General features: G+C 48.9%; 15 protein-coding genes and 3 pseudogenes across 33 annotated transcripts; 6 read left to right on the top strand and 12 right to left on the bottom strand.

Moving 5' to 3' along the window:
• Positions 1 to 18,016: 18,016 nt before the first annotated feature.
• G6PC1 (glucose-6-phosphatase catalytic subunit 1) lies at positions 18,017 to 26,154 on the bottom strand. Of its 2 annotated transcripts, none has more exons than XM_060136102.1 (5): positions 25,925 to 26,154; positions 23,594 to 23,703; positions 20,896 to 21,001; positions 20,144 to 20,259; positions 18,017 to 18,528 (listed from the first exon to the last, which is right to left on the bottom strand). In XM_060136102.1, the coding sequence occupies exons 1-5, from the start codon at positions 26,152 to 26,154 to the stop codon at positions 18,017 to 18,019; spliced, it is 1,074 nt and encodes a 357-aa protein (XP_059992085.1). The 2 variants fall into 2 exon arrangements, with proteins under 2 accessions (XP_059992085.1, XP_059992086.1); XM_060136103.1 differs by having other exon boundaries at positions 18,513 to 18,528; positions 20,896 to 20,912; positions 23,582 to 23,703.
• Positions 26,155 to 44,273: 18,119 nt separating this feature from the next.
• LOC132512042 (primary amine oxidase, liver isozyme-like) lies at positions 44,274 to 47,894 on the bottom strand (annotated as a pseudogene).
• A 9,057-nt stretch (positions 47,895 to 56,951) lies between these two features.
• Positions 56,952 to 63,609, bottom strand: AOC3 (amine oxidase copper containing 3). 3 transcript variants are annotated; one of them, XM_060136045.1, is made up of 6 exons: positions 62,286 to 63,609; positions 61,854 to 61,976; positions 60,039 to 60,324; positions 59,497 to 59,626; positions 58,578 to 58,766; positions 56,952 to 57,130 (listed from the first exon to the last, which is right to left on the bottom strand). In XM_060136045.1, the coding sequence occupies exons 1-6, from the start codon at positions 63,451 to 63,453 to the stop codon at positions 57,020 to 57,022; spliced, it is 2,007 nt and encodes a 668-aa protein (XP_059992028.1). In that variant the 5' UTR covers positions 63,454 to 63,609; the 3' UTR covers positions 56,952 to 57,019. The 3 variants fall into 3 exon arrangements, with proteins under 3 accessions (XP_059992028.1, XP_059992026.1, XP_059992027.1); XM_060136043.1 differs by having other exon boundaries at positions 61,854 to 63,609; XM_060136044.1 differs by having other exon boundaries at positions 56,952 to 58,766; positions 61,854 to 63,609.
• A 559-nt stretch (positions 63,610 to 64,168) lies between these two features.
• Positions 64,169 to 69,884, bottom strand: AOC2 (amine oxidase copper containing 2). The gene is made up of 5 exons (XM_060136046.1): positions 69,738 to 69,884; positions 67,737 to 69,435; positions 65,461 to 65,746; positions 65,102 to 65,231; positions 64,169 to 64,769 (listed from the first exon to the last, which is right to left on the bottom strand). The coding sequence occupies exons 2-5, from the start codon at positions 69,322 to 69,324 to the stop codon at positions 64,503 to 64,505; spliced, it is 2,271 nt and encodes a 756-aa protein (XP_059992029.1). The 5' UTR covers positions 69,325 to 69,435; positions 69,738 to 69,884; the 3' UTR covers positions 64,169 to 64,502.
• Positions 69,885 to 70,747: 863 nt separating this feature from the next.
• Positions 70,748 to 77,544, bottom strand: PSME3 (proteasome activator subunit 3). Of its 2 annotated transcripts, XM_060136114.1 has the most exons (11): positions 77,326 to 77,543; positions 76,616 to 76,648; positions 76,430 to 76,492; positions 76,129 to 76,233; positions 74,683 to 74,731; positions 74,017 to 74,129; positions 73,735 to 73,803; positions 73,531 to 73,598; positions 73,377 to 73,431; positions 73,165 to 73,251; positions 70,748 to 72,582 (listed from the first exon to the last, which is right to left on the bottom strand). In XM_060136114.1, the coding sequence occupies exons 1-11, from the start codon at positions 77,365 to 77,367 to the stop codon at positions 72,502 to 72,504; spliced, it is 765 nt and encodes a 254-aa protein (XP_059992097.1). In that variant the 5' UTR covers positions 77,368 to 77,543; the 3' UTR covers positions 70,748 to 72,501. The 2 variants fall into 2 exon arrangements, with proteins under 2 accessions (XP_059992097.1, XP_059992098.1); XM_060136115.1 differs by lacking the exon at positions 76,430 to 76,492 and having other exon boundaries at positions 77,326 to 77,544.
• A 6,591-nt stretch (positions 77,545 to 84,135) lies between these two features.
• BECN1 (beclin 1) lies at positions 84,136 to 94,422 on the top strand. Of its 7 annotated transcripts, none has more exons than XM_060136085.1 (13): positions 84,296 to 84,467; positions 84,581 to 84,709; positions 86,897 to 86,964; positions 87,852 to 87,910; positions 88,583 to 88,667; positions 88,772 to 88,914; positions 89,075 to 89,269; positions 90,166 to 90,312; positions 91,573 to 91,722; positions 92,233 to 92,293; positions 92,742 to 92,884; positions 93,624 to 93,749; positions 94,097 to 94,422. In XM_060136085.1, the coding sequence occupies exons 2-13, from the start codon at positions 84,583 to 84,585 to the stop codon at positions 94,104 to 94,106; spliced, it is 1,314 nt and encodes a 437-aa protein (XP_059992068.1). In that variant the 5' UTR covers positions 84,296 to 84,467; positions 84,581 to 84,582; the 3' UTR covers positions 94,107 to 94,422. The 7 variants fall into 7 exon arrangements, 5 of the variants coding, with proteins under 5 accessions (XP_059992066.1, XP_059992069.1, XP_059992068.1 ...); XM_060136084.1 differs by having other exon boundaries at positions 93,624 to 93,765; XM_060136083.1 differs by lacking the exon at positions 84,296 to 84,467 and adding an exon at positions 84,136 to 84,270 and having other exon boundaries at positions 93,624 to 94,422.
• Positions 94,423 to 95,002: 580 nt separating this feature from the next.
• CNTD1 (cyclin N-terminal domain containing 1) lies at positions 95,003 to 102,831 on the bottom strand. Its single transcript, XM_060136101.1, has 7 exons — positions 102,490 to 102,831; positions 99,229 to 99,304; positions 98,819 to 98,987; positions 97,152 to 97,314; positions 96,517 to 96,661; positions 95,780 to 95,876; positions 95,003 to 95,210 (listed from the first exon to the last, which is right to left on the bottom strand). The coding sequence occupies exons 1-7, from the start codon at positions 102,656 to 102,658 to the stop codon at positions 95,016 to 95,018; spliced, it is 1,014 nt and encodes a 337-aa protein (XP_059992084.1). The 5' UTR covers positions 102,659 to 102,831; the 3' UTR covers positions 95,003 to 95,015.
• Positions 102,832 to 103,005: 174 nt separating this feature from the next.
• Positions 103,006 to 104,153, top strand: LOC132512063 (cytochrome c oxidase assembly factor 3 homolog, mitochondrial). The gene is made up of 2 exons (XM_060136134.1): positions 103,006 to 103,252; positions 103,606 to 104,153. The coding sequence occupies exons 1-2, from the start codon at positions 103,039 to 103,041 to the stop codon at positions 103,710 to 103,712; spliced, it is 321 nt and encodes a 106-aa protein (XP_059992117.1). The 5' UTR covers positions 103,006 to 103,038; the 3' UTR covers positions 103,713 to 104,153.
• Positions 104,154 to 104,724: 571 nt separating this feature from the next.
• On the bottom strand, positions 104,725 to 120,065 carry WNK4 (WNK lysine deficient protein kinase 4). Of its 4 annotated transcripts, XM_060136032.1 has the most exons (19): positions 119,454 to 120,065; positions 117,807 to 117,979; positions 116,767 to 116,987; positions 116,303 to 116,460; positions 115,716 to 115,804; positions 115,426 to 115,642; positions 113,394 to 113,658; positions 113,041 to 113,162; positions 112,759 to 112,817; positions 112,539 to 112,656; positions 112,147 to 112,263; positions 108,629 to 108,766; positions 107,473 to 107,527; positions 106,785 to 107,368; positions 106,635 to 106,695; positions 105,744 to 106,152; positions 105,456 to 105,655; positions 105,197 to 105,294; positions 104,992 to 105,089 (listed from the first exon to the last, which is right to left on the bottom strand). In XM_060136032.1, the coding sequence occupies exons 1-19, from the start codon at positions 120,063 to 120,065 to the stop codon at positions 105,087 to 105,089; spliced, it is 3,699 nt and encodes a 1,232-aa protein (XP_059992015.1). In that variant the 3' UTR covers positions 104,992 to 105,086. The 4 variants fall into 4 exon arrangements, with proteins under 4 accessions (XP_059992017.1, XP_059992015.1, XP_059992014.1 ...); XM_060136034.1 differs by lacking the exon at positions 105,197 to 105,294 and having other exon boundaries at positions 104,725 to 105,089; positions 119,454 to 119,870; XM_060136031.1 differs by having other exon boundaries at positions 105,023 to 105,294.
• A 1,134-nt stretch (positions 120,066 to 121,199) lies between these two features.
• VPS25 (vacuolar protein sorting 25 homolog) lies at positions 121,200 to 126,833 on the bottom strand. 2 transcript variants are annotated; one of them, XR_009537809.1, is made up of 7 exons: positions 126,170 to 126,833; positions 125,810 to 125,955; positions 124,848 to 124,901; positions 124,064 to 124,152; positions 123,232 to 123,307; positions 121,581 to 121,818; positions 121,200 to 121,372 (listed from the first exon to the last, which is right to left on the bottom strand). XR_009537809.1 is itself a non-coding variant. In XM_060136128.1 (6 exons), the coding sequence occupies exons 1-6, from the start codon at positions 126,220 to 126,222 to the stop codon at positions 121,706 to 121,708; spliced, it is 531 nt and encodes a 176-aa protein (XP_059992111.1). In that variant the 5' UTR covers positions 126,223 to 126,833; the 3' UTR covers positions 121,200 to 121,705. The 2 variants fall into 2 exon arrangements, 1 of the variants encoding a protein (XP_059992111.1); XM_060136128.1 differs by having other exon boundaries at positions 121,200 to 121,818.
• Positions 126,834 to 130,511: 3,678 nt separating this feature from the next.
• RAMP2 (receptor activity modifying protein 2) lies at positions 130,512 to 132,310 on the bottom strand. Its single transcript, XM_060133178.1, has 4 exons — positions 132,159 to 132,310; positions 131,653 to 131,718; positions 131,079 to 131,190; positions 130,512 to 130,949 (listed from the first exon to the last, which is right to left on the bottom strand). Exons 1-4 carry the CDS (start codon positions 132,256 to 132,258, stop codon positions 130,694 to 130,696), a joined length of 534 nt encoding a protein of 177 aa, XP_059989161.1. The 5' UTR covers positions 132,259 to 132,310; the 3' UTR covers positions 130,512 to 130,693.
• On the top strand, positions 132,262 to 133,792 carry LOC132511920 (uncharacterized; annotated as a pseudogene).
• Positions 133,793 to 142,695: 8,903 nt separating this feature from the next.
• Positions 142,696 to 175,234, top strand: EZH1 (enhancer of zeste 1 polycomb repressive complex 2 subunit). 2 transcript variants are annotated; one of them, XM_060134803.1, is made up of 21 exons: positions 142,696 to 142,758; positions 154,612 to 154,702; positions 155,301 to 155,421; positions 155,546 to 155,674; positions 156,552 to 156,671; positions 158,071 to 158,191; positions 159,931 to 160,107; positions 161,198 to 161,300; positions 161,761 to 161,924; positions 162,309 to 162,400; positions 164,653 to 164,833; positions 165,082 to 165,278; positions 167,029 to 167,120; positions 168,044 to 168,084; positions 168,565 to 168,690; positions 169,705 to 169,883; positions 170,376 to 170,471; positions 170,882 to 170,963; positions 171,425 to 171,505; positions 171,923 to 172,007; positions 175,024 to 175,234. In XM_060134803.1, the coding sequence occupies exons 3-21, from the start codon at positions 155,305 to 155,307 to the stop codon at positions 175,079 to 175,081; spliced, it is 2,241 nt and encodes a 746-aa protein (XP_059990786.1). In that variant the 5' UTR covers positions 142,696 to 142,758; positions 154,612 to 154,702; positions 155,301 to 155,304; the 3' UTR covers positions 175,082 to 175,234. The 2 variants fall into 2 exon arrangements, with proteins under 2 accessions (XP_059990786.1, XP_059990785.1); XM_060134802.1 differs by lacking the exon at positions 175,024 to 175,234 and adding an exon at positions 172,291 to 174,699.
• LOC132511561 (eukaryotic translation initiation factor 1-like) lies at positions 151,516 to 152,062 on the bottom strand (annotated as a pseudogene).
• Positions 174,997 to 190,673, bottom strand: CNTNAP1 (contactin associated protein 1). The gene is made up of 25 exons (XM_060134801.1): positions 190,611 to 190,673; positions 189,912 to 190,057; positions 188,890 to 188,991; positions 188,602 to 188,795; positions 188,006 to 188,153; positions 187,710 to 187,913; positions 186,913 to 187,097; positions 186,150 to 186,293; positions 185,292 to 185,553; positions 184,668 to 184,817; positions 184,238 to 184,409; positions 183,667 to 183,773; positions 183,401 to 183,520; positions 182,820 to 183,023; positions 182,461 to 182,617; positions 182,248 to 182,375; positions 181,765 to 181,950; positions 180,334 to 180,555; positions 179,838 to 180,077; positions 178,578 to 178,931; positions 178,290 to 178,417; positions 177,748 to 177,841; positions 177,315 to 177,560; positions 177,159 to 177,206; positions 174,997 to 176,325 (listed from the first exon to the last, which is right to left on the bottom strand). Exons 2-25 carry the CDS (start codon positions 189,976 to 189,978, stop codon positions 176,057 to 176,059), a joined length of 4,131 nt encoding a protein of 1,376 aa, XP_059990784.1. The 5' UTR covers positions 189,979 to 190,057; positions 190,611 to 190,673; the 3' UTR covers positions 174,997 to 176,056.
• Positions 190,674 to 191,762: 1,089 nt separating this feature from the next.
• On the top strand, positions 191,763 to 192,942 carry CCR10 (C-C motif chemokine receptor 10). The gene has a single exon (XM_060134804.1). The coding sequence runs from the start codon at positions 191,763 to 191,765 to the stop codon at positions 192,900 to 192,902; it is 1,140 nt and encodes a 379-aa protein (XP_059990787.1). The 3' UTR covers positions 192,903 to 192,942.
• Positions 192,943 to 195,107: 2,165 nt separating this feature from the next.
• Positions 195,108 to 203,845, top strand: PLEKHH3 (pleckstrin homology, MyTH4 and FERM domain containing H3). Of its 4 annotated transcripts, none has more exons than XR_009537782.1 (13): positions 195,108 to 195,706; positions 197,716 to 197,771; positions 198,108 to 198,187; positions 198,286 to 198,477; positions 198,564 to 198,721; positions 198,833 to 198,953; positions 199,742 to 200,048; positions 200,634 to 200,841; positions 201,072 to 201,199; positions 201,501 to 201,633; positions 201,829 to 202,262; positions 202,566 to 202,757; positions 203,461 to 203,599. XR_009537782.1 is itself a non-coding variant. In XM_060135671.1 (13 exons), the coding sequence occupies exons 1-13, from the start codon at positions 195,545 to 195,547 to the stop codon at positions 203,632 to 203,634; spliced, it is 2,370 nt and encodes a 789-aa protein (XP_059991654.1). In that variant the 5' UTR covers positions 195,109 to 195,544; the 3' UTR covers positions 203,635 to 203,845. The 4 variants fall into 4 exon arrangements, 2 of the variants coding, with proteins under 2 accessions (XP_059991654.1, XP_059991653.1); XR_009537781.1 differs by having other exon boundaries at positions 201,072 to 201,208; XM_060135671.1 differs by having other exon boundaries at positions 195,109 to 195,706; positions 201,829 to 202,287; positions 203,461 to 203,845.
• Positions 203,846 to 204,734: 889 nt separating this feature from the next.
• On the bottom strand, positions 204,735 to 209,772 carry TUBG2 (tubulin gamma 2). The gene is made up of 11 exons (XM_060135674.1): positions 209,504 to 209,772; positions 209,100 to 209,212; positions 208,728 to 208,895; positions 208,351 to 208,419; positions 207,932 to 208,011; positions 207,399 to 207,525; positions 206,311 to 206,397; positions 206,061 to 206,210; positions 205,494 to 205,646; positions 205,249 to 205,410; positions 204,735 to 205,125 (listed from the first exon to the last, which is right to left on the bottom strand). The coding sequence occupies exons 1-11, from the start codon at positions 209,550 to 209,552 to the stop codon at positions 204,928 to 204,930; spliced, it is 1,356 nt and encodes a 451-aa protein (XP_059991657.1). The 5' UTR covers positions 209,553 to 209,772; the 3' UTR covers positions 204,735 to 204,927.
• Between the last annotated feature and the right edge of the window lie 33,047 nt (positions 209,773 to 242,819).

Raw genomic sequence — 242,819 nt, 5'->3', positions numbered from 1 at the left:
TGGTGGAAGGATAAGGAAGCCATGGACCAAAATGCAACAATTTTGACACCAAAAAAGAAAAACCAATTATGATTAACTAAAATGAGTTGAGTGTGTGAAAAACCTCAAGATAAAGAAGTTGATGTATGATTTCTTAAAAAGATAAATACAGGGCTTCCCTGGTGGCGCAGTGGTTGAGAGTCCGCCTGCCGATGCAGGGGACACGGGTTCGTGCCCGGTTCCGGGAGGATCCCACGTGCCGCGGAGCGGCTGGGCCCATGAGCCATGGCCGCTGGGCCTGCGCATCCAGAGCCTGTGCTCCGCAACGGGAGAGGCCACAGCAGTGAAAGGCCCGCGTACCACAAAAAAAAAAAAAAAAAAAAAGATAAATACAGCCAAATATGTTACCTTTAATCAATAGAGTGTCAATAAATCTGGACTTTTAAGATTAAATTAGTAGCCTCATGCATTTTTTACTGTGTAATCAGGAAAGTGTGACTATAAGAAATTAATGTGAGACAGATAGTTCTGGAAAAAGGTAGAAATTGTACCAAGAACAGGAAAGACTGATCAAGACTAGTGGTCACACATAATAAACAGAAAGTGTATGTGTGGGGGTCTCACAGTGGAGCAACTCCAAAGTTTTCCAAGATGAAGAATTACCCAAATATTCTAGACGGGAGAGGGGAAACTTCCAGAGCTCCCTGTTAATCATAATGAGATATGACAAAGCACACATACATTTTAAATATAATTGCAACAGACCCGGTCAGTACTGCCTATCATTCAGATGATGAGGCAGTGGGATTTGGCTAAGCAAGATTGTAGAATGCACTATTTTGGTGGGAGACACCAGGTTCCAAGGGATGAATTAGTACAATCTATCGATGTAGCAAGTCAAGTTTAAGTAGAAAACGGGATCTTGGGTTGGAAAGTACGACCAGATCCATATACTGGTCCAGAAGGTTTAGAACGTGGAAACCTAATCTTGGCTGGTCAGAGATAGTATTTTTTTTCTGTCTTGGTTCTGAAGATCACTGTAACCCTACGAAGACAAAGGAAAAACAAAATTGCTGTGAACCTACGAGAGTGTCAAATAATCCTAGAAAGGGAACCCAAGAGAGTAAGAATAATATATACAGCGACGATGAAGGTGAACATTGACACCCACAGTATTATGACTTAGGTAACCACTTAAGTGTAACTGCCTAATAATGAGTTCTGCTATCGCTGTGGCGTTCTGTGGATGTTTTCTCTGCTTTTATGATGTTCAAAGCATCACAAAGGGGACAGGGAACTGGAGTGTCACAGGGGCTGAGGCAATGTGGTGACTGCTGGTTAAGACACCAAGAGATCTGTGACCTTCAATGAAAAGATAAAGTCCCACCCTGAAAGCCCTGGGGTTGAAGCAGGATTCAGTTGACACTTTCTGCCTAGAACCTTCGGGAGTCAATCTATCTTGAAAAATAAAGGCAAGACTTACTCATGACTTCCTCATCATCAGCTGCTTCAGGAGTTTGTTCCCCGCCTACTGGGGAGTAAACCTCTCCTGGGAACCCAGAGGCCAGAGTTTCTCCATAACCTACCCTGTCCTTTGGGTTTTCAACCTCTTTCTAATTTTCAGTTGGGAGCCTAAGAATGTCTTTTTATTGAGTCATTTGTGGAACTCGAATTTATAATTTGTTAGCTGGTTTTTCCAACTATTTTCCAGGAAATAGCTGTCTATTTTTCACGTATCAGTCAACAGAGACTTTCGGAGGCCACCTCTGTGTTAGGCCCTGAGGCATGGTGGTGATCAGAGCAGGCACGAGCTGCCCTCACGGGGCTTGTAAGGGTCTAGTGGGGAAGACAGACGTGGCTCAACAAATCACACACCTGACACTTGCTAGAGAGGAAGGGTAAACGGGGAGCTATGCATGGTCTTATCAGGGGCTCTTGATCTAGCCTGGGGGTGGGGGGTGGTTTCCTTGAGAAACTGCTATGGAATGGGAAGGAATTTTCTTGTGAAGTGGGGGAAGAGTGTTCTGACAAGAGGGCTGTGCAAAAGCCCCGAGGAACCAGGCTGGAGTACACAGACCAAGGCGAAGGTGGCAAGGCGCCACCCAAGGCGCAGCTCAAGCTGACTCCTGGAGGCCACGTAAAGATTTGTTTCTTTTTTTGTAGTAAGAGATTTATTGAGATCATTCACATACCATAGAATTTATTTATCTAACGTGTACAGTTCATTGGTTTTTAGTAGATCCACAAAGTTAAATAATCACTACAACCAATTTTAAAACATTTTCATCACCCTCCCCCCACCCCCAAGGAAACTTTATAGTCTTTGGCAGTAATCTCCATTCTCCCCATTTGGGTTCTGGACCCAATTTCAATGTGTGTATGTGAGTGTTTCCCCAAACATCCAACAAGCAATTATGGGGACACAGCCTGGGTGTCCTACAATTCAACTCAATTCTGACACCGTCTACCTGGACATTGAGGTTAAGGGCTCAGTTCTCCAAGACTGCCCTCCCCTCCAACCCTCCATTCAGAGGCCAGTCTTTTTTTTTTTTTTTTTTGGCGGCACATCATGCGGGATCTTCCCTGACCAGGGCTCGAACCCCTGTCCCCTGCACTGGCGGGCAGATTCTTAAGTTCCACCGACCCCCTCCTTGGGTTCGACTAACTTGCTAAGTGGCTCAGAGAACTCAGAGAAACATTTTACTTAACTAAATTACCGATTTATTATAAGAGGATATAAACTCAGAAACAGCCAGACAGAAGAGATGCCTAGGGCAACGTATGGCGAAAAGTCGTGGAGCTTCTATGCTCTCTCCACACACCCTACTCTGCCCAAATCTCTTTGTGTTCACCAACCCGGAAGCTCTCCAAACCCCACCCTTCTGGGTTTTAGGGAGGCTTCATTACATAGGCATGACGGATTACATCATTGGCCATTAGCAGTTGATTCAACCTCCAGTCCCTCTCCCCTCCCCGGGGGTCAGGAGGGTGGGACTGAAAGTTCCAACCTTCTCCTCACGTGGTTGGTTCCCCTAGCAACCAGCCCCCATCCTTAGGTGCTTTCCAAAAGTCACTTCATTAACATAAACTCGGGTGTGGTTGAAAGAAATTTGTTATGAATATCGACACCTTTATTGCTCATATCACTTAGAAACTCCAAGGGTTTTAGGAGCTCTGTGCCAAAAACCAGGGACAAACATCATGTATATTTTTTATTACATCATATACCTGGCTGGTATGTTTTGAGTTTGAGGCACTGTGAGAAATTCAGGTTAAATGGGTAGTTGAATGAACAGCTCTAGAAAGCAGTGGAGACTGGTCTGGAAGGAGATAATTTGACAGTCACCGGAAGACAGGCAGAGGCTCTGCAGGAAACAGATGTATGCTCCAACGGCTTGCTTTGAGGAGAGTTTAAGAAAGGGGCTGTTGTAGGGTTGAAGGAAATCAAATAAAAAAGAGAGCAGGTACTTCCCTGGTGGTGCAGTGGTTAAGAATCCTTCTGCCAATGCAGCGGACATGGGTTCGAGCCCTGGTCCGGGAAGATCTCACATGCCGCGGAGCAACTAAGCTTGTGCGCCACAACTACTGAAGCCCGTGCGCCTAGAGCCACCGCAATAAAGAAGCCCGAGCACCGCATCGAAGAGTAGCTCCCACTCGCTGCAATGAAGACCCAATGCAGCCAAAAATAAACAAATAAAAAATAAATAAATTTAAATGTGGCATGTTTAAAAAAAAAAGTACATAACTGGAGGGGTTATATTTGCAGAACAGAAAGTAAATATTTTTTTTAAAAAAGAGAGAATGTCCTTATTCTTAGGAGCTATGTGAAGTACTTAGAATTGAAGGAGTCCTGATGTCTGAAAATTACTCTTAAATGAATGACCAAAAAATAAGAATATGTATATATATCTAGTGAGAGAGAGTGATAAAGCAAATAAGACAAAATGTGACTAGTTGGTGATTTAGACGAAGGGCATATAAAAGTTCATTGCACTTTATTTTTTATTTTAAAAATTTTCAAAATAAAAAGTAGGGAAAAAACTAACACCTGCTTAGTATAGAACAATTGAGAAAAAACAGAAACACGGAAAGAAGAAAATACCAATGATTCCACCACCTAAAGATAGTCAATGTTGACATTTTGGTGTATTTCCTTTCATTTTTCTTAGGCACTTAAAAACTGTATTTGATGTTACTATATATACACACAGACCCACTGAGAGTTTAATTTTTTTTTTTTTTTTGCGGTATGCGGGCCTCTCACTGTTGTGGCCTCTCTCCCGTTGCGAAGCACAGGCTCCGGATGCGCAGGCTCAGCGGCCATGGCTCACGGGCCCAGCCGCTCCGCAGCATGTGGGATCTTCCCGGACTGAGGCACAAACCCACGTCCCCTGCATCGGCAGGCAGACTCTCAACCACTGCACCACCAGGAAAGCCCTGGTAGTTTAAATTTAAATGACATATTTGAATAACACATTGTTTCAACTTAGATGAGTAGAAGGCAACAGAAATAATTCTAAACATTCAGAAGTTTTTAAAAGAACCTAAAATTGGGGACTTCCCTGGTGGTCCACAGGTTGAGACTCCGCACTCCCAATGCAGGGGGCCCGGGTTCGATCCCTGGTCAGGGAACCAGATCCCGCATGCAGCAGCTAAGATCCCACATGCTCCAACTAAAGATCCCCCACGCCACAGCAAAGATCCTACACGTGGCAACTAAGATCCGACACAGCCAAGTAAATAAAATAAATAAATGAATACTAAAAAAAAAAAAGGAACCTAAAAAATTCGATATTCTAGTGCATCATTTAACCATGTATGAGCCATTTTTCTATTGCAGTACCTGAGGCCGTATGGTGCAGTGGTCAGAGCCCAGGCATGGTGGTCAATTGCCTGGGTTTGAATCTGGCTCAGACTAGCTCTGTGACCTTGAGGAAGTTTCGTAGCTTTATGATTCTACTTCCTCATCTGTAAAGTGCTGATAGTAATTGGTGTTGGGAGGATGAAGCAAGTTATATGTGCAAAGTCTTTAGAAAAGTGACAGCTACCTCACCATCACCACCATCATCACCACCACCATCATCACCACCACCATCATCACCACCACCATCACCACCACCATCATCACCACCACCATCATCACCACCATCACCACCACCATCATCACCACCACCATTATCATCATCACCACCACCATCGCCATCATCACCACCACCATCATCACCACCACCATCGCCATCATCACCACCACCATCACCATCACCACCATCTTCACCACCACCACCATCATCATCATCATCCCTATTATTAGCTCGAGGAACCAGGTGGTAAGGATGACTCAGTAAGTTATTTTTTGTTTTGTTTTGGTTTTGATTCTTAAACCAAAGAGACCAAGGTCCTCAAGCATTCACAATCCTTAGAAGTCACCTACAGATAGTGATTAATCTGAATCTCAAAGGCACAGAATCAGCTTATTTCTCTCTCTGCTTGTGCCATCACCCCAAAAGCAGCAATGACAAGAGAGCAAGTCCTTCCTTTTTTTTTTTTTTTTGGCTGCAACCAAGGATCGAACCTGTGCCCCCTGCAGTGGAAGAGCGGAGTCCTAAACACTGGGCCACCAGGGAATTCCCTTTTTTTTTTTTTTAATTTTTTACCTCCTTTCTTTTTATTTTTCACCTCTCCCCCTATCCTCCTTACCAAGTCTTCCTGATCGCTTGTCACTTGCCAGCTTTAAATTCTCCTCAAAACTATCTCAGCCTCAGATATCGTCAGCTGACATTACTTCCCAGAACCTTGGTGGCATTTTCTATTCTGCCTGGAATACAGCTGCTTCACTCCAGCACTTGTGGGGTAGCATTCTATCAAGTTAACCTAAAAGAGCTCGTCTCTGGCTACACAAAGAGTGCTTCCATCCTTATTTTTGTTTTGTTTTGAAATTTTGTAACTGCCGTCCCCTACTGAAGATTATGGAAGAATAAGAGAAGATAAAAGTTACTCTTACTGTAGAGCGTGGGAAACCTGGTTAGACATTTGAAATGCCCAAATATACCACAATCTGCCTAGAGAATATTCTGTCAGTGGGTAACAACAGCTATGAAACTTTTCAAACCTTTGACCCAGTATTACCAGTTTTGGGAATATACCCCAAAGAAATAAACTAAAAGGGAAAAAATGTAACTCGTGCAAAGATGTTTGTGTGCAGCTATTTTTAAGAGTGAAGAATTGGAAATAATCCAAATGCCAAATAAGGGAATGGCTTGGCAAATTATGGTATAGTGACATAAGGAGAGAGACACCAGGGAACGATTTTCAAGGACAGGAGTATAGCCTCTGCTGGCTCTGGGGAATGTGTAGATTAAATTATTTTAAGGGACAAAGAACAACAAATGAAAAGTTTGCAGCTGTGTAAAATGTGTGTTGTGCAGAAAAGTTTGGAAGTGAATTTTGAGGAAAGGAAAATGTAGTTCAGATTTGAGTGTGATACCTTTGCTGTAAAGCTGCGTGTGAATTACTGGAAAGTTGTGAACTGCCGTAATGTTGCAAACATCTATTGCAGTACCTTCTGGGGTCTGACCTTTTTGACAGCTGTAAGAGCATAGAACATAGCTAATTATAATATAAATCAACCAGTGGGCTATGTTTTGCCCCCGCGGTGGAAGCACGGAGGCAACATCTTCATAGTTCTGTGCCAAGGCTTGGGAAAATATGAACTCTGGCATCAGAAGTCTTTGCTCTAGAACCTGGAGACACCAAGAGCTGCAGAAAAGACATGCTGGGTATTAAAACCTGTTTGGAATCAGATCCCTGGCAGATCAATACTCAGACCTTGCTGAGGGCTCACCAATAACCAGGCGAGCGGAGGGGACCTATTTTTTTAACAGGGAGAGAGGAGAAAATTAGATTTCAGAGGCCAGAATGTATGAGACATGCTGAAGAAACATTTACCAAAAAGTAACACAGACTCTTCAATGACTATTTACAGACTCAGGCCTACAGTAGACTCTCACTTCTTTTTTTAAAAACTAGGAATGCAAGAGTTCAGAATAGGAAACTGGACAGTCAGAGCAAGAAACTAAGAGGACATTAATCAAGGTGCTCTAAAAAACAGGAAGGTGATGGATAGATATTTGTGGCAATTTTAGGGGCGTAGAGAGTATTTTTTTAATAATATATCTTGGATATGAGTTAATTTTTAACAACTAGAAAACAAGGAAACACGTTCACTGGAATGAATTGTTATTAAAGTTTACACGTCAGTTTTAAAAAATTTTATTTATTTAATTTATTTATTTTTGGCTGTGTTGGGTCTTTGTTGCTGTATGCGGGCTTTCTCCAGTTGTGGCGAGCGGGGGCTACTCTTCATTGCGGTGCACAGGCTTCTCATTGCAGTAGCTTCTCTTGTGGAGCATGGGCTCTAGGCGCACGGGCTCAGTAGTTGTGGCTCGCAGGCTCTAGATCGCAGGCTCAGTAGTTGTGGCACACGGGCTTAGTTGCTCTGTGGCATGTGGGATCATCCTGGACCAGGGCTCGAACCCATGTCCCCTGCACTGGCAGGCAGATTCTTAACCACTGCACCACCTGGGAAGCCCTACACATCATTTAAAGTCATTTTTTCTAGTGAAGTTTTACCTTATCATCATCCGAAGGCTATTTGGCCTGGGATGGATTTTTTTCTTTCTTAGCCTTAACTTGGGCAGTAAGACACAATCAAATTTGCATTTTTTTTCCATCAGCCACTAACAGAAATTAAAACAGGAGTTTGTACCAACACTATTGGACACTGAATTTTGTAGCGATGAGACATCAAAGTATCCCATGTCTTCTATCCTCTCCAAAGAAGTCAAGTCCAAGCTCAGGAGAGTTAAGCGCCCGTGTTATGCAGTGTGTCTTAACCAAGGTCTTTGTTCATCTAAGAATGTGTTTTTTTTTTTTTTTTACCATCTTTATTGGGGTATAATTGCTTTACAATGGTGTGTTAGTTTCTGCTTTATAACAAAGTGAATCAGTTATACATATACATATGTTCCCATACCTCTTCCCTCTTAAGAATGTGTTTTGTTTTACTCATTCCTCTCCCTGGTGATTTAACAACAATGTTAAGTACATCCAGAGCCTTTGGAACCAGGGTGGGGTTTGTCTCCCAAACTCTTGCAATTGGTGGCTCCCTGCCAAGACACCGCCCCTCTTGCTGGCTGAAACTCTCAACCCGTCTATACATTTTATCCTGTGTTTAATGATGGCCACATCTATGAATACCTAGAAAGACATTCAGCTTCAGGGTCTCTACAAAAGTCCTGGAGTCAAGGGTAGTTTTACTTATAGGAACCCAGCTGCAACGACTCCTGTTACTTTCACAAGTTGACCTCGTTGGAGGGAAAGGTTTTAGAATTTAGAGTGATAAATCTCCTACCTCGAACAGAACCGAAAGAGGGGCCGCCTGGCACCCCAGAATGACCCCTTGGCGCAGAGGTGCTCTGACGCTGAGTTGGATAACATTGACTGGGGGAAGTTCTTTCAAGTAAACTGTGATTGAACTGCTTCTTCTCTGGTTTGTCACAGTGTTTCTCAATCCTGGCGTTATTAACATTTGGGGCGGGATGATTCTTCGTTGGGTGGGGGGAACGGGGAGGTGTGCATTATAGGATTTTTACAGCCTGTGTGGCTTCTACGTACTAGATGCCAGTAGCACCCCATCCAATTCTGACAACCAAAAATGTCTCCAGGTATCGTCAAATGTCACCTGGGAGGCAAAATCACACCCAGTGGAGAACTATTGGTTGATTAGATATTTTGTGTGGACATGATGGTATTTGGGCAATAGTGTGAGATTCTCCCCCATCTCTGAAATGAATGGAACATTCCAACTTCATCTACTCTGCCCTTGGCTTCCCAGCTGGCTCAGCCCAAAATAAAACTTGTTTTCATTCCTAACTCTTCCCCTCATCAAGCTCTTCTCAACACTTTTTTTTTAAATTAATCTGTTTATTTATTGGCTGTGTTTGGTCTTCGTTGCCCCACGTGGTCTTTCTCTAGTTGCCGAGAGTGGGGGCTACTCTTCCGGGCAGCGCGCGGTCTTCTCTTGTGCGGAGCACAGGCTCTAGGCTTGCAGGCTCAATAGTTGTGGCACACAGGCTTCACTGCTCCGCAGCATGTGGGATCCTCCTGGACCAGGCCTCAAACCCGTGTCCCCTTCATTGGCAGGCGGATTCTTAAACACTGCGCCACCAGGGAAGTCCCTCCAACACTTTTTTATTCTTCCTCAAATCCATTTCCCCCAGTTAATCTTCCTCAAGGATTGAGTATTATAGGCATTCCCTCCAAAGAACACCTGTAACTACTTGGAAACCTTGAGCTGTTTCAGGTGAGAGAGCCCAAAGTGAGCCGTATCCTCCCCAGGTCTTTTGTTTTTCTTAAAATGGATTGAGTTCAGCCACCCCCCGCAACTTGAGGAATTAAGTCACCAGTCTGACAGTTATTACGTTTGGGGTCACTTGCCCTTTGGAATTTCTTAGAAGCGTATCATGCAGCTGTGTGGAGCTTTGTAGGTAGGAAGCGAGAAAGGGCAGAGTTCTGGAGATAACTGTTTGGCGGCCACTGTAAGTAGGGAGACTGCTGACAAAGCTTGGGGAGCCAGATCAAAGCCTGGAGCTGCAGCGTCAGCCTTTCCTGAATCAGCTCTGATACCTGTCGAGAGCCTCACCTAAGGAACCTCACCTAAGGCTCCCCAGAGCAAGAGAGCCCTTTGGAGGCTCTGGTGCAGTGGCCATGGTGGTTTCACTGCAGTCTATAGGGAGACGCGATGCCATCGTCATTTCACTGCAGTCATCGTGTGGGACAAAATGGACTGGTAAGGAGGGCATTGGTAGTCTAAAGACATGGAGGCAGGCTGGGACCTGAGACCCTTTGCTGCAGTGCTACAATGCTTGCACCTGGACAAACGTCTCTTTGAGCAACAAAATACAAGGAAACTGTAAGGGACTGAAAAAACTGCGTGCATGTTGCAGTTGGGGCAAATTCTGGACAACAAGATATAAAAGATACAAAAAGTCCCAAAAGACTCAACTGCCACTTCTGAAGAGGTGGGAGCAACAACAGGGTGTCGGGAGCAAAAGCAGGGTACTGGGCATGACCCCTGCACTCAACAGCACCAAAGGGGTGGGCAAACACCTAAGCCGCCCCTCTGGCCCGACCCCTGGAAACATCCCTACTCCTCACCCCATATAGGGAACCAGCTCTCCCCTCCTCCGGGAGTGAGCAAGGGAAACTGTTACTTGTTTTCACTCCCCCCTGCTGCAGCAGGGGCCCCAGTAAAGCCTTGCCTGAATTTCTTGTCTCACCTCTAGTCAATTATCTATTGCTTGGGGAAGGCCAAGAACCTGGTGGGTAACAATGTGATCAAAATAAACAAAAATAATTTATGCCACTTGGACTTTTAAGTTAGTGAAGCCAAATCACACTTGTACAAAAGCTCACTTAAGTTCATTACTAGGGTGGATCAAGTAGGGATCAGTGGCAGGGTTGCCTATGGGCTGGGGTTGAAGGAGGAGATTATAGAGAAAGACAGAGGAGCAAAGATGGAATTTTGGTGGCAGTCCTCGGCTAAAGAGTCCAAAATGGTTCACCGTGGAGGAGAAGGAATTAGATTTTCATTCTTTTTGCTCTGGAGAGAAGGACTGCAGCTCTTGAAGGCTGGAATCTCAATTCTGTGATGGAGCAGAATGAGAGAATGAGAGAAGTCTGGCCAGCCTTCAAATGTTGAAGTGCAGTTGAGCTGATCGGAAGGCAATGACCATGGAATGTGAAGATCAAAAGAAGAAAGCCAGAAGACAGCAGAAAAGAAAGCATTGAAAATTTGCTGACTGGAAAAATACCCTCATGCTAAAAAAACCCCAAACCCCATAAAAACATCAAGTCGTTTCATGTTGTTGTAGTTACACTCCTGCCCTGGAAAGATTTATGAAAGCAAAGGAAGAGAGGAGCACATAACATAATTAGGAACAGGCTACCTAGAACACAGTTATTCTAGCTGTGGCTTAATTTGGTTAACAGACTCTGGTCCTGGTTCAAATAAGCTGGCTCTGCTATTCATTTATGTCTTTCACTTCTGTGTCAACAGCTGCCTGTTGACCCTGCTGCCCAGGTAAATGCCGGAGTCGGACAAAGGGGAGACAGTTCTCTGCTAAGAATCAGGAGACCTGAGGACAGGTTACTCATGTGACTTAGAAGGGCTGTTTTACCTCTGTAGGTCTTCATTTTTGTATCTATGAAATGAAAATAAAATTTTTTTGAATAGAATTAATAATGAACAACTTAAAAAAAAATAAGGGCCAATTCAGGAAAAAGAAAAATATTAAAAACTTTTTTCTTTTTATTAAGAAGCCAGCAACCCAGAGGCAGCTTTTTTATCTTTCACTCTGAAATTAGATTTTGGACTTTGGGTTGCCCATCACTGGACTAGACTGTTGCTAGTTTCTCTTCCAGATAAATTAGGTCCTTGGTTCCCTAATGGAAGTAACTTTTATTGACTGCTACTCATACTGTTTCTAGTCAATTCTTTCCTTAACAACATCATCAGAAGGCTCTTTGGCCAGAGTGTTTTCTGTTCTCAAGAGGCTCTTGAAAAACTCTTGGATACAAATTCTATTCTGCTATTTGATTTACACATATAGGCCTTAAAGGCGTCTGTCTTAGTTTGGCAATTACTACAGAGTGAAATCAATAAATATTAAAAATTTAACAGCTAACGTAATGATTTTCAGAAAACAGCTCAGCAAAGTTTGACAGGTTACAAACAACTAGTCAATTGTTAAGGACTGGAACTTCGACTATCCAGGTGTGTCTTCAAATGAAATGCTCTTGGAGCGATAAAGCCACTGCCGACAGAAGAAGGAGGCTCCCACTGATATTTCTTCATGTAAATCTAATCACCTGATCAATCTTGCTTTGAAACTCTTCCAAAGCAAAGAATTAGACAAAATTTTGATATAGGGTCTGATCCTAGGAAACCAAAAACACTGTAAAACTTTTCCTTCCTAACCCCTTGGGAAAAGTTTGGTCATTCCTTAAAAGTTTCTAGTAACTTTTTCTAGTTTCCGCTAGTTTCTTAAACATAGAGTTACCATTTGACCCCGCAGTTCCACAGCTAGGGATATACTTAAGAGAAATGCAATCATGCATCTACATGAAAACCTGTACGCAAGTGTTCCTAGCAGTATTGTTCATAAGAGCCCCAGTGTGGGAACAATCCAGATATCCATCAACTAATGAATGGATAAACAAGATTTATCCATACACTAAAATATTGTTTGGCCATAAGAAGAAATGAAGTACTGATACGTGTTACAACGTACATGAATCTTGAAAACATCATAAGTGAAAGAAGCCAGACCCAAAAGGTTACATGTTGTGTGATTCCATTCATATGAAATGTCTAGAATAGGCAGCTCTATGAGTCAGAAAATAGATGAGTGGTTGCCGAGGGCTGTATGGGTTCGGGTGAAATGGAGGTGACTTCTAATGAGTGTGGGGTTTCTTTATGGAGTGAGAAAGAATGTTCTAAAATCGATTTGTGGTAATGGTTGTACAATTCTCTGAATATGCTGAAAACCATTGAACTGTTCACTTTATTAATTTTTTTAAGATTTTTTTTTGATGTGGACCATTTTTTTGAAAGTCATTATTGAATTTGTTACAATATTGCTCCTGTTTTATGTTTTGGTTCTTTGGCCTCGAGGCATGTGGGATCTTAGCTCCCCAACCCGCCAGGGATCGAACCCGCACCCCACTCCCGGAATTGGAAGGCAAAATCTTAACCACTGTACCGCCAGGGAAGTCCCTGGACTGTTCACTTTAAATAGCTGAATTGTACAGTATATGAATTATATCTCAATAAAATTGTTATAATTTTTTTTTTTTTTTTTTTTTGGCGGTACGGGGCCTCTCCCCATCGTGGCCTCTCCCACCGCAGAGCACAGGCTCCGGACGCGCAGGCCCAGCGGCCATGGCCCATGGGCCCAGCCGCCCCACGGCACGTGGGATCCTCCCGGACCGGGGCACGAACCCGCGTCCCCTGCATCGGCAGGCAGACTCTCAACCACTGCGCCACCAGGGAAGCCCTGTTATAAATTTTTAAAGCTATTATAAGTTTTGTTTAAAAAAAAGCAAAAACAAAAATTTTATGCCCTTGGTTTCTCTGCAGTGAAGCAGCATTGGCCCAGGCGGCAGACATTGCATTTCCTTTTCTTTTTTTTTTTAAATAAATTTATTTATTTATTTTTGGCTGCGTTGGGTCTTCGTTGCTGCATGGGGCTTTCTATAGTTGCGGGGAGCAGGGGCTACTCTTCGCTGTGGTGCATGGACTTCTCATTACAGTGGCTTCCCTTGTTGCAGAGCATGGGCTCTAGGCGCATGGGCTTCAGTAGTTGTGGCACACGAGCTCAGTAGTTGTGGCTTGCGGACTCTAGAGCACAGGCTCAGTAGTTGTGGCACATGGGCTTAGGTGCTCCGCGGCATGTGGGATATTCCTGGACCAGGGCTCGAACCTGTGTCCCCTGCATTGGCAGGCGGATTCTTAACCACTGCGCCACCAGGGAAGTCCCAGAAGTTGCATTTTCTTAATGGGTCTGTTTTCCTAGGGCAATAATACAATTGTATAGTGTGTGTGTGTGTGTGTGTGTGTGTGTGTGTGTGTGTGTATCATCCTCAAACCTATTTCCCTAAAACGGATAGACTGCTAGACCAATCTATCAAATTATGCTATAATAGAACATGGACCTTGGTTTAAAACGGTCATTGGTCACTTAAACTTACTTCCATCCTGAGGTTTCACAAGTCGTTTCTAAAGCAAACATACATCTGTAACTTGGGGGAAAGATCTGTGTTCAAAATGTGCTAGTACATTGGCTATATTACAAATTGATCATGGCCTGACACTCTGCTCGGCTTTACCCGTCACAAATTCTTAGCCCTTAGGGCTGTCCATTTCTAGACTTTGCCTGTCCCAGTGAAAGGTAGCAGTCCTGTATTTGTGGAGTCTCTGATCTAAATAATCTTCCACGGTGTCTCTTTACTTTCTACTCCTGTATATGGCTCTATACCAAAAGTTCTTTGTGGTAATTCTACCTTCTCGTGCTATCTCGATTGTAGAAATAAGTTACTTACTGTCTGACCCAGATAGGCTGAGCATGGCTTTTAAGCTCTTCCTTGAAAGAAAGAAAAGAAATAGCTAAGGTTGTTTTAGACACTGCTGTTAATCTAACATGGTCATGCCTGTTCCAATAGCTAGTTGATGAAATTAACTTTGAAATACGGTATCTTCATACTTAGAAATAAATACTAGCTTGCTGGGAGGATCACTCTGTGTGTGTTTTTTTTTAATTGGAGTATAATTGCTTTACAGTGTTGTGTTAGTTTCTGCTGTAGGACGAAGTGAATCCCCTCTTGGACCTCCCTCCCTCCCCTGCCCCCTTCCCACACCTCTAGGTCATCACAGAGCACCGAGCTGAGCTCCCTGTGCTATACAGCAGGTTCCCACTAGCTATCTATTTTACACATGGTAGTGTATTTATGTCAAACCTAATCTCCCAATTCATCCCACCCTCCCCTTCCCCACTGCGTCCACACGTAAATTCTCTACGTCTGTGTTTCTATTCCTGCCCTGCAAATAGTTTCATCTGTACCATTTTTCTAGATTCCACATATATGCATTAATATACATTATTTGGGGACTTCCCTGGTGGCGCAGTGGTTAAGAATCTGCCTGCCAATGCAGGGGACACGGGTTCGAGCCCTGGTCTGGGAAGATCCCACATGCCGCGGAGCAACGAAGCCCGTGTGCCACAACTACTGAAGCCTGCACGCCTAGATCCTGTGCTCCACAACAAGAGAAGCCACCGCAATGAGAAGCACGTGCACCACAACAAAGAGTAGCCCCTGCTTGCTGTAACTAGAGAAAGCCCGCACACAGCAAGAAGACCTAACACAGCCAAAAATTAAAACAACAACAACAACAACAACTGTATTTGTCCTTTGGCCACAAGAAATCAAAACCTCTGCGGTCTGAATGAAGAGTTGTATCTGGTATTGGAAGGATGGTTTGATGCAGCCATTAGTCTTACTGGCATCTGTGGGGCAGAGGATAGAGGATGAACTTGGAGTCAGACTGCCTAGCTCTTAAACTGTCTCCTCTATTCTGGGCAAGATACCTAATCCTTCTGTGCCTATTCATACGTAATGTGAACATAAATTCTAACACCCACCTCACAGAAACCTTGGGAGAATTAAGGGAATTCACTGTATAAATAAATAAAATACTTAGAACAGAGCCTGGTATATATTAAGCCCAAATTTCATCTTTTATTATGTGTCTTTATTAACCTCACCAACTGCTGGGGGCAGGGACATTATTTACTTTCTGCCAGAATCCTACTGCAAGGAACCTGGACTTGGTCCCTGAGGGCAAATAAACCATCCAGGATGGAGGCCGTGCCCAAGTAGTGGGGTTCAATTCAGACAGAACAAGACTGTTTCCCTTCATCCTTGGTGAGATCGTTAGTGTGTCAGAGGGGCCTGGTGCCACCCCTGAAGAAATAAAATTCGGTAGGAGGACTCACCTTTCCCTAAAGAGTCACATCCCAAAGTTCTGAAGCGAATGATCAGACTCACTCTCAGTAGATCCGGAGATATGCCGATGAGTCAAGGCTTCTGGAGGTGGGACCCTGCGCCCAGGATGAAATAAATCCTGCAGAAATACTTTCAGTAGCTCCCTTGAGCAGCCCTCGGTGCTATCACTTGCCTTGTTCATATTTTCTTTAACTATAACCCAAAACCTTGCTGACACTGGGCTACTGGATTCCACAGTCCGCTCAGTTTTTTTTTTGGCCAGGACCAGGGATTGAACCTGCGCCCCTTGAGGTGGAAGCGCAGAGTCCTAACCACTGGACCACCAGGGAATTCCCTGCTCAGTCTTGTTCTGCTGCTATGACTTACATTCCCTGATTGCTTAGTTTGGTAATGATCTTGCCTGTCTGCCCCCAAGTTGCAGTTTTGTAACAGGAGAGAGCCAATCCTGACTCCATGTTGGATCTGTTTCTTTTATTTTAACCTTTGCTTCTGATTGCTTTTGTTCATTAAAAGGATACTGTCTATACACAGTGGCCTGCCTTAGGGAACCCTGTCCCCTCTGCTTGAATGTTAAACCAAAGTGTCTTTGTTCAGGGAAACATCCTGACCCTGTCCACCTGTGGATGGCGGCAAGAAAGAAGAAATGAACACATCCCCTCCCCAAGGCTGGCCATTCCAAGGGACATTCGCAAACCTTATGGCCTTTTTATTTTACTTCCTCATCTCCTCCCCCTCTGTTCTATAAAAGAAACTGGCATCCAAACCCTGATAAGGTGGGTTTTTTTGGAGACATTAGTTTGCCATCTTCTCTGTCTGCCAGCTTTCCGAATAAACTTGTATTCCTTGTCTCAGCACCTCGTCTCCCGACTTATTGGCCTGTCGTGTAGCAAGCAGAGCGAGCTTGGACTCGGTAACAGTTTGACCCCATAGAGCAACTCATGCTGCACTGTGGTCTGGTAAATAATGTTCAGCCTTGGCCAACTAGAATATGATATTGTGACTCTGTTGATATGCTCGACTCTACCTGTGCCCCTGTGGACACTTTGTAAGTCTCAGCAGCCCTACTGGGACTCCTGGGCAACCCAAGACAAAGCACCTTCCTCTTGCAAAAAGAAAACATAAGTATATAGAAACCAAATTATTTGTTTAGGGAAATAGAGAAAGACCTAGAAATTTAGCTAAGCCAGAATGAGAACCTTCAGATCACATTGCCTCTAAAATATAGTAATCAGCAAGACTTCATTCTTAAGTAAAATGTTGTTTTAATAAAATACTGCACGTATATATTTTTCTTTGCAAAGATGTTATGACCAGGATGGTTGGTGTGAATGATACTATATGGTAAGCTATATAATTAGTAGAAAAAACAAGGACTCTCAAATAAATAGGCTTCAACATTTTTTTTAAAGGACATATTCTGCAAATTAGTTGAGACTAGAGAATAGGCAAAGAGGAGGAGTTGGCTTTTCCTCCAAGAATGCACTCTTGATTGGCTTGGGATAGAGAAAGGAGTCATATTTACCTCCAGGAATCAAAAGTAACATTGGAGTGACCTTCTGGAGAGAGAAATCCTGGCCCTCTCCTTGCCATTTTGCCCAAGATTTCAGAGCTTAACTGAAACATACAAAAGCACCACTATAGAGTCACTTTTAGGCATCTGAGGATCCAGCAGGGTGGTTGTGGAATCAGTGGAAAATGCTGGGGAAAGCAGAGCTGGGCTAATAAGGAGAAAGATCGAATGTTATAGGGGAGAAGCTGACATTGCCTGAGTATTCTGACCTAGTGCAATACCCAGATCACTGCAGCCATTCAGAAATCCCAGTAAATACAATGACCATAGATATATAATAGAAAAATACAAGAAGCAGAATTACTCCACTAAGGACCTATTCATTGTACTTTAAGTTGGTCCCCCACCGTTGAGAGCCCTTTACCTAAAGATTCGTATATCATCGAAGCCATTAAGATATTGTTTGACATACAATTTGCATGACATGCAAGATATTTAAAAATCCTCCTTAATCAATCCTTCTTTCCCTATCAAATCCACTGCTCCTTTCTCCTTTTCTGGGTAAGGATGAGCATGAGTAGAAAATTCAGTGTGATCCCCAGCCTGGCGTTATGAGCTGGTCCTACCAAGAAGTCTCGCTTTTGTGTATTGGACAAAAGAGTAAGTATATCTTCGTGGAAAAAAAGCCAGAATGACCCAACCTCCAATAAGGCTTTTCTCAAAGAGCCTTATTAGCTTTTCAAAAAAAATCACCCAATGCAATTAGAATTGCAAAGGGGGAAGGGGGTGTCGCCTGAGCTGACTCTATAGTACCTCTGGCCTCACAACGGGCTGGCAGAAGGCCCTAGCCACCTTCAATCCTTGGTGCAGTCATCGACTTTTAAATTCTGAAGACTCCACATCCCTTTACAAAGTCTTCTTGTTCGGCTGGCCCAGGACCTGGGCCAGGCAGTAGGGGATGAGACTGACAGACGCCAGGGGCACTGCCGCACTCTTGCAGAAGGACAGGACATAGAAGATCAGCTCGATGTGGGATGGGGGTTTCAAAGAGTCAAAGAGATGCAGGAGGACGAGGGAGGCCACAATGCAGCTGAGGCGGAACGGGAACCACTTGCTAAGCTTGCCTTTGCAGCTCTCCCTGTACATGCTGGAGTTGAGAGCCAGACCCAGGCCAAAGAGTGTCCCCAGGTTCTTGAGGAGGCTGGCAAAGGGCGTAGTGTCAATGTGGACCCATTCTGGCCGCTCACACCTTCGCTTGGCTTTCTCTACGGTCCACAGGAGGTCGACCCCCAGCCCCTTTAGCAGCAGGTAAAATCCAATGGCAAAACTGAACAGGAAGAAGGTAATGAGAAAGTATTTCTTGAGATTGGCGTTGTAGATGCTCCGGATATGGCGGAAAGTCTCAGCAACCGCGATGCCTGAGCGGAAGAAAGAATGACCGTGAGAACTGGGGAAGACGCTGGCCCTTCAGCTAGAGGTGGGTTTGGAGCAATGGGTGACATGCCATCCACCTCACCATTGTGGAGTTAAATCACAGATGCCAGATTGAGGGTCGTTTGTTTTCTTCCCATATGTGATTCCAGCCTGTCCTCAGCCACAGATTCTTTCAGATGGAAGAGTCATGTCACATACTTCCTCACTCCACATGCAAGTTTCCTCTGTGTATCTGTGTGTGTGTGTGTGTGGTCCTCCTGTCTCTACTTGAATACCCTCAGGGATGAAGAGCTCACTCCCACTCAGGGAGCCCATTTCATCTTTGCATGGATTTGATCATTAGACAGTTCTTCCTTGTGCTGAGCTAAATAAAACCTCTCTCCTTCTAATGATGTCTACTGGTCTCAGTTTTTTTCCGCAGGTGTTAATAAGTGGTAAATCTAGAACCTCTGTCAGCACATTTAAAGATACTTATTCTCAGCGGTGAGGGATAAATTAGGAGGTCGGGATTAACATATACACACTATATAAAATAGATAACCAACAAGGACCTACTCTATAGCACAGGGAACTATACTCAATATTTTATAATAACCTATAAGGGAAAAGAATCTGAAAATGAATATATATATATGTGTATGTGTATATATATATAGATAGCTATACCTGTATATATATCTGAATTACTGTGCTGTACACCTGAAACTAACATGATATTGTAAATCAACTATACTTCAATTAAAAAACTAAAAAAAAAAAAAAAACACTAATAAACTGGGAGGGGGGGAAGAAGAGACTAAGACAGACTGGGAACTCAAAAAATAAAAGAAAGAAAGATAGTTATTCTCCTCTCTAACTTAAACATTCCTGGGTCTTTCATGTAACATGAACTTCCAGGCTCTTTCTCAAACACGGAACCCCGTGCTAAATGCTGTGTTAATTCCGTGGTTGCCATGAAGCCATTATTTCCCTTGTTCTCAACATGCTTCTGTGAATTCTACCCTGCTCTGCTTTTTCAGGTCTCCAGGGGAAAAATGCTGCATTTTCCTTAAGGTCTTATATTCTAGTGCTTTCCACAAAGTCAAGAAATTCTTGCTTACACTTAACCAAAGTCTCTTCTGCCCCTCAAAAACTGGATCCAAGAAAACAAAATATTCAAAATTCAGAACCTATAATAAAGACCAGCTGTGGGTATCTGTTAGGTTTGCAAATGAATTTATTTAAATAAAGAGCTTTCCAAGGATATGGTGTTAATTTGTTAAATTTGGTAGCTTTTCTTAAGACTAAACTAGGGGCCACTTCCAACTGAAGACCCGTAAGAAATAAAGAATGTAAATATCTTGGAGATTTCAAGCGAATTCAACTGGGTAGGTTAATTTTCTGTATTGTCATGTTTCTGGAACATACTTAGTTGTGTACATCTGGGCACTCCTATAGAAATGAGTCCTTTCAAATCGCCCACCCTTGACTTTCAACCCACTGAAATGCTAATAGCATTGATTATACACAGAACATGGCAGGAATGCTGGGATTTTGTCCTGATGAGGGAGGAATGGTATAGGTGGGGAGTTGGAGGGAGGGAGCCAGAGCAGCTGGTACCTGACAAGACTCCAGCAACAACTTGATGGGGAAAATGAGCAGCAAGGTAGATTCGCGAAAGACAGACATTCAGCTGCACTGCCCAGAATCCCAACCACAAAATGATGTTCAAGCACCTGCAATGGAAGAGGCAGCCATAAGAGAACCCAGTTATAGATCCTTCAGCAAAGAGAACAGCCTCAGCAGGAATGTTGGAGCCTGGCAAACTCAGGTTTCATCAGTGGAATTTTTGTAAATTGAAGCCTGTATTCAAAATTCAAAGATAACCATGGCAAGTGGTGAACCCCTGTGTATGTGAATTTTAACCTCCCTATTTTATGTTTCATAATTAAGGATTTTCACAGTGTCTGCATACCCAGAATTCCCCATAGAAGGAATGTCTTCTGCTTCTTTGTTTATTTTAACCTGGACGGGACGTCTCAATTGTTGGTACAGAAATGAGTTTTTGTTTAAAGCCTGCTTCTAGCTCACTAGCTGATCTCGAGAAACCCCTCTGCTATGTTAGGGCTTTTTTACTGATCTCTAAAATTAGGTGTTGCCCGTTCACAACATTCATTAAGTGGGTCCCTTCCAGCCCTAACATTCTGTGACTCTAATATTCACTCTCAGCAGAAATGCCACAACTCTTATCAGTACCAGCCTAAGGCATGGGGTGGGCTGGGGGCACGTGAAGAAGAGTAAGTGGTGGTGTGTCAGCTTCAGAGAGCCACCTCCTGCCCTCCACCACCCACAACCCAGAGCTGAGTTCTTACCGAAATCTGTAGGTTGGCTTTTTCTTCCCCCGGAAGATAGAGAGGGTAGACGTGACCATCACATAGTATACACCTGCCGTACCCATGGCGTGGCCAGAGGGACTCCCTAAAGAATAGGAAAGAGATGAATGAATGAACCAAAGGTTAAAAGTCTCCATGTGGGAGATTGCTAGGGGGCATCATCTATCCATCCAACCATCCATCCTTCCATCTATCCATCTTTCCATACATCCATTCATCCATCTATCCATCCATCCATCTATCTTTCCATTCAGGAAATTTAATGGAAAAGCTACAAGATGTTGAAGTAGAAGGACCCTGGGCTCACCTCCTCTCATGAGCATACCAAAATCACAACTAACTGCTGAACAACTATTGATGGAAAAGACTGAAACCTATCTTTCCATCCATCCATCCATCCATCCATCCAATTATCCATCCACCCATCCATCCTTTCATCCATCTACCCATCCTGCCATCCATTCATTTATCCATGTAGTCATTTATTTAACAAATATCTATTGAGCTCCTACTACGTGCCCAGCACCACGCTAGGCTTTGGGAGTACAGTGGTGAGCAAAGTCAGAGAAGGTCATAGCTCTTGCGGTTATATACAATCTAGAGATTACACAAAGAATCAACATGCTGGGTATACAATCACAAACCGATCTGCCTTCCATTATCTCTCTTCCACTCTCTTTGCTCAGTCTGCTCCAGCCATGCTGGCCTCATGGCTCTCCTTTAAACACACTCCCACTTCTGTGTCCCTGTGATGTTGGCCTTTCTAACCAGACACTTCTTCCTTCAGAAATTTACTGGCTAATTCCCTTGCCTCTTTCAAGTTTTTGCTCAGATCTCACCTTCTCCATGAGTCCTACCCTGACCACCTTATTTAATCCTGCATTCAATTCCTATTCCTGCTTCCTCTCCCCTGAAAGATGGAGGGTCCTGAGATGTGCCACTCAGATCCCCTTCTGGACTGAAGAGTTATTTCCTCTTTCTCTTGTTGAGAGTGTGGTTGAAGATGGCCCTCAGCTCTCAGACTTCTCTGGAAGTCTTGCCCTGGGCTGAAAAGAGCTGTCTTGATCACAGCTACCCTCTCCCTAGCGGGGGGAGCCTGCACCCAATCACTGGTCTCTATTGGGGTATAAGGGTCTGGTCTCCTTGAATCAATTCAGAGCTCCTATGGGGTTGGCTGAGACTGAATCGCAACTAGGTTTCTTCTGCGCAGGTGGCTTCTGTCCCTTTCTTCTATGAACGCTGCTCCCAAGAGCAGCCTACCTCCTGCATGCTGATCTCCATCTGAGTCTGCTTTCCAGGGAACCGCATAGGTAAAGCCTTGCCTTTCTTTCTTCCTCCTCCTCCTTCTTCTTCCTCTAATATCCTAAATATTTTACTTGTGTATTATGATTTTTTTTATAACACACACACGCGCACACACACACACACACACATATACCCCATTCAAATTTAAGCTCCACAAGAGGGGGACCTTTTTATTTTTTTGCCACGCTGCACGGCTTGCAGGATCTTAGTTCCCTGACCAGGAGTTGAACCCAGGCCACCACAGTGAAGGCACCGAGTCCTAACCACTGGACCACCAGGGAATTCCCACGGGTAGGAATCTTTGTTGTATTCACTGAAGCATTTCAAGTACCTAGAACAGTGTTTGGCACAGGTGTTAGATAAATAACACTTGAATGAATGCATATGCTCTGAAGTGAATCAAGGATTTGTGAGAACAAATAACTAAGGGCCATGCCCTAGTCTGGGGGTCAGTGATAGGGTGTTTGAGGAAGGAACACTAACACTGAGACCTACGGGTGAGCAATGGGGTTGAGTTTTCCTTTCCTTACTGAACAATTAAATCTATCATGTGGCTGAAAAACACCTGTCTGGATGTACCTAGTAAAATACAGACAGGGTGTGGGATCGGACAGTCGTCTCGGGAGGCCACATCTCCCGGGCCAGGCCTCTGGGAAGCACAGCCAGGGGCTCAGGCCTCTACCATGTTCCCTTCCCTGGACAAAGGGCCACAGCACAGTTACTCTCCTGAGCCCTTTGCCTGTGAGGGAGCCCTTGCCTTTCTGGACTAGCAATTTCGGTTCTGGAAACATTAGGCAGATTTCCAAAGTGTCAGTCATGGGCTATTTGGGAAGGCCTTGCTTAAGTGAATTCAAATGGAGTTGTACCGGACTTCCTTGGTGGTGCAGTGGTTAAGAATCAGCGTGCCAATGCAGGGAACATGGGTTCGAGCCCTGGTCCAGGAAGATCTCACATGCCGCGGGGTAACTAAGCCCGTGCGCCACAACTACTAAGCCTGTGCTCTAGAGCCTGCAAGCCACAACTACGGAGCCCGCGTGCCACAACTACTGAGCCCGCATGCTTAGAGCCCATGCTCTGCAACAAGAGAAGCCACTGCAATGAGAAGCCCACGCACCACAACGAAGAGTAGCCCCCGCTCGCCACAACTAGAGAAAGCCTGTGCACAGCAACAAAGACCCAACGCAGCCAAAAATAAATAAAAAAAATAAAATAAAATGGAGTTGTACCAAATCCAAGACCATGACCAAAGCTTGCAAGAGTGGCTCTGCTCATGTCTCCCTCAAAGACAGCTTCATCCAGAACATTGTTACCAGGTGTCCACTGTGAGCAAGGTTCACCCAGTTTCTGTCTGGACAAGGGCTGCGAGTCTCACCTGGACCGGTCTCACAGGTGACCGGGAACTGCTTTATCAGCGGTACGGAGGTGTTGCTGTAGTAGTCGGTGTCCAGGACCCACCAGTATGGGCGCTGTCCAAAGAGAATCCTGTGAAAAAGCAGAACCGATATCTGGAATTACTGAGGGAACACTTTGTCCCAATGCCACACCTTCGAGAAGAGAGAGTAGCTCAAGGAGAAGACCTATGTGATCCTACACAGAACACTGGTATCACGGGCACCTCCAAGAAGGGGAACTGGATGGCTGGAGAGGGGCAAGGGAGGGAGACTTTTTTTAAAAAAATATTTTATTTGTTTATTTTTAGCTGTGTTGGGTCTTCATTGTGGTGCACGGGCTTCTCATTGCAGTGGCTTCTCTTGTTGCAGAGCACGGGCTCTAGGTGCGTGGGCTTCAGTAGTTGTGGCACACAGGCTCAGTAGGAGGTAGGCTGCTCTTGGGAGTAGTTGTGGCTCGTGGGCTCTAGAGCACAGGCTCAGTAGTTGTGGCACATGGGCTTAGTTGCTCCGTGGCATGTGGGATCTTCCCGGACTAGGGCTCGAACCCGTGTCCCCTGCGTTGGCAGGCGGATTCTTAACCCCTGGGCCACCAGGGAAGTCCCGGGAGGGAGACTTTATGGTGCACCCATTATATAACTTTTGAATTTTGCACTATTTGAAGGTATTATTTATTAAAACATAAATAAATAAATCCAATATCCTCAAAGCCGTATTAACGGCAACTATGTGACTTTTTTTTTTTTAAACCCCAAGAAGAATTTGTCCTGGCAGGATGCATAGGAACTACAGTTTGCAACTTGGACTTGCATATTCTACAGGTTCTCTTTCTGCTGGCCTCCAGAGTCTTGGGTTTCTTCCGGACACCAGAGAATAAGCCCCAGCCCCAAGGACAAGCCCCACCAGGGGATGTGGTCTCTGTTTCCATCAGAATCACTCTCTGTTAGGACATACATAGCTTCAGGGGCTTGTTCTGTATGCTCTCAGCTTTGAAACAGAATATCTCAGACAAACCGCTTTCCCTTTCATAGCATGTTTTTCATTGTGGAAACAGGTGTGAAGGGTTGGTCAGGATGCTTCCTTTGCCCTGCAGTGGAGGAACAGTGATTTCTCACTAAAATTAGCCACGAACTCTGACCTCTACCAACTCAGAGAAAATCCATGGTTCTTTACATGAAATTAGATGTTTGGAATAACGTTTTATCTTTTTATTTGTTAGAGTTATGCTATTGAATACCAGAAGTTACAGACAAAGTCGATTTTTCAACAGGAATTTCAGAATCCCATCAATACGCCTTGGGCTTCTGAGCCCAATAACGATGTTCTTTCCTACCCTAAAGGAGTTTTCTTGTTTATGGCCAAAGAAAATTAGAGCTAGAAGAGATCTTAAGAATCACCTACCAGTGAACAAAGATAATTTTAGGGATGGTAAAGATCTTAGAGGGCGGCTGGTCCAACCTCTTCATTTTCTAGACGAGGAAATAGAGGTCAAACCAGTAATGTGTTGGAGTCATCCAGTACTGGCTACCAGATGCAAGCTGGACCCAACGGTAGCTTGAAAGTGGGATAATATACACAGTAGAAACTGGCAAATACTAAAATCAGGGCTTTTGACCCCCAAGAGTCAGTTTATCAACACTGGATGTAACATAGTTCGTAAGAGCGTTGCCTCTGAAACCAGCCTGCCTGGGCTTCAATCCTGCCTCCGACACCACCTGTGTTTTTCTAGTCGTTTAACTCAGTGCCTTAAAGTGCTTAGCACATGGCCTGGCACATACTACGTGTTCGATAAATGTTAGTAACTATACTAATTATTAAGGTCTCAGAGATAATCTAAGTTTACAGATTATAAAACAGAAACACAGAGAGTTGCTACGAGTTGTCCAGGACATACAGCCGGTAGGTGGCTGAATAAGAGAGTTCCCTGGATTACTTCTCATGACCCCACACAACAAGTTTTGAAATTGCCTATGTGTTTCCTTTCTTCATACCTCATTTTTCTTCCTTCGTTCATCTATCTTTATGTCACCTATGCTGTTTCATAGTAATAAAACGGTGTTTCTTTGCTTATAGCCTATAATTCACAGGGTCCAGCTGGCCTTCCATCCATATGACATAGCCTTTCCTGTATCTTCAGCTCACTGACAGGGTTTTCTCTGTCTACCCTCATTCTGTAGAGGATCCAAAGTCAGGAGGGGAGTAAGCTGTGCCTTCCTGAATAACATGGAGAAGAGGCAACTTCTGACGGGCAGACATTTCCAGAGAGAACGCCAGCCTCTCCTTGCCGAGGTCCTCTTTGTCTGGCTCTTACTCACCACTTAAAGACGAGGTTGAGCCAGTCTCCAATCACAGCTACCCAGAGGAGTTTGATGCCCACAGCTTCTCGGAGATGGAACCAGATGGGGAAGAGGACATAAAAGGCATTCCTGAGGTCTGCGATCACGGACACCAAGATGAACCAATCCTGGGAGTTCTGATAATTCACCTGGAGGTAGTGCGTTGACTGGACCCCAAAATCGTGCAGAGCATTCATTCCCTCCTCCATCCTCACTCAGGAAGCCTTTGGCTGCGGCCTTGCAGTTATTTCAGACTTGGTGGTGATTGCTCTGCTATCAGCCTGTGTCTTGCCTCTGTTTTATACACTCTGTATCCAGTCTGCAGGTCAACCCAGCCCTGATCTTTGGACTCAAAAACCGCTTTTGTCTAAAATCTATTGATCAAAGGTGCATCACCAGTAGGTTGATGCAAACGTGTTCAGTGTGATTTACGTAAAATAGGGAAACAGGCACAGAAAAACAGCCTGATCGTCCGTGGGCTGGCATGGCCAATGATTAACTTTGGCATTGTTGCTTGACAGTGCAAGGGGCTGCCCTCCTGGTTCCGAAACCTGGCCAGAGACACAGGACAGAGTCTAAATCTGCCATGGTTCTTGCAAAGATGCCTGATTTCCTAAGTCTGCAACTGCACTTATTTTGGAACAAAGAGAAGTCTTGGTGCTCTAGCTATTCAACTTTTAATTTATTAATTTTAAAATATAGTAAGTTCTATTGTACTGGGAACTGCCATGTTGCTGGGCATTTCTTAACTGCATTAGGGTCTAGGAAATGCCTCTGATTTGCGAGATCAAACCTTCTTCACAGAATTGGCTCTATATCTCTTAGGGCCAGAAAATAATCATCTTTGAATGCACTGATTAATTTTGTTGTTGTTGTTTTTTTGGCAGTGCCACATGGCTTGTGGGATCTTAGTTCCCCGACCAGGGATCGAACCTGTGCCCCCTGCCGTGGCAGCACAGAGCGCTAACCACTGGACAGCCAGGGAATTCGCCCTTTGGGGTTTTAACACATAAGTTTAAGCAACAGAGTGAATGCATGTTCATGCAAAAACAATATGATGAATATGTGGTTCTAAATAAAAACACCAGCAAACTGGGGACTGGGGACTCTGGAAAGGGCTTTGTACTTCGAGCTTTCTTTCATTTGTACCTGGAGATTAGATACAGATATAGATATGATATAGATATAGATATAGATACAGATATATCAATATATACAAATAATCACCAGGAAGTAAATACAATGTTATTATAACCATGGATGTAGACAAGGAATAAAGTAACAAACACCAAGTTATGAGAAGCAATGCTGCCTGCTCACCCTTACAAACAGAAACCATCCTGCAGTCGCCTAGAGACCAAAACCTCACACTCTGATGACCTAGGACTGTGAAGGGAGCAGGGGCTGACTCAGGTGACAGACTGATACATTTTCAAGAATAAGAGCCAGTGGGAATAAAACTTGTTAAAACCCACATGAATTCCCCATTAGGAAGTCCATGGTTGCTTTGTAAGGGGTAGTTTGGGGACAGGGAAAAGAAATTCAGAGCAAATGAGTTTGTAGCAAAGGTTGACCACATTCCGTGCTGGAAATGATTAAAACCTCGTCCAGGAGGTATGAGCTGGAGTCTCATCCCCACTCCACCCCCTGGGCTCCTACCCAGCTCAAGCAGAATCCAACTGCCCTTGACCACATTGTCTCTGCTGGTCCAAGCAACCCTCCCCTGCCATGCCTTACCTGGAGAGCAGGGATGATGGTGGTGGTGGCCTGGTGGGCTGCAAATGACACATGTACTCGTAGTGTTGAGGGGGAGGGTGTTCTGCATCATCGGGACTGCCTGGCCACAGGTAGTGGGCCCCGCAGAAGAGGTGACCCCTTCCCTCTATCCAGATAAGCCTTCCTAGAACGTATTGAGTAACTCTTGTGTGATCCCTGGGGACTGAAGTTTCTGTGGTCTGAGGTGAGTCAAGGGCAAATAGGCCAGATGCTCTGACACAATACTCAAAGGCCACTGTCTGGGTGTCCCCTGGGCTGCTAGGAGCCAGCGTGTCTGAGTTGGGCGGGGTGCCATCACGTGCTCAGCATATAGGGAGCCAGGGGTAAACCCTACCTTCTGGAGGAAACTCAGGGAGCATACTCGTGTTGATAAGGAGTCCAGATGGAGCTGATATCCCATTCTGGGCACACTGGGCAGTGGGGGAGTCCCTCTGGTAGGCTGCCCGCCAGGCAGGGGGACTCTCTTCATCAGAGCAATTGCATACATCATGAGACTACTTGCCAGTCTCCACCTTTCTAACTTCCACCCCCGTCCTGCTGCCTCCAGCAAAATTGTATCGCGTGCGGAAAGAGGTGAGGCCCCAAAGGACTTGAGCCTACTAGAAAGCTGACTGAAGAGAGAAACCGTGGAACTCTAAGTCCTCAGAGGACTTGTGAATTGTTGTGGCGAATACAGTGGAAGAAGCATTTGAGTTGCTGGAGGTTTTGTTGAGAATTCTCTCATTTAAAGAACTATCTCCAGGACTTCCCTGGTGACGCAGTGGTTAAGAATCCACCTGCCATTGCAGGGGACATGGGTTTGAGCCCTGGTCCGGCAAGATCCCACATGCCGCGGAGCAACTAAGCCTGTGCGCCACAGCTACTGAGCCTGCGCTCTAGAGCCTGCGCTCTAGAGCCTGCGCTCTAGAGCCTGCGCTCTAGAGCCTGCGCTCTAGAGCCTGCGCACCACAACTACTGAAGCCTGCGCGCCTAGAGCCCGCGCAACCAAAATAAAGTTAAAAAAAAAAAGAAAAGAAGTTTCCCAGTTTAATTCAACAAACATTTATTGAGCAAATCGCCTCGCTTGGCTCTCTGAGGAATTCAAAGTTAAATCCCAGTCGTCCTTAGGGATTTCCACACCCTCTCTAGTTGGGCAGGGAAGCCATTTACTTAACTATGTGGACTGGGGGATCCTTCGATGGAAACTGAATCCATTTATACAAATACCAGTGAGCTCCCTATTATTTTGTCCTAATTGCAGACGACTCAAGACTTCTTAATGCCCTCTGGGGAAATGACAGCTGAGTCTAGGAATCAATGAAGATGGAAAATTATATGGGTCCCTCTTCACCAGGCACATTAGCTGGGCACTCCCCAGGCACTCTCTCCACAAACAGAAATTCAGAGGCTTGGGGATCTTGGTTTGGGAAGAACATGAAGGCAAGGTTCCAGAAAGTACAGTCTGGTCTGCCATTAACTAAGTGCAGCTGGTTCCAGTGTATCTGGCAACTTCTTCTTCCCAGAGCAAGGTTGACTCATTCAATCAGACAAGCTTCTCTGCTGACAGGAAAGCAAAAGGGAGGGAGCCGTAATTGACCATGCACCTCATCCAAAAATTACATTTATTACCAAAAAGAAATTGTGACTTTATCTACAGCCAAATCCTCTATTCTGACTGGGGCTCTGGGTTCTATTGAGAGAGGAGCTGCCTTTCTGCTCAGTGATGATCACGAGAGTGGGTCTTGTCTGCACAAGGTAACAGGGAGGCCAAACCCAGCTTCAATCCAAGGCTTTGTCTGAGTAACAGCATAGATGTCTCTCAAGGGTGACGGGCTGAACTGCAAGATGTATAGTTTTATTTTTTGAAAAATTTATTTTCAGGTGCTTTTGTTTTCCTACGAAGTGATCATTGGTGGGGTGGGGGGGTGGTGTTTAGGGGTAGACAGAAATTGGCTGGATCAGCTGCTGTCACCTTTGACGTGAGTGACCCAGATCATGTTTTACAAAAACATGTTGGTAAAAACAGGTGGAGGGACAGGTGGATTAATCATTGTTAGCCAGTGAAAATGGCTGATTTATCTCCAGCGTGGTGGGAAAGTTCAGCTGCAGGACCTTGAACTGTGCATCTATTGACCAGGTGGAAGGAGCGTGGTGCATGTCTCAAGATGAGCTGGACATTTTTTTTTAATTAATTAATTAATTAATTTTTGGCTGTGTTGGGTCTTCATTGTTGCGCGCGGGCTTTCTCTAGTTGCGGTGAGCAGGGGCTACTCTTCATTGCGGTGCTCGGGTTTCTCATCGTGGTGGCTTCTCTTGTTGCGGAGCATGGGCTCTAGGCGTGCGGGCTTCAGTAGTTGCGGCACGCGGCCTCAGTAGTTGTGGCTCGCGGGCCCTAGAGCACAGGCTCAGTAGTTATGGTGCACAGGCTTAGTTGCCACAGCACGTGGGATCTTCCCGGATCAGGGCTCGAACCTCTGTCCCCTGCATTGGCAGGGGAATTCTTAACCACTGCACCACCAGGGAAGCATGGGCTGGACATTTTGTCCACAGAAAAATGCTGGAGGGCATTTGCTTCATCGTAAACCGTTAAGAATTCTTGTCTCATTACCTTCCTCTTGTCACCCCAGGGTCTGCCTTCTACTGAAATCAAATGAATCATCCGAGCCATTGTGGGAAGCACTGACCAACCATCTTCTTCCTCTCCTCCCTCTTCCTTAACCCCCTTCCCCAAAGAAGCTATTTTTCCCTCCAGAGATTATCCTCTTTCCACAGACGGTCAACCAGTTCCCTCACGACCAGAGGGTAGACATTTCTACCACTCTCCATCAGCCCTTCGGGGGTGACGAACCACCCTAGCAGCTGGGACGCATTCTTGCTGTCAAATTCGATTCTTCCTGCCAGGAGTTAAACTTTGCTGATGGTGCAGGGCAGAGGCAGAGGCAAAGGAAGGAAGCCTCCAAAAAAAGTGCTTGGGACTATTTGAAAAAAGCTCATTTTCTTCTTTGTCCTGGTCTGTACTCCAGAGACAAAGACGCACTGGCTAAGGAGAGACAGGAAGGGTGACTCAAGCTAAGGATCCAGCCTCGACTGGCTGTTCCTCCTTGCTTCAGCTCATGAATTCTTTGGAAGAACTGGCACAAACTAAAGGACGAGAGGAAACTGAGGGGTCATCAGTTGCACAGCGCTAGCTCAGCCTGATGCGGGGGGGTGAAGTGAGGTGGGGATTGTTGAGTGGGAGGTGGGTGTGGGGCAGAAGAAGCATCTTGGTTTTCCTTAGAAGATTCAGAAACATCCTCAAGCTTCCAGCAGGCAACCCGGGAGACTGTCCCTCCTGCATTGCCATCACTAGGATTAAAAGGAAAAAAGAAAAAGAAGTTAAAGATCTGTGTGACCTTGGCCAAGTCGCTAGACTCCTCTGGGTTTTACTCTTGTCAACTGTAAAACTGAGACTTGGTCACCCTCACCCACCATTCAGTTTTTTGGTTTTGGGTTTTTTTTTTTTTTTTGAATTTTATTTTTTTATACAGGAGGCTCTTATTAGTTATCTATTTTATGCATATTAGTGTATATATTTCAATCCCAATCTCCCAATTCATCCCACCACCACCCCACACCCCCCACCACCACTTTTCCCCCTTGGTGTCCATACGTTTGTGCTCTACATCTGTGTCTCTATTTCTTCCCTGCAAACCAGTTCATCTGTACCATTTTTCTAGGTTCCACATATATGCGTTGATATACAATATTTGTTTTTCTTTTTCTGACTTACTTCACTCTGTATGACAGTCTCTAGATCCATCCATTTGTCTCTACAAATGACCCAATTTCGTTCCTTTTTATGGCTGAGTAATATTCCATTGTATATATGTACCACAACTTCTTTATCCATTCATCTCTCAATGAACATTTAGGTTGCTTCCATGACCTATTGTAAATAGTGCTGCAATGAACATTGGGGTGCATGTGTCTTTTTTAAAAAAATTTATTTATTTTATTTATTTATTTTTGGCTGCATTGGGTCTTCGTTGTTGCGCATGGGCTTTCTCTAGTTGCATCAAACAGGGGCTACTCTTCGGTGTGGTGTGCAGGCTTCTCTTTCTGGTGGCTTCTCTTGTTGTGGAGCACAGGCTCTAGGCGCATGGGCTTCAGTAGTTGTGGCACACGAGCTCAGTAGCTGTGGCTTGCGGGCTCTAGAGTGCAGGCTCAGTAGTTGTGGCGCACGGGCTTAGTTGTTCCACAGCACGTGGGATCTTCCCGGACCAGGGCTCGAACCTGTGTCCCCTGCATTGGCAGGCGGATTCTTAACCACTGCGCCACCAGGGAAGCCCTGCATGTGTCTTTTTGAATTATGGTTTTGAATGGGTATATGCCCAGCAGTGGGATTGCTGGGTCATATGGTAATTCTGTTTTTAGTTTTTTAAGGAACCTCCATACTGTTCTCCATAGTGGCTGTATCAATTTACATTCCCACCAATAGTGCAAGAGGGCTCCCTTTTCTCCACACTTTCTTCAGCATTTGTTGTTTGTAGATTTTCTGATGATGCCCATTCTAAGTGGTGTGAGGTGATACCTCGTTGTAGTTTTGATTTGCATTTCTCTAAAAATTAGTGATGTTGAGCAGCTTTTCATGTGCTTCTTGACCATCTCTTCTTTGGAGAAATGTCTATTTAGGTTTTCTGTCCATTTTTTGATTGGGTTGTTTGTTTTTTTAATATTGAGCTGTGTGAGCTGTTTATATATTTTGGAGATTAATCCTTTGTCCGCTGATTTGTTTGTAAATATTTTCTCCCATTCTGAGGGTTGTCTTTTCATCTTGTTTGTAGTTTCCTTTGCTTTGCAAAAGCTTTTAAGTTTCATTAGGTCCCATTTGTTTATTTTTATTTTTATTTCCATTACTCTAGGAGGTGGATCGAAAAAGTTCTTGCTGTGATTTATGTCAAAGAGTGTTCTTCCTATGTTTTCCTGTAAGAGTTTTATAGTGTCCAGTCTTACATTTAGGTCTCTAATCCATTTTTAGTTTATTTTTGTGTATGGTGTTAGGGACTGTTCTAATTTCATTCTTTTACATGTAGCTGTCCAGTTTTCCCAGCACCACTTATTGAAGAGACTGTCTTTTCTCCATTGTATATCTTTGCCTCCTTTGTCATAGATTAGCTGACCACAGGTGTGTGGGTTTATCTCTGGGCTTTCTATCCTGTTCCATTGATCTATATTTCTGTTTTTGTGCCAGTACCATATTGTCTTGATTACTGTAGCTTTGTAGTATAGTCTGAAGTCAGGGAGTCTGATTCCTCCAGCTCCGGTTTTTTCCCTCAAGACTGCTTTGGCCATTCAGGGTCTTTTGTGTCTACATACAAATTTTAAGATTTTTTGTTCTAGTTCTGTAAAAAATGCCACTGGTAATTTGATAAGGATTGCATTGAATCAGTAGATTGCTTTGGGTAGTATAGTCATTTTCACAATATTGATTCTTCCAAACCAAGAACATGGTATATCTCTCCATCTGTTTGTGTCATCTTTGATTTCTTTCATCAGTATCTTATAGTTTTCTGAGTACAGGTGTTTTACCTCCTTAGGTAGGTTTATTCCTAGGTATTTTATTCTTTTTGTTGCAATGATGAATGGGATTGTTTCCTTAATTTCTCTTTCTGATATTTCGTTGTGAGTGTATAGGAATGCAAGAGATTTCTGTGCATAAATTTTGTATCCTGCAACTTTACCAAATTCATTGATCACCTCTAGTAGTTTTCTGGTGGCATCTTTAGGATTCTATATGTATAATATCATGTCATCTGCAAAGAGTGACAGTTTTACATCTTATTTTCCAATTTCTATTCCTTTTATTTCTCTTTCTTCTCTGGTTGCTGTGACTAGGACTTCCAAAACTATGTTGAATAATAGTGGCGAGAGTGGACATCCTTGTCTTGTCCTGATCTTAGAGGAAATGCTTTCAGTTTTTCACCATTGAGAATGATGTTTGCTGCGGGTTTGTCCTGTATGGCCTTTATTATGTTGAGGTAGGTTCCCTCTATGCCCACTTTCTGGAGAGTTTTTATCATAAATGGGTGTTGAATTTTGTCAAAAGCCTTTTCTGCATCTATTGAGATGATCATATGGTTTTTATTCTTCAATTTGTTAATATGGTGTATCACATTGATTGATTTGTGTATATTGAAGAATCCTTGCATCCCTGGGATAAATCCCACATGATCATTTTATATGACCCTTTTAATGTGTTGTTGGATTCTGTTTGCTAGTATTTTGTTGAGGATTTTTGCATCTATATTCATCAGTGATACTGGTCTGTAATTTTCTTTTTTTGTAGTACATTTGTCTGGTTTTAGTATCAGGGTGATGGTGGCCTCATAGAATGAGTTTGGGAGAGTTCCTTCCTCTGCAATTTTTTGGAAGAGTTTGAGAAGGATGGGTGTTAGCTCTTCTCTAAATGTTTGATAGAATTCACCTGTGAAGCCATCTGGTCCTGGACTTTTGTTTGTTGGGAGATTTTTAATCACAGTTTCAATTTCATTACTTGTGATTTGTCTGTTCATATTTTCTATTTCTTCCTGGTTCAGTCTTGGAAGGTTATACCTTTCTAAGAATTTGTCCATTTCTTCCAGGTTGTCCATTTTATTGGCATAGAGTTGCTTGTAGTAGTCTCTTAGGATGCTTTGTATTTCTGCAGTGTCTGTTGTAACTTCTCCTTTTTCATTTCTAATTTTATTGATTTGAGTCCTCTCCCTCTTTTTCTTGATGAGTCTGGCTAATGGTTTATCAATTTTGTTTACCTTCTCAAAGAACCAGCTTTTAGTTTTATTGATCTTTGCTATTGTTTCCTTTGTTTCTATTTCATTTATTTCTGCTCTGATCTTTATGATTTCTTTCCTTCTGCTAACTCTGGGTTTTGTTTATTCTTCTTTCTCTAGTTCCTTTAGGTGTAAGGTTAGATTGTTTATTTGAGATTTTTCTTGTTTCTTGAGGTAGGCTTGTATTGTTATAAACTTCCCTCTTAAAACTGCTTTTGCTGTATGCCATAGGTTTTGGATCATCGTGTTTTTGTTGTAATTTGTCTCTAGGTATTTTTTAATTTCATCTTTGATTTCTTCAGTGATTTCTTGGTTATTTAGTAACGTATTGTCTAGTCTCCATGTGTTTGTGTTTTTTACGTTTCTTCTCTTGTAATTGATTTCTAACCTCATAGCATTGTGGTCAGGAAAAAATGCTTGATATGATTTCAATTTTCTTAAATTTATTGAGGCTTGATTTGTGACCCAAGATGTGATCTATCCTGGAGAATGTCCCTCGTGCACTTGAGAAGAAAGTGTAATTTGCTGTTTTTGGATGGAATGTCCTGTAAGTATCAATTAAATCTATCTGGCCTATTGTGTCATTTAAAGCTTGTGTTTCCTTATTAATTTTCTCTTTGGATGATCTGTCCCTTGGTGTATGTGAGATGTTAAAGTCCCCCACTATTATTGTGTTACTGTCGATTTCCTCTTTTATAGATGTTAGCAGTTGCCTTATGTAATGAGGTGCTCCTATGTTGGGTGCATATATATTTATAATTGTTGTATCTTCTTCTTGGATTGATCCCTTGATCATTATGTAGTGTCCTTCCTTGTCTCTTGTAACATTCTTTATTTTAAAGTCTGTTTTATCTGATATGAGTATTGCTACTCCAGCTTTCTTTTGATTTCCATTTGCATGGAATACCTTTTTCCATCCCCTCACTTTCAGTCTGTATGTTTCCCTAGGTCTGAAGTGGGTCTCTTGTAGACAGCATATATATGGGTCTTGTTTTTGCATCCATTCAGCAAGACTGTGTCTTTTGGTTGGAGTATTTAATCCATTCACATTTAAGGTAATTATCAATTTGTATGTTCCTATTACCATTTTCTTAATTGTTAGGGTTTGTTTTTGTAGGTCCTTTTCTTCTCTTGCGTTTCCCACTTAGAGAAGTTCCTTTAGCATTTGTTGTAGAGCTGGTTGGGTGATGCTGAATTCTCTTAGCTTTTGCTTCTCTGTAAAGCTTTTGATTTCTCTGTAAAGCTTTTGATTTCTCTGTTGAATCTGAATGAGATCCTGCTGGGTAGAGTAATCTTGGTTGTAGGTTCTTCCCTTTCATCACTTTAAGTACATCATGCCATTCCCTTCTGGGTTGTAGAGTTCTGCTGAGAAATCAGCTGTTAACCTCATGGGAGTTCCCTTATATGTTATTTGTCGTTTTTCCCTTGTTGCTTTCAATAATTTTTCTTTAATTTTTGTCAATTTAATTACTATGTGTCTCGGCATGTTTCTCCTTGGGTTTATCCTGCCTGGGACTCTCTGTGCTTCCTGGACTTGGGTGGCTATTTCCTTTCCCACGTTAGGGAAGTTTTTGACTATAATCTCTTCAAATATTTTCTCGGGTCCTTTCTCTCTCTCGTCTCCTTCTGGGACGCCTATAATGTGAATGTTGTGTTTAATGTTGTCCCAGAGGTCTCTTATGCTGTCTTCATTTCTTTTCATTCTTTTTTCTTTATTCTGTTCCACGGCAGTGAATTCCACCATTCTGTCCTCCAGGTCACTTATCCGTTCTTCTGCCTCAGTTATTTTGCTATTGATTCTTCTAGTGGATTTTTCATTTCAGTTATTGTGTTGTTCATCTCTGTTTGTTCTTTAATTCTTCTAGGTCTTTGTTAAACATTTCTTGCATCTTCTTGATCTTTGCCTCCATTCTTTTTCCGAGGTCCTGGATCATCTTCACTATCATTATTCTGAATTCTTTTTCTGGAAGGTTGCCTATCTCCACTTCATTTAGTTGTTTTTCTGGGGTTTTATCTTTTTCCTTCATCTGTACAAAGTCCTCTGCCTTTTCATTTTGTCTATCTTTCTGTGAATGTGGTTTTCCTTCCACAGGCTGCAGAATTGTAGTTCTTCTTGCTTCTCCTGTCTGCCTTTTCCTGCCTTTCAGTTTTAACATTGTTTAAGTTTTTGGATGCTCCTTTTAAAGTAGCTCCAATGATGTGGTGCCTGACTTTTAATGATTTGATAGAAGTAAATGATTCATTATTGCCAGAAGGAAAAAGATAAATGTGTTCATATCTTTTTTTAATTAAAAAAATTTTGTAGGGCTTCCCTGGTGGCGCAGTGGTTGAGAGTCCGCCTGCCGATGCAGGGGACATGGGTTCGTATTCCAGTCCGGGAAGATCCCACATGCCGCGGAGCGGCTGGGCCCATGAGCCATGGCTGCTGAGCCTGCACGTCCAGAGCCTGTGCTCCACAATGGGAGAGGCCACAACAGTGAGAGGCCCGCGTACCACAAAAAAAAAAAAAAAAAAAAAAAAATTTAAATTGAAGTACAGTTGATTTATAATGTTTCAGGTGTACAGCAAAGTGATTCAGTTAAGAATATATATATATATTCTTTTTCAGATTCTCTTCCATTATAGGTTACTACAAGATATTGAATATAGTTCCCTGTGCTATACAGTGGGTCCTTGTTGTTTATCTATTTTGTATACAGTAGTGTGTATCTGCATATCTTTTTAAAAAATAAATTTATTTTATTTATTTATTTATTTTTGGCTGCATTGGGTCTTTGTTGCTGCGTGCAGGCTTTCTCTAGTTGCAGCGAGCAGGGGCTACTCTTCATTGCGGTGCACGGGCTTCTCATTGTGGTGGCTTCTCTTGTTGCAGAGCACGGGCTCTAGGTGCTCAGGCTTCAGTAGTTGTGGCACGTGGGCTTCCATAGTTGTGGCTCACGGGCTTAGTTGCTCCACGACATGTGGGATCTTCCTGGGCCAGGGCTCAAACCCGTGTCCCCTGCATTGGCAGGTGGGTTCTCAACCACTGCACTACCAGGGAAGCCCACTGCATATCTTTTTAATTAAAATATTTTCGTAAGTAATGTATCCACATGGTTAAAATAAAAATTCAAAGTTTGAAAGATCATTCAGTGAAGTCAGTTCTTCCTTCCACCTCTGGGCATCTTCCAAACATGGGTGCTGCCAAGACCTAGCTGAGACCTGAGGTACACCAGGAGTCACAGAAGCACCTCACAATTCTCAAGTGGAAGGCAGCTCCCTGCCCAGAGCCTGGCATCCAGCTGTGATCCAGATTGGGAGAGGGGGTCATCCCTTCCACCCTCTTCTGTTCCACCTACTGTTTTTCTCCCCCAGCTCTGCCCTGTAGTCCTTTAATCAACTCTTTAATTTTCAGAATTTTCATCCTAACCAAAACACCCATGTTGTATAGTCAGTTATTAGTCCTTTCCTCTTCTGGAGCCCAGTTGGGGGACATAATTAGGAAATTAGTAGTCTCGGACCCTGTTAACCTATACCTTACCCCCTCTGAGAGCTCCCAAATATGGACTGTGATGCAGAGAAAGAGGAAGAGGTGAGGCCCAGAATTGTCATGAAAACAAACAATGAGGTTTCCTCACCCTGCAAGAGCGCCTTGGAGAGCGCCAAGGAACTATTCTGAGCTATGAAAACACAGCAGGGCTCTGCTAGGAAATAAACAGCTGTCTGTCCTGCCAACGCCTGTCTCTCTGGACTCGAGTCCTGATGGTGTCTGATCTCTAGCCAGCAAGTAGGAGAGACAGGGAAGAGGGCGAGGAGAGCATAGTGTGCCTCCCTCCTTTAGGATGGAAAGGAAAGCTTGTTTTATTTTTAAGATTTTAAAGATTTTCTCCACTTTAGTAGGTTGGAAGTGGAAGGAGGGAAGTGCCAGGGTCATGTAAGTCCAGGGGATCCCTCCAACCTTGAATTCCAGAGAGCAGGGTGTGAGCTGCTCCATCCTCAGCCTTGTGCAACTTCAGCCTCCTCTGCTCTACTGGGAAGGAAACATGATCTTCTCGCTGGAAGGTCTGCTGGTTGACCTTTTCTCACCCTTCTTCTTTGTTAATTTTTGGCCACATCTGACACTTTCGACAGACGAAACACTCACCCTCACCCTCACTGTTTCCAGTGTCTCTCCACCAAGCTCTACTCTCCTTTCTCCCCTTCCTCCTCCCACCATCAGCATGATGTTAGGTGCCCCCTTGGCCACCACCTGGCTGCTGTATACATTCTCCAGATCTATGAGTTCCGTCCAGACCAGTTGTTCCTCCAGACTTCCTTGCTTTGTAAATGCATCTCTTCCTCCTCTGCCATCCTACAGGCACCGAGCCTGGCAATCTTTGAGTCATCCTTGTTGCCTCCTCATCAGGTCTTGTTTGATTTTCTACTCTGGTGGCCACTCGTCAATCCCTCTGCCTAGACCTGCAAGTCCCTTTGTTACCTAATGATGGCCTATGCCCCTTCTCACTCCCCTACCTGAGCCATCCTACAGACCACTGGCAAAGGCAAAGGAGCCTTCTTTATTAAAAAAAATTTATTTATTTTTTAATTTTTGGCTGTGTGGGGTCTTCATTGCTGTGCGCGGGCTTTCTCTAGTTGTGGTGAGTGGGGGCTACTCTTCGTGGAGGTGCGCGGGCTTCTCACTGCGGTGGCTTCTCTTGTTGCGGAGCACGGGCTCTAGGCACACGGGCTTCAGTAGTTGTGGCATGCGGGCTTTGGTAGTTGTGGCTCGTGGGCTCTAGGGCACAGGCTCAGTAGTTGTGGCGCACGGGCTTAGTTGCTCTGCGACATGTGGGATCTTTCCAGATCAGGGGTCGAACCCATGTCCCCTGCATTGGCAGGTAGATTCTTAATCACTACGCTACCAGGGAAGCCCCCAAAGGAGCCTTCTTACAATACAGTTCTTTCCATTTATCACCCAGAAAACATCCCGTGACTCCCCACTGCCTTCAGAATGAAGTTCAAACTCAAGCTCACCCACAATCCGACCCCAGGTTATCTTTTCAGCCTTATGTCTTGCAGCTCCCCTTCATGGACCCCTCATTCCAGATACACTAATGGTCTTGGATTTCCCAAACATGCCTTGGTTTGCCTAACTTGGCTCTTTCCTCCAACTGGAATATAATTCCTCCCATCTCCACATGTCCAGGTTCTAAACATACTTCAAAGCCAAGCTAATAAAGCCTTCCCAACCCACTGATGCCCACCCCTCATCAGCTATAAAGGATCAGTCTGACCTGAGCTCCCCTAGCCCTTAACCATTCCTACCTTAGGTCACTCAGCACGTTCAAACCTTGCATTACAGTTGTTTGCATATTTCTTAACCCTTTTCCTATTATCCTGAGCCCTGAGGGCCAAGAAATCATCCCTTCCAGCACCCAGAACAGAGTTCTGCTTGCATATCTGGGGCCAGTATGGTAGCTTGGTTAAATGCCTGCAGTGGTTCCTCCCATTGCTGATATATATCCCTTTGCACTGTGACTTTGACTCTTTTCCTGTGAAAACGTGACGTTTATGTCTCCATCCTTTGAATCTGGGGTTGATCTTGTACCTTGGCCAATGAGACATTAGCAGATGTGATGTAAGCAGAGACTTGAAAAGCATTCGTTCACTAGGATTTGTTCTCTTTGAGCTACAGGTGGAACCCTGGATCACAAAAGGAAGAAGTCCAGGCTGGCGTGCTGAAGACACACTGCTGTCATGTGTGGCATGTCTGACAACTGGCCCCAGCTCCAGACCTGTGAGTGAGGCCATCTTAGACCATCCAGCTCCAGCCCATCTGCCGGGTATCTGCAGCCACAAGAGTGATCCCAGGAGACTCCAGAAAACTGCCGAATGAGCCCAGCTCAGAGCGCCGACCTACAGAATAATGAGCAAATAAAATGGTTCGTTGTTTTAAGCCACTATTTTCCAGGGTGGTTTGCGGTGCAGTAACTGAAACACCCAATAGATGCTGGTTAATAAAATATCAAATAAGGGAAAATTCCCTGGCGGTCCAGTAGCTAAGACTCTGAGCTTCCATGGCAGGGGGCCGTGTGGTATGGCCAAAATAAAATAAAATAAATTATTAAAAATATCAAATAATAACTAGCATTCAGTGAGCATTCACTATATGTCAAGAACTAGTCTTGGAATATTACATGAACTAATTCATTTAATCCTCATAAAAATCCGGAGGTAGATTTTATTACTGTTCCCATTTTACAGGTGAGAAAAGTGAGGCACAGAGAGGTTATATAACTTGTCCAAGGTCACACCTGCCAAACCCCAGCAATCTAGCTCCAGAAACCATACTACAAAACACTATACCATGTTGCAGAATGAGGAAAACTTTAACTCATTGCTTTGCTGCCTCAGAAACACCCTTCCTTACATACATGCCGAATTCTATAGCATTTTGGGGTCCAACGTCCAGTCTATGCTTCAAACCCTCCCATACCACGCACCCTTGGGCCTACCCCAGGCTCTGGATCCCTCCTACCTGTTTCACGGAAAACCCAGTGTGGGGAACTAATTTACAGACCTGCCAATGTCTACCTACTCAGAAACTTTTCTGTCCCATCTCCTCCCTCCTGCAACCTTGGCTGGGCTGCTGGTTCCAGCAGTGCAGGTCTCATCTGGAAAGGAAATATTCGGGCTAGTGTGTCAGCGTTGCCCTTTGGCCCCGTGTCCCAGCTTAACCTGTGCAGCCAGGGTGATCATTCACTCAGGATCTTTGGGCTTCTTTAGATCTTCCTTTTTGAGGGAGTCAAAGGAGAAACTGGATATGAAATGTTTTTTTTACAAGACAAAGAAATACCTGAATATAACAACTGTCATTATTTCAACAAAGATGTATTTAAGCACCCACAATGGGCATGACACCATTCTGGGCATCAGGCCACCAAGGCCAACAGGACATGGTTCTTGCCCCAGGGAAGCGAGGGGAGGACACGTGTCGATGATGAACTAGAGTTCAGCATGTGAACCTCCATTGCAGGGTTCTTTCCAAAGAACCAAGGGTGCAGGGAGAACAAAGCAACCAGCAGGGAAAATGGGACGGGGATGATATTTGAGTTGGGTTTTAGAGGATGAATAAGCCTTCACCAGATGAAAAAGGGAGGAAGGGGAAAGAGGAAGGAACCAGAGGAGGGAAGGAGGGGAGCGCATGGGCAGAGGCATGAGTGGATGGGAACAGCCTGTTTGGGGAAGGCCCCATGGTTGGGGGTGTCTGGTGAGCAGGGCATCAGGATGGCAGGAGCTGCTGAACCTGGTCCGTGAACGGCCTAGTAGGCTCTGGAGAGAGTGGGAAGCTCTGAAGATTTATAAAGGGCCGTTGGCCAAGGAAAACTATAGGAGGGGGATGGAAGGAAGGTAGGATTCCTGAGTCTGGGCTCAGGAATCTAGTTGCAGAGTCTGTGGCGAGGCTGGTGTGCGCTGTGTCAGGAGAGGCTGGCTGATGTCCCCCGGGACACCCCACGATGGTTTCCTGGTGAATTCACCACAGTCCAAGGGAGGGGCCTAAGTCAGAAACCAGATTTGTCAGCTCACCAGGGGGAAGATCTAAATTTACCAGAGTAACACCTGGGAATTCCCTGGCAGTCCAGTGGTTAGGACTCCGTGCTTTCACTGCCGAGGGCCCAGGTTCGATCCCTGGTCAGGGAACTAAGATCCCTCAAGCCTCACGGTGGGACCAAAAATTCTTTTTTAATAAATAAGTAAATAAATACATTTACCAGAGTAACACCTGAAGGCTAATCTCCATTTCCAGTAACTGCTAAAGCAAAAGCAATTATCAGGATACCAATTTACAGAAGATATATATATATATCTCATATACCTACATCTATATCTATATAATCAGTTACACAACAGCTATAACGGACTTGCCCATTTTCTTTCCATGACTGAGATGTGGTGGGAAGCTGGCTCACTGAGCTGCGAATCAGAGGCAGCAGTTGGTCATGAGTCATGAGAGAGATCTGAGAGGGCCTGGAGCCCTCGTCCACGTGGCTATTGTGCCTCCAGGGCTGGACAGTCCTGGCCTTGGGCCGGGTCCTCTGCTCCAGACACGGGTGTATTGTCACTGCCGGGGCAGGCTCTGTAATGCCCCTTTTCTGTGCCGTCTGACAGCCACCTTCTTTTTTAGATTCTTGGTCATGCTCCTCTGGCAGGTTTGGAACTGAACTGCTATCCCAGGCTTTTCTCAACCTTGGTTTCAAGTTAGAATCAGCTGGGGGAAATTTCAAAGCTGCTAATGTCTGAGCGTCACCCCCAGAGATTCTAATTTTATTGGGCTGAAACGCGGCGTGGGTGTGTGGAGTTTTACAAGCTCCTCAGTGATTTCGGTGTCCTGTCAAGGTTGAGAGCCTTTGCTTTAAGGCAACTGCAGATCTCTGTTCTGGTCCACTGAACGCTGATTTTTCCCCTAGAGGGTCACTTACCGTGGATCAGGTGCCAGGTACTTCTCAAGCATGACCTCGTTTAATTCTTTAACCCAGCTCTGCCTTCGCCCCGTCCCCATCCGAGCACTTTTCACCATATGCGGCTGCCAGTCTCGATGGGAATGTGTCTCCTACTGCTTTTAGTCTTTAGGTGAAGGTCCCTTTGCTAGAACTTAATGCCTTCCCGGCTCACCTGGTTGAGCCTGGGTCCAGGCAGTTCCTGCAGGAAATGATGGGACTTCCGTGTGGTCTGAGCTTCCAGTTTCCCTCTGGTCACAAGCTGAGCTGGACCCAAGTCTCTGTTCCCTGAACTCCCCTCTGGCCAGGGCCTGCCCACTCAGTGTCCTTCCCTAGGGCTGGGTCTGTGGCCTGGGCTTCCTGCTGGGGAAGGAACCCCCTCTCTTCCTGACCTCACAGGTCCCTCTAGAAAAGACACTGACAGGATAGGTCAAACTATAGAAGTAGACACCGCACTCCACGTGGGTTCCCTTAGCCTGGAGGCACCTGAGAAAACTCGGTCTTTGAGGTCTACCTCCTCCCCACCCTACTCATGCTCCCACACTCCTTTCTGGAAAATGTCCCAGTTCTCATTTATAGCCATCCAAAGTCCATGCCCCAGGAGGGGCAACAGGGATGTGAGGCCCTGGAGGCTGTTGCCTGACTAGGCGGAGACTGTCCCCACTGGGACACACCTGGCTCCACAGTCCCCTGTATGCCCAAGGCTTCCCCATCCCAGGGACAGAGGAGGACACCAAAGCTGAGGGGATTTGGGGTGGGGGATTATAGGACCTGAGGGGACTTCCAGCAGGGACTTCCCCCCAGGACCTCAGAGGGAAATACCAGGGAGTGGAAGCTGAAGTAGCAAGAGGAGGGGAAGGACAAGGGGAAGAAAGGAGAGAGAAGGAGGAAGCTAGGGTGACAGGGAATTTAGGGAAGCACCTTCCTAAGATCTTGGACACAGGCCTCGTGGGGACCCTGTCCTGGGGCTCCAGAGAACAGCTAGTCTCTAGATGCCTCACCTTCATATTCAAGACCCAGGGCAAAGGGAGGCCCAAGAAACTTCTGAATGTACTTAAGGTAACTGAATTGTACATTTTAAAATGGCCAAAGAGTACATTTTATGTTGTGTATAAGTATGTTGCATAAAAGTTTAAGTAAAAGTTTTATGTTATGTTATGCAAAAAAAAAAAAAGAAAAGAAAGGAAATGGTACAGTTACTTTGGAATGGTGTCTGGCAGCTCCTCAAAACGTTAACCATAGATTACCATAGGACCCAGCAACTCAGCTCCCAGGTATATACCCAAGAGAAATGAAGGCATTTGTCCACATGAAAACTTGTATACAAATGTTCATAGCAGCACTATCCGTAACAACCAAAGAGTGGAAACAAAATACGGTCTATCCATAAATGGAATATTATTCGTCCATAAAGGAATGAAGTACTGATTCCTGCTACAACATAGATGCCCCTCAAAAACGCTACACTGAGTGAAAGAAGCCAACCTCAAAAGACCACTTATTGTATGACTATATTTATATGAAACTTCCAGAATCTAGGCAAATCTGTAGTGACAGAAAGGTTAGTGGTTGCCTAGAATTGGGAATGGGTTGGAGGGAAGTGACTACTAACAGATTGTGGAGTTTCTTTCTGGGGTGATGAAATTGTTCTGGAATTAGATAGTAGTCATGGTTGCACAACTTTATGAATATATTAAAACCCATTAAAACTGTACATGTTAAAAGGGTGAATTTTATGGTATATGAATTACATCTCATTTTAAAAATAAGATTAAAAAACTGTTAAAAAAAACAGGAGTCTTCTGGGAAAAGTATGGCCATCACTTTAGACTCCCGGCTGACCATTCCTCTCTACTCTGCGACAGGAACCCAGGAGGTTTGAGGTCAACAAAGGTAAGAACCCCCTGTGTCAGGCATCACAGACTCAGGATGCTCCCAGCAGGGAGGGGGAGGGAAGGGAGGATGGTGTGAGAGAGAGGACTGCCCCATCCAGTGCCCCTCCCCTCCCCTCCCCACACTCCCTGGCCCTGGGGCCCCAGCCACATTCCCCATCCATCTAGTGTGGGAGAAGCCGCGTGGGAGAAGGCAGGGAGGTGGGCGGCACAGCCTGGGGGAGGCAAGCCAGGCGGTTGACCTCACAGGCCCCAGCATCCTGGTCCTCCCGGAAGTAGACGGAGTCGGCAGAATCGATGGAGGGGTCCTGGTCAAAGAAGTTGTAGGGTTGGAGGAAGAAGCCCACGCTGTTCCCTACAGTCACTGTGTTGGGAATGTCCTCTGCATGGGGGGTGTGCAGGAAACCGGTTGTCACCCAGGCCACCAAGTCCTAAGGGGGCGAAGAAAGAGGATCGTGAGGTCTGGCTTTGCTAAGGGCACGTCCGCCTCCCGCAGTGGCCTTGTATGGGAGGGCTGAGTTCAGCAGCCCAGGAAAAATGTGACATCATAGCGCTTTCTTCCTTAGTGGGTTCTAAAGATCCTTAGAGGAATCTGGCTTGGGAGAGAGTAAGGAGGCTCATCCTTGCTCCCCCGGCCTCCCCCCTCATGCCCACCCCTCCCCCTCAACTCACCTGCCCAGCAATGGTCTCGTTGTTGAGGAAGTCAGTGAAGTCCAGGGTGGGGGGTCCAGGGGTCCTTCAAATTATAGATGCTGATGCTTCTGGGCTCCTCCTCCTTCCGCTGGGTCACAGCCAGCTGGTACCTGCAGGGGATTTGGATCAGACCCACAAGGTCATCGAGCCATCCTGCTGCCTGAAGCTGCACTGAAGAGAGGACACAAAGGGGAAACGAGCATAAAGGTCTGATGTTGTCCAGCCTCTTTATTGTTCTCTGTCCACTTCCCTCTCTCTCTCTCTCTCTCTCACAAAGTTCCCGCATTTGCTCAATATCCTGTATCTCAAACATCTACCGGCCCATTGCTCAGACTTCAGGTGGGACTGTCGCTCACGCGTCCATGCAGATGGGAGTCAGGGCCTGGACGCATGTGCACAGACATGGCCTGATTCCCATCTTAGGTGAATTTCAGTATCCCACGTGCCTGCATTTTAGGGAATATTCCCTCAGATCTGTGCTGCTCTCTTTGTTTTCCCCTCCAACCTTGATTGTGAACACTTTAAACATACAGAAAGGTTAAAAGAATAGTCTAGTGACCATCCTAGATTCCACCTGGAGCATTTTGTCATATTTGGTTCAGCACATATCTTTCCATTCATTCATCCACGCAGGAGGCTTCATTTTGAGCGGCCTAAGATTGTGGCTGCAGGAGTGTGTGTGTGTGAATGTGTGATCGTGAGTGTGTATATGTACACACACCCATGGGAGGTGGGGGAACCTGGGTTCCCAGCAACATGGAGCCTTTTGTACAGTCTGCCTCCCTCAGTGCCTCTCTGACACCCCATCACCCACCTTGCCCAGCTCAAGGCTCTCTCCATGGAGCTATTCTGGGGCAGGAGCTCCCCAGCAAAGCTGACTGTCTGGATGCGGTAGCCCCTCGGGTGCCCCCACTTGTTGCTGTGATTGCTGGCCAGGTACAGGTTGCGAGGGGAGGGACCTCCCAGGGGGAAGGCGGCCTGCTCCTCCGTCTCCAGCAGCTTCTGGGTCACCTGCAGCCTCTGTATCTGGTGCTTGGGGCTCCAGGGTACCGCCGTAGGGACAAAAGCCATGTCCTCAGCCCAGACCCAGTTCTCCAGTCCTGCAGGGGTGAAGTGGAGATGGTGGGGGGAAGGGGGGAGGGAGGGCTGGCCATGCAGCTGCTCCACCCCCTCTGGACTCTGTCCCCACCTGGCTTCAGAGTGGGGGCCAAAGAGAAAGCCAGACTGAGTGTGCCCCCTCTTCCCTCCCCTCTCCCCAAGATGTCCCTGATCCAGAGATTTGAAGAAGGTCTTTCTTCTTGATATCATCACTGGTAATAATCCCAGATGCCTTGTGACTGGGCTTCCACTGACCTTCCGCCTCTGAGGAGCTGAAGGGAGGGGGGTTTACCTGAGGTTGGAGCAGTCTAGCAGGCAACGTGCAGGACCAGGTTCTATCTGACCTGAGGAAAGGGTCTGCCCCTCATATCCGAAGCCCTCTGACGTCACTAGAACTGCCTTCTCATGAAAATAATCACAGCAGTAGCTCATATTTTTTGAACTTGGAGGAGCTCTGCACAGGCAGTGTGTTGAGGGCTTTACGTGGATTGATGCTTTACTTGCACAACAACCTGATGAAGGAGGAACTATAATTGTCCCCATTGTACAGATGGGACAACTGAGGCTTAGAGAATTTAAATAATGTGCCCCGGTTTGTCACCAAGGGCACGTGGTTAGTTTCATGGCAGTGCTGGGGACCCAGGTCTCAGTCTGGCTCTACACTGCCTACACGTCAGTACCCAGAGGAAACCAACACAAAGGGGCTCCACCACACATGGACAGCAGACACGCAGGTCAGAGGGAAGGAGAGTCAGAGCCCAGGCCCAACACTGCTGGAGCTTAGCGGTGTTTTCTATTGCTTGGGGATTGGCAAGGAATAAGGGGCAAGGCCAAAGACATAGTCTGTTGCCTGAATAGTTGGAGTTTTGAATGATTTTATTGGAGTCCAACTAGGTTCTATATTAGGACTCAACTTAAGTGATCTGAGACCAAAGAGCAGTAAACCAAAACATGCCGGAAGCTCCCTCCATACCTTCCAAAGATCAAAGAGAGCAGAGACTGATTAAGCAAACCCTCAGTTTCCCTTTGTGAATTACTGCTCCTAGCCCACACTCCACAGTTTCTACTTGTAGACGACAAAGGCCAAGAGTTCCTTTTCCGGTACATCCACACAAGCAGGCTCACGTGGATAATACTTACGATAATAACTAATACTTCTCTGTGTGTGTCAGGCACCGTTCCAAGTGCTTTAAGAGTTGTCATAGCTTAGATGTAGAGATAAAGAGAGATGTGTGCGTCAGTTAGAATACATACATGTATTTTCTAGCTAAGTCCGATGAGAGAGCCTAAAAGCAATGACATTCCAGTAATAATGAGCACACCTGGTACCCAGATCTTGGTTTCTAAATACTATTCTCCAATAAAAGGAACCAGAGATTCTTGGAGAAGTGGTTGATTTCCGGGCTGGAGCAGGGAAAATACAAGATGTAACTGGAATATCTTGCAGTGCCAGGAAGTAAAGAAGTGCTCAAAAAGGATGGAGGCATGTCAGCAAGACACAGGAACCAACCTGAAGGCTCTCCCAATGGCCAAAGCTGAAACAATTCAAGGAACAAAATAAATGATAGTATGGGGTTATAACCCTTAGAATAAAATATCCATGAGTCCATACAGTTATGAATAAATAATTACATACATAAATAAAGTAAAAAGGAGGGATAACACTTTCTTAATGGAGAATTCCAATTAATAAATGTATAAAGAATAAGAGAAAAAATGTAAATGGGACAGTAATAATAATTGTTGCAGGAAAAATCCACCAATAGATGCTAAAATTCGTGGGCAAGAGTTTGAGAAGAAAAGAAATAGTATATTTGCATAGCATCAAAAATTTCCCCCAAATATTTATTAACTGAAAACGGAAAAACAGTAACTTTTGCAATGGAGGAAGCTGCTAAACACCACCTTAACCAAGTACTTGAGGCCAATATCACTGGTAATAAGACATATGGACATCACATACCCCTTGATATGACGCTCTGAGAAGGGTATAAAGTCATTTCTGTGGTTTTCTTACCAAAAAAACCTCCACAAAAACAAAAACACAAGCTCAACCCAATCATGAGAAAATATCAGAGAATCCCAAACTGAAAGACATTCTACAAAATGATTGACTAGTATCTTCTAAAGTGTCAGTTCCTGAAAGACAAGGAAAACCTAAAGACCTGCCAGACTGGAGGAGACCATAAGGAGATAGGACATCTAAGTGCAAGGTGGGTTGCTGGTTTAGATCCCGGAACAGAGAAAGGAAATCAGTAAAGAACTGATGAAATTCTCATAAAGTCTGTAGTTTATAGTATTGTAATAATGTTAATTTCCTGGTTGTGATTGTCCTGTGGTTATGCAAGATGTTAACATTAGGGGGAGCTGGTGATGGGTATGTGAGAACTCTATATAATGTCTGCAACTTTTCTGTAAGTCTAAAGTTATTTCAAAAGAAAAAAATGTTTTTAAATAATCATCATTAATTCTCACAACAGTCCTATGAGGAATGCACTGTTACACCATTTTTACACTTGAGTAAACTGAGATACAGAGAGGTTAAGCATAAAAATGTTTCAGGTGTGGAGAAAAGGGAACCGTTTTACATTGTTGGTGCGAATGTAAATTGGTGCAGCCACTGTGGAAAACAGTATGGAGGTTCCTTAAAAAACTAAAAATAGAGTTTCCATATGATCCAGAAATTCCACTCCTGGGCGTATAGCCAGACAAAACCGTAATTCAAAAAGATACATGCATCCCTGTGTTCAGAGCAGTACTATTTACAATAGCCAAAACCTGGAAGCAACCTAAGTGTCCAACAGATGATTAGATTAAGAAGATGTGATACACACATACATACATATATATATGTACATATACATACACACACAATGGAATACTACTCAGCCATAAAAATGAATGAAATAATGTCATTTACAGCAACATGGATGGACCTAGTGATTATCATACTAAGCGAAGTGAGTCAGAAAGAGAAAGGTAAATACTATATGATACCACTTATATGTGGAATCTAAAGAACGACACAAATGAACACATCTGTGAAACAGAAACAGACTTACAGATATAGAGAACCGACTTGTGATTGCCGGGGGGGGAGGGATGGATTGGGAGTTTGAGGTTAGCAGATGCAAACTATTATATATAGAATGGATAAACAACAAGGTCCTACTGGATAGCACAGGGAAATATATTCAGTATCCTGTGATAAATCATAATGGGGGACTTCCCTGGTGGCGTGGTAGTTAAGAATCCACCTGCCAATGCAGGGGACACGGGTTCGAGCCCTGGTCCCACATGCCACGGAGCAACAAAGCCCGTGTGCCACAACTACTGAGCCTGTGCTCTAGAGCCCATGTGCTACAACTACTGAAGCCCGTGTACTTAGAGCCCGTGCTCAGCAACAAGAGAAGCCCCTGCAATGAGAAGCCCGGGCACCACAACGAAGAGTAGCCCCTGCTCACAGCAACTAGAGAAAGCCCGCACACAGCAACAAAGACCCAATGCAGCCAAAAATAAATAAATTAATTAATTAATAAAAATATCATAATGGAAAAGAATATGAAAAAGAATATATATATGTATAACTGAATCACTTTGCTGTACAGCAGAAATTAACACAACATTGTTAAGTCAAGTAAACTTCAATTTAAAAAAAAATGTTTCTCTCACATTTTCCAGGAGCCCTCCACTGTGCTCTCCACTCCTCCATTACAACCTAAGCCTACTGAGAGCAGGGATATTGTTTCTTTTGTTACATTGTTTTAGTGCAGTGCTTGGCACAAATACGCATTCGTTCGGTAAATATTTGTTGTTTGCCTGAGTGTAATATGTTGTTATGTGAGAAATTAGAAGTGACACAATATATGTACATTATGATAGAAATTTGGTGGTAAAATTCTAAAAATGTATATCAGTATATCATATATACACAGTATACACTGTAATATATTCTAGAGTGCAGATGCACAATTTTAAAAAAGGAAAGACTTTTTTTAAGCATGAGAGAATAACCATCTAAGGGTGAAAATCTCTGAGGAATTTGATGACTTTCACATTTTCTTCTTATACTTTTACATTTTTGATGTTTCAATGACAATTTTTAAATCTAGGCATGGAGACGTCAGCCCCCTTTACTGGAATCCTGGCCTCCGCCAGGATGTCTTACCACCTGCGTCCAGATCCACCTTGAAGTGGGCACTGTGGGTGTGGTCAGGGGTGCGGCAGCGGCCCCACCAGCAGCTCAGTCACATTGGGCTGGGGTTGTCCGCCAAAGAAGACGATGGCCAGTGCCTCCCGGGCAGGCGGGGGGCTCCCTCTGTCCAGGTGGGCCAGGGCTGCAGCCTTGGGGGGCAGCTCCAGCTCTACCGAGAAGACGCAGTTGTCTGAGGGTTGGGCCTGAGTTGCATCCACCAGGCCTGGCCCCAGCTTCTGGGTCAGAAAGCTCATCACAGCCGTCAGCTCTTCTCGGCTCAGGTCTGCAAACAGCTGGCTCTGGCCAGGGTGTGTTCAGGGCTGGGCACTGTAGGATACAGAGGGGCAGAGGGGAGGCAGGCTGGGATGACACTCCTTCCCAATTCCTTCCTCACTCCCAGCACCACCTTCACCCATGCCCACCACCAGAACACTCCACAGGAACAGAAGAATAAAGACAGCCATAGCTAAAGCTCCTGGCTGCCTCCAGGCTCTTGCATCGGAATGCAAGATAGAAAGACAGACAGACAGACAGGACCTGGGTGCACGATACCCCTTTCAGTCTCTGGAGGTTCCTGGCTCTGGGTGGGGCTTCTGGGCAATGGCAGAAGGTTGGCAGGGGGCGGAGGCTGGGGGAATCAGTGGTCAGGCCAGGCTCGGGAGGTGGGGCTGATGTAGGAATGTGGACTTTAAGTGACTCAAGTAAGCCTCTGTCCTCCTGTTCCAAAACAAACACACAGGTTCAAGGTTGTGGAACGAAGTGGGGGAGGGATCGGTTTGGGAGATACACCTGGAGAGAGGCAAGTGGAAGAAGTGACAGGGGCAGAAAGGGACTGTCCTTGGGCTCCTCCTCCACTCTCCAGATACGGCCTTTCTCCTGGCTACAAGGCCGCAAGCAAAACTCACCTGTGCACACCCCTCCAACCAGATTCCCTCCTTCCGTCCTCTAGCTGACGAAGCCCTCATCACAGTCTACGGCTCCCCCATCAACCAGAATCCTACTGGCACCCATAGGAGACTGGAGAGTCACGCTGAGAACATAAAGCACCTGGGAGGAGCTGGGGGGCTCAAGGGCTGACCCAGGTCAACATCTTGGAGGCCCTGAGCACCCTAAATCACTGTAGGGGAGCATGAGGGGGGCGTTGGAGGGGGTGGGGAGTTTCAGTGTAACAGAGATCCCTCCCCACTTGAGCAGGACTGATGGAGCACGGCAGAGGTCAGGGTGCCTGGAAACTGGCTGTGAACATAACCTAGCTGCCCACAACCCTCATTTCCAGGAAACCCGCCTCCAAAATACTGCAGAGGCAGAGAGCAAAGTGGCCTCCATTCTTGGGCAGGTGATGTGTGGGAGACTGCCATCCTCTGTGCAGCCAGGTCCTGAGGGGAACTAGGAGAGACTGAGGGATCCAGAGAGAGGACATGCATCTCTTGTGAGCCTGGAGGAGAATCCTTTGCAACCTGGACATGTCCAAGAGCTCTTCCCCAGGAAGCCATGTTAGACCGACCTTGTAGACAGAGTGCGTGCGCCTGCAGGAGACTGGACAGGGCATTCCAGCCGAAGGGAACAGAAGCTGCAAAGGTACAGGAACTTGAAACAGCCTGGGCCTGGGCAGGGAACGGCCAAGGCCAGCTTAGGGGGTGTGAGGTGGGGATGGGAGGGGGGCGGGCAGAAGAGGTCAGGGCAGGGAGCCTTGTGAGGTGTGTGTCTAAGCAAAGTAGTAATTGCGGAAAGACAGTGAGAAATCTCAGAACATGTAAAACCAGGGAAATCAACACCAGAAAGGTCAGATTCTCCAAATATCATCTGGTTATGCAACCAGCTCTATTTTGATATGGGAATTCCACATAAGGGGTCATTTTATTACTGACCCGTGTCCTTGGACTCTTTAATCGATAGAATTGATAAGAAGCCAGAGGAGGAATTCAGGCAAGGCTTTACTGGGACTCATGCTGCAGCAGGAAGGAGTAAGAACAAAACACAAGTTCCCAGGACTTCCCTGGTGGCGCAGTGGTTGAGAATCCGCCTACCAGTGCAGGGGACACGGGTTCGAGCCCTGATCCGGGAAGATCCCACATGCCGCAGAGCAGCTAAGCCTGTGAGCCACAACTACTGAGCCTGCGCCCTAGAGCCCGTGAGCCACAACTACTGAGCCCATGTGCCACAACAACTGAAGCCCACGTGCCTAGAGCCCGTGCTCCGCAACAAGAGAAGCCACCGCAATGAGAAGCCCACGCACTGCAATGAAGAGCAGCCCCCGCTCGCCGCAACTAGAGAAAGTCCGCGTACAGCAACAAAGACCCAACGCAGCCAAAACTAAATAACTAAATAAATTAATTAAAAGCAAACAAACGCAAGTTCCCTTGCTTGCTCTCTGTGGAGGTTGGGCTGATTCCTTACGTGGGGGAGGGGGAGGGGGAGGGGGAGGGGGAGGGGGAGGCTGGGGGCAGATCGGTGGGTCGGGCCCGAGGGGCGGCTGAGGTGTCTGCCCGCCCCCTTGGCGGTGCCGTGTGCAGGGGTCATGCCCAGTACCCTGCTTTTACTCCCGACACCTCAGAAGTGGCAGCTGGTTTGTGGCTTTCTTGTATCTTATGGTTCACAGTTGCCCCGATTGCCCATGCGTGCAGTTATTTTCAGTCCCTTGCAGTGTCTTTGTGATCTGTGGCTCCAGGAAACATTTGTCCAGGCGCAAGTGCAGGCACTCCTGTAAAGGGCCCCAGGTCCCAGCCTGTCTCGATTTGAAATGGGCCATGTGGACTTTATAATAAGGGGGAGAAGAATCTAAGGTCAAACCCAGCCCTGGCCACAAGGCAGGTATTTCCAGCCTGGGAACTTCATTCTGGGCCCTTTCATAAGTGCTGGTCTTACCTCCCAGCTAAGAACACACCTTTAAGAGGACGGTTAATGTTTTACGTCCCGACCAGTGCTACCAAGCACAGGTCAAGAATGTCCACGCTGGCGGGGTATCCCCAGGCTCTCCTATGGGAGGCGGGTAATGATCAGGGAGGGGGAGGGAGAGCCTTTGCCTTGCCTGGTGGGGGAACTGGTTCAGAAGAAGGTGTCCCCTCTGCCCACCTTCCCTAAGTGTCTCGCTGTCACATCGCTTCCTCTGATACCGTTTCATCCTCGGCTTCACAATCATCATGTCAAACACCCTAAAAACGTGTTGAAAAGTTGTCCCTTTTGGAGAATCACTCAGAAGACAGGACCACACGTCCTGCTCCCCCCACTAGGTCTTATTTTCATTTGGACCAACTTGTCCCCAGCCTCTGTGAATGTGCTGAAGATGCGTTTATCCCTGGGAGCCAGAGCCCACCTCCCAGCCCACAGGCTGAGGACTGGGCCCCAGGACGTGGTGCCTGAGTCGAGCTGCTGCCCCAGAGGCCCTGTGTGGCCAGCGGGACCATCCCGGACACCCAGGTCAGTGCACTCTGACCTGCATTCTGGGGACATGGCTCTGGCTCCAGTGTGGAGTGGGGCTTGGGTGTGGGACAGACGTGGGGAGGACACTGGATAGGAAACAAAGGGCCAGGATGAGGCCGGTGACCTCGAGGACAGAGAGGAAGGGAGGGGTCTGAGCGATGTGGTGGGTGGAGTTGACAGGACTCGGTGTCTGATTGGGTGGATGAGTGAGAAAGGGCACAGCCTCTTAGGTGACACAAGGACACAAAGGTTGCACTGGGTGACTTGGGATGGTGGGAGACTTTCCGCAGAAGAAGGACATACAGGGGACTTCCCTGGCGGTCCAGTGCTTAAGATTCCACGCTTCTGCTGCAGGGGAACTAAATCCCGCATGCCAAGAAAAAAAAAAAAGCAATGGTCTTCCGTTCAGGAGGTCAGGGGCTGCGGACCAGAGTCAGTGACCAGGCATCCTTTCTTACTTTCCCTGTGATCTCAGCACAAGTTGGGAGGTGGGAGGGGGGCATCCAGGATGGGGCTCTGATCAGGGCACTCTGCAAACAGTGCCTCCTTGGGCCACATTCTCACAGGAGTCCTCCCCCAGCCTCACCCTGAATTCAGGCCACCATCATTTCTTCCCCCGACCCACCTCCCGTGCCTAAGCCTTCTGTCAACTCTATTCTTTGTATCTGGGCCAGAGGCAATGTCCTCAAAGGCAACACTGACCCTGTCACTCCCTTGCTTAGAATCCTTCCATGGCTCCCCGTTTTCCTTACGGTAACTGTGGTTGCAAGGACCTGCCTCCTCTGCCCCCTGCTTGGCCCTCCAGGCTCTGCTCACAGCCCACACACATGTCAATGAACTTGGGTACTTGGATGGGGCCAGTTTGTCACCTCCTGGCTTCTGAATATGCTGTTCCCTCTTCCTGGAACCTTATCTTGCTCTCTTCCTTCTCCCTCGGCCAACTTCTACTCCTCTGCCAGGATCAGCTTAGACATCAGGTCCCTCAGGAAGCCTCCTCAATCCCTAAGTCCGGGTTAGGAGCCCCTGCTATGTCCTCCTCCTACCTCCCCTGGCAAATTCCCTGATGTAATGGACCCTTTACTGGCCCCTCTCTTCCCTGAGGGTAGACATTGTGCATCTTATTCCACAACGTATCCTAGTGCCTTTCAAGGTACCTGGCATGTAGGAGGCACTGGGGAAATCTTTGTTGAATGCATGTAGGAATCCTTCTCCTGCACCCTCAGAGGGAGCCCTTCTCAGGGGGCTACAGGAGAGCAGAGGCAGGCGAGCATATCTTGTGCTCCTCACAGGGACTTCCCATGTCTACATTCCTGGAAGTCCAGTTATGCCCCTGACCTAAGCCTCAGGCATCCCCTTGTCCAGCTCCTCTTACAGGGCAATGGGCCCAAGTCCTAAAGATCTTGGCCTTGGGGACACCAGTTATTTCAGAACCTGACATCCTGGGTTACGATTCCCTCCTACGGCTGGACCAGAAGTCTGAGGCGAACGATCCAGCCAGCCTCAGGGGTTTAGGAAGAGAGCGGGTGGGGTAGGGGCTGGAGGTCCACCTTGCAGCCCTCCTGACCCCAGCCGGGCTGATGAGCTCACGACCCACGTGTCCACTGATGCCACGTGCCAGTGTCCACGTGGGCCAGAGCTGTCATCTCCACGTCATCTCCGTGGAGGGCTGTCATCTCCATGACGTGACTGAGAGACACACCACCGTCCCTTTTTCAGATCAAAGCTTGTGAGCGAGCGTTCACACACACACGCACACTCACCGCTTGCAAACACTCACACTCTCGGTCTGGAAATGGGTTTCAAGGCCATGAGTGTCATGTTATAAAAACAGGATGGGATGAGGGGTGGACACCAGCCTTCCTTTATTCCTTTTCCCTCCAACACTGACTGTTGTGCAACTGACCATGAACAGGAGCCAGAAGGAGGTGGAGACAAAATCATAAGCATGTCACGGAGAAGCGAAGTTACTCAGGTCAGAGAAAACAGAAGCATAAACTCAGTATCAGAGCCACGGTGGCCACAACGTGCCTTTTTCCCCTCGGTCTCAGTCTTCAGTCTCTCCTTGTCCTCAGTCTCTCTGTGTCCTCTGTCACCCTGGCTTCCACCCCAGCCTGTGTTATAAATTCATCCAGCCATCACTGGCCCTCCCTCCTGACTGAAGTCTTTCTCTCTGTTCTTTGGAACCTAGTTTCTCTCCAGCTCACTAACTCGTCTCCATCCGCTGTTCTACTGACCCACAAGTGAACCTGGGCTTGGGGCAGGACAGAAGGTAGCAGAAGCTTCTGTGTTGGCTGTGCTCCCTGGATATGATCTCCCTCTGGTCAGAAGCTGAGCAGCGTCTGAAATCTGTTTCCTGCATTTCACCTCCTAGCCTGGCCTGGGCTTCCAGCAGGCAGAAGTCACCCCTCCCCTGTGCTTCTCATCGCCCCCACTTCTAAGAGAGAGAGAGAGAGAGAGACAGGGAGAGGGAGTGAGAGACAGCAAAAGAGACCTTGACTGAGGTTTAACATTTTCTTGGAGATGTACAGGCAAGAGGAGGCAAAGCAGTTACCAAAGGCCACACCCATTTCTCTGGGTCTCAAATACTTGAGAAAATTGAGTCCCTGGGGCTATCTCTTACCTCACTCTACCCTTCCCCCTACCCCAACCCCTTCCTAAAAGACAAGTCAGTTTAAAAAAAGAAGTCAGGTGTTGTTTGGGCCCATTTATTATTTGAATAATAATAAATGAATAGGTAATACAGTCTCATGGTTCAAAATTCAAACGTACAAAAGGGTGTATAGTACTAAGTCTCCTCCCTCCTCTGTCCCAGCTTCCTGGTTCCCCTCCACAGAGGCAACCAGTGTTACCCGTGTCTTCCGAATATGCATCTATAAGATATGAAAATATGTATTTATATGATCCTTCCCTGTAAAACACAAATGGAAGTGCCCTATACACAATTTTGTGCCTCTCCTTGTTCATTGGAAGATTATTCCCTATAAAGAGATATAATTAGTTTTACAGCTGTGTAGTATTGCTTTGTAAGGCTGCATCAGAATTTATGTAATCAGTCTTTGAGGGACGACAGTTCTGCTGCTTCCCGTCTCTGGCTCTTTGTAGAGGGACCCCCAATCCAGACTGCTCCCACCCACCCCTCCACATGGACAACCTGCCGGGGAGGCTCCACCCCCAGAGGCCTTGGCTCATTTGCATGCTCACACGTGATTGGACCCCTGGCCCTATGACTGGAGTCCCTGGTGTTCCTGCTTCTCATCCTTGGTGTCCACCCAGCCTCCCATATTGGCTACTGCAGAGGACAGAGGGCACTGGTCACGCACAGACTTGGCACAAAATGACCACTCCTCATTACCACTGCACCCGCAAAGCCATCTAAAGTGCTAACTTGATCTGCTGCTGTCTCCATGACCATCCTCTGCCAGAGAATGCAAGGCAGGCCTATACAAATGGGCAGAAAGAACTGTGGGGAAACACATCCTGCCCCAGGACTGGGGGTAGGGGCAGCTCCCAGACACAGGGACACAGACGGGGACTGTCCTCTCACACTAGATGTCCCTTGCATTTTGAGACTTCCACAGGCCTAGAACCAGGAGAGGAGACCAGAGGTGAGAAATGAGGGCTGGGTAACATCCCCTCAGGGCTGGGAGGGAAATCCCAGGATATAAGAACAGGTGGGAACTGGAGGAGGCTAGGCAAGAGGGGAGAGAGAGAGAAGGAAACATGGGCGAAAGAGCCCCTTCCAGCTTGATTCCTAGATTCACGGGCCTGGCTGGAACCCTGCCCCACGGCCTCCCGGTGCTTACCCCCATAGCAGAGCCCCCCATCCTCACCTCCCAAGTGAGGACTCAGGAGTCTCAAGAGAAACCTGGGATGGCTAAGAAGATTTGGGAAACCAGAAAGCAAAATAAAAGGAAACAAAACAAAAAACACCCAAAACAGGAGTCTTCTGGAAAGTTTAACCATGACTCCAAGCTCCTGGCTGGCCATTCCTTTCCTCTCTGCAAGAGGAACTTAGCAGGTCTGGGGTCAACAGAGCTGAGAGCCCCCTGTGTCAGGCATCACAGACTCAGGATGCTTCCAGAAGGAAGGGGGAGGGAAGGGAGGACGATGGGAGAAAGAAGACCCCCAAGATGTGACGAGGGAGAAGACATAGGCTGCCCTGCCCAGTGCCCATCCCCTCCCCTCCCCACACTCCCTGGCACTGGGGTCCCAACCACATTCCCCATCCACCTAGTTGTGGGAGAAGCCCGCGTGGGAGAAGGCAGGGAGGTGGGGGGCACAGGCCGCAGCCTGGGGGAGGCAAGCCAGGCGGTTGACCTCACAGGCCCCAGCATCCTGGTCCTCCCGGAAGTAGACGGAGTCAGCAGAATCGACGGAGGGGTCCTGGTCAAAGAAGTTGTAGGGTTGGAGGAAGAAGCCCACGCTGTTCCCCACAGTCACTGTGTTGGGAATGTCCTCTGCATGGGGGATGTGCAGGAAACCGGTTGTCACCCAGGCCACCAAGTCCTAATGGGGGCGGAGAAAGAGGGTCATGAGGTCTGGCTTTGCTAAGGGCACGTCCGCCTCCCCCAGGATTCACTTTGGCAGCCCACCTTTGCTCAGGAGGATTTTAAGTCCTCAAACATTTTTCCTACTAGTCCAGAAATCAACGCATAAATGGTCGATTTCATATTCGGAGCAACACCTGCCCCCCATCCCAGCCTGTACCCTCCATCATCTGACATTCCCCATGACATCACCATCAGCCTACACACCCCCAGAGGAATGATGACACCCACGGGCAACTTCAGCTCCTTTCCCCTGACTCAACGAGAGCTCCCAAACTCTGAGAGAAGGAGGATGAGGAGGGAAGATCAGGGTTTGGGAGGCAGAAATTAACTTGGAAATTAATCCTTTAATGGTCAAGCCAGCAACAGAGAAGCTTTAGATATAAGAGATGTGGTCTTCCCTGGTCACTTCCAGCCCTCCTGAGTCCTGGGGCCCTTAAAGGACTCAGTCCACGACACTGAGACTTAGAGAGCTGTAGAATCTTGAGGATAGGCTCAGCCACTGTGTGCAAATGAACTTCCAGCTTGGGAAGATTCCCTCAGCAGGTAATGATCAGATCCACAAAGGCACAGAAGGCAGGAGTCAGCTCCGTCCTTGAGGAGATGGTTTTCAGGGACCTCCCCAAGAGGAGGTGGGGCTCATCTCCGTGTCCCCGAACCCCTCCCTCAGCCTCCCACAGCCGGCTGACCTCTCCAACTATGGTCTCATTGTTGATGAAGTCAGCAAAGTCCACGGTGGGGGCCCAGGGGTCATTCTGATTGAAGATACTGCTGCTGCGGGGCTCCGCCTCCTTCCGCTGGGTCACAGCCAGCTGGTACCTAGAGATGCTCTGGTCAGGCCTCCATGGTCACTAAGCCCATCCTGCTGCCTGATCATCATGGAAGGGAGCCGAGCCCATGGACCTCAGCATTCCCATCTCGTTCACACAGTCACTCTGACGCCACCCTGGTGGGTGGCCCGAAATCATTCCATGTCCTCCTGTTCATCCCTTGCCATTTCACAATATGCCCCCTCCCAAACAGAAAAGACTTTTCCCACCTGGGCTTTAGCCTTCCAAGGGGACCATGTATCCACTGTGGGCCTTTGGATAACCAGGAAATCCTTTTTGAGCTCTTACGTCACTCACCTCGTGTACAGTCTGAACTGAGTTCCCAGTTGCCCCTTCCAACACTCCCTTCTCACTGTCATCCCCTCCCCAACCCCATACGCATACCGCACCCCATCACCCACCTTGCCCAGCTCAAGGCTCTCTCCATGGAGCTGTTCTGGGGCAGAGGCTCCCCAGCAAAGCTGACTGTCTGGATGCGGTAGCCCCTCGGGTGCCCCCACTTGTTGCTGTGATTGCTGGCCAGGTACAGGTAGCGAGGGGAGGGACCTCCCAGGGGGAAGGCGGCCTGCTCCTCTGTCTCCAGCAGCTTCTGGGTCACCTGCAGCCTCTGTATCTGGTGCTTGGGGCTCCAGGGTACCGCCGTAGGGACAAAAGCCATGTCCTCAGCCCAGACCCAGTTCTCCAGTCCTGCAGGGGTGAAGTGGAGATGGTGGGGGGAAGGGGGGGAGGGGGGAGGGAGGGCTGGTCATGCAGCTGCTCCCTGCCGCCCCCGGACTCTGTCCCCACCTGGCTTCAGAGTGGGGGCCAAAGAGAAAGCCAGACTGAGTGTGCCCCCTCTTCCCTCCCCTCTCCCCAAGATGTCCCAATCTTTCAGCCAAACCTGTTGACCTGTGAAATATTTCTTCAAGGATTTCATTCCTTCATCCTTTCACACTCATTAGTGGAGAGGCCTGTGCTCAGCACTGGGTACACACTGATGAATGAAACAACATCCTTACCCTCCTGCTCTCACAGAAGCCCCAGAGAGGCCAAGCCCTGAAGGGACTGTAGTGTGAGAGGAGCCCATTCCAGATTGAAGGTTAGAGGAACACAGGTACAGGCAAGAATAGAGGGCTTCCTGGGCCACTTTTCAGCCTGACCTTAGGGGATGTCACCAGCAGAGGTGACATGGCAGGGCATTCTAGACAGGGGCAAAACAGGAGCAAAAGCAAAGAAGCGTGACTGTCACATGTGGTGCGCGTGTCCAGGGACAGGGCGGGTGTGTGTCTTAAGCAGCACGGGGAAGAAGGTGAAAGGCAGGCAGTAGCTGTCCTCTGAAGGGAAGGGCCTTGTAGGTCCTTCTGTGGACAGGATCCTATAAGTGATGGGGAAAGTGGGAAGTGTGTAAGGGAGCAGGCTGGCATGGGCTGGTAGGTCCCTCTGAGCACAGGGTGAACCATGGATCTGAGAGGAAGAAGAGTCGAAGCAGCAGAGAGAGGGCTGACGCCCACAGGGGGCCGGTAGCGGGGCCAAGCGAGGGGTTGGATATATTTCAGAGGCAGAAAAAAATCTGGTGATGAACTCAGTGTGGGGAACGACAGTGAAATGACCAAGACTCCGAGGCATCATGTAACCCTTGGCTCTCTGTGACCACCAACTCCAGGAACTATCTGGAATATTCCACAGTATCCACTCTACCCCTCACACTTAAGTGTATTGTGCCCAGAGATGGAAACTCAGGGAGGAGAAAGGTCCACCTCCCAGGGAAATGTATCCCCCGGGGGCGTTCCACGATTGGCCTGCAGGTGCCAGGGACTCTGCAGAATGCAAACAGATCCTCCCCAAAACCTACACTGCAGGCCAGACACAGATAAGCTGAAAAGCAAATGGCTGCCTCACTGAAGTGGGGCCCATATAAGTGCCAGAGAGGGAAGAGGGCAAAGGGGACCCTTAGCCTGGATCCTGCCTCTTCTCTGAGCTTAGCTGTTTCCCAAGATTTTCTGATGAGGTCATGTGGAGGGTGGGTGGCAGCTCTGTACCCAGCCAATGAGCTAAGATCTCAGTAAAATTCAGCAGCCAACTCTCTCCCATCCAGCAAAAGAGGAAGCATGAAACTCCAAAACATATACTCATGCTCAGATCTTCCTTTCCTGGCAAACCTCCAACAAACACAAAGCAAACAAAGACAGCCCTTCAGCCCCCTATCTGGGATCCTGGCCTCCGCCAGGATGTCTTACCTCCCACGTCCAGATCCACCTTGTAGTGGGCACTGTGGGTGTGGACGGTGCCCAGCGTGTGCTTCCCAACCTGGTTTCCATATCTTCGGGCAGCTCCAAAGAGGAACGCTGAGCTGATGTAGCCTGTGGCATGGAATTTGACTTCGATGGCCCCATTGGGGTGGAAGACCATATCCCACACATAGTCGTAGTTGAGCAAGGTCGACACAGATCTGAAGACCAGCACTGTCTCCACAAGGCCCCCAAAATAGTGGGAGTGAAAAGCTGAGTGGTGTCGCCTCAGGGGCAGGCCCTGGTTCTGCTCAAACACACAAAAGGCATCAGGTAGTGTCTTGGGGGCTTGGGACTCCAAAAGGAAGTACCAGTCCACGTAGGTGGCCAGATAGGGGCAGTCCACCCCACGGGTCAGGGGTGTGGCGTACTTGCCCATACCAAAGCTGCCGTCCATATAGTGGGTCAGCATTGCCGCCAGGGAATTTCCACCATAGACAGCCAAGGCCTCTTGGAGGCTGATCTCGTAAGCCAGCCGTTCTCCCTGGAATCGGATGTCAAAGATCCTTGGACCACTGAAAGCTCCGAGGCCAAAGGAGAAAGTCCACAGTGAGGAGGCCACTCGACTCCCCTGGACACTGAAGCGGGGGCCCTGGGGATGGAACTGCAGCGGGGGAGCCGGACCCGGAGGCGCCTTGGACTTCAGGGACCAGGACCCACCTGTGCCATTGTCTGGGATCACCACCACATTCACCAGGCCGGCCTCAAACTGCTCCTCCAGGTGGGCCAGACTCTCATAGTAGCGGCCTTGAAAGAACACCTTCTGGATGGTCCAGCGAGCAGGGTCCAGAGCCTTGTGGTCTACCAGAAGCTCCAAACCTATGGGGTGCAGGAAGAACCCAGCCCCTGAGATGTTGTAGTAGAGGCCAAACCAGGTGGCCCTGTCCCCTGATTGCAAGCCACGGGGGGCTGTGGTCATGGTCACCAGGTTCCCTCCTTGGTGCTTGTAGAAGCAGCAGTGGTGGAGGAGACCAGCAGCCTGGGGCAGCTCTGTGTTGAAGATCATCTGGTCTATGTCCAGGTACTCTCGCATGAGCACGGGGCGTCGGTGATAGGGCAGGGGGCCCCCGTGACGCTCCACAGTCACGTCCCGCAGGTAGGAGGGGTGCGGCAGCGGCCCCACCAGCAGCTCAGTCACATTGGGCTGGGGTTGTCCGCCAAAGAAGACGATGGCCAGTGCCTCCCGGGCAGGCGGGGGGCTCCCCCTGTCCAGGTGGGCCAGGGCTGCAGCCTTGGGGGGCAGCTCCAGCTCCACCGAGAAGACGCAGTTGTCTGAGGGTTGGGCCTGAGCTGCATCCACCAGGCCTGGCCCCAGCTTCTGGGTCAGAAAGCTCATCACAGCTGTCAGCTCTTCTCGGCTCAGGTCTGCAAACAGCTGGCTCTGGCCAGGGTGTGTCCACGGCTGGGCACTTGGTGATACGGAGGGGCAGAGGGGAGGCAGGCTGTGTTCACCACCATCTCCTCCCCTGCCAGCTAGCAAGACACACACCAGGGCAAAGATGGTGATGACAGCCAGAGCGAGGAGCACCAGGGTGGTCTTCTGGTTCATTGTCCCATGAACGTAGAGACAGAGGATTGAACCAAAGTGGAGACTTGTATTCTCAGTCCAGCAGAAGAGGGTCTCTTTTGCTCCCTGTACTGGGGGCTCCTAGACTCTGGCTGAGGTTCTCAGTATTGCGACGCAATGGAGACTGAGGATGGGAAGAGCATGGGAAGGCTGGGGAGGGGGGTGGAGCGGGCTGGGGTTGGGAGGCGGGCCTAAGGCAGGGCAGCAGTGATTTCCACAGACCTTACATGGCTTTGTGTTCCAGGCTCCAGCTCACATTCTGCTCTCTGGGTCAGGGTTGGGACAGGGGAACGCTGGGTTAGGAGGAAGGGGTGGTGGGGATTTCAAACGAATGCAGCTGACCAGCCTGAGCACAGACATGCGCTGACATGCACAGAAATGCCGGGGAGGAGGCAGCCCCTCTTTCCCCTCCGCCCCACTTCTTTCCCCAGCGCCCATTTCTCAGGGCCAGATGTTCCCTTTCCTGCAACTTGGAACTATTGTCCTCCTTCCAAGGAAACCCCAGCCCCAGCTCTTCAGCTTCCCAAGCAGCATTTCTTGGCCAGGTCTGTCCCCCTTGCCCCCTCTCCTCCATGGCTAATTTCCTTGGCCAGAGTCCTTAATATTCTCTGGGGGATTCTAGATACTTCAAAAGTCAAAGAGAAGAAATCCAAGTAAAAGTCTTGTAATACTTTTTATTATAAATTACACACACCATCAGTTCTTACAAAATTCTATCTATTCTTCCACTTCAATGCACATGCATTAAAGAAATGTCTGGTATAACGTTCACCAAATGTGAATGCTGTTTCTGAGTGGTAGGACTTGTGGTGTTTTAGCTTTTTTAATATCAACATCATTTGTATAAATTCATCATTTTTAAAAAATGAACTGGAAATAAGAGTTAACCAAAGGATATATGGGGGTTTACGTGGTAGGAGGCGGTTTCCCAAGGGTCGAGTGTCAGGGGAGCAGGAAGTGGGAACAGAGAGGAACGTACATGTCTTGGCATCCCCTCTCCGCCCTGCCCATGTCCCACCACACACTCAGGGCTACAAGTCTTGGTAAGAGAAAGGCGGCAGGTCCGGGACACAGGCCGCCAGGTGGGGGATGCAGGCCACATGATTGACACTGCAGAGCCCAGCATCCTGGCCCTTCTCAAAGTAGACGCTGCCAGGGGAGAAGATGGAGGGGTCCTCATCAAAGAAGTTATAGGGTCGGAGCAAGAAGCCAACTCTGTTCCCCAGAGTCACTGTGTTGGGGACATCCTCAGCGTGAGGGATGTGCAGGAAGCTGGCTGTAACCCAAGCCACCAGGTCCTGCAGGAAGAGGAAGAACTGGAGACTCTGGAGGCGAGACCCAGAGAACCCCCCCTCAGCCACAATCCCCAATCTCCAGTCTCAGCCCTGCTTCCACCTCTGCCCAGCCGCAGGCCCAAATAACAGGCGTGGTAATCCATGTGAGAAGCTGTAGGGTGGTCCCAGGGCCAATCTCACCCCCATGACCCATGTTGGTCATCAGGGAACTCCCTGGCTGGCCCCTAATCTAAGAACTGGAAATCTACCATTCCCTCCATCCTACAGCCAGGGGCCGGGCAGCCAAGACACCAGGCTTAGGGGAGCTCCTTTCCTCTGCCCCTAGGGCTACCAACCTCTCCTAACAGGGTCTCATTGTTGATGAAGTCAGCAAAGGCTGTAGTGGGTGTCCAGATGTCATTCTGGTAATAGATGCTGCTGCTCTGTGACTCCTCCTCCTTCCTCCGGGTCACCACAAGCTGGTATCTGACCAGGAATGTTGTAGGAAGGTGGTGTCAGAAAACGTCAAGGGCCTTTCAGCCCAGAAATCCTTTGGATCAGATTCTGTGTGAGACCATTCCCGTCCCATATCTACTTGGATCTGAGAAGAGGTCCAGGGGTGAATGATCGAGGTTAGTGAGTTGGGGTCTTCAGGAGCTGGGATGGGAAGGGGACCAGTCCTTCCCTACCACCCAGTGCCCAGGGCCCTCCTCACCTCCCCCAGCTGAGGGCCCTCTCCATGTCGCTGTCCAGGGGCATGTGTATGCCAAGAGGGCTGTGGATCTGGATTCGGTACCCGCGCTGGTGACCCCAGGAATTAGTCTGGTTGCTAGCCAAGTAAAGGTAGCGGGGAAGGGGGTCCCCCAAGAAAAAAGCTGTCAGGTCCTCCCTTCCCAGGACCTGCCGAGTCAGCTGTGGGCGCTGCAGTTGGTGCTCCGGACTCCAAGGGGCTGCCACAGGTTTAAACACCACGTCTTCAGCTACCACCCAGTTTTTCAGCCCTGCCAGGGTGAGGGGAGGGAGAGGAGTGCCACAGCAGGTGAGACAGGTCCCTTGTTTTCTCCGTGATGCCCCCTGCACTGGCCTGACAAAGGAGAGCAGAGCTCATCAGAGCTCTGCTCACCACAGCAGAGCTCATCAGCTCTGCGCTAGGAGCCAGGTCTGGACTTGAGAGCTAGCCCGCCTTCTTTGAACTTGCCCTGTCCAACACAGTTACCACCGGCCACAAGTGGCTCTTTCAATTTAAAAATTCAGTTCCTCAGCCACACTATCTACATTCCAAGTGCTCAACAGCTACATGTGGCTAGCGGCTAACATATTGGACAAGGCAGACATGTAACATTCCATCACTGCAGAAAATTCTATTGGCGCTGGTCTACCCAATACACTTTGGACCAATTGTTCGCTTCTCTGATTCTCACTCGGTGAATCGCTACAATGGGCATAAGAAAAGCTGTCCTGTGGCTGAGCTCTATAAATGTGAAAGCACGCACAGGTGGCTACTAACATTCTTCTAACTATGAAAGGGATATTTGTCTTGGAGAAGCCGGATGGAAAAACCCAGTCCCCTTCCGTGGTGCCCTGCATACTCCTCCTGGCTCTGAGACTTTGATTTTTTTTCTCAGTATGGCAGGTGTCACTTTGTCTTTTCTACAAGGAAGTAGATTTATATCTCTAAACTGTCTGGGAGACCCCTGGGGCACTTACACTCTTCCGCAGCTTCGGACTGCTAGTTCCTTTTGGCAGGACTCATATGGGGGCACACAGGGAACTCCCCTGAAGCCAGGGCCCCTGCCAGCTGTCCTGTGTGCAGGGGCCTGACACAGACTCTCTGGCCCACAGCACCAGCCTGTGCTGCACGCTGGCCCAATAAATGTGATTTGATTTTATGTCCTAAGACAAGGCTCTTCAATGCCAAAATGCTGGAAAGAAAACTTCAAGTCAGAAAATAGTCAGATTCCAAATATGTCCAAGAATAACCTACTTAAAATGCATGATTTAAAATAGCATTTCAATCATGCTGTTTTCTTAGCTCTCTCCCCTCCACCCGCACAGCGCACACACACAGATGCACACACACGCCATCTTTATACTCAAGAGAATATGGAAATGTTTCACAAGAAATATGCTGAGTTACAGCGCATTATACTTGGACAGCCACTTCCCGACCCATCTCCCCCCACCCTCCTTAGTTCCCGTAACTGAAAAATGGAGAGGGTCTGATGGATTCCTAATTTTCTTTCTGGGCCTAATAGTCTAACTTGATAAGTTAATTATTTTGTTCTGGACAAAAATCTGTCAGGAGCTTTAGGTCCCCTTTGTGCTTAGAGCCCTACTTGAGAAATCCCTTTCTACACTTGCAGCAAGCCTATCGCATGCCTGCCATGTCACCAGAGAGCCCACTGCGATGACATGTGCTGGCAGGAATGGGATGGTCCTCCCCAGGAGGCAGATGGGGCCCCTGTCTTGTAATCTCAGTTGCCTGAAATCCTGCGGAGCAGCCCCCAGCTAGCACCTCCTTTTCTCAGGCCCCAGGACCACCTCCACTCTGAGGAAGCTCTTTACACAGACTCCTCCCTATCTCTGTTCAGGCCCCAGCTTCCCCCACCTCCACTGACTCTCAGAATGAGGAAGAACTCAGAGCCCCAGCTCCAGCCGTGTCCAGCCACAGACAGGCAGGGCAAGGGCAAGTTCACCACCCACAGACAGGCTAAGGCAGCCAGCTAGTACAGCGCAGCCATTACATCTGGTTTCACAATTGCAGCGGGTCAGAGGGGCTGGGCGGGGGAACACTCTCCACCTTTTGCCAAATACCCAATAAGCCCAGTATTTAGGCTGACTGCAGTTGAATACAGTCAGATCAGTCCCTGCTGTTGCCACAATAAACTGTGGTGCTGGAACGCCACCCTCTTGCCTCTTCCGGCTTGATGTGCGGGTCTCCCTTCCCTCTGGCCCACCCCAACGCTCAATCCTCATCCCGTGGGCACTCACCTGCCACATCCAGGTCCAGCTTGAAGTGGAAGGCATGCGTGTGCACCGCCCCCAGCACTCTCTCCCCAACGCGGTTCCCAAAGAGGAGGCTCTCCTCGCCCCCGCTCAGGAAAGCTGTGTTGATGTAGCCCGTGGCATGGACCCGCCCTTCAAGCGCCCCATTTGGGTGCAATACAAAGTCCCAAATGTAGTCATAGTTGCCTACAGAGGACACAGACCTGACTACAAGGGCCGAGCCAGCCAAACCACCATAGAAATGACTCTGAAGGTGACCGTGGTGCCTGCGGAGGGGTAGTCCCTGGGCCTCCTCAAACACACACACAGCCCCCGGGAGCAGCTGGACTGCCCCTTTGCCCACTAATACGTGGATGTCCACCATGGTAGACTGATAGGGGCAGTCCACTCCCCGCACCAAGCCCCGGCTGTGATGGCCAAGTCCATAGCTGCTATCCAGGTATCGGGTCATCATTGTCTTGGGTGAATCGGCACCATAGATAGAAACACACTCCTGGACACTGACTTCATAGGCCACTCGCTCACCCTTGAACCGAACATCAAAAATCCTCATGCCGCTGAACACCCCATGGCCAAAGGTAAACGTCCAAAGGGAGGACGCCACTAGGTTCCCTTGCACACTGTACCGGGAGCCCTGAGGTGAGAACTGAAGAGGGGGAAGAGGACCTGGGGAGACCCGCGATCGCAGCGATGAGGCCCCATCTGGCAGGGGTAGAGGAACTCTAACCACTTCCAGCCGGCCAGCCTTAAACTCCCATTCCAGCTGACCCAAGTCTGCATAGTAGTGCCCAAGGTAGAAGACCTGCTGGACAGCCCAGCGGGCAGGGTCCAAGGCCCTGTGGTCCAGCAGTAGCTCGAGCCCCACAGGGTGAAGGAAAATCCCAACACCTGAGATGTTATGGTAGAGGGCTATCCAGGTAGCACGGTCCCCTGAGCGCAAGCCACGAGGGGTGGCGTGCAGAGCTGCCAAAGTGGAACCATTGTAGTTGAAGACAGAAGCCAGGAAGACTGGTGCCTTGGGGAGCTCCACCTCTTTCAAATGCTTCCACATCTGGGCAGACTCAGTTCCCAGCACGGGGCGTCGGTGATAGGGCAGGGGGCCCCCGTGACGCTCCACAGTCACGTCCCGCAGGTAGGAGGGGTGCGGCAGCGGCCCCACCAGCAGCTCAGTCACATTGGGCTGGGGTTGTCCGCCAAAGAAGACGATGGCCAGTGCCTCCCGGGCAGGCGGGGGGCTCCCCCTGTCCAGGTGGGCCAGGGCTGCAGCCTTGGGGGGCAGCTCCAGCTCCACCGAGAAGACGCAGTTGTCTGAGGGTTGGGCCTGAGCTGCATCCACCAGGCCTGGCCCTAGCTTCTGGGTCAGAAAGCTCATCACAGCCGTCAGCTCTTCTCGGCTCAGGTCTGCAAACAGCTGGCTCTGGCCAGGGTGTGTCCAGGGCTGGGCACTGTAGGATACAGAGGGGCAGCGGGGAGGCTGGCTGGAGCTACGTTGGCTGGTCAGCAAGACATAGGCCAGGGCAAAGACAGTAATGAGGGACAGTGCCAGGAACACGAGGACTACCTTGAGATTCATGGTGACTGACGAGAGCTGAAATGAGAGTCCCGCCAGCTGCTCCTTCTGCTTACTGACATCAAATCAGGGTTTATATTCAGTAGGATGGATAGGAATAGTGAAAACTCCACCCTGTGGGTTGGACGGGAAATTTCTGACCTTGATTTATATAATTCTGCTCCAATTTTCTGTTCTGTGGTTTGGCTCAAGGTACTACTTCCACGTGCATAGCCTCTCCCCATCCCTGAACTCCTCCCAGCAGCACGGTCAGTACCCACTACCGATCTCCATCATTTAGACCAGATTAGAGGGCATTTGTATATACACTAGACTCTACCTTCCACCCAGAATGGGTCTGAGAAGTATGCAAATCTCAGATGCCCAATCAAGTCCCATGTACTACATGCAGCCACTCTAACTGTCCACTTTCCTACCTCCTGGCAGGCATTCCCCTCCAGTATTTCCAGGATCCACTGCCCAGCTCAGCAGTAAGCACTGTGTTCTGCCACATGCCTAAGACCAAGCCCTTGATCTGTAGTCTCAGGCCTCTTCCATCTAGTCGGTGAGAAAGGAGTGGTGAAGGCCTGGGCGCAGCAGTCAGATTTGTACACCAATCGCAGGTCCCTAAGCTGTGTGACCTGAGGGGAGTTACTTATTGTAAGTCTCAGTGTCCTCACCTATAAAGAAGGGATAAAACTACCCCAGAGATTCACGGAGAGTAAATGAGATCAGGCGCGTAAAGTGCTTAACAGCCTGGCATGGGCAGGCATTCAAAAATTGTCAGCTACTGGTAAGGATCTCTGAAACAGAATAGGGCAGATGTTCCTCCATTGTTCAAGACCTTAAATCCCTTTCTGCAGAGACAACAGATACCAGATCATTGGATACCAAAATGCTCCTCTGCAAGGTGGAAGTTAAGGAAACTTTATTTCAGAGGGAGCTAAGGTCCTAGATAGCCCTCCAATTCATTTGAAAACCAAAAACCAGGGGTCCCTGGCATCTCCGCAAGAAACTTAAGACATTATTCAGAAGGAACTTTTAGTATAGAGCAAAGAAAATGACGGGGTCGGGTGTGCCTTGAACCAGGTGATTCCCCACACACGGAACTAGAGCGGCCTCTACTGGCAGTTCATGGGTATCACTGGGGAGGGAAGGAAGGAAGGAGCTGGGATCTTGCGAGGGTAGAAGGCAGCTTAGCTTTGGAAAGAGCTAACTTTCATTTAATTCAGACTGAAGACAAATGAAGGACCCACCCTTGCCTCTTGGTAGGCAGAAGCCTCAGCCTTTCCATTATTCCAGAGAAAAGAGGCAGCTCAGTTGGTATAAAGACACCCAATAGGGTGGCTGGAGGTATATGAGGAGGTGGGTATCCCAATGTGCACACACGTAAGTGTGGGTATGTTCCTGGACACCAGAGCATCGCATCAGGGTCTGCAGCTTTAGAAAGAGGTCAAAGTACCTGTATTTTTAATAATTTCTTGACATGGTAAAAGAATTTTACATTACGATCCAAGGGTGGTAAGGTGAGGAGGAGGGACATGGGAACAATCCAACAAACAAAAAGGGAAACTGAGAAACACATGGTGGGAGGACGGAACATTTTAGCTGGAAGGGGTCTGAGGGTGGGTAGGGGCATTGCCCAACTAAAATGCAATTGGTTTGTTACTGAGTACTATTCATGGGAAGACAGCATCCTAACTCCTTCTCTAGAGCACACTGGGAGGAAAAATGATGCATCCAGATGGAAATATGATTCGGGGCTGCAAGACAGAGACGGGGGTAGAATAAAAGTCAGCAACAGACACAGAGAATCACCAGCAGACTCTCCAGTAGTGGTAGAATAAAAGTGGGGGTTGATGAGGGCTAACACAAAAGCTGTGACAAGTGACATCTCTGGAAGATTTGAGAGATAAGAGGCAACTCTTCTATGGTTTTGACTTGCCCAGCAGATTTCCACATACACACAATGTGTACATGCATGTGTGTGCATGCACACACATATACACACAAGTGACCACTTTCCCTGGAAGCACAATACTATAAATAAGAAAACATTTTTCCCAAAGGGAAAACCCAGTAGGAGCAGCAGCATCTGGCCTCACAGCTGCAGACACCCCCACCCCAATTTACAACTGGCCTGGGAAGAGGAAACCGGGATTCAGAGGACCAGCCTTTGCAAAAATGCCCCAAAGGACCCGAATCACAGAGGAAGGGGAACCCACTACCCCTGCTTCTCATCTTTCAGTTGTCCTCCAACTCACCAGCCTCGGGCACCAAGAGGCTACAATACCAGGAGACAATGGGCCCTGGTGGATGAGAACTAAGACACCTAACACCTTCTGAACGTGTGTGTGTGTGTGTGTGTGTGTGTGTGTGTGTGTGTGTGTGTGTGTGTGTGTGTGTGTGTGTGTGTGTGTGTGTGTGTGTGTGTGTGTGTGTGTGTGTGTGAGACAGAGACAGGGTTTGGGGGGGTGGGCAGGGCTGGGGGGAGGGGGGCATCAAGTAACAGAGTAGGAAGGCATGTGTGTGCTGCATGTGTGTATGTGTGTGTATATGACACACATATGTGTATGTGAAAATCCTAGTTATAAAAACATCTGAAGCAGCTAGGGACTTGGCAGAAGGTCTAAGGTGTTTCTTGTCATGATCAGGTTCAAGGTGCAATGTATATAGATGGGAAACCCGAAGTCATCACCAGGGCAACTGTGGCAGGGAGGATGCAACGTCCCACTGTCAAGGGACACTAACCTCCCATCAGGAAGAAAGGAGCTGGTCCCCCACACTCCGCCCCAGTTCCTACAAAACACCTAGCACTCTCCTTCCAGTTCCCTCAGTTTCTAACCAACTGATCATCAAGAGGAAGAATATACAAAGCCCAAGACACAGGAGAAAGCCAGGGAGAAAAAACACAAGTATTCTTGTGCCAATATCCTGCATACATAAACCTGGAGGTCTCCAGAAATTAGGACAGGGGGGCGTGGGGTACTAGGGAAGGAAATAGAAGAGTTCCTGAGGCCTGAAAAAAGAGGTAAACACGTCACAGAACTACATGAGAGTTTCATTAGGCTCTAACTAAAAACAGAGAGAGGGGTGATTACTACTTCCAGCCAGTTTCCCCATCACGATAGTCATGTAACAAACCAAGGCAATGTCGGTCTTGAGCCAGACTCACAGAGTCCCCTGGCCCTGGCCCTGGCCTCAGTACAGTGTCTCTGCATTGCTGCTCCGGGGCCGTTTGATCTTCTCGATATTTTTCAGGATCATGTCATGTAGAGTGACCTGGGAGAAGAGGGATCATGGACTCACATGTCTGTTGTACCCCTACCTCACTAGGAAAATAAGACACCGCCACAAACTCCCAAGCACTCACTCACATAACCTGGATCTCACTCACCTGAATCTGAATTCAGCATGGCTGCCCTACTACCTCTCTTATACCCCACGCACACCTGGGTATATCCAGGGCCCAAGAGTCTAATAAATTACATTTACTGAGCACATAACATACCAAGAATTGCACTGGGTCCTTTAATGTGTTAACTGAAGTTTGAGGTTAAACTTGCCCAAGGCCACACATTACAGGTAGGATTGGTTCTAAACCTAAGCCTGACTCTAACACCCACATCTTCACCCCTATTCTATGTTGTGCCCTTTCCCATCCAGGTAGAAAGAAGGGAGATGCCCAGCTAGATACCTTCAATGACCTCATAGCTCTCAACACTTGGCTAATAGGCAGAATTTGTTCCACTCATTTTACCTCCACCCCCGCCCTCCATCTCAACCTCCAGAGAGTGGCAAGAAAATGGTCACCAGAACTAAGAGAAGCCAGAGCAACTGTGGGCAGGGACCAAGGTTACTTACATATTGATTCCTTAGCTCTGATATGATGAGCCGAAGGCTGATATATTCTTTCTCATCAATCTCTGTCACGGTGCGGCGATAGTCCTCCTGAGAGCGGGGCGGAGAAAAGGCTAGTTCCCAAAGCCTGACTGTCCCCACATGGCTCCTCCCAGGAACAGCCACTCCTCCCGGTCCTACCACTTCCACCCTCGGCCCACAAAACCCTTACTTACCACATGGGGATATTTAGCTATTTTAGAAACCAATTTGGCTCTTGTAATATAATATCTGGAAGGAGAGAGAAGAGGAGGAAGCTGCAGGAGACCCTGGACAGTGCTTACCACCTCATCAGCCCCCAATTCCCGGGCCAAGCCCAAGCAGCCCTACCTAGATATCTGGTCCAGATAAGATGCAGCTTCACTCTCAACAGTTCTTAGTTCTGCAACTGTCTCCTCCTGAAAAAACAACTGAGTCAAAAGTCACTTCCATATCACCCCAAGGCAGACCAAAGAGAAAGGGAAAACAGAAAAGCAGGGGAGATGAGATTACCTCCCAAACCTTCCTCTCCAGTTTCTAATGCAAGCACATTACCTGAATGGACACCCCAAAGTTGTTCCCATCTTCTATCCTAGGAATCAGGAGTTGTACCCACATTTTGACCTGGAGAGTGAGGAGACCAAAATATACATATGAGGACCTTGGTCTTTTCTACTGAAGCCACGAAGTATACAATTCATGCTGCTGGGGCCAGATGTCAGGAGCACAGGAGCCAAAATAGACTTCCAATTCCCACACCATCTCCACGCCTCCAGCCCCATATCCATCATCTTGCATAGTTCAAGCCAGGCTATTTGGGGTCAGCCCCTGCCTCACCGTGTTGCATTTCTCGATCAGCAGCCGGATCTCAGGCTTCACTTTTTCAATAATGTCCACCAGCTGCTGGTTGCTTTTTAGCATCCCATTGGGCATCACGAACACCTTGGTTCCTGGCAGGGACATGAGGAAGGTTAAATGATTTGGATGGAAGGCAGGACATAGCACTCCACCCCTTTCTCTCTTTCCCAGACCCATGAGATGCTATGACCTCTGCCTTTTATCTGTCACAACTCTATCTATAAACCTTGACACCCCCAATGAAATCAAAAAGAGAACGCATGGATTAGCAAATGGGTGTCTAAAGTATCCCAAAACTCTGAAGGATAAAAAAATTAAAACATGCTCTATAGACTTAATGTACCAACTATTACTGAAGAGGAAAAAATGATATGGAACTGTGACTTCTGTGAAAAATCTGTGATGTGTAGCCACTTCCAACCTCTCTCCCTTGGCAGTCCACAATAAGACAAACCCTCCCTATTAACTGGAAAATTAGGTTTACAGTGCTAAATAATGACAATGCTTGGAGGACTTGGGAATGCTAACGTCTGGGAAATAAATTCAGATCCTGCTTCCTGGCCAGGAGAACACAAGATTCATCCTGCATCTCAGGGCTGCAGGCCAGGAAAGGCTGGGGTGGGATACAGTGAAGGGAGCTCTTACCCTGGAAGGCCTCTTCACATTCATCCAATCTTCGCTTCTTGTAAGTGGGCTAAAGATACAAAAAGATGGGAATTAGTCTGCTTGACACCTACATCCCCATCATAAGCTACCCTTCGAGCAAGTTTAATCCCTTCCTCGACCCCATTATTAATTTACACACAATTTACTAAGCACATACAAGGCTTTAAGAGAAGATTCTTGGGGCCTCCCTGATGGTGCAGTGGTTAAGAATCCGCCTGCAAATACAGGGGACACGGGTTCCAGCCATGGTCTGGAAAGATCCCACATGCCAGCGAGCAACTAAGCCTGTGTGCCACAACTCCTGCACTCTAGAGCCCACGAGTCACAACTACTGAGCCCACGTGCCACAACTACTGAAGCCCACATGCCTAGAGCCCATGCTCTGCAACAAAAGCCACCACAATGAGAAGCCCGTGCACCGCAAAGAAGAGTAGCCCTCGCTCGGCACAACTATAGAAAGCCCGCGTGCAGCAACAAAGGCCCAACGCAGCCATTAATTAATTAATTAAAAAGATTCTTGCCACAAAGCAACTTAAACTCTAGTTGGGAAGACCAACCTTCAAGAAATATAACAAATTAAGGAATTAGGGGTAATTCCCTGGTGGTCCAGTGGTTAGGGCTTGGCACTTTCACTGCCAGAGGCCTGGGTTCCATCCCTGGTTGGGGAACTAAGATCCCACAAGCTGTGCGACATGGCCAAATAAGTAAATTTTAAAAAATTTAAAAATTAAGCAATTGGGCAGGGGGATACTATAAAAAACAGGAAAAATGAAGCACTAAATGCAGAGTTAGGATAATTAAGGGAATAAATACAAATCTGCTGGTTCCACAATGAAATGCGATATTCAATCAACAAACATGTATTTAGCACCTGCTATGTACCAGAAACAATGCTAGGTGCTGGGGATACAAAGATAATTAAGATAGTTTCTGCTCTCCAGAATTGCAAGTTCTATCAATGAGACAGTAATGCAGACAAAGAACAATACAGTACAGTGTCATCAGTGTTATGATAAAATGTGGATATATAGCTGATAAAAACTAGGCACTAAAGATACACAAAGACTAGGACTGCAGTTACATAGCAAGAAGAACTGTTCATTCCATAACAACACTCAAGACACTGAAACGGGTAAGAAAAGTCTTGCCTAGAGTCCTGGGGACAGACCAGATCACCTGAGGGAACCTGTAGCTATTTGTCCTATTTTTAAACTCACTCTAACAGAGTAACATTAACATATTCACTTCATGCTACAAATGAAAATCAGGATCTAAAGGGGGTGTACTTCAGTCATAACATCTGTAAGAATCCTCATTCCCAGATCCAAATCCCACTGTCCCCTCTGTATATGTTCACACTGAGCAGGGAATAATGAACAGAGAACCTACTGCTTCCGAACACAAAGATAAATATACGACACTTACACCGTCCAGTCCATCATGGCTATTGGTGAGAAGAATGGGGTCAGGGACTGGGAGATTCATGTCTGAGTGGATCTGAGTTAGGTCATGGATGTTTAGGATTGGTTCCTGAAAGAGAGAAGCCCACCCCGAAAACATTAGTTTTTTTCCAAGATGAACAAAGAAGTATTTCATTTAAAGGGCAAGAAATGAGAGCGCTTTACAGTACAAAACAAAACAGAATTAACACGTGATTTGTCCCATTTGACAGAAAGACCGGGGCAAAAAAATGGGGGAATCTGAGAAAAAGAAAAGCGTCTCTCACCTTCAAAAAACTATCAAGTTCTAACAATTTCTTTGGGAAAAAATTTGCCACCAAGTCTTCTGCCTAAAGATGAGGGAAAATACAACCGAATTAGTAACTGTGGGAAGGTCTGTCTCTACAGGTATCTCTCCTCTGGGGAACTCCCGACTATTAACCAACATTCATTTTTCTATTTATTTCACTCACCTCACTTGTGATCCGTTCCCTGAAAGAATCAACCTAAAATTAATAAAGAAAACAATTCACTATGAGTAAGTCAGTACCTGGCAACAGAAGTATGGGCAGGATGGGGAAACCCAAATCCAACTGTCTTCCCCTCACCCTGTAATCGTAATGAGAAGCTGAGAGGCCCCCAGACTGCAAATACTTTTTTTCTGAGGATCCATTTCTCCATCTCAGAAGGAAGCCGGGCTTGAGGGCAACACCCGCCTGTCTTCCCTCCCTCCCTCCCTGTTCTGAAGCTGTCTGACTTTAAGAGCAGACAAAAGACAGGTAGGTGGGGGAGGTGTGAGCTCACAAACGTTGTCAACCACCATCCAAACCTGGCCCAGGATACGAGGCAGGCCTGATGCCAAGGGCAGGGGCAGCAGCAGCGTCCGGAGGCGGGGACGCTGCTGGGCTGGGGGACTTCCAGCTGTCACTGGCCTAAAGAACTTAAGTCCACCACGTGTCCGCAGAGGTCTCCCCGGGCTCTCCACTATTAGACGGGGTACAGAAGGCCATCCCATATTATCCTCTCCCCCGATGCTGTCCCGGGAGGGGGGGCTGGGCTGAGCCGAGCGGAAGCTCAGGGCTGGTGTCCCCAGGGAGACAAAGACGCCGTGGGGAGTGGGGAGCCGGTCAGACTGCTCGGGGATCGAAGCGAGGGGTAAGGAGGCCCGGGCCGGTGCCGTTACCTTGAGCTTCACTTCCTGATCCACCTTCAGCAACGAGGCCATGGCCGGGCCGGGCCGTGTCCGCTCCGCTGGAGACCGGAGGCGCTGTGGGCTCCGGGGAGGGGGTCAGAGGGAGGCGGGAATGTCGGCTGCTTTCGGGACGCGGCCGCCCTCGCTGGCTCACTCACTGCTCTCTCGCTCCCTCCCTTCGTGCCGTCCGCCCGCCCGCCCGCCTGCTGCCTGTGCCTTCTGCCTGCTCCCTCTCTCGCTCGCCCTCCCGGCTTTCGCCGCTCACGCCGGAAGTTACGTCACAGACAACCGCCGGGATTTCGGCGAGGATGCGCACAAGCCCTGCGCAGCCGCGCTGAGGTTCGGCTCTGGACATTCTTATTTCCGGGCTCCTCTCCGCTCTACGGGTGAAATAAAAGGGAGTGCGGCCAAGGGTGGTTTAGTGAGATCTGAGGCTCAAAGAGACTCGGGGATTACTTGCTTCTCTGTTATCCCGGCACTCGCCTTCTCCGAAGGGACCTTCGGAGCCGCTACCGCCTCGAGCGGGGACCCGACCGACGACGCCGTCGCGCCCCAGTGACGCCGTCGCGCCTCGACCTGAGGAAGCCGACGGTCCCCGCGCTGGGTTTGGGGCGTCTAGTCTGTGATTTCTGCCGCCTCCTTCTCTTGGCCGGAGCTCTAGTGTTAGGCTGGAGCCTAACAGAAGACAAGTCCTGTTGCACCAGGCTTCCCAACCTTTCTCTGCCATGTAGCCACTTAATCTCATACACTTTCACCTCAGTGATCAACTGCCTGATGGATGGGCAAATTGATGCCTGGAGGCCGGTAGTGCTTGTCCAAGGCTGCACAGTGTTTCCAGAAAATCCAAGACCAGAACTCGGATCTCCTAACTTCTAGGGCAATGCTGTATCCATTTTCCTCATGGAAGGCAGAGTCTCTAACCCTTAATTCACCCACTCATGGTCTCTTAACATTGGTTATTTCGCTCTAAAATGGACTAGGCTCTGAGACAGCAGTGTCTCAGAGGCTAGAAATAATGTGTCACTTATGTAAGTTAAAATCTTCTAGCAGCCACATTAAAAAGTGAAACAGGTGAAATTAGTTTTAATCATATTTAACCCAGTTTAACCAAATATTATCATTTCATCATGTAATCAGTATAAAAAATATTAATGAGATCTTGTACATTCTTTTCTCATACCAAGTCTTTGAAATCCAGTATGAATTTTACACTTACTTGCACATCTCAGTTCAGAGGAACCACATTTGCAGTACTCAGTAACCATATGTGGTTAGTGGCTCCTGTATTGAACAGCACAGTTTTGGGAAATCAAAGGTAAACAAGACTCAAGTTCTCTGGTCTCCTGGGACTTAATACTTGGGAAAGACACCAGAAAGTAAACTGACAACATAATTGCAAAATCTGATAAATGTTAGGGGAAAAATGACTGACATAGAGAATGCCAGGGGTCTATTTTAGTTAAAATGGCCAAGAAAGGCCTCTCAGATGAAGTGACAGGCTAAAAGGGTGTAAAAGGGTTAGCTTGGGAAGAGTGAGGGAAAGAGCCTTCAAAGGTATGGGTGCAGCACAGGGAAATGCCCTGGGGAAGGAAAGTGGTTGTCCAGTTGAAGAAATTTTTTTAAAGAGCATATTTATTTATTTATTGGCTGCACTGCCACCAGGGATCAAACCCGTGACTCCTGCAGTGGAAGCTTGGAGTATTAACTTCTGGACCACCAGGGAAGTCTCCGTTGAAGAAATTGAAAGACTAGTTAGTTAGTTGGGGGTGGGAGTGGGCTGGGGAGGGTTGTTAGGAAACAATTTGGATTAAGTGCAAAGGCAGGTCATCTGATTTACATTTTATCTTGAGCACACCTCTGTGTTAAGAGCAAGGGAGGGACTTCCCTGTGGCGCAGTGGTTGGGAATCCGCCTGCCAATGCAGGGGAGACGGGTTCAAGCCCTGGTCCAGGAAGATCCCACATGCCACGGAGCAACAAAGCCTGTGCGCCACAACTACTGAGGCTGCGCTCTAGAGCCCACGAGCCACAACTACAGAGCCCACGTGCCTAGAGCCCATGCTCCCCAACAAGAGAAGCCACCGCAATTAGAGGCCTGCGCACTGCAAAGAGGAGTGGCCCCTGCTCTCTTCAACTGGAGGAAGCCTGTGTGCAGCAACGAAGACCCAACGCAGCCAAAAATAAATAAATTTATTTTTTTTAAAAAAAAGAGCAAGGGAGGTGGTGGGAATACACAGTTAAATGAAGTGTGACTGACTATGGCCTCTGGAATCAGAGAAACCTGCCTTCAAATCCCACCTCAGCTCCTTACTAACTGTGATATCTTGGGAAAATTACTGAAATGCTGAGTCTCAGTTCCCTCATCTGTAAAATGGAATTTCAATTATTATTAACAAATAGTATGCAATTTTGTAGGGTTGTTAAGAATACTGGAAATCACATATATGTAAAAGAACTAGTACAGTGCCTGGATACAAGGCAGGCACTAGATAAACAGTAGCCATTATCAGACAAGCTACCTGTTCATGCTTAGCATGAACTTACCTCATGCTTACCTTAAACTATATAATTATTATCAGCCCCATTTTCAGACTCAAAGTTCTTTTCCACTTATTCAAGACCACATACAACATAGCCCATACTACCCGTGCATTAACATCTAACGGTTTTCCGCCTTTTACCCCTGCTTTCTGTTACACTTGTCCCTAGTAACTTTTCAACTCTGATCTGGAACTTAACTTCAGGAATGCTTTCCCAAATTAACTACATCCTATTTTAAGTGTGCCATTACCCTGCATTTCTTTCAGAATTGATAACTTCAGCTTGAAAACTTAATGTGTTTCTGCTTGTTGAAATATGGCTTTGTTCTCAAATAATTGTATTTTGTCTTCTTCAAGTAGGGTTGTAAGAAGACAGATACACATTCCTTTTTTATTTCCCTTTCTCCTCCCTTATCCAAGTGTTTTATGTAATGTGCACTCATTTGTTTATTTATTCAGTGAACAATTGCTGAGGGCACTGCTACATTTAACAAACTATTCATTCCTGGGTGCTTATGAATCAAACATGATCACTGATGACTGGTCTTATTTTAAATTCATGTCCACAACATTCAAATGGGTGCTCCTGGGAGTCTCAGGTGTTCCTTGGCTTGGAGACAACCATCTTCTCCCTGTGTCTCTTCACATGTCTTCCCTCTGTTCATGTCCACCTTTGTGTCCAAATTGCCCCTTATTATAAGGACAACCAGTCATACTGGATTAATGACTTAATGACCTCATTAACTTGATCATCTGCAAAGACCCTATTTCCAAACAAGGTCCCACTCACAGGTACTGGGGGTTAGGACTTCAACATCTCCTGGGAGAACGTAATTCAACTCATAACACCTACCATTATCTGAAATCACCTTATTCATTTGTTTATAGGTTTATTGTCAAATTCTCTCCTCAAGAATATAAACTATTAGAGCAGCTCACCAGTGTATCCTCCCAGACCTAGACAAGTGACTGGCACATAGCAGGTCTTCAATAAATATTTGTTGAATTGATGACAATATGTTGATTATTCACAATCCCTCAGGCACTACACATACTGATTGTCATATATTCTCTAAGCAGCAGAGCACACGGAGAGTTTACTACGTGCCAGACATTGCTCTTTGTGCTTCATATTATTAGTTCATTTAATCATCACACTACCCTATGTGACGTACACTATTATCCTTATTTTAATCTTTTCTCTTTTTTTTTCTTTCTTTGGCAGTGCCGCACAGCATGTGGGATCTTGGTTCCCCAACCAAGGATCGAACCCATGTCTCCTGAAGTGGAAGCACGGAGTCCTAACCACTGGACCACCAGGAAATTCCCTATTAATCTCATTTTACAAATATGAAAACAAGGTACAGAGTGGTTGAATAACTTGCTCAAGGTCAGGGTTGGTAAATGACAAAGACAGACTTCCAAACACACAGTTGTCATCTCTATAGGCCCTACCTCTCCAGAAGCCCTTTACGTCTCCCCGCCTTTCTGAGATGGTGTTAGTGGCAACCACACAGGAAGAAATGTGGGACTATGAATCCGCCACACGAGGCCTAAGTGAAAATTCTTTGAGGATGATTCCACCCATCTCCTCTAGAGGGGGTCTCATGCTGAAAGATCCGAGAGGAATAAGGGTTGTAAAGACCATCTCTAATTAGCAATACCAGGAGAAAATCAATCTAGTTCCACATATTACATGTGATGCTAATTATAGGAGGATCGTACACATTTAATATATTAATAGGAAAGTCACTTCTGGAAGTGGGAACAACTTTCTAAGCAATATAAGTCATCAAGAAAAAAAAGCAGATTTGAATTCATAAAAACATAAAACGTCTGCACATCTGGAAAACACCTTAGTTAAACAGACCATTCATACAAATTAGTGAAACATACTGAGAAAAATACTAAGAACCTAATAGACAAACAAGCAAAGGACACAAACGAATTTCACAAAAGAGGAAAACCTTCACAAAAGAGTCCATATTTACAAGGAACCAATGATATATCAACTAAAATAACAAGGAAGAGCAATTTTTTTGCCCTCGTCCCTCAACTATATGATATCTAATACTGGCCAAGGCATCGTGAAATAGGCTCTCTCATACATTACTGGAGGTACAATATAATTATGTGCAACCACTTTGGAAAACAATTGCTAACGTTAATCAAGAGACCTGAAATAGCCAAACTCAGTAATCCCAGTTATGAGGTTCTATCATTAGGAAACAGTAAGCTCTTCACTGCAGCATTATTGTAATCACCAAAACTGGAAGCAATGGAAATTTCCAGCAACTAAGAAACACATTAAGGTAGCGCACTTGATGCAGTGTAATGCAGTCATGAGAATGACAATTACAAAAACTGTATAGCAACATGGGAAAATATTTATTATGTAATGTTAAAGTTTAAAAGCAGGATACAAAAATTGCACATAGATTACAAACATAAATACAACCTTGTTAAAATACATAGGGAAAAAAACATCATAATGGAAAACATAAAAATTATAGTGTGGTGAGATTATGGGTAATTTCCTGACACTATTGCCCTAACTTCCTGTATTGTTGTATTTTCTTTCTGTAAAATGTTTAATTTTGCTGTAAATGAGTTATAGGCTTATTGTTAAAAAAAATCTCACAGTACAAACTTGTATGAAGTAGAAGTCTCTGTCCCGTTGTTCGGTGAAGGACACTGCTTGCTGTACATCATTTCATATAACATAACATTTAACATGTCATGTTATATACCACATGTTACGTTGTTTTCTGTACAAATGGAATCGTATCATGTTTACTGCCTATAACTTTTCTTATTTCAATTGATAATCATCTCTTGTGTCAATTCATGCTAAACCTCCCAACTGGTCTCCCTGCTTCTACCCTTGCCCTCCTTCAGACCATTCTCAAAGTAGTCAAATGAACCAAGTAAAAAGCAAGTTACTTCATTCTTTCTAATGGTTGCATAGTATTCTGCTGAATGAACACCACCATAATTTATTTAAACAATCCCTATTACTGAAGGAAATTTAGCCGTGAACTTTCTTGTACATCTATATTTGATCACTTGCATATCTATGAGGACAATTCCTAGAAAGAAATTTTATGAATCAAAGACTATGAACATTTAAATTTTTGAAAGACATTCCCAAACTGACCTCCAAAAAGATTATGCTAGTTTACGCATGGAGTTCCCCAACTGCTCATCAACACTCGATGTTATCAACTGGTTCAGCCTTTACAATCTCATAAGTGAGAAATGCTGCCTGACTTGTTTGATTTTCACTGACTTAAGTACAAGTAAAATGAAATATCTTTTAATTTTTTCAATCAACCATTTGTTTTTCTGTGAGCTTTTTCATATTCTTTGCCCATTTCATTACTGGCCTATCGGTATTTTTATTGATTGAATAGACTTCTGTATATTAAGAAAATTTACCTTCTTTCTTATGAGCTGCAACTATTTTCCATATTTTTCTTTCGTAACTTTTTTTTACAGTGTCTTTGATAGTTCAGAAAGTTTTAATTTTTGAGTACAATTCAGTATTTTCCTTTTCAGCTTCTGATTTTCATGTCATGCTTAGACAGACCTTCTCTACTTCAAGATTATAAAAAATATTCACTCATGCTTTCATCTAGTACCTTTAATCATTGCATTTTTGACACTGAAATTTGTGACTAACTTCAAAAAGTGAAGTAGAAGATTCAACTCACCACCATTTACATGGCTCTTTGGCCCCACCCATCACTTATTAAGTAGTTTATTTCCCCACTGATTTGAAATACTAGCTTTATCACATACTAAATCCCCCTGTATACTTGGTCTATTTTTGAACTCTAGTCTGTTCCACTGATAGTCCTGCACCAAGACAAAAATGGTTTAGCTTTATAATTTCATAATACGTTTCAATATCTGAAGTGTTCGGCTTTCCCTAATTATAATTGAAATTTTAAAATCTAAAATGAAACAATAAAGTTTACCTCCTCACTTTCCCCTCCAAGTGTGTCTACCACTCTCTCGGGCGCCCAGCTCTCCCAACGAGAAACTTTAAAAACTGACACAGCAGTGAATAATGAAAGTGGCTCCGCTCACAAGTGACAAATCTGAAGAAAAGTCACTGCATTAAAATACGGGAGAGTGTCCTGACTCCCCCCCAACTCGGTCCTTCCACTTTCCCTCGCACATCAGCCGCAATTCCCAGTTCAGCCTCTAGAGGTGGCAGCCAGACGGAAGCGAGTGGACCAGGATTGACTCCCAGAGCAACTGCAGCCGTCGTGACGTCACATCCGGTCATGGCGGAAGTCCTCCGCTGGCCGATCGGGAAGTAGCTGAAGGCTGGGCGATGGCAGTCCCGGAGGCCCCGCGCCCGGACAGACCCGAGGCCACAGTGCCCCCGCGGTAGGCCGGACCAGGGTGGCGGGCTCCGGGTCCCGAGATGAAGAGCGTCGGGGGCTGAACCGCTACCTTAGAAGGGAACCTGGGAACCCTCACGGCCCCTATTGCAGACCCTCCCTGACTTTGAACTGTAAACTGCCTTTGCCGGGGCTACCCCGGAAGAAGGTCTGCCTGGTATCCTACCGCTCCTACAGGGAACGGTGCGGGCGGAGATTTTACCCTTTCACCATAATAGTAAGGCTGGTGTTAGCCCCGGGCCGGGGGTTCAAGGCCGCCGATTCCCCTTAACATCGGCTCCTTTCCACCGCCGCAGGGATGGAGGGCTCTAAGACATCCAGCAGCACCATGCAGGTGAGCTTCGTGTGTCAGCGCTGCAGCCAGCCCCTGAAACTGGACACGAGCTTCAAGATCCTGGACCGTGTCACCATCCAGGAGCTCACAGGTCAGCGAGACCCTTAGAAAGAGGGTGGTCAAGATCGTTGAAAGTGGGCAGCTTTGGAGATGAAGGTCTTAAAGACTGCACATAGCCTGCCACAGACACTCCTTGTGAGCCTCAGAAGTCGCGTAGTCTCTCTGGCTTCTTGTTTTCTTATCGAGAACATAAAAGAATGTTGACACTGTGTCTGAGAGCTTTCTATAGCAAGGAAAGGTCCTTAGTTTTCTGCTTCTGTTGTTTCAGAGTAAAGGAATATGTACATTTACAAATAAATGGCAATTGTTGAGGACTTGCCATATACCAAGTGCGTTACATGCATTACTTTTAACCTCTATGGAGTATTACAGTTATACTCGCCTATGGAGTAGTAGTAAAATTATCATTTTATCCATGAGGAATTGAGGCTTAGAGAGGTTAAGTGACTCACCCAGTGGCCAACAGCTGATAAGTAGAGGAACAGAGTCTCAAAGTCCCAAGAAGTGAGATGAAGCTAGAAAAAAAAGAAAAGGCTGCATAGACAGTTAAAATAAGCTCATGGGTCTAGAGTCAGCCTGCTTAGCTTTAAATCCTGTCATTTACTAGCTGAATGACTTTTTGCAAGTTACTTCACGTCTCTTGACCCTGGTCTCTTGGTTTTCTTTATCTGTAAAATGTAAAACAATCTCAAGGTAGTTGTAAGGATCAAATATGACAAAGACCATAGATACTTAAGAATATGCTGGGGAAAAGTACTCAATAAATATTAACTATTATTATTAATACCTGATTTTTATTTTCTGAGGGGAATTATCTCTTTAATATATTTTAAACTTTATTATGAAAAATTTCAAACATGCAGTCAAGAGAATAGCGTAGTGAACTCCCTTGTATCCATCATCCAGCTTCAACAATTAGCTACATCCTGCCATTCTTGTTTTCTCTATACCTCCATTCACCTCCCATCTCCACTCAATTACTTTGCTCTTTACTTCCTTTTTTTTAAGGTAAATTGTCATGAATTGACAATTTTTAATTGTCAAGTTTTTTGGGTTTTGGCCACGCCATGCAGCATGTGGGATGTTAGTACCCCAACCAGGGCTGGAACCCGTGCCCACTGCAGTGGAAGTGCAGAGTCTTAACCACTGGACTGCCAGGGAAGTCCCTAATTGTCAAGATTTATACATTACAAATCTTAGCCTTTTTTTTTTGGCTATGCCACGCAGCCTGTGGGATGTGGGATTTTAGTTCCCCAACCAGGGATTGAATCTGGGCCCTTGGCAGTGAGAGCACGGAGTCCTAACCACTGGACTGCCAGGGAATTCCCCTTAGCTGTATGTTTTTGACAGATGTATGCACTCGTGTAACTTAGATCTCCATTGTGATGTAGAAAGCTTTCATCTTCCCAGAAAGTTCTCTCATGTTCCTTCCCACTTATTCTGAGGGAAAGGGGATATTAACTTTTGTTACGGAAAACTTCAAAGTTTATGATGAAGCCCCGTGTACTCATCACTGAGCTTCAACAGTTATCCATACAGGGACTTCCCTGGTGGCTCAGTGGTTAAGGATCCGCCTGCCAATGTAGGGAACACGGGTTCGAGCCCTGGTCTGGGAAGTCCCACATGCCACGGAGCGACTAAGCCCGTGCGCCACAACTACTGAGCCTGCGCTCTCGAGCCTGCGAACCACAACTGCTGAGCCCACGTGCAACAGCTACTGAAGCCCACGTGCCTAGAGCCTGTGCTCTGCAACAAGAGAAGCCACTGCAATGAGAAGCCCGTGTGCCACAGCAAAGAATAGTCCCCGCTTGCCGCAACTAGAGAAAGCCTGCACACAGCAACGAAGACCCAACACAGCCAAAAATTAATTAATTAAAAAAATTATCCATCCATATTTAACCATGTTTTCATCTACAGCCCCATCCATTCCCTTCCCACCCCAAATTATTTAGAAGCAAATCCCAAACATATTTTAGTAAGTATTTTTGAAAGGTAAGGTGTGTCTTTAAAGACATAATCATACCATTATACTGGAAAAAATTTAACAATCCCTTAATCCGATTTAATGGGTGTAAGGGAAAAAAGACAACAGATTCTTCTTTGTATAAATTGTGCTTTAAGAAAAAGGTGAAGGATATTTCTGATTCTTATACTGTCATACATGCTTCTGCTTTGAGAAGACTCTTTCTGAAAGCTTCGATATTTTCCTTGCTCTTAGCTCCATTACTTGCCACAGCCCAGGTGAAACCAGGAGAGACCCAGGAGGAAGAGGCTAACTCAGGAGAGGTATGAAAACACTGGAATGCGAAGTGGATTTCTGCAGGGTACTTGGTGCTCTTAGACCCTCAGATGTTTTGGATCTCTGGTTAACATGAGACATTCTGCATGATCAGGCCACTGTGGATCATTGGAGGCACAGAAGTCGCACCTGAGGTCACAGGGTTGCTGAATGAGGCATCCATTCAAAAATGTGAAGAGAGGCTCTTCTTTATTTGAAGTGGAATTATAAGCCATTATAGGTGGGAGATGGGATGACCTGGATGCACAGGTCATCCCAGGGCATTCCTGGTTCACCTGGTGTTGTCCTAGCTAATTATTAATATCCACTCCTCTCTAGTCTCAAAAGTATCTTGGTTTGGACACTGAGTTGTGTGATTACACTAGCTTGAAAGGGTTGTCAGTGTTAGAGAGCGTGTAATTTTTTTAAACGTGATAACATGAGTGATAATTGTCATTGTCAGAGATCAATGTCATAAGATTTTGATCACATATAAATTATATCAAAGTATGGAAAACATAAAGTATCTACTTTGTTCTATGCCATGGTAAACTTCATTGCAGTCTGCTCTGGCTTTTTCCTTGTGCCATGATTTAGGGCATTCTCTCCCCTACCTTGACTGGTAAATGCAAATATAATAGGGTATAGCATAGTTAGGAAACGCTGTTCCCCACAAAAAATCAAATGGGACTTGGGGTTTGTCTGTACCAAGGGTCCTTTCTTAGAGCAAGTATCCAAGGATTGGCTATATAGCACCCATTTCTTAAGTCTCTGTGGTTTCTCAAGTCTTGTGGTTATCAATCAAGGGTAAAGCCAAATAGTTCTGAGGCCACTGGGGAAATGGACTCCACCTCTGAGCTGCCAGGATTCTAATGCTCTCTTATTTCCTCCCCAGGAGCCATTTATTGAAACTCGCCAGGATGGTGTCTCTCGCAGATTCATCCCCCCAGCCAGGTGCCTACTACTCCTCAGCCCCCTGTTCCTTGCCAAAGGCCAGTAGAATTTTAATTAAACCCAGAATTGAGACCTGGAGCCAGGTGATGAAGATGGATCATCACGTAGCCTTTTGGCTCTTCCAGAAAAGACATATTCCCTTATACCTGGCCCATCACTCTCCAGTGTTGATGGAGTTTTTCCTGTAGCCATTCACACAGTGGGAAGGGACAATATCTCTCATGATGAAGAACTGAGAAAAGTTGAGAACGTGATTGACTAATAAAAGAGATGGGCCCTTGAAAAGTTTTAAGATAGCAAATGTTGTTAGATGTTCAGGTTCTTAATTATTGATGCACGTGAAGGTGGCTGGCAAGGGGTAGTAATATTAAGAAATGGTCTTTCCTGATTCTCCTTCCTTTTCTGCTATAGACACACACATATCAGTTTTTGATGCCCCGTCTCCCCCCTTAGTCCATCCAGGCCAACCTTCGTGCTGAGTGTCCCTGTGGAAGACCAGCATGGCCTTCCCTTGGGAGAGAGGTACCCTTGGGAGGTCAGTCGGGCTAGGAGTGGGTATGTGCCTTGAGGCCCCTCAGCCGGTGCTTGAGAGTCTCTGCCACTGGCACTGCAGTAGGTGGAGGAGGCCTCTCTGCTCCCTCATGTGGCCCGTGGGCGGGGGGCTGTCTGCAGGATGATGTCTACAGAAAGTGCCAACAGCTTCACTCTGATCGGGGAGGCATCCGACGGCGGCACCATGGAGAACCTCAGCCGAAGACTGAAGGCAAGTCTGCCTCATGGGTGTCAGGCAGTGGGCCTGGCTGATAGAGGGGGTGTCTGGGCAGGTAGCATGGGGTAGGCCCTACCCTGACTCTCCCACACTTCCAGGTCACTGGGGACCTTTTCGACATCATGTCAGGCCAGACAGATGTGGATCACCCACTGTGTGAGGAATGCACAGATACTCTTTTAGACCAGCTGGACACTCAGCTCAACGTCACTGAAAATGAGTGTCAGAACTACAAGTGAGTACGTCCAGAGCCTGGGCCCGGGAATAGAGCTCTGAATCCTAGGGCTCTCCCTGCTCTGGGGCTGTGTGGCCCTTACCCAAGGGCTGTGCTCCACTCAGATAAAAGGAATAACAGGTTCCCTCTGGTAAGCATTCCCTGCCTGTGTCCTTGGCAGACGCTGCTTGGAAATCTTAGAGCAAATGAATGAAGATGACAGCGAGCAGCTCCAGATGGAGCTAAAGGAGCTGGCATTAGAGGAGGAGAGGCTGATCCAAGAGCTGGAAGATGTGGAAAAGAACCGTCAGATAGTGGCAGAAAATCTCGAGAAGGTCCAGGCTGAGGCTGAGAGGTTGGATCAGGAGGAAGCTCAGTGAGTGATCACCCTGTTCTTCTCTCTTCCTGCCCTCAAGGCTCCGGAGCAGAAATGGCTTCCAGCTGAATGTGTCTGATTAGTTTGTAAACAGCAGTGAGCTGTCATTCAGCAGCATGTCTGCTCTGGATCCTGCATATTGTTTCCAGGCCCTGTTTCTAGAGGTTGGTGGGGAGGAGTACGTACGAAGGGTCAGCATGATTAAGTGGCAAAAGCGTTGGTTAAATAGAGAGCCGAGAACCAGGCCTCTAGTCACAGCTCTGTCCTGTAGGGACCTGGGCTCATTTGGGTGAGTCAGCCACTGAACCCGGCATCCTCCTCTGGAAAGATGAGCCTGTTGGCCTACGTTCTTTTCCAGCTCAAAAATTTCATTGGTGCTCTTGACCTGAGAGAACCCTCTGTCTAGTGGAGGAGACAGTGTCCACAGTAACTACGGATGGGGAAGTGAAAGACATTGAACAAAGTTAATTTTTTCATGGGATAGTGTAACAAGTTCCATTAGAAATGATGTATACTAACCATTTAAAAGTCAATAAGGATGTAGAGGTGAAGTGATAGACGCTCAATTACGGCCAATTCAGGGAAGAAACCACCATTGACTAACTCACTTTGTTTCTGGAAAAGATCAGAAATCCAAGAGGTGTCTGGTCCTGGTTTGGGAGAGTCCTGTTTTCCTCCCCGTTTTCCATATGGGCAGCTGGAATTTGAGACATTTCTGTCCTTCCCAGGCAAAACATGTAGGGCAAGTACGTTCCTTTGAGTGGGATATTTGCCAAATGTAAAAGATGCTGTAACTAGAAGTGACCATAATCACTAGAAGAAATCATTAAGGGGGGCGGTGGGAGAGAAATTTTAGCCCCCAAACAGCCTTTAATGGTCACCTTGGCTGTTCACAGGTATCAAAGGGAATATAGTGAATTTAAACGACAACAGCTAGAACTGGATGATGAGCTGAAGAGTGTAGAAAACCAGATGCGTTATGCCCAGATGCAGCTGGACAAGCTGAAGAAAACCAACGTCTTTAACGCAACCTTCCACATTTGGTAATGAGGGTTGGAGGGTGAGGAGCATCTGGGAAGCACCACAACCTGGACATTAGCTGCTGGCCGCTACGCCAGGGTGCCCACCTCCCACGGAATGGGGGTCTGTGTCATTTTCACCCCATCTAGGTTTCTTTCACTCCTTGTGATGGGATAGGCACGATCAGGGGACTGGAATTCTAGAGCTTGGTGACTTCCATTCTTCCAAGGAAAGGGGAAGATTGGAGCTCTCCAGCTACGTGAAAATCTGGTCATCTGCCTGGTGCTGATTTCTTGCCCCCTGGGGTCGTTTGTTTATTCATTGATTTGACATTTTATCCATTTCAAATGGTATCTTTTGAGCATCTACTGTGTGGTGACACTGTGCTAAGCACTAGGAAGGCAACAGCAAGCAATATACATTTTGCTTGGGCGAGATGGCTCGGTAACAGGCACTTGTAGTACAGTGTGGTCACGGTGAACCCTGGGTGCTGTGAGAACACATAAAGGCACTTTACCCAATTGGAGGAGGCTGCATGGAACGATTCCCCCAGAGGAAGTTGATGTTTAAGCTGAGATACGGTGTATAAGTCTGCAGAGGAGGGGGGTTGTTCCTGGCAGAGAGAACATCATGTGCACAGAAACAGAGGAAAGTGGGAGTGGTAATCTCCAGCTGAACTGAACGGAGCTTATTGTGACTGGAGATTGAGGGTGAAGCAGAGAATGACAGGATATGAAACTGGAGCGTTACCAATTCCTAAAGGATCTTGTAGGCCTCATTAAGGATATGGACTTTGTCCAAAAGGCAGTGGGAGCCACTGAAGCATTTTAGTCAGGAAAGTGACATAAGTACAGTTGCATTTGTGCATTTCTGTAATGTGAGAAATGACTTGGGGTAAGAGGGCAAGATTGGTAAGGAAACCTGCCAGTAGGAATCTAAACAGGAGAGGGTAGAGTCGTAGCATTGAGTCTGAAGAGAAGTGGACAGATTTAAGAGGTTCAGGAGGTAGGATCAACAGAGCCTGGTGGTGTTGGGGGGAAGGGAGCTGAGAGAGAGAGAGCATGCAAGGATGACGCCCAGGTTTCTACTTTGGCGTCTGAGCAGCAGGGAGAAAGATGACGACTCACATTTTAGACATGTATTTAAAGTACCAATAGGACTTGGATATATGAATCTGGAGATAAGGAGAGAGATTTATGCCAGGTTTTAGGTGAGAGCAGGAAACTTCAGAATTTGCTAAGTTTTAAACCCTGTCTGTATTTTTCCCTGCCCTTCTTCTGTAGGCACAGTGGACAGTTTGGCACAATCAATAACTTCAGACTGGGTCGCCTGCCCAGTGTTCCCGTGGAATGGAATGAGATTAACGCTGCCTGGGGCCAGACAGTGTTGCTGCTCCATGCCCTGGCCAATAAGATGGGTCTGAAATTTCAGAGGTAAGAAATGTAGTCCTTTCTTGAGTGTGGTGTGTCTGTGATATAATCTGTATCTCCTACCTGGTACTCTTGTCCACTATGGCAAGAGCCCTCGCTCCCAACGAACTGGGAGTATTCTGTCCATGGAGACTGTCTGCTTCTGGTTTTCCCCTCACCACAGTCCCTTTCCAATGATTGAGCAGTCCTTGAACTGCACGACCACAGCAGTGGTCCCCAACTTCCTGTCTCCATAACCTAGTGTTCCTAAAGCTGTTTTTCAGTTTTTGTTTCTAAATCTAAACCAGGACATACATGCATCCATAAAAGGCCCCCAGATAATTATCTAATAAATGTAGTTTGTTTGGGAAACAAAACCTTTTAAACATGGAGCCCGTGGGGAGGTGAGAGAGGAGTGGAAATAATAATAGAGGTTCTTGGGTAGCTGAAGACTGAAAATCACTGGGTTATAACATCCCAGTAATCACTTTCGGAGGAGTCCTATTTCCATCTCTGTCTGCATCTCCATTTTAGGTATCGACTTGTTCCCTATGGAAACCATTCGTATCTGGAGTCTCTGACAGACAAATCTAAGGTACCCAGGAAGGTCCATTTTCACTGGAATACAGAATCCTTTTACCTTCTAACGAAATGGTTTAGTTTTGATAATGGCATTATTTAGCTTCTTTCTTAGACTGAGATATCTCATGTTGAGCCAATGTCTGGTTCAGTGTCCTGTCTAGTTCAGGATTAGCTCTTTGGGGCCTGTAAAGAAAATTAAATTTTTACAGTGTTGAGAAGGGCTATGGGCAGATCAGAGCAGAATATGTGCACCAGGACGGGGAAGGCATCACTGTGCGGTAGATGTTTAATACATTTCCACTGATGGTGAAACAGCCTTAGGTGCATTGTTATTTGCCCACGGTTACTGTTGCCAGTGGAATACAGACATAACATGACTTGAGAGATCGATAGGATTGGGAACAATCTCCGGTAACCTGTGTTAGGGCCACAGCTATAGCCAGTTCTCTTTTCTCGGGCAGGAGCTGCCATTGTACTGTTCTGGGGGGCTGCGGTTTTTCTGGGACAACAAGTTTGACCATGCAATGGTGGCTTTCCTGGACTGTGTGCAGCAGTTCAAAGAAGAGGTTGAGAAAGGCGAGACACGTTTTTGTCTTCCTTACAGGTCAGTATCCCCTGGTGCTGAATGAACCTAGAGTAGGACCAGAGTGAGCAGAATTGAAGGGACAGTAGAGTGGAGGCAAAACTAGTACATATAGTGGGAAAGCAGAAAATGGAGTAAGATGACATTGACACTGATGCGCAGAGACTGATCCAACACTGCAAACAGGACAGAATGTAACCACCTGGTCCCTGGAGAAAAAGAATGTTGACTTAGATGGTGTGGGGGATTTTCCTGCTGCAGAGCTCAAGCCTGCTCTCCAGTTTCAGGGAGGTTTTTCCCTTACACCCTTGGAAATATACAGGAATGCTTCCTTTGATCAAATTTTGTAGGAGCCCAGAGATGGATGGACACCTTGGTTAACACAGTAAGGCTGAGCTGCTTCCATCACCCCAAAACAAAGCATTTCTTTTCTTCTGCGTCCCTTCTCTCCCCATAAGTGAGGAATGCCTAGGAAAACAGTGAGGAGTACTGTAACCGTCACTTACCCTCTGCTCCAGGCTTCTCATCTGTTTGGGTGTGTGTCTTGTCCCTGTACTCCGCAATGACAATGAGGCTCTTGTGACAGCCTTCCTGATATTGGGCTTTCAAGCAAATCCAAAATACACTACCATTCCTTGCCAAGAGTTCTTTAGTAGATAAAATGACGTGAATGGTCCCATGATCCAGTCCCTGCCCATTTGCCTGAACTGACTTAACTCGGATCTCAGTTACTAATGAGTTCTGCTGTGTTCATTTGCAGGATGGATGTGGAGAAAGGCAAGATTGAAGACACAGGAGGCAGCGGTGGCTCCTATTCCATCAAAACCCAGTTTAACTCTGAGGAACAGTGGACAAAAGCTCTCAAGTTCATGCTGACGAATCTTAAGTGGGGTCTTGCTTGGGTATCCTCACAGTTTTATAACAAATGACTTGCTTTTTTCCTTAGGGGTTTGTTTGCCTTAAAGGCTTTAAATTTTGTTTTGTTTGCAAAAAAAAAAAAAAAGTGTTAAATTAAATTCGGGTACTGTTAAACAGCACATGTTTACAATACCGAAAAAGAAAAAAAAATCCACAAAAGCCACTTTATTTTAAAACATAACAGATACTTTCCAGAGCTACAACATGCCATGTATAGCAACTGGCCTTTATCACAGTTTTGACTCTTAACCCCATGCCTTCCTTTCCCTTTGTCCCCGCAAAACAACTAATTTAAGTTTGCTTTTTTTTTTTTAGACTGAGTTGAATTGAGATTGATGTGTTTTCACTGGATTTTATCTCTCTCAACTTCCTGCACTTAGAATATGAAATAGAAACTTTTGTCTCCACTGAGACTACAAGATGTGTGAGATGCACAGTTGGATAACGTGAGAAAATGACATGTAAGCTTTGGTCACCACGTGATGTGATCAGAAGCTTGAAATTTAACACTTCTCACTTGGTTCTAGTACTGAATGCCTGCTCTGCTCTGTGTTAGAGATATGAAATTGTGTTTGATACTGTTTGAGACCTTATGGAGAGATTTAATTATTTGTAATAAAAGATTTACTGCAGTCTGATAACTGCCCAGAGGTGCACTGTTGGGTTTTTCTTTAACTAGAATAGAGTACTTTGTATTCTGGGAGAATCGAGTTCAAGTGCAGGTATGTGGAAAGTCTGCTGAAACATGTTTAGAGATGGGTGTTAGTTTTTTAAAAAGACTCTAATGAAAAGTAGACAGCTGTAGAGAAAGCCCTATTTGTGTAGCTCTCAGTAACAGAACAGAGATATTTAACTTTAAGGGGAAATAAAGGCTACCTCCTTGATGCTCAGTCAAGGTCACCCAGATGGTCTCAGTTTTTGAGCCCCTGGTTAATACTAATCTCCATGTCTGATGTTCTCCCTTAATGAACAGTTAAGAGGAAAGCCATAAATATCTTGTTAAACAAAAATAAACTAATTTCACTGATATTCTAATATCTTGTCCCAGCTCTTGGACATTTTCAGTCTGGTACGACGAAGAGGACATGCTTTATTCACCTTAACTCTTTCTCTGATGCAGAAAAATAAGCATCAAGTTGGAATATAAAACACAGCTCAGAAGATACTTGGAACTTCCGTACGCTGAGTGTGAAAGTAAGGAAAGGGAGAGATGAGTGCAGTGACAGAAGGCTGTTTATTTTGGGCGGATTCCGCCGGCCTCATGTGTTGGAGAAGTCGCAGCCCTCAGTGCTCCGGCCACCAGGTGGGGTGGAACAGGCCGCTGTCGACCTGGAGTGCTGGCTCCCACGCTGTGAGTCAGGATTGCATAAGAGAGTTCGGCAATGCTCTCCAAGGCAATGCCAGTGATGCTTTGCAAATGCCCCGCAACCTTCAGAAACAGAGACAGATTTCTTATTACTAAATAAACATGTGTTAGTGCACAGACACATTGCTGGGGCTGTTTTCTCAAGCCAAATGTAAATTTTTTCATTTCTCTGAGCTTACAGAGAAGATTAAATCCAGATCCCAGCGTTTGCCAATGGCCAAATTACACTAGGATACCTTTGCCCTGATAGTGTTAGCATGGAAAGTTTCTGGTAGACATTTCCCTCTGCTGGAGATAAGTTTTGTGAAATATGAGAGGGATATTTGGGTCTTGACATTTTTTCTATTTGGGAGGATACACTTATTGGACTTTAACATAGTAGCAGATTATCATCATAATGGGAAATGAACAAGCTGAACTTGGGCCTCCATTTCCAATTTCATAAGAGGAAAACTGGAGAACATTTTTCAGTACCACCGTAGTTTTTCCCTCCCAAATCCTGCTCATTCATCCTAGTCCTGGGTCTTGGCACTTACCTTTTATAGCTTGTCTTCTGTTTTCCTTTAACTGAGGGGAGAATGCTTTCTATTAAATGAATTCTGACCATGCTGGTCCTGCTCAGTGGTGCATACCTGGCTCCAACACTCATGGTTTTGGATGAAAGCACTTGCTGCAATGATTCCTACTGCCAACAGCATGAAGTCTTCCTTCACGGAAATAAACTTTTCCCTAAGTGATTAAAACCATATTAATTTTGGAGCTAGAATGACACTTGATCTTCCAAATCCTAGGGTTATGGGACTTCAACTATGAGTTGTTTATGTTGATCATGGAATTTTTATAGATGGAAAGAAATGGTCAAATAATAGCTAATTGATTCCCTCTTCCAACCTCGCCCAACTCAACGGATTAAAACATGAGCCTCCTGTCTGAATGGCTTACGGACCTTTAGTTGTTCCGTCTGTCTCCCTAACAATGTAACTGTGAGGCTTTTTACCAGTCTGACTGTACAGTAATCAAACACTTTTGTCCAAGTTGCAACCCTGTGACTGGCTTTTTTTCCTAAGTGGCTATAAAAGCAGTTCAGTAATCTCAAATTATAAGCAGCTATAAAAGAAGAGCTAGGAATGAAAGTATGTTAATTACTAGAAGTCATTTAAATGTTAAAAGTAAAAGCCTTTAGGGTTTTGCTGATTGGGCTCAGTCATCCAACCAAACAACGTATTGGATGTTAATTAGAACGAGATAACCCATGCAGGTTATCTGTGGACTGGGTGCCTTGCTAGGTAAATTCCATTTCCCAAGTTCTTGTGGTATGTTACTGACTCCCTGTTTCTGGAAGGAGCCTACAATAAAGGAGTTGCCTTACCCTTGCAGCTGACTGGGTGTGGAGTTCTCAATTGAAGCCCTCAGCAGGCTCTCATATACAGGTTCATGGAGAAGATAGACTAGGTCCAGTAGGTTCAGGCAGGTTGCATACAGCTGTGTGGCTGGCACCAAACAGCCGTTGTATCCTAGATGGAGTGTGCGCACGGTAAAGAGCATTATGTACCTCTTCTCTGATCATAATCACAGCTGTCATGTGACACAAAGCTGCTGAGCTGCTACTGTGCTTCCTGGTTGCTATGTTCTACCGTAAGAAACCTCTGTAGCTGGAGGTCGATTTTAAAGGACAAAGGGAGAGGTAGAAAAATCTCCAGCTACAGTATATATACAACTGGGGCGTATTTGTTTGTTCCCCTCTCAGCTCGTGCCTCTCCACAAAGTCAACTCTTTGATGCTACAATAAGAGGGTGCTTAATGAGGCCAAACAGAAGCCAGGTGCCGAGACTGGTGTTTGTTTCCCTGACAAGTACTAGAGGAAACTACTTTCTTCAGTCAATGCGCGCTTCCTGCTGTTCCTCACTGGCAGCTTCTGCCCACTGCCCTCAAACCCCTAGGCACATTCTTACTGCCTTCTATGGAAGACTCCAACCCACATGCCCGACACACTTAATAAAGTACCTAAAACCTCCAAGAGCATCTCCACATATGCCAGGGGAGTAGGCAGATTGATTTGGAAGTTCAGGGACTTCAAAACATCAAGCTCTGACTCCAGCAGTTCTTCTTTAGTGTGTAGATACCCTAGAGCCTGGAGGAAATTCAGGACTGTAACGTTGCTGATTATCTGAGCAAAGAAAACCAAAATAGAGTGAAAGGGAGAGCAGGGTGTCAGAATAGAGGTCATACATCTTGGCATGGTGAACAAAGCCCTTCACAATCCAGCCCATGCCTTTATCTCATCTTCTCTCTTGGTAATTCCCCCTTACACTCTACACTTGCCATATAGAATTACTTGCACTCCCCAAACCCACATGCTGTCCAAGCCTCTACACATGCTCTTTCCTGTATCTGGATCTCCCTCCTCACCCCGAACACCCCCACTGCTCTCCTTACCTCCTCTCCCTCTTTCCTTAGGATCCACCCATCTCCCCCACCCTCCCCTTCAAGAAGTCATTTTCTCTGTTGGTTAAAGTGCAAGTACCAGGGACTTCCCTGGTGGCGCAGTGGTTGAGAATCTGCTTTCCAATGCAGGGGACGTGGGTTGGATCCCTGGTAGGGAACTAGGTCCCACATGCATGTGGCAACTAAGAGTTCGTATGCCACACTAAGGAGCTGGTGAGCCGCAACTAAGGAGCCCACCTGCCACAACTAACTAAGACCCGGCACAACCAAAATAAAATAAATAAAGTGCATTACCAAAAATCCTACAGCTAACACCACTTACAATGGTGAAATATTGAACACTTTCTCCCTAAGATTGTGAAAAAGCAAAGATGTCTGCCCTCACCATTTGTATTCAACTTATACTAGAGGGTACAGGCAGTGAAACATTCTTGGATAACAAAAGAATAATGCATTACTGTAAGTTAATACAAGAAAAGAGTTATTAAAAATGTTTGATTAATCTCAAAGAAAGGCAGAACTGAGAGAAGCTTATCTCTAGATGGGAGTGGAGACAGAGGTTAACAGCAGGTGGAAGATAATGAATAAATGTTCTGTTGTTTGTTCCCCCAAAAAGTCATTTTCTCTAAATACACTTCCTCGACTCTCCAAGGCTGATTAGGTCTGTTCAGAGCCCTCTGTATTTACACTAATCAGAACACTTGCTCACATTATTAGCCTGTGTGTCTTCTCCCGTCAGGTAATAAATTCCTTGAGAGCACAGACAATATTTTTACTACTGTAGCCATGGCACCTGGTGCAGCATCTGGCCGTAGAAGACAATAAATATTTGTTGAATAAATGATACTATACAGACATCGCACAGTGATGTGGAAACATTTTATCCTTTATAAATGTAATAGGTTGCCTCTAATACTAATAGGTAGGTTGGCAATTCAGGCACCTTAACTGTCCTTGAGTCCAAGGGGAGGAAAGGTGACCTGTATGAATGATGGCATCCGTCCAACAATTATACTTTGGGAACAGAACTTCAGACTATTTAGTAACTGCTTCTGTGTGACCCGTGTGTGTGTGTTTAGGAGGTATGCTTAGGAAGCATAATTACACTCTGGAATTTCTGCATGAGTAGTATCACCTAGCCTAGGAGTGGGTTTCTCAAAGCCACCTTTGGATGAACTGGTTTCTCGCTAACACTCAGGTGCCCATGCGCAACCCCAGCTCCTTACTTTGTAGTGGAAGGAAAGTTTGCTTGCCAGCTGGACACATGACACAAGACGCAGGATAAACTTGTTGAAAAGCTGCTCTTTCAGAGCCCTCCAATTCTGAGGCCCTGTCTTCTCTCTCAGCTGGATTGTGGCTTGCCTGCAGATGTTCTCTGCCTGCTTAACCATAAACCTATAAAGAAGGGAAAGGAAACAATCCACACTCAGACTAAATGGAGTTTGTGCTTCAAACCGTATTACATCTTATCCTCTCCAATATCAATCGCTGGCTAAAAAATTTTACATTTGCAAGAAAAAGAGGGTGCAAACCAGGTCTCATGGTAAGGGGCAACTAGCATTTTTTTTTAAAGGTCTGGGTACATTAGGCATTCTGAGAGGTACCCCTCACAAAGGCCTTATGCTCAGGGCTTTACCTTTCTAGGATTTCTACAGCCTGGTAGCTCACGGATTTCTCCAGACACCATTGTTCAGACAGGAGAAAAACAAACTCTGCCAAAACAGGAAAGAAGAGCTTAATTCACAAGGTGCAACCAAAACGACTCTGTGAACTCTTGGCGTTGTGTAAAAGCCATGATGGGGCCCAGGGAAGAGGGTCAGGAGGTGAGAAAGATGAGACGGAAACAACCCAAGCTGAACCTGTTTCCCTTTGTTGCCAATAGGCAAATGAGAGGCATGAAAAGGAGGCTGACTGCGTGCAAAAACAAAGGCTTACTGAGCCCCCTCAGGGCCCCTTGAGCCTTCCTATGGGTCTCAGCTGATAAAAGGCTTGGCCAGCTACACACAAACAAACCAGCTGGTCTAGCTGGCCTTTACACCATGCTGGGAACCTCCAGCTTCAAGAGAGATTTTGGATGGATAAAAACCCTAACCCCTATATTCTGTTTTCAGTGGAATGTTGATAGGAACAGAAAGGTCCCTCCTGGAGCTTTGATATTCTTTATAACACTGTTTGTTTAGTAACCACCCACTGGAGAACTCCCATTGCTCTACAAACACAATTCACCTTACAGCTGGACACCACTTCTCCACCACCAGTTTGTTGGGTAAATCTGTGGTGGCTAAGCCTCTCCCCAGGAGCAAGCTTGTTACTCTGAAGTGGCTTGTTTGGAAGCAACATCCCCTAAATCAGGGAACATAGCCCAACTTGGGTGGGGGAAGTCATTGGGAAGGTGGGAAGGGTAAGATACCTTGGCAAGATTTTAGGCTGCCTGTGTTTCTCTTTGAAAGAACAGCCCCAGATAGAATTCTATTTAGTTAGCAATCTCATTAGAGGGTGGAAACAAGGATAAACGTTAGTTCTCAAAGCTCCTGCAGAAATAGGAACTTTTAGCATTGATCAGCAACAAATTACATATAGTCAAATTTCCATTACCGTATGTCGTCAGAGAAAATCTGACTTAGAGGAAAAACAATCTATAAAAGTTAAGCTAGCACAAGACAGTTTAACAATCTACTTGACACAGGTTACACATAGCTACAAGTACAAAACCTTATCATTACAGAGGCCAAAGCTCTGCTAACAGTGTCCAATGAAGAAGATAATTAGTTTAAGCAATTAAGCAAAGTATCCTAGAACACATAATGTGTGTTATTAGCCAGTCCTTTTATTTGCTGGAACTTAGGTGTTATTTCTTTGTTTTCCTGTGTGTGTGTGTATAGTTGTTTGGTTTTATTTTGGTTTTGATCTGAATCATCTGGGCAATTGTTTCTATTTTCCATTTTAATTTGCCAAGAAAGCAGTTTTGGTTAGGTGGAATGGATGAGGGTTACACCTCTCTCCTGCTACTGGCTCCACCTCCGTACAAACATACTCAGATCTATTAACTAAAAGACCCTCCCCTTCTATTCTCTTAAGCTAGGGCTCTATCTCTCTAGCTTCCATGACTGTGAAATTCCTTGAAAGCCTAGCTTACACCTGCTGCTTCCACTTCATCATTCACTCCCTAATGTTCTGCAATTTGGCTTCTACTTTTTATAGCCTGCTGAAATGATTGTCTCAAAGGTCAGAAAATACATCCAAATTGTTAAATATCATGGCCCTCTTGCAATCGTCATTCCTGGTGTTCATATCCGTGAAGTATCTGAAATTGCTGACCATGAAACTCTCCTCTTGCTTCCAAAGGTTTCTAGGTTCTGTTCCTAACTCCCCAACCATTCCATCTATTTCCTTCATGACTCTTCCTCCTACTCCACTTTCCTGAACACAAAATGTCTCCCAAGGAACTGAACTAGACCCGCTTCTCTTCTCTCCCTCTAGGAGCTTATCCTGTGCCACAGTTTCAACAGTATCATTTTGGAGAGAACTCCCAAACCCTTATCTCTAGTTTGACCTCTCTTCTGAGTTACTCTTTAAACAACCTGCTAGAAACCTTCCTCTAGATGTTCCACAAGCACTTGAAATTCAGTAGATCCCAAACCAAAGCTATTTTCTTTCCCAAACAAGTCACATTTCCTCCCATTTTATTTATTTTAATGTATGTGTGTGTTTCTCTTAGTGGCACCGCTCTATTTCTAGGCTCAACCCTTTGGCATAGTCATCTTCGCCTTCTTCACTTCTTAAAATTCATCCATTGCAGAACCCTAGATTTTACCTCTGAAATGTTTTTAATCCATCCTCCCTTGTCATTCCCTCTGCCCTATCACCTAAAAAACTACTCATGAAGACTCCACCGGTCTTCCTACCTCCCATCTCTCTCTACTCCATTCCATCCTTTACATCACAGCCAAAATAATTTTTTCTAAGGCAAAAGTTACAGTTATATCACTCCCATATGGAAAAAAAAAAGACAAAAACAAAAACCCTCAGTGCCTTCTTGTTTTCCTATTAAGTCAGGTATAAACTCCTCACTTTGGCATTCAAAGTTCCACATGGAACGTCTCCAAACCACTTTCTGGTCTGGATTTCAACTACTCTTCCACAGGCTCTGGCCAACCCGGATGACATGGTACCCACATTCACCCAAAATGTCCCTATTTCCATAGCTTGACTCATGTTATCCCCTTTCAGTAGAACCATGGTCCCGGGAGTTCCCTGGTGGTCTAGTGGTTAGGATTCGGCGCTTTCACTGCGGAGGCCTGGGTTCAGTCCCTGGGTGGGCAGCTCCCACAAGCCGCCTGGCAAGGCCAAAAAAAAAAAAGAGAAAGAGATACGGTAAAAAGGAAGGAAAGAAGGAAGGATGGGAGGAAGACGGTCCATATCCACCACCTTCACCAGCCAAAATGTTATCCTTCCTTCAGGGTCTACCTCAAATGCCACGATGCCTGGAGGACTCCTTAATTCATCCTACCCCCACCTCACTCCATCTCTCCTTTCAATCCCCATAAAAGCTTGTTTTACCTGCTATGTCACTTATCTAACCATACTTGTACCTAGTCATTTGCAGATTTGTCCTAATATCCTCCAAAGATGATATACATGGTTTGGAAGCGGGGACTAGATCTCTCGTTCATCTTTCTAACCCAGGGAGCAGGGAGAATAAGTACTCTATACGTGTTGAAATCTAGGGTAGGGTGCTGGTGAGTCTTGCTCATCACTGTACCCCCAGCGCCTGGCAAAGAGTAGGTACTAACGAAACTTATTTGAACGAATAAGGGACACTGAATCTCAAGGTCGGTGCCTCAAAGAGCGGTGCCCCAGCCTCCCATAAGCCCAGCTCCCCGGCCTGCATCCCCACCCACGATCCGGGTCTCCCTGAAGCTGCCCATCCGGCCCGCAGCCTCCTGCACGGCTTGCTCATTCTGCTGGGCCAAGTGGAGCAGAGCGTCTTCGATCGTCTCTGTGGCAACAGCTCCAAACTGAAAGTCACTGAGAGAGGCCAATCTGGGCCTCACAGGTCGGTCCATTTTCAGAACCTTGTTTGTTGCCCCGGACGTCTCACTGGATCCGTCCCCCTTAGCTTCCCTTCAGAGTCTTCTGCCACACCCTGGATTCTTCGTCCCCTTCCGTGTGCCGGTCCTCCTGGCCTCAAGTCTGAGGAAAACTCATTTCCCAGCACAGCCTCGAGCCTTTCACAGCCTTTTCCAGCCCCAACGGACGCGGACCCTTCAGCCAATCGGAAAGCACGGCCTCTTCTCGCCTGCCCCGCCCTTTCCCTTGGGCCGGGAGCCGCACTCTTTGTGAAAGGAAATGCGGACTACATCTCCCAGAGTTCCCTGCGGCGGCCATGGACTGCTATTCCCAGCAAGTCCCGCGCCCCGGGAACTGCGGAGGGCGGAGCGGCAACATGGCGGCGCCGGGAGCTGGAGACCCTCTGGATGCTAAGAGCGGAAAGGGCCCCCTGGCTCAGCGCATCGACCCGACGCGGGACAAACTGACTCCTGCGCAACTACATTTCATGCGGCAGGTGCAGCTCGCCCAGTGGCAGAAGATGCTGCCACAGCGGCGGACCCGGAACATCGTGACCGGCCTGAGCATTGGGGCCCTGGTGTTAGCAATTTGTATCCGTCTGGACTGTAGACTCAGGAAGACCGCATTTGGGGGCAGGAGAAAGGCAGCAGAGGCGTGTAGGAGGGCAATGTGGGGGTGGCAGAAAGAGCCCGAGCTGTGAAAGTCTTGGCTACTTGTAACGCTGAGCCAAGCTGTTTAAGTGTACCTTACTTTGTCATTTTAAAGGTGCTCTTTTAATATAATTTGTTAATGATAACGGAATCAGGGTTAGGGCTCAGAAGAGCAGAGGGCAGAAGATCGAATCACTGATTTGGGAGGATGAGAGATCAACAAGGGTGGTTGAGCAAGTCTGGGAAAAGGGAATGTGCATTTTCCACGTGGTTTCCTGAACCCACCTCCCCAGATGGTTACACCTTATACTCGGTGTCCCAGGAGCGTTTCCTGGATGAGCTAGAAGATGAGGCCAAAGCTGCTCGAGCCCGAGCTCAGGAAAGGGCATCAGGACACTGATCCAGACGGGCATCCTGCATCTCCAACCTGCTGGAGTCCCTTCACATGATGCATGATGCCCCACGACCCTGTAGAAATGGAAGCCTGCTCACAGCATTGCTTTCCTTCTTACTAACTTTGGACGATGATAGAGCCCAAGTAACCACGGGTTTGTGCATTTGGCCATTGTCAAGGGAACATGCCCACCTTGCACTCACTGTGTGTGGCCACTGACTCCTTTTCCTAGTTTGTTTCCTTGTTTGAGATGTCTGACCTTGGCTTTTCCCAAGCTTTCTGACGTTGTGGTTTATCCCCTTCAGGGTCTGGCTGGGAGGGTGGAGGACGAGAGGTGGGCTCTTAGTGGGGGTGAGGGTGGCAGCTCTGTGCAGTGTTGGAGCCTAAAGTGGGAAAAATGGGGTCAGGTTGAGAACAATAAACTGAGTCATCTCTCTCGGAGTCCAATGAGTGTGTTGGGGCTGACACTTCATGCTGGAACGCTCCACAGGCAGTAGCTGCAGCTGTGGCATGGCCCCAGGGAGCCGTAAATGTTTAACTAGAATTGCTTTTTCCATGAGATCTTTCCACCTGATTTAAGGGAGAGATCGTGGTGGGTCACTGGGCTGTTTGAGACTGAACCAGGTCTTGGGGGGAAGGAAGGTCACTCACTCTTCTGTCCTCTACCCTGAGGAACACACTACTCCAACTTTACTGCCTTTTCCCATAGAGAGAGAGAGAGAGAGAGAGAGAGAGATGAAGGATGAGGGACAAGCAGCTTTCATTCTTTTAACTTCCACTGGGGCCTGCTTGTGTAGGCCTAAGGTGGGGTCTGGGTGGACTCTTAGCTTGGTCAGGTGGATTACTGACCTTGCAGTTTCCTCATGAACTGCTGGCAGGAAGCCATAAGGCTGGGCTCCACCCCTGCCTCCCGTTGTGAAACGGGAATTCCTTGTAAATCCTCCCCTGCCTTACCCTGTAAAGCTTTGTACCCAGTTCCTAAGGCCCGACATACAAATTCACCAGGTTCTAGGTTCCAGCATTTTTATTGGCTGCTACTAATTCTGGTGTGAGAACACCCCCTCCTCCTGCCCAGCTGGGAGTGTGCCTTGTAGAAGCATCCGGGCTCGGGTGGGACTGCTTAGTGGTTCACTCTTGGCTGGAGAGGTGGCAGGGATGAGGATGGTAGGCTGCAGAATTTATGCCTTCTACACACAGCAAACAGTTCCCACGTGTTTGGCTCTTCCCTATAATGGAACGGCACTCTCCAGGCCCCTGGGGCCTCCTACTCCCTCAGTGTTGAGGTCTTCCTTGCAGAGTAGTGCTGGTCAGCAGATTCTGAGAGCACAAGCTCCACGGTGGGCCCTGGTGTGGATGAGACACATGGCTTCTGTTCGGAATTCACTGGAGGGAAAAGAAAAAGAACTGAAGAAACCTCCAGGGTGGGAGGAGGATGAAGCTGCAGCCAGTTATCATTCCCTGGGCTCTCCCTCCCTTGGGCCCGCCCTCACCATCCTGCCAACATCCCTGGCGAATGTCACCCCCTTGCTCGCCCGCTGCTCCTGGGAGCCGGTGCTGCTGCCACTCAGGGAGTTCCTTCGCATGATGCCTGGGTGCAGGATGGGGAGGGAGAGCACTGAGTGAGGGAAGGGGCCATGGGGAGAGGGGGCTAGTCCCCCCCAGACTAAGGGGCAGACCCCCAGGGCCTGAAAGAAAGATCACTAGGGACAGGTCTTCAGAAAGATGGGAGTGGGGCAACTGCTGTCTCACCAGGGCCCAGGGGCTCAGAGCGCTGCAGGCTATTGCGCCGGGAGGTGGGGAAGCTGCCCTTGGAGAGGCGGCGCTGGCGGCTAGACAGCATAGCGGCAGGGGCCACAATCCCCGGCGGGGGCTGCTTCCCGAGCCTGCTGTACAGGTCCTCAATTTCCTGCTTCTGTAGTGTCTGTAGTGCCTCCACCTCTGACAGGTGCCTGAAGACACATCAGGAGCGTGAGAGGGCCAGCCGAACACTTTGCTCTCCCAAGTCCACCTCTTGACCTCCATCCTCCCCAGACTCACTTCTGCCGAAGACTCCGCAGCTCAGCCCAGAATTCCTCATCCTCCCCACTGCTCTCTGACTCCTCACTGCTCAGACACAGGCTGCTGTAGGAGTAGTTCATCCACACTGGGCTGGGATGGCTCAGGGGTGGAGGGCTGCCCCCCACTCGGGGTTCCTTCCCATCGTCCCCTTCCTCTTCGGCTCCAGCCCCCAGGCCCTCGGCTGCACGGTCACTTTCAGCCAGAGCCTCCCTGGCCTCTGGCCCGCCTCCAGCACTATCCTCCGTGTCTGAGCTCTCCGAGGTCAGCTGAGGGGTTGGAGGCTTCAGGGAGCCAGAGAGAGTAGGGGATGTCGGTTGCAGGGGAAGAGGCTCAGCTGGTTCCTTGGATGAAGTCACTTGGAAGCGCCCAACAAGCTGGGGCTTTCCCTCTGTAGTGAGACAAGGAAGGAGTCATGGAAGAAAGAAGAGACATCAGTGGCAGGATATAAAGTGACTGAGGGACTTCCCTGGTGGTGCAGTGGTTAAGAATCTGCCGCCTGCCAATGCAGGGGACACGGGTTCAAGTCCTGGTCCGGGAAGATCTCACGTGCCACGGAGCAACTGAGCCCGTGCACCACAACTACTGAGCCTGCGTTCTGGAGCCCACGAGCCACAACTGCCGAGCCTGCGTGCCACAACTACTGAAGCCCGTGCGCCTAGAGCCCGTGCTCCGCAACAAGGGAAGCCACCGCAATAAGCCCGTGCGCCATAACGAAGAGTAGCCCCCGCTCGACGCAGCTAGAGAAAAGCCTGTGCGCAGCAACGAAGACCCAACGCAGCCATAAATAAATAAATAAATTTATTTATTTATTAAAAAAAAAAAGTGACTGAGGATAACAGGCAGGGGAAGGTCAGTGGTCAGAGGCCTCACCTTCAGAGATGGGAGCCAGTCTGGCTTCACCCAGGAGTGGCCAACCAAGATTTGGAGAGGCCTAAAAAGTGTGGATCCATGAGTAGAGAAATGATCCAGAATGGACCCCACACACACACCCCGCAATCGTCCCTCTTGGTTCCTACTCACCTCAATCTCCATCTCAGATGTCAGAGGTGAAGGCCTCTCCTGGCCACAGGGAGCAAGGGGAGCTGGAGGGGGCAGGCTGGGCAGGGGACCAGGAGGAGCTGGCGGGGGCTGGGAAAGGAGTCCAGGGCAGGGGGACAGCAGGGACTGAGCCACAGTCATCACAGCCAGTGAGAACGCACTAGCCAGAGAGAGCAGAGGGGCTGCTGTGGTGGAGGGGACGGGAGAAGCAGAGGGACAGGGCGGAAAGGAGGGAGGAGCAAGAGTAACCTGGGAACAGCTGGGGAGGAGAGAATTCAGTGGAAACTGAGCAGATGGGACTGGAAACTGGGATGCACTGGGGGAGAATGGAAGTGGGGAGCTGGGGGGGTGTGGAGAGAGATTTGAGGAGACCTGGGGAGAAACTGGAGAGAATGAGGAGGAGCTGGGGTGACATGGGGGAGAAGTGATGGGGAAGATGGGACTTGGGAAAGCAGGGGATCCAGGAGAAAAGGGGTTTCCAGGAGACGAGGGGGTTCCAGGAGAGGATGGGGAGGTGGAGAAGGCTGCCCAGCTCCTCTGCTCTAGAGTGCTGCTCTGGAACTCTGCTGGGCAGGGAGCGGATGTTGAGATTCCCATCCTCCATTCCCTATGCCCTTCCCAGGAGCAACCCCAGGGGCTGGGATGAGTAGGGACAGAATGTAGTACATACCACTGGATGGGTCTGGGGGGTACCCTGGGAGGGCAGGCAATGGTGCTGGCTCCTCCTGAGAGAGAGAAATGTCACAGTGGGAAGAGCTGAGTCTTAGGACTCATGAACCTCTAGGAGTCCACAGATGAGTTTCAAGGGATTCAAAAGTGTATTTGAGGGACTTCCCTGGTGGTCCAGTGGTTAAGATTCCACGCTCCCAATGAAGGGGGCCCGGGTTTGATCCCTGGTCAGGGAACTAGATCCCGCATGCCACAACTAGGATCCCGCATGCCGCAACTAAAGATCCTGCATGCTACAATGAAGATCCCGTGTGCCACAACTAAGACTGGTGCAGCCAAATAAATAAATATTTTTAAAAAACTGTATTTGAGAAATATGTAGTGGTAAAGGGGCATGATGTCTGCAACTTACTTAAATGGTTCCCCCCAAAAATGCATGCACACACACAGATAGGGGAGAGAGGAAGAGAGAATGGTAAAGCTCATGTGGCAAAACACAACTGGCAAATCTAGGCAGAGTATCTAAGAATTCTTTGTTCAATTTTTGCAACTTCTCTGTAAGTCTGAAATTTTATTTATTTATTTTTGGCCGCAGCGCAAGGCATGTGGGAATCTTAGTTCCCCAACCAGGGATCAAACCCGCGCCCCCTGCATTGGAGGTGTGGAGTCTTAACCACTGGACCACCAGGGAAGTCCCCTCTGTAAGTCTGAAATTGTTTCGAAATAATGAGTTAAAAGTATGCATTGGGGCTTCCCTGGTGGAGCAGTGGTTGAGAGTCCGCCTGCCGATGCAGGGGACACGGGTTCGTGCCCCGGTCCGGGAAGATCCCACATGCCGTGGAGCGGCTGGGCCCGTGAGCCACGGCCGCTGAGCCTGCGCGTCCGGAGCCTGTGCTCCGCAGCGGAAGAGGCCACAACAGTGAGAGGCCTGTGTACCGCAAAAAAAAAAAAAAAAAAAAAAAAAAAAAGTATGCATTGAACACATTTTTCTAGAACAAGAGTCTGTGGCTTTCATCAGATTTCAAATTGGGGAAGAGCTATTGTTTTGGGGTCCCAGAGATGAAGACAAGTTAGATCCAAGGGGACTGGTAAGGGCAGAGAGTAATGAAACCTGGAGCAGAGTCCCTTCCCCCTGGAGGTGCCCAGAGGGGTCTGACCTGGGGGCCCAGGGGGTCTTCAGCAGCCTCCACAGGGCCAGTATCTCTCTTCAACAGGGTCTCCACTCGCTGGATAATCTCCCGAATCCGGTTCAGGAATCCAGCTCGCTCCGAGGGCAGAATGAACTCGTTATACACCTGGCGAGAGTCAGTAGGAAGGGGAAGGAGGGCTCGGTTATCCCACTCATCCCTCTCTCCCGGCCCCAGTCTTTAAAAACCAACCCTTCACCCCACGCTTGTGCTCACCACCAACCTAAAACAAGTATTTAGTAAGCATCCATTGTGTGCCAGGCACTGTGTGGCATAAGGAGAAATACAGCTTAGAGAAAAGGAGGTAACATTCACAGCATGCATGTATATACCAGATCTTTACATATCTTATCACATTTAACACCAACGACAGCTTTCTGGGGCCTACGTTAACACCGCCACTTTAGAGCTATGCTAACCAATGCTCAACGAGGTGAAGTTCAGTCTGCTCAAGATCAGGGGATTTGCACCCAGACCTGTCTAAAGCCAAAGTCTGAGTTCTTTACACTGTTGCCTCACAGGCTTTTGGACACAATTCCTCCTCTCATAGGGCTAATGAAGTATGCCCCCACAGATCCACATACACACACAGCCCAACAAAGTTAAGTAAAAATAAGGCAATAAATGGTAAAGGTAACATTCAAGTCCGCAAATGCTTACTGAGCATATACTATGTGCCAAGCATTTGCTAGGTTCTTTGAGGGAACAGGGAAGTATGAAACAAGGTCCTGGTCCTGAAGAAGCCCAAAATCTAGAGGAAGACACACACACATACGTAACTCAATAGACTGCAAGTCAGCCCATGGCAGGTAAGGCATTTTTGATTGGCATAGAGGTAAAAATGCTATTCCTGGAAGGGGAAAGGGAAAGCTGCTGTTTCATGGGCAGAGATTCAGATTTGCAAGATAAAAAGGTTCCAGAGATCTGTTGCCCAACAGTGTGAATATACTTAACACTACTGAACTGTATACTTGAAAACGGTTAAGATGGTACATTTTATGTTATGTGTTTTTTAACACAATTTTTAAAAATCCATTCTAAGAAGAAAGCAGTTCATACCACCTCAGGGGATAGGGGGAAGGTGGGATGGCTCCACAGCTGAGGCTTGAAGGATGAGTAAGAAAACCAACCCTTTATTGAGGACCTACCATGTGTGGACACTTCCCATACTTTTATCATCATTTCACCTCTTGTACATGCTGTATCACTTCTCATAGATTATATATTACATCAGAACATCTTTGCAAAATAAGTATTATCCCCTGCGTTTTACTGATGAAGTTCAGAGAGGTTAAGAAACTTGCCCAAGTTTGCCAAATTAGTAGATAACAGAGCTGAAGTCTGAACTCAGGTCTTATGTGAAAGTCCACCCTTTCCTCTGTTCCATGCTGTTCTGAGGCAGGAGAGGGCCCAGCACATTCACAAAATAGCGAAGACTGGAGTATAGCTGAGAGCGCTGTGATTTTTAAAGGCTGTGCTCCAGAGCTTGGACGTTACTCTGTAACACCACAGGTAGCCTCTACAGATTCGGGGGCAAAAAAGCAACAAGAGGAGATCTACGTCTCAGGAGAATTCTGCAGCAGAGGAGTGGAGGGTGGGCTGGGAAGGAGAGAAAAGAGGGCCATGGACCCTGGGTTCAGGGACAGGGTCCCTTTGGCTGTGTGGGATCTGAGTGGGGCTTGAAAGCCCGGTAGAGAAAGCTCCCAGGGCGAGACCCCCGAGGAGATGGGAGCCAGAAGCTGAAAGGCACCCAAGCCTCTTCAGAGGACCATTCAGAAACCAGTGTGGCTGGAGGAAAGATTCTTGAAGGGTTGAGTGGCTTGACAGAAGTTGAGAAGCCTGCACGCCAGGTGATAGTTTGTCTCTGTCCCCGACACAAGCTGAATGACATGATGGAGGAGAAGCTTTAGAGAGAGTTCCTGAAGTCTGACGTTTCTTCCATTCCCTTCCCTCTTTCATCCCAGAGGCTGGCAAGCACTGCCCCCACTCCACTGAAACCGGTCTCCCACAAAGACCTCCTCCTGACAAAAGCCAGTGTGGTCTTGCCTCAGGCTTCACCCTATGCCTCCTTGAAACAATCTCCTTACTCAGTTTTTAGTAACATCTTCTGGAGCTCCTCCTACCTCTCAGGCTCCATCTCTGTCCTTCGATGACCTATCCCCACCCCCCCCATTCCACAACTGGGGGTATCCACTAAGACAAACCTCTACGCCTCAGGCTTTGCAGGCCCACCTTGTCTCACGCTCAACTCTGCTGAGACCCCCAGATCCACCGCTCTCTCCAGCCCTGACCCGTATTCTCTCCTATAGAGGATCTTATCTTGTCTGTCTCTGTCATTCAAGCTCATGATGATCCCTAAAAAAAAAAACAAGCCTACTTTCATTTTCTAACTTCCTCTCTCCTTTGATGGCCTATTGCCATTAGTTCCTCTAAGCTACAACTCGCCCTTGATATCCCCTCTCCCTAACTCCCTCTCATATCAACTCAGCAAATATTTATTGACCATCTACTATGTACACTGTACCGTGTCAATAGATTACTGGATTACAGAGTAATTTATTTTCCCAAAATACCCTCAGATTCACCCCTTTTCTTCCTCCTCCCCCATAATCCATTCTCTCCTTGGACCACATCCGGCTTCTTGTATCCACCTGCCAACTGGATCCCCTACCCCCAACCCTCTCCCACATCCCACAGCAGAACAGTCTTCTTAAAAGCTACTCTCACCATGTTACACTCTAACTCTTAAGACTGTCTGTGATCTGGACTCAACCTCACTTCCACAACTCTCCTACAGGAACCCTTTTCTTTTTGCATTTTTTAAAAATTGAAGTATAGTTAGTTTACAATGTTGTGTTAATTTTTGCTGTACAGCAAAGTGATTCAGTTATACATATATACACATTCTTTTTCTTTCATATTCTTTTCCATTATGGTTTATTACAGGACATTGAATATAGTTCTCTGTGCTATACAGTAGGACCTTGTTGCTTCCTACAGGAACTCTTCCAATGACAAAGTCTCCTCATGAAGCCCTCCTATAGCCCCATATTTCAAGGCACTCCGTATATCCATGCCTTTCCTTTGCCATACCTCCACTGGACATGCCCTTTCCACTCTTCACTGCCATTCTGACCCATCTGTCAAGACCTCACGGAAGTGCTACCTCTTCCCCTGCTGCCCCCAACCCATCCTTTACTTACAGCCACAGTATCACATGTCTAGCACGCACTTCACTGCACTTATGTATACCCTATGTTACTCTCAAATTGCTCCAGCTGAGGATCCGAACCTCACTGGATAAACAGAAACCTCCCCCCAAACAAGGGCAGAGATATCTTCAGTGTCACTGTGCTGAGGGCCAACGAGCTTTAAAACCCTTTTGCTGTTGGATGGGGTGGGGGTGGGGAGTTCAGCAACAGGGGACATCAGGAAGGAGACTCTTGTCCCAGATCCAAAGACTCTGTCTTCATCTCTCTCCCCCTCACCATGGCAGCTGCAATCTCTTCCGGGCTGTCCCCGTCCAGATCAAATCGGAAGGTCACCATCTTGCTGTTGTGCGTCTGTAGCTGGCACTCAACCACTCTGTCATTCTGGTCTGAGACCTTCACAGTCAAAAGTCAGCAGAGGGAGGAGGTCAAGCTCTCTGTCTTCATCACGTGTCCCCGCCCCACTCCAACCAAATGACGGTGGTGGCCAGATTGGAACTGGAGAGAGGGAGATTCTGCCAACGTAGTCTTGTATTAAAAACATGTCTGGCTGACTCTTGGGTACCAGTAGCACACTGCTTCTCCCCCTTCCTGGCTAACCTCCCCTATCCCTCGGACAGTTCCCTCCAGGCCCTGTAGCTTATTCCCCAACACCTGTGCCCCTTCCTTACACTTGTGACCCGAAGCCGGGATCGGGGTCTGCGCCGGAGGTTTTTCCCTGGGGGTCTCCTCATCTGTTCCATCCCTTCTCCCATGTCACTAAGGCCTGATGCTGCATCTGAGGCATAGCTGGAAAAAAAAGGAAGAGAAGACAGGAGTGTCAGAGTGGACACTGGGAGCCCAGAGCTCCATATATTTCACCCTAACACCCCAACTCAGACCAGAACTTACCTGTCTCCAGGGGAAAAGTCATTGCCAGGGCCAGAACGTGGAATGGATAGGGCAAAAGCCTGAAATAGGATACGGGTTCATGAGGTCGGGGGAGGAAAATTGTTGGACTCCAGGAAGATGGTGTCAAGGGTGCTGGGGTACTTGGCAGAGGGAATTAGGAAGAGGACAAGAGGGGTGGATTTCCAAGGACATGGGGCCATGTCAAGGGTTTGGGTTTTACAGTATGGGAGATAGGTCATAGGATTGGAATGGCTGGGAGCCCCCCATGTGACCCCCTCTCACCGAGGGCAGGCAGAGATGGGACTCAGCGGGGCAGGATGGCACACCCCTAGGGGGCTGAAGGGCAGGGTCTGAGGCATCCAGGAAGCCGGAGGAGCTGAGGTAGCCATCAGTCTCGCAATCCGCTGGTGGGGAGGGAGGGGATCAAAAAGTGGAAATAAAGGGGAGTGGTGGCCAAGGAGGGAGGCTGCCTGAGCAAGGAGGGGCCTGGAGCTGTGGCAGAGTTCTTTCCCAGAAGGAGCTATGGCTAGATGTGGAAGGCTGGGTAAGTGACAATGCTGTTGGCTTGAACTTCTGGGTAGGGGGCAGAGGCCAAGCGTTCTGGGACCTGGGTCCCAAGGTCAGAGGTGACTTACAGGTGGTAGATGAGTAGCTGGCATGGCGGAAGAGGAAGGGCTGGTGCTGGTCTGCCTCTGGCTCCTCGGGTTCAGGGGGGAAGACACTGGAGGGGGCTGGAGTCATGGGGACAGCTGCTGGTAGGGGCCCTGGCGCTGGGGGGAAGGCCGCCAACTCCTTAGCTTTACGCAGCTTCTCACGCTTTCGCTGGATGGCAGCAACCCGTTCACGCACTGCACGGGCCACCGGCTGGTAATCGGCTTCGCACACTAAACCCAGGGCCACCTGGAGTTGGGAGGGTGAGGAGCACAGTTTGAGATGAGATTCCCCCTCCCCCAGCAAGGACCCATCATGACACCTTCTTGAGGCCTCCAGGACATGGGAGAAAGGGAACCAACATTTATTGATTATCCACTGTGTCCATTAACTGGCAGCTCTTCACATTGTCAACATTAAATCCTTCCAGCAACCTTCTGAGGTAGGTCTTATCAGCCCCGTTTTAGAAATAAGTAAACTAAGTGACCATTTCATGGTTATACAGTAAGTCAATTGCTCTTGGGGGCTGGGAGACACTTGGCAATATCTGGAGACATTTTTAGTTGTCACACTTAGGGGTAGGTACCACTGGCATCTACTGAGTAGATGTTAGGGATTCTTCTCAATATCCTACAATGCACACAGTACAGTCTCCCAAACAAAGATGTCAGTAGTGTCAAGATCAAGAACCTCTGTATGTAATGGATCAGGATCCGATCCCAGGTCAGGTTTGAGCTATGCTTCGGAGACCTGCTCCTATGCCATATTTCAAACACATTCTCAGGTTCCTGACCCAGACCCACCAAGAGATGCTTCCCACCCTTTCAACTGCATTTTTTTTTTTTTTTTTTTTTTGCAGTACGCGGGCCTCTCACTGTTGTGGCCTCTCCCGCTGCGGAGCACAGGCTCCGGACGCGCAGGCTCAGCAGCCATGGCTCACGGGCCCAGCCGCTCTGCAGCATGTGGGATCTTCCCGGACCGGGGCACGAACCCGTGTCCCCTGCATCGGCAGGTGGACTCTCAACCACTGCGCCACCAGGGAAGCCCTCAACTGCATTTTTCTATCAAGAATTTCATACTCTTTCCCTTCCCCCCTCAGGCCTTCCAAGACCAGCCCCACATCTCTGTCTCCCACATATGCCTCTCCTGGTCCACCAGCTTCTGTTCATCATGTCCTTATTCATTTCAACAACAAGCTTTGCTGGGCATGTAAAGGCGGTGGGGCAGGGTGATCTGACCTAAAATCTGAACAACCTGGGCCAGTTCTGCCCTTAACTTGCTTGGGACCTTGTACAAGATATTCAACCTCTCTGAGCTTTTATTTCCTCATCAATAAATCGGGATAATGTCACTCCATGCAGGGTTGGTAACAACCATCAAATGCATGGGAAAGGGCTCTAGGCTGTGTACAGATGTGGGTGATTAACAAGCTCCCACCACGTGCTAAGCACCCTCAGGGATAGAAAAACCAATACACACAGTCCCTGCCCCCAAGACTTTATAGTCTAGTGTAAGAGAAAGACAGGAATGTATCCTGGTATAAAACAAGACCAATGGGGGCCTCTCCAGTAATGGAGGACCTGCTGAAGTGGGAAAAAAGCATTTAATTTTGACTCTAGAGGGGACAGGCTTTCTGAAATGGATGGTTCTGGGCATGAAGGAAGATCGAGAAAAAGACATGGGGGGGATGGGGGATGAAAAAGGAAAAAGAAGATAAGCTGGAGAGAAGGGCATTTCAGGAAACCCGGATCAGTAGGAAGTAAAACAGGGAGGTGGAAGGACCCAAGGCTGGAAAAGGAAATCTCCAACTTGTGGAGAACACTAGGTGTGCATGCGAATGCGGTGCGTTAAGGCCGGAGCTGCAGGGTGACCCTTGCGGGAGATGCCGAGAGGGCTGGCTTGAGCCCCCCTCCCACCACCCAGGCACCCCTCCAGCGAGGCACTGGCCGCTCCAGTCGACGTCCAAACGCCCCTCACATGCCCAGCCGCAGGGCAGGCAGTCTGTCCTCCGCTCACCATCTCCTGCGCCACCTCCTCGGCTGCGTCCCGACCCAGCTGGAACAAGAACTCAATGGCCTGGTTGTCCCGGCGGCGCCCCCCTCTCCGCGCGTCCTCCATGCGCAGCCAGAGCTTGAGGTCTGGCTTCTCTCCGTCGTCCTCCTCCGCCAGCTCCACGTGGACGCCGCGCTCCTCGCGGAAGAAGGCGTGAGCCAGAAGGTCCTGGATGGTGAACCTGAGGGCGGCGCCACCGTGAGCCGAGCCCCACCGCCGCCCGCCCCCACCCGCATCCTGCCCCTTCCACCCACCTCTCGTTCTTATCCGTGCGGATGCAGCCTTCAATAATCTCCTTCACCTCGGGCATCTTCACCTTGTAGAAGCTGTTCGGCTTTGTGCCCTGAGGAATGGGGTTGCATGAGGCCTCCCGCCCTCTGCGCCCCAGCTCTCTGCTTGACACATCCGCCCCTGCCCGAGGCAGCAGGGCGTGCAGACGCAAAAGCACCGCGACTGCTACTAGAAGATGTGATTTCAAATCCCAGTCCCCCCACGTATCGACAGTGTGACCTTGAACAAGTCTCTCGCTGAGCCAGTGTCCTCATTTGTAAAACGCAGGGCAGAACATTTGCCCTGCTCACCCCGCGGGGCAGCAGGAAGGATTTCACATCGATTGGATGTGAAATCGTTTGTAAGCTCTAGGGAGCGCTACACACGACATTATTCTAAATAGCTTGTATTGGAAGGGCTTTGGGTGCATCCAATATCCTTCAGTGTTCACCAGGGCGTCTTTATGTCCAGCCTGTTTTCATTAAGGGAAAGGGCACTGACCGCGGGGTGGCCGGAGCAGGAAAAGTGTAAAGGGGACCTGTAATTCCCTCTCCTCCCTGCCCCCTCTCACCGAAGTGACCTTGCGGTAGATTTGCGCGGCATTCTGGCACTCAGAGTAAGGGTACTCCGAGGTAGCCATCTCCAGCATGCACATGCCAAACGCGTACACGTCCACGGCCTCATCGTATTTTTCCTCGTACATCTCCGGGGCCATGAACTCCGGGGTCCCTGTAGGATCCACAGCAGGTGTCAGGCTGCAGTGCCTCCTTTATGGCTTCGTCCCTCCCCTCGAGCGTACAAGAGGCTAGGCAGCTCTGGAGTGCAAGTGACCGACCCCTCCCCGTCCTGTGTGTGTGAGAGTGGGGGATTGGGGGAGGGGTGTGGGGAAGAGGGAATGCCATAGGTCTCCCCATCTTCCCTGTGGTCTTCTACCTCCGTGGATCCCGAAAGACACTGCTAGGGGGAGGGGGTCCCCAGGCTCTCTCCTGACATGGGGGAGGGCAAGAATGGCAAGGACCCCCGGGAGGGACGCACCGATGACGCTCTTGGCGAAGGAGGCGCGTTTGAGCGTGGCCAGGCCCAGGTCCCCAATCTTAACGGAGCCTGTAGGGCCCGTGATAAAGACGTTGTCACACTTGAGATCCCGGTGCAGGATGGGGGGTACCCGGGAGTGTAGGAAATGGAGCCCCCGAAGGATTTGGCGGCTCCAGCGCTGAAGGACTCGCGGCTTCATCTCGCGGAACCGCCTCAGGTATCTGGGGGAGGGCGCATAGCCACGGTCTTGGTGGGGGACGTATAGGCTGGGGAGGGAGACCACCACTGGGAAGTTCCCCGTAGCCCCACCCACTCCCCCGCCTTCGCATCTTTTGCCAGCCTCTCCTAGCCTAGATCCGCGCCAGTCCTCAAGCAGAAACGCAGTCGGGAGTGTGGTAGGTAGACAGGAGGTTACAAAACGGGGGTCGGGCAGTAAATGCACAGACAGGGCCGACCCCAAGGTGCTGTGGAAGTGCCAGAAGGGATAACTAACTGCCCCGGGCGTGGGGGAGGGCTCCAGAGAGGAAATAACTTTTATGTTGAGTCTTGAAGGACAAATAGGCGTTCAAGGGTGAAAATAGGAAGGGATGAAGACTTTCCAGGTAGAAGAGACACCCCGTGCTCAAAGGCACGGAGACAGCAAGTGATGGGCCAGGGTGCGAGGAGCTGCTGGGAATTTGGTTTCTCTGGAACGCAGGCTGGATCCTATAAGGACTTTGTGAGCAGTCCTTAGAGAGTGTGGACTTTATCCTGAGGGCAGTGGGAAAACTCGAAAGGGTTTTAAGGAGAGAAGTGACAGTGCCAGATCTCTGCAGGCTGCAGGAAGATAGGATAGCTTGCAGAGGAGAGAGGCAGCGTGGGGGAAGACTCCTTAGGGGGCAGCTGAGGCCTCCAGACGCTCAAGAGAGGAGGATGAGAGATAGTGAGCCTGGTTTGCGACCTGCGTGTAGCGTTTGAGGAGGCTGGGCTCCTCCAGAAGCAGTGGAGACCTCCCACCACCAGTCCTCCCACCAACTCCCGCCACCAGGCGCAGAGCTCACGTCTTGAGCGTGCCCGAGGTCATGAGTTCGGTGACCAGCACGATGCAAACCTGGCCCCTCAGCACCGACTTCCACGAGTCGTAGAAGCGGACGATGTTGGGGTGCTGCAGCCCCTTGAGCATCTCCACCTCCTCCGAGAATCGCTGCCGCTCCACACGAGACAGTTTCCGAGTCTGTGGGGTAGGGGGTGGGGGTCACAGTCACATCAGGCCCAGGACCCCCACGGAGAGGGGGGATGGGAGCACATGGAGCAGGGCTGAGGGAGAAGTGAGGGTAGGAGCCAACGGATGGGGCTGGGTGGGTGGGATCATTTGTCCACTGACTGTAGATCCCTAATTCCCAGTGTGCCCCCCTGGGCTGCTCCAAGGACACACCCACCATGGGCCTGGGGCCGCCCCTTGGACCCCCGCCTGGACACAAGCGCTTTTATGCAGCCCTGTCCAGGAGCCCTGAAGTCAATAGCGCCTTTGTAGCCGCCCAGGCCGGCCGTAGGGTGGGAGGGGACGCCCAGGGGCTGGCAGCGGGCAGGCAGCAGGCGGGCAGCAGGCGGACGGCAGGCAGAGAATTGGGGCCGGCAAGGGGATTGGCCTCAGAAACTGGGAACTGCTAGATCCAGGCAGGAGGCAGGAGGGCTGCAGAGGGAGGTACAGAGTAAGAGACAAAGGATCCAGGACCAGGTGCCAGGAGACTGCCCCCTGCCCCATGGCTGTCTCGCCTCCCCCATCTCCCTCCTCCACCACCCCCCCACCCCAGTTTGGCCGCCTTGCCTTGCCTGGCTTAGAGCCTGGGGCGCGGCACTGGCAGGCGCAAGGGGCAAGCCCAGTGCCAGGGCTGGAGGGGAGGACCCTTCCCCCAGGCCCTGTCCCCCCAGTCTGAATCCAAAGCTGCTAGCTCAGACTTAACTGGGTTCTTCCCCTATGGGAAGAAGGTCCTTCAAACCAGCATACCCCTAAAGTCTATGGGGTTCAGCACCTTTAGATCTGAGAAAGGAGAGCTCAGGTAGGCAGCGGGATGAGGGGCAGGACTGGACTCAGGCCAGGGCTGGAGCTCCCTGTCTCCCCTCCCCCAGCTGTGGAGAAGTCCAGAAGTCTGACTGCTTCAGAAGGGGCGTGGGAGGGCCCCGTCCTGCCACAATAGCCCTAAATCTTCTGGAAGTGGAGAGGACCCTGCCTCAGCTGCTGGCCTCCATCATTCCAGCCTCCTAATCTGCAAAGAGCCAGGGTGAGGGAGCAGGGGGACCAGGGTCACACTGAGGGTCTCAGGACTTAGGGGGAAGGGAGAGGAAGGGAAGAGATAGTAGGTAACCACTGCAGGAAAGTGGTGAGGCCAACCACCTCTCAGGTCTGAACTGGCTCCCTACCCGATTTCCCATCCTATTTCCCACCTCTCAGGGTTGAGTACAGAGCCCGTAAAGTGAGAATGTCTAAATCCATAGGGGAGCCACCATACACCACCTGCCTCAGTTTCTCCTTCTGCAGCCCGGAATCAGCCAGGTCCATGGATCATCAGAACAAGGGGGACAAGAGTGTCTGGATATTTGACTGGAAAAATACATCCCTCTTGCTGCTGTCCCCTGGGTCTCCCATCCCAAGACCTCCAAAGGGTCCTCCCATCCCGTGGCGTCACCGAGGGGGCTCCCAGCCGCACCTGCAGCTCACACCAGGCCACCTCCACCGTGGTGTCGGTGTCCAGCCCTCGATACACCGTCTTGAACGAGCCACGTCCAATCTCGATGTCAAACTTGAGGTATCGGCCGTCCGGGGACGTTGCCACAGCCTGAGTCTCCGTGTCCTCCTTTTCTTCCTGCTCCCGCCGCCGCTCCCGGGCCGCCGCCTCGGTGATCCTCGGCGGTTCCCGGGGCCCCGACCCTCCTGCGGAGCCCGCGAGTTCCGGACGCTCGGAGTCTGCGGCCTTCACCGGGGCGCCCGCGGTCCACGTGTCCTCAGTGGGCTCTTCAGAGCTAGGCGGTGGGCTCATTGCGGGGCCGGAACCAGCGGAGTCCGGAGGAGCAGGGGGCTCCGGAACGGGTGAGGCTGGCTGGGACCAAGAGCTCAGCAGCCCCAAGTCGACTGAGCTGCGGCGGCTGAGACGGGAGGAGCGCGGCCGGGTCTCAGCCTTCCCGGAGAAGCGGCGCGCCCGGCGAGGGGGCCCGAGGCGGGGGGGCCCCGCCGCGGCCAGAGGCGGCGGGGGCCGCAGGGCCAGGTCGGCCTCCGCCTGGGACATAGGGACCTCGGTCTCTGAGGCCGGCGGTGCCAGCATGAGGAAGGGCCGGGCGCCGCAGGGCGGTAAGCCGGGCGGCTGCGGAGGCGGCGGCTTGACAGAAGTACTGGCTGGGTGCGCAGCGCTCCGCCTGAGCTACTGGGGCCCCAGCCCAGGGTCGCCTGCCCCGCAGCCACGCCCCGACACGCCCCCCGACACGCCCTACTCCCCCAGAGCCGCCCCCTCGGAACCACGAGCGCAGTGGAGCCCGTGGCGCAGCCCCTCACCTCGGCCACCGCCCCGCCCCCGGCCGCTAGCCCTCCTCCCCCTGGCCTCCCGGAGAACCCGCCCTCAGTCTCATTCCGAAGCCGGAGCCGGGTGCGAGGCGGCGGTGTGTCCTCCCGCACTACGAGTGCGCAAACCTGTCTGGGGGAACACAGTACTGGGACAGGAAGATGAAAAGTGACCGCGGCTCCCTGGCCCTAGAAAGGGGGGTGGTGAGGAGGAGGCTACCACCAGCCTGCACGACCCAGATAAGGTAGCGCCACCCCCTCCTAATCGTCCGGAATGGCCCCAGGCCGACAATACAGAGGTCAATGGAAAGATCTGGTTTTCTCCGACGTCGCAGTTCCCAGTCCCTCCGGGCTGCACAGGGATGGGTGTGTGCACCCCAAAGCCAGCCCCTCCCCCAAACCAAGGACCAGGTCACCCATCCTCTCCACCTCCCCACCTTGACCGCATCCTGGCCGGAGTGGCTGTTTTTGCTCTGTGGGCTCTCCTTCCTCCCCGTCTGTTTGCCTAAGTTTCTACTAAACCGAAGTCCATATCCGGTTTACTCCCCCTCAGCTCCCCTTGGCCTCAGCTACCCCACCCAGAGCAGATGGATGGAGGGAGGGGCTTCAGAGTAGTTCAGGACTTCCACGGGGAGATGGTGAGGGAGGGGGAAGTCGTTAAGCTACTCCATTTTAGAGACAGAAAGCAGTCTGTCCACAAGCTGTGTGCCATCGGCACTCCCCCGCACAGCCCACCCGGCAGATGTAAAACCACAGGCTCGCTGGAGCCCGCCAGCACGAGAGGACCTTTTCAAAGGCCATAGGCATTCTCTCCCCTCCCCTAGGCTGGGATTCACTCAGGGGGTTAACACTTCACAGCCTTCCCTTTGCCCACTCCAGTAATAACCTCAGCAGCAGGCAGTAGGGTTAAGCTTTTTAATATCATAAATCAGTGTCCGGCCCCACCTCTCATTGCCAGGCCCCTTCCTGGGCCTCCTATCTTCACATTGCCTGAAAGGCTGCCTGCAGCCAGGGCTTCGCCCATCCCCTAGGAAAGATCCAGCACCAGCAGCATGAGAGAGGAGGCAGCAGCAGCTAAAGGGGTGGGAGGGGGAAGAAACAGAAGCTTGTGCAGGTGCATGTGTGTATGTACTTACGTGTGTGACACAAATGAAGTTTGTGTTTAGGTTTACACCCCAGCTCACGAGAGGAGGTGAGGCAGGGAGCAGCACATCTTTTCTCCCTGGCACCTCAGCCTCACCCTATCCCAGGGACAGACACATGGGATAAGTGGGAAACCCACCCCTGGACTGCAGCCCTTTGGAGTCTGGTGGAGTCACGGATCCAATCTGTGGGGACACTTGGTCTGTCTCCCTTTGAAAGCCCTGGAAGGGTAGGAGGTAAGAAGTAAAGGGAGACAGGTTTCTGCTAGAAGAACTTGACACCTCGGCCATCGCTGACAGTGATGATCTCGGCCTTGTGCTCCTGCTGTAGGGCCTGCAGAGCCCGCAGTAGGGTTGCCTCATCCAGCCCGTGGAACTCTGGACAGGGAGAGATGGGTAGTCAGGGACACTCAGCTCCTTGGGGCTCAAGACCTCTGAGAAGAGCAGTCCAGCTGGAAACAGAACTTTCCAGGCCAGCTGTACTGCTACAGCTGCCCCCACCCACCCTTCCTGGGTATTCCTTAGGAGTAAGGAGTGGAAGAAAGCCTGAGTCAACATGAAATGGGAGTTCATGCTTATTCCCCCTTCCTGTTTCTTCTGTCAGACTCAACCCCCACACACCCTCGCACTAACCGCCCCCCCGCCCACTAGTGTCTGATATACAAGAGTAACACCGTTTCCTTGTGGGCCACAAAGAAGGGGCCCTGACAATCAAGTGTAGGGAGGTCAAGTCCCTTGTCACTGTACGCTGACCCTAACTGCATCTGTACCCATTGGGAGGACCTGTTCTAACACAAAGAGGTATAGCCATGCCTCTGGCCAGGAGACTGTTAAGGTCCAGCACAGATATCTGCCCTTTCCTAGTGAAAAGGAACAAGGCTGGGAGCCAAGGGCCCCCTGAGTATCTGAAGATATGGCAAGATACTGCAGGGAGATGTGAGAGGCAGGAGGCAAGCCCTAACAGGCTTGCACACCTCACCCCCTGCAGGGGCCCAGCTCTTGAGTCAGGGAGCTTGCTTTCTGAGGAAGCTTCCAGCTTTGCCTGGCCTGAGCGGTGGGCTGGGCAAGGCTGCAGCACTGAAGTCATGGCATGATGGTGGGAGTAGCAAGCAGAGGCCTGCAGGAAAGTGGGGGGAAAGCCAAGAGCTGTAAACTCTGCTGGGGCAGCCAGGCCTGGCAGAAAGGGGAGGTGCCCCTTTTTCCCCAGCTCAGATTGGTACTTTTGGTGATCCTGGGGATCAGAATATGAAGTCAGAGATAAAAAAGCTGAGAGAGTATTTACACTATGTAAAAATCAAACAGTATACAAATCCTTGTCTGGCCAGAAACCATAGTATTCTAAAGGGCAGGGGGTGGGGATGGGATTGTTGGCCCAATCCCTTCAGCTGACACCTACAGATCTTGAGCCCTCTATAAGAATAAAGGGTGAAAGAAAGCCTGGGTCAGCAAGGAATGAAATTTCAGGCTTAATCTCCTGCCCTAGTTCCTCATTCGGCATCTCTACCAATAATTCTTAACTTTTCATGGGTCACAGATGCCCTTCAAAATCTTATAATATGGACTCTATGCTGAGAAAAATGCACATACACCCCCACAAACAAAATCTGTGGGTTCTCTGCATGTGAATTCAGATGGTTTATGGAAATCTTGGACATGGGTTAAGAACCTTTGTATTATTTAGTATTTGGAATTTAGAGGCAGAAAAATGGGAAATCTGAATGTAAAGTAAACAAAAATTAGACAGAGGAGGATTCAGATAACAAAACTGGGGAGAAAGGGAAAAAGCATTACCCTCATCCTCTGTGTCTTCCCCATTGGTCAGTTCGTACAAGGTGAACACGGAGTTATTCTGGCCACTCCTGGAAACCTATGGACACAAAAAACAGGGACTGAATAAGAACCAGGAATTTCCTGGGAGAAGGTAAACTCACCAGCTCCACCTCTCTGACCCAGGAATGATACTTGTTCCCAAACCAGAGCTGTCACCTCAGCAGAGGAGTGGCCTAAAACCCACAAACCCTACAGGTGCTATATTTATACATGTACACACACGCTCGGAACCACTAAACCACAGGCCTTCACGTGTCTGAGGAGTGACCTCTCATTCTGGTTGTTTTCCTGTTCAAGAATGGGTGGTGTGTGTCTGTTATATTTGGGTTGTTGGCGCTTCTTCCCCTCCTCTCTCCCTTGGGAATGTTTAGGGCTAGTGGTGACAGGGGAGAGAGTCTGTCCCCACACCCACACTGTTTAGAAAGTCTCATTTATATTGTGGACAGCCCCATAAGGATGTAGTGGGGGAGGGGCTCCAGGTTTTTGTGTTTTTTTTCCCTTCCTTTCCCCATTTATCTCCTGTGGCCAAAGGCTCCAGCCAACAATAGTACTCGTGGTTTCCAGTACTGCATTCTCCAAACATGGCCTCACATAGCCTCTGGCCTCCTACAGGCAAAAAAAGGAAAGTTCTTTCCAGCCAGGGAAATTGAGTCATTGAAAGAGGCTTGCCTGGAAGACCTTCCTCTTTCTGCCCCCTCCCACTCGGCTCAGTCTGGATCTGAAAACACCAGGCATCTGCTGAGCACAGATTCATTCTCCTTTGCCATGGGTCACTGCGTCAGAATAGTCTCACCCACTGATAGATGAGCTTCCCCCATTCTTCTGGCCTCCGCCACATGATCAGGAAGCTAGACTTGTTTTTATCCAACCACTCGAGGTTCCCTGCAAAACAGATACTTATGAAAGCACCATGCTATAAGAAGAGACAATGAGGCAAAAACCAAGGTGGAAGAGAGTGTAAGAGACTCAGCTTTCAGAAAGAGAAATTCAAGGATTGTTTTACTATTACTATCTGCAAGGCATCCATTCTCCTCTTCAGGTCTTGGGGCACAGATGGAGAGATTTCAATTTTGTATACCAGTGGGGGAAAAGAACCCAGGGAATTGAGCTACGTACAGAACACTCTGGGCTCCAAACCAGGAGAGAAAAAAAAAAAGTTCTTAAAAGAAAAGATTTGTGGGGGCTTCCCTGGTGGTACAGTGGTTGAGAATCCGCCTGCCAATGCAGGGGACACGGGTTCAAGACCTGGTCCGGGAAGATCCCACATGCCGTGGAGCAACAAAGCCTGCGAGCCACAACCACTGAAGCCCGCGTACCTAGAGCCCGTGCTCTGCAACAAGAGAAGCCACCTCAATGAGAAGCCCGCACACCGCAATGAAGAGTAGCCCCTGCTCGCCACAACTAGACAAAGCCCGCGCGCAGCAACAAAGACTCAACGCACCCAAAAATAAAAATTAATTAATTAAAAAAAAAAGCCACTGAAGGGTTAAAAAAAAAAATGGAAAGACTTGTGCTAATCTGCCCTCAGGAAAACCCAACTACGATGAAAAATAAGGAATCTGGGGAACTGAACCCACCTTTCTTCCTCAGTTCTTCTAATACAACCTGGATTGATTCCACGGGCAGCTTCCCTGGTTTAAGGTTAAGGGAATGGTATTAATGGAATGAACTGGGTGGGATAAAATTTCTCAGAGCCAGGCTTATGCTACAAACTACCCTTCTTCTCCCACCTACACACATAGATGTGCAGTGCCCCAACAGGATATAAACTGGCATTTTCTGCATATTGGGGGGAGGAAGGTAAAGAGAAACTAGTGTAATTAAAAGGAAGAGCTTTAGGGGCTTCCCTGGTGGCGCAGTGGTTGAGAGTCCACCTGCCGATGCAGGGGACGCGGGTTCGTGCCCCGGTCCGGTAAGATCCCACATGCCGCGGAGCAGCTGGGCCCGTGAGCCATGGCCGCTGAGCCTGCGCGTCCGGAGCCTGTGCTCCGTACCTGGAGAGGCCACAACAGTGAGAGGCCCACGTACCGCAAAAAAAAAAAAAGTCAGAGCTTTAGAGAATGAAAGGTACTATCATTTCTCACTCTCTGTCATCTCTCCTTCCTCCAGCCATTCTCTAGATATTTTAGGGATGAATCAGGCAGCAAAAGAAAACAACCCTTACTTCCTGGGACAAGGAGAGTAGGCAGAGAAAATTACTAAAGGTAATGCCAGAGTTTGAGCCTCATACAGAGGACAAAAGTTTCAACGAGTCAAAAAGGCTCAGGTCGAAAAACTTGGTACTTGGCTTCAGGGCATAAATTCTAAGATCTGAATGACACCTGGGTACTCATCACTGCCGCGGACAAGAGGGCTTGGTGCTATATTTGGGTTGGAGCTGGAGGTAAAATGGATGTCAGCTACACAGTCTGGCTCTTTCCCAAGGCCAGTTGGGGTGGGAACCTGCCTTCTGTGGGTGAAGAGGAGTGTGAGGTCTGGGCACGTGGGAAAGTGTGGAAGTGCATGTGTGGGGGGTGTGGAAGAGCCTGAGGGAGGATACGCTGTAGCTTCACGTTGTTGAAGAGCGGGCTCTCCTGAGCTTCCATCACCGTCATGCTGGACTGTTTGTGCAGGCGACAGAAGGACAGAACTAGCGAGCACCAGGCGGCCAGCTGCTTCTGCCGAGTGTCCACGTTCGGCTGCAACCTGCCGGGTGAAGCGGGTGGGGCGCAGAATTAGAGGAAGTGAGAGAGCGAGCGGCAGCACTTGCCAGGGGCGCATTCGGGGGAGAAAGTGAGGGACTGAGGGTGGCGGCGACCGGATCCGTTCTCCCCCTCCCCATTTGAAGCATCAGTGCTGAGCCCGGGGTCCTAGGGAGGGGAGGGAGGCCCAGCGGGGCTTCTCGGGGTCTGAGCCTCACGTAAAGAAGGGCGGGAAGCGATACTGCCACGGCCACTCGAAACTCATCGCCATCGTAGTAGCCCAGGAAACCCGGAACCCGCCGGCAAAGGACTTCCGGTCTCCTCTCCTGCACGTCCGGGCAGAAAGCACAGCAGAAAGGTTCCGGGCTCCTCTGGGGAGAAGGGCTGCCCAACGGAGGGATCGTCCTCGTCAACACGTCCCTTCCTATTATCCCCAAATCCTTACCGTCTAGAGCAGAAACGGCCCTGAGAAGTCTTCTGATTCCACCCCAGAGAAGGGCAGTCACTCCCCCAAAGTGGGCACAGTTAGTAGAACTGCAAGTAGAACCCAGGTCTCCAGAACCCAGCCTAGACTTGTTTCCACTATACTAGGCTTCTTTTAATGTCAACATTTGTGTCATTTAACTTCAGTCCCTCGCAGCTGCCCTCAATTCCTGTGTCCTTCGACTCCATCATTCCCCAGGAGCTCATTTGTAGCTTTATCGCTTGAAATGGCTCTGCTTCCATTATTCAGAGCTGCCGTATTTGAGCACAGCCACCTCTCTCTCACCTCTCCCACGTCCTCACCTTTCTAGCCTCAAGTCCCTGGACCCCTTTTGGTCTTATCTGACTCCTTCCCCAGCCTAGACTACTCAATTCCGTCCCCTTGCCTGCCTACCTGCTGCTCAGTTTCCAAACCAGAGTCGTTGATCCCTGCCCACCTCCCCACCCCACCCCCATCTTCTTTTTTTCACGCCTGGGCCCAGGAGTATTACTGAAAAAGAAAAAAAAAAAAATTCACCGGAACCTGCTGACTGAACCCCAGATTCCCTGACTGACCTCATTGCTGGGCAATCAGTGCAGCCCAGTGACGCTTTGTCTTTTATTGGCTCCCTGTCACATCCCTCAAGGTAACTCTTCAAACTTTTCCACACTCATCATGCCATTCCACCTGTTCCCATCTCCTCCATCTCTGCAGAATGCCCTTCCCTTCTATTTTTATGAGACCGAGGCCATGCATGTGAACCTCTTAATCTTTCCTCTCTGTCATCACACTGGATTCATCTCTCAAAAATTCCTCTCTTTTACTCCTTCCTTTTGGACTCAAAGGAAGAAGTATCACTCTTCCTTTACAAGGGCAACCCTCTGGCAGCTGATTGCCTCTCCTTTCCAGTTTCCTCCAGGACTTCTCTGTGTATCGTATTCCCTCTTTCCCTTTCCCCTGGCTCCTCTCGTCTACAAACATGCTGACGTCATCCCTACTGGAAAATATGTAGTTCCCTTGACTCTACCACCCTCTCAATTTCCTGTCTGATCTCTAACATCTCCCCCACCAAAGTCCATCCTACACTGTGTACAGTTCCTGGTCCACAGAAGTGCCCAACAAATATTTGTTGAATGAATGAATGAATGAACCATTTAATAGATAATGTTCTCTTGGAACTTCCCTGGTGGTCCAGTGGTTGGGACTTTGCCTTCCAGTGCAGGGGGTGCGGGTTCGATCCCTGGTTGGGGAGCTAAGATCCCACGTGCCTCGTGGCCAAAAAACCAAAACATAAAACAGAAGCAGTATTGTGACAAATTCAATAAACTTTAAAAATGGTCCACATCAAAAAAAAAAAAAAAGTTCTCTCAAAGGGTACCATCTCCTTCGCTTCCATGGCACTGCTTTATCCTTGTTCTGCTATCTCTTTGATCTTTCCCTTTGTCTTCTTCTGTCCCCATTGTTTACATGTGGGTGTTTCCTAAAGGACCTTAGCCTTCTTCAGTACACCTTCTCTCCAGGAACTCTCATCCCTTTCATGGCTTCACATGGCTTTTCTGTGCAGGGGACTCCTAACTCTATATTTCTAGCTCCAACACTTTTCTACCACTAGCAGCACCACCACCACTCCCATTTCTAACTCTCTACGGTACATAACAGCTTGTTCCATTGTTATTCATATTATACACCATTTTCTTCAGGCCAGCTTCTCCTTCTAATGGCACCCAGGTTCAAAGCCAGAGTCAGCTCTAACCTCTCCTCTACTTCACCTTCATATCCAAATCCCTCCCCTATTTTTAATAACCTTTCCTAATTTTTATTTTTTTAATTGCTTTTTTTCCTGCTCACTTTTTTGTTTAATTAATTAATTAATATTTTATTTTTGGCTGCGTTGGGTCTTTGTTGCCACGCACGGGCTTTCTCTAGTTGCGGCAACCGGGGGCTACTCTTTGTTGCGGTGCACTGGCTTCTCATTGTGGTGGCTTCTCTTGTCGTGGAGCACAGGCTCTAGGCGCATGGGCTTCAGTAGTTGTGGCACGCGGGCTCTAGAGTGCAGGCTCAGTAGTCGTGGCTCACGGGCTTAGTTGCTCCACGGCATGTGGGATCTTCCTGGACCAGGGCTCGAACCCGTGTCCCCCGCATTGGCAGGTGTATTCTTAACCACTGTGCCAACAGGGAAGTTCCCTACTTTTTAATTTTTTTCCACTTCCCCATTCACCACTCCTTTGGTCCATGCCCTTGTTCTCTCAAACCTGGATTATTGCAATAATTTTCTAACTCACCTCCCTTTCGACTCTCTCCCATAGGGGAATGTACTCCATCTAAGGCCTAGTCAGGTGCCAACTCCACAATCACCCTCCTGTGATCTCACCTCCTGTGACTGCACCTTAGCTAAATGGGCCCCTCCTTCCTTTGCACTCAGAAAACATTTGGCTTGCATCCCTTGCATGACTCTCATCACACACTCCACTTTTGTTTTTTTTTGTTTGTTTGTTTGTTTGTTTTTTGCTGTACGCGGGCCTCTCACTGTTGTGGCCTCTCCCGTTGCGGAGCACAGGCTCTGGACGCGCAGGCTCAGTGGCCATGGCTCACGGGCCTAGCCGCTCCGCGGCATGTGGGATCTTCCCAGACCGGGGTACGAACCCGTGTACCCTGCATCGGCAGGCGGACTCTCAACCACTGCGCCACCAGGGAAGCCCGCCACTGTTTTTATTTGTGTACATGTCGGCTCCTCTACTAGATGAAAGCCATTGAAAGCAGAAGCCAAGCCTTATCTAACTTATCTTCCCAACACAATATGCAATATACAGTGTCTTACACCAACATGCCTTTGATGTATATTAGTAAAATGTATGAAGGCAAATATGGGTCAAAAAGAGCATAGATATATCCTTGGAGAAGACAGATGCATTCATGGAAATAGAGCAAAGGTTTCTCTCTGGTGAAAACTCTAAATGTCCTAGGGAATAGGTATGTCTCTAGAGAGCCAGATGTGTCCTGAGAGGACAAGTGTGTCTCAGAGAATAAACAGATATGTTCTAGAAGTATATAGGTATATATCTGTGGAACAGACAGGCACGTCCCAGGAAGTGGATATGCATGTACTCAGGGAGGCTTACATTTCAACAAGGAGAGAAGGAGAGTTCCTAAAGAGGTGCCAGGTGCCACAAGGAATAAACAGGTGTCTTTTTGAAGAACCAAGTTATGCTCTAGACATTTTTGATGACCTGGCAGGTTTGTCCCATGGAGAACTGGAGGTGAAGTTTCCATGGGGAGAACTGGGCCTCACCATCCAGGGAACATATAGGAGTGTCCATATACAGAAATGTGGATCGCTAGGTATGTCCCTAAGAAGTGGGAAAGGGAGCATAAGTATGGCTCAAGAAGCTAACAGAAGCATCCAGTGAAGAACGAGTGGTTGCTATGGGGATGACAGGTCTCTGATCACAGGGTTCAGTTTTGAGCTTCTTCCAGGCCACGTCCATCTTCTGGTTGTTAGCTTTAGTGGACACCAGGGGGCAGTGTGTGGCCAGGCTGCAGGCCACACCCACCCAGGGTCCAGGACAATGTAGGATGAGGGCCAAGGACCTGGAGGAGAAGAAGTCCTGTGGCGAGTCTAGTAGAGGAAGCCCCCACTGCCTTTGCCCTCAATCCTGAGGTCCTTAGGGATGGACTCCTGTTGGTCAGATCAGAGCTCCTATTCCCAGGCCCTGGGAGGAAACTGAGGCATCAGGAAAGGGAAAATTCAGGGCTCCCGGGTGGCACCCCCTTCCTTCTTGCAGGAGCCACGGCAAAGTGTCCTCCCTCATCCCACCCCCCTCACCTCCCCGGCTGCTCTCCAGACCGGAAGGGAGTCTCTTCCTGCACGTTTCCTGGTGCTGGGTTTGGATAGACGCAGGAAAGGCCTGGCCTTGAGAGAAGGAAGTATATGGGTGTGGCCTTCGGGTGGGGGAAGGGGTGGGGGGGGCAGGTAAGTGAACAAAACAGTGGGCCTATCCAGATTCTTCCAGCTCTGCTGCTCAGAACAGAGGGCCTGTGGGAATGGCAGAGACTCTGGGAAGGACACAGGCCCCACTGGGATAGGGAGGGGAACAGTGTACAAAAAAAAACAGTTTTATTTTGAAGATTACAGAACTTGAGCCTTGACCCCACCCAGCTTCCATTTCCACCCATCTAAGGATCTGCAGTTGGGGTAGGACTGAGAGAAGGAAGTAGGGAGGGGAGGGGAGAGACCTGCAGAGGAAAGGAGTAAGATGGCGGCTGAAGAGCTCACGCCACCCTAGGTCTGGGCTTCACTGTCTTTACTCCTCCACACCACAAGGGTGACGAGAAAGGGGATGAGGCAGATGGGGGCTATGATCATGGCCAGGAGCACATCCTCTGGGGGGTCTGAGAAGGGGGGCTGCCCCAGGGAGCAGTTGGCAAAGTGGATCTGGTGAGTCTCAAAGATGATCTGTTCTGCCCAGGGATTGGGGAAGCCCAGGCCAAACTCTTCTGCATTCCTTTCCAAGCAGTCTCGAAGGATGCTGTAAGGCCTGGGGACAGGAGAGGACTAGAGTGAGGGAAGGGTTGGGCCCAAAAAGAGGACTGTCCCACACTTACTCAAGGCCCACAAAGAGCAAGCCCTAGCCCTGGCCCAAGCCGCCCTCCAGCACTGCCCCTACCTGCTAATGAGTGCCCAGTCACACCAATCCTTTTCGATAGAGTCCATTTGAACCTTATAATCATCCCAGCAACGTAGGACATTTGTCTCATACTTCTCCTCCACTGTTTTCCCTGTGGGCAGAGATGCTGCACATTGACCACACCCCTACGCCACCCTCCGAGCCCTCTGGTCCAGGCACTTCCATTGAGGAACCACTGTTCCTGTCTTCAAATATGGGAACTACCCGGAGAGCCTCAGAAGCCTTCCCAAGCAAGACAGTCCTGGCTGAGGAGAGAGTCTCAGCTCAGAAAAAATTTAATGTCTTCCATGTGCCCAGCACTACCCCGCCTGGCAAGAACTTCCACATACACTTTTTCTGGGCTCTTCTAATCCACCTGTGAGGTGGGCCAGCTCAGAGCCGGCTGGAGGCTTTGTGGGATGAGAGGTAGACAACAAGGAACCCCAAGAGAGAACAGAGCAGAACTTAGGGGCACCAGTTGGGTTTGGGGCCTGGCTTGTGAGAAAGGGACACTCCCCACAGACCTCTCTTCTCCTTGCCCTGGGCCACCCTCCCACAGCTGCTGGGTACTCACCTTCTGACTTTAAGATGTCTGGGGTGGGAAGAAGTTGAGCCAGGGACTCCTGGGGCTTCAGGACAGCTGTGGGCAGAAAAGGGGCAGGGAGACGGGATGCTGGGGATCTGGAGCCTGGAGGAAGGGGTGTGTGGGTTGGGGGCTGAGACCCTTGGAAGTCAGGGCTACTCTCAGAAAAAAAAGAGAAGCAATGCAGGCCCCCACGGGATGCCTCAGTGCCCAGAAGAGAGGGGCTGCACCAATTCATTCCCACTCACATCCAAACCCCTCCCTCCTCGCCAGCTCCAGACGTCCCAAGACCTCTCTGTGGGACCCGGGCACGCCAGCTTTTCCCCAGTGGGAAGCAGCTCGCGCTGCGCCCTCACCGTGGTGGGGCCAGGGACCGTCCAAAGAGCAGCGCTGTCCGCATCCGCACCCCGGGGCCCGTTCCGGTCTTGGCCGTCCAGCCCGTCTCCCCTCCAGGGCCTCCCGCGCCTCCCGCCCGGGCCTCGGGGCGCTGCGCTTACCGCCCAGCAGCAGGAGGAGGCGGAGCGCTGCCGGTCGCCCGGCGCCGGTCGCGGGGAGCCGCGGGCCGCCGGCAGCGCGCTCCGCCCGGAGCGAGGCCATCGCGCGGCGAACAGGCGAGGAGGAGCGGCGGCGCTGCGCCGGTCCCGGGCGGGGGCGCCTATATCCCCGTCCCAAGCCGCAGGAAGCCGCGCCGCTTCCTCGCAGGGGCTGGGACGGCTGCGGCCACGTGGGGGGCGGGGGCGACGCCCGGGGCCGGCGGGCTGGAGGGGGAGTCGCTGCCCCACCCGGCCCTGGCGCCCGCCGCTCCCTCCGCCTGGCCGACGTTGGCTCACCCTTTCTGCTAGCTCACCCTGCGGGGCTGGACAGCTCCCCTCGTAACCCCAGAACCGGCATCCATTTCCTGGGCTCGGCTGCGTGGCGCCCAGGACTCGTCGGGGTCTCTGAGCCTCCACTCCCCGGACTCTAGCAACCCCTTTCCTTCCTCCGCGAGGCGGCGGGGGCGTGGGGGGGGGGCGGGTAGCGAAAAGAGGGAGGGGTTTGGGAGCTCAGAGGGCCTCTGAACGCTGCCGTTTCTGAGGCTGGGGGTTGGGGCTGTCCGGGGCCGTGGGGGAAGGGGCCCGTGGAGCTCGGCTCAGAGTTCCCTTTCCTTGGGAACACCCACTGATGTCAGCCCGCCTGCCAAAATCGAGGAGGAGGAGGAGAAGAGGGAGCCAGACCTTCAGAGTCTGGAGAAGGCCTGGGGATAGAGGTAGAGGGGAAAGCAAAGTCCGAATACCTTGCCTTCGAGGCACCCCCTGGGGCCTAGACCCACGAACCAGATTGAGTGCAGTGGCAAAAGTAAGACTGCTCCATTCCCAAGAAGAAGGTGGCCACAACTCCTCAGGGCCAAGGTTGTGAAAAGGGAAGGTTTAGAACCTACAATGTGTGACTTCATTCATGAGGTGGGTCCATTATTTACAGAGGAAGAAGCTAAAGCCCAGGGGAAAGTGCCCAGGACTTGAGCTCAGAAGCTCTGAGTCCTAATTCCGTCTTCCCATTTTCCAGCTATATAGCCTGGAATGACCTCAGTTACCTTCATGAATTCTCAGATTCCTCCCATGTGAAACAGGGACGTTACCCTCCTCACTAATCTGTAGTGAGAGTGACACTTGTGAACGGGCACTGCACTCACTTAGGCAGATGCTAGTTTCCTTTCCTCCTTTCCTAAGGACTTGCCTAAAGCCACACAGCTGAGAAACAGCAAGGCTGAGCATGGGGCCCCAGCGGCCCTGACTTCTGCCACACCACAGCTGTCTCTGTGTCCTGAGCCAGAGCTTTGTAGGCCTGAAGCAGCCGAGGATCCCAGGAGCTGATTTGGCCATGACGTTCAACTCCAGACACAGCTGTCAGCACCGAACTTTCCTAAATTACTCCCAGACACTGACCCTTGGACTCAGCTGCTGCTGTTGTCCCAGTTTACTGATTCCTTCCCACCACAAATTATCTTGCACCATCTCTCTTCAAATCTTCATCTCGGGGTCCTAGGCTCTTAAATCATGGCCACTGATAACCTGTTGTTCTTCCATAGCTAGGATCAAGAGGTTGCTTTAGCAAGGCATCCAGAGGGACAAGGGAATTGGCCCACTTGGCATGAACCCCCAAGCCTTCCTGGTGAGGGTCATCTTCTGCAACGGGCAGAAAAGAGCCAGGCTGCCTTGGAGTCACTTCAGGCCAGGGACAAACTCCGTTCCTTCCCTCCCACCTGTGATTGCCCTTTTCAAGAAGGAAACATGGGGGCTTCCCTGGTGGCGCAGTGGTTGAGGGTCCGCCTGCCGAGGCAGGGGACGCGGGTTTGTGCCCCGGTCTGGGAGGATCCCATATGCCGCGGAGCAGCTGGGCCCGTGAGCCATGGCCGCTGAGCCTGCACGTCCGGAGCCTGTGCTCCGCAACGGGAGAGGCCACAACAGTGAGAGGCCCGCGTACCGCAAAAAAAAAAAAAAGAAGGAAACATGGTCAAGAGGGAGATTTCTAGGTGATAAGATGGGAGGAGGAAGCAAGGAGGGGCAGAAAGCAAAATCAGCCATTTCCACTGCCCAGAGGCACCTGAGCCCACTGTGGGTAAAGACTAGGGTTGGGATCAAGATTAAAGTTGACAAAAACAAATGCTGGGTTTTAAATAAGGCAGTATGGTATAATGGATAAAAACAAACAAACATTGGTTAGGATTCTGAAGGCAGGTTTTGCCTCTGTCTTGCTGTGTAACCTTAGGTAGGCCATTTCACATCTTTGGAGCTCAACATTTCATATATAAAATATATATTTGGAGCTCAACATTTTCATATATGAAATATATATTTTATATATTTCATATATAAAATATATAAAACATTTCATATATAAAATAAAATTATATATATATAAAATTATATATTTTCATATATAAAAAGCAAAAGGGAAAATACAAGTGACTTGGTAGAAGCGGTATTTTAGCCTAGAGTTGGAGTTAAGCTTGTATCATGATGTGGAGACCTCCAAAGGAGAGCTTGTTGTAATCCTCCCTGAACTTGGGAGTTCAAACCTGTTGGAGAATCTGTAAATTTCCTCCCCTCCTGCTTTTCCTCTTCTCACTTTTCCTAGCCAGTTGGATGTTTGGCTGTTTTCATTTGACCCCTGGGGGCATCCTGGTAACTGCGGGTCTGCTGCTATGGGGGTCCTTTGGGACTGAACGGGGACTAGAGACCTCACCTTTTCCAAGTTGCCATAGGAAATAGTCCCATGATCTGCAGCAAGGGGCCAGAGAAGGGCTTCATTAGGGACAGGAGCTGGCTCTTTCATGGGAAGTCGTATTTTCCACCCCTGCGGGCCGTTACCTTTCCTTTCTGAGCCTGTTTCTGCTTTAAAATATATACTTTTTGCTATAAAGACATACTTTTTAATTGCAAGTAATACATAAGTATATACTCATTGCAGAATACTTAAACACAGAAAACGTTATAACCCCATTCCTTTCTCACCTCCCCCAGGTATTTTGGACCTAAAAAAAGCATAAATGGGAATTAATATCCTTGTTCAGTGACTTTTTAAAAATTAGTAATGTCTTGGGTCATCTTTCCATGATACCATATACAGATGTGCCTCTTTCCTTTTAACTGCAGTGTAGTATTGTCTTCAGTCTTTTTTCCTTATATCTAGTAGAGTCTAGGCTTTGAGTTTCCTACACAATCCCTTATTCCTCTGTCCTTAGCCCACTCCCACCCCCAGGGCTTGGGAAGAGAGGTATCTGGTTCTGATCCAGCTGGACATTGACCTGAGATTTCTGGCCTCAACCTATATTGACTTCTCCTGGGCAGGGATCTTACTGCCATGTAAATTTCCCTTCTTATTAGGGGCCAAAGGTCATCCTGCCTTGAGCAGGGGGAGAGGTAACTTGATCCTAAGGAGGAGTGCCACTTCTAATCCTCAGCCTTCCCCCTATGCACACAGACAAGTCCAGAACAACATAGGGGGAGTCAGAAGCACTGGGGGCCTCCTACACAATGAAATTACATGCAGAGCATCCAGGAATTAGCTTTTCTACTGCATAGAGACAATCATACATGCTGGCCTCTTCCCCAGCTGTCTGCAAAATAAAGAGCAGAGCACAGGAGAAGGTGTGGGGGAGAGCCAGGGTCAGGGAAGCCCGAAGTTCTGGCTGGGGGCAGCTAATCTTTCCAATCTGGAGAGAGGAGACAGGCTTCTTCAGAGGGCAGGGAGGCAGCAGGGAGAACCAGAAGAGCTACAGCCAGGGAGCCAGCTGGCTAAGGGAGGGAAGACAAAGGGGTAAGGACACAACTACTCCGTCTCTCCCCAGCCTCCTCATCTCCAGGGTGCTGGCGTGAGGAGCCTGACCACCTCTCACAGGGAAGAATGGTTATTGGAGAAAACGCTGGCTCTCTTATAATATCTATAAGTTATATGTAAAAAGCAGAGAAAATTGTCAAGCCATGTTCCTCATCAACTGCTGGGGACTTAATAGTAGCTACATTTATTGAACAATTACTATGTGCTGCAGAGTGTGTTCCCTGACACATATGCTGAGTGATTTCCAAGCATTTCTTAAAACTTCACCACCATAACATCAGAATTATCTTGTCCATGGGTGAAATGGGGAAAACAGGAGTGATTTTCTCAAGGTCCCAGAGGAAGTAATTGGCAAAGCCAGGATATGAACCCAGGACCGTTTGATGCTAAGCTTCAGGTCTTAACCATCAGATATATCACCTCCCTCTCACTCCAGATCAGAATATTGATTCTTTACTGAGTCTTGAAGGGAGGGCAGAAGGGTAGAGAGTTTCTTCCAGGACCAGATGGGCCCCTCCAGAAATAAGAAGATCCTGTTTCACCCAGCTCTGTACGCACAACCTCCTCCCTGCTTCCTTCCCTGACCAAGTCTGGACCATGACATCACATGGTGGAGGCTGTTTTTCTGAAAAGAACCCAGGCCAGATTTATAAGAATGACGTTCAGACAGTGTGACTGAAGAGGACCATGGCCAAGAGACCACAGCACACACCCAGCAGTGCTGAGAACACTGCTGGTCCCTCGGCACCTGGGGCTGACTCATGGTTGCTGTCAGGACCCAATGCCAGATGCCAGGATTGCTTTCACCCTTCTTCCATTCCTTAGGACTGTCCTCTGAAACCATCCCCAGGAATCCTTCTACCCCTCCCCAGCACCCCAGAAGTCTAGGTGTTGTGTAACATGGGGATGCCCTGAGGGAGCCAAGCAGTGTGCTCAGTGCTTCATACAAATTGTTTCCCTTAAAAATCACAACTCAGGGAATTCCCTGGTGGTCCAGTGGTTAAGGCTACACGTTTCCACTGCAGGGGGCATGGGTCCGATCCCTGGTTGGGGAGCTAAGATCCCACATGCCTTGTGGCGTGGCCAAAACAACAAAAACCACCACCACCACCATCAAAAAAACCCTCACAACTCCATTTATAGTAGGTACCATAGCAACCCACTTTACAAAGGAGGAAACTGAGGCTAAGAAAGGTTAACACCTGATGGAAGTCAACCTGCTATCCAACCTGTAGACAGAAGGTCACTTATGTGACCTTGTGCAAGTTACTTAACCCCTTTGAGCTTGCCTGTTTTCTTACCTGCAGAAATGGGGTTACTAGCATGTATCTCACTGAGCAGTAGCGATGAAGCGTGTTAAAGCATTTGGCCCGATGTCTGGCACTAGTAAGCATGCAATAAATGGTAGTTACTATCATAACGTGTACCACATATAGTTATGCAACTCTGTTTCCAAGATATTCTGGGATCCTTCCCATTTCATAATTTTGGTTGTTTTCATTACACAACACTCTTTATTGAAAAGAGTACAGGCTTTGGAGTCAGATAGTCCTAGCCTGGGTTTGAATTCCAGCCCTCCTACTTACCAGTCATGTGGCCATGGCCAATGTTGTCAGTCTCCCTGAGCCTCAGTGTTCTTCTCTGTAAAACGGGGATAAAAGTACCTACCCCCAGGCATCTTGCAAGGATTGTACGAGATGAGGTAGGTTCACCTACAATCCAATAGTTAACGAATATGTGAATGCTAAAAGCAATTTGTTAAATGTATAAAGAAATGTGATTTATTTTTGGTTCTTTCCATACAATGTCGTGCATGGAATCTGTAGATTATGTATTATACTTTTCTTTCTCCAGAAGAGTTTCCATAGCCTTATATCTCATCCTAGCTGCAGTGGGGTGCAAAGGGCCGTAGTATCAGCAGCATGGGACCCTGCGGATAAGCCAGGGAAGACAGAAGGGGGAGTCACAGAACCAAGGGGAACTCCCCTTTCCTGTCTGGCTAGGATTTGTTTGTCTTTCACACAGGCTGTGCCCTGCTGATATGGGGGTCTGTCCAGTGTCCAGCTTTGATTGGCATCTCTAGTACAGAGGAAGTAAGGAGCCCCTTGTCTATTAGGAACTGTTTTCCTCTGAACTTGCAGAGGAGAGTCCCAAACACATTTCTCTTCCTGGCACCGCCAGTGAAAGGAAAAAACCATGGAGAAAATCCAGACTTGTGATTCAGAGCTAGAAGACCTCAGAGAATAGAGGAGGTAGAGTGGAATGGTTTAGAGGGTAGGTTTGGAGTCAGAATGATGGGGCCCAAATCCTGGCCCCGCCATTTACCAGCTGGCTGACCTTGGCCAAGTTCCAGAATCTCTTTAAGCCCTGGTTCCCTCAGTTGTAAAGTGAGTGTAAGAATATTGCTGACTTCATATGGAACGAGACGACCTACTGTAAAGCACTTAGCACAATGCCAGGCACATACTGAGTGGTCAGTATTTGAAGGCTATTATTGTCTTTTGACTTCTGCAGTTTTACAGTTGAGGGCCCTGATGGCCAGGAAGGAAGCACAGCTCATTAGCTGTCCACCCGATCAGAGCTACTTCCCAGGCAGCGCCGTGCCAAGAGCGTGTCCCGTGGGATCAAGGCCCTGCATTCACTGTGCCAAGAGAGTGAGAATGGGCAGCACCACCCTAGCTGTGGCGTTGGAGCTTTCCCAGTATGTGCAAAGCAAGGCCTGAATCCCACCAAATAATCCCCCAAAGTAATTCTCCTTCCTGCTGGAATTATTTATTTTGTAATTAACAAAAGCTAAGGAGGCCCTTTCTAATATTTTGGCTTGGAGGTTCAGAGTTTAAACTTCTGAGAGCCCTGGACAAGGGTTTATTGTGGGCCTGTTCTTACTTGCTGAATTGAATGCATTATGATCCCTAAGCAACTAGGGGTCAGGAGATAAGTACCTGAGGCGGAAAGCTGGGTTTTTGAGATTAGAAGACAAAATGTCCAGGAGTGGAGAGGCTTCAAAAATCGAGCCATGTTTCCAGGCTCAGTAATGTCCAGACCTCAACTTGCTCTGGAGCTGCCTTTGCTCTAAGTGTTCAGGGAGGGGTCTGGCACCTCAGCTGGTCCTGTCAAGGCCTGGGCAGCAGCTTGTTTCTGGTGACCTTCATGCAGGCTTTGAGGCTGTGCTTTGTTTTGTTTGCTTGTTTGTTTCTCCGCAGCAGGGTGGCCTTTCCCTGCTTCTGGGTGGGAAATGGGGGAGGAGGGAAGATGGGTTGCTCCCATCTCTACAGCTGTGTTTACATTTCCCTGTCAGGGACTGTCTGGGGCCCAACGGTTCCTCAATCCTCTGTGTCCCTTCAGAGAAAAGCTATTTGATATCCCTGTGGGCTTTACAAGGGAGGGGCAGAATGAGCAGAGGGGTTACCGTGGAAGGGAGGAAAGTTGGAAGGGAGGAAGGAACAGTACAGAAAGCCCTGTTTGAATTCTGGGAAGCATCAGCTCCCTCCCTTTCTACTAGTGGCCTGAAGACCAGCAGGGGACAAAAGTACACTTAGAACTTGCCTGCCCCAGAAGAAACAGAACACGTGACATGTCATTTCTAATCACCGGGTGGAACAAAATCTTGCTTGTGATGGGGTTGTGAGTGCACAGAGCAGAACAGTCTTCCCTGAGGCTTCTTTGGGGCCAGTGGTCAGAGATACAGCATGGTAAAGCCAATAAGATCATGCTAAAATACATGCAAATTAAAAAGGATTTAAGAAAATGGTCAAGTAAATAATGCTCTTCTTCTCCAGGGAGCAAGTTGAGCTGGTATTAATCAGTATATTAGTGTTGCTGGACTCTCGGCCAAGCCCAGGAGGATGGCTGCCAAGGCAAATCAGGCATCAGGTTTCAGAAATTAAACACATTATTTTATTTTTCCACAATAGGGAACTTTGAGGAAAAAAAAAAAGTCCTATTAGGCTACTCAGCACACTTTGTCCAGTTTCCTTCAGCCCCAGAGGCCTCCAATTTAAGAGCAAGATGAGCAACTGGAAGCCAGGAGTGACACAGTTATTCCTTTCTCCTATTAACTGCCTGGGGGTGGGGCTGGGAGGAGTGGGGCAGGGGTGATGGTACTGTTTTTCAAAGGTCTAGTAGCTGACCACTTGCCAACAGTTTTTCTACGAATTTATAGGGCAAAGACGTAAAGGGTTGGAAAAGAAAAAGTTAGAGGAAGAGCTGGCCAAAGATTGGCTGATAGCGTCTCATGGACCATGGTCAGCTAAGAAGGAGCCTGGTCTCAGGAAAAACTCTCTCCCATCAGAGAGGGAGAGAGGAACCAATTGGCAGACAAATTTTCCCCAAGAACCCCACACTTACTGGTGATGTGGAAAGTTGGTTTTATAATCCTCTAGTGAACAAGGATAACTAAACCCTGGGTTTAGTCCTATGTCTAACATTGTGATGGATATCAGAGAGGTAGACAGCCTGGTAGCGAGTATAAAGTGGTAATGGAGTTGAAGCTGGGGGAGATCCTGGGGGGCTGGCAGGAGGAGGTGGAGCTTGAGCTGCATTGTACACTCTGATATGTACAGATATATCCCCTCTCCTTCCTTCCTTTCCACCTCAAAATATTTTTGTAACCATATTTTCTTTGTTATCACAGAATGTCTTTGTATCTCTCCTCTTGTCACTTGGCATACTTCCTGAAAACCAAGTGGTCCACTTCCATGGTGTTAGTTAACAACAATAAGCTGATGGTTCTCAAACTGCTCTCCAGTCTCAGTCCTGACATTCAGATCTTCTGAACATCTCTCCTTAGATAACCCAGATTCTTTTTTTTTTTAACCTGCTGCCTGTCCCCTTCCCCCCCTTTTAAACCCATATTCTTTTTTTTTTTTTTTTTTTTTTTTGCGGTATGCGGGCCTCTCACTGTTGTGGCCTCTCCCGTTGCGGAGTACAGGCTCCGGACGCGTAGGCTCAGCGGCCATGGCTCACAGGCCCGGCCGCTCCGCGGCATCTGGGATCTTCCCGGACCAGGGCACGAACCCGTGTCCCCTGCATCGGCAGGCGGACTCTCAACCACTGCGCCACCAGGGAAGCCCTAAACCCATATTCTTTATTTCAACAATTATTTATGTAGTGTAATGGTTCTCAAACTCGGTTACACAGTGGAATCACCTGGGATGCTCTGAGAATTCTTGAAGCCCAAGCCAAACCCCAGACCAATGTATCAGGCTCTCTGAAGGTGGGAGGAAGAAATCAGTAGTTATTAAAACTCCCCAGGTGATTTCAATGTGAACCAAATTTGAGAACCACTGGTCTAGAAAGCATTTGGAATGGAAAGGAACATCATTGAAAATTGCCAAGTATTAAGGAATATTTGCCTTGATTTTCTTGTGAATTGGATATAAGCAAGAGGAAAACAGAGAAGTCAAAGGTTCTGATATAAGGAAAAGAACACTAAATCTGCAATCCAGAGACCCGAGTTTAAGATCTGACAGAACAGTTTTTCATCTGTGTGAGGCAAGTCTTTTAACTCCTTTACACCAGAATAGCCTCGTGTGTAAAACTGAAATCCTTCCTACCTACTTCATAGAGTTGTTATGAAAATTATTTGAAGAAAAAATGATTATAGGCTTTTAAATTATGTCTGTGGAGACAAATTTAAGGTAATGTTATTTTGTATTTTAAGTTTTAACTTTATATTCTGAAATAATTTCAGATTTACAAAAGAGTTACAAGTGGTAGAGAGTTCCTCTATGCCCTGGAGCCAACTTCCTCAAATGTTGAAGAAATGCGATTGCCGAAACCAGGAATTAAGATGGAAAAAATACTATTAACTAATCTACAGACCTTATTCTAATGTCATCAGTTATCCCACTGGTGTGCTTTTTCTGGACAAGGATCCAAGCCAGGATCACACATTACATTTAGTTGTCATGTCTGCTCAGTCTCCTCTAATCTGGACAGTTCCTCACCCTTTGCCTTTTTTAACCTTGACATTTTTGAAGATACTGGCTAGTTATTGTGTAAACTGCCCCTTATTTTGGATTTGTCTGATGCTTCCTCATGATTAACTCAGCTTATGCATTTTTTTCAAGACAACTATGTAAGTGATTTTGTACCCTTCTCATTGCATCATATTGAGAGGTACCTAGTAAGAATATCTCTCAGCACTAGTAATGTTAACTTTGATCACTTGGTCAAGGTGATGTCTGCCAGATTTCTCCCCTGTAAAGTTACTCTTTTTCCTTTGGTAACTTACAGGTATCTTGTGAGAAGATACTTTGACTCAAGGCAACTGATTTGAATCTAAGTGACTGAGAAAACTATTGACAGAAATAGGGCAGTCCGGTGTAAATAAAGCAAGAATGATAACTTAGAGCCCATAGACGGGCGTTTGGGGGTATTTGTAGATGTGAAGGATCTGTAATGAAGGGGTTCCAGGTTGGTTTCAAATTATGAAGTGAGGCATGTCACTAGCGTGTGGGGATGATGCAACTACTGGATAAAGTCTTAAAGATATTAATGGCTCCGGGAGGTTTCCCAAGAGCCCTTCCTGTCCCCTGACAGCGCCGCCTTGGAAACCGTCGGGATCGGGTTGCACCACCTCGGACTCCCGAGTTTGGGGTATTGGCGCCAAACCGCAGAAGTGCGAAGAAGGATGCCCAGCCGGCCTGACCAGCGGTCGCGGGCAACGCAGTGCGCACGCGCCGGGAGGAGGCGCGGGGCGGGGCCGCGGCGTGGGGGCGGGGCCGCGGTGCGCAGGCGCCCTAGCGGCAGGTCCCTGCGGCTCAGGATGGAGGATGAGTGAGTAAACAATCCTGGGCCCGGCGGTGGGGCCGGGCCTCCGCACCTTGCCACCCGGGGCCTGAGGGAGGGAGAGTCGAAGGGGTCAGAGAACTGGAAGGAAGCGGAGGAGCACACTATCTGCCTGGCGGGGGGTAGCGGGGCGCCCACTCCCCGTTCCGAAGGCTGGGGAAAGGGGGCAGCGGGGCGAGAGAACCCCCGGCGAGAACCGCGTCTGCGGCGGGGAGGGCGGTGTGTCGGGGAGGAGGAGCGGCGGGGGCGGGCCCGGGGACGGGGAATCCCGTTGGAGGGCGGGGTGGGGTGGGCGGGAGCCCCAGCGCCGGGAGGGCGTGGGTGGGCGGTGGCACCTGCGGGGGCCCTTAGCGAGGTGGACTCCCGGGGCCCTGGGGCAGTGCACGGGAAGGACCAGACAAGGGGGCTCAGCGTGCGATGACTTTGGGGGTGTTGAGGAAGCGGTGACAATAAAAACAGGGTGAGGCGAGTGAGGCTCCTAAGGAGCAAAATGGAAAGGGGAGCTCACTGTTGGGGTCGAGCCGGTGCCGCGTGCCTCCTTCGGGTTTGCGCACTAGGCGCCCAGCTAGCCTCCCCCTAGTCCCAGCCCTGAGTAAGAGGCTTCTCTCCAAATTTGGTCTCGCGCCAATCCCTGCCCACCCCAGAATTCTCTTGGGGATCAAATAATGTAAGGGAAAGAGCCTTGAAGCAAGGCAAGGTGGTGTATTTGGGACATGCCTGTTAGGAAATGTGGGACAAACTTATTTAGGTAAAAAGCGACTACTGAGAAATTGTTTCGGGGGCGGGGAGGGGAAGGAAGGTGGAAGGATGTTCGTGCCGCCGATGGAAATATTGAGAGTGGGCTTTTCATAGGTGAAATATGGGATTGTTAATAGAGTCGCCTAGGTATCGAGTCTAGGGCTACAGGGGTGAGGATGGGGGCTAAGAGCCGAGGTAGCCGAACCACTGGGTGCGTGCGAAGATGGCCTTGAAAGTGTAGGTCTTTTCTTCCGCGTTTGCTGCCATGACGCCTTTGAAGAGAAAAATCCCCCACCCGGTGCTTTTAAGTTTAGGAAACTTGAAAGACGTTTCCAGCCGGAGAAGGTGCTAACTCCATCAGAGGTTTCTGTGAGAGCTTGTCTATTTTAAGCCTTGGAAACCCCAGGGCTGGGATGTGTGGCATTGATAAAGGAGATTACTTAATTGCGTAGAAGAAATTATTAGGAGATAAAGTACTTAAAACACACACACACACACATTTATAATAGAGGAAAGGATCATCTGTAAAGATGTAATAATACTGTTATTGTCAGGGTGTATGCTGAGTGTGTACAGACAGTGTGAATTAATTCTCCCAGGGCAGAGATGTTGGTTTGTTTTATTCACTGATGCACTTTAAGCACTAAAACACTACGAAGCACACAGTAGGTGCTCAATACATGTTTGTGGAATAAATAAGTAGTGGGACGATCTCTGGGACTGGGAGTTGGGAGATCTGGATCCTAGTTCTTCCACTAACTGGCAGAGTACTTATAGGCCAATCACGGAACTCGACGCCAGGGCACAGCTTTAAAACTTACTGAGGTGGAAATGACTTTTTCATTATGGTGTTACTTTATTTATTATTATTTTTAAAATAAATTTATTTATTTATTATTTATTTTTGGCTGCGTTGGGTCTTCGTTGCTGCGTGCCGGCTTTCTCTAGTTGCGGCGAGCGGGGGCTACTCTTCGTCGCGGTGCTCAGGCTTCTCATTGTGGTGGCTTCTCTTGTTGTGGAACACCAGCTCTAGGCACGCAGGCTTCAGTAGTTGTGGCACGTGGGCTCAGTAGTTGTGGCTCGCGGGCTCTAGAGCGCAGGCTCAGTAGTTGTGACACCTGGGCTTAGTTGCTCCGTGGCATGTGGGATCTCCCCGGACCAGGGCTCGAACCCGTGTCCTGTGCTTTAGCAGGCGGATTCTTTTTTTTAATTATTTGTTTAAAAATAATTTATTTAATTTATTTTATTTTTGGCTGCCTTGGGTCTTGGTTGCTGCGCGCAGGCTTTCTCTAGTTGTGGTGAGCGGGGGCTACTCTTCATTGTGGTGTGCAGGCTTCTCATTGCGGTGGCTTCTCTTGTTGCGGATCACAGTCTCTAGGTGCACAGGCTTCAGTAGTTGTGGCTTACGGGTTCTAGAGAGCAGGCTCAGAAGTTGTGGTGCACGGGCTTAGTCGCTCCACGGCATGTGAGATCTTCCCCGACCAGGGCTCGAGCCCATGTCCCCTGCATTGGCAGGTGGATTCTTAACCACTGCACCACCAGAGAAGTCCGGTGTTACTTTAATTCTCTTTGAAACAGCACTAGAATAAGGAGCCTAGGATTAAAAATGAAATTTTATTCCCAAGAAGACTTTCATGAGAAGGGAAAAGGGGAGAAAATGTAGTTGGTTGGACTTGTTTCTCTTATACTTGCCTTTGAATTAGCATGCCTTTTAAAACCATTTAAAGTATTATTTATGTCTCTTTAATTCTTGAGATCTGAAACCTGGCTTCCTTAGTTCTCCAGGTAACAATTCCTGCCCTTGATTTGTGCCTTATGTGAAAATTGTAACAATTTATTTCACTAAGTATATCTTTTTCCTGTCTTGTACTAACTTTAAAAAGTCTCTACTTTGTTGACTAGCTACTTCCCAAAGAAGGTTTGAGGCAGCAATACTAAAAACACATTACATTTCTACAAAGGATAGTTAACTACAGAGAAAGAGAAAAAAACAGGACGGAGGAGCTGAATAGGCATTTTTCCAATGGAGACAAACTGATGGCCAACAGGCACGTGAAAAGATGCTCGTCATCACTGATCATCAGGGAAATAAATACAAGTAAAAACCACAGTGAGATACCACCTCACACCTGTTAGAATGACTTTTACCAAAAAAGACAAGAGATAACAAATGCTGGTGAGAATGTGGAGAAAAGGGAACCTTGGTGCACTGTTGGTGGGAATGTACATTGGTACAGTCACTATGGAAAACAGTATGGAGGTTCCTCAGAAAATTAAAAATAAAACTGCCATACAGTCCATCAATTCCGCCTCTGGGTATTTATCTGAAGAAAATGAAAACACTAATTCAAGAAGATATTTGCCTCCAGTGTTCAAAGCAGCATTATTTACAATAGCCAAGATATAGGAACAACCTAAGTGTCCATCAGCAGATGAATGGATAACATATGAGATACATACACACTCACACACACATACACAGAATATTACTCAGCCATAAAATTTTTGCCATTTGGGGACTTCCCTGGTGGTCCAGTGGTTAAGAATCCACCTTCCAGGGGCTTCCCTGGTGGTGCAGTGCTTAAGAATCTGCCTGCCAATGCAGGGGACACGGGTTCGAGCCCTGGCCCGGGAAGATCCCACATGCCGTGGAGCAACTAAACCTGTGCGCCACAACTACTGAGCCTGCGCTCTAGAGCCTGCGTGCCACAACTACTGAAGCCCGCACGCCTAGAGCCCCTGCTCTGCAATAAGACAAGAAACCACAGTGAGAAGCCCGCGCACCACAACGAAGAGTAGCTCCCGCTTGCCGCAACTAGAGAAAGCCCGCTCACAGCAATGAAGACCCAACACAGGCAAAAATAAAAACAAATAAATAAATTTTTTAAAAAATCCTCCTTCCAATGCAGGGGACGTAGGTTCGATCCCTGGTCAGGGAACTAAGATCCCACATGCTGAGTAGCAGCTAAGTACACACGCCGCAGCTACTGAGCCCTCGTGCCACAACTAGAGAGAAGCCCGTGCACTGCAATAAAAGATCCCGCCTTCTGCAACTAAGACCCGACACAGCCATAAATAAATATTTAAAGAAAAAAAATTTTTTTTTGCCATTTGCAAAAACATGGATAGACCTGGAGGACATTATGCTTCTTGAAGTCAGACAGAAAAAGACAAATACTATATGTTTTCTTTTATATGTGAAATCTAAAAGATAAAACAAAAGAACAAAATTTTTAAAAATAAAAATATGTTGAGAAAGATGAAGAGAATTATATCAGATTAAGATTGAGGGAGAGGGTTTTAAAAGGAAAAACTTCTTTTAGAGAACACCTCCATTCCAGAAAGTCCCTGGTTTTGTTTGTTTGTCTTTAATTTGTCCAAACTGTGTATTGGGCTCTTTCCTGGCCTCTTTAGTCCAACAGACTGTCAATGGGGACTTCAGTCCTCCAAAACTTAAAGTCAAGAGTTCCTCAATGGGTAGAGTTCAGTGCCTCTGATGTGTTGTGTTCTCTGACACACTTGCCCTAATATTTTGATTCAAAATGGAATAACTAAAAAGTCTTGTTTTACTGAATGATAATGAGCAGTCTATATATATATATATTTGTTGTTGTTGTTGTTGTTGTTTTGGCCAAGCCATGCGGCTTATGGGATTTTAGTTCCCCAACCAGGGATCGACCCCGGGCCCTTGGCAGTGAGAGCATGGAGTCCTAACCACTGGAATTCCCAGCAGTCAATAAATATTAAGCTTTATGCTAGTGTAATGCAGAACCAGCCAAGGTAGGACTCTAGCCTATTAGGAAGTTCCTTTAACTCTTCTGAATCAGTGTTGTACGTCCTAAGAGCCAGCATTTGGGTCTCATAAAAACTAATCCTGCTTTGATATTTATCACCATTGTCTCAAGTGCACGTGACCTGATTCTTTTAATAAAGCAACACTAGAAAATATTAATGCTATAATTTTATTTTAAATAAGAATTCAGGGGCTTCCCTGGTGGCGCAGTGGTTGAGAGTCCGCCTGCCGATGCAGGGGACACGGGTTCGTGCCCTGGTCCGGGAAGATACCACATGCCGCGGAGCGGCTAGGCCCGTGAGCCATGGCCGCTGAGCCTGCGCGTCTGGAGCCTGTGCTCCGCAACGGGAGAGGCCACAGCAGTGAGAGGCCCGCGTACCGCAAAAAAAAAAAAAGAATTCAGTGTCGCAACTTCTTGTTAGTAAGGTTCTTTCTGTGTGTATAGTGCCCAGAAACTCAGTGAGTTTTCATAAAAGTACATAGTCATATAACCTTCACCACAAGCAAGGTATAGAACATTTTCATCATCTCAAAAATCTCCTTTATGCTTCTTTCCATTTAATCCCTTTCCAGAAACATTCTAGTAGAATGTCATGTAAGTGGAATCATAAAGTATGACGTTTTTTGTGTCTGAATTCTTTCGCTTAGCATAATGCTTCTGCGATATATTTTGCATATACAGGAACTGTTTGTTCCTTTTTATTGCTGAGTAGTATTCCATTGTACGTATACACTGCACTTTGTATAGTCCATAGATATTTGTGTTCACCAATCCATAGATTGGTGAACACAAATTCACCAATCCATAGATATCCACCAATCCATAGATATTTGTGTTATTTCCACTTTTTGGCTGTTACGAATAAAGATGCTCTGAACGTTTGTGTACAGGTCTTTATGTACATATGTTTTCATTTCCCTTGGATAAATAATTAGAAATTGTGTGCCAGGTTTTACGGTAAGTATATATTTAACTTTATTAAAAAAAGAAAACAACTGGCAGGACTTCCCTGGTGGTCCAGTGGTTAAGAATCCGCCTTCCAATGCAGGGGATGTGGGTTCGATCCCTGGTCGGGGAACTAAGATCCCACATGCCACAGGGCAACTAAGCCCACATGCTGCAACTACTGAGCCCATGCGCCAATACTAGAGAGGCCATGCGCTCTGGAGCCTGCGCACCACAACTAGAGAGAAACTGGAGAGAAGCCCGCGTGCTGCAACAAAAGATCCCACGTGCCGCAACTAAGACCCAATGCAGCCAAAAAAATTAAAAAAAAAACCTGGCAAACTTTTCCAAAGAGGCTGTACCAGGGAATTCCCCAGTATAGCCAAGTTTAGTCGTTAAGACTCTGCACTGAGGATGCGGGTTTGATCCCTGGTCTGGGAACTAAGATCCCACAAGCCACGCAGTACGGCCAAAAAAATCATAATAATAAAAATAAAGTAAAAAAAATAATGTTGCAGAGTGGCTGTACCACTTTGCATTCCCACCAGCAATGTATGAGGATTCCAGTTGTTCCACATCCTTACCAGCAATTAGTATTATAACTCTTTTTAATATTAGCCATTCTTGTGGTTGTATAATAGTTATGTCAATGTGGTTTTAATTTGCATTTCCTTAATGACTAATGATGTTGAGCATCTTTTTGTGTGCTTATCTGCCATTTCTGTATCTTTTTTGGTGAAGTATCTGTTCAAATTTTTATTTTTTATTATTTTTTAAGTTTATGGCTGTGTTGGGTCTTCGTTGCTGTGCACAGACTTTCTCTAGTTGCCGCGAGTGGGGGCTACTCTTTGTTGCAGCTCATGGGCTTCTCATTGCGGTGGCTTCTCTTGTTGCGGAGCACCGGCTCTAGGCGCGTGGGCTTCGGTAGTTGTGGCTCGTGGGCTTTAGAGCACAGGCTCAGTAGTTGTGGCACACGGGCTTAGTTGCTTCGCGGCATGTGGGATCTTCCCAGACCAGGGCTCAAACCTGTGTCCCCTGCGTTGGCAGACGGGTTCTTAACTACTGCGCAACCAGGGAAGCCCTCTGTTCAAATTTTTTGCCCACTTTTTATTGGGTTCTTTATTTTATTGAGTTGCAGGAGTTATTTAGATGAAGACTTATTTTTAAACTTCTTGACCATAATAGCATATTTTGGAGTTTATTCTCAATGTATAGGTGAATGTAATGAAAAGCTCTTAGCTTAGTACTTAACTGGAATATAAATAGTGTTTTGTGTATATAAGTAACTAAATAACAGATCTAGTAAAATTTAAAGTATTTTTTGTGTGCCACTTCCTTTGCCTAAGATGAATGGACCCATTTCTCCAAATCTGTTCTAGTGAATGCTGAGTTTTTTGTTTGTTTGCTTTTTTTTTAATATGTAATCTTGGAAGTGATAGCTGTTGTTAATGTCCAGATGCTGTGAAAACCCATCCTATGGCTGTGTTTCAGGTGTTTATTTTAATCAAACTTAATCTGTTCCAAACAGTATGTTTCATCTTCCTCATTCACTTTGTGGGGATTGGCCAACTGCCAAATAAACTTTTTGAGACACCGAAAACACATTAAAAAGCCAAGCAAAATAAATATTGACCCATGGTCACATGAGATTCAAATATCACTTAAATTGTAAAAGGAGGAAGCATGGCTTATTATACATTGTGATTGGTTAAAACGCAGTGACATTTTCATGTACATGTGTGTACTGCTCTGGCCAAATAAAGCACTTGAGGGGCTTCCCTGGTGGCGCAGTGGTTGAGAGTCCGCCTGCCGATGCAGGGGACGCGGGTTCGTGCCCCGGTCCGGGAAGATCCCACATGCCGCGGAGCGGCTGGGGCCGTGAGCCGTGGCCACTGAGCCTGCGTGTCCGGAGCCTGTGCTCCGCAACGGGAGATGCCACAACAGTGAGAGGCCCGCGTATCGGAAAAAAATAAAAAATAAAAAAAAAATAAAGCACTTGAGTAAAATTAGAAATAGTGGGGCTTCCCTGGTGGCGCAGTGGTTAAGAATCCACCTGCTAATTCAGGGACACGGGTTCATCAAGTCCTGGTCCGGGAAGATCCCACATGCCACAGAGCAACTAAGCCCGTGTGCCACAACTACTGAGCCTGTGCTCTGGAGCCCGCAAGGCACAACTACTGAGCCCACGTGCCACAACTACTGAAGCCCGTGTGCCTAGAGCCTGTGCTCCGCACCAAGAAGCCACCGCAATGAGAAGCCCGCACACCGCAACGAAGAGTAGCCCCCGCTTGACGCAACTAAAGAAAGCCCGCGTGCAGCAACGAAGACCCAATGCAGCCAAATAAATAAATAAATAGAAATAGTGCCATTAATTATTAGACTGTTGTGGTGTGCTCACAGTCATCTCTTTTGGCAGACTGTAGGAGATCACATTTCAGCTATAACTCCTTTTGTAATAAAAATAGTGATGTTTTCCTGTGGCCATCTCCTCTAAGAAATCTACACACACACACGCACGCACGCACGCACGCACGCACGCACACACCCTAGCAGCTGTGGATTCTTCTTTTCCATTACTTGGCCTCCATTTTTACCCTTTTTTCTTTCTTCTCTTTTTTTTGTTTCTGAAAAGTTTTATTTAAATAAGGGTTTAAATACAATACATAACATTAAAACTGAAGGAAAAAAAGTTTGTTACTTCATGTGGCATTGGGCAGTTGTTGCTAGTAAGTTGCGAGCTCTACAGCTACATGACTGATACATCGGTTTGAAATTTGTTCCCTTGTCAAAAGTTTAAAAAAAAAAAAGTTTAACTCTGATAGAAGGTTGGCCTCACATTCTAGTTTGTACATCAATCAGCTAGGATATGTCTGGTCAAAAAGACCTTGGTGGCAAGCCAGATGTCCTGTCACCTCAATAGAAGGAAGGTGGCTGCTCTAAGCTCTGCCCACCTGGTCACGTTGGAGATACCACGGGATCTTTCCCCTGATGATCAAAGACTCCCTCTAGCAGTACAGCTGCTGTCGCTGCCTCACCCCATCCTCCACTCTCAGCTTCACCGAGGGCTGTTCAGGTGGCGACATTCTCTTAGGGCAGGGAACTCTGTAGAGGGATTGCTGAGGAGCTTCTGGCCAGACATAGCCGCCTGTGATCTTGGGGCTCTGGACTTGGCTGAAACATCACCGTTATTGCTTTGTTTCAGGCCGGACACTGCCAGGTGCCTACTGCTTGACCTCTGTTTAAATGAGGGACTTCAAGACTAGACAGCATGGCTCTTTTCAGTTTATTGCATGAAGGAGTTACACTAGTCCAAGTTAAAAGCAGACCCCAAATGGTTACATTACACAAGCTGTGAGGTTTTTAAACTTGTGACAAGGGACAGGAGGAAAATTCTACTCATTGCAAGGAAATCCTCACTTAAGCTTCAGTGAGCCAGGAGCACTTAAAACCCATGAACCTTCAGCTGATCGTCCTTAGCCAGTCCAGTCTCTACGAGGAACTGGCATATGTTCTTGCGCTGGTCACCCTGTAGCTGAATTACTTCTCCATATTCTGGACGCTCAATTACAGTTCCATCGCAGGCAAATTTCTTCTGAAACGCCATCACTAGTTTCTTTTTATCGTAATCATCAGCTATCCCTTGGACAGTAGTAAGGGTCTTCCTGCCATTTCTCTGTTAAATTCTTAGATGGCTATAATCCTCAGCGGCAGCAGGAAGCAGATCATCACCCATACTGGCATCAGCAAAGGGGTCGAAAGAGTGGAGGTTCTGGATAGTGGACATACCATATGATTCCTTTTCCTTGGTGGAAACGACCTGCACCTGCGTAAGACAGAAGACGGCGGGTTGCGGGGACGGAGCGTCAGGAAGCGAGGGGGCTCGAGGGGAGGCTGCTGAGTCCTCGGCTGCGGCTCAATGATTGGGACCCTTTCCTTCCTTCCTTCCTTCCTTCCTTCCTTCCTTCCTTCCTTCCTTCCTTCCTTCCTTCCTTCCTTCCTTCCTTCCTTCCTTCCTTCTTCTCTCCCTTTCTCTCTCTTTCCTTTTCTTTTTTTTAGCTGTGCTGCATGGCTTGCACGATCTTAGTTCCCTGACCAGGGATCGAACCCCAGGCCTTGGCAGTGAAAATGCAGAGTCCTAACCACTGACCACCAGGGGATTCCTGGTCTCCAGTTTTAAATGGATGGAGCAACCTACCTTAAGCTTACTGTTTCAAAAAGGGAAATGAGTGGGAGTTCCCTGGTGGTCCAGCGGTTAAGACTCCACGCACCCAATGCAGGGGACCTGGGTTCGATCTCTGGTTAGGGAACTAGATCCTGGGTTAGGGAACTAGATCCCGCATGCTGCAACTAAGGCCCAACGCAGCCAAACAAACAAATAAATAAATAAATATATATATATATTTTTAAAGGGGAGGGCTTCCCTGGTGGTGCAGTGGTTGAGAGTCTGCCTGCCGATGCAGGGGACACGGGTTCGTGCCCCAGTCCGGGAAGATCCCACATGCCGCGGAGCGCTAGGCTAGGTCCGTGAGCCATGGCCGCTGAGCCTGCGCGTCCGGAGCCTGTACTCTGCAACGGGAGAGGCCACAACAGTGAGAGGCCCGCGTAACTAAAAAAAAAAAAAAAAAAAAAAAAAAAAAGGGCTTCCCTGGTGGCGCGGTGGTTATGAATCCGCCTGCCAATGCAGGGGACACAGGTTCGAGCCCTGGTCAGGGAAGATCCCACATGCCTCGGAGCAACTAAGCCCATGTGCCACAACTACTGAGCCTGCGCTGTAGAGCCCAAGAGCCACAACTACTGAAGCCCACGCGCCTAGAGCCCGTGCTCCGCAGCAAGAGAAGCCACCACAATGAGAAGCCCACGCACCGCAACAAAGAGTAGCCCCCACTCACCGCAGCTAAAGAAAGCTTGCGCGCAGCAATGAAGACCCAACGCAGCCAAAAATAAAGAAATTTCTGAAAAAAATTTTAAAAAATGAAAAAAAGGGGAAAATGAGTTCCAAAGGGAATGGGAGAGGGATTGCAGTACAAAACCAATTGTTTGGGTCATGTGGGGCTCGATAAGGGTAACCTAAGGTTTCTTAGGGAGGCATTTTGTCCTAGATTTGAATCATTTTTTCATTTCCTAAAGCAGATTATTATTAAGCTTGTTCAGGGCAGAAATTATATGAGCAACTGCTTAATATTACATGTGAGCAGGGTGTATGTTCTTAAATGGTTTTTTCATTCTAAAAAAGAGTCCCTCTTTTGGTCCCCATTCCATAGTGGCATGAGAAGTACTTAAAAGATGTAGGAAGAAGAGAGATGCTGTAATTTATAGGAAAGAAATTCAGGTCTGCTTAATTTTTGTTATAACCCAGCACCGTAGTACCTTAGCTTCTGGGATTCAAATTCTTAGGTTATGGTATTGTCGTTGTTAAATTCCCTTCCGCCAGAGAGATAATATTTAACTCACAGAGAATTCTGTTTTTAAGAGCTTGAATCACTTGATTGCTTTAACAGTAAACACAGTGAGTCTGTCTGCTTCTTTGCTATTCTGCCCTTACTTCATTTATCCTTTAAGTTTAACATAGCATTACACCAATCCGTCTGGTTCTTTAAATGAAACATTCAGATATAGTCCTCTTGAAGTCCAGTAGCATGAGATATAATTATGATCTGGTGGTGGCATATGTGTGTCAGTGGGTTAAATTTTGCTGTTTTCTTGTCTGTGCTGTCATTTCTTATGGGTGAAAACAGGTAATTTAAAAATGCTTCTAGGGGACTTCCCTGGCGGTCCAGTGGTTAAACCTCTGCACTTCCGCTGCAAGGGACACAAGTTCGATCCCTGGTCGGGGAACTAAGATCCCACATGCCGCATGATGCAGACAAATAAATAAATAAAATGCTTCTAAACTTTAGTTTCTGTTTCAAATTTTGGCTCTTCATAGCTCCTTGTAATGTTTTTAGAAATATAGAATGTTAGGTGAAATAAATAGACTTCGTTCTCCAGGAAACCTAAGTAGTTGATGTAGAATGAAAACATAACCTTGCAGATTTTATTGAATTTTTATATGCACTTAATATTTGTTCTTTCTCTAAAATATTAATTTTTGGGCCTGCTGGCTGAGCCTAGAAATTGGTGCAGAAAAGCACACTTGGTAATTGTGAGAATATATTTGTATGTATGACTGGAAGGATAGAATTCAATAAAATAAAGCACACTTCTCAAATGGCATCAAGTATTATTAGGACCTGACTTATATGCAGATACAGTGGTAGCAGAGACCTCAAAGTCTTCATAGTTCTTAGGGAGCATCCTACTGAGGGAATCAGGGTCTAAACATGCTCCACTGACTTGAAACCACTGTCTATTCTCTTTTGAAAAGCTGAACATTTGTTTGGCCTTTGTGTCTTGCCATTCCTCTGAAGAACAGAAGACACCTGTAAAACTATACCCTTTGCCCTGCATTCTACGAGGTAGGTAGAGTGTGGTACAATAAGTACTTCTTTAAAACTGTGAACCTTAATTCAAACACTGCCCCCCCCAAAAAAGTGATCTGCAATGTTATATATTTCCATGTGTCTTGATTTGGAGATAAGATTATGCTGTTGTCATATCCGACCTTTATCGCTAGGCATGTGGTAGATTTAGGCAGTTTGGCGGGTGTAGTTTTATCCTGTGGGTGGATCTTTCCACGAAGCTCTTTGATATTAACTTAGTTCTTGCTAAACATTTCTCTTAATAAGGTAGTGGGTAGACTTCCAAATTTCCAAGTAATCCAAGTTCCTAAATATCTGTGAAAGAACTTCTTGAGAGCTAAATTAAAAACAAGGTACCACAGGAGGACAGAGGCTAAGCTTGTGGGTAATCACACCAGAAATTGCTGGTATGAAATCTTTTCTTAATTGGAAGTTTCTGTTGAACTCATAGATTTGGGTTCTTTAAGCTTATGTTTTTATGACTAAACGTAACGGGAATGAAAGCATAATTGACCATGTTTATTTGAATTTGTGGAATGCTTCATTTCCAGGCAGTTGAATGCTATTTGTCATCTCTGCCTCTCTTTGATTACAGCAAAATGGATATACCAAACCCCCCAACTTCCAAATGTATCACTTACTGGAAGAGGAAAGTTAAATCTGAATACATGCGACTTCGGCAACTTAAACGGCTTCAGGCGAATATGGGTGCAAAGGTAAAAATACTTCTTAACTGAAAGGTTATGTATTTTAACATATTGATCCAATATGGAGGGGTTGGATTTCTTTTTTCTTAGTCTTCTCTTGAAATCCTAACAGTTTTTTCTTTGGCTCTGCTAGGCTCTGTATGTAGCAAATTTTGCAAAAGTTCAAGAAAAAACCCAGATCCTCAATGAAGAATGGAAGAAGCTTCGTGTCCAACCTGTTCAGTTGATGAAGCCTGTGAGTGGGCATCCTTTTCTCAAAAAGGTACTTCCAGTGTCTAAGCTCAGCCTTCCTCTCTTCCTTGAACTTAAGGGTTTTTTTCTGTATTTGTGATATTAGAAAATAAGGATAATGGATACAGCTACTGTAGTCATCTTTGAATAACTGGGATGGTAATTGTTCTCCTCAGTTAATGAGTATAATCATGAGTTTTTCATAGAAAAATAAGACATTTACTGTCTACCATCCTGGGCTCTGTATACAAGCTTCAAAGCAGCCTTTTTTGTGTCTTGTTTGGCACCTCCACTACTTTGAAATTGGGAAAGGAATGCCATGGATAATGGATAGGAGTATATTGATCAAAGGGACATCCCTTTCTGTAAACTAAAAAATCATCCTAGTTTCTTATAGAGATAATATTTTTTAAATATAAAAAGCAGATAGTTTATTGAGAGCAACTTTCTTTCCCAAAGCAGAATGTGACTGTAATCTCTCTACTACTTTGCTTCCCCCTGTACTGTCCCCATCAAGCTATGCAGCTAAGTTGATATCCACTGTCTTAAAGTTTAGGTCTTCAGGAAAACTTCCTTATCTTCCTCCTTATCTCCCAGGACTCTCAGAGGCCCTTTGCTGTTGGGTTCAGCCCAAGGAGACCAACAGTTTTAGATTGAGATAAACATCAGTTGAGTGTGGGAGGCACTGTGCTGGGATGTGTGGGATGCACAGGTGAATAAGAGACAGTTCCTGCTTTCCACAGGTTTACACTTGAGTTGTTCCTTTTAGGAGCTGATTGTTACAAAACCCTCAGCTTATTAATTTGTAAGAAGTAGAAGGCTACTGGGATCATTTTGGAAGGAAACTCCAATTCTCTCTTGGGCTGTGTGCTTGCCCTTCCCTTTCCATGTCATTTCTTATATTTCAGTGTACCATAGAGAGCATTTTCCCGGGATTTGCAAGCCAGCATATGTTAATGAGGTCTCTGAACACAGTTGCGTTGGTTCCCATCATGTATTCCTGGTCCCCTCTCCAGCAGAACTTTATGGTACGTATTGAAAGTACCGTGGTGATTGTTTAAACTTAATGATTTTTTTTTTAATGTTGATATGTTGGCACTCCTCTCAGGGTAAATATTGTCAGAATATACTTAACAAAGCTTGGACCTGCAGAGCAGAATGTTTTTGTAATTTATTGACTCTGAAAAACACATATTGCAAGTTGTTCTAACTTGTTAGATTTTGTGCTCTCTGAAGTGTACCTCAGAATTGATGCTGGTTCTTTTTTGAATGAAAGAGACTGGGCAAGAGTCCAATTTTCCTTTACTGCCTTGGCCCAATTTTATAACATTATGTGCAGTTAAATGCAGTCTAAATCAGACACTTCTTTCAGCAGGTTGACAACTCCCTGCTGATGGAACAATCCTTTCTTAATCCCCTAAAGGCAAGATGCTATGAAAGCAACTAAGATAACAGAGGTGCACATGGATCTACAGTCCTTTCATCTGCGCCTTTATGCTGACTCCTACTAGGATTATTTGTGGTTCTGATAATCAGTCCTCTGTAAATATCATGGCAATCGCTTATCATGCCTGGTGACAGATAGCAGTTCTGCTGACTGGAATAGGGTTTAGGTTTACAGAAGGAAATCATCTCTTAGAAGAAAACTTCAGAGTAATTTTACCTGATAGTTGGAGAACTAAGAATGACCATTCTCTGCTGAACCAAAAAATAAAATAAGATAAAATAAAATAAAATAGAATAAAATAAAAATGATCCATTAGTATTGTTTATTGCTAGAAAATATACATAGCTTGTACTGCAATTGACTTTAGATTCCCACTGAGTGTGAGTAATTTGAATTGTAATCATAATTTTTCATTATGTTTATCCGAGGTTAGTCTTAGTCTATATAATAGAATATACAAATACTTTATGGTTGCCAGTTTCTGTTATAAACATTCCAGTTATACTGCAGATTATACTCTTGGAAGCCTTCCTTTCATCTGTCTCTCCACTTATGAGAAGAATTAGAATTGAAGACCTTTTAGGCTGTTGTTTATGTGATATTTGTACCTATTTCACAATGATGTTTAGTGGGTAAAATGACGTAATAGATGGAATCACTGTGAAAAAGAAATGTGCTGTCACATTCTAGATGTTGGTGAAAATATCATTGTTAATATCCAGCTTAACATTTGGTAGTTAATATTCTCCAATAGTAAAACTGACTTCTTTTTTTCTTCCAAGAGTAGCATTACCCCCTTCCATTTGAGGTTTTGTTGGCAAAACAAAATGGCCAGTCTTTAAAATGTAGTTAACTTTGTAACCAAAGGCATTTTCAGGGGCTTCAAGGCAGCAAAAAAGGCTTGGCAAAGGTTCCTTTAAACAGGAAAGAGGAGCTTCACAGTGGATTCATGGAATGAATCACATCTGCTTTGATTTCAGGTAGAAGATGAGACAGTTTTGTGCAATATTCCCTACATGGGAGATGAGGTGAAAGAAGAAGATGAGACTTTCATTGAGGAGCTGATCAATAACTACGATGGCAAAGTGCACGGTGAAGAAGGTAGTGGCGCTGGGCTCCTGGACTTTGTTAGGATGGTGCCTCTTATCTGATGCAGCATTGTCTTGCTTTTATCTGCTGCCTCATGGTGGATACACTGAAGAGTATTTCAATGTCACCACGTGGCTGGGAGTAAACATTTTATATTACCAACACCCCTGTTCAATTTTAAAAGGAGTTGGGGGAATTCCCTGATGGTCCAGTGGTTAGGACTCCGAGCTCTCACTGCCAGGGACCCGGGTTCAATCCCTGGTTGGGGAACTAAGATCCCGCAAGCCACGTGGCATGGCCAAAAAAAGGAGATGGGACATAAAAGTAATCAGTGGCTAGAGAGAAAGTTTAGTGAACAAATAAGTTTGATCTTAGGAGTTTTCCATAAATCCATCCAAGGCTGTTTTGTTCTTTGTTTCCCTTTCTGTGAGACTGGCAATGAGTATAACCTCTTAGATCCAGATACCCCCTGGATCTCCCAGAAGTTGGTTATAATATTCTGACTTTCTTAAAAGTGTTACCAAACCAAACTTGGGTCTGCTTGTCCGCATGTAGTAAAGCCAATCTTCTGACACCAGGTTGGGGTGAAGGAAAGTACGGCATTTATTGTAGGGTGCCAAGCAAGGAGAAAAGGCAGGCCATGCCCAAAGGACCGGAACTCCCTGATGGCTTTCACAGGAGGGGTTTTAAAGGCAATGTGATGAAGGGGCCGCAGGGCGCATGATCAGCTGGTGCCCAATGCTTGGATTGGTTGGCATCAGGGTGAAATTTCAAGCATCATCAACTTTCTGGTTTCAGCCAGTCTAGGGTCTGCATACTTGTGGTCAGCAGTTTTCCTCTGGTGGGGGTCTGCGTTTTGTAAGACAACTTAGGAACATGTGTCAGGTCTGTATCTATATCTTTCGGGGAACTGGGACTACGGTGGTTCTCCTACGTTGTAGGTTTATAGTCTAAACTGTTACCAGTTTCCTGGCCCAACAGCTATCCTTTGTTTCTGCATCTTCACATTTCCTAATCGTTACCTCTTGAGCCAGTCTTTTGGTGACTCAGGGAAGACCTGGGAGACTAAAGCAAAAGCCTTTTACTTCAAAGGACAGGGACACGGTGGCTTGTATACGATTTCAAAAGCAAGTCATTTGTATTTAGTTGTAGTTCTAGAAAAGGCGTTAGTGTGTACGAAGGGGAGATAGGGAGAGACTCTCCATGGACTCGCAAACCAATAGCCTCACCTGATCTTTTGACGATTGTGGGTGCTGCTGTGATGCTGTTGAAATGCATTATTTATACACAGTGCCCCCTAGTGTTCAGAGGCTTTATCCTAAGTTGTGGTATAACCCCATATATTGATAGTATGATTTTTTAAACAAGTATGCTGTCTTTTGATTCAAAGAAGTCACTACTGACCCATCAGCAGCAAAACCAAGTACATTTTCATTTTATCATCTTCCTCTGTCCCATTTGTATTGTTGGAACACTTTTGTGATATTTTGGACCATAAATACAGGTTGATATTACTGAGGAAGTGAAGACCCCAGTAAAAAGAAAGCCCATAACTGGATTTCCCACTCTAGCCAGCTGAACTGTTGCAGTTGTATGAGCCAATCCAATTATTGTAATTCTCTGGTTGTCCACATAAAAATGTACATATATTATCTATCTGGGTCTCAGGAGTGAACACAGGACAATCTTCCTAGGAGGACTAATGGACTATAAAATGACCACTGCTCATCCGTCTAAATCTTATATTTCAGAGATGATTCCCGGGTCTGTCCTGATTAGTGATGCTGTTTTCTTGGAGTTGGTAGATGCTCTGAATCAATACTCCGATGAGGAGGAAGAAGGGCACAACGACACCTCAGATGGAAAGCAAGATGACAGCAAAGAGGATCTGCCAGTAACAAGAAAGAGAAAACGACATGCTATTGAAGGTGAATAGCGCGACTTCCCAATTCCACCGTGAAAGTGACAGTGAGAGGGAGGAAGGCAAAAACAGAAGTTTATTGCTTATTAAAGGCTGTTGGTGCTTCTCATTGGTCCACTGAAAAGGAAAATGTGCTCACTGACTAATGGTTTAAGATAGCTGTGATCTAGCTGAAGAAGAAAGTAGGAGAACTTAGACAGTCATCATTGTGCATTTCTAATTATAAAAATAGTGTCTTTGGAAAATACGGAAAATTATAAAGAAGAAAATAAAATTACCCTGTTGTGCTGCTGCCTAGAAATAACCAGTATTAATATTTCCTTCTAGACTTAAAAAATGTATATATATAAATATACATATGTACACCTAAAATGGGTACAATAGTATATATCAATTATACCTCAATTTTTTAAAAGTACATATGTAAATTAACATACATATGTGGTATATGAAATTGGTGTCACGCCACATATGTGTGTATACCCATACATAATTTTATACCCCTTATTTATTTAATCTTATACATCATGAGCATTTTCCCATGTTAGTCAATATTTAATTAATTTCACATTTAATTATACTTTATGTTATCTAATTATACTGTATGTCTAGACACAGTGTCTCTCTCTTGTTATAACGAAGTTATAGTATCTATCTTGTTCTTCAGCATCAATATCATGGTGGGGTCCTTCTGCACTCAGGTCTCTCCATAAAAACTTCTGTTTTCGCCTCCAGATTCTGTCTGGGACTGTGGATTTTTTTTTTTGGCCACACCACACAGCTTGTGGGATATTAGTTCCCCGACCAGGCCCTCGGCAGTGAAAGCTCAGAGTCCTAACCACTAGAGCGCCAGGGAATTCCCCTGGACTGTGGATTTTGTTGTTAACACGTAGATGAATCTGATTTCCTTATTTACTGGTGGCCTATTAGATAGGTCCAGGTAGCACTGACCTTCTTTATGTATTCCTAAACCGTCAATGGTTAGGTTAACAGAGCAGCTCTAATCAAAATGCCGTGACAAAAGGAGAAACGATCGAATAGCTTTGTTTGCATATTCTGATTATGGCACTCAGGAACTTTTTGTCTTTCTAATTCAGGCAACAAAAAGAGTTCCAAGAAACAGTTCCCAAATGACATGATCTTCAGTGCGATTGCCTCAATGTTCCCTGAAAATGGTGTCCCAGATGACATGAAGGAGAGGTAGGGAAAGCTGCCCCCTGCAGGCCATGTAGAGCACCGGGGGGCGGGGGGAAACTTTCATACAAGCTTGTTTTTGGTTAATAAAAAGCCCCATTTCTGGTGAGTGCATTATGATTGGCCTACACTTCTGATTATCTCTGAATGCCCATTCCCATATTAAGGGACATCGTTTGCTGGCTTTTAAGTAAGTCTGGGCAGAGAAGTTTAAAGATTTTGCCACTTTTCTGGAGAGTTACTCCAGCACCATATTTATCAAATCTTTGCCTCCCTTTACTTTCAGACACACGCCGAGCCCAGCATAATTACAGTGGTGAACCCACTTGGTTATACATCAAGACCTATAAAAAAACGCCCATTCTCCCTTGGCAGACCATTCGCGATGACTGTCACTACTCAGTGTGCATTTTCTCAGTGCAAACATTCCCTTGGAAGGAACTCTCACCTCTCTTTTCTTAACTAGGTATCGAGAGCTCACAGAGATGTCAGACCCCAATGCACTGCCCCCTCAGTGCACACCCAACATCGATGGCCCCAATGCTAAGTCCGTGCAGCGGGAGCAGTCCCTGCACTCCTTCCACACGCTCTTCTGCCGGCGCTGCTTTAAATACGACTGCTTCCTTCACCGTGAGTGGGGCGACCCTGAAATGCTCTCCTGTTTTCCATCCCCAGCCACCGTTTCCTTCTCTTTATTTCAGTTTATCCGATAGAGTTCCCGGCTTCTGATCTGATGATGGTTTTACAAAGGGCCCATTCTATTTTCTCTTTTTCAGTTATAGTGCAGTGTGCTTTGCATGGTCAGGACAGAATAACCAGCAACACAGTTGTCCCCGAGTACCCCCTAGCTTTGGAAGAAGTGTGTTGATGTCAGAAATGATTTGGTTTTGTGCACCTTGATGATAGCTGTTTATATTTAAATTCTCCTGCAGTAGCTCCCTAATTCAATTTTGTTCCTCCCCCTCCTGTCAAGTGGATGAACCATTGGCAACAGGACAGTTTTGTGTTTTCCAGCTTTTCATGCCACCCCTAATGTATATAAACGCAAGAACAAAGAAATCAAGATTGAGCCAGAACCATGTGGCACAGACTGCTTCCTTTTGCTGGTACGTTTTTAAGCTGTTCTGCCATTGTTAAACTTTGTTGAAAACTGAGCAGGAAATGGTCCTTGGGCTTTCTACCCCAGGAAACACAAACCAAGTGAACTGGTACATAGCACCCTGGGGGTCACACAGTACAGATGAAACATGGCTTCTGCTCTTAAGGAGCTCCCAGTTACTGCAGCAGTAGGACTGTGAAGTTAGTCTTGTGGAGCGAGGTTTGAAGAACATTGAAGACCTTCTCGCTCTAAATATCAGCTACTCAGATTTCAGAGTCTGAAACTGTGTTGTTTGAACTGGAGCTGTATGTGTGTGTGAGACACCATTTTCTTTGCTGTCTCCCTTTAAATGCATATAAATGTAGGAGGAATAACACGTGAAGGTGCTGATGTCTTATGTGAGTTAATCAACCAGATGGACCCTTCCCCGATGGACAGACCTCATGCAGCGGCATAAAGTCTCCTGCATTCATGTGGGGAGGCGGTACACTGAGAGCTCGAAGGGAATAGGTTCAGTTGGACTTGCCAAAGACACAGTTCTGCTTTCTACACAACAGGGTGAGCTTAGGTAAAGAATAAAATACCTTGATAAAATTTCTGCTACCAATTAAAATGAGGTTATACAGCCAAGTGCCTCTGGGACCATCTTTAGTGGGATAATAGAAGGAAGATGGTAGAGAGTTTCACTGGATAAAAATCTGGAAAATGTGCCATATGGTAAAGCAAAAGAATAAATAGACTTTGTCTGATTTATTTTTTCCGTAATATGTATTAACGCTTTCCTACGTGTCAAGCAGTAGGCTGGCCCTTAACATATATTATCTTATTTTCATGCTTATAACAACATCTTGAGGTGGAGAAACTATAGGTTATAAAAGTTACATATTTTGCCTCAAGATTGTTACTATGTCAGTGGTGTGGCAGTGAGGAAACTCAAGCTCTGGTCTAACTCCACAGTCCATGCTTTTTTGTTTTTAACACCATGTTATGTCAACATACCAGCATTTATATAACTCAGAAGGACATTGCCCTCTCCACAGTAGTTTTCCTGGAATCTTGTGTATGTCACATCGTAGCATAGGCCCTTAATATCAGATTCAATTAAATTCAAAACTTCTCTCTTGGCATTTCTTTTAGGGCCTTCTGAATATCCTTAGTAATGGTAAACCTTTATCCTTTACTTGTAGATTTAGTTTTCAGAAACAGCTAGAAATCTTTGGAAACCAAGTCTGGTGAGAAGACAGATGATCAAGCTGAATGATGTTATTTGGTCTTTAAAAAAAAACAAAACAAAACCCCACAATAAACGTAGCTATAAAGTAACAAAACAGTATTCTTCCAAGTTTAAAATACTGACTTGGAGGGAAGTTCCAAAATTAAGTAGGAATATTATACAAATTCAGGGATTATACATTTTCTTATTGAAACAGAGACCGTGTGGTTAAATGTAAAGAAGAGTAAGGCCTGGAGACCAAGAGCCCTGATTCTTGTACCTACTCTGGAATACTAACTACATGCTCTCAGCAGGTCCCTTCCCCTCTCTGAACCTCATTTTCTTTCTTTCTTTTCTTTTTTTTTCTGGCTGCTTTGGGTCTCTGTTGCTGCGCGCGGGCTTTTCTCTAGTTGCGGCAAGCGGGGGCTACTCTTCTTCGCTGCAGTGCCCCAGCTTCTCATTACGGTGGCTTCCCTTGTTGCAGAGCATGGGCTCGGCACGGGCTTCAGTAGTTGTGGCATGTGGGCCCTAAAGAGCACAGGCTTCAGTATTTGCGGCACGTGGGCTCAATAGTTGTGGCGCATGGGCTTAGTTGCTCCGCGGCATGTGAGATCTTCCCGGACCAGGGATCGAACCCGTATCCCCTGCATTGGCAGGCGGATTCTCAGCCACTGCACCACCAGGGAAGTCCCTGAACCTCATTTTCTCATCTACAGGAGAATGTGTTCTCAGATTCCAGACAGCTAGCATGCAAATGAACGTAAGATACAACTCACCAGACAGTTGAAGATGCATAGATGCATTGATTATATCTTTCTAAAGATTATTTTATAGGGCAGCTCTTTTGTGAAGAGGTATAAGTTTGTAAGCTTTAGAATGTTAAGAAACTATCATGTGGTCATACTTATGTGGTACAGAGAAAAGAAAGAAAAAGAAAAAGCATTGTTGTAAGTAAGCCCAGATATTGAAGATAGTTTGTGATGACGGGAACAACGTGGTGGCTCTGGGCCTGGTTCTGTTTCCTAACTGTGACACGGCCATTGCAGGAAGGAGCAAAGGAGTATGCCATGCTCCACAACCCTCGCTCCAAGTGCTCCGGGCGTCGCCGGCGAAGGCACCACGTGGTCAGTGCTTCCTGTTCCAACACTTCAGCCTCTGCTGTGGCTGAGACCAAAGAAGGGGACAGTGACAGGGACACTGGCAATGACTGGGCCTCCAGTTCTTCAGGTACGGTGAACAGAAAATGATCTCTTCTTTCCACACAAGGTAAACCCAGGATCATTGCCTAACACCTAACATCACTACCTTTTAAAATTGTTCATTCTTTCCACGTGTTCACCTGTAAGCAGTAAGGACAGGGAACATTTTTGTTCCTAACGATTCTGCCTTTAGAATGAAGTACTGAGTCTGTGGCACACCACTGATGACAACTGAACTCCACCTTCTTCTGTTTCTCTTATTTCTTCCTTTCTTAGAGGCTAACTCTCGCTGTCAGACCCCCACGAAACAGAAGGCTAGTCCGGCCCCACCTCAGCTCTGTGTAGTGGAAGCGCCCTCGGAGCCTGTGGAGTGGACCGGGGCTGAAGAATCTCTTTTTCGAGTCTTTCACGGCACCTACTTCAACAACTTCTGTTCAATAGCCAGGCTTCTGGGGACTAAGACGTGCAAACAGGTACTGTCTGAAAGGAACAAGAACAAGTTGCTACTCTGGTGGCCCTTTTGCCTTTTTTTTTTGGCTGCCTTGGGTCTTCGTTGCTGCGTGCGGACTTTCTCTTGTTGTGGTGCGCGGGCTTCTCATTGCGGTAGCTTCTCTTGTTGCGGAGCATGGGCTCTAGGCGTGCGGGCGTCAGTAGTTGTGGCGTGTGGGCTCAGTGGTTTGTGGCTCATGGGCTCTAGAGCGCAGGCTCAGTAGTTGTGGCGCACGGTCTTAGTTGCTCTGCGGCATGTGGGATCTTCCTGGACCAGGGATCGAACCTGTGTCCCCTGCATTGGCAAGTGGATTCTTAACCACTGCGACACCAGGGAAGTCCCCTTTTTGCCATTTTGTGAGACTGCCCGTCTGGACAAAAGCTTTCTAAGGCTCAGTCCTTCATGAGCCTGTGCTTCTGGGCCATGAGGTGGGTTCCCCAAACATGGGGCCTCCTGCGAATGCCAGGCCTAGCAAGGTTTGGGGATCTGCTCTCCTTGCTGAATTCTTATTTCTGTCTCTAGCCACTCTCTACCTCTTCTGGATGTTTCTACCCTCTTCAGCTTTTTTTTTTTTTTTGGTTCCTGCCTTTCTTTCTAAATGTGGACCCATTTCCTAGAAGGGACTCCTGGGTCTTTCTGCGGATCTTCTTAGCTTGCATTTCCACTGCTGCTCCTGCTTCTGTAGCTGCAGCTGCCCCCACCCCACCCCACCCACCCATCAGTCTTCTCAGTTGCTTTATTCTTCAAATGTGGAATCATCAGATTTTCTAAATATGACCCCTGAGAGCTGGGCCTGGAACTTGTCATCTCACTCAGATCGTCTGTAGAATCACAATCTGATAGCAGCTGCTGATACTCTGGAGGCAGGAAAAGCCTGCGGTGAGAAGACAGACTGAAGCACAGGGACAGGGAGTCAGGCGTTAGGGCCAAACTGTCCAAACAGGAACGCCAGAGCTTGAGCCCTGCTCGCGTAGCTCCCTACCTTCTGAAAGTGTCTCTGTGACGTGTTCTTCATGCTCCCTCTACTTAGAACAAATAGAACCGTGAGCTGAAGCGCCGTTTGCTTTCATCTTGGAGCTCACATCTATTTCCCCAAGGCACAGGTTTTCTTGACCTAAAAATCTGCAGAAATGTGTGCAAAACCATTTTTGTGTGTATTTTCCCGAGAAGAAGATTCATAGTTTTCACGGAATCTCAAGAGGGCCTATAACCAAAAAGGAGAAGAAAAAGCTGAAAACGAACGCTCTAAGGGAAGCAGCACTTTGAACGGGAACCAGCCTTCCTGAAATGCCGTCCTACTGAAATAGTCAAGGCTCTGACATCTTTACGCCAACAGAGGGAGCTAGTGCTTAGCCGGGTGGTACCTCTGGTCACGTCAGACTCAGTCACACAAGATACACGGTGCTGCCCTTCCTAAGAAGAGGCAGATACTGTTGGTAAGAATCGGCCCACTCAGGGCTTGGTAGGCAAAGCAGTAGATGAAAGCTACTGACCAGGAAAACTGTACCTGTACTCAGTATTTCTCCTTCTCGAATCAGGATAAACACTTAAGAATTAACTGCAGAGCCAGTAACCCAATGTCCCAGGGCCACTCTATCTCTCCCTACTGAAGATGCTCCGTCATCGGCCTGTGCGCTCTCCAGAACTCTCCCAAGCCCAGCACCGGGCTGGGTCACTTATCTGACCACTCAGCTCAAGGAGAAGTGACAGGTCCTGTTGGATTTCTCTTCCAGGTCTTCCAGTTCGCAGTCAAAGAATCACTTATCCTGAAGCTGCCAACAGATGAGCTCATGAACCCCTCACAGAAGAAGAAGAGAAAGCACAGGCAAGGGTCGGACAGAGGGCTTTCTATGGCCGGGCTGTCCCTGTGCTCTGACCTCCCCTAGGACTTCCCTGCTGCCTCCCTCTTCAGCCACTGCCCATCAGTTCAGCATCACCCAGCGGGGGGCCAGCCTTCTCAGTGCTCCCTGTGGGTCTGTGCCTTGGACCAGCCCTTCCCTTGTCCCTCGATGCTGTGGACCATGAAATAACTGGTTTTCCATCTAAGCTCCCGACCAGTAGGATGTGAGCTAGCCTCGTGGCTCCACCCTGAGGCCATTTATTCTCACTGGCTGTTAGTTACCACTGTGCCCACTTCTCAGCTCTGACCGGAGTTTTTTTTTGTCTTTGGTTTTTTTGTTTTTGGCATTTGTGTTGTTTTTCTAAGCTGCATAACAACACTGCCTTCTAGCTAGTCTTTGCTTAGGGTTGGAAGGTTTTTTTTGTCTTTTGGTTTTGTGTGTGTGTGTCTGACACTCTGCCTGGCTTTATTCCCCAAGGAACTGACACCAGTTCTAGATGTAGAAGGAAATCCCTGTGTCTTCTCCCTTTCAACCTCCCCGTCCTGAAATGCCCCCACATCTCCACCTCCCCAAAGAGAGGGAGGGCAGGGGAGAGGAGACGGGGAGAAACGATAGCATTTTAATAGACGTAGAGGGTTGGGTTTTGTTTTGCATCTGGTTTTTGTTCTTTTACGTATGTTTGTTTATTGAGAGGGGTGTTGTTCATGTCTAAATCCTGAGGCATAGGCCAGCTGCAGGTAGGATGGACTCCAGCTTCCGTGGACCAACGTCCAGGCCTCCTGTGAAGGGATTTGGGGAGGATCCCCAGTCATCAGACCGCAGTCCCTCAGAGCAGGTCATGTTATCACTTACCCGAATCTGCAGAGTTCCCCAGGGCCATGACCCTGAGCTGTACCATCTCTTGCAGGCTGTGGGCTGCTCACTGCAGGAAAATTCAGCTGAAGAAAGGTAAGTTCCACCAGGGTGATCCGCTCAGGTTGCAGCCTGTGGCCGCCCCTCCCGCTGCCCCACCCACGGCTGCACTTGTTGACCCGGCACGGCCTCCGCACACATCGCAGGTCCCCCTGCAGCAGCTGAGAACAGCTCAGCCCCTCACTGCAGCTGAGAAGACCTCTTAGGAGGTAGAGTCACAGGCCTGTGGTCTCTGACTTTCATCATGGGCCATTTGCCAGGTTTTAGGCTTTGTTTAGTGTTTAAAATAGCTGCCCTGTGATTGGACCATTTCCACACTCTCCCCACAAAGCAACTCACACCACTGTAGCTTATGAACCATCACCTGTGATTGCTTCTCACTTCAGGTGCTAAATGTGTGTCCAAGGTTATGATCAGAACAAGCCTCCTTTGAATGGGGGCAACTGGACCCTTGGGAGGGAGGGCAGCTTGGGAGTGTGGGCACAGCAGTGTCCTGTCTGTTCTTTTCTCTCCTAGATAACTCCTCCACCCAAGTGTACAACTACCAGCCCTGTGACCACCCAGACCGGCCCTGTGACAGCACCTGCCCCTGCATCATGACTCAGAATTTCTGTGAGAAGTTCTGCCAGTGCAACCCTGACTGTAAGAGTTCTCCGTTTGCTGCAATAGTCGGCCTCAGCATCCTAGGTTTCCCTCCGCTCCGGCCCCCACCCCCCCAGGCCCTTTGCTGCTTACGGGCCTTCTCATATTCTCCTTGCTGTGTTTGAAGCATTCTCCAGGGAAAACAAGATACTTAAGATCTGGAAAAAACATTTTTTAAAAACCCTGATGTGTATGATTTTAAAAGCAACAATTACACAGAAATCAGCTGCTTTTCCAGCTTCACCTTTCAGGGCAGCATTAAGAAACAGGGGAATCTTTTTCCTTAAAGTGCAAAAACACAGCCTCCCTATCCAGGATATTGTTTTACAATGTATACAGGTTACAGTTCTGTGTGTGTCTGTTTTAGTCTCATATCTGGAGTTTTAGCATCAGGTCAGTCTGGATGTCAGCAGAGTGTGGAACAGAGGCTCAGAGTGCTTCTCTCTCACGTCTTATCCCCGCGTGCCCTCCTCCACTCAAGGCTGAGCAGTATGAAGGCAGCCCCCAGAGCTTGCAGACCTTGGTGCCCAGGCAGTTGTGCTGGAAGCACCTCGTAACCCAGAGCAGATATCCATCCTAACCACAGTGGAGGGATGGGTGTTCATGCTGGGAGGAGTGGAGGAGGATGATAGAATGGATGCATTCTGAAAATGATTCTTGTTTTGGTAGTGAGGATTTACCAGTGAAGAGCACTGATTTCTTCTTCTCTGGGGCACTCTCCACCTCCCTTCCAAATTCTACTAACAAAGCAGGGGAGAGCATTGTTAGGGAATCTCTGGGAAACACATCTCCAGAGTCAAAGCTGCTTTTCTGACTTACAGGCATGAATGTTGGTAGGCACTCCATTTTCTCTGAAAAACACTTGAGTATGTGATTATTGGGAAGGCAGCTTCTCTCCTCTGTTGCCACATACCCTTGAACCCATAACATGGACTTCCCTGCTGTCCCTTGAGTCAAACCCGAGCCCCAGCACTAGGCTGCTTCTCTCTCTACCCTCGCCTGCACCCTGCACAGGTCAGAATCGCTTTCCCGGCTGTCGCTGCAAGACCCAGTGCAACACCAAGCAGTGCCCGTGCTACCTGGCGGTGCGAGAGTGCGACCCCGACCTGTGTCTCACCTGTGGGGCCTCGGAGCACTGGGACTGCAAGGTGGTCTCCTGTAAGAACTGCAGCATCCAGCGTGGCCTCAAGAAGGTGAGGGCTTTTCCCAGGACTCGGGGCCAGATGGAGTGGGAAGGACCGACGGTCCGAGTGGCCCTTTTCTACTGGTTCCTTAGGCAGTTTGTACACCAGTGTCAGTAAATCCTAACAGACACACGCTTTCTGAGTTAATCAAGTGTTTGGTCCCCTTGAGGGATTAGAAAAATGATCCCCTGACCTGGCCAGGCTGAGAGGAGCAGAGAGGAGGGCCATATCGTTGACATTGTCTGTTTTTACTGGACACCCACAGTGAGTTCCATGGGCTCAGGCCCAGGAGGTCCCTAGGGCTAGAGGAAGGGGTGTCATATCTCCTTTCACCACCTCCCACCAGAACACAATGACTTAGAGCCTTTTCTGTTTTCAGATCCTCTTACAGTTACTAGCTCTTTCCACCCTGCTCCCCGCAGCACACATGCACGTCCAGCACACATCCCCCACTGGCTCACACACGCCCTGTAGTCTGAGGTTTGACTCCCTCTTCCCCAGCACCTGCTGCTGGCCCCCTCAGATGTGGCCGGATGGGGTACCTTCATTAAGGAGTCTGTGCAGAAGAACGAATTCATTTCTGAATACTGTGGTGAGGTGAGTGCTATCGGTTTGGCCCACATTCTTATCTGGGGAGATACTGATGAGAAACCCTGATTTTCTGTGGGCCAGACTTCTGTGAATTAATCTCTAAATAACTCAGCTGAGTTCTCATGTGGCCTCTCAGGGGATGCCACAGAACGGTTTGCAGTCCTGAAACAAACCACTCTTTCTTGGGCTTTTTGGCAAGTCAGGCTACTCAAGGGGTGCGGGCAGGAGACTCTGGTCAGCCTTAGTGCTGGTCAGCCTGGGTGGGTGGGGATTGGGAGGAAAGAAGCCGAGCTGTCCGTCCGACGATTCTCATCGTGGTCCTCAATAAGCCCCCTCCCAGCCCTTTCTAGAGGCAGGGTGTGGTGCCCTGAACAGACAGCCACATCCCCCTGTTTGTTCCTTGTCTGTCTCTGCAGCTCATCTCTCAGGATGAGGCTGATCGACGAGGGAAGGTCTATGACAAGTACATGTCCAGCTTCCTCTTCAACCTCAACAACGGTAGGGAGGCTCTCTCGCATCCCCAGGTGGTCTCGGGCAGGTCTTGCTACCACATTCCCCTGGTCGTAGTACAGGTTCACGTCAGCTCTGAGTCTTCCAGCAGATGCTCAGAGCACAGCGGTGAAACTGAACTCAGAGACTCCATGAGCCATAGTTCACTGGCTTTGGGAGAACCTCCATTTCCGGGTTGTGTTTGTATTCAGAGCACCGAGCACTTACACCTCAGAAATCTCCCTCCCCAGTAGATGGGAGGGGAGGTGTGTGCTTCCAGCAAGAAGAGGGGCACCCACGGGGAGCGCTTCCACACGAGGCTGGTTTCTAGCTCCTGTGGGTGTGCTGGCTTCAGAGGCCCCCCTGCATTGTATTGTTTCTGTTACAGTTTAGTTGATTTCAGACTCAGGCTCAGGAAGCTGTAGAGTTGCCTGGTGAGCTCATGGTCTTCCTTGGTTTACTTTATACAGATTTTGTAGTGGACGCTACCCGGAAAGGAAACAAAATTCGATTTGCAAACCATTCAGTGAACCCCAACTGTTACGCCAAAGGTGAGCTCCCGGTAACCTGGGAGGTGGGGTGGGAGGTGGATGCTTCATTTACTATGATTTCTATCCATTATTCAGTTTTTTTCACAGCTGAGTTATTTCTTTGTCCAAAGATAATCATGACTCACGTCTGGTATCATTTTGAGCCTCTCTCTCTCAGTTTTTCAGTCTGCTTTTTTCACTGGATACGCTATAAACATTTTCCCCAAAACATGAATCTTTTAAAGATAATTCTTTCCCCCTGTCACTGGCCAGAATAACAGATCTAAAAGCAGAGAGACAACTACCTTCATTGAGTACTTTCTAACTCCACTTCATGTATGTTTCCACTGGGAATTTGGAGAAAATCAGCCCAGACTCACTACTGACTGTTGACTTGGAGTTAAGTAGAAATCTAGCCTTGGGTTTATCCTGTTTCAGTGGTCATGGTGAATGGGGATCATCGGATTGGGATCTTCGCCAAGAGGGCGATTCAGGCTGGTGAAGAGCTCTTCTTCGATTACAGGTGAGGCAGCCAGGAGTAGTCCTAGGGAAGTGACCCTAGAGGTATAAGGGGTGGCTGTTGAAACTGATTTGGGGGCTTAAGGTGAGCGATATGGATGAAGGAGAAGATCTCATGGTGGGCAAGGCTTTTTCTTTGTTCTGATCTCTGATGCCTTGCCTCAGAAGTGGGAGCCTTGTAAGCTGCTGGTAGGGAGTGGGAGGGGAAGTGAAACGGGAGGGGACTCCTTATTTTCAATCCCAAAAGCCTTGCTAGTAACCTGGTTCCTCCTCCTGCTTTGGGACAGGTACAGCCAAGCTGATGCCCTCAAGTACGTGGGGATCGAGAGGGAGACCGATGTCCTTTAGGCCTCCTGGGCCCCTCGCCAGCACTTATGGTAGCGGCACTGTCCTGCTTTCATGCACACACCACTGCTGCCCCAGTTTCCTGCACTATGTGTCTCCCACACCGAGAAACCCCTACCCGCTCCCTCTGTAGTGAGGCCTCAGCTGTGTCCAGCGGGGACAAAACTGTCTCAGTGAGAGGGGAGACAGAGGCAGCTAGGGCTTGAGCTCCCAGGAGAGAGTTGCACAAGTGGGAGACCGACCTCAGGCCTCGGAGGAAGAGAGCACAGGCTGGGGGCGGGTGACTTACGCTTGAGTTCTCATCAGCTACCCAGGCTGTGGGCCTCAGGAGTTAACTTGGACGGTTCCTAACAAGCATTACCCTAACTTTCCAAATCAAGGGTCCTTCTGTAGTTGGGTTGCCAGCATATCTCTCTGTGGTCCTAAGACCTGGAGAGGACAGGCTAAGTGAAGTTTGGTACCTGGAGCTTATGAGTGGTCAGGGTTAAAGGCGAGCCTGGCGGGCAGCACAGACCGAACTCAGAGGGGAGATGGGTCATCTTACTACCTCTTTCCTCCTGACAGGCTTCAAACTGAAAGAGTGTGGGTTCTAAGTAAAGATATTCAATGCTGGGAGAAGGAAAGCTGAGTGCCATCCTTCCACAGGCAGAGAGTGAGAACCAGCCTGACGACAGTAATTAAACTGCTAAGCTTGGGGCCCAGCAGGCTTTGAGAAACCTTCTCTGTGTACTCTGGAGATGGATAGACACGTTTTCAGATTCCCGGGAGCAGGTACCAGTGCCCTGTCAGCCCCTTCCAAAGTTCTGGCTTAGCGGCTGCAGGCAGGCATTACGCCACCACTGAAGAACGGGGGTGGGGGGCGGGGGTCTGCAGCCTGGGTGTGATGCTCTGGTTCCCTGCAGATGTAGTTGTCTTCAGGCCTCTCATTCCCCTTAGAGGCTGGGAGCCACTCTTGCTCCTCTCTTCCGGGTACAGGGGTGCAGGCCTGGACTAGAGCGGGGGGAGGTTAGTGGTTGATTACTTTCCTGTCTGTAGCCCCTGCTGTTGGAAAGGACAGTATGTGTTCGGAGGTGGGCAAGGAGCTCCCAAATTGCACGTGTTTGGGGTGGCGTCGCGCATGCGGTGCAGGCCGGCAGAGGGTATCTGAAGTGTCGAGAAGCAGGCCGGCCGCCTGCGCCAGCGCACGACGCCGTTCTTTCTGGGATTCACGCAAAGCACTTTATGTCCTTTAGAAGGTCTATAGATTGAGGCGGAGCTTGAGCTGAGGTCTCTGGGGTCCCTGCCCAAATCTCGTTCCTGAGGGAGGAGGGGGAAGGAGACAGTGGAAGACTCTCCTTCAGTTCTGTCTTATGTCATGGTGGAGGCAGGAGGAGCTGCCTTGAAACAGAAGAACTGAGTGAGAATGGCGCCAGCTCTGAGAGCCGCCCCTGTGTCAACAGCTGGTGCTGAGCTGCAGGGAACAAGGAGCATTGTGCTGGGGAAAAAGACATGGGCAGGTACAGACTGGCCTAGGGAGTGTTAGGTACGGGAGCGGGCTTCTCCCTTCTCTCTGGGGAATTAGAGCCTCTCTTCCCCAGTCTGTGTTGACCACCCCCTTCCTCTAACCCCACTGGCTGTCCCCTGAAGCAAGGAGTAGGGTTCCCTCTGGCCAAACTGTCACCTAGAGATTTTTGTGGAACGTGCATGCACGCACGTGCGTGCACACACACACACACACACACACACATACACACACTCACATCCTCTCACTCACCACACTTGTGGGCACACATGCAGCCAGCACTGAGCACACGCCTAGCTAGTTCCTGACAGAAGCCTCTTTCCACCAGACTGGGCCAGCCCCCACTATGATTCTGAAATCTACACCTGCTGTGGTCTGTATGCATTGTGTATAGGGGACACCCTCTAGCTGGACTGTGGGCTCCAAATTACTCATAAATTATAGGGAAAAACCAGAGGCAGATGAAGGAGGAAGAGTTAGGGCTGTCTGAAATGCCGGGGGCTGGCTATAAGGAGAAGATGGGGGGAAAATTACATCCAGCCTTTGAGAGGCTAGGCTGACCCCACCCTTCCCTCCGTGTACAGAATCACTGTGGTTGATCCCCTCCCCCAGTGTCAGACCACTACTACTGCTGTTCCTCCAGCATTCCCGTCCTTATCCCCTGCTGTCCCCCACCTTTGAATGACGGGTCTTAACCCCTCCCCCTCAGACATGTAATGATGGATGGAGCAAGGTGGTGGGGACCGGCGGGGGGAGGCTGGTATATGTGCGGCTCTATTGCCAGTGAATTTCACGCACTTTAAAGTCCTGTGGCTTGTGACCTCTTATCTGAATAAAGTGGTAGAATCCATTTTGGCAAGTTGTGTACTGTGTGCTTCGGGGTCCGGGGACGGACCCTGGAAGGATCCAGGGATGGTGGTACAGGGGCAGCTCGGGCTGAAGCTGTAGCATTCTGATCTCCGCTTGTCCACGGAGATCTGGGGTTGGGGGAGATCTGGGGTAGGGCGTTGGCAAGAAGCAAGCAGGCTTCCAGTAGGTGATGCAAGGATTTTGAGTGCTCCCCATAGAGTTTCTGGAGCCGTCAGACTAGCTGCCTTAAAATCATCCCACTGTGCCCTAACCACGACGCCAGCTACCACACACAGACTTAGGCTCTGTCACTCTGCTTTATTAGAACAGCTCCAAGTCTGAGAGCACAGCTTCAGAGTGGAGGCCGGATCAGGCTTGGGTGAATGACCAGCAGACCTCATGAGACTTCCAACACAGGAGAAGCACACTACAGACCGTGGGCACAGCACAGGACAGGACAGTCGATTGATTTTTTCTTTTATATATAAACTGATAATTTAAAAAATTAGAGTAATATATAGAGTTTCTCTAGAGAGAGACTTTGCAACAAAAAATATATATAAAGAATATGACCTCCGGGGCGAACGAAGCAGCATCTCTGAGCGGAGGAAAGAGGGCTCCTCATGCATTGGAGAGGGGGGCCAAGCCTTTGGACGGGCACCAAGGCTACTGCATATCTTGGAAGAGGGAGGAAGAGTAGAGGGCTGGCTAGTCAGCGTGTCTGCGTTATTCTCTCTACATTGCAAGTTTTTTATGGCTTTGGCTAAAGCATGTAAAGCAGTGGAGGTACTAAGGTGCTAAACTGAGGCCTCTCGGTCTCTGTAAAAAACAAAAAACGGGGGTGGGAGACATCAGTGAAGCCCTCCCTAATCCCCAACTGAGTGGAAGCCGATGGAAGATGTTCTGCAGGGGAGGGGGGAGGCCGGGGGGTATGATTCAGCAGCCGCCTCCCCCCATACCCCGTGCATCCCTGCAATCCCACACATCTGTCCCTGCTGAGATTGAATATTTGAAGGGAGGCAGTTAATCTCCCCTGCACTCTGTTGTTAATCCCCGGCAGCAGCTGGGACAGGGATGGCAGGAAGGGCCTGTCTCAACCCCATGAGGCTTCTCTGGGGCAGGCAAACCACCAGGAGCCTGGGGACACGGGGACGGGCAGGGCATTGGTTTAGGCAGTGAGGCGCAGCCACTCCCTTTGGTCCCATCTGTGGCTCTGCCCACCACACTTGGCAGGAGGGAAAGCCTCTGGGTGAGCAGAGCCAGCTAAGAGGAGCCAAATGTCCCTGACGGGTGGGGCAGAGGCAGGGATTGGGGAATTTGGAGGAGATGGACTTGGTCCCTGAAGCCCTTCTCCTGATTCATTCGGACCTAGACTCCTCCAGGATCTGGGGTAGGTTTTGGTCCCGGGGGCCAGGGGCTGGGGCTGGAACTTGGGTAGAAGCTGGTGTCGGGGCCGGGTCTGGGGCTTGGGCCGGGCCTGAAGTAGGTAGGGGAGGTTTGCTGCCAGGGTGGTAATCGTGAGTGGCCTTGGGCTCATTGGTGTGGTAGGAGCCCTTGTAGCGATGATTTTGCAGATAGAAGAGCACCAACATTCCCACCAACCCCAGCAGCAAGAAGGCCACCAAAACTGAAAGAGAAAAAAAGGAACAATTCAGGGCAGATCTTTGGGGTTTCACCTATATACATACACACATGTATGCTTTTGGCCTAAAGCATACGTGTACAAGAGTGTCAGCTGTATGGCCACATCAAGCCATTCTTAAGTATCTGGTAGGTCTAAATTCCTGGCTCATCCCTGCCGTCTTCTGTTTGTAACATTCTCTTTCCACCCTGGTACTTACCCCAATTTCTCGTCCCTCTGGATGTTACTGACCCCCATTTCCTCATCCCTTAGCTTTAGCCTCATTTTATTTTTTAATTTTCTTGTAACAGTTTTATTGAGATATAGTTTACGTACCATAAAATGTACCTTTTTATAGTGCAGTAAAGCTCCTTTTAATAAACAGTTCCTGCCTAATTCTGGGACCTTGTAGATATTGAACACCTGACTTTGGTGGAACATAATGACCATGATCCAGCAGATAAGCATGTGACTTAAGCTGCTCGTCAGGAAGTGGAGATCATCTGATCCGCAAGGTCATAAAGTCAGATGTGACCAGCAATGGACTACCACTGAGAAGAGATGGTATATGGGATCAGGCATTGATGGGCACATCACTGTAAAAGCTTAGCCCCATTGTGATATTTCATTTCAATTAAAAGTCTATAGCATCCTCAGACATTTAAAAATCTCCAACCTGATTATCAGCTACCTTCAGCATAGCCTGTCTCATCCTTCTGGGCGCCACCATGCACCTAGTGCCTTCACCACCCCTCAGCCCTGAGGATACGGGGCAGGGAGGCAACGCTGACAGCCAGAGGGTAGAATGAGGAGGTCAGGGTAGTGACTGTGCTACTCACAGCCCAAAAGTACGGCAACCCATCCGTCATCGTGGTAGTACGGGAAGTCTGAAAAAGAGAAAGCACCAGGTAGGAGAAGCCGCCTCCAGGTTAAGAATCATTTCCTTTCCCTGTTGTCCCTCTCTTCCCTTCTTTTATTGTGTCCCAGGGATGTACCTGGGGGCAGATACCAGGGGTCCAGCTCAGGTGGCACCTCTGAGACGAGACGTGGCATGGCCCCGCAGTTAGACTCAGACAGTTCTCCCTGAACGCGAAGGGCCTCAGCCAGCTCCGAGGTCATGGGTCGAGGTGTTCGGAAGTGGCTCTTGAGGGGGGCCACATTGTTGAATCGGACACCAGACAGGCAGCCCGAGAAACCTGGTGTGTTGTAGCGCTGGATCTCCGGGTCAATCACTCCCGTCTCTGAGGGAGGGGCAGCCCAGAAAGAAACGGGCTTGGACCACCAATAGCGCTGCCCCCTCTCACCATCGCTAGGTCCCCACTCTTTATCAGCACCTTCAATGCCACTCCCCGTCCTTCACTCCCCTCCGGGCTCCAGGGACTTCACCCACAGCTCCTTACCCAGAACGCCCTCTCAGCCCCAGCTTACCCATGACGCGCCCCAGATACAAGGCCTTGGGTGAGTCCAGCTGGCTGTCCACCAACAGTGAGAACTTCTGCTCTGTCAGGGGGAAGTAGTCCACCTGAGTGGGGAGGGGAAAGGAGATGAGGGAGGGAGAACTGGGGGCGGACGTAGCCCAGGCCAGGCTGGAACTCTCCTCTCCCAGTTGGTGGTGAGTCCTAGCTCAGTCCCAGGTGGGGAACCCCTGGACCCAGACATAGGATTTGGTATTAAAAACCCAACAACCTGGTTTTGAGCAGCTTACGGTGGTTTGACTTTGGGAACACCACTTTACTGTCTGAGCCCCTTTAGTGATTTGTCAAACGAAGATAAGAAGAAGAGCTGCCTACCTGAACTACCTCACAGAGAGGTTGTGAGGTCCCGTGAGATTACACACATGAACATCCTCTGTAAACTGGAACATGCTCTACAAATGCTAAACGTTTGGCATTTCCCACTGCCGCAACCTAGATGGCGAGGTTGTGGTCTGAACCGGCCCGCCTCCCTTGTCCCCCTCCCCCTGCACGCACCTGGATGAAGAGGTTGCGGTAGACCCGGGTGAGGTTGACGCTGTGGGGCTGGCCGTCAGTCACGGGGCGGGTGGTTAGTTGGTACACGTAGGGACTGGTGCCCAGCTGATAGCGCAGCTGCAGGGTCCCTGTAGGGTGGGGAGGAGGAAGAGGGGGGTCTCCTCTCAGCTCCCAAAGCCCCCATCTTGTAAGAGCACCTGAGTCCTTGTATTGGTCAATCGATAGTTACGAGAATGGAGGGCACCCAGAGACAGCTGGAATTGAGAGCGAGCGCCTCGGGGGGCTTACCGTCTTCCTTGATGAGCACAGCCATGTAGTCACGCACAAAGGAGCTGACGTAGAGCAGGACGGCGGGGGCGGAGTGGGTGCTGAAGCTGAAAGACACCTCCTCTCCAGTGACATTATAGACGGGTCCACGGTAGCCCGGCACCGGCCGGCCAGGCCGCGGGTAGTCAGGCAGGCGGTACCCAGGGCCATGGTAGCCGGGCGCGTAGCCGGGAGTGTCGTAGCCGGGGACGTAGCCGGGCTCATAGCCCGGCACTGGCCGGCTCAGCATGTGGGAGAACTCGCGGGCTGCGGAGCGCAGCGCTGACTGGAGGTTATAGCGCATCCAGGTGCCCGGCTCAAAGAAACCGCCAATGTCTGAAGGCAGAGGGAGTGAGGTCAGGGCCCCTGTTCCCACATTCAGACGCTGTGTATGTCATCCACACACACCCTCTGGCACGTGTCCCCAGTCTCAGCCACCACCACAACCCGTCTCCATTCACTCTTAGGTCCTCTGGCCCCCCCGTATCACGGAATGGAATCCTAATATCATGGGAGATGTAAAAGATCATCTAATCCAACCCCCGCGTTTCACAGCTGGGGAAAGTGAGGCTCAGAAATGGGCAGCTACTTGCCTAGGGATGCACAGTAAGTGGACAGTCAAGGTTAGAATCGAGATACCATAAGCCCATCTGGTACACCCGCCACTACTCACGCTTCCGAACCCAAACCAAAGGCCTTCTGTCAGTCCCTTAGTCCCTGTATCTCCCTACCTCACCAGACTTCTCCCACCAGTGACCTCCCTGCTCACTCATACCCCTAGACCAGCCTTAGGGAGGCTGCAGTCTGGGTATATGTGCAGAATCTTGCTATGGTGAATGTCAAGGCTTGCCTTAACCAAGGACCAGGCTGTAGACATGTTTTAGGAGTGAAGCGATTGTCCAATAGGAAATGGCATAGGAGGGCGTCGTGCAGCCTGGGGGGATATGCTGCTTGCAAGTGGGGTGACCTGTGTTCCCTCGGTGACAGTGGGAAGATGGGGAAGTTATTTCCTTGCTGCTTTTGATCTTTTTCGTGCCAGCTAGCTGTACCATCCCTTTTTTGCCCCACTTTATGCCTTTGGAGTCACCCAACGTCTTCAACTGCCTGACTGTCCCAGCTCAGAGCGCAGGAACCCAGGACGACCACAGTTTTCCCCGATGCTGACTTTGTGCCCTCCTTCCTTTCCTGCCCTCCCTACATCCCATTATGGCTCCCTGTCCTCCCATAACCAGCAGCACTAACCGTGGTTGCAATATGGCCCGTCAAAAGCCGTGAGGTCACAGTCACAGGTGTAGTAGCTGTAGCGCTCCACGCAGCGGCCTCCATGGAAACAGGGGAACCGGGGGTGGGCGCAGTGGCCCGTGCAGTTGGGTGAGGTACCCTCAGAGGCATTGGCACGGCCCTCCAGGTTCAGAGTCACTCCGTTCAGACGCATAGCCCTCAAGCAACCCACGAAGGGCCGCCTCTTAAGCTCCGCAGATCCTGGGGAAGGTGGGCAGGTCAAGAAATGGGTGTAGAGCCAGAGACAGGGATAAGCACTGGGGTTCGGAAGGGAGCCGAGGGGGCTAGAAGAACAGAATAGATGCCAGGGACTGGAGAGGAAAGGTGGGCCTTTGGCTCACTCTGAGGTCGAGGGGATCGGGACCGAAGACACAGGGTTCCTGGAAACAAGGAGAGTGGCCTTGAGAGCGGGGGAAGGTGTCAGAGGCTTCAGACCTGCCTCTGGGTTGCTGCTCACCAACATAGAGGGGCTGGTCGTACTCCAGCCAGATGTAGGTCTGCAGGGGCATCGGCCGCACCACCCAAGGCCGGTGATCCACGCGGAGCCGGGCCTGCTTTACATTGATTTCAGCCCGGACCAGGTGCCACTCGTCATCGTTGAACTCAAAGTCATCGGAGTGCACTGTCAGGTTCTCATCCCCATTCCCCACGTCGAAGGCGAAGACCACATCCCGGGATGCTGGACAACGTTGGGGGTTAGGGGGAGAGGACTCAGACCTCCAAGATCCCTCACAGGTTCACCTGATACAACCCCTCTTCTTCACCCTTTGGAGCTCCTTGAATGTCCCTCCAATCTGTCTACAGCCTGGGACAAAACCCATAAACTGCTTAAAACCTCATACCCTGGACTTCCCTGGTGGCGCAGTGGTTAAGAATCCGCCTGCCAATGCAGGGCACACGGGTTCAAGCCCTGGTACGGGAAGACCCCACATGCCGCGGAGCAACTAAGCCCGTGTGCCACAACTACTGAGGCTGCGAGCCACAACTACTGAGCCCGCGAGCCACAACTACTGAAGCCCGCACTCCTAGAGACCGTGCTCCACAGCAAAGAGAAGCCCCCACAATGAGAAGCCCACGCACCGCAAAGAAGAGCAGCCCCCACTCGCCGCAACTAGAGAAAGCCCACTCGCAGCAACGAAGACCCAATGCAGCCAAAAATAAATAAATAAATAAATGTATAAAAAAAGAAAAAAACCCTCATACCCCTGGTCTCTCTCAAATTCCCAGATCCCTGGAGCCAGCTTCCCAGCCCCACTTCTCAGGTTAGAAGCATAGCTCATCAGGTAGAAGACCCCCACACACCAGGAGTCCAGCTTCCTTACAAGTCAGGGACCTAAGGCCCAGAGAGGCTAAGTGGGCGCTCGGGGTCATGAAGCCAGCTGTCAAGACAGAGCTGGGGGACTTCCCTGGTGGCGCAGCGGTTGAGAGTCCGCCTACCAATGCAGGGGACGCGGGTTCGATCCCTGGTCCGGGAAGATCCCACATGCCGCGAAGCAACTAAGCCCGTGCAACCATAACTACTGAGCCTGTGCTCTAGAGCCCGCGAGCCACAACTACTGAAGCCCATACGCCTAGAGCCCATGCTCCGCAACGAGAAGCCACCGCAATGAGAAGCCTGCGCACCACAACGAAGAGTAGCCCCCGCTCTCTGCAACTAGAGAAAGCCCGCACAGCAACGAAGACCCAACGCAGCCAAAAATAAATAAATAAATAATAAATAAATTTATATATATAAAAAAAAGAGCTGGGTGTAGAAGCCAGCGCCATCTGAAGCCCTTTCCATGCTGCCTCGCAGAGGGGCATCTTACCCCTTGTCACTTGTCCCAGCCTCCACCCACCCCACACCTCCCCAGGGATCTTCATCCCCCGGCAACGTCTGCCTGCTCACTGTTGAGTTCCACCCGCACGTAAGGTCGGCGCCACTGGCAGTAAGGGCCCCCTGCATTCTCTAGGAAGACTCCTGAGGGAGCCGAGGTCCTGAAGTAGAAGGAGACATCAAGGCTGTGGTTGGCCTGGATTGGGGGAAAGCGCAGTGCAGCCCCAGTGTGGAAGGCGATGGTGTTCCAGGAATTTCCTACAAAACCAGATGGAGGAAGGCCTTGTCAGCGAGGTAGGAGGGGAGAAGAGTGAGGCAGCCTCAGGTCGGGGGGAGACAGGGCAAAAGGGGACAACTAGGGGTCCCTAGGGAAACTTAAGGCGTGTAATGAAAGAGAGGAAGGTGCCGAGGAACAACACAGGTGTGGGCATATCACACCAGGAGCTGGGGTGTCTGGCAGTGTGTCCTAGAGACCCCCAGTGGATCAGGTAGCCTAGATTTTGGAGACTGGAGAGCTGACCCTGGGAGGGTATACAAAAAGGGTCTGTCACTCACGATCACCATAGCAGCGCAGAGGCCTCAGGAAGAACTGGGCCTCCGAATTGGAACGGTTCGTGTCCCCCACCACCACCTGAGTGACGGGCAAATGGTCCACAAAAGTCAGCAGGCCCTTGTCGGTCCTCCTGTGGGGACAGGATGTGGTGGCTCAGCCTGTGCCGCTCAGCGGTCCCTGGCGTCCTGAAAGCCCTGGCCCTTTGTCCCCCTTACCACTGGGGCTGGTCGGCATCACAGTTACAGTGCAGAGCGGGGTCCACACAGCTCCGGTCCAGACCACAGGCACAGCGCTGAATGCCGGGCTGCGAGCCACCCCAGTAGAAGTGCTGCTCCTCATTTCGGCCGATCCAGAAGCTATAGGGGTAGCCTCCTGGGGAAGAGGTGCAGGCAGTCTCCAGGCCCTGCCCTCCATTAGCCTCTGGGCTCCTCTCTCACCCTTCCAACCAGCCCAGACCCTTTCTTGAATCCTGTAGCCCAGGGCTCCCTTGAACCCTCTAATCCTCTTCTCCCAGACCCCACCGGTCTCTCCTCCAGCTCTTGCCCTCCCCACCCCCACCCCCACCCCCCCTAACCTGCGGTGTTGAGCAGCCGGGAATTGTAGCAGGAGAACTCAATCCACTGTTCACAGTGCTGGGAAGCATTGGCCAGGGCACTGACTTCCTCCCAGGATGCATTCCAGTACTGGACGGCCCCGAGGAATGGCCGCTCCATGCTAGAACCTGTCACCCGAGTTGTCCACAGCCTGTCATGCCTCACAACTGTCCAGGCCCGGTTCTCTGGGGGAGGGGGATGAGACAGAGCTGTGGCTGGAGACGGGCCTTCCCTACCCATGTCCCTGCCCCGCCCCCAGCACCACTACTGCAATCCAGAGACAAGAAACGTGGCCAGCAGCTCCATTTCAGCCCAGCTCTAGGCCCCCAACGTCCTAGGCCGGAGATGAGACAGCTGGAATGGATCAGGAAGCTGGAATCTACCTGCAAGGCTAGATTACAAATCCCTGAGTGTCCCCTTCCCCCTTCTGTCCTCCTTTACCCCCACCACCATTTACTCTCACTGGCCCCTGTCCACCCTTCCATCCTTCCATTTCCCCCACACTCCCGCATTGCCTCGTCAGCTGCCCCTCCGCCACCCGCCACCCGTCAGAGCCACTTACCTCGGATATCACAGTACACTACAAATGGCTTCAGGGGGCCACTCCCATCAGGATCAATGGTGAAGTTGCCGGAAGTTTTCCCACTGAGCCGATAAGCCTCACAGGATTCCTTATACAAAGCTGGTCGGTGGTGAGGTGGGGAAAAGGCAGCTATAGGGCCTGGGGGCTAGGAGGGCCAGCCCTACCATCTCTAGCGGCCTCAGGATTGCCAGAAACCTCCTGACCTCCCCTGTCTCTGACTCTCCCCCGTACCCAAGCTGGCTTACGTTGGTGGCAGGTCTCCCCCTTGTAGCCTGTCAGTTCACAATAGCAGATGAAGTCATCCCAAGACTGGTAGCAGCGTCCGTCATGCTCACACATATTAGGGCTGCACCTAGGTGAGGGGTCAGCACCGAGGGAAGGAGCCTTACGGGGAGCTTGAGCGTAGAGTCTGATGCTTACAAGCTTCACTCCCAGCTCCTGGGAGCACCAAAACCCAGTGCGAAACATACTCCACCTACCAAGCTTAAATGCTGGGGCATTAGGCAGGCCTCAGGGCTCAAGTACTATACTGTTTCCCCTTCCCCAAAGGAATAAATAATGCCTTACTTCCCCCACCCCCCAAATAAAACCCTCGAGGACCAAAAACAGATGCTTCAGTTCCATTCTGAGCATGTGTCACTTTAAGGGAAGAAATAGAAGGTGAGAGGTCAAGGAGGAATCATCCCCAGGTAGGAGACTTTGGAGCTGGGACCAGGAGAAGGGAGATCATTGAGAAAGGCCATTCCCATCATTGGGAGACCATGGAAGAGGGCTTTGGAGGGGTCACCTCTTGTAGGGAGAGGGGCTTCTGGATACCTATCAGTGATGCCACATGTGTCAAAGAGGACCTCAGCATAGTATCCAAGCCGCCGGCCCTCCACCAGAGTCAGGTTGACCAGTTGACCATCCACCTTGAGCAGCTCCATGCAGCCATGGAACGCCGTCTGGTTGGAGTGGCAGCCCGATCGACTGGCTGGCTTGGGACAACCTGGAGCAACCACCCCTGTGAGGCCCTCCCCAGGGGAGACTCCAGCGACCCTCCCCCAGGGAGATGCCAAGGGAGAGCCAGACATGAAGGAAGGAAGGGGGCTAGTAGACAATGACAGTGACCTTCCAGTCCCCAAGGCCCCAGAGGGACAAGAGGGATTTACTGCTACAAAACTCTCCATGTAGCCCTGTCTGGGTGGACTTAGATGGGGCCTTCCCACCCAGAGACAGGGGTCTAGCCAGGTCGGCCTCCGCTTACCTCCAAAGAAGTATGAGGTTCCTGTCCGGATCAGCAGTGGGTATGAGACCCTGACCTCTGCCCCCTCCACATCATCAATGCTGATGACTGCATGGTTTTCCTGTGCCACAAAATTCACCTCGTGCCAAAAGCCATCATTCAGGCGGAACCCTGGACAGGACAGGAGGATGGTGTGTGTGGGGGGGAGGGGGGGCACCACGTTCTAGAAGAGGCAGCAACCCCACTCTGTGTCCTAACAGTAGCCTATGTGCCTCCCATTTTCACACTTAGCAACCTGAGTGGTGACATCTCTGAATGTCTCTCTTCACTGTGTGGAACCCCAGTGGCTGACACAAAAGTCGTAACTGAATGACACCTCCAGAGACCCTCCGGAACTGGAGAGTACCAGGATTCTCGGCCTTCCTGCTTCTCCTTAGCTCCTCAGATCTGCCCCGCCCTCCAACTCCCAGCAGCCTCCATCCACTCCCACCTTTTCCCAGGGCCCTGGGACCTCCTGCCCTGCTCCCTCCCTTCACTCCCTCACCCCTCTCCGGTGTGCAAAGGCTTCAGTCCAGGCCTACAAACTCCTCTGCTCTTTGCCCTTCCCTGGCCTCCCTGTGCCTCCCCCTTCCCTCCACCCCTCACCAGCAGCAAACTGAAGTTTCTTTCGGCCAGTCTGCACGATGGACACATTGACCTGCCCTTCACTGAGCATCAGCTCCACGTGGCCCAGCCCATCCCCCAGGCGGGAGAAAAGTAGCAGCCCGGTGAGATCCCAGGTACGGAAGCGAAAAGAGACTGCGAGGCGGCCTCGGCGAGGGAAGCCAGGCACTTGCACGAAGTTGTGAGGGCCTCCAAAGTTGATGGGGTGAGGAACCGGGTCCAGGCAACGGAATGCCACCTTACCCTAGGGACGAAAGTGAGGGTCTGTCAGCACCCGAGCCGATGCCCCGCCCCACCTCTGTGAGGAGTGAGGTTCCCTGGGTGCACCTCCCCAACTCCCCCAGAAACATGTCCAGCTGTGGAGGGGGTCTCCAGCCACCAAGTCGGCCTGCAGGACTCTATCCTGATCTACATGGTCTCCAGGGGCGACCGCTCCTTCCCTTCCTTGCAGCGTGGAGAGGCCATTTCCCGCCTGCTTCCCGGCAGCAGTGCCTGATTACGCTCCTGAGTTCGGGTGGGGGGAGCACCCACACCCACACACCGAAACAGCCCTGGGTTCAAGTCCCTCCTCAGCCCCTGCGCAGCTCCGTGACCCCTGGTGGAGCCACTCAGGGTCGCTACACCTTATTTTCCTCGGTTATAATTGAGGAGATGCTCAGACCGCACCACAGCTTTTAACAGGGGGGTTGGGAGCTGGCCTTTCGCACTTCCTGTGAGTCAGTGATGACACCATCACCCCCACTTGAGCATCCCGCTGGGGAGCGGGGTCCTCGGCTTTTACATGATTGGTTCCAAGCGGCTTTGACGCCCCAGTCCTCCCAGATTCCCCGGCCCACTGGCCTCGAAGGTGATCCGCGAATGGCGCCGCACGGCCAGGTCCGCGATGTTGACTCGGTTGAAGATTACGTTTTCCATGCAGCCGCGGAAATTATGCCGATAGGCAAGGTTCTTCTGCGCGGCGCCCACCAGACCCCCGATGAACATCTGCGGGGCGGAGTGAGGAGTGAGTACACTGCAAATGGCTTCAGGGGGCCACTCCCATCAGGATCAATGGTGAAGTTTCCAGAAGTTTTCCCACTGAGCCGACAAGCGTGGCAGCGTGCACGCCTTTCTCACGCTCCCCCCCCACCCCCGCCGTACACTGTCCCACGCTCCAGGCAGATTGAGTTTTATAAGACTTGAGACACACAGTGCCCCAGTATCGGTATTGAAGCTGGAAGCTCGCTGGGCCTCCCCAGGCTTGGGTTCTAGCCCTGACTCCACCACAGATTGGCTGCATGCCCTTAGGTAAGTCAATGAACCTGTCTGGGATTCTTTATCTGCAGATCAGGGCCTGAAGGGGGCAATTTTCTCATCCTGTCCGATCCCCCAAATCCAGATTTCCAGACTCCATCTCAGTAGTTCTGGGGTGGAGTCCGGGAATCTGCGTGCTAATAGCAGCAGCAACAACAAAAACCCAGGCCTTTCTGGGAGTTTGCCAAGGGCTGCTAGCATATTCAGACACCTGAAAGCAGAGTCTTACCTCTGGTAGAGAAAAGTGCTGTCCCCCACCGGCCCACCCAGCATCCCACTTAACCAAATGGCTCCTCCCCTCTCCACTCACCTCGGTGTCCAGGTTCAGTCTCTCGAAGTCGCCATTGAGCACGAAGCGCTGCTCGTAGCCGTCCAGGGTGAGATTTGCTTCGCGGCCAAATCGGTCCACGCGTACGTAATGCCAGTGCTGGTCATTGAGGACGCCACCAGCGCTCACGGTTGTGTGACCGGGCCTTGGCTGGATGGGGCTGCTGCCTGAGGGTAGGGTGGGGCGGGGTCAGACCTGGAACCTGGAAAACCCAAGCGAGCCCTACTGCCCAGCTAGTCCCCAGGCAGAGCAGCAGCCGGCAGCACAGAGGAGGGACTGCCCAGGGCCCAGGGCAGCCAGGGAGGGTGGGCATACAGAGATTGGACCACCCTCAGCCTGGGATGGAGCAGTGGCCATTGGCAAGTATGGACTTAGAGTAAAGCCATTTAACCTCTCTGAGCCTCTGTTTTCCTATCAGTAAAACTTGAGGCACGATAGTTGCTTCTACCTCATCATGTGGATGTTATGAAAAGCGATTGAGATGCAAAATAATAACGCTTTAGGCGTGTGTGTATACGTATATACAACGTTTTTACAATGAGGAAACAGACTGGGGAAGTGCTTGTCCCGCTGGTAGGTGGTAGAGCTGAGACTGGAATCCGCTTCTCCTGATCCCGAGTCCAGTGTTTTGCTAGCACCAAATTTTACACGAAAAAGGTGGGTTGGTCCAAACACTAAGGAAGGGAAGGATAAGGAGTGGGGTGCGGCTTCGCGGAGGAGGTGCAACAAGAGACGTGGGAGGAGAGCCTCAGGCTTTGCGCCGGGATCTCTGAGCTCACCCAGGCTCATGTGCAGCAGCAAGTGCGCCCCCTGCAGCTCGAGTGTCACGTAGTCGCCCTGGGCGCCCTCGGCGTGCAACAGGAGCCCGTCCTTCTCTTCGGTCTTGAAGCTGAAGGCGAACACGTCCCACAGACTCCGGCTGACCCCTCGCGGGAAGCGGTACGAGATGGCATCATCGCCATCGAAATAGAGCACGTCGGACTCTGCGCGAGGGGCACTAGGTGGGTTGGGGACCGGGGAGACTCTTTGTCTCCCGGGCACCACCCCCACCCCGCCCACGACCTCACACCCTTACTGTAAGGGCAGCCGTAGAGGCCGAGCCTCAGGCCGATCTTGCCGCGCGGGTTCCAAGCCAAGGGCACGATGCGGATGTAGCGCGCCGTGAAGTGGTAGTGCAGGTCGTGGCGAACCACCGCCGACTCGTTCACGTTACCGAAGAAGGTCTGAGGGGCAAGGGAAGAGGAGTGACCACGTCCCCACCCCTGCTTGTTTCTCCACAGCCTCCCAGTCCACAGTGGTCGCATCTAGCCAATCTCAACTTCTGGAAGGCAAACACTCCTTATCTCCCCTGCCTTCATGGCTTTACACAAACACAGTTTCCCTAGCCTAGAGCGTCCCATTATATCCTCAAAGGTCAACTCAGATGTCACCACCTTCATGAAGCTCTCCCAGATTTTACTCTGAAGTATGTTAAGCCCTGTCACTGGGAATATCTTGCACACATGGGGAGCCGACAGTCCCTCTGGACTGAGTCCTTGGGGAGGAAGTCACTGCTCTTCATCTGTGCCCTCACCACTGCCTGCTGCCCCTCCCCCAAGATTGTGCCCGGCCCAGCCCAGGTCACAGAGCTGAAAAGGTTCCCCAAGTGTGTGCGCAGGGAGCCTGGAGTACCGCGTTGTGCCCTCGCTGATAGAACGGTGTCCAGCTGTCCACTCGGTCGCCATAGAGCAGCATGTAATGTGTGACCCAGTCCCAAGAGTTAAAGGAGCCCTGCGTGGCCACAGCCCGGATCCGGTGCTTCTTCATTAGGTCGATCTGGAGCCAGGGATTTGGGTCTCCAATCCGGGGAGACCATCCGCTTATGCCTATAGAAGGGGCAAGGCCTTTCACCACTGGCTCCCCATTCACCTCCAGCCCTCCAGAGTCCCCCACCCCACCATGGGGCGCCACCACGCTCACCGTGCAGCCGGGCAAAACGGGGTGCGGTGAAGAGCCCATAGTAGGAGGAGGCACCCAGGGAGCGTGCATACAGGGGCCCAACCAGCTCCTCGTCACAGCCGTCTGGGTTGGGGGAACAGACATGTTGATCAGGGTGGCCCCTCCCAGTCTTCCCAAAGGCCCAGCACGCAGAGCAACCGGAGCTCTTTCTTCTCTCTCCCCCATTGCAGACCCAGCCCTAACTTAAACCATCTACTCAACCTGGTCTCCCCCATTGCAGACCCAGCACTAACTTAAACCATCCACTCAACCTGGTCTGCAGCAACAGCTGCACACTTCGGGGAGGCTGCCTTCTTCTTCTGGAAGAACCTGTAGTCCAGACCCTGCCTAGTACCAGCTGGGGATCAGTACACCCACAAACACAATCCCAAACCTCAGCATCTTTTAGAACCTGAGTCACCCCAAGACACCAATCCAGCCCCAGCCTTAGCCTCAATCCCAGTCAGCAGCGCCCACAGACCTGCACCAACCCCAAATCCAGGCCTTGGTCCCAACCCCAGCCGGTCCAAGCACCATCACCAGTTCCACGTGCAACCTTAGCATCATAAAGGGTCACCAAATACTGCATGGATCCCAACCCCAAAATCCAGCCCCAGCCTCAGCCCCAAACTCTGGTCCCTGGGCCAGCTCCAAGCCCAGCCCCAGCCCCTGGCAAAACCTTAACCCTAGCGGGGTCACTGGCACCACCCTTATTCCCAACCCTCAAACCCAGGCACTAGCTCCCGCTTGGATCCCAGTCCCCAATCCTCGCCCGGGCCGGCTCTATCTTCAGCTCTGAGCCCAGCCCCATCGCCGGGCGCGCGCGCCAGCCTCGGAGCTGCATTGCGGAGCGCCGGGGAGAGGCAGGAAAGGATGAAAGCGCACGAGCGCGCGCCGGCCGGGAAGGGACCCGCGACCACCCAGCCGCAATGCGGTGCGGGACCCGCCCTGCAGACCTCAGACTCCCAGGCCCAACCCCGCCTGCCTGCGAGCCCCGCACTCACAGTAGCCCCAGCCCCGGGCTCCCGAGACCGCGGCGAGCAAGATGCAGAAGAGCCGGAGACGCATCATGCAGGGCTGACGGATCCCGGCGGCCGCCTCCCAGTGCCCGTCTCCGGCTAGGGCTCCAGTTCCAGCTCGGGCTTTCCTCCTGGGGTTCGCAGCGGATGGCTCTCTCTCGACCCCTTACCCACCCCTCCCTCTTTCCTCTCTCCCCCCAACCTTTCTCCCTTGTCTCTCTCTGTGCTGTTCCTGGTTCTCCGCTGTTCTCGCCTCTCCTTCCACCCTCTCTTCTCACCTCCCCCCTCCCCCAGCCTCTCTCTCCTGGCACGCGCCGCTTTCCCGGACCCCGCGCAAGCGCGCGCCTCAGCCCTACTGCGAATGGGCGGGGGTAGAGAGCCTCCCGTCGCCGGGAAATACCCGGAATAACCCGAGGCCGACAGAGACTGTGGCCGCAGGGATGGGGGAAGGGAGGCTAGGGCCGGTTAGGGGGTCCTGAAAAAAATCCAAGAAAAGGGAGATGGAAGGGGAGGGTGCTTGGAGATGGGGAGAAGAGTAAGTAAAAGAATCTAACATTTTCTGACAGCAAATTATGCTCCAGGCACCCGTACTAGGCACCCTCAGCACCCTGTGAATTCTGCATTTTTACCTCACTCCACTTTGCAGATGAAAAACCTGAGGCTCAGAGAGGTCAGAAAACCTACCTGAGATCACACAGGTGGCTGCAAACGACGATATTCCCTGAGATCACACAGGTGGCTGCAAACGACGATATTCCCTGAGATCACACAGGTGGCTGCAAACGACGATATTCCCTGAGATCACACAGGTGGCTGCAAACGACGATATTACAAAACCCGTTCTTTTTCTACTGGCACGGTAAGGAGAAATTACTTTTTAGGACGTAGAATAGGAAAGTTAGGTAGAGACGGCCCACAGACCCTAATCCCCACCGCCCTCCTGGCCCTTCTCCCCGCCCCTTCCTTCCTGTCCCACTAGTTTAACTTCTGTACCCAGTGGCTTTACCTCAGAAACCCGAGTAGCCAGAGATGGGGACTGAGCCCGCAAAGCAGGTGGGAGTGGGGGCAGGGGGGTAATGGTTACAGAGAGGGAGGGTAAGGTGAAGGGACGGGATTCTCTAGCTAGCACCAGGCCTCTGCCATGCTGTGACCTACCTAGGATGCCTGGAGCCCTCTGGGACCAGGGGCCCTCCAGATAGATCGGGCTGGTAATGAGACGCTGGGGTTGGGGGACGGGACTGGGGTTCAGAGGGAGGATGAACTGAACCTAGAGATCTAAGGTCCCAACTGAGCCCAGAAAACCTGAGCTCCAACCCTTACGACCCCCTTGTCATGAGTAGTTCAGTGCACCTGTACTGGAGGCTAAGAGGTGGGGGTGAGAAGGGGAGAAGGGAAAGGAGACATAGAAAACCTCTTCAGGCCAAGCATGGAGTCCAGGGACCAGGTCTCAGGCAAAGTCTGCATGTGGATGTTCTTCCAAGAGAGGGCGCTGCAGAAGAACTGAAGCGCTAAGATTTATTAACAATACAGACACTTGGCCTATGGAGAGCACAGATGCTTCACATTCATTATCTTCCTTATTTCAAACAACCCTGCCGGGTGGGCTGGTCAGGATTTCTAATCTCGACATTATGCATTAGGCAACTGGAGAGCCAGAAAGAGCAAGTGATTCACTCAAGGTCACCGAGGAAGCTGGATGTAGAGGCAGGAGGGGTGCGAGGGAAGCCAAGGCCTGTCTGAGGGTGTGCTAAGAAGAGTGTGGAGAAGAGTTTATGTCTTCTTCCCGGGTACTGTACCGTTGTACCTGGTCACACAGGAGCCCCCAGCTTGGAATGCATGTGCGGGAGGGGGAGGTGTGTGGTGGAGGCATGCCTCATAAGGTCTCTCTTCTCATTTTGGCCTTCCCAGGTCTCCTGGGGCCCCTACTCCGGGGACGATGAGGAGGCATACTCGGCTGAGCCGCTGCCAGAACTCTGCTACAAGGCCGATGTCCAGGCCTTCAGTCGGGCCTTCCAACCCAGTGTCTCCCTGACGGTGGCTGCGCTGGGTCTGGCTGGCAATGGCCTGGTCCTGGCCACGCACCTGGCGGCGCGACGCGCTGCCCGCTCGCCCACCTCCGCCCACCTGCTCCAGCTGGCCCTGGCCGACCTTCTGCTGGCCCTGACCCTGCCCTTTGCCGCAGCCGGGGCTCTGCAGGGCTGGAGTCTGGGAAGTGTCACCTGCCGCGCCATCTCGGGCCTCTATTCGGCCTCCTTCCACGCCGGCTTCCTCTTCCTGGCCTGTATCAGCGCCGACCGCTACGTGGCCATCGCGCGGGCCCTCCCAGCTGGACCGAGGCCCCCGGTGCCGGGCCGTGCACACTTGGTCTCAGTCATCGTGTGGTTGTTGTCGCTGCTCCTGGCGCTGCCTGCTCTCCTTTTCAGCCAGGACGGGCAGCGAGAAGGCCAGCGGCGCTGCCGTCTCATTTTCCCCGAGGGCCTCACGCAGACGGTGAAGGGGGTGAGCGCCGTGGCGCAGGTGGTCCTGGGCTTCGCGCTGCCGCTGGGCGTCATGGCGGCCTGCTACGCGCTCCTGGGCCGCACGCTGCTGGCCACCAGGGGGCCCGAGCGCCGGCGCGCGCTGCGCGTCGTGGTGGCCCTGGTGGCTGCCTTCGTGGTGCTGCAGCTGCCCTACAGTCTCGCCCTGCTATTGGATACTGCCGACCTCCTGGCGGCCCGCGAGCGGAGCTGCCCCGCCAGCAAGCGCAAGGATCTGGCACTGCTGGTGACCGGGGGCTTGGCCCTCGCCCGCTGCGGTCTCAACCCCGTGCTCTACGCCTTTCTGGGCCTGCGCTTCCGCCAGGACCTGCGGAGGCTGCTACGGGGTCGAGGCTGTAGTCCAGGGCCTCACCACCGCGGCCGCTGCCCCCTCCGGCCCCGCCTTTCTTCCTGCTCGGCTCCCACGGAGACCAACAGTATCTCCTTCTGGGACTACTAGGGCTGCGAATCAAGAGGAGGGGGGCGGGCTGAGGAAATGATTCCAGGGAGGGTAGCGGGAAGAGGGAGTAGGTGGGGGACACTGAGAAAGAGGTAGGGACATCAGGAATTGCTTCTGTACTTCGGCACATTAAACTGACAACATGGAAATGAGGGGCAACACAACAACTGTTACTATTTTTGACTCACCGGCTTGGAAGTGATTTGCAGCAGGGCAGAGCTGGTGGGTCCCCCACGGCCCCGCCCCTTCGCGCTCCGCCGCGCTTGGCTCTGAGTGGAAGGCGCTGAGAGCCTGGGTGGGGGTGAGGGGCTGCTGAGCCTGCTAAGGCTTTAGGCACTGACACCCCCTCCACCTTCACCCGGTCTCTGCCAACAGAGGTGAGGTGGGGAAGCTGCCAGGCGACGAGGGGCGAGCGTTCCTCCTGAAATAGTGTAAGAAAGAGCTTTCTAACAACCAGAGTGCTATCCAGTAATGGCTGCCTTAGCAAGTACCGAGTTCCGGGCCTCTGGAATGTTCCGGCTGAGGCTGTCGGGGACTGTGTGTGTGCCTATGCCTGGTGTGGGGGTAGGAACGGGGCCAGGAGATTCCCGTTTTGGGTTGGATTCGGTTACCACTCTACAGTCCCTTCTGAGGTTCGCTGGTGGAGAGAAAAAGTTATTTGAAAAGTTGAGTCGCAGTTTTTCACCTTGGAGAAAATCCAAGGAGAGAATTCCAATTTGCAAATTTCCAAAGCGTGGTTAGCACGGGCGGGGTGGGGGTGGGGTGACAGCCATTCTCCGTCTTCCTTGGGGACGGGCTCAGAGGGAATGTACTGAGCCTGCCGGAGAGAGGTTAGACAAGGGAAAGAACTTCCCTGCAGGCAAGGGCCTGGGATCCAGATAGGGAAGAGAGTATATGGTGTGGTGTTTCCATCCCTAGGAAGTCTCAGCGCAGGCCACTCTCATCTGGGGCGAGGGCAAGGCTGGGATGGCCTCTGAAGACATTGATTCCTGGTCTTTGTTTTACACAGTCACGACAGGCAGGAGGGTGTCCACGTGCGACAACTCTCGCAGTTTAATATCCGGTCAGCCAAGCTGCCCCGACCACTCCAGCCTGGAGTCTGGGGACCCAGGGCAAGAGGGGCGGAGCGTGGCGGGGATGTCTCCAGGGAGGCGCTGGCCTGTCGTCCCCGCCCTGTCCCGCCGCGCCCAGCTCCGGCTAGCCTTCCTTCTCGGAGTCTCCGGCGGCTGAGACCAAGAACCACGGCCTCCAGGGGCCAGGATCCAGGGAAGTCCCGGACACAGAGCCGATCTTCAAAGGGTCCCACACGCCAGTCACTGGGGGCCAACCTGGAACCCTCCACCAGTGATCTCAGGAATCGCCGCTGAGTCAGCAACGCACGCGCGCGCCCGCGGTCGCCCTGGCCCCGCCCCTCCTCTGGCCCCGCCCCGTCCGCTTAGAGCCTCGGTTAACCCCTTCCTACACAGAACCGCGGGATAGTCACCCTGAGGAGACTCCACTCCATTCGAAGACCACGGAATTCCCTAGAATCCGAAGTCACTCTCCCAACTGGAGTTCAGTGAGCTGTGCGCTCTACATTAGATTTTATTTCCGGCCTTGGTCTGCACTCTGTCCCAGAGTCTCTTCCTCAGCTTCTTCACCTCAAGAGGAGGTGACTCAGATCGCGGAACTGGACTCCTTCATCCAGGGGCGGAGGGCTACCTCTAGGGCTGTGCTTGGCGCAGATAGCTAAGGCTCTTTTCTTTCTCTGGAACCCTGAGACGAGACAGGGGTGCAGAGGGCAGCAGTCGGAGCCTTTCTCTATGCCCTATGGGCACTTTGTTCTCCAAAGCTCCTGCTCGAGTGCTTTTAATTTGTTGGTTGGTGAGCCAAGAGTTAAAACAAGAGCCTGAAGGCGGGCTTCCGTGACGTCCCTAGCAGTCCGTGTCCGACCTCCGAAGCGGGGGCGTGGCTAACATCGCATTGCCCCCTCCCTCCTTATTCCCCTGCCCCTCCCCGCTGTCACCAAGCCAGGGACACATGATGCAACCCGCCGCGGTTTCAGTAGCTTGATTGGTGGCCGCGCCCGGCGCCAGGCACAGGGATTGGGCAGAGGAGGCTGTGACGAAAACTGGACACAGCCCTGTAAAGAAGGGAGGAGAAAAAGAAGGGGGGGGCCGAAGGGGAGGGGGTTGGGGAGGCGGGGTCCCGGCACTGTGCTCGCGCCCCTAGCGCGCCAGTCCCGGGGCTGCAGGGAGCGCAGCGCGCTCGGCCCGGGCCCCGGCCACCGGACGCCCTACCGGACACGACCCTCCCTGGAGCTTGGACAACTGCCCACCTCGGACACTGCACCGGACACTGCCCCCCACAGGGCTGGACACTACAACGGACACTACTTCCCAGCTCCGGACATTGCTCCCTCCTCCCCCACCCCCGCTTCCCCCCTCCCCCTCCGGGGGCCCAGACTCTGAGCCCCCCGCAGGCTCTAGCTAGCGACCCCTTGCACCCCAGAGCCAGACACCGCCTCCTCCCAGTCCCCCTCTCCCTTTCCCTCCTCCCTCCTCATCTTTCCCCCCGCTCGGGTCGGAGCCCCGCCAGTTTCTCCGACCCCCTGCAGCTCGGCCCCGGCTGCCCGCACCCCAATCCCCCGGCTGCTCGCCCGGATGCCTCTCCCCGGGGGATTGTGGTGGCTCCTCTGCTGCCGTCGAGGCTTTACTCTTCTGCACCGGGACTACGGGGACGGCGAGCTTAGCGGGGACGGGGACGAAGACGAGGACGAGGAGACCTTTGAGCTACGGACCCCGAGTCCAGCGGGCGGCGGGAGGGTAAGTCCCGGGGGGTTTGAAGCCTTGTCTCAATCCCTCTCACTACAACCGGCCGTCACGCCTGATCCTGCTCCAGACTCGAGCCAAACGCCGTGCTCTTGCGGACTGGGGACTCGGGAGACGTTTTTGCCTGGGGGCCAGAAGCCCCCGAGAGCTCAAGCAGCAGCCCGCCTCGGGATGTGCCTGTGGGCCTCGCGCAGCACGCTGGGCGCTGTCCACCTGCTGGGGGCCCTGAGGCAGGGGAGGCGTCACGCCTGGCCCGACCTGGCCCAGCCTCTCCCTTCCCCGCTGGGCCCGCGTCCCATCCCGTCTCCTTCCGCCTCCGCCAGCGCCGAGGAATGTGGCGAGGCCGGCTGGGCGGCTCGGACACCTGGGTCCGCTCCGCTTCCAATTCATGAGCACTGAGCGCTGGGGCCAGATGCGGGAGTTCCCGCCGCGGGGACCTGGGCAAGGGGAAGCAGGCATCCTCAGACTGGGGTCCGTGGCGGGGACACCATGGAGAGGGAGTTGGGGGCCACAACTCTCCGAGGACCCCTCATCATTACCCTGACACTCAGGGCCTCCCTGGTGAGGCCCCTGGGGAATCCCTGAGGGAATGGTGAGGGACACTCGGCTCCCGGGTTTTGTCGAATCTCCCCGTGGTGAAACTGAGGCTCTATTGGTGTGGGAGACCATCATCCCCCGACGTCCCCTCTCTGATGCCCCTGCACCCCAGCAAGCAAACTTCGGGCAGCCAGACTCGCGTGTGCTGTGGCCTGGGTCAGGCTCCCTTCCCCCGCTCAGGGGTCCCCAGCAGGCCCGGTGGCTCAGTGCCCGGGTGGGGCGGGCTGCGCCGCTGGGGCCGGCGCCAGCACCTGGCGGAGGCGGAGGGCGGATAAATATAGAGGGGGGGCGGGGAGGGAGGGAATCAGGGGACTGCGATTAGGGGAGTTGTTCTAAGAGAGGGGTCAGCACCTGCCCTTATGGTGGTGTGGCTGAGAGCCCCTCTCAGACCCTCCAGAAGATAAGAGGATCTGTGCCCCCGAAGGCACAGGACCCAGGCGTCCCCAGGGTTCCAGCCTGAGCAGGGTCGGCTTTGTGAACCACTGCCATTGCCTCCCTCATGCTCCACCTCCACCACCGCCCCCCTCCTCGGAGCTTGGGGACAGGTGTCCCTGGCCCCCTTCCCCCACCTCCCCCTCCTGACTTTAGCTGCCTGGATGCAATGGGACCATGGCACAGTTCCCGCCTGACCTGGCTCCTGGCAGGGTTTTAGGCTTTTCTTAGACCCCAGTCTACAGTAGGAGTTCCAGGGCACAGGGAGTGTGGTAGGGGGAGGGCAAAATCCTGGACTGTACCTCCCGTGGAGAGTATTCTTCAGCCTGGCCTGAGCCCCAGCAAAAGCACAGGGTCTTTACTTCCTACTGAGTTTCAGGGGTCCCTGTGGGAGGGTATAAGAAGCTCTTGGAGAAAGCCCTATACCGAAAGGGTCCCTCTTCCCTTCATTCACCTCCGTGCCTACTGCCTGCCTGCCAGCCTGAACGCCCGCCAGCCAGTGAAGGGAGATGAGGAAGAGGGGGTGACTTCGACTGCCAGAGCAAGAAAGGACCTCATCCACCTCTCCCTCTTCACAGATGGGAACCTAAGGCCCAAAGACTCGAAGGGGCTTGCCAGGGTTCCTCAGCAAGTTTGCAGATCCGAGTTAGCGGTTGAGCCGGTATTAGAACCCAGGTCTCCTGACTCTCTGCCCAGTGCTTTTTCTACTCTATCCCAACACCTGATTGCCTCTTTAAAGAATCACAGAGACCAGGCGAGAGTCTTGGCTTTTTAGCTTGGGCTGTTCTGTAGAGACTGGTGGAAGGGGCTAGCCCAGTGGCTTCATTCAGCTCGCTCGGTCACAGTCACAGTCACAGTCACCATCCCACTCCTTGATTCCCCAATCCTCTGAGCAGCACTGTCCTGGGCCAGAAGCCACTGGCATCCTGTGAGGAGGCTTCTTAGCCTGAGGGCCGCCCTGCCTGTTTCCCCAGGGCCCCCTGGATGTGACGCTGACTCAGCCTGTGAGGAGCGGTCCAGTCTCAGACAGGTGAACTCAGCCCCTGCGTCCCATGGTCTGGGACCCCCATGTTCACCGGCTTCCCTCCCGCGGTTGTGCAATAAGGGAAAGGCCTTACGCCGGACGCTGTGGTTTGGCCGGGGTCCCGGGGGGCGGTCCGGCTGGGGGCGCGGGGAGGAAGGGGGGGTTCAGGCTATTTCTGGTGCGAGGTCAGAACGGCCCAGCAGTTCCCACAGCCTGGGGGAGGGGTGCCCAGCCCGGGGAGTAGGCACCCCTCGCTGTCTGGGGAGCCCTTAGAGAGGAGCCTCCTGGAGGCGGGGTGCAGGACCGGCAGGCTTGCCCAAACCTCGCTCCGTTCTTGCCCAGGCTGCAAAGCTGGGAGGAGACACGGAGCCTCATCCCGGAGAAGGGGCCATCAGAAGACGACCCAGACGTCGTCGTGAAAGGTGGGGATCCACCTCATGCGCTCTAGAGGCCCCAATCCCAATCCTCCACGGGATAATGTCTTCTCCTGCCGATCCCCTTTCCCTCTTTCTCCCCGCAGGTTGGCTGTACCGCGAGCCCCGCGGAGGAGGGGCGCGGCCCTGGTTGCCCCCGCGCCGAGCCTGGTTCGTGCTCACCCGGGACTCCTTGGACCAGTTCAGCAGCAGCGGGAAGGGGGCGCGGCGCCTCGGGAGCCTCGTGCTCACCAGCCTGTGCTCGGTGACCGGCCCTGAGCGCAGGCCCAAGGAGACCGGTGAGACCTCATGGGGATTCTCCTACCTCCCTAGGTAGCTGCCCCAGCCAGCCCTGATTGACCTCCGCGGCCTCTCTTTCCCCCAGGTCTGTGGTCAGTGACCGTGTCTGGCCGGAAGCATAGCGTCCGGCTCTGCTCGCCCCGCCAGGCTGAGGCAGAGCGCTGGGGGGTGGCGCTGCGCGAAGTGATAGCCTCTAAGGCGCCGCTGGAGACCCCCACCCAGCTGCTGCTCAGGGACATTCAGGTGCGAGGGAGGGGACTCCATGGACAAAGAGGAGGGTGGTGGACCCATAAACTTTCTGGGTTCATGGTGAGCCCCCTTCTCCATCACTTTGATCGTTTCCATGGCCTCTAGGAGAGTTACGGGGACCCGGAAGCTGTGGCCCTTATTTACAGACGGAACCCAATTCTGAGGCACACTAGTGGGGCCCTGTATGCCCCACTCCTGCCCCTGCCCTACGGAGTCAGTGCCCCAGGTGAGTGTTGCCATGGCCCAAGTCCCTTGGATGGGGAATCTGAATGCCTCACCTGATAGGGATCTAGGAGTCCTCAGGGGGCCTACCCAGCCCCTCATTTTTCAAAGGATGAAGATGAAACCAGAAGCTGAGCAGACTGGTACCCAAGGTAGAGGGGGAGGAAAGCCAGCACAGAAAGTAAAGGCTCCCTTTGACCACCTTCTCTGGATCTCATTCTGACTACTGATGTTCCTTCATGAGTTTTTTACACCCTCTATTTTGTTCTTTCATTATACTCTCAACACCATGGCATACTGCCTTTACAAGTGGTGGAAAAGCCACCACCTTGGGAGAATGTGCTGACCTCATCTAGTTATACTTCTCCCCCAAAGGGAATAGTGACAGGCCCAGGTCCTCAAGCTAGAGGATTAAGGGGAGCTGGGAGAAGAACCCTGGTTTTCTGACTCGCGGTCCAACCTGTTTTCTGGCCCATGGTGATAGCTGTCCGTACGCAATTACAGAATCTGAAGGTTGACCCTGTGTCCTTATAGTCCATCCATCCAAGTTACTAACTCAACGTGCAGCCTTAGGGGATCTGGAGGGGGAGATTCCCGGGAGGCAGGGGTTGAACTTGGCTCTGTGGGGACGATTGCTTTCCCTTCACTCTTCCTGTCCTTCGCACTCTCCCCTCCTTGCCACCCCTGTCCCCTTACACTCCCTCTGACCTTCCCCTGGTTCACACCTTCCTCCCAGGGCCCAGCTCTGTGTCCCCTCTCCAAACCGTCCCTCCGCCCCCGCCGTCCCCGCAGGTCCGGGCTACGCTCCCTTGCGCGAGGAGGCGGTGCGGCTGTTCCTGGCGCTGCAGGCCCTGGAGGGGGCGCGGCGCCCCGGGCCCCTGATGCAGGGTGTGCTCCAGACCTGCCGGGACCTGCCCGCGCTCCGAGATGAGCTCTTCCTGCAGCTGGCTAAGCAGACCTCGGGCCCCGCAGGCCCCCCCGGGCCTCCAGCTACCCAAGACCCCGCGGCCCTGCGGTACTGGCAGCTCCTCACTTGCATGAGCTGTACCTTCCGGCCTGGTGGACCTGTACGGGGGCACCTCCTGGGGCATCTGGAGAGGTGAGAGGGGAGGTGTGGGGGTAAGGCCAAGGCAAGGGAGCTAAGGGGCTGGAAAAGAATGACAGGTCTTTCCAAAGAGTTTGGCAGATGGAGAACTTGGACCCAGACAAGGGAAGGGACTTGCCCCAAGGTCAGGGCTCTGCTAACATGCATAGTGCCTTTGTGGGAATTACAAGATCGTACACCACTTGCGGGCGGAGGAATTACAAAAAGCCTCCCGCTTTGGGCAGCAGAATTATTAAAAGGCTGTTTTTCTCGGAGCTGATGCAGTCCAGCGCCAGGGCTTTTAGGTTGGAAAGAGGAATGCGGCTGGAGTTTGGATTTCAACCCGAAGGAGGGTCATGGAAACTTTGGGAAGTGGGAGGAGGCAGTAAGGAGAAAGCTGCCAGGGGCCTTAGAAAGTAATTCTGCTCCATACAGAGCATCAGGGTAGATTCAGAAGAGCTGGCCACGCTGCCTTCAAGGAACTTAGAGTTGGAGGGGAGGGAATCGGCGAGGCGAAATAAACTATAAAGTAAGAAGGCAATAGGGTGGAGGTGAAGGAAAGCTCTTGGAGCACTGACTCTCCAGTTCTCCCTAACCCAGGACTGAGCAGGCGCTTCCGGACTCGGAACTGGCGGAATATGCGCGCTTCATACGAAAAGCGCTGGGCCGGACGCGCGGCCGGGAGCTGGTGCCCTCGCTGGCAGAGATTTCCGCGCTGAGCCGACGGCAGGAGTTGTTGTGCACCGTGCACTGTCCGGGGGCTGGTGCCTGCCCTGTGGCCATAGACTCCCACACCACGGCGGGAGAGGTAAGACCACAGAGAAAACCCCTGAAACCTCAACCTTCCTCCCAGCTTCCCATGCCTGGCTCTCCTGGTGCCTGGGCCTTAGGGTTTGCCCGAGTCTGAGAGTCATCAGTTGGGTAACGGCTGTGTGTGGCGGGACTAAGAGACCTGAAAGACCCCTCCAGTTGGACCCCTCCAGAAGTACTGGCAAGACCCTTGCGCGGTCTGGGTCTGACTTTCCTCTTATGTTCCAGGTTGCTCGAGAGCTGGTGGGGCGGCTGGGCTTGACCCGGAGCCGCAATGCATTCGCGCTGTACGAGCAGCGAGGGCCCCAGGAGCGAGCCCTGGCCGGGGGGACTCTCGTGGCCGACGTGCTCACCAGGTTTGAGAAGTAAATGTCCAGCCCCAGCCCTGCTCTCCGTTAGCCCATTCGCCTCTCAGCTTCGGTCAATCCCTAAGCAAACGTTTACCGAGCGCCTGCCACTTGCCCGGCACAGTCAATTTCACTAGTTCACAGACGGATTCTTGTCCGCCGGCGGTTTGCAGTCTGGCTTCAAGGCTTGCCTCCTCTGTCCATTCCGCCCGGGCCCCGCCCCAAACATCTGGCCCCGCCTTTTTCCCCTGGGCCCGCGCCTTGGGGGCCCCTGCTTCCCGGACACATCGCGGCGTGCTTTATTCTGCAGCTTGGCGGTGGAGGAAGCCGGGCTGGAGGACCCGCCGGACTCCGGATGGAGACTGTGTCTGCGTCTTCACGGACCTCTGCACCCTGAGGGACTGTCCTCAGACGGTCACGAACTGCCCTTCCTCTTTGAGCAGGTGAGGATCTCTGGCATTCACGCCCAGCGAAGACCCGCGAGCCTGAACCCCTCCGTTTCTGGGCCATCGCATTTCGTCGTTATGGCAACCCCGGGGGAGGCGGTGCTCGAACCCAGACCTCAGGTTCCACACCCCTAGGTGTCTTCGAGACGGTACCCCGCCTCTCCCGCGCTGATGACCCCTGCCTCCCCGTAGGCTCAAGCTCTGCTGCTGCGCGGCCGTCCGTCCCCGCCCGACGACACGCTGCGCGCCCAGGCGGCGCTGCGCCTGCGGAGCCTGCACCGAGACTTCTCCCCGCGGGCGCCTCTGCCGCGCCTGGACCGCTTGCTGCCCACCCCGGCCCCGCCGCGTGAAGACCCTCTCCGCCCGGTGCCCAGGCCTCCCCGCTCCGCCGCCCTGCTGGCCGGGGCAATCTGGAGTCCGGCCCTGGCCAAGAGGCGGGCGGAGCGGGCCCGGCGCGGCGGGGCCGGCCGCACGGCGGGAAGCGTGGCCCGCGAGGGAGGAGGTGGCGCCGGCACAGCGGCTGCTGTGCTGGGAGGCTGGAAGCGGCTACGGGGCATGGGCCGAGCTGAGGCCATGGCTGCCTACCTGGCTCTGGCGGCGCAGTGTCCAGGGTTCGGCGCTGCTCGGTATGACGTTCTGGAGCTGAGCACGGTGAGGGGGAGAAGGGAGAGGGGGACTCTGGCGGCCCGAGCCCCACACCTTTGCCCCAGAGCCACAGGCCCCCATTGTGGGTCACTTCACTCCCTACACCCAGCACAGCTGCCCATTCTCAAACCCCAGGAGTCACTGGCCCTGGGGCCCTCACCTCTGTGGAGCTGTGGATTATAGGGGGGGACCAGGAAACTTCTTGCTCACAGCCATCTCCCCACACCAAAAATAATGCTGCAGGGTCCCCTCCTTCCACCCTGACTCTGCCTGTCTGTCCGCAGGAGCCTGGTGGGGGCGCTCCACAGAAGCTATGCCTGGGCCTGGGAGCCAAGGCCATGTCCCTCTCCCGACCGGGTGAGACACAGCCCGTTCACAGTGTCAGCTATGGCCGTGTGGCCGCCTGCCAACTAATGGGCCCCCACACCCTGGCATTGAGGGTGGGAGAGAGCCAGCTCCTCCTGCAGAGTCCCCAGGTGAGTGGGAAGAGGGTGTAGAAGGAGGAAGGAAGGGAAAGGATGTCAAGAAACATTTATTAAGCATTGAGCATGGGCCAGGTACAGCTCTAGACCCTGGGGATCCAACAGTGATCAAAGACAAACTAAAGGAGCTTACATCAGAGCCAGCGATCAGACACTAAAGGAATCAAAGACTTTTTTTCTAATTTTTTTGGCCACACAAGGTGGCATGCGGGATCTTAGTTCCCTGACCAGGGATGGAACCCATGCCCCCTGCAGTGGAAGTGTGGAGTCTCAACCACTGATAGCCAGGGAAGTCCCCTCAAAGACTACTTAAGACAGTGACAAATGCTATGAAGGAAAGGGTAGTGAGACAGGAGGTGATTGGAGGGGGCCATAGCATTAGGTAGGACGGTCAGGAAAAGACACACAACAACAGTGACACTTAAGCTATTAGCCAAAGGAAGATCTGCGGGCACAGCATTCCAGGTAGAGGGAGTTGCAAGTGCAAAGGCCCTGAGTTGAGAATAACCTTAGGATATTATAGGAGCAGAAAGAAGCAAGTATGGTTGGCACATTGTGAGTGAGGGAGAGCAATGATGAGGAAGGAAAGATTGTAGGGGGCAGCTCATGTAAGGCCTTGGGAAGGAGCCTGGGTGGAGGTTAAGAAAAAGGAGAACCCAGTGGCCCCTTGTGTACTCTGACCTCTGCCCTCCCTTAGGTGGAAGAGATCATGCAGCTGGTGAATGCCTACTTGGCCAACCCCTCCCCTGAGAGGCCCAGCAGTAGTCCTCCTCCATGCCAAGACCTGCCAGACACCTCCCCTCCCAGCCAGCACCCGGGCCTGGACGAGCCCCAGGGACAGTCTGGCTGTTTGGGGCAGCTGCAGGACTGAGCTTGCCAAGAGGTCACGACCTCCCTCTTGCCTCCATCCTGGACTTGGACTGCTCTGCGATTTCAGGGAACCATGGACCCTTTTGGCCCTGCAGGGACAGGGCACACCCCACACCCAAGGGCTGCAATGGGTGCAGACAATTTTCTAGTTTGTTTCTTAATTTATTTGTAGAAGAGAAGACACACACACAAAAATTCCTTATTTACACAAACCTTTGCTGCTGTGGGAGTGTTGTCAGTGGTACAAGGTGGAGCCCCAGAGCTCAGAGCTCCACCTCCGGGGATGCCTACACTCTGGGCTTTTACCAGCACTGAGGGGAGTCTGAACACCGCAGGGCTCCACCCTCCGTGACCTTCTGGATTTCACCTCCTCCTGGCCCGTAGGCTGCCCTAGGGTGGTGGTGGGGGGGCAGGCAAGAGGACAGTTTTGGAAGCTGGCAATGACCCTTCTTCCACCGAGTGGCATAGGGGTGGCCTCTTGGCATCCCTGAGGCCCGAGGACAGTGAGTCATCAGGACTGACACTACCCAGTCCTACCCTGGTGTCCAGCTTCTGGGTCTTGGTTGGGTCCATCTTTAATGTGCCCACTGCTTTGGGACTGGAACGGAAGAAACTTGGGGCAGGATCAGACCCAAGAGCTTCTCTGGCACAGATAAAGAATTTATCAGGATGGGCTCAGCCCTACTTTTATCAGATTGGGCTGAATTAGATCGACTCCTGAGGATCTAATCGCCTTGTGCCTGGGAATAGAGTCTTGGCTTTCCTGACCCGCTCAGAATGCTGCAGGCCGTCCTTCAGTAGCCTCTGCCCTGAGTGGAGGAGGCTGGGGCACTATGGGCAATACTGATCCACCCTGGGGCAGGAGCTTAGGCACTGAGGAGACAGCAGGCATCAGTAATCCTCTATAGTCTTGAGAGTAGGACTGGCTCTAGAGCAGCTTGGTTCTAGGTAAGGGATGCTCATGGAAACAGCGGACACACAAAGACCGGGACTCAGCTAGAGTAGGTAAAGGCCACCCTACCGACATACGCCTGGGAACTGTGGGGCACCACGGAGATACTTTTATCGCCCCTCATATTCACAGACCAAGCCTGACTCTACTCACAGTGCAGCTTTATTACTTTATTAGAGCTAAATAAGCATATCAAGGGCCAGGCATGGAAGGGAGGAAGCAGGGCCGACTCCTGGGCTGAAGAAGAACCTAGAAAGGTTGTTGGTGAGGGGAATTTGGACCAGAGGGACCAGGCATGATGGGGGCTGTGCTTACTGTCCAGCGGGTGCAGTGGGGAGGAAGTCACTGCTCCTGGGTGCCCCAGGAGATGTAGTCTGGCCGCGTGGCTGCATGGTACTCGTCAATGAGCTCCTGCACGACCTCCCTGGACCTGTCCAGCTCGTCAAAGTTCTCCTTGAAGATGTCCTCCTTGCGGAACTGCTCCAGGAAGGCCTCCCGCTTCCGCAGCTTGTCATACTGCTGGCAGGAACTTTCAAAGAGCTGCAAGAGATGGAAATCTCCAGGAGCCAGTGCAAGATAAGGGGTTGGAATGGATCTGGGGGAGAATGAGGAAGGTGGCTAGTGGAAGAGAGTGGCCAAAGAAGACCAGGAGGCTAGGCTCACCGAGGAGATGCTGGTGTGGTTGGCCATCATGAGCCCGCTGACCCTGTGGGCAGAAGGCAGGTAGGGCGACTTTCTGGACAGGGCCACCTGGATGCTGGCTGGGCCCCAGGGGATGAAGTTGGCCAACTTCCGTTCCCGGATCCTCTGCAGGCTCTTGTGCACCTGGGGTGGGCACAGGAGTGGTGGTGGTAGCCTCTCCTCTACCCCTGTGGGCTCTGGGGGTAGAACGAAGGGGCCTCACCTACCTGGGTGGGGTCCACCTCCCCCTGGATGATGTTGAGGATGGCGATGTAGCAGTGGTTGGTCTGGCGATCCCGGCCCGTGGACACCATCACGTTCTTGGGCTGCAGGAGCCTCCTCATGACATCCAGGACCGTGGTCTTCCTCACGCTGGCCACCTGAGGGGACAGTGGCCACAGGGCAGGCCAGCACTCAGGGCACAGTCGAGAAACGCATGGACAGAGAGCAGCAGGCAACACACGTCCCCGTCAGACGCGGGGTAGTTTGGCCTCTGTGGGGAGTGTCCTTAGATTCAGGTCCACACTGAGCCTCTGCTGTGGGATCAGGGATCTCAGTCCTCCCGAGCTCAGCAAACTCATGCCCTTGTGCAGGAGCATCAGCAGACCCCGTAGAGCCCGGGCCCTGCAGGGAGCCCCAGGCAGAGGGAAGAGGAGAGCAAGTCAGCCAGGAGGTCGCCCAGCCTGTGCCAGTCCCTGAGCGAGGGCCTCTGGGGGCTGCACGGGGCAGCTCCGGGTGCAGCAGGAAAAGAGAAAGGCTAGTCGGGGCCTGCTGGGCCTGCGGGCTGCTCTTACCGACTGGTCCGTGGTGAGGGGTGTGTAGCCGGTCATGAGGAAGTGGAGCCGTGGTGTGGGAATGAGCGAGGCGATGAGGCCAATGAGGTCGTTGTTCATGTAGCCGGGGTAGCGCAGGGTGGTGGTGCTGGCCGACATGATGGTGGACACCTGGGGACAGGGGTGCTGTGTCAAGGGCCTTGTCCTGGGAGGCCTCCCTTCCCCCGATGGCGGGGTTCCAGTCCAAAGGAGTCTAGGAGTGAGGGCTCACCAGCTGGTTGATCTGAGAGAAGGATGGGTTCTGGATGTGCAGGCGGTCTGTGGCGATCCGGTTCAGGGCTGTGTTGTCCAGCACCACCTGGGGGGACAGAAGAGGGTCACGGCACCTTTTTGAGGAGAAAGGGGGCAGAGAAATAAGTTATTTGCTTAGTCCCCCTCTAAACTCCAAAACTAGGAAGTAGGTGTGCTAATTTAAAGGGCATGTACTGTCTCTGGGGCATCAGGAGACACGTTTCTACCACCCAGTGCATTAAACAAATATTTAATTGTCCAACATGTGCCAGGCACGGTGCCTAGAGAAACTATGGAGAGTAAAACAGGCATGGTCTTCCCCCTCACCACATCTATAGTCTAGAGGAGGGAGACCGACATTAAATATAAAACAACAGAAAAGTATAGTTATAGCCTGAAATATGCACAAAGGAATTTGACCTTGTCTGGGTGGTCAGGGAAGGTTTTGCTAAGAAAGTAACCCTTGGGCTGAGAATGTAAGCATGAGTAGGCATTAAACAGGCTAAGTGGAGCGGCTTCCCTGGTTGCGCAGCGGTCAAGAATCCGCCTGCCAATGCAGGAGACAAAGGTTCGAGCCCTGGTCCGGGAAGATCCCACATGCCGTGGAACAACTAAGCCCGTGAGCCACAGCTACAGAGCCTGTGTGCCACAACTACTGAAGCTCGCGCACCTAGAGCCTGTGCTCTGCAACAAGAGAAGCCACCGCAATGAGAAGCCCGCACACCACAACAAAGAGTAACCCCGCTCGCTGCAACTTGGGAAAGCCCGTGCGCAGCAATGAAGACTCAACGCAGTCAAAAATAAAATAAATTAGTTAATTAATTAAAAAAAGAAAAACAGGCTAAGTGGAGACACGTGGGGGCGTGTTATTCACTTTGCTGAGAGTCTTGCTGCCTAAAGGGACTATAAGAAACTTGGGATCAGGTCCTTATTTCATAATTTGGTCCACCAGGTATGGCTTTGTTGGTCCTCTGTTCTCTGGGCAAGGGCTTGGGAAGGGCAGGGTGTAGATGTCTCTCTGGTTTGGGGAGGTCGACCAAAGCCCCCACTCCCTCCTCGCATGCTCACCACACAGTCTGCATTCTGGGTCAGCCTTTTGAGCGTGAGCAGTGAGTTGTAGGGCTGGACCACCACATCACTCATCTCATCCTGGTTGGGAAACACTGAGTATGTCTGCACCAGCTTCTTGGGGTACCTGGGGGTAAGGAAGAGGGAAAGGGGAAGGTGACACAGTGAATTGGAAGGACTCTCATCACTGCCCATCTCTATCTTCTCTAGGGATAACAGGGGCCGTTCCTTTCCAAGTGCCACCAACGTCTTATACAAAAGGGGTGAGGGCAGAACTGAGTCTTCAGAGCCCAGAAGCCAAAAAAGATAAGCCTAAAGCATCAAACCTCGTAGGTCCCCTTCTCCCCCTAGGCAAACCCCCCACCTGGGAGTTACTGCTTCCAAGATGTTCCCTGGGTGGCCAGGCTCTGTTCCTACCTATGACTCAAAGGTGGTAGTGGCAGGCCTTCCAGTCCGAAAGAAAAAAGCGATAAAAAGGAAAGACATTACCCAGGGAAACAGGGCTAATGCCCTCTCCCCAAACACAGGCTTACCTGTCATTCAGTCGCTCTAAGAGGTAGGAACCCAGGCCAGAACCAGTTCCCCCGGCGATGGAATGACACAGCACGAAGCCCTGCAAGGGAGGGATGGAGAGGCAGTCTCCAGGGATCTGGCAGAGAGGCTTCAGGCTTGTGTCATTCCCCATTCCCAACACGCTCATGTGTCAAGGCTTCCTCTATGTCCATCCAGACTGAGGCTCCTTGAGAAGGGAGGAGCTGATGCCATCCAGATTGGGATCTCCTTGAGGACAAGGACTGTACCTTAGTTACCTCACTATCTCACATCTGATACTCAATGGAAGAGTTTTGAATTGAATTGCCCCCGTCACACATCTGATCAGGCTACCTCCTGACCTTTCCCCAGCACTTTTCAGCTTCCTCCCCACCCCCACCCCCCAGGGGGGCAGCCTCACCTCTAGGCTGTCACTTCCATCTGCTTCTCGGTCTATGATGTCAAAGATGTCTTCATGGATTTTCTCACCCTGTATAGAGACATGAGGAGGGAGGATGAGGATGAAGTTTCTGGAAAGCATCTCTTTTCAGCACCAATAATTCTACCGTCGGACACTGCTGCCACCTCAAACAGAGGGCTATGTCCCTCCCCCCAGAAATGCTACTTTGCAAATGGTTTGCACAAAGTTTACATCAACCTCTCTCTGGCTGTCCCTCTTATCAGGGTAATACCCTTGTCTCTTATTTATTGTCAGTGTGGTCAAATTCCCAGACTGCTTGGGCCTGCCTTGCCCCAGGAAGGGAACATCAAGAATCTCTGGGATGGCCACCTGGATACCTGGGAGAATCCGCTGGCCCAGTTGTTGCCGGCTCCTCCTCCATGCTCTGACAGGTAGATGTTCTCTGGGTTGTAGAGCTTGGCATAGGGGGAATTGAGGATGGAATGGATCACCCGCGGCTCCAGGTCCAGCAGCACCGCCCTGGGGATGTAGTGCTCATCGTCTGCCTGTCAAGGGGAGTCCAGGATCGGGCCCAATAAGCTCGGGCCCACCCACTCCTCCAGTCCTCCCAACTCTGGCTCCTGCCTGCCCTCCCTCTTCAAGCCAGCCGCCCTGGCTCCTCTGCCCAGTGGGTTTCCAGTACCAAGCCACTGCCCTTCCCTTCAGGCCCCCTGGGCCACTACCGGCCCTGGCCAAGTTGCTGGGGGCACCTGGTAGAAGAAGACGTCCTTGCGGTCAGTGCCTTCGGTGGCGAACTCCTCCACGATGCCCTCGGGGCTGATACCATGCTCGGCGCACAGCTGTTTCCAGAACTCGAACCCAACTGGGGGGAGAGGAGAGACGCCTGGATCTGCTAGAGCCGTAAGGCCTCAGGAGCCCAGGGTGAGGCTCAGAGGCTGTCACTCTCAGAGGGTGGGCCCAAGAGTCTGGGAGCCGTGACAGCCGGGGGCTGGAGGCAGGGCTCTCGGTCTGGGGTCCGGGGCTTGGTTCATCATGCGCAGTAGGGCAGGGGGTTCATGGAAGGGAAAGCGGGGGCTGGAGGATGCGAAGCACTCGGGTGGGACCCGAAGGGGCAGAACCGGAGACTGGCTGGGCCCGGCGATCGTTCGCTCACTCTGGTTGCCGCACTGGCCCAGTTGCAGGGTGATGATCTCCCGGGGCATTGCTTTTCAGACGAGGGCGCGCCAGCCCGTCCGGGCCCAGCGGGAGTCACGGCAGGGACTAATGCCTGGCAGCTGGACGCGCAGGACGTGGGGAGCGCGCGCTCTCTTCGGCTTTTGACGCGGATGCTCAGTCTGCGCGTGTGCAGTGCGGGCCTCCCCTCGGCCGGCGGCCGCGGAGCCCAACCTGGGCATCTTCTCCCCCACAGCAGTTGCAGCTGGAATTCCGCACAGGCGCAGAGTGAGGCCACGCCCCTCCTGCCCACCCACCCCAGCTCCGCGGCTGCGTAGTGAGACTTGCCAGGCCGCGGGGTAGCGACTGGGTGTGGGGGAGGGGAGGGAGGGGAGGGGCGATTCAGGTGTCTGGAGTCAGCCGCGCTTCACAGGTAGGTGAGTGGTTCTGCCCTCTCTGCTAAGTAGAGGGGCTGGATTCAAGCCAATTTTCTTCTTTTAAATTTCTATTTTTAAATTAAATGTACCTAACAAAATTTACCATTTTAAACTACAATTCTGTGGGATTAAGTACATACACATTCTGCAACTGTCACCACCATTCATCTCCAGAACTGTCACCTTCCCAAGCTGAAACTGTACCCCTTGAACAGTAACCCCGCCCCCATCGCCATTCTACTTTCTGTCTCTACGAATTTGACTACTTTAAGTAACTCATATAAGTGGAATCACACCGTTTTGTCCTTTTGTGTCTGTCTAATTTCATTTACATAATGTCATCAAGGTTAGTCCATGTTACAGAATATATCAGAATTTTACTCCTTGTTAAGGCTGTATAATATTCTGTTGTATGCATATACCACATTTTGTGTTTAATCCATCCATCCATGGACACTGGAGTTGCTTCCACCTATTAGCTATTGTGAATAATGCTGCTATGAACATGAGTGTACAAATATCTGTTTGACTGCCTACTTTCAGTTCTTCTGGGTATATGCCCAGAAGCGGAATTGCTGGATCATAGGATAATTCTGTGTTTACTTTTTTTGAGGAATTGCTATACCATTTTCCACAGTGGGTGCACCATTTTACATTCCCACCAGCAAGGCACAAGAGTTCCAAATTCTCCACATCCTTGCCAACACTTGTTACTTAAAAAAGAAAAAAATAGACATCTTAGTGAATGTGAAGTGGTATCTCATTGTGGTTTCTATTTTATTTTAAATTAAAAAAATGTTAAACATACAAACATGATTCTGTATTTTTACTATATATTTTTTTGTTTTGAAATTTTACATAAATGGTATCAGAGTGTGATATCCTTTTGTAACCTGGTTTTTTTCACCCTACATTAGATTTTGTGATTTAGCCATGTTGACACATGTAGATTTATTTCGTTCCTTTTAACTGCTTCAAAGTATTTCATTGGATGAATAAAACCAGTCTATTCTATTTCCACACAGGGCCAGTTAGATTGTCTCCACTATTCTCTCTTACATCAAGTGAGTACAGGACTCGTCCACTTGTGAATGTGAAGGAAAATATCTCTACCAAGGAGATAGCAGCTTCAACTTTACAAGGTTTGGCATATTTTTTCCTAGATGGTGGTACCAATTTACACTTTTACTAGCAACATAATTCTCATTTCTCTATACTCAGTTCCACACGGGTTATCAGATCTTAATTTTGGTCAATCCCACAGATGCTCAGTGGGATCTCATGGTTGTAACTTCCAGTTATGATCACAAGTAAAGTCGATTCCATTTTCTTTTGTAACTGACCTTCTGGAATTGCCTGTTCACTTCCTTTGCCCATTTTTTTTTACTATTGAGCTGTTTCTCTTAGACAATTTAAGATATTGTACGAATTTCTTCTCGGTTGTATGGGTTGCAAATATTATGGGGCCTATGGCTTGTCTTTACACTTTGCGTGTGACGTCTTTTGCCTTAGAGACGATTTTCATTTTAATGCAGACAAAGTTATCCATCTCTTCATTTACATTTTGCACGTTTTAGACCTTGTTAAAGGAACTGTCCCTTCTCCCACTATTATAAAGCTGTCCTTCTGTGTTTTCTTCCCAAAGCCCCATAGTAGTTGTGCTTGTTTCCTGTAGGTCTTTAGTGCATCTGGAACCTATTTGGAGGGCTGCTGTAAGATAGGGATCTACTTTATCTTTTCCATATGGATGGCCAATTGTCTCTGAACCAATTATGGCAGCGTCGGTGCAGTCCGCCCTCACCCCCACCCCAAACTTCCAAGCACCCGCTCCGACCTGGGCCGGCTTCTGGCCGCTCTTCCGCTCAGTTGGGCTGTTGGTCTGTCCCCGTCTGGCGAGCTTTCTCTGGGAGCCGTTGCAGAGGCGCTGGTGAAAGCACCACGGCCAAGAGTCATGCTCAGACGAGGTGTTTTTCTTGGTTTCTTTGTTGTTGTTGTTGTTTTCTCTGTCTCTCTCTTTTTTCAAAAGAGAACTCGGCCGCCGTCCAGCTCTGGCCGCCAAGAATCTTCAGGGCTTCGTTAGAAGGCTCTGGCTCGCCCCACGCCTGTCCCCTCCCGGGCTCAGTTTCCCTCCCCTCACCCCACCGGGCCCCCCCGCCCGCTCCCTCCAGCTCCCGCCGGTATGTCGGAAGAGCTCGAGCGACCTCCTGGAGGATCTGCAGCCCAGCCTTTTCAGGGAGGATCTGGCCGCTCCCTTTGAAGTTTGAGGGTGGGGTCGGAGCTCCTCCTTCAGCCCCGTAGCTCCCCTCCCCCGACAGATCCTCTCCTTGGGGCTGCCTGTCTTCAGAGGCTTAGCCAGGCCCCTCTCCGAGTCTGGCCAGGTGAAGTGGAAGGCTTCTGAGGTGGGAGTGAACTTGCCAGCCCTCCCCTCCTTGTGGCTCTGGAACGGCTGTTTGCTTCCTTTAAAATAATAAGCTGAAAGCACTTTATGAACACTTGTGAAACGCGAGACTTTAATTTCAGCCTTTTTTTGGTTAATAACAGTGCCTTGCTCCTCCTTCTAGTCTCCCAGAAGTGGGAAAGCTTCCTTCAAATCTTAGTTTATAGGCAAACAGGTTAGAACGTGTGAATTTCTCTGAGTTGGAGAAGTTGCAGTGTAAGTTTTCTCTAAGAAGCCATCTCTGACTAGCTAGAGGCTCCTGCAAGTCTGTAGACATGGGTTGGAAACTGAGATGCTTGTGTACATTAGCAGAGCTGAACATAAATCCTCCCAGTTATTCGCAGGCTGTGCTTTCCATTTCTGCTGAGAACTGACCCGGCTATCTGGGTTAAATGAGATGATGCATGCGCACTTCGCACAGTGTCTGACATAGTCAATGCTCAACAAATATTAGCCGCTGCTATTATCACGAGTTGCAACTGGAACTCAGGTATAGCTCAGCGGCTGCTGCCACAGATAAGGATCTTATTCAGAGCAAAAACAAAATGAGTGATTGCTTTAAATACATTTGAAAAAATTAAAACCTAATTACTGTGTGATGATCCTACAGATTCAGTTTCAGATCTGACTTCTGTTGAGGTTGAACAGAAGGCCCAGGTTCATGGTCCTTCTCATAGGGTCTCAAGTTCATTACCCATGGCTTGATTATTGAGTGTTGAGTTTAATTTGCTTGGCTCTATATTCTCTAATCCAGGTTATGATAATGTAATGGGGATGTGGCATTCCTTTGTTTGAGGCCTTGGTTTGTGTCTGGTAATAAATGTAGCATTTGTCAACTAACAAGTTTGTATATGTCCTAAGCATTTATTGAACATTCCAGGTTGAATAAGACATAATTTTGACTTTTTTTTTTTTGCCTCACCTTGCGGCATGAGGGATCTTAGTTCTACAACCAGGGATTGAACCTGGGCCCTCGGCAGTGAAAGCACGGGGTCCTAACCACTGGACCGCCAGGGAATTCCCAATAAGACATTATTTTGGATACACCTTCGTCTCTGGCCTTTCCTGGATGCCTGGCCCGTAGTATGCCAGGAGCATGGGTATCTTGGGAAGTCAGGAGGCAGAGGTGTGAGGTTTGGAAATGAGGGTGTGTCTCAGGGGCTGGGAGATTTCGGGTCTTGGGACTGGGATCCTAGGACCCCAGGGACTTTAACTTTCAAAACGAAGCCAAGGAAAAAAATTAAACAATGAAGGCAGAGAGCTGAAGCTCTTTCTGTGAAAGGAGTTATGCTAAATTCATATTTGGTTATGAAATAGAATAAAACTGGGTATTTTGTTCTGTATCGTTTTCTCAAGGAATAGGGAAAAGAAAATAAGCCTGAAGGTCATCCTATTTGCCAATTATTTGCTCATTCTTTTATTATGCACCTATACTACGCAGGGCATGCTAATATGAACTAGGGAAATAGAGGTAACAGACCCAAGCACTCATGAACTTGTGGAGGAGATAAACTCACAGCAAGGTTGATATGTAGACAGTGCAGAGTTGGGGGCTTAACTTGAGGGTAGAGGCAGGGAGAGGCCAGAGAACTGGCGAAGACTTTTTGGAGGAGGTGGTACCTGGCCTATCTTGAATGTCTGGTAGGAATTAGGCAGGTGGAGAAAGTGGGGGTGGGGGAGTGGGGGGTGGATACAAATCAATAAGAAGAAAACAAACACTCAGAAAAAAAATGGATGAAAGGAATAGATGGTTCATGATAAGTAAAAAATATATAAAAAGATGCTCAGTCTCACTACTAATCAGAAAAACACACATTTAGGGACTTCCCTCGTGGCACATTGGTTAAGAATCCTCCCTGGTCCGGGGAGGGTCTGGGAAGATCCCACATGCCGCAGAGCAACTAAGCCCATGCGCCACAACTACTGAGCCTATGCTCTAGAGCCCGCGAGCCACAACTACTGAGCCCACGCACTGCAACTACTGAAGCCCACGTGCCTAGAGCCCGTGCTCTGCAACAAGAGAAGCCACCGTAATGAGAAGCCCGCGCACCGCAACGAAGAGTAGCCCCCACTCGCTGCAACTAGAGAAAGCCTGCACGCAGCAACAAAGACCCAACACAGCCAAAAAATAAATAAATAAAAATAAATAAATTTACTAAAAAACCCCCACACATTTAAGGCAAAAAATTATATGAACAAAAATTTTAAAGATTGACAATATCTAGTGTTGATGAAGATTCTGAGAAATGGGTGCTTTTATACACTATTTCTATACACTATTAGTGGTAGTATAAATGGATACATTCTGGAGGTAAACTGGCAGAATGATCGATATGTCCATCAATAGAGGTATAGTTAAATAAACTACTCTTAGCCCTACTAAGGAATATAAAGGAGCCATTTGTAAGAAAGATAAGGTAGGGACTTCCCTGGTGGTCCAGTGGGTAAGACTCCACGCTTCCAATGCAGGGGGCCTGGGATCGATCCCTGGTTGGGGAACTAGATCACACATGCATGCCACAACTAAGAAGCCCACATGCCACAACTAAGAAGCCCGCATGCTGCAACTAAAGATCCCACACGCCCGGCGCAACAAAGATCCCTCGTGTGCAACTAAGACCCGACCCGGCGCAGCCAAAAGAAACAAATATTAAAAAAAAAAAAGAAAGATAAGGTAGAGCTATCATTGGTGTGGAAAGGTGGCCAACCATGGCAGCTGACAAAAACAAGTTACAGAACAGTATGCTCGGTCTCATTCCTTATGACAAATCAGAAACAAAAGTATTTTTTTGAGTGCATGTGGAAGGAAAAAAAAGATGTGTGTGTGTGTGTGTGTGTTTGTGTGTGTATGTGTGTGTTGAGGGAGTTTATGGTGTGGAAGAAACAGCATATGTACGGTCCAGATGTGGGAGATGGCATGTTGAGTTTAGGGGGAACGAGGGAAATTTCATGTAGTGAACTGGAGAAGTCAGCAGGCACTAGACCTGGATGCTCCTTGAGGACTAGGAAGCCACTGAAGGATCCTGAACAGGGCTGGGACAGACTCAGATTTGCCTTTTAGAAAGATGCTTCTGGTATCAGCGAGACAGGCATGGAGTGGAGCAAGAGGCAAGGTTACCAGCCAGGCCTGAAATGAGGAGGGCCCTGCCCAAGGGACAGAGTTTAGAGATACTGAGTGGAGAGAATCTACAGCAGTTCAAGATGACTGAACGTGTCATGGGGGTAAGGGAGAGGGAAGACTCTGAGTGGACAGATTTCAGTCTTGGGATGTTGGGTGAAGGTAGGGCCATGTACTGAGACACAGGGAATTCAGGAGGAGTGTGTTTGCACAGGTTGAGTTTGAGAGGCCTGAAGAATATCCAGATGGAAGTCAGGGGCCAGTACGCAACAGGGAATACACAGGCCTAGAGCTAAGGAGCAATGTCTAGGTGGAGAGTCGGCTGTACCCAAGTGGCAGTTAAAGCCATAGGCCCGAATAGGGTCACTCAGGGAGACTGCATGGTGTGGGATGGTCCTAGCTTGGAAGAGGACTGGAATAGAACCTGATAGAATACAACACCTAAGGGGTAGGAAGGCTGTATTGCAAAGAAAAATGAAGGAGCAAGCAAAAAGGCAGAAGAAAAACGAGTGCATATCAGTGAGGTTTGATTGCCTACCCTCTTCATTCCTGGCAGAGCCCTGATTTTGTTCTGCATTCCACCTTTCCTCCAAGCAGCAGTAAATCCTGATTAATCCAAGCCAACTCTGGTTATCACAGTGTCCTTGCCAGCAACTGATTTAGGAAGGGACATGTGATGCAATTTAGGTCAGTGAGATGTAAGGAAAGACTTCTGGGGTCTTCTGGGGAATGTCTCCTCACTGGATAAAAATAGAGGGGAAGAGGGAATTCCCTGGCGGTCCAGTGGTTAGCTTTCGGCGCTTTCACTGCTGAGGCCCGAGTTCAATCCCTGGTGGGGGAACTAAGATCCTGCAAGGTGCGAGGCGTGGCCAAAAAGAAAAGAAAGGAAGAGACACACTCTCTTCTTCCACTGCATGTTGGGGGGCTTCCCTGGTGGTGCAGTGGTTAAGAATCTACTTGCCAATGCAGGGGACATGGGTTCAAGCCCTGGTCCGGGAAGATCCCACATGCCGTGGAGCAGCTAAGCCCGTGCTCCACAACTACTGAGCCTGCACTCTAGAGCCTGTGAGCCACAACTGGTGAGCCCTCGTGCCACAACTACTGAAGACTGCGTGCCTAGAGCCCGTGCTCCGCAAGAGAAGCCCCCACTCGCCACAACTAGAGAAAGCCCGCGTGCAGCAATGAAGACACAACGCAGCCAAAAATAAATAAATTAAAATAAATAAATTTAAAAAAAGAACACAGGTTTGAGCCCTGCTCCGGGAAAATTCCATATGCCGTGGAGCAACTAAGCCCGTGCACCACAACTACTGACCTGCGCTCTAGAGCCCGCGAGCCACAACTACTGAAGCCCACGCACCTAGAGCCCGTGCTCCCAACAAGAGAAACCAATGCAATGAGAAGTCCGCGCACAGCGACGAAGAGTAGCCCCCGCTCAACTAGAGGAAGCCCGCGTGCACAGCAATGAAGACCCAATGCAGCCAAAAATAAGTCAATAAAATAAATAAATTTATTTTAAAAATTGCATGTTGGCACCTGGAACTGCAACAGTCTTCTTTTAACTGGGCAGAGAGCATCTTGAGGATAAGCCATCATGCTGAGGGTGGTAGAGCAGAAAGATGGAAGGCACCTGGTCCCTGATGCTGCTGCTGAGCCATCAGATTAATCAGCCCTGGAGCTGCCTCATATCTGGACCTCTTAAAATGTGGGATAGTTCCTTATAGTTTAAATCTTTAAAAAAATTTTTTTTTTTACTTGCAGCTGGAGGCATGGCCATAGAGAAGGATACTGCAGAAGCCTAGGAAGGAGAAGTTTCCAAGTAGGAAATGATTTGACATCTGAGGCTGCAGGGAGATGGAGTAATATGGAGATAGAAAAGAGTCCTTCTAGTGTGGGGGGAACACTGGTGACTTTGGTGAGGATAGTGACCCTGGGCTACGAGAATAAAAACTAGATTGCAGAAGGTTACTTACCCTTATACATAGTTGGCACTAATGAATCCTAAAATTAAGACATGAATGAAAGACAAGGAGGTGGGCAGGGAGTATAGACTTTAAAACAGGGGCCTTAATCCGGGGCTCACTGATCCCCTCCAAGGGGTCTATGAATAGAATTCAGGGGAATCCATGAACTTGGATGAGAAGAAAATTACATTTTGATTTTTCACTCATCTCTAATTAAAATTTAGCCTCCCCTTCCATTATAACTGTAGGCATCACATTTCTCGAGTATTAGCAGTGACTGTGACTTTGTCGCCTGTAAAAATCACAGCTATTTTTAGATCACATGACAGTTGATGCAGATGTTGCAAAATATTGTTTATAATCATAACTGCTTGCGAATATGGGAGTTATTAGACTCACTTCAAGATCTTATGTATTTATTTTCTTTTTAAAAATATTTATTTATTTATTTATTTGGCTGCGTCGAGTCTCAGTTGCAGCGTGTGGGATCTTCGTCGCCATGTGCCGGATCTTTCAGTTGTGGCATGCAGGATCTTTAGTTGTGGCATGCAGGATCTTTAGTTGTGGCATGCTAACTCTTAGTTGCAGCATGTGGGATCTAGTTCACTGACCAGGGATCGAACCCGGGCCCCCTGCATTGAGAGCTCAGAGTCTTAGCCACTGGACCACCACATAAGTCCCAGTATCTCATTATTTAATGCATTCATGGATGACAGAAAAATAAAATGAAAGCAGCACATGTCTTACTGTGTCACAAATTTTAATCTATTGTAACAACTGTATTTCAATATAATTGGTTTCCATGGTAATTCTATGTGTATTGTTTTTTTTGTTGTTTTGTTTTGTTTTGTTTTGTTGTTTTTTGCAGTATGCAGGCCTCTCACTGTTGTGGCCTCTTGCGTTGTGGAGCACAGGCTCCGGACGTGCAGGCTCAGCAACCATGGCTCACGGGCCCAGCCGCTCCGCGGCATGTGGGATCTTCCCGGACCGGGGCACGAACCCGTGTCCCCTGCATCGGCAGGCGGACTCTCAACCACTGCGCCACCAGGGAAGCCCTGTTTTGTTTTTGATTATGAAATTTGTGCTTTTATTTCTAGGAATTGGGTTCATAGTTTTCATAAAATTCGTAAAGCCAGAAAAGGTTAACAAACCCTTGAATCAAAATATGCTATTCACCATTCTCTAGAAATGCCCATTTTCCTGCAGCTGATTTCTTGCTCTCTATTATTCTTACTCTGTTCCATCTCTGCCAGTTGGAATCTTATCAGTTTTTCGAGGCCCTTCTCAAAGGCTGGTTCCTCCACGGAACATTTCCTAATGTGATCTCTTCCTCCCTTAAATATCTAAATCTTTTTGTTTGTAACTCTTTGGGGGACAATTAGTATATTTTCCCTCACTTCTACTATTCTTTATGCTTGTTATTTCCCCTTCCAGATTATGAATATCTTTTTTTGTTTTACATCTTTATTGGAGTATAATTGCTTTACAATAGTGTGTTAGTTTCTGCTTTATAACAAAGTAAATCAGTTATACGTATACATATGTTCCCATGTCTCTTCCCTCTTGCATCTCCCTCCCTCCCACCCTCCCTATCCCCTATGTGTATTGTTGTATGCATTCAGAAATCTACCAGACTGCCAAAAGCATCCGTGGTGTGAAAAAGTTTAAGAATTCCAGCTTTAAAGGGGAAAAGAGAGAAAGGGAGACTTTTACAGAGGAGGTGGGAATGTAGCGTCTGGGGAACACTGCTTTTTAGAACATGGGAGAAGCTTGCAAAAGCCTCCCTATTTCAACATCATGTTGAAATACTGAAGGGACAGAGAGGATTCTAAGAACCAAGTCCCTGAGGAGACTGGAGCTATTGGGACGCAGGGGTCAGGTGGAGGGATTAACTACAGGAAGGAAACTTTTCCCACAATGAAAGGGAGGAAAGGATGAGTGTGGATAAAAATAAGTGTTTTGGTGGGGTGGGAGTGGGGGGCAGGAATTTGAGGGGGATTCTGCCTGATGGCTTCTATTTTCACTGTCAAGTAGGAGTGAAGTTATCTGCTTCGAGTGAGAGTGAGAGGGGAGGTGACAAAGGTTGGGAGCAGAAGAGAGGGCTGACAAGGACAAGTAGAAGGACTCCCAGCCCAGGGGCTGGAGAAGGTTGGGGCAGTTAGGGACCATCAGGATGTCAAGGCAATAGTCTGCGGTGGGGGGTGGGGAATGCTGCCTCGGGCAGTGTTCAGCTGCCCAAATGTGGGTGTCAGAGGCAGATCAGTGAGAGCCAGGGCTGGGTTTTACCAGGAGGGTGAGGTAAAGATCTGGGGAATAAAGGAGGGATGGATCAGATTATCCAGACTGCCTGGACAAGAATGTAACGCTAGGAAGGGGCTGATTGCTTGGAGAGTGAAATCAACATTAGAAAGAAGAATGGGACAAAGGGAATGAGAAGGTGGAGGTGCAGGAAGCTGTGGTGCAAGAGTGAGACAGTCAAGTTTGAAGTTAAGGAGTAGTTTGTGGGATGGCAAGTGCTGAGGTCTGTCCATAGTGTGGGTGACAAGTAGAGAAGTGGTGAAGGGCATCGGAGGTGAGGAGGTCAGGGAACAGCCAGTACAGTCAGGACCATCCATATGATGGTGAGGCTTGGAGTGGAGAGGAAAGTCTGGAGAATGTGGAAGAATGATTTGGAAGTAGGTAGGTCTTTGGAGCAAGCAGTAAAAGAGTGTGGTGGTGGATAACAGGTGCCTCAAAGGAGGAGGAGGGGTGCTTCCCTGGTGGGGCAGTGGTTAAGAATCCGCCTGCCAATGCAGGGGACATGGGTTCGAGCCCTGGTCCGCGAAGATCCCACATGCCACGGAGCAACTAAGTTCATGTGCCACAACTACTGAGACTGTGCTCTAGAGCCCGCGAGCCACAACTACTGAGCCCACATGCTGCAACTACTGAAGCCTGCATGCCTAGAGCCCGTACTCTACAACCAGAGAAGCTGCCACAATGAGAAGCCCGCACACCGCATCGAAGAGTAGCCCCCACTCGCTGCAACTAGAGAAAGCCTGCGTGCAGCAACGAAGACCCAACACAGCCAAAAATAAATAAATAAAATAAAATAAATTTATTTTAAAATAAAAGGAGGAAGAGGGCTTTTTCAACAAGGTAAAAGAGTAATTCTCTAAACCTATGGACTGGGAGAAAATATTTACAAACAATGCAACTGACAAGGGCTTAATTTCCAAAATATACAAACAGCTCATACAGCTCAATAACAAAAAAACCAACAACCCAATCAAAAGTGGGCAGAAGACCCAAACAGACATTTCTCCAAAGAAGAATCCAGATAGCCAATAGGCACATGAAAAGATGCTCAACATCTCTAATTATTAGAGAAATGTAAATCAAAACGACAATGAAGTACCACCTCACACCAGTCAGGATGGCCATCATTAAAAAGTCTACAAATAACAAATGCTGGAGAGGGTGTGGAGAAAAAGGAGCCCTCCTACACTGCTGGTAGGAATGTAAATTGGTGCAGCCACTGTGGAGAACAGTATGAAGGTTCCTTAAAAAACTAAAAATAGAACTACCATTATAATCCAGCAATTCCACTCCTGGGCACATATCCAGAGATAACTCTAATTTGAAAAAATACACGCACCCCAGTGTTCATAGCAGCACTATTTACCATAGCCAACACATGGAAGCAACCTGAATGTCCGACAGATGAATGGATAAAGAAGATGTGGTATACATACGCAATGGATTATTACTCAGCCATAAGAAAGAATGAAATAATGCCATTTGCGGCCACATGGATGGACCTAGAGACTAGCATACTAAGTGAAGTAAGTCAGAAAGAGAAAGACGAATACCATATGATTTCACTTATATGTGGAATCTAAAATATGGCACAAATGAACCTATCTACGAAATAGAAATAGACTCACAGACATAGAGATCAGACTTCTGGTTGCCAAGGGGGAAGCGGGGAGAGGGATGGACTGGGAGTTTGGGGTTGGTAGATGCAAACTATTACATTTAGAATGGATAAACAACAAGGTCCTACTGTATAGTACAGGGAACTATATTCAATATCTCACAATAAACTATAATAGAAAAGAATCTGAAAAACAATATACCTGGATATCTATATATATCTGAATCACTTTGCTATACACCAGAAAGTAACACAACATTGTAAATAAACTATATTTCAAAAAAAAGAGAGTAATGTCTAAAAATAGCAATAAGGAGATGAAAAATGCCTACCCACCATGAGGTGAAAAGTGAGGACCCATGCTGTGTAGTCAGGCCTTCAAACAAATAAACAAACAAACCAACAAAAGAAAAAAACAAAAAAACACTAGCCTTTATCGAAGAGGCCAGGAAGAATCACATGATTTTGGACCAGACACCATATAGTACGATGGTTTCCAACCCCAGAAGGTAGTCCCCTACCATGCTCCACCCCAACTGGAGGTATCAGCAGCAAAACAGCAGAGGTCTATTTGGTTTTATCACAAAGGTGGGTGTGGGCAATACTGAGTACCTAGAGATCAGAGTTACTAAATGTCCTGCAACGTACAGGACAGACCCATACTGTGGGTGCCAAAATGCCAGTAGTGTATCTCATACACTTTACAAATGAGGAGACTGGGGGGGTCAGAGAGCTGAGACGTGTACTGAGGTTTTGGAGCTTCTGTCTGTCTTGTTGTTATATTAAGATCTGTGTCTGTGTCTTAATCACTGTGGTAGACATTGTTGGTTGGCGAGGCCAATCCCCTCTGTCTAGTCACCTTCCAGTGATTGGTCTATGGTTGCCTCAGTTCTGGCCAGTGAGATGTAAGCAGAAGCCATGGAACGAGACTCCTGGGAACACTTTTTCAGAAGGGCAAGTGCAGCCGGATGCCCCTTCCACCTTTGCTCTATTCCCTTCCTTCTGCTTGGAACTTGGTTCAGCAACTGTCTTGTGTCCATGAGCACAAAAAGCCACACATTAGTGATGGAAGAGCACAAAGATAGAAAGGCCATGTGTCCTGATGGCTTCCTAATAGGTACCGCAACCCTGGACTCCCCACCTCTGGGTTTACCAAGTGAGAAAAACAAACTACTATTTATTTAATCTACTCTTCATTGAATGCTCTTTTAATTGCAGCTGACTGCATTTCTACCTGATGGAGTCAGAGGGCCAGTTAGTAACAGAGCGGCGGTTAGACCCAGGTGTTCTCTCTCCCAATCTAATATTCTTTCCTTGAGAGCAGTGATTCTCAAAGTGTGGATCCCAGACAAGCAACATCAGCATTGCCTGGGAACTTGTTAGAAATGCAGGGAATTCCCTGGCAGTCCAGTGGTTAGGAGTCGGTGCTTTCACTGCCCGGGTTCAATCCGTGGTCAGGGAACTAAGATCTCATAAGCCTTGCAATGCGGTCAAAAAAAAAAAGAAATGCAGAATTTCAAACCCCACCTCGGATCTGGGGGTGGGGCCCAACAATCTGGTTTAAGGAGCCCTCCCCATGATTCTCATGCACCTCAGTTTGAAAGCCATTGCTCTCTAGCTATGCTCCTCAGATATGGTTCTGGCCCAGCAGGATCAGCCTCACTTAGAGACTTGTTAAAAAATAACAAGGTCCCACCCAAGATCTACTGGATCCGAATCTGCATTTTCAGGAGATCGTTGGGTTATTTGTATGTACATTGAACTTTAAGGAGCATTGCTCAACAATATGCTCAATTGAGTCTTTTTATTTCTCTTATTGAAGCAAGAGTGCTAAAAACATAGATCACTGACCAGGCTGAAATAACACACTCAGGATTCAGCTATGCACATCACGTAACAAAATCTAAACATTTTAAAATTAAAAAGATATAATCTATAATTAAACTTTCAAACTTTTGATTTTGGACATTTAAAAACATAAAATGTAGCAAGGATCATATAATTGCACCCTATGTACTTCATACTTGATTTCAAGTGAAGAACTTATCCTATGTATAAATTTGAGAACGTTCTTTTAGGAATCTCTTGAATGCTAAGGTAAATTTGTGTATGCCATCAGTGCTCTGTAAAAAAATCATGCACTATTTTAGGAATACGTGATTGGGGCTTCCCTGGCGACTCAGTGGTTAAGAATCCGCCTGCCAACGCAGGGGACACGGGTTTGAGGCCTGGTCTGGGAAGATCCCACATGCCGCGGAGTAACTAAGCCTGTGCGCTGCAACTACTGAGGCTGCGCTCTAGAGCCCTTGAGCCACAACTACTGAGCCCATGTGCCACAACTACTGAAGCACGCGCACCTACAGCCCGTGCTCCACAACAAGAGAAGCCACCTTAATGAGAAGCCTGCGCACTGCAACAAAGAGTAGCCCCGACTCGCAGCAACTAAAGAGAAAAGTCCGCTTGCAGCAACAAAGACCCAATGCAGCCAAAAATAAACAAACAAATAAATTTATAAAAAAAGAATAGATGATTGTGTTTTAATATCTTTATACCCACTAGAGAAAGGATGGGGCAAATTTCAATTTTTTGATTTTATTATGTATTTTTTGTATCCTTTTTTATACTACTTATTGGAAATTATGTATTTCATGATGACAGTTTCAGGATTCTGTGTTTGTCCTTAGTTCATGTCCATGTTATCCCTGTAACTGTGGCTGGGGAGAATGTAATGGCTACATTCTCTTAGCTGGAAATAGCTACAGTTACAGCCATCAAATGGATGACCTTAGGCCCTCATTTCAGTCTGCCCTAAAACACATTTTGCTAGGAATGCCTGCTTTAAAATGTATTTATTTTTTTAATCTTGATATTCTTTAAATGTACTTTCCAGAAAAGTAGCTTTTAGAGAGATAGAAATGTTTCTGTCATTTTCATTATTTGTTATAACTTCTTTGTGTAGAACGGCGGGTTCTGTCTATTCAAATTGTTGTCACTGTGCATTACAATGTTCATTTATTGGAGGCATAGTGACAGCATGCTAGAGCTGGATGGGACATAAAAATCATTTATTAATTAAACCTTCTCAACCTTTCCCCCACAGTGTTCACAGAGAAAATGACAACTACACCCTAAGGAAAGGGAAGGGTAGAGGCAGTTCTCCTCGGGAGGGGTTGCCTGGGGGCTCCTGTCACCCCTATAGCTCATTTACCATTATAACCATTTTCAAATGTAGAATTCAGTGGCATTAAGTACATTCACACTGATGTGCAACCATCGAGATAGCTTCTTTTTTTCTTTTTTATTGAAGCATAGTTGATTTATAATGTGTTAATTTCTGCTGTATAGCAAAACGATTCAGTTATACATATATATACATTTTTAAATATTCTTTCCATTATGGTTTATCACAGGAAATTGAATATAGTTCCCTGTGGTATACAGTAGGACCTTGTTTTTATCCATTCTACGTACAATCGTTTGCATCTGCTAACCCCAAACTCCCAATCCATCCTTCCCTATCCCCCAAGATGGCTTGTTTTTTGTTTTATAAATTTATTTATCTGTTTACTTTTGGTTGCATTGGGTCTTCATTGCTGCGCGCAGGCTTTCTCTAGTTGTGGCTAGTGGGGGCTACTCTTCGTTGTGGCCCGCGGGCTTCTCATTGCGGTGGCTTCTCTTTTTAGCGGAGCACAGGCTCTACGCGCGCAGGCTTCAGTAGTTGTGACGCACGGGCTAAGTTGCTCCGCGGCATGTGGGATCTTCCTGGACCAGGGCTCGAACCCGTGTCCCCTGAATTGGCAGGCGGATTCTTAACCACTGCGCCACCAGGGAAGTCCGAGATAGCTTGTTAACGCATAAAAAGTTTGATCACTAAATACTCAGTCTATTTCAACTTTTCATTTCATGAATGAGGAAACTGAGGCTTGTTTCTTTTTCAAAAAATATCTTTGCATGATCTACTAGTAATAATATTGTTCATGGTCTGTATTTTCTGTATTGTGAAAGTTGTATTTTTTTCTCCTTCTTACAGTAAAGATGATTTCTGTTTAAGTCATGATATATTTGTGTTGGTGCTCTTGGCAGAATTCCTTTTTAAGATCCTATTTTCCCAGCCATGAAAAAATTAAATCAGATTTTTTTTCTGATGAAATAAAAAAAAAAATTTCCACTGTGGTAAGATGTAATATCTTCTGTTACTGCTTTAATATGTTATATTTAATAATTTCATCTCCTCAGGTATCTGGGACTAAGTTATTATTTCTAAGGCTTCCACTGTTTTTATATGTATGTTGAAATTTGTAGTCCCTTTTGACTCTACTGATGTTTATTATGCTATCAATATGTCTCTCCAGCTATGCCGGGCTAGTATATTTGGCTCATTAAAACTATCTGGGAGATTATTAAAAATTAACTTTTGACATAGTTTTAGTTTCCTGCTCTCTATCATTTGGTTTGTTAAATCAGCCCAACAAATTTCTAAGAAGAGTTATTTAACAGTCTAACTGAGAATTGGAAAATCCAGCCCTAGCACTTTTTATTCATGGTTTTTGTTTGTGTGTTTTGGAGCTCTTGTTTTCTTAGTCCTGGCCTGCCTGCCCCTCGGGCTCCTTACCTCTCCAGTTTAAGACCTTGGCGGTTGAACCCCAGGGTTTGCAGGTCTCAGACAGTCCCTTTGTGCAGGCTCTCAGGGGGGATCTGCGTCTATGCTGAGGTTTCCGAGTGAGAAGTGTCAGAGTCCCTTCCCTTACTTACTTCAACCACATCTGTAAATGTGCGATAGAAGCAAGTCATCGAGTGTGTCTTCTGGGTGGATCGAGACCAAACAGTGCTCCCTGGTTGAATCACCCCGTGATCAAATAAGATGAGAGTCCAAGGAACCCTGGAAAGCCTGTGTCCACTTCCCTCTGCCATAGTTCCTCTGTGGCTCAGGAATGATACAGGACTTAACGGTGTTATTCTGTTAATCACATGTTGAAGCAAAGTCATTCTCAAATTGTTCTCATGTGTTGAATCAAAGTAATTTTAATCTTATCTTCCCTAATCTGAGTTGACATCTGTTGTGTCATGGCTCTTCCTCTTTGGCATATCTTAAAAGCGTTTTAGTGTACAGAAAAGAAGATTTTATATTCTGGTAGTCTTTGCTTTGTTAATGTAGAGATATCTTTTTTTTTTTTAAGAAAAGAATAAAACTGTATTTATAGAAGACATAAGACAAGATTGTACATAGAAGATCCTAAGGACTTCAAAAGCTACTGGAACTAATAAGGGAGTTTAGAAAGATTACAATACAAGGTCCATATACACAAGTCAATTGCATTTTTAAAAATAAAACATTTTTAATTATTTTTTTAATGTGGTAAAAGATACATCACATAAAATTTACTCTTTTAACCATTTTTAAGTGTACAGTTCAGTGTAATTTTTTTTTGGCTGCATTGGGTCTTCGTTGCTGCACGTGGGCTTTCTCTAGTTGTGTCAAGCAGAGGCTACTCTTCGTTGCGGTGCGTGGGCTTCTCATTGTGGTGGCTCCTCTTGTTGTGGAGCACGGGCTCTAGCCACACGGGTTCAGTAGTTGTGGCTCGCAGGCTTCAGTAGTTGTGGCACGCAGGCTCTAGAGCACAGGCTCAGTAGTTGTGGTGCACGGGCTTAGTTGCCCCACGGCATGTGGGATCTTCCTGGACCAGGGCTCAAACCCATGTCTCCTGCACTGGCAGGCGGATTCTTAACCACTGCACCACCAGGGAAGCCCTCAGTGTAATTTTAACGTGTAATATTCAGTAAGTACGTTCACATTGGTGTGCAACCATCAAGGTGGCTTCTTAACACGTAAAATTTTTGATAAATATATATTTTGATAAATATATATCAAATATACATAGATATACTTTTATCAAAAATATATATATAGGGCTTCCCCGGTGGCGCAGTGGTTGGGAGTCTGCCTGCTGATGCAGGGGACACGGGTTCGTGCCCCGGTCCGGGAAGATCCCACGTGCCACGGAGCAGTGGGGCCCGTGAGCCATGGCCGCTGAGCCTGCGCGTCCGGAGCCTGTGCTCCGCAACGGGAGAGGCCACAACAGTGAGAGGCCCGCATACCGCAAAAAAAAAAAAAAAAAAAAAAAAAAAAAAAAAAATATATATATATATATATATATATATATATATATATATATAACTGATGAAGAACTGAAAATGGGATGGGGAAGCCTTGTATTTTACCTGTATTCCTACTTCAAGATAGAACAAAATCTAAGCACTGAATTGTAAATATAACTGACTTACCAGTCATTTTGCATGTGGCAGTATCAAATTCCACACACTACCTTGGGAAGACAGGAAAAACTAATAAATATTTTAATGGGAGAGGGCACACTTTATTCTATGTAAAATAATGACCTTACCAGGTTTAAATATTACAACATCAAAACATTTATTGGGCTTCCCTGGTGGCTCAGTGGTTAAGAATCCGCCTGCCAATGCAGGGCACACGGGTTTGAGCCCTGGTCTGGGAAGATCCCACATGCCACGGAGCAACTAAACCCGTGCGCCACAACTACTGAAGCCCATGCACCACAATTACTGAAACCCGCATGCCCTAGAGCCCGTGCTCTGCAACAAGAGAAGCCACCGCAATGAGAAGCCCGTGGGCCACAATGAAGAGTAGCCCCCACCTGCCGCAACTAGAGAAAGCCCACGCACAGCAACAAAGACCCAACGCAGCCAGAAATAAATAAATAAATGAATGAATTTTAAAAAATATTTATTGTAGTAAATATAGAAAAAACAGGTAAGCAGAAAAAGAAAATAGCTTGGAAGGATTGATATTGACCTTTTAGGCATTCACAACTCTGTTCCTCTCAGTATTTGAGGATTTAAATTGTATTAACTAGTGCTTGTGAGTTAATTGTAAGCCACATTTAGCAGACTTCAGTTCAGTAGCATCTCAGGGTGAATGAGTTCCCAGCAATCACAGATCAATAGGTTTTATTTCTGGTTTTTGTTTGAAAGAAAACCTTATGATAGATTCACTTTATGTGTGTATGGGTTTGGTTATTTTCCCCCTCCTAAATGATGTGTTTGTTTCATCAACTGGTTAAGTATATATATGGCACAAGTATACATAACGTGTTTTCTGACCTTTGAGTTGGAAGAGACTTGATTTCACCAAGTGTCATTTACACTCGTAGGTAATCATTGGAATTGGATATTTCAAAGGTCTGATAATGAGAATCTGGCTTCTCTTCAATTTGAAAGAGGTGTTGGTGCCAAATGGTAAACTGCCAATGGTAAATGCCTTATCTGCACTAGTGGAGGGCGGTTTGCACACATTTCCCTGAAGTGAAATATCCAAATGGCTGCTGGGCCCTTTTGGAATGCATCATGATCTTAGAGTAACAGACTCTTTCATCTGGAAGTCCAACCCCCTTATTTTTACAGACCCCTCTGCCCCAGTCAGACACAGGTTCTCCCCTCCCAGTTTTCCTCTAGTACCTTGTCTGGCCTCCATTATTACCCTAGTGTGTTATGGCCCTAATTATGTGTTAATGTAAATAACTCATGCAGCCATGTGATGTGTTATTTACATTAATACATAAACAATAGAGGGGGAAATTCTTCAGCCAGTCTATATCTTGCTCATCTTTGTTGTCATTAGCACTTAGCACAGTGCCTGGAGCTTACTAGATTCTCAATAAATGTTTGTTGAGTGAATGAATGATGAAACAGAGGCCCAGGGACAGGTGCCCTGCCCAAGATCACAAATCTAGTTATTGACAACGTTCTGAGACATAGGTTATGATAACATTTTAAGTACATTGCACTGCTTGACAGCATGTCGGGAGAGGCCAGAATTGGACTGAATCTTGGAATAAAACTCTGGTGACATGTTATTCACATGGATTTCTAATTCATGTGATGGTCCACGGCATCAAGAATTGACTCTGAGGTCCATCCTGAGAGGTTTTTTTTGGTACCTTACAGTTTTGTTTCTCCTGGCTGGACCTCAAGGATGAAATGCTCTACCGGTAGGAAAGATGGTATATGTGGGGAGGAGGAAGCTTTCCCACGATTGGGAAAGGCTAGAGTGGGAGAAGTCCCTAGTCTATGGAAGGCCAGGGAAATCTCTCCCTATCCCTGGGGTCCACAGACTCTAGATTATGTTCATGGTCAGTCTTTGTTAGAAATATGTAATCAGGGACTTCCCTGGTGGCACAGTGGTTAAGAATCTGCCTGCCAATGGAGAGGACACGGGTTCAAGCCCTGGTCTGGGAAGATGCCACATTCTGCAGAGCACCTAAGCCCGTGTGCCACAACTACTGAGCCTGCGCTCTACAGCCCGTGAGTCACAACTACTGAGCCCGTGTGCCACAGCTACTGAAGCCCATGCACCTAGAACCCATGCTTCACAACAAGAGAAGCCACCACAATGAGAAGCTCGTGCACAGCAACGAAGAGTAACCTCTGCTCGCCGCAACTAGAGAAAGCCTGCGTGCAGCAATGAAGACCCAACGCAGCCAAAAATAAATAAATAAATAAATTTATAACCAAAAATATGTTATGAATGCCATGCAATACATTATTGACTTTTTTTTTTTTTTTTTTTTTTTTTTGTGGTACACGGGCCTCTCGCTGTTGTGGCCTCTCCCGTTGCAGAGCACAGGCTCCGGACGTACAGGCTCAGCGGCCATGGCTCACGGGCTCAGCCGCTCCGCGGCATGTGGGATCTTCCCGGACTGGGGCACGAACCCGTGTCCCCTGCATCGGCAGGCGGACTCTCAACCACTGCGCCACCAGGGAAGCCCTATTGACTATTTTTTTTTAAAAAAAGATATATGATCATTTTGGGCATTGGTTGGGGAAGGTTGGTGGCAACCCTCTGTGTGTGTGATGACCACTTAGTTTTGTGCCAAGATCAAGGCTGTTTTGTTTTGTTTTGAGGCAGAGAGGGTTGGAGTAGGATGTCAGCGTGAGAATACCAGCTCCGTGATGGCTGTGGCCTTTGAAGAGGTCACAGTGACCCAGGAAATGGAATCTGGACAGTGGCTGGGTGACAGTCATGACTGAGCTCAGCAGAGTCATCCCTGAAGCTGTGCTCTGGGAGGAGTGCTCCGGGGGGGCCTCAAGATGCTGACACTGGCTGTTCTCCTGAGTGACAGCTGGAATGTGTGTGTGTCTGTGTCTGTGTGTGTGTGTGTGTGTGTGTGAGAGAGAGAGAGAGAGAGAGAGAGAGAGAGAGATGAAGGTAGAAGAAGGAAATATAGGAAAGGTGTGGCCTGGCAGACCTGGAGGAAGTCCTTTTCATCCACTATTTCAAGGTGACAAGGTAGCACCAGAGTCACCTGGCTTGCCTGGATGGCCATAGGGGAAAGGTGTGTAAGGCCTGGGCTAGCCCCATAGGTGGGAGTGTGTTGGTGTGGGCAAGGGCAGGGGCCTGTGTCTGCCAGCCTCAATGAGGAGATGCTGCCTTGGTTGGTCATTATGAGCCTAGCCTGCTGCCTGAGCTCGGTGGACAGCTGAGCACAGCCCCTGGCTGGACCTCAAGGATGAAACTGACAAACTTTTGTCCCCAAATCTTCTGCAGGCTTTTATGCATATGGAGAGCAAGTAGGTTAAGCTGTTGCTCTTTTTTATTTTTCTTTGGCCGCGCTGCGTGGCTTGTGGGATCTTAGTTCCCTGACCAGGGATTGAACCCAGGCCCAGCAGTGAGAGCCCTGAATCCTAACCACTGGACTGCCAGGGAATTCCCTAGAGCTCTCACTCTTCTGACTGCCTGTCTCTTTAGAAGGGTCATCATTTCTTGCCATCAGGAATTGTTAGCATTGGGTTGGAATCCAAAAGATGGGCTTTAGGAATCAAGAAACCCTTAACATTATTTTCAAATTCATATGTTTATATTTTTCTGGGGAAAGGTTCATAACAGATTCTCAAAGTGATCCATGCACCAGCAAAGGTTAAGAAGTCTTGGTGTAGGGGAAACAGAAGGAACGCTTGCATTCATAGGGGGCCTTGCTGTTCACATGGCAAGGATATATAAGTGCATGGAGTACGGCAGGGTAGGAGAATCAGTTTAGTGGCTCAGGGCCTACGGATTAACAGCTGCTGCATCTCCTGATAACAAAACTTACCTGAAGGCATGCACTCACATGTGGGTTAGAGGCAGTGGTCAGAAACTGACTGAATGAGCAAGGGACAACTGCAGTGTATACAGAGAAATGAATAGCGTGAGGCCAAGGGAACATAGCTGGTTGGAAGAGAAGAGTCACTATGGGGAGATCCCTGAACACAACTGGACCCCAGAGCAGAGTACCCCGGGGCTCTCAGGAGTCCATTTACAATCCACGAGAGCATGAGGTCACAAGGATTTCCAGGGGCCACACTAGACTTCAGTTAAGGTTGTCCCAGGGCTTTGGGTGGGGGACCCTCTTAAGCTTTATCGTCTATAGTTATGTCCTAGAAGCAGAGGTAGTAGTCTGGCCTTCATTAGCTCCTTGACATGAACCCTAGTATGCTCATCGCTACTTGATCCTTTTCATGAACCTCAGGTGACTTGGTGTTTCTTTCACACCAACTCTGTGGCCAGTGCCCTGTGTGATTCCTTTCTGCCCTTGGGGTCCTCCCCGCTGATAGGATACTCAGAATAGTACCATTTCCAGAACTGGAATCTAAGTGGGCAAGAGAAAAGTTTTGGGGAGCGGTTCTCTTTAGGTTCTGGAATCCTAAGGAAGAATGGGACATGGTGGGAGTCAGGCCTCTCAGGGAGGACGGTAGGTTGGGGAAAGGAAAATGTTCATTTTCCTTGAATCGTTTTCGAGTCTCTGGGCAAGGTCTGGGGCTCCCTGGCCCAGTGTTTTTCTCATTGGCCCAACCAGCTGTAGCTGGGTGTCGATGAGGCTCGCTCTCATTCTTCACCTCCTCCTTTCTGTCATCTCCTGGCTGCGGCCCTGCTCCTTGAGAAAGGCAAGCCGCTGCAAAGTTGTTTCAAAGGAGCACATCCAGTTGGCAACTTTGTCTTACCCTGTGGGTGACCTTCCCGCTGTGCCAGTTATGACGCCCTCTTTCCCAACTGACTTTGCAGGGAGGGCCTTGGAACTGCCATACCTTCCACTGATTTTCTGTTTTGGTGCAGCCGTCTACAGATCTAGTTCGTGATTCATGACTATGATTTGATCTTGTAGGAAGTAAAATACTCCTAGTCACTAGTTTGTTTCCATTCAGGCGCTAATGGCACATTGTATAATGTATCCATTGGGAAGATTTCCAAAGGATCAAATATCAGAAATTCAGCTACAACAAGCCACTTGGTTCCTGATACCATAAAGCTATTCAGTGTAAGAATCTGGGGATCGCTTTCCTTACGTCATGCATAAAAGGAATTGAAAAAAATTTGTCTCTGTAAGTTGCAGAAATGACATCTCTTGCCCCCTTTTCCCTCCTTTTTTTTTTTTTTTTGCGGTAGGCGGGCCTCTCACCGTTGTGGCCTCTCTCATTGCGGAGCACAGGCTCCGGACGCGCAGGCTCAGCGGCCATGGCTCACGAACCCATCCACTCCGCGGCATGTGGGATCCTCCCGGACCAGGGCACGAACCCGTGTCCCCTGCATTAGCAGGCAGACCCTCAACCACTGCACCACCAGGGAAGCCCTTCCCTCCTTTTTGAAAATGGTCTGGGATTAAAGTCACAATGTTCTTGATCTGAAGGCCAATGTAGTGAACACACAAATTTATCCTGGGGTACACTATTATGTGATTGTGTGGCAAGTCTTTTATTGTCTCCTTGTTAAAGGAAAGACAGTAGAAGCTATGGCCTTGACACTGTTCTTTCACTTATTTAACAGATGTTTGTTGAATGGTTACAATGTGCTAGGCCTGCGGTAGATATCAGGGCTACAGAGATAAAAGACCCTCTCCCAGCCCACAAGAAATGCATAGGCCAGCGGGGGAGACAGAGAAGTGAATCATTAATTGAAATGTAGTGGAGTAATTGCCAGGAGAGCAGTGAACAGGGGGCTGGTATCCCAGAGAAAAGATACTACCCCTTTCAGTGGAAAATCAGTAGTCCCTCACTGTTTAACAGGAAAAAAAAAAAAAGATTCTCCATGTAGATAAGTGGATATTCCAGATAACCAGGCTTATCTCTTTAGGTCTCAGAACTTAAAACATTAATATATATATATATTTTTTTTTCTGATGGGAGTATATGTAAAATGTACTCTTCTCTTTTTTCTTAAATGGAATATACTGAATGAAATTCAATCTTTTCTCGTTGACTCGAGGCACTGCATGAATGCTAGGCTTTGAATTTGGCCGTGCTGCCCAAAGACTCTTAGGTTCTCCCCTAAGCCAACTGGCCCTTCCTTATGGCTTTTGGTAATGTTTCTGTTTCTTCTCTCCTTATCAGGATGATTGTGCTGGTCCTGACTGCTTTTTACTTGACAGTCCCTAGTAGCTCTCTCCTTTCTCCTTTCAAATTTGTGTTGGTCTAGGAATTCATGCATCTAAACAGGTCAGACTTTTTGTTTTTAAAGGATTTAAAAAATTTTTTAACTTATTTATGGCTGCATTGGGTCTTTGTTGCTGTGCGTGGGCTTTCTCTAGTTGCAGTGAGCGGGGGCTACTCTTCGTTGCGGTGCGCGCTTCTCATTGTGGTGGCTTCTCTTGTTGTGGAGCCCAGGCTCTAGGCGCACAGGCTTCAGTAGTTGTGGCTCGCGGGCTCTAGAGCGCAGGCTCAGTAGTTGGGGCTCATGGGCTGTAGGGTGCAGGCTCAGTAGTCGTGGCGCATGGACTTAGTTGCTCCAAGGCATGTGGGATCTTCCCCGAGCAGGGTTCGAACCTGTGTCCCCTGCATTGCCAGGAGGATTCTTAACCACTGTGCCACCAGGAAAGCCCTAAAAAGATCAGACTTTTGTTTAAAGTGAGAGTAAGTAGACTATGGGTCAACACTTGACAGTACAGGGACTTCCCTGCTGGCCCAGTGGTTAAGAATCTGCCTTCCAATGTAGGGGATGTGGATTTGATCCCTGGTTGGGGAACTAAGATCCCACATGCTGTGGGGTAACTAAGCCCACCCCCGTGAACTTGGCTATCCAGAGTGCCTTTCTTCAGTTTTCTTTCTGCCTCGTATTTACATTCATTTGAGGGACATTTCTTTTCTTCTTTTCTTTCTTTTTTTTTTTTTTTGCTGCACTGTGCAGCATGTGGGATCCTATTTCCCCAACCAGGGCTCAAACCCATGTCCCCTGCATTGGCAGGCGGATTCTTAACCACTGCGCCACCAAGGAAGTTCCAACATATCGTTTTTTTTTTTTTTTGGTTGCCTTGGGTCTTTGTTGCTGCGTGTGGGCTTTCTCTAGTTGCGGCGAGCAGGGGTTACTCTTCGTTGCGGTTCGTGGGCTTCTCGTTGGGTGGCTTCTCTTGTTGCAGAGCACGGGCTCTAGGCACGTGGGCTTCAGTAGTTGTGGCACGTGGGCTCTAGAGCACAGGCTCCGTAGTTGTGGCGCACGGGCTTAGTTGCTCCGCGGCATGTGGGATCTTCCCGGACCAGGGCTCGAACCCGTGTCCCCTGAACTGGCAGGTGGATTCTTAACCACTGCACCACCAGGGAAGTCCCAACATATCCATTTTTATATTTCCTGTATTTGTAGAAATTAGTTCTGAGGCAAAGTTTGATTTAATGTATAACTCTTAGGAATTACAATTTTCACAAATACTTGTTTTTAAACAATAAATCTTTTTTTTAAATTTATTTTTATTTTTTTGGCCACTCTGCAAGGCTTGTAGGATTTTAGATCCCCTACCAGGGATTGAACCCGGGTCCTCGGCAGTGAGAGCACAGAGTCCTAACCACTGGACTGCCAGGGAATTCCAACAAATCTTTTTTAAAATAAAGAGCTAAATTATGGGGACTTCCCTGGCGGTCCAGTGGTTAAGACTCCACGCTTCTACTGTATGGGCTCGGGTGACCGATCCCTGGTTTGGGAACTAAGATCCCACATGCCTCGGTGTGGCCAAAAAAAAAAAAAAAGCTAAATTATGTTTGGTGAATATTAAGAAAAGAGAATTTCTTATCTATATTACTTTCTACTATGGAAATAGATATAGGAATGTAACATCTAGTTGATTATGTAACTGTATTATTCAACTCACTTAATAAGGCACTAGTTCTTAAGTTAGCCATGGGGAAATTGACCTTTTCTATTATCTTGATTGAATCATGGTTATATGATGATTAGAAATTGCCTTATAATTGCCTTCTTCAACCTTACCCCTGGACCCAAAGCAATATTTTATTTTGCCCATATTTACATTCTTATAAAGGGGCAAGCCTTCATATCTGTGGTAGATTGTTGCATTTGGTGGCCCCTAATGACCCTGACTCCCAGTATTCCTGCCTTTGTGTAGCTCCCTCCCTAATCAACTTTGGGCTTGACCAAGAGACTCATGAATCACACAAGCACGGGAGGGTAAGCGCTTGTGCACTGGGGCTTGCCCTCTTGGAACCCTGTCCTGGACCAGTGTCTAGTCTACTGGAGGTTGGGAGGTCACAAGAAGAACTGAGACTCCCTGCCCAGCACCAACTGTCAGACTTGTGAATGAGGCCAACTTGGAATAAATTTCCAGCTGTTCCAACCATCTGTAGTAGCCCAAGTGATCCAGAAAGAGAACTTTGCAATCAACTAACAGAATCAAGAGAAACAATAAATCAATATTTTTTGCCTCTACGTTTTGCGATGAATTTTTGTGCAATCAATAAATAACTGAAACAATGTCCTTTTACTGTGCTCAAGTTTAACCTTATGAAGGCGGGCTAAGATAGAATTATGAACAACGCTTAGATGTTTTACTTTGTAAATCGCTCTGTGGGAGATGGAAAAAATTTTACACCTGGAAAGGAAGGGCTTATTTTGATCTGTTGGTAAAGTAAACTTCAAAACAAGTTAAAATCTACCAGAATTTTTTCCAATTTGAAAATTGTTGGATCACGCTATTATAAATACTATGGTATATGTTATAAATTTCTTCAAGATATTATCCTCATAAAAGTAATGGATTATCACTGAAGAAAAATGGAAAAGACTGGAAATTGTAAAAATAAAAAGTAAAATAAAAAATAAATCAAGCATTATCCCACAATCCAGACATCTATTGACAATCGTTTTGCTGTATTTTCTCTCAGCAATTTTTCTGTGCTCCATTTAATATTTTTTCATATTTAAATCAGGCTGAGGGCAGGGTGAGTGTGGATATAAAAGGGTGGCATGAAAGAGTTGTGGGATGTTGTCACAATGAAGTATCATGTTTATTGTGGTGGTTACATGAAAGTACACATGTGATAAAATTGCATAGGGCTGCACACACACATGAGCGAACTATATGTGACAGGTGAAGTCTGCTTATGCTCTGTGGATTGTGCCAACGTCAGTTTCCTAGTTTTGCTATTGTACTATAGTTATGCAAGATGTTAACATCAGGGGAGGCGGGGTGAAGGGTGTCAAAGACCTCCCTGTATGTTTCTTTGCACTTTCCTGTGAATCTATCATTTCAAACAAACAAACAAAAAAAAATCAGTCTGTAGCTAGAGTTTTGTACCCTGCCTTTCCCTTTATATTTTCATCTTTAACGAAAAAAGAGAATGTTCATGTTTCATATCCACGTCTTGATTACTTTAAAAAATGAACTGAAGAAACTGTCTTAATTATAGAGTTAACTGCTAAGGAAGGGGGTACATTTCAAAACCAACTTTATTTTTTGGAACTTAATTATTGCAAGAATGCCAAAGCATTTTATGGACTACATGGGGTTGTGTTTGAGAGTTTAGAAAAGGAAATTACATGACAAAAATATAATTATAACACTAACAAAATATTGTGAAATTATGCATCTGGTGGACTGCAGACAGAAAGGGGAATGTTGTGGTTGAGCTGGGGGAGGAGGCCCGGCTGAGCCTGTCAGGAATGATTTGAGGGCTTTGGGGGAGGGAAGGAAGCAGGGCAGGCTGCTGAGCAGAACTGGTCTGGGGCAGCTTAGGGCAGGGCAGGCCATGGCTCCTCAGAAAAAAATGATAAAGAGCAGGCCGTCAGCGTGCTGGCAACAGCATCTAAGAATCCACCTTCAGAAAGGAGTGGCAGGGCATAGACAAGAGTTTTGACATCAGATTTGCCAAATGTTGGTTGCAGAAAAAGGTTGGGAACAGGAAGGAAGAGAAAGCAGGGGATGAGCAAAGCAATAGAAATAAAAGCAAAAATAAACAAATGGGACCTACTCAAACTTTGCACAGCAAAGGAAGCCATAAACAAAACCAAAAGACAACCTACAGGACTGGGAGAAAATATTTGCAAATGTTGTGACCGACAAGGGCTTAATTTCCAAACTATACAAACAGCTCATATAGCTCAATAACAAAAAAAACAAACAACCCAATCAAAAAGTGGGCAGAAGACCTAAATAGACATTTCTCCAAAGACTTCCAGATAGCCAACAGGCACATGAAAAGATGCTCAACATCTCTAATTATTAGAGAAATGTAAATCAAAACTACAATGAAGTACCACCTCACACTGGTCAGAATGGCCATCATTCAAAAGTCTACAATGGGGCTTCCCTGGTGGCGCAGTGGTTAAGAATCCGCCTGCCAATGCAGGGGACATGGGTTTGAGCCCTGATCTGGGAAGATCCCACATGCTGCAGAGCAATGAAGCCCGTGTGCCACAACTACTGAGCCTGTGCTCTAGAGGCCTCGAGCCACAACTACTGAGCCTGCGTGCCACAACTACGGAAGCCCGCGTGCCTAGAGCCCATGCTCCACAACAAGAGAGGCCACCACAATGAGAAGCCCGCTCACTGCAACGAGGAGTAGCCCCTGCTCGCCGCAGCTAGAGAAAGCCCACGTGCAGCAACTAAGACCCAATGCAGCCAAATAAACAAATAAATAAATAAATAAATAAACTTTAAAAAAAAAGTCTGCAAATAACAAATGCTAGGGAGGGTGTGGAGAAAAAGGAACACTCCTACACTGTTGCTGGGAATGTAAATTGGTGCAGCCACTATGGAAAACAGTATGGAGGTTCCTTAAAAAACTAAAAATAGAGTTGCCATGTGACCCAGCAATCCCACTCCTGGGCATATATCTGGGGAAAACTCTAATTCGAAAAAATACACGCACCCCAGTGTTCATAGCAGCACTATTTACAATAGCCAAGACGTGGAAGCAACCTAACTGTCCATCGATAGATGAATGAATAAAGAAGATACGGTATATATACACAATGGAATACTACTCAGCCATAAAAAAGAATGAAATAATGTGACTTGCAGCAACATGGATGGACCTAGAGATTATCATACTAAGTGAAGTAAGTCATAAAAAGACAAACACCATATGATATCACTTATATGTGGAATCTAAAAATATGACACAAATGAACTTACGAAACAGAAACAGACTCACAGACATAGAAAACAAACTTATGGTTACCCAAGAGGACAGGGGGTGGGGGAGGAATAAATTAGGAGTTCAGGATTAGCAGATACAAGCTACTATATATAAAATAGATAAACAAGAAGGTCCTACTGTATAAGGCAGGGAACTATATTCAATATCCTGTAATAAACCATAATGGAAGAGTAAAAAAAAAATAAGAAAGCAAGCAGGAAGGGGCGTGGGGGTCATTTGGGGGGGAAAGTCCAGAAAGGGCAGGCTGGTGACTGGAGCTTCCCAGGTGGCCTTCAGGGGTTCCCCTTTGCTCCGAGAATAAAGTCCAAACTCTACATGGCATAAAAGGCCCTACATGACCTGTCTGGTCTTGGAATATCTCCCTGACCTGGTCTCCTGTTGCTCCCCCACATGCACCTCTGAGCCTCTGCAGCTTCCAGAACCCTGTCCTGTTTTGGGGGCTCCCTCCTCTCTCAGGTGCTCTTCCCTGTGCCTACCATGCTCTTCCCTCTGGGTGTCAGTGCCTTAACTGCTCCCCGGCATACAAGGCCCTGCTGGTTTCTCTCTGTGCAGCCTACTATCATACCTGGGTTGGGCCACAACCCCTTTTCTCTGCCTTTGGTCTCCCCTCAGCCCCAGGTGAGCCCTGGTGGCCTCATTTGCCTGGTGTGAGCTTCCCTTCGCAGCCACTGATGGGAAGGGAGGGGTTGAGCTTCAGAAGAGAGGTGAGCTGCAACTTGCGCTCCCCTGCCCAGCCTGGGCCTTTGCACATGCCAGCCCTCCTACTCTCTCGTACATCTCCACTTGGAAAGCTTTCCCTCAGAATTCAAGACCCTGTCAAATGATTGTTCTCTGTGACTCCCACACTGGCCTCTCACAGCCTTTCGTTCTTGCAAGTATTCAACAAATTATATATATATATATTTTTTTAGCTCTTTTTTTAAAAATTTATTTATTTTTGGCTGCGTTGGGTCTTCATTGCTGCGCGCGGGCTTCCTCTAGTTGCAGCCAGCGGGGGCTACTCTTTGTTGTGGTGCGTGGGCTTCTCATTGCAGTGGCTTCTCTTGTTGTGGAGCACGGGCTCTAGGCACGCGGGCTTCAGTAGTTGTTGCGGCACGCGGGCTTCCGTAGCTGTGGCTCGTGGGCTCTAGAGCACAGTCTCAGTAGTTGTGGCGCATGGGCTTAGTTGCTCCACGGCATGTGAAATCTTCCTGGACCAGGGCTCGAACCCGTGTCCTCTGCATTGGCAGGAGGATTCTTAACCACTGCGCCACCAGGGAAATCCTCAACAAATATTGATTGAGCACACACTGTTGTGATCCTTCTGATGTTTGCTTACCACCTTGACTGTCACTTTCTGCATAGATGTCTTGGGCTATGAATTTTTTGAGATTCAGCACCTTAGTTTATTCATTTAGGTATCCCCAATTCCCAGAAAAGTTCAGGCACACGGTAAGCCCTTAATATATTTGTTTTGAAAATGAATAAGCTTTACTATAAAAGAAAGTGGTTTTCAAGAAATTCCTAACAGTCCTTAAGGCTGGAAGGCACATTAAAGGTCACCTCATCTGGGAATTCCCTAGTGGTCCAGCGGTTAGGACTCTGCTCTTCCACTTCAGGGAGCACGGGTTCGATCCTTGGTCGGGGAACAAAGATCCGGCATGCTGTGAAAAAGAAAAAGGTCACCTCATCCGTTTCCTGGGATCCATCCATTCCAGGCAAGTCGTCATGCAGAATCTGCTTGACCGAGTTCAGTGGAGGGGGACTCACGGTCCATGTGGCCACTCATTGCACCTGGTAGACAGTATTGATCATGGGGAAGTTCTTCCTGCTGCAGAGCTGGACCCTGCCCCCCCCCCCATAGTTCCCTCCACTGGTCCTCATTCTGCTCCCTGGAGTGTCACAGAATGAGTCCCCTCCCTCCTGCAGCTGACAGCCCATCATATATTTGGCAGTCACCACATCTCCTCCTAAGTCTTTTCTTTCCAGGTGGGGAAAGACTACTTACTAGCCATGTGACCCTGAGCTTCACTTTCCTCTGACCTTCGGTCTCCTTGTTTGTAAAAATTGCACTAAAACAGTACCTATCTATATGGTTGTTGTCAAAATTAAATGAGCTCATATATGTAAAGTGCTTAGAACAGTGCTTAGTGTATATTAAATGCTCAATAATGATTCCAAAATTATTTTGTATTATATTTTATATATAGCACTTAAAATTGGACAACATAGTTTGGGACATTTAATTAAGAAAAACAATATATGATCACATGCAAAAATATTATTAATATTTTATAAATACATAATATAAATTACATTATATGTTATATTACCCACTCCCAATAAAATTGGAAACCCCCTTAGGTAGGGTCCATTGTGAAGCTTAATGGGCAACTTGGTCTCTAGTTTTTTTTTTTTTTTTTTTTTTTGGGTTCACGGGCCTTTCACTGTTGTGGCCTCTCCCGTTGCGGAGCACAGGCTCCGGACACGCAGGCTCAGCGGCCATGGCTCACGGGCCCAGCTGCTCCGCGGCATGTGCGATGTTCCCAGACCGGGGCACGAACCCGTGTCCCCTGCATCGGCAGGCGGACTCTCAACCACTGCGCCACCAGGGAAGCCCTTGGTCTCTATTTTTAATAAGTGCTTGCTTAATTAGTGAACACATGAACTGTTGTCTACTTGGCCTTGATTCAGCCCTGATCACTCACTTGTACTGCTTTGAGATTTTCCAGTCATTCTCTATGGTGTTCTTTAATTTAGGGTGACCAACTGTCCTGGTTTTCCCAGGAATGAGGGAATATGGGAATTTTAGTTTTAAAACCAAATCTGAGGGGGTTCTTGGGACTCAAGACATTCAGTACTAAAACCAGGATGAGTTGGTCACCCAGGTGATAATTCAGTACCACTGGATTTGAGGGTTGAGGGTTATGTAGAAGAACTGCCTACCTCTGGATTCCATGGCCAAGGTTACCACTATAGCAATGCCACAGATATGCAGATGGTGTTTCCAACTGGGTCTCATGGGGGCGTTAGACCCTGACTGATGGGGCCTGCAGCTTTACAAGGAACTCAGTTTCACCAATTCACACTGAGTGATCAGGCCCTAGGGAATTTAATTTAAACTTACACATGATGGATTAGTAAATCAGAATGTCAAGTTAAATGTTCCTGTGACTTTTCTAGGGCAGCCCCTTACCTGCTTCAGATCCTCAAGTGGGACTGGAAAGTGAGCAAGTGGTAGAGGGGTGGGCATTACTGGAGGGGGGACTGTATGTTGGATTTTTAATTTTTTTGCGGTACATGGGCGTCCCACCGCCGCGGCCTTTCCTGCCGTGGAGCACAGGCTCTGGACGCACAGGCCCAGCGGCCACGGCCCATGGGCCCAGCCGCTCCGTGGCACGTGGGATCCTCCCGGACCGGGGCACGAACCTGTGTCCCCTGCATTGGCAGGCAGACTCCCAACCACTGTGCCACCAGGGAAGCCCTGTATGTTGGATTTTAAGATACAGTCTGGGCACTCTGACTATCTACTGCAGAGTGCCCATTTCCAGGGATTTCTAGAATACTTGTGTCCAGTGGAGACCAGGGGTAAGGCTTGCTAGACGATTCGCCAACTCGGTGCAGTGGCTGTGCTCACCCTGAGCCTCCCTACCCTTGTGCTCATTACCTCTTGCCTTCATCTCCACACACTTTCCAAAATTACAATCCTGAGGTTTCAGATTGGTTTATACCACTCTATTTTTAAAGTGCTTCCTGCTGCTAGATCTCTGTCTCATGCGTGTTTCAGGGTCCCTGGGGTCACATCACACTGGAGTGTTCTAGGAACATTACCTTTAAATGGCTCATTTTCTCTGATTTGTTTAGTCAAGAGAGGTTCCTGTTCCGGCTTGAGCATTCTGCTCTCTCCAGCTCTTCTGCAGCAGCCCTCGTCTCACTGTTACTTCTGTGGCTGGCAGGCTCTCAGACTGCAGGGATTTTTCACCACCAGCACCACCTGCTGCCCTGATTCCCAGAGGCC

Source organism: Lagenorhynchus albirostris, chromosome 20 (genome assembly GCF_949774975.1).
Source record: "Lagenorhynchus albirostris chromosome 20, mLagAlb1.1, whole genome shotgun sequence".
NCBI classification, from domain to species: Eukaryota; Metazoa; Chordata; class Mammalia; order Artiodactyla; family Delphinidae; genus Lagenorhynchus; species Lagenorhynchus albirostris.
Note: the sequence above shows the minus strand (reverse complement) of the source record. Positions and strands in the feature narration are given on the sequence as shown.

Bases quoted from the DNA above. Each gene is read 5' to 3' on its own strand.
- CNTD1 (XM_060136101.1), bottom strand. From the start codon at position 102,658: ATGGACCGACCTGTGAGGCCCAGATTGGCCTCTCTCAGTGACTTTCAG. The intron at 97,315-98,818 runs GTAAGGAGCTGG...TTCTTTGCTCAG, and splicing joins AACTTTCCTTCCACTACAAA to ATAATCAGCAACGTTACAGT. The intron at 95,877-96,516 runs GTAAGGCAACTC...TTAATCACTTAG, and splicing joins ACACCCAGTCAGCTGCAAGG to GGAAAAGTTTATTTCCGTGA.
- AOC2 (XM_060136046.1), bottom strand. From the start codon at position 69,324: ATGAATCTCAAGGTAGTCCTCGTGTTCCTGGCACTGTCCCTCATTACT. The intron at 65,747-67,736 runs GTGAGTGCCCAC...TCACCCTGGCAG, and splicing joins GCTGGACCTGGATGTGGCAG to GGCTGAAAAACTGGGTGGTA. The intron at 65,232-65,460 runs GTGAGGAGGGCC...ATTCCTGGTCAG, and splicing joins AGGGCCCTCAGCTGGGGGAG to ATACCAGCTTGTGGTGACCC.
- LOC132512063 (XM_060136134.1), top strand. From the start codon at position 103,039: ATGGCGGCGCCGGGAGCTGGAGACCCTCTGGATGCTAAGAGCGGAAAG. The intron at 103,253-103,605 runs GTATCCGTCTGG...CCACCTCCCCAG, and splicing joins GGCCCTGGTGTTAGCAATTT to ATGGTTACACCTTATACTCG.
- TUBG2 (XM_060135674.1), bottom strand. From the start codon at position 209,552: ATGCCCCGGGAGATCATCACCCTGCAACTGGGCCAGTGCGGCAACCAG. The intron at 207,526-207,931 runs GTAAGCCTGTGT...CCTTACCCCCAG, and splicing joins TTAGAGCGACTGAATGACAG to GTACCCCAAGAAGCTGGTGC. The intron at 206,398-207,398 runs GTGAGCATGCGA...CTGTCCCCCCAG, and splicing joins CCCAGAATGCAGACTGTGTG to GTGGTGCTGGACAACACAGC.
- WNK4 (XM_060136031.1), bottom strand. From the start codon at position 120,065: ATGCTGGCACCGCCGGCCTCAGAGACCGAGGTCCCTATGTCCCAGGCG. The intron at 115,643-115,715 runs GTGGGTGGAAGG...CGCCGCCCTCAG, and splicing joins CGCACGGATAAGAACGAGAG to GTTCACCATCCAGGACCTTC. The intron at 113,659-115,425 runs GTGAGCGGAGGA...TCCCAACTCCAG, and splicing joins AGGAGGTGGCGCAGGAGATG to GTGGCCCTGGGTTTAGTGTG.
- EZH1 (XM_060134802.1), top strand. From the start codon at position 155,305: ATGGATATACCAAACCCCCCAACTTCCAAATGTATCACTTACTGGAAG. The intron at 155,675-156,551 runs GTACTTCCAGTG...CTTATATTTCAG, and splicing joins GGCATCCTTTTCTCAAAAAG to TGTACCATAGAGAGCATTTT. The intron at 170,472-170,881 runs GTGAGTGCTATC...CTGTCTCTGCAG, and splicing joins TTTCTGAATACTGTGGTGAG to CTCATCTCTCAGGATGAGGC.
- PLEKHH3 (XM_060135670.1), top strand. From the start codon at position 195,545: ATGCCTCTCCCCGGGGGATTGTGGTGGCTCCTCTGCTGCCGTCGAGGC. The intron at 200,049-200,633 runs GTGAGAGGGGAG...TCCCTAACCCAG, and splicing joins CTCCTGGGGCATCTGGAGAG to GACTGAGCAGGCGCTTCCGG. The intron at 200,842-201,071 runs GTAAGACCACAG...CTTATGTTCCAG, and splicing joins CCCACACCACGGCGGGAGAG to GTTGCTCGAGAGCTGGTGGG.
- BECN1 (XM_060136083.1), top strand. From the start codon at position 84,583: ATGGAGGGCTCTAAGACATCCAGCAGCACCATGCAGGTGAGCTTCGTG. The intron at 87,911-88,582 runs GTGCCTACTACT...GGCTGTCTGCAG, and splicing joins AGATTCATCCCCCCAGCCAG to GATGATGTCTACAGAAAGTG. The intron at 89,270-90,165 runs GTGAGTGATCAC...GGCTGTTCACAG, and splicing joins TTGGATCAGGAGGAAGCTCA to GTATCAAAGGGAATATAGTG.
- PSME3 (XM_060136114.1), bottom strand. From the start codon at position 77,367: ATGGCCTCGTTGCTGAAGGTGGATCAGGAAGTGAAGCTCAAG. The intron at 76,649-77,325 runs GTAACGGCACCG...TATTAATTTTAG, and splicing joins ATCAGGAAGTGAAGCTCAAG to GTTGATTCTTTCAGGGAACG. The intron at 74,130-74,682 runs GTAAGAGCTCCC...TGTCCCTGCCAG, and splicing joins ATGTGAAGAGGCCTTCCAGG to GAACCAAGGTGTTCGTGATG.
- CCR10 (XM_060134804.1), top strand. From the start codon at position 191,763: ATGTGCGGGAGGGGGAGGTGTGTGGTGGAGGCATGCCTCATAAGGTCT.
- RAMP2 (XM_060133178.1), bottom strand. From the start codon at position 132,258: ATGGCCTCGCTCCGGGCGGAGCGCGCTGCCGGCGGCCCGCGGCTCCCC. The intron at 131,719-132,158 runs GTAAGCGCAGCG...TTCTGCCCACAG, and splicing joins CCTCCTCCTGCTGCTGGGCG to CTGTCCTGAAGCCCCAGGAG. The intron at 131,191-131,652 runs GTGAGTACCCAG...CTCTGCCCACAG, and splicing joins AGACATCTTAAAGTCAGAAG to GGAAAACAGTGGAGGAGAAG.
- CNTNAP1 (XM_060134801.1), bottom strand. From the start codon at position 189,978: ATGATGCGTCTCCGGCTCTTCTGCATCTTGCTCGCCGCGGTCTCGGGA. The intron at 183,024-183,400 runs GTAAGTGGCTCT...CCCCTCCCCCAG, and splicing joins AGTGTACTGTGATATCCGAG to AGAACCGGGCCTGGACAGTT. The intron at 177,207-177,314 runs GTACATCCCTGG...TCTCTTTTTCAG, and splicing joins CCCCTGGTATCTGCCCCCAG to ACTTCCCGTACTACCACGAT.
- VPS25 (XM_060136128.1), bottom strand. From the start codon at position 126,222: ATGGCGATGAGTTTCGAGTGGCCGTGGCAGTATCGCTTCCCGCCCTTC. The intron at 123,308-124,063 runs GTGAGACTATTC...TTGTGTCCATAG, and splicing joins GGAAGCTCATCTATCAGTGG to GTTTCCAGGAGTGGCCAGAA. The intron at 121,819-123,231 runs GTAATGCTTTTT...CTCCCTGTCCAG, and splicing joins GGAAGACACAGAGGATGAGG to AGTTCCACGGGCTGGATGAG.
- G6PC1 (XM_060136102.1), bottom strand. From the start codon at position 26,154: ATGGAGGAGGGAATGAATGCTCTGCACGATTTTGGGGTCCAGTCAACG. The intron at 21,002-23,593 runs GTGAGACTCGCA...CCTATTCTTTAG, and splicing joins CACCTGTGAGACCGGTCCAG to GGAGTCCCTCTGGCCACGCC. The intron at 20,260-20,895 runs GTAAGAACTCAG...CTTCCATTGCAG, and splicing joins AAGCCAACCTACAGATTTCG to GTGCTTGAACATCATTTTGT.
- AOC3 (XM_060136043.1), bottom strand. From the start codon at position 63,453: ATGAACCAGAAGACCACCCTGGTGCTCCTCGCTCTGGCTGTCATCACC. The intron at 58,767-59,496 runs GTCAGCCGGCTG...CGCCCCCATTAG, and splicing joins ATGAGACCATAGTTGGAGAG to GACTTGGTGGCCTGGGTGAC. The intron at 57,131-58,577 runs GTCAACCGCCTG...CATATCTTATAG, and splicing joins AGGATGCTGGGGCCTGTGAG to ATGCATATTCGGAAGACACG.